Source organism: Netta rufina (genome assembly GCF_964035555.1).
Source record: "Netta rufina genome assembly, chromosome: 2".
NCBI classification, from domain to species: domain Eukaryota; kingdom Metazoa; phylum Chordata; class Aves; order Anseriformes; family Anatidae; genus Netta; species Netta rufina.
This window is the reverse complement of record NC_140124.1, coordinates 139,968,490-140,256,847: the sequence shown is the minus strand read 5'-3', so window position 1 is coordinate 140,256,847 and position 288,358 is coordinate 139,968,490. Positions and strand designations below refer to the sequence as shown.

General features: G+C 37.1%; 1 protein-coding gene across 1 annotated transcript; it reads left to right on the top strand.

Annotated features, from left to right (window-relative positions):
• Positions 1-83,363: 83,363 nt before the first annotated feature.
• Positions 83,364-277,908, top strand: ANGPT1 (angiopoietin 1; the record flags this gene model as incomplete). The annotated part of the gene is made up of 9 exons (XM_084282716.1): positions 83,364-83,660; positions 172,886-173,041; positions 176,806-176,927; positions 187,755-187,987; positions 206,245-206,372; positions 215,151-215,252; positions 231,367-231,533; positions 265,712-265,842; positions 277,748-277,908. 9 exons carry the CDS (start codon positions 83,364-83,366, stop codon positions 277,906-277,908), a joined length of 1,497 nt encoding a protein of 498 aa, XP_084138842.1.
• Between the last annotated feature and the right edge of the window lie 10,450 nt (positions 277,909-288,358).

Genomic DNA, 288,358 nt, shown 5'->3' with positions numbered 1-288,358 from the left:
ACTGGGGCAAAATTTCATTGAAATCGATCAGACCATTAACTTTTGAAGTCATTTGAGCTAACAGTGTAGGTAAGGTGGCTGGGATTTGGTGACTTTATTACTTCAATGATGTCATCAATTATTACTTTGAAGAAGAGAGGGAACATAGCTTTTGTAAACTCCCAGGAGTGGAAATAAAACCTATTTTTATTGTAGGAGACACTAATGGCTTTTCATGGGCCAATTAATCTTTTTTATGGAAGTAGAACACTAAAGTCAAAATAATGACAAGACTTAAACATAATGCCATTCCTTATGACTCTTCAAACTGATTGTTAATACTTGAAGATACAGTCTGAAATCAACAAAGTAAAATATATCAAAAAAGGGGATGTGTCTGTGAAGAAAAAACATGATCACTATCAAGTTATTTCTTTTTTTTTTTTTTTCTTCTGTTTATGACAGAAATTGGTTTGCTTATTCAAATGGATAACAAAATAAATATAAGTTTATGAGGCAGCAAAATAGCTGAGCAAATCTCATTCCAGGATGAAGACTCGTTCTTATATCTAGGAAGTAACAAGTAAGTTGTTTTCAGGATTTGTGATGTTTTACCTAGATGGCTGTCTTCAACTGCATGCCACATTTCTAGAAAGATACAGATCAGCTGGGAAAAAAGAAAAAAAAAAAAAAAAAGTAAAGGACAAGAATAAAAGCAGGTTTTGAAAACATGAACTGCCAGGAAAAGTTGAATGACTAGGGTATGTTTCATCTAAGAATCAGAAGATTGAGGAAGGAAGACATAAGAGTCTTCCAGCACACAAATTTAGGTGCAAAAATGTAATCACTTGCCTACTGTTTGGCACTACATTCATGACAATGAATTTGCTTTCAACTGATATGTCAAACAGACATACTCTTTATATATTTTTTATTATTTTCATATATATTCATTATTTATCATTCTGTTTTGTTTGTTTGTTTTAGAACAATGAAAGTCACATGATCTGAGAAATTTATCTGTAATTTCAAAATCTTAATTTTCTTAGCTGTATTGCAAGGGCAAGACCACAAAACTTTCAATGTTGTTAAGAAAATATCTAACTTCCTCAAACATAGAAGACATTCAGAAGTTGTAAAGTGAACTGTTTGTACATATAAACTTCCAAGGTTTTTAGCTCTGTATAAGATAAAGTCATTTTTCATCTCACTTTAAAGAGTGCTGACTTTGTGCTTAAGTTCACTTACTGTGAACATTTTCTAAATATTTATCATTATACATAATTCATGTAGGTTTTTAATTCATGTAGGTTGTTGCCTTTTCAGAATCTTCTGTTTGATTTCTGTTTGATTCTGCAATTTTATTTATTTATTTATTTATTTCTGAATGGAAAATTAAGGGAGATTTTAAATTCTGCTGAAAAAGGATGTTTTCTGTCTACACTAAAAGAAGGAAGACAGAATACTTTGAAATGCAAGCTGGTCTATTACCGTTGAAAAAATTCTCAGTTGGTGAACGAAATTTCTTGTAATAAATTCGATATCACAATACTTTATTTTAGGAAACAATTTTAAAAAGAGATACAACTTTAAGTGTTTTTTAGTTTAAAATAATGATTTTTGTATATTATTTATAATTTTATTTATTGAGAATAAGTATGCACATGTAATTTAGGGGGATTATTTTTTATTTATGATAAAATTCTGAATATACAGAGATTTTTTTGGGGGGCTGTTTGATGTTACAAATGAAATATAATTTCTATTTTGGATCAAAGATAAATTCATTATATCATGATAAAATTAATTATTTATATTTTGAAATAATATATCTATTCTTTATTGTGTAGTTGATATCTCATTTTAGTATATTTTTGCATTTGAGAAAGGCTGTAGGAGGAATGAATTACTATCAGAGGAGTAATACTGAATTGTCAGAGGAAACTGAGCTTTTCAGCTGAAAGTTCCTCCTGTGACTGGGATGGGAATACAGGAAGAGAACAAGGTGCCATAAATCACTGCACTCAGGTGGTGAGCAAGGAAGCAGTAAAGAGACTTGGCTATGCAAAACTTAATTGTCGCTCTTCATTGTGGAATCTTATCTCTGACTCCACAGCAAGTTTGGATGGCTTTAATTTTTCAAAACTAGCAGCAGACTAAGACCCTGTTAAAGCAAGAGTTGAAAATTCTTGTGCAACTCAACAACACGTTTGTATTCTGCTAGTATAACTGCAAAATGCAATGGACTGTATGTGAAAACTGTATGTGAAATATTTGGACAAAGTAGTGAGACTGTGTAATTAGCTCCCAAAGGAAAAGAAGACTGATTTATGCAGTAAGAGACCGTTGACAGAATATATGCATTATGAAACATATCTTCTGAAATATCACTGAGCAGGAAGAGGGGATACAATGATAAAAATGCAGGTTAAATCTTAGCTCCTTGAACTGATGCAGTTCCACCATATATAACATCACATTTAATACCAGTAAAGACCTGTCTCTGTTGTATGAGAAATCTTTCTGTCCCTGCATATCCCCTGTATTTCTGCACTGTAGAAAGCAGAGTGACAAAAAAGTTCTGTGTAAAGCACCAAAACACAATATCTATTTTCATTTGTGAAAATGAAAGCTAACAATTTTTATTTTGTCTTTATAATCTTATTTTTGCTTTGCCTTCACTTAGCAATTTTCAAGTTAATACCACTTGTCTGAGTCAATTTCAATAGTAAAATCAAGATTTTAAGAGGAAAGTTGGATAGCAAACAATGGAGATTTTAGTAAAAGTAGATTAATATTAGCACAGAGTTTAAACTGTTATGGAAAATGATTTAGAAAAACTTGCAAAATTTTGAGTGTTTGTTGGAAACTTCTTTGGCCTGCTCTATTTTGAGAAATCACTCTGGTAGTCTTGAAACTATACTTATTCTCCTGGGAATTTTGATTAGGACAGAAGCACTCTGTCTTTGTTTCTCTATCTCTTCTGCTTCTAATCCCAACTGGAATCAGAGAGGACATAGCCTGAAAAACATGATAAGTATTTTTAATTTCAGCTTGGTGAGGATGCTTGAGTTAGATCTGTTCTTACTTTATCTTTAATGATCTGCTCGCCTGTTCTGAACTTTCTGAGAAACAAACAGGAATCTCTTTTGTGGTAAGCTTGTGGCCACTGAAGTGAATAAAGGAAAATGCTTTAGAAAGCAATGGTCTGCTGCTATTTCTGACAGGTCCCTATAAGGATCCTTTTCTCCTTCACTTTTGACAGTGCTTGCATTGTCTGTCATATCAATACAGGCTGTTTGAATTGATCTGAACTGTTGCCAAGGAAAGTTGTTGCAAAATAATGTGAACTCTCCATGTGGACAAGCCTAAACAAGCTTCTTCCTAAAGTGTACTAAGTTGAACTGTACAAAGGATCTCTTGTCAGGAATAAGATTTTCCATATTATTTAATTCCATGCTATTTCCCTGCGGTCTGCCTGGATGGCTTGCCCTTGCTACTTTCACTTCCACAGGGCTGAATCATCCCTAGCTAAATCTGTCTGTCTCTCATAGTTGTTCTGTACAATCTTCGCAGATTTATGAAAAGATTTTTTTTCTTATCCAAATACTTTTTCTTTACTGAAAGGGTTGTGAGGCATTGGAACAGGCTGCCCAGGGAAGTGGTGGAGTCACCATCCCTGGAAGTCTTCAAAAGACGTTTAGATGTAGAGCTTAGGGATATGGTTTAGTGGGGACTGCTAGCGTTAGGTCAGAGGTTGGACTCGATGATCTTGAGGTCTCTTCCAACCTAGAAATTCTGTGATTCTGTGAAATATAGAAATATTAATGATTTCTGCCCAGTATTATTAGATTGCCCTGAGGATTTTAAAGTGGCTTACTAAAATTACTGCTTGAGATATTCTTCAAACATACATGTTAAACTTTGCAGAGTTATACAGTTGAGCTTGTGGTTTTTTAGATGTCTTAGATCTTCTTCCAATGGCTGTCATTTACCCACTGAGCTCTTTTAGCAACTGCATCTTTGGGGACCAATTGGCTGTAAAGCAGCCTGGCAGAAAAGGACCTGAGGCCCTCCTGATATACACAAGCTTGAACATGAGCCAGCAGTGTGCCCTGGCTGCAAAGAAAGCTAATGGTATACTGGGGTGTGTAAGGCAAGCTATTGCCAGCAGGCCAAAGGAGGTGCTCAGCATTGGTGATGCCGCATCTGGAGTGCTGTGTCCAGTGCTGGGCTCTCCGGTACAAGCGACGCATGAGGCCACTGGAGAGAGTCCAATAAAGGGCCACAAAGGTGATTAATGGACTCTTCATAGGAACATCTGTCCTATGGGAAAGGCTGAGAGATCTGGGACTTCTTTGACCTAAAGAAGAGAAGGGTCATGGGGGAATCTCATCAATGTCTATAAATACCTGAAGGGAACGTGCAAAGAGTATGAAGCTAGGCTCTTTGCAGTGGTGCCCAGTGCCAGGACAAGAGGCACTGGACACAAAGTGGCACTAACTGGCACACAGGAGGCTCACTTCTAACACCAGGAGCACTTCTGTGCTGTTTGGTTAATGGAGCCCTGGCACAGACTGCCCAGGGGCTGTGGGCTTCTGAATGTCCTTGGAGACATTCAGAAACCACCTGGATGTGGTGCTGGGCACCCTGCTCTGGGTGTCCCTGCTTGGGCAAGGGTGGCACCAGAAGGCTCCCGGAGGCCCCTGCCAGCCTCAGCTATTCTGTGATTCTCATATATCTAAATGTCACTTGAAATGGAGTTGTGTGAGACTATAAATGTCATGATACATAATTTAAACTTGATTTGGAGGGGAATATAAACTTTCGTATTGAGTGCCTTGGGTATTGCAAACCTAGTTGTTTTTGAATGTAGGACTAGATATATTGTAAAATTTTATTTGAACTAATAATGTGATAAGAACCTTCTGTTCACAGTTTGTTGCAGTTCCTGGATGAAGAATATGAGATAGATACCTGAAAAGATAATAAAATGAAATTTATAATAGTTGGCTCAGCTTTTAATGATTGACATGATTTGGGCTCAGCTTGGTTTTAGAAAGTTCAGGTTTGCTCTGGAACTTGCTCTATTGCCTGTCCATACTTCATAGCATATGAAAACGATAACACACCATATGGTAGAACTTTATTTTATAACTATTTTTGACCTTTTTTTCAACTCCCAGTGTTTGCTTCAGGACAATTCCACCACTCTTTACCAAGACAACAAGTACTGCAAGTTGGAACTGCACATTGCATGATGGTTGTTTCACCTTAGCGTGCATAAACTATTTACAGTGTGTTTATACAGAGATTATGGAAGCTCTGTGATATAGACCATTCACACATTATGAGCAGATTCTGATGTGTTTCAACCCCAGCAGTTCCTCAGTAGAAACAATACTACTAAAATCAGTGGGGCTCCTTTTGGAGTAGTTAAGTATGACTTAACATGAGGAAAGGCATTGGGATCTGGCCCTGTGTTTTCCATAGTATAGCTAACCATTATCTTTACAGATTCCTTTGTTCACTTTTTAGAAGTGATAGTGATCTCAGTACAACCATAACTGCAGTATAATGTGCAAGTAATGCTTCTTCCTAGCAACAATTTTTTTTGTTCATGTCAGGATCTAGACATTGCCCCTCCCTGACCCAAGCACAGAACAAGCTGCTCCTATTTTTTTCAGTGGAAAAATTAAAATTTCCATCACTTCAGCAGAAATGAATGAAGCACTGGGAGAGCAAAATCTTAATTGCATTTGCAGTTATTTATATTGTACTTTGGCCATTTTTTTATTAGTAATAAATATATATTAATTAATATGTATATATTAATTAATTCTATCATTTCAATTTCCCTCGATATCAGTACCTTAAAAATTTACTTTCCTCCCTTTCAAATTCAATTCTGAACAAATCCATTAAGATTTTAAATATGACAGTACTATTTGATGTTGTGTCTTTCCTTCTGAGTGGTTATTACGTTAATATTTTAGTCAAAAATTAATAACTACTGATACCTACAACTACAACTACAGTCTGTGATGTGCTCTCAGTCTTCAGGGGGATTTGAGGAGGTATAAAACCTGGAGAACTTCCAACTCTAAAGCACACTCATTTATCAATCTGTTGTCTCACGCAGACAGAGATTTTGCCTGTTATCCAATTTAAACATTCATTTAGAATGAATCTAATTTTTTATGCCTTGCTAACCTCAGTACAGAGCTTGTGGTTAACTCCAGTAAGACAGCTGAAGCCAAGAAAGGGTATTCAACAAGAGAGAGCCAAAAACTTAATTAGATACCATTGTAGAAATGACCATGGCAAATTTCAAACACAAAACAAATGTACTGCTTTTTGTTGCCATGACACCAAGTTTTGTAGTAATGTGTTAAGGATGTCAATATTGCCTTTTAATGGAGTTTGGGGAATTCAAACAAAATGAAAGACTAAAGGCTATTTTGTGTTTTTAATTTACCAATAGGAATAATGATTTGGCAAACAACTGTACTGTAAAATGAAAAATAGTCATATTAGGACAAATAACACATTGCAATGTCAGACCAATGCTGTTTTGTCATTAAATTAAGATAAATGCTGTACTTCAATGCCAAACTAACATTCATCACTTTTTCACCATAAGTAGAAAAGGCAACTGACCTTTGAGGTAAAAGTGACACATTATTCTCACCAAAGAAAAATAAAACATTGTCATTGTCACACCAAAATTGTTGGAGGAATAGAGCTAGAATGGTTACAAAATCTAGATAAAACAATAATCGTTGTTCAGTATTAGAATTTCTGCACATAACAAAATGACATTACCAAATTTGTAATTATTTTTTAATGAAAAAGCATTTATATATTTTTTTCCAGTAACCCTTTTAAAATATTATAAATATTATTTATTATTTATTTTAAGAATCTATTCATCTGCTTTGACCTTCATTTAATTTGACAGACACTCACTCCATGATGCACCATAATACCCTGCATTCCTAATATGTAGCAAAAATTATATAATTTTTTTGAGTCAAATGTGATTTTTTTTTTTTTTTTTTTTTTAACTCACAACAGATTTTTAACAATCCCAGTCTGTGTTCTTAGATTTGAAAGGGAGATTCAGTCAAGACACAGAAATACAGCTTAGGTCCTGAAATGACACTGTAAATAGAAGCAAAAATGGAGCATATACGGAGTACCACTAAAAAAATCCTAAACCCACTGTACCAGCACTTCCCCTTGTCCCTGGCACTCCACTGATTGTAATAGATTTGCACTTTCACAAACACCAGCAGTGAATTTAAATATGGTAGACTTTCATCTGCATAAAAAGGAAGGAAAAACTGTTTACTGAAGTGTTGGTGATTTTGTTTTCTGTGAAGTGCCTGTATATGTCTCTGTGAGACAAATTACTGGAAACACATAAAATCCTATGAAAAAACCCTGCAAGAGCTTGTATCCATGAATAAACATGTGCACTGTGAGGCATCTAATCTATTGAACATACAGATTTTGAAGGTACTAATCCTAGCACGCAAAGCTCAGTAAATATGCGTCTCTGAAGGATTATATCTGCTGTACTGATTTCCTCTTCTCCTTGTTTCAGTACTGTTATACCTTCCTTTTGACAAATGCAAGCTGGACCACTCTTTCTAACTCTCCTTATAGATGAATAAACTCAGCCTGTTAACAGATATCTAACAAAATCTTATAATGTTTATAAGAAATTGATACCAGTGCCATTTACTAAAACAATTTATACTATGTCTTCTCTGCATGGTCTAGTATTTCTAGTCTAAGGAAAAGGAATATAAAATGGAAACAGAAGTGTCCATACAACAAAGGATAGTGCCATAAAACACAAGTTCGAAGTATTGGTGGAGCAGCTCTGAATTTCACTTGCTCATTCCTTAAAAATCCATGGAAGAGGCCAGCAGAGTAACCAATTCATCTCTCAACTTGAGAGATACATAAAATGTGTAAATATCAAACAGGTGTCTCTGTTGTGAAGATTTCAGTTTTCCTTGTTTTTAATGTCAATAAAATTATAGAAATAGCCTGGGTACTGAAAATGAAACAAGTGAAACACTTTATTAGGATTTTATGTTTTGGACTTCAGGTAGTCAGATGCAAAAATATTTTTATGAATGCTTCTTTACAAGTTCTTTGAGTATGTATAAACACAAATGTCTTTACATTTGAAAAGTGAACAAACAATCATTTAAAACATGAAAAAATACCCATGAGTATGACATGGATTTGCAGAAACACAGTTCTTAGTATCTAAAGAGAGTAAAACAATATAAAAAATAATTTATGTAGACAATTTTGAATTCAGTTTTCTTATAAAAACAAACAAACAAACAAAAAACAAACGAACAAACAAAAAACAAACAAACAAAAAAACACACTATGCTAAGGAAAAAGATTTTGACAGGTTTTGCTGTTTGACAACACTTGTACTTTCTAATTGTCATGAGTGCTAACATAATGAAACTTTTTATTATTTATTTAGTATTTTTAATATGCTCTCATAAACAAAGAAATAAATGACACTTGAATGCATATATCATGCCTAGAGCAGCTTCACCTTAAGGGGATACTAAAGTTTCCATGGTTGTATGAATTGTGTATGTTAATGACATTTTTTAGACAGGGTTATACATTAAGTAATAGTGAACTCTAGCTTTTCCGAGTTAAGTGGAATTTAATCACCCAACCTCTGGATTTTTGGGGAGTTAAGCAATTAAATTCTCTGAACCTCTGAAAATTTGGGGTTAAAAGGGTCTGACAAACGTAAAATAAGGAAATTCATAATGATTGTTGACCCCAAAAGACTTGGAATTTGGGTAAGCTATGGACAAGTGTCTCAAAGTTCAGATGTTTATCATATCCTCTGGAGCCTATGTAGCTGGGCTAAGAGTCTTGTAGGAAGATGATTACTTTTAAGATTTCTAGCACTTTTGCTTCTGGTCATTGCTCAATATAGTATTTTTTTCTTCATATTTTCCTCCTATTTGTTTCTGGAAAAGTGGTTTGAAGGGACTATATTTTACAGCAATTTTCATCTTTTCCATCTTAATCAGTAATTTCTCACGTAAAACTGCAGAAAATGGGAAACAGTAAGTAACTTAAGGTTATTATTTAAGCCAAGGAAAATGGGAATTAGTAGTACAGTGTGTTCTGACTTGTCAAAGAGCAGACTTCAAGGTATCATGCTTACAGGGGACTTTGGCTGAGCTCTTCAAGGACTGGCTTGGGATTAATCATGTTAAAAGTTTCAGTTATTGACCTGAACACAGGGAGGTAGAGGTCTCCTACTAGATCATGTCACAAAACTGGCATTTTTGGTACCAATGAGAATGAGAATCATTCAGGGAGAAAATGCGTCTGTCTGAAGTGATAGGTTGAGAGGAAATATAATTTATATCTATAAATCCAATGTGCTATTTAAACTAAAGAAGAATGCTGGCACAAGTAAAAATTAGTATAAATTTGGAATGGAAATTAGAAAAATGTTCTTAAACATCAGAACAGTGAAAGTCTTGTAACAATGCTCCCATATGAACAGTGGAGGCAAGAAATACAATTGCTTTCAAGACAGAGCTAGAATAAATATTTTAGGAGATTACAAATTGTGATTGCCTGTGATTACAGATAACAGGAGTCATTGATCCAGAAAATGGAGTTTCATCCAAGTTTTTAAAATATTCCTGTGAATTTGTAGAACATATGCATATGTTTTAAAATTTCAAAACTGTTACTAATGCTAAAGCTCATATATAGTGGACAGATGGAAGTGGAAAATCAAACAAATAATTTAAACACACTGACATTTTCTCCTGATGTTTGCCAAAAAAAAAAAATAATAAAAAAAATAAACTGTTAATGGCATTTACTGTAATATTAGTAATTATTCTGAAAAATCATTAATAACTAAATAAGATACAAACATAATCTGCCTCATCTTAAATGTCAGCCTTTCTTAATTGACAGTTGTTAAAATTTTTCAAATGTCCTGTGGGAGTTGATTTTCCTCCTCAGAGGTCCAACTCTCCAAAATACAGAGCACAACAGACCTAATCTAGTACAGCATTTAAACTCAATTTTCAAAACATGATTGAAATCAAGCTGTAGCTGACATCATAAAGTCTGTGTGCTTAGGTCTATGTTAATTAGGGCAACATTTTCATATGGGATGAGGAAGAGAACATTTTGATTTTTCTGTTTCCTTTTTTTGTGTTCTATATTTTATTTTATTTTATTTATTTTTTTTTCAGGTAGCTTATGTTTTAGATGATCAATGCATTTTAAAGCATTTCAAAACGCAACTTCAGGTAGAATAACTATCCTTCCACTAATTTTTGTGTGTGTTATCTAAAGGTAAATTTCTCTCCTTGTTACCTGGATGCTCTATAAATAAAGAGAAAATAATGAAATGTTTTTATTTATAGTAATGTTACCTGATTAGAGAAAAGTATGAGGCAAAATTTTCAAACAGTATTGCATCTCTGTCTTTATTAATTAATACTATGCTCTATGGAAGAAATACACTAGCAAAAACAAACTTAAAAATTCCGATTTTTTAGTGCTTTGAATCAGACATATCTACACAACAAACATTGATTTAGTGAAAATATGCGGAAGACTTTCTGCTTTTCTTGCATGCATTTGTTTTCCTTAAGCTATGAGATAAAAATAAACAATTGCCATCAGCACTAGCTCACTAGCACAGAGCTAGTGAGCTAAATTTGGTTAGAAGATTAGAAGGCTGATAACGTTCTACAACAGGGTTTCAGTATTGGTGGATAGGGGAAGAGCAACTAACATCATCTCCCTGGACTTGTGCAAAGCATTTGACACTGTCCCCAGTGATATTATTGTCTCTAAATTGGAAAGACATGGATTTGATGGATGGACTACTTGGAGGGTAAGGAGTTTGATGGATTGTCACACTCAAAGTGTTACAGTCGACTGCTCAATGTCCAGGTGGAGATCAATAATGAGTGGTGTCTCTTGGGGGTCAGTACTGGGAATGGCATTGTTTAACATATTTTTTGGTGACATGGACAGATTGAGTACACCCTCAACAAGTTTGCTGATGACACTATCCTGTGTGGTGTGGTTAACACACTGGAAGGAGGGGATACCATCCAGAGGGACCTGAGCAGGTTTGAAAGGTGAGCCTATGTAAACTTCGTGAACTCATTGTCACGAGACCAAGTGCAAGGTCCTGCATCTGGGCTGGGGCAATCCCAAGCACAAATACAGGCTGGGCAGAGAGTGGAATGAGAGCAGCCCTGAGGAGAAGGACGGGGGGTCTTGGTTGATGAGAAGCTCAATACGAGCGGGCAATGTGCACTTGCAGCCCAGAAAGCCAACCATATCCTGGACTGCATCAAAAGTAGCCTGGCCAGCAGGTTGAGGGAGGTGATTCTCCCCCTCTATGCTGGTCTTGTGAGACCCCACCTGAAGCCCTGCATTCAACTCAGGGGCCTCCAGCACAAGAAGGCATGGAGGTATTAGAACGTCTCCAGAGGAGGGCCATGAAGATGATCAAGGGTCTGGAGCACCTCTTCTACAAAGATAGGCTGAGGAAGTTTGGCCCAAAACTGGAGAAGAAAAGGCTCTGGGGATATCTTATAGTGTCCTTTCAGTGTCTAAAGGAAAGGTGGGGAGGGACGGTTTGTCAGGGAATATAGTGATAGGACAAGGAATAATGATTTAAAACCAAAAGAGTGTAGGTTTAGATAAGGTATTTGAAATAAATTCTTTACTCAGAGTGTGGTGAAGCATTGGAAAAGGGTGCCCAGAGAAGCTGTGGATGCCCCACCCCTGGAAGAGATGAAGACCAGGCTGGATGGGGCTTTGAGCAACCTGGTCTAGTGGAAGGTATCCATCCCTGCCCATGGCAGGGGGCTTGGAATTAAATGATCTCTCAGGTCCCTTACAAACCAAACCAATCTATGACTTTATGATTCTATGAAAGCCTGAGCCAAGGGAAATTAATTTAGTAAAACGTTGTTGGTTTATGTTTGTTGCACTGTGTTTCACATAATCATTTTTCAGTAAGCCAGACTGGTGTGCAGAATGGAAAACAAGATGGACAGACAAGAAGCATTAAGGAAGCAAATATTTGAAACTACAAAAGACAAAATAGAATATTATTTGTAGAACAGCATTTTCTGACATGATTCAAGTTTTTGATTTAATAAGTTTTACATTACAGTGCAAATATTATGCAAGTTATTTAGTTGACAACATAACAATACTTAGGTTTTGACTGCATCACCTTCCCCTGACCAAGAAATATATGGCGAGTTGTCTTTCAAATAGTGTTTAAAACCCCAAAACATTTTATTCTGAGGAAAAATTTTGGATTGATATTTTTTCTAGATTTTTAACTGACTCATAAACACAGCCATTCAAAACATATGATATTTGAAAATGGTAGTAAAGTCTGTTAGAGGCAAAAAATATATGACCTCTAATGCATAGTTTCTGATAGAAAGAAAATGCCATTTAATTCTAAACGACTTACATAAATAAATAAAAATTAATGAAGGTACATAGTTTATAGTCCTAAGAGTCCTATAGTCCTAATAATCAATCTTAACTAAAAAATTCAATTATAATCTAGATTCATCAAGACAAATATACTGTTTGGAGAAATACTATAGTTCCGGATTATTTCTTTTTTAGTGATTATCCTTTAGTAAATATAATTGTCATTATTCTCTATGCTATTTTTGAACACCTATAGGAGAAATACCATTATTTTTCATCTGAGTTGGGAGTGTGAGTGAATAAATAAGCTTGTAGATTTGAACATTAACTTAAAATTGTAATTGCCTCTATTTTTCAGGTACAAATAGCACTATCTTCCAAAACACTTACCTGGGTCTCCTTTCACTCTTTCCCCTTGTATACATATAGATAAGGATGACTTAGTATAGGTAAGAAGATTGAATGTTCTGAGGTTATATGAAAACTGAGCAAGTATTAGAATACTCATAAGAAAAAGCCATCTTTCTCTCATCAGAGTTTTAAGCATATTTCTGGATTGCCAGCATTCAGATGAGCCTTACATACACAAGCTCTTTGCCTGTATGAACCTCTGGGACACTTTTGGCATTTCACTTGTGAATAACCTGTACAAGAGATCATGGAATACAGTTTTTGGTAGATGACAGAACCCGAGTGAATTGAGTTCATATTTGAGGCTGTCAGAAAGCTGCCTTATCCATATGGGCTTTACATTCTGGAAGAGGAGAAAATAGAATCTTTTGGCAATATTTTATTGCGTTTGTGCCAGACATATGATATTTACATTAAATTGATGTTTATATGTTTTTGCAGAGGAAGATTCATTCTTTTGTGTTAAAGCTCTCTCAGACACCAGTCTGGAAAGGTTTAAACACATGACTAAGTTTATGCATTTTTGCATAGTCACATTGAATCAATGCAATAACTTGTTGGGTGCCAAAATATTTCTTGACTTAAGTCCTTACAACATTGTGGCCAAAAGTACAGTATAGTTTTAGTAGTTCTATGCATCAAAATATATCAATTTTACAAGAAAAAACAAAAACAACACAAAAACAACAACAAAAACACAAACACAAAAAATGTCTGCTAGGCAATTCTTATTTCTCAACAGGTTGCACAAAAGTAACCTCAAGAGGATCAAATACAATGTCATATTCAGGATTTTCCCTTATAGACTGTAAATGTGTCCTGAGATCCATATTTTGTTACATTAAAAGCAGAACTGAATTAAGGAAAAAATGCATAACATATGCCCAGTCTGTGGAATCAAAGATTATCTCTGTTCACCTATGGGATGAAATCTTCCTCAGACAGATTCAGGCATTTCACGATTAATCCATTTGCAGAATAATGGCAGTAAAAGGAAGTCTTAACATTTTAACTGTACATGAGGGAACAAGCTAAATTCCAGTGTTGCAGTTTCTTTATTGTTTTATTTGATTAATCTGAAGTGAAAAAAACATTAAAAAATAAATAAAAAATAAAAAAGAGCTAAACCAGCAAACTGAATCATTTCCTCTTTTACGTCCACTTCTGTTAAACTATTAGGAATATTTGCAATGAGACATGTTAGTTGGGATTCACTAAGTTATTTGGAATCCTTTAATAGTGGAAAACTAAGGTTTTTAATTGGCTTGCACAATGAATTTTATAGTTCAGATCCACTCCATTAGCAGATTGCTGGATTTTTTTCTTGGCACCATGCAAAATGTGAATTAAGCTTATAAGTGGAGTGGATTTGAAGACAGGATCTTGCTTTCCTCCCAGATGTTTATAATCTTAATTTTGTCTGTCTACCAGTGGTTTGTGTAAAAAAAAAAAGGGGGGGGGGGGAGGAATTTAATCATAATAAGCACTGTTTCATGAAATAAGCTTTTTATTTTCTCTCTAATTCTGGCTAGAAAAAAATGTGTACACCCGATTCAAGAAATCTTCTGTCAAATACTGTCTAAAGTGATGCATTTTAACAAAATATTTCAGTTTTAACAAAATTACGTATTTAAATGCAAACATGTTTTCTCACGTCCTGCCACGAGCTCTGCTAGTGAAAAATATCAGTTTAAAAATATTGTCTTGAAATATCACAACCTTCCAAAAGTTTTTTCAGTTCTATGTGCGTTGTTCTTCCATTTGCCATTAGAATCGGATAAAGAAATAAATAGCTTACATTACAAAGAAGGTCCTTGTTGTGGTTTATCAGTCTTGGAACAGGGAGTACTAGAAATATTGTGAGATAGTCGATTCTCAAGATTGCCAGCTCAATTTTGCAGGCCCAAGAGGGATCTCATTGCTTAGATAAACCTTTTAAGGCTTGTCCAGAACCAGACTTGGGTCACTTAAGAGTTCAGGAGAAAACTTCTGTTACATGAGCAGTTATTGCTGTACTCCTGCAATCTTATCTTCTGTACAGAGATTTGGTTAAAGTGCTCAAAGGTTTCAATATAATTTCTAATGATAAAATTTGTACCATTACTCTACAAAGTCACTATCTGTCACTATCTTACAGCTAAAGTACCCAATTAAAAAAAAAAAAAAAAAAAAAGGCAAAACAAAAATGTAATCCCCCCTCCCTCAAACAAACAAACTGTGAACCTAAAAGGCATAAAGGGGCTAAGAGTTTCTGTTATATGATAGACAGACAAAATCAGTCATTACAAAAGCCTCATTGTTAATTTGCTTTCATATGTGTCTGGGCAACACCTGATATAACCTCTTGTTTGTGCAGATACTTCATTGCTATGTTGTATGTTTGAAGGCTGTATAGCTGACCCTTTAAGGCAGAAAGTAGGCATTAGTGAAATACACTTTCATTATCTTTTGAGAAATGAGGAGGGGAGATTAGGAAATACCTCTGGTATGGCTTATATTTTGATCAGGTGCATTTGCAGACACATCTCTTATCCCTCCCCAAAATTACAGGAGGATTTACAAGTCTTACTGTGAAAGTGGTGTCAAAGACAGCTCTAAGACCTGACTCAAAAAAGACATTCTTCAGAGCTTCAATCCATCTGTTGAGAGCTTTCTTGGCAGGCAGCTCTCATCACAACAAGGTGTTCAAAGAGAGGGATTTACTCTGAACTGGCGAGTTGCAATGATGATCCACAGGCATCATATGAATTGTATTAAAGTGTCTCAGGATTTAAATGAAACTGCATTGTTCTCCCTTATAATTGACAATTTTAGGGAATATGCTATTGTTGAAATATGTTGAGATAGATGTCGACAGAAGAGACTTCTGTGAACTGTACTGAATATAATAGTTTTTGAATGAACTTGAGCTTACTGAAGAACAGCTTATTTTAACCTACCTGTCTACTACGTCATTTTACCATGATGATTTGGTTTCATTACTTCAAGGGATTCTTAGTTAGATCAAGTATATAATATATTTTTTTGCTGCTCTTACTGTTACTGTTATATAATGGAGAAATATGTGAAATACAGTAACCGAATTAGTCAGTGGATGTTCATCTTCAGATCTTGTGGTGTTGGTATTGTGGTTTTACCCAGCAAGCAGCTCAAAAGCACACAGCCTCTCACTCACTCCTCCACAGGGGGGTGAGAGAATCAAAAAAAGGTAAAACTAATGAGTTGAGATAACGATAGTTTAATAGGACAGGAAAAGAAGAGATAATAATAATAATAATAATAATAATAATAATAATAATAATAATAATAATAATAATAATAATAATTATTATTATTATTAAAAAAAGAATATACAAAGCAAGTGATGCACAATGCCATTGTTCATCACCCATGGATCATCCCATCATCACCCATAGATCATCCCATCCCTGAGCAAACACAACACCCAGATGAACCTCCCAGTTTTATTGTTCAGCATGATGCTGTATGGTATGGAATATCCCTTTGGCCAGTCTGGGTCAGCTGTCCTGGTTCTATCCTCTGCCAGCTTCTTGTGTACCCCCCAGCCTCCTCACTGATAGGACAGCATAAAACTGAAAAGTTCTTGTCTTACCCTAAGCACTGCTCAACAACAACTAAAACATTAGTGTGCAATCAGCATTATTTTTCTCTTAAATCCCAAACGTGGCACCATACCAGCCACTATGAAGAAAATTTACTCTTATCTCAGCTGAAGCCAGGACAGCTGGATATTGAAGGGTAAGAAAATGCCTGGGGGATTTATAATGGGAATTGTTGCAGTGTTTCAGCTAATTTCTCCAGGATGCAGGAATCCTGGTAGCATCAGCTCCTGATGCTTTTGAGAGAGGTATAAAGACAGCCAAATGTGCTTGTGTCTGGGTAAAACTACTTTCCTTCGCATTTCACCAGTTGATTTAGTACTAAACCTTCACAAGCTTTTATCCTTCAAGAATTATTGAGATACAAAAAGTAGAGAATACTCAAACGTCATGCTAGGTGAGTGCCAGCATGAATTACATGTATCATCAGTTTGTCATGATTGTCCAAGACCCACCAAGCTCCAGCCCTAGGTCTGATGTTACCACTTCGTATGTATAACTTGATTTTGCACCAAGCTCCCCAGCCAAAATGGAGGGCACAGCTGCCACAGAGGGGTTGGCTTGCCTGCAGAAAACATATCCAAACTATGATGAGGCCTGCAAAAATGTGTAGTTAACCAGAAGTGAAGAGAAGTGACAGGTGTCTTGAATTCTTGCCACTGTTACCCAGACATCTCAAGATTTGCCCACATAATTCAGGAGCATTGTATTTCACCATCTACATCTATTGCATATCTTCAGATTTTTTTTTTTATTTTTACTTTTACTTTTACTTTTACTTTTACTTTTATTTTTATTTTTATTATTTTTATTTTTATTTTTATTTTTATTTTTATTTTTATTTTTTAACATTACTCTCTGGAACACTGTTTTTTTACAGACTAAGTGCTGAAATTTACTGTCATATCTCATCCTCCTGACCTGCTTTTCACAAGTCTAACATACAACAGGAAGCATTTTGTCATAATCATGGTGGTCTAATGGCATAAGGAAATAGAAAATTGTAGAAGGGTGGTACTAGCTGGAAAACAGATGTATTTTCAGGCCGGATTTTTCACCCATTCTCTGAAGTTAAACATGTATATTGAAGCTCTGCAGAGGTTGGGTATATTCATGGAAAGTTTGAAAAACTCATCATCTGGACAATTTTCAGAGGATAACATTATCCAAAAATTTTTGGAAACACTTTTGACATTTTAACACAGAAAGCCAACTAAAATGGCTTACTGAATAACTATGGATTAGGGAATTAGATTTTAACTTAAAAATATTTTAAAAGGTTAAATATACATTTTTTAATTGTCCACACAAAATACCTTTATAACAGAACTTCTTGGTTACACTTATATGTTTTCTTTAATTTATTTAGGCTGGATTTATGTAAGCTTTAAATCAATGTAATAGACCAGAATTTATTTCTTACAGATGAAGATCATGGGGCTAGTCAAATTACTTAAAGGTACACTTTTATATAATTTACAGAATAAGATTTGCTATCTTGCCCCTCTCAAAATAGCTCTTTTGCTGACATGTCAGCAAAAACAAAGTGTTCAGCAAAGCAGAAATGTTTTACAGTAAAATATCACGTCTGGTTCCAATGAACAAAAATCCCCCCCAAACCTACTGCACAGAGATAAGGCTGTGCCTCTTTATTTTAGATAAAGTGTTAATGGGATGTTCCTGAGAAGGATGAGTTGGTTAGAAAATCTGTAGGAAAAGGTTTTTTTTTTGGTATTAAATAAGGTTACAGTATTCAATCCTAAATACATTCAAGAATGTATTGGTTTAAAAATGTTTTACCAGGTGTAGTTGTTTAGGCCTGACTTCCTTTTCTGGAAGGATAAAAGATGTAAAATGCTTTGTTGCAAATTAAGTCCTTTGTTGTGTAACAGTGTCTGAAAGGCTTAGTTTTTGTACACATACGAAGCAAAAACATATTTCAAAGCCTTGAAATTTAAAACAAAAGTTAATAAAAATAAATTTATAATTTATTTTGTTGATCTATAAAGGAAAGCTTACCTAATGGATTTCTACAGAGGATAGTTTCCATATTCCTGTTCTCTTTCCTGAAAATGCTGGAATTTGTTAACTTCTCATTAATTATTTTATAAACAGTATAGAAACAAATTGAAGATTTGCATTAATCTGTGGAGAATAATGGTTGATAAGTGTCAAGAGTCCAGTTCAGAACCTGCAGTCAGTCTGTTACAGAAAAGCACTGATATTTGTTCTCTACTGCCTCCCTTGAAGGTGCAGTCAATGTAAGTTTTTGTATAATTATATAATACGGTATGCACTATATTTATAGTGGTATGGAAATTCTATTTATTCTGCCTAACAAGGAAGTTTTATATATATATACACATATATATTTGTATATATACATTTGAATTTTTGTTCTGGTTAGCCAGTTAGGTGTTTTTGTTTGTTTGTTTGTGTTTTTTTGTTTGTTTGTTTGTTTTTCTTTGTAAACTGCAGCAGCACAAATTTTCAGTCTCCGTATATTCTTCTCTGCTCACAGGTATGTTGCAGTTAATAGCTTTTTATATCTTTGAGACAATGCTCAATTTTATGGTGTTTTGTTGTTCTGGCTACTTTTTCGGTAAATTACCTTCATTTGTTCCATTGTCATTGCTCTGTGTTTCATCCATACACTTTTCCTGAGCTCTCTGTCTTGAATCATCATTCTTTTTTAACAGTATTAATCTTATTTGAGGGGCTTTATTTTACTTTTGCATTTGAAGCAGTTTGTTTACTTGCATAAGGGGAGAAGTAAGAATCCTGTTTTTCAACTTCATAAATAAAAAGAAACCTAGAAATCCAGTGGAGGTCTTAAGTCACTTAAACTAGGTAACTAGGTTATAAAGAATTTTCTCCCAGCCAGGGAATCTGTTTTCTTCTTTCTAAGTTTTCACCACACCCGCAAGCTGACAGCTTGTGACTATTACAAGACACAGCATCTATCTATCAATCACTGTTTGTTTTGTTAATTAAGAACAGATGGCAAGTGCTAAAAATAAATAAATAAATAAATAAAATAAAATGTATGTGGCTGTTGATTAAGAATAAAAAATAAAAAATCCGTCTTGAACAAGTTATCCAGTGCATGTACGCACAAAAGATGTAAGGACTAGAACTTTCTGGAAAATATTCAGTTTTGTTTATTTTCAGTTAATGAAATTGTTTTCTGTCCCCAAAACATGCAAAAATGGTTTTGGTTGAAACTGAAAATACTTCATTAGGTCAGCTGAAAGAAAGAAAAAAAAAATAGCTTAAGCCTGAGTGGGTTCAGTAAATTGGACGAGCCCATTTAACGCTGAACAGAGTCCACCTGTGTCAGGTCAGACATCTTGGTCAGATAACACCAGTCGCATACCACCTGTTCTCCATTTCTTTGAAGTGTACTATACAAGTCAGAATGTTATGGTGCATTTGGCTGATAATGTCTGATCTTTAAGATATTAAGGAATTTTCAGATATCCTTGGATGTGATTGATACAAATTATTCAAATTGCAGCTTTCTTTGTTCTGGTCAGAACACTTGATTGAAAGAGATAAATCTCTCAAATGTAGTATTACTTCTACAAAGAAAGATGAGTGTCCCTGATTACATCAACAAATTAACCAAATTAACCAAATTCATCAACAAATTAAATTAAATTAAAAACATCAACAAATTAACCAAATTAACCAACCAAAGTTGTGAAAAATGTATGTGCTAAATCTAGACATGTAACCATAAATCAAATATTATCTTAATTTTTCAGATGACATCTGTCTTTATTATTATTTTTATTGTCATTATTATTATTTTATGCACTGCTCTGAGACTTAAATGCATTTAGAAGGCTCATGTGCACAAGAAATTCTTATTTTTAGATAGAATTAGAACTGGGTCATCTGCATTTCAAAAAGTCTGCTCTCAGAAGAGCTTCTCCAAGTTCCAAAGTTAACCTTTATCTTCTCTTACTTGAACCCAAACTTTAAAGTAGTTGCTAACCTATAAATATAATTGTATGAACTACATGAGCTTAGGTTTTAACAGCTATGATTCAAGACCATATTTTCTGATTTTGTGCACTGTACTCTTTTATATCCTAGTTCATGAAAAAAAATAAAATACAAGAATTTATACTATAGAAAGCCAGAAGTTCATGAAGCATGAAAACTTTTCTAGGAATGCCATTGTCGTATTATTTTAAAAGCACAAGTATGTTAAAATAAGCGGGAAAAGAAAAGATTATGATGATTAAGGAACACAGGGTAGAATTTTGCAACAAGAATTTCGTAAGAAGAACTGTTTGTTTGCTTGCTTATAATATATATATATACTATATCATATATATATATATACACCATATATAATAATATATATACTATAATATATATGGTATATTATTCCTAACTGAAATTTGAAAAAGTAAGCTAATATTTAAATTGCCCTAAAGGGATGAGAAAATATCTTAAATAGATTAACACAACTTAATATTATGGACCCATTTTATTTGTGACTGCTGAGACTGGGACACAGTAGTAACTTTCTTCTGCCTATCAGGAAGTATGCATGAAGATATATTGAGAAAGATATAGAACTCAAACTCTGTTTTGAGTCTGGTTCATGTTCTTCAGTCACAGGAGGCAGTACAAATAAATAAATAAATAAAATAATTATCGAATTCTGAAAACTAAGTTTTGAAAACTCCAAATGTATCAAAACCCCAGCAATAACTGAGGTTTCACAAGAAAGAATTCCCGCTGAGAATGTTCATTTTTGTGTCACAAATGTAACACAGCAGTGATGTCCAAACTCCACTACTTCTTTAAATTGTGATAAACCAGGGAATATGGATATTATATTTTCTGGAAGCATCCCCAACCTAAAACTTCAGAAATCTAGAAAAATCTGGATCTTTTATTTATATAAATCATTGTCCATACAGCAGTTCTTACAAGGCAAAAAGTTAAACAAACAAGCAAACAAAAATAGTTTTTCTTTCTCTATGGACTTGATTTGAAAGCAGATGAAACAATAATGATTCTAGCTGCTGCCCGGCTATGGGAAATTAGCTACTCTACCTGTTAGCTTGAACCCCTGGGAGCCAAGTACCCATTTTGTTTCTCCTGTGCACACATTCACACTGACTTGCACACATAGAAACATATATTTTATTTGCCTGTTTGTTAGTTGTTCCTTTTAATGAAATAAGTCGTTCAGATTTATTTATTTATTTATTTATTTTATTCTTCTTTCAGTGTGGGAAAAATGAAGAAAGAAAAAAGAAAAAACACAACTTGCAAAACAATTTTGAAGTGCTGTCTGCCATGGATATAAGCCAGAATAGGCAGCTGGGCTTTATTTTTGCTTTGAAGGGTCCAAGGATGCACACAAACTACTGCACTCCCTCTTTTTCATGTATCCACCAAGTCCCATGGAGTTCTGGGCTGCATCTGAACTGTCTTGCTGACCCTTCCACTCAGTCCCCAGATTAGTGCTCCAAGCAGCCCTGCGATTATACTGCTCAATACTGATTACTTTACAAAGAGTAAGGAGTGGGAGTATAGCTGAATTTCAAGTAAAAGACTTCCCTGCAAAACTTTGATTTGCAGATACCAGTGAACTTTGTGGGAAGAAGAACATCAGCTCTGAAAGAAGGGGACAAGGCTGGAATTTTCCCCTGCATGGCCGCCTGCAAGCATGACCCAGTGCCAGCTGGCTCCCCACTCTGAGCCACCATGGTTTGAAGCCTCTGTCTGAAGACACCACACAGACATGGATGAATGCCAGGAACAATGGAGTCAGCAGCTTTTTGATTTTCACTCCAGTGTTATTGCGAGTTTCCTGGGTACTTATGAAATCTCAAACTTTTTCAGGATGAGAAAAGGGCTATGAAGCTGGTGAAAGGCCTGGAACACAAGTCCTGTGAGGAGTGGCTGAGGGCACTGGGGTTGTTTAGTCTGGAGAAGAGGAGGCTCAGGGGAGATGTTATTGCTCTCTACAACTACCTGAAAGGAAGGTGTGGTGAGCTGGGGGTCTGCCTCTTCTCACAGATAACTAGTGATAGGACAAGAGGGAATGTACTCAAGTTGCATCGGGGGAGATTTAAGTTAGAAATTAGGAGACATTTATTCTCAGAAAGAGTAGCAAGGCATTGGAATAGGTTGCACAGGGTGGTGGTGGAGTTACCATCCCTGGGGGTGTTTAAGCAAAGGTTGGACTTGGTGCTTAGGGACATGGGACATGGTTTAGTGGGTGACTTTAGTGGTAGGGTGATGGTTGGACCAGATGATCTTGGAGGTGTTTTCTAACCCTAATGATTCTGTGATTTCAGGCTGAAGTTCTTTATGCAGATTCATAAAGATTGCTTTAAGGAACTCCATACTTTGAGGGCTGGATTTGAAGACATGCATCTGTTGTTACAGAAGACTTGCTCCTGAGCTCTCTATCCAGTCACTTGGTCACTGTAGAGCATACAACAATGAATCACAGTTACAAAAAATATTTTGGTATAAATAATAAACAGAAAGAACTTTAAAATAAACTTCTTTCAATTTATTTCCCATGTGATATGAGATGAACACTCTGTTATGTGGACAAAATTTGAAGCCTCTGAGTCAAAAAGTGTGTTAAGCTGTCCTCTGTCTACTGGGGGAAAACAATTCCGTTCTCTTTCAACATGAATCTCATGCTTCATACTGTGTTGGAATATGTGCTCAGCATTTCAGCCTAAAGTCCTTCCAGTCTGTGACTACTGCAGGAATGAAAAAAGTTACTGTTATTCAAATGCTAACTAAATTTTGTTCAAGTGAAAAAACTACTTTTTTCCATTTTCTCTAAAACCGTGTGCTAAGGTGCTTATGCATAATACTTTTTCTCCTTACATGAGCTCCACAGGCTGAAATCACTCAGGCCCACCAGTGGGTGATAGTTTCTGCATATAATGTGATTTCACACCCTATTAATCCATGTGCAACATGTTTATCCTAGGAATTGCTCTTTTGTATATACTTGTCCACTTCTACTTTCCAAAAAACAACCAGAAAGACTTGTCTTCGACCTCTTATAGAGGCAATGTGGGTAGTTAGGGTCTGGTGGCCGGAAGATATCGTGCTGTACGGAAAGATAGAGCCCCTCCCTTAACGGGCAGTAGTACATGGTCTGTGACGTAAGCAAGAGGAAGTGACGTTGTGGGCCTAGGCTATATAACACCATGTGACTCGACAATAAACGCCATTTGCCATCCACCACATTGGTGTCTGTGAGCTGCTGGACCGAGCGGCCTGGGGTTGGTCACCGTGCCGTTCCTCAACCAGGTCGCCACTGCCCCCTGAAGGCAACAAGGCAAAAAGAGTGGAGAAATGGGTTGTTAACCTCAGGCTACCACATGACATCCTAGCAGGCTTACTGTGTAATAAAATGTAAGGTTTAGGAAGAAATGTGTGATATCTTATCCCCAAGATGAAGCTCAATCTTTATAAGGCATGGCCACATAGGCATAAGTTGCTAAGCCAGAAAGTGGTGGCTGTCCAGGATGTCCAGTGAAGTTCCCACTGACTGGAAAAGGAGAAACATAACCCCCATTAAAAAAAAAAAAAAAAAAAAAAAAAAAGCTCAGGAAACTACAGGCCAGTCAGTGTCACCTCTGTGCCTGGCAAGATCACGGAACAGAACCTTTCAGAAACTGTACTAAGGTACATGGCGGACATAGAGGCAATTGGTGACAGCCAACATAGCTTCACTTATCATGCCTAAGATCACACAAATCATACCTAAGAATTTTAGTGGCCTTTTAAAACTGGGTTACAGCATTAGTGGATAAGGGAAGAACAACTGATGTCATCTACCTGGATTACTGCAAAGCCTTTGACTCTGTCTGGCATGACATACTTGTCTCCAAATTGGAGAGACATGGATTTGATGGATGGACCATGTGGTGGTTAATGATTTGGCTGGATGGTCATCTACAAAAAGTTGCAGTCAATGGCTCAATGTCCAGATGTAGACCAGTGATGAGTGGTGTGGCATCCCTCAAGGGTCTGTTCTGGGGCATACAACATAACTGTAGGATTGCTTGAAGAGGACGAAGTGAGACAACAAATCTTAATTTCTCTCTAAGGTTGAAAGGGATGTTTCTAGTAACAAATTATTTTTATCAAAGTTGCTGAAGAGCAGCCATACTTACAATTAATTACTGCAAGGTGTCACCAAGACTGCGGGTCTATCATGTGAATGGGTTCTTGAAACCATAACCTCCCATGATGCAGTGCTAGGTGGTCTCAGCTCAGCTCTTCCTGATGTCACTGCCCTGTGGAAAATGCAGTGGGAGATGTTAGCCACAGTCCCTTCTAGCAGCTTAGAAACAGCTGCCAAATTCGCAGAATTCACAGCCATGTTCTTCTCACTGAGTTGCAGGAGCATGCAAGCTCTTTATCAGGCTGTCCTGGTTTCAGTTAGCACAGAATTAATTTTCTTCCTAGTAGCTGGTGGAATGCTGTGTTTTGGCTTAGAATGAGAAGAGTGCTGATAACACCCCGATGCTTTAATTGTTGCAGAGCAGTGCTTATACTAAGCCAAGGACATCTCAGCCTTTGCTCTGTCCTGCCAACGGGCAGGCTGGGGGGTGTAGTAAGAGCTGGGAGGGGACAGACCCAGGACAGGTGACCCAAACTAGCCAAAGGGGTATTCCATACCATCTGACGTCATGCTAAACAATATATAGGGGTGGCTAGCCGGGGGGAGGGGGCCGGACTGCTCGGGGTTAGGCTGGGCATCGGTCAGCGGGTGGTGAGCAATTGCATTGTGCATCACTTGTTTGTACATACTATTATTACTTTCGTATTATCCCCATTGTATCATCATTATTATTATTGTTATTATTATTTTTGTTATTTTTTTTTTTTTTCCTGTCTTATTAAACTGTCTTTATCTCAACTCACGGGCTTCACTTTCCATTTCTCTCCCCCGTCCCAGAGAGGGAGGGGGGAGGGTGAGCGAACGGCTGCGTGGTGTTTAGCTGCCGGTCGGGTTAAACCACGACACAGGCTAACAAGTACACCCCACAGTGATAATATGTAACATATTCAGTACTTTCAAAGTTTTGTGTGGTTTGCAATATGTATGGTTTGTTTTGAGATCAGGTCTTTGATCATTTGCTATTGCCCATGCATTGAGGCATTCCATTTGTAATTATGCCACCATTAAAACTCTTCAGCCTGGAAAGGTTTACCACCATAAGAGTATATTTTGCCAACAGTCAGCTGTCCAGTACTTAATAGCAACAGTGAACCCTCTGTGCCAGGATGTTCTATGGTTCACATTACATTAACATTTATGAACTACTGCTAGATTTATTCAGCTGTGAAGTAAATGCTATTCCCAAAGTAAGGAACTTCACATACACAAGGCAATTTATCTGTATGGGGGAGAATTAGAGCCTTGGAACCAGAGAAATTTTCAATATATAGCCTCTTTATTAGCATTATGTATGAAAAACGGATTTCTGGATTTTTACCAGAATTTCGAGAAGCCATCTGCTCAATGGCTGTATTTTAATACTTCTACAAAGGAGGCTGAATGTGATGGCAAAATAACTGCTCTTCCTCTAATGTGAACATCAAGAGGCTGAGTTTTTGTTTCAGAAGAAAACTGAAATGACAGGAGCCAATTTGAAGATACAAGCCATTTTTAAGGTGGATTAGAGCTTGCCCAGTGAGCAGTAAAAACGATTTTCAGAAGGTGCATCAGAAAAATAGAGGTTGTTCAAATGGATGGAACAGTCCCTCCATCCATCAGACTATCCATGGTCAGGCTTGGCAGGGAGCAGAATAATCAGCAGATGAAGCATGACTGCAGGATCCTTCCTTGTTTCCACCACAAAATGAGATAGTTGTCTAAAAATGATACTTTTGTAAACTGAAAATATTTTTTTTATTATTGTTTTCCTTTATAGGTCCTTGAAAGTGCTCCTATTTAATTAATTAATTAATTAATTAATTATTTTAGTGAGACAAACTAAGCTAAATCTGTTTACATTCTTTGTCCACTGGTCCATCAGTCATTTCAATTACTTTTTGTTCTCATCTTAGGCCTTTCTGTTTCTTCATTTTGTGTGTGTTTGCAGGTGTACGTGTATGTGTGTGTGCGTGTGTGTGCATGTGGTGTGTTCACATTTGTGCCAAGAAGACTAGGTCTGACAGCATGTCTTCCTGGGGCTAAAAGGGCTTGAGCATGGGCTTGAAAAGAAGGCTGTATACCTCAGAATAAGGGCTTTATAGACTTCACACGATATGCCTACACAAAGAAAAGTCTGAAGCATCATATTCCTGCAGCTCTCAGCATTTAATTCCACTGTGCTATTTTCATTCATCTGTTCCAGCTACCTTTGCCTGAAATTCAACTCTTTTTACTATATATATCACAGAGACTTTATTTCTACTGCTTAAACTCAATGTTGTCCAGGATATTAAAAATAAATATTATTTTAGAAATTGTAAAGATTTCCAAGATCTCATTGCAAACCACAGTCATTTGTGAATATGCATGGTTTGGGTGATTGATTATACTTGCCTATAATAAGTCAAAAATCACTGAATTTTTAAGTAACAAGTATCCATGATGTATTGATTTTAAGAATACATATATACATTTTAGCAAAATTAAAAATACAAATATTTTTAAAATAAATAAACAATACTTTTGTACAAGATAAAAGGTCACCTGGAAAGCTATTCTCTATATGAACTTTTTATAGCAAGATATTGGCTGCTTTTTATTGTTTAAGTCAGAGCAAGCATTGGCAATGATACTAAGTGATATAAAATGATATGGTAAATGTGATGCTAAAGTAAGTTATTGGGAAGAATGAACACCAATATTTGCTCAGTTTTTAAATCCTTTAACATCAAACCAAAAAGGAAATTTGGCTATCCAATGCCAAAGTGATGAGCTTGTTCAAAATTCATAAAATCATTTGGTTGATCTTACTATGGGAAAAACACGCAGATGAGTAAAATGACCTGCCTAAAGTGCCTTTCAAAGATCTGTCATGAAAATAGTGAAAACTCCAACATTAAAAACAAACTAAGGATTATGAAAATCCTGAAGGCTGCAATCATGTGTGCATGAGTCATGGTGGCCTTTGTGTGGAGCACAATTTGTACAAAGGGCTTTGTCCAAACTCACATTCTGCTGTGCAAGTTGCAGCTATTCAGTTGTAGCCCAGAGGACTGTAACAGTACTTTCTGAGCTGGAAATACTAGTGTCCTTTTCTCATAGGTAGAGATTTGGGGAGATATAGAGATTTGAGCAGCCATAAGTGGAAAAATAGAGAGCTTCCAAGGTTTGGACTGATGTCAAAGCAGCCTTTTGCAGAAAATACACAGAAATTTGTAAACGTGGCTTATCAGTTAATTATGTGTTCAGGGGTCTAACCTGGAACATTCATTTTCTGAAGCCTTGATCTTAGAGTTCTATTCAGTCATGTTTAAAGCCATCAGTTCAATATATATTTGACTCTTTTGCAGACTAATATGCCTCACTGTGAGAAGGCTTTTTTAAACCTTTTATTCTTAGCTCCATCTTCTGATTCCCTAAACAGTTCTTTTTTTCATTGTTCATGCCCTTAACTGTCAACTATCTGTGCAGTGTTACCATGCCTCACCCCTCCTTGCTCTTTCTCCAAGATAAATACATTTAGGCTCTATTATTAATTCATATATGTGTCATGTTTAATATTCTTCTTTCAGCAACCTCTAATTGCCATAATGTTCTAGAAGACTTACTGCTGCCCAACTGCCTACAGAAGACCCGTCTCCTCTTTGGTACCTTTCCCAGGTACAAGCCAAAGTATGCTAGTTCTTTCATTCAGCTTCTGTACTGCATAGTACTTTATAGGATTATGTCTGTTTTGTTATATATATATATATAGAGAGAGAGAGAGAGATAAAGCTTATATGCTACATTAATATCCCTAGATTTCTTCCTTCTTCTGTACTACATATAATTCAGTTCCATTCCTTCTCTCTCCCCCCCCATCCCCCTCAAGATTTATGACATTACAGTTATTCAAAAAAAAATTGCTTCCCTTAGCACTTCACTTTCCAGCTGGTACTAACACCTCTTCTAATTCTGTGCTGTCTCAGAATTTCATCCATGCTTGCTATACTATAACTTCCACATGGAGACATTCAGTAAGGCCAACTGCCAATCTAACTAGCTGTCTCTTCCAATATGATATTTCTTTTTTATTATAATCCTTTATTTGCTCTCTTTGCCAGTTCTGAATCTACATTTATACCTTTAATAATGTAAAATGGCTTGGATAAATATGTCAAGCTAACTTTTCTGACCTAGAATATCAAATGGTTTATTAAAATTCAGTTCTAACATATAACATTCATATGATTCTGTGATCTTTCAATACATGAATAACAAATTATCAAGACTTTTTTTCTTCATAACTGACTATTTGTAGCCCATTCTCTTTTTCCTCTCATTAGTTTTCACATTATTTTACTCCCTTTCAATTTATTAGCTTATAAGAATTTTTCTCTTTTCATTTTTGAAAGCAATACACTTATTTTTCTCAGTATACTTGCGGCCTACTTTGTTTCCAATATCACATACAAATAGAATTCTTGGTACTTCAATGGTTTGTTTATTGTCTGCCTTTCAGTACTACAGAAAACAAATCTGCCATAAGTGCATCTTATAAAATTATATGACTTTTGTATATATTTATATTCAATAATACTTTATTAAAAGAAGATACACTAGAAGAATGAGTGGGAAGGGAAGGAGGTAGTGGCTATGCCCAGTGATGAGACAAGTTATCCAATTTTCTGCATCCAACCCATGTGAAGATGCTATTTGTATCTTCAGAGCACTATAGCCAATGTTAATGATCTTTGAGATAAAACAGAGTGACACCCTGTAGCAGCTATATTCTAAAAACAGAAGCTAGCTGCTTCTGTTTTTAGAGCAGCCATTGTCTCTATTAGTTTCAGAGTCTTTGAAACACAATTAATTACATGGTCAGTATGCCCAAAATGTGGTGGTTTTCATTACTGGTGTTTCCAAAGGTTCAGAACAACCTGAAGACAAAAAAGTGAGGAAAGAGAGACAAGCACTCAAAAAAGTATAGTATGACACAAGAGTGTATTCAGACATATTTATTTTTGCAGTGTCTGAATCAACTTCCCATTTTGTCATCAGGATAGATAATTAATATAACCTGTTAAGGTTTTAATGTACTTAGCAGAACTAGCCGTTTTGAAAAGACGAGACTTCATTATCCTCACTTATGGATGTGTTTAATAAGCAAACAAACAAACCAACCAACAACAAAACTACAAAAAAGCAGAGTACAACAAAACATACAAACAACTTCCCTAAAAAAAAAATCAAGAAAAAAAGCAACCCCTGAAACATAGAAAAGGATACGAAAGCAAGGAGAATGGAACATATTGAAGAAAGTGCTTCTTTAACAGAATTGTCTAAATCAGGTCTGGGGTAAGAATTGACTGGGACTTTACCTAGTTCCTACCACTTAGAGCTGCCACAGAAAACTGTATTACACTGACTGCAGGGACAATGAGTAAATGCCTGTAAGCAAATGGTGTCAACACAGTCAGCTAAAATCAATTCATCACTTCCAAGACAGTCAGTGTGAGGAACATGTGCTTTCATGAGAAAAGACAAAGATGGGAAACAATGTCATTTTAGCACTTGCAACTCTCTGTATACCTTTAAATACACAGAGTTCTGCCTACTGAATGCCTGTAGGAATTAGTTTAAATTTGCAGTGTTGACTATTTCATGTTTCCATTCTTCTTTTAGACTAGAAGTATATTTGTGTGCTAAAATCAAAACAATACAATTTTACATGGGATAAAGAAGGTGTGACATGAATAACATCATAGTCATAAAAATAGTAGTTGCATACTGCATTAAAAACAGTCTGGAAGACAAACCCTGTTTATCAGCAAGTTTCAAGGTTTGAAATTTTGGTTCTATTTTGGGACAGATCCTAAACCTACTGAAAACATAAACAAAACAAAAGGATGAAGAAGTATTAGCTTTTGGCTTAAAACTAGAAATGGTTTAATTTGAGAGGAGTCTTTGTCTTCACTATCTGTGTTCTTATTTGTTTCTCTCTCTTGCAATCTGGGATGGCTATTTTATCGCCTGAGTCAGACTAAGAATTTGAACATACATTTCTGTTATCTGGTCATATGAACCAATGAAATGTGAGGACGAATCTTGATCGTTCTTCTCTTTGCTTGTTGGACAACTCAGAAGGTTTTGGATTTGCAAAAATGCTCTTGATACAGATATATTTCTGGAAGACATATTCTTCAACAAAATTTAATTTATTTCAGAATATTTGTTCAGTTTTAATCATTGTCTCTTCCTCCTCTTCTATTACTATGGCAATGTGCAATTTTTAAAGAGATCTAAAATAGTAGCTGTTCAAATGTCACCACAATGCAGTGAGTGTTAATTATCTAACTCCTGCAGTTTTAAAAATATTGTATATTTAATTCATTTTTATTTATTTATGATTTTTTTATTAGTGAGGTCTGCATCTAATTGTTTCCTGTTATTTGCCTACATGTTTACATTATGCATATAACATACTAATTATACTATTATTGCATTAATATGCACATAAATGATTAACTGATTCCTGGAGGCAAAGCTATGCTTATCTTAACAAAGGCTTGTTTTTAAACTGTGCTTATATTTTCACCTACCCCCTCATGATTACAATTCTTTCTTCTTTATGTATTATAATTATTTCCATAACCATTAACTATTTGTGGGATATTGTCTCAAGGGAAGAATTTCTTTATCACAAAGATGAGAGAAATCTGGATTTTCTGAGTCAAGGGCTGCTGACATCACAGGAGGAAAAGGGGAGCAAAATAGAAAAGAATAACCAAATGAACATTCTTGTCCCAAGATCAATGCTCATCTTTGATGTTCTTTACCTTGACCCAGGACCTTCTGAATCTAGAAGAAAAACTAGAGGAAACAAATGCCATTTCAGAGAGGTGGGAACAGAAAGCAAGGGGTCCCTCCTAACCTCTCCATGCACTCAAATGCTCTGGAGGGGCTAGGCTGAGGCTTTATTAGGACTGTCTTGTTGTCAGAAGTCTAATAACCTCACTTAAAGTAAAAAAGCTGACATTGGTAACATGGAGGTATGGAAATGACTCTGTCAGAGGTAGGTTTTTGCTTGGGAAGAAGTGCAGAGACATATCACGCTTGAATTTAACTGCTGTTTCACTGTTAACAAAATTCAATGCGTGAAAACATTAGGCATTTCAAAATGGAAATTCTGAATGTCCAAGGGAGAGTAAAGAATAACATATGAAAAATGGAGATAAAGACTTTAACTTGGCCCATGAAATAGGAGCACGAAAAGAATAGACTAGACTGTCATCACAGGGTGCCCGTTCAAGACTGACTTTGGCATTTTGTTAGTTCAGTGGCTTTCTTCAATGCAAGAAAGAGCTGTATTCAGCTCTTCTTGTCCAGAAAGAGGTTTATCTTGGCCTTGGAATTTCATGAAATTAAATTTGAAAGAAAAACTGAGGTTTGGGTGAGACATGTCTAAAAACCCAAAGGGCTCAGGCCTTTGTAAGGTTTCTTTATAAAAAGGTTTGCAATGCTTTCCCTACTTGCAGTTATAACCATGCAACATGAGAAAACTCTTCAACTATACCTATGCTTATGAAAGCTCTCCAACACTTCTGTGTGTGATGTACGTTGTGACCTCTGAACTCACAGCTTTGCATAAAAATAGCTTAGAGAGAACTACTGAGAAATACTAATGAATCCTCATATATGTGAGGTTGTGACCAGTATCTTTTGAAGTCCTAGCGGGAGTTATTTTTCAGATGGGAGTAGCTGAAAGACTTTGTCCCCATGGAGCTGCAAAAAATAACTTTTCTTGCCTTTATTGATATTAGTGGTATTGCAAGAATTGTCAACATTAAGGTTAAGATTTTGTTTCCTTTATAAATCTTGTTTGTAGGGGTTTTCACATCTGGGTTATTTCAAATTACATCAAGCTTCAAGAAATTTGGTGTCTAAACTGTCAGCATGAGTGTGATTTTTTTTTTAAGAAAAAAAATGTTTAAGCCCTTTAAAATATTAGAGCAATGGAGTGGGAAAGTATAATGTGTTCCCATGAGATCGATGGGAGTTTTGCCTATGACTTCAATGGAAACAGGAAGCAGGCCATAATTTGTAATCAGTTTCAGAATTCCCCAGCCCCATCCCTTGCTATAGTCTTTAGCTAATATTTAAAAGCAAATTCTGGGGTGTGTGGATGCATGTGTCGTTTCCTTCTGCCAACTTTTTAATAATATTTTTGTGGTGTTTTTACCTCAACTCACCTCTGGCTACAGTGTCAGTGTACCTCTACTGAAATAACACCTTTGCCAGAGCAATGGTAAACAAGCTACAGGTGCCCTTGAGGTGCCTCCAGTGCCCTTGATATGAGAGACTGGTATCTTGTTTCGAATCCCCTGAAACACCCAGCCACAGAGCTGGAGTAACCAGAGATGGAAAGCTGAGTATTGGGTCACGTGTTACTCTCCCCTGGCTGTCTAGAATTGTTCCCTGCAGTTTACAATCTAGTTTTAAATGACCTGAGTATTAAGGGGCATCCCCCTCTTTCCTCAGGAGTATATAACATTTTAACAGACCTTGCTTTAGGAAACATATCCAGATAGCCACTAGATACTCCCTGAACTCAGTTTAAAGGTAACCTCTTTGACCGCACAAAACAAACACATCGTCTTTGGCTCCTACATTCTTTCAGTTCATGCAGATGATGATGTCTGCTTCTTCTCACCTTCTTCAGGCATTACTTTACCAAGATATACATATAGGGATCTTTTTAATGTTTTCTTATAGTGTCTTTATTTATTATATAGTCTTATAAATAGTCTTATATGGTCTTATATAGTCTTTATTTTATTTTGAATGTAAAGATATTTTATTTTGATTCAATTGTATTTTTTTTGGGGGTGGCAAAAACAGATAATATAGGTAGTTTCTGTGTTTGTCATAGATCACAGTAAAATAGAAGTATCAACAACCACTCCTTTAATTGGTAAGATTTTACAGTTTATAAGTAGTTTTCCTCTGTTGTTTATTTGTTCTTGCACAAAGACTGACTACGGGATTTACTATCCAAAAATATGCCTGACAGCTGAAATAACATTCAGCTTTCCCCATGTTCAGGAATGTTTCATTATATCATGTCAGGTTGCATCATGTAGTACAAGTTACCTGAAATAATACAGCTAAAGAAAAAAAATATATATATAAATCAGGAATTTGAGCTTTCATCTTCAGTGTAAGATAGCACTACTGATTATGAGATAAAATGACTTACCAGAAACACGTGTTTTATGCTAAATTTGTTGCTCATAACAGTTGTTGTTTTTAATAATAAATTACATATCTGTGATGTACATACCAGCTCATCCATTGCCAGATTTTGCCACATTCTAAAGTATATCTTAGCATGAATGAAGATTGGTAAAATATTATAGAATGGTATAGAGAACAATCCAGATTGATATACTCCATGGGGACAGTTTGACTGTTTTATTTATTATTTGAGTTTCCAGGAATTGGTCCAATTATGTTTCTTCCACAAACTCAGTGAAACCATGAGTAAATGATCCATTTTGTGATATAGCATTTTATGTTCATAAAAAATAGTATTTTGATAGTAGTGCAGACTGATTTAGTCCCACTGAGTGAAATCTCAGGGGAAAATTAAAGCTATAAAGTCCCACTGGTTAACTTCAGATTAGCCAGTATTGCTGAAGAAGCTAGAAAAGGAGAGAAAAAAAATAAAAAGACTGAGCTAAGTGAAATCCTGGCCTCACTGTGATCAATGAAATTTCTTCCCTGATATCAATGAGGTAAAATTTTCGATATTTCCATACAAAATCTGTACTTAGGTACTACTGTGAAAGACCAAAATATATCTATCAGGTCAACATTTTTGTTAAAGACAATGGAAAATCTTAAATGGATTTTAAAGAAACAGCTTCCAACAATTCCCTAAAGAACAGTAGAAAAAGGAAATATTTTCTCAGTCCATGTAATATGAAATATTTCAGACTTTTCTACAGTGCTTTCAGCTCCTATTGGGTTAGCAGGTCAGAGATTGCCCTATGAACATCTTTATTGACACAGCTCTGGTCCAAACTTATTTGTCCTTCCAGTCCTCAGCATTCCATATGTGTCACCAGTAAAGGGAGTAAATGATTATAAAATTAAAATGGGAGCTATGCATTTGTCAACTTTGCATCCTTTAATGAGGAGGTCTGATCTGGCACATTGGGAATTCTTGTCTTTTGTTGTTGTTATTGTGAAAGCTGAAGTGACCCACATAAAAAGCAGCCAAATTCTCTGTCTTTTAGTTTTAAACAAAGTTTTAACAGGACTGTCAACCACTGCATGCAGTATGTCAGTTAACACTGTGGAGTAAAATTGACAAAGAGCACTTTATGTACCTTCAGAGCAAGTATATCTTTACCAACACTTTTGAGCTATTTTAAGTTTGTAAGCTGCAAGTATCTCCTGCTCTCTAGATTTGATAACAGTAGAACCAAGACTGGAGATGAGTAGCACCTGGTAATTAATAATCTGGCCAGTCTGCAGTCTATAATGTGCAGAATGATTGAAGTTTGAAGTGTCCTGACTTTATTAATCCCTCCTCCAAAAGCTGTGAAATACTTGCTTCACAACCTAAGGCAAGCTTACTTCCTCCTCCTGACATCCCATGTTACTGGCATGTGATGGTCTCTTAGAAGCATGTGAGAAATCAGAAAGGGGTTAATCCTGAGATGATATGCAGAAAAAGTAGTAGAATTCTTCATGACTCTTGTCAAAAATGAAAATTCTCCTATATTTTTTTGAAAGTGAGTGATTTTCATAATGCTTTAATGGTTACTTTCAACATCACTTTATTCTTATCATGTCCCAGAACAGCAAGACCTCTGCATATGATGTGGTTAGCTATTAAGAACCTGTGACTGAAATGAAAGTGAAATGAGATCAGGTATATTTTAAGAATTCTCTAGCTTTTCTTGTAGTGTTTTCATTTAATAACATCTGCTACTCATAAATCATGAAAGAAACCTTTAATAGCTACTTGGTTGAAAGCAAGAGTCTTTCACCTCTTGCAGGTAGACAAATACTTTTCTGTTAAAATAATTAAAGCAGAATGTTAATTTCTCCCTGCCCATTCACTAATGCAATCTGACCTCTTTAACGTGGCATGCCCTGACAGCAGCGATGCTGACCTTCAGCAGCGCCACGTCCATGCTGCACGTCATGTACCAGGCCCAATCTGCACTCATGTTTGTCTGCACTGCTCCACCAGCAGTGCCATGCCACTCCTGCAGCCTTGGGTGCCATGCTGTGAGTTATCCTGTCGCCACTGCACTCCATGTGCCATACCGTTGTGCTCTTTTTTTTCAGTAGTGATATGAAGGAGGCTGTGCCCACTACATTTTCTCTATGTGTGCATGGTTTGCTTATGGCACAAAAGTGTGTTAGTGTGGAAGATGATCTCTTTTCACTGACTATCATGGTGATTTGAACAGTTCGTTACACATATATATATGCTTATAGATGTAATATATATGTGTGTATATATATGTACACATATAGCTAAACACTAAAAGAGTTGTGAATTTCAGTTGCTGTGTATAACCTAATAGAGACTCCAATAATCTAACTAATAGATTCACGTAGAGACTGAAAAACCTGTATCTCCTGTCTTAAAAACACTGTTAGACTTTGGGACATCATCAGAAAAAAAGTGTGTGAGGGGTCACAAAACAGTGAAGTGCTGTCTGTGAGGACCAATTTATGGTAAAGTGTGATTGATGAAAGAAAAAGACAAAGTTGTGTGGCTGTGGGTAAACACAAACAGACAAAATGATACAGAATAAGACTTGACTTTCCATACTAGCTTTTTGACTAAATTTTCTGAAGTCTATTTTTAATAAATTTATTGAGTGCCATACTCCAGGCACATCACCCAGATTTGATATGCAAAATCAGGAGTGTTATTTAAAAGCTTTTTGTCAGATATAGTGGTAATAGAGGAACCAGGTCAGGTGCTGTGTGTAGGCAGGAGGCAAGGTGGCAGCTCAGGTGCTGGTGTTTTCCAGCCACCAGCCCACAGTTTGCATCACTGCAAACAGCACTGATGTGTGGGATTACCCCATCGTGACTGCTAAACTGTCAGGGTGCAGTGGGGACATCCTAGAAGCCAGGGATTGCAGGAGCTCCATGGACTGGTCAGCTAGACAGGGCCTGTCAGCTAGAGTCCATCCCACCACCCCACCCAGGACCAGACCTGGGCACCATGTACCTCCCTGGGGATGGAGGTAGGAGTGGGCAGAGGCTAGTCTGGGATTTCAATCCATAGGTCAGGGTCAAGGGTGACATCTATTTCAGTATTTCCAATATGGTTTTCCTTATTGTTTATTACCTGTCTGTGTAGTTTCAGTCCTTTAAGTGAAATTTCATTCAATGAAATGAAAAATTCTCTAGGACAGTTGATATTTCTGTCCTATAAGAGTTGTCCTTGTTATGGCCCCAGTAGTCTTGGAACTAACGCAAATTAACAAGATCAGTTTCTGGAAAAGAGAAGCATACAATTCCCATTGTAAGGATGCAAAAATGATAAATTATTCTAAAATAATTAGAATTCCTAAATATGATGATCAACTTTATAGTTTTTATTAGAAATCTGGTGGACCAAATTCTATTTTAAAAATCTGATTTCTCATTGAAGAGGAACACCTCTTTTATGACTTACACTACAAAGGGTTTAGTTACAGAGAAACTGGTAAATTTTATTTAAATTCTCTTTCTGGTAAAGTTCCAGTCTTTAAAAGGTGCTTCCAAATATTCTACTAATTTTGCAAAGATGTAGTTAGAGCTTCTTTGTTATAATATTTGTGTACATCAAGCAAGAATTTTTTTAAAAAAAAAGTTTGTTAAGCAAGAAAACAAATAAAAGATCAAAGGTTATCCTGCTTATTTATGCCATGAATAAATTTAAATCAGCCCTTGCAGAACCTTTTAGTCAAAATACTTATGTTCTGTTGACACAAAAATAATAACAATCTTATGCATTTTATTCTTTTAACCTCTGAAGTCTACATGTATATCCTTTTCTACCTACATTCTTTTAACACAATATTCCTCATTAAATTGCATCCATTAGCAAATTGTGTGCTGTGTTTTCAGTTCTGCAGGAATCCATATAATACTGTGTGAAATGCTGCCAAGGGACATTGCAATGCTGAAGGTATTGGATGCAGATATTGGCTCTGGAAATGTGTTGGAGAGAGAATAGATAGGGTCAGTTTCATTGGCTGTGGGGCCACATGGCAATGAGTGCTAATCAATATGAGCAATAATCTTGCAAACTATTGAACAGCTGGGGTTCCAAGGACACAGTGCAGCATCCTGTTTTTTATGGCAGCACTTCCTATCCGAGCAGCCAAGTTAGTGGTATTGTAGAAGCACTACAAAATCTTGACAATTTCCCTTCAAAAAGTTATTTTTTCTATGCTCCTGCACTAGAATACTCTCTATTAGTAAAATAAAAATGGTTACTGTGTTGACCTAAGCACAGGCATATGATTAACTATACTATGAAGCTGTTGGTAATTGGCAACTGCTATACTTCTGGCCTTGTCCTGGGCCCAGTAACACCCTCCCCCAGAAATCTTGACATCGACCCCTGACACAGGTCAGAGACTATTCCAAGGGAAAAACTGGATGTAACCAGACAGTTTTTGCCCAGAAGGGCAAAAGAATTTAGCTGTAGGAATGCAAGCTCTGGCATCTGACATGGCCTCAGCATCTTAGTTAATTTTCTTTACATTATAATTTATAATCATTTTATCCAAAGTAGCCTTAAAGGGGAAAGTCTCCCCCCTAAATATTTCCTTAGCTAGAGCTCTCATTGGTGTTCATATTGAAGGGCATTGTCACATTGCAATGCCTCCCAAGCATGCCAGTATCCACAACTGATAACACACTTGGACACTTCACTTATCTCACAGGTTTTAGCAATATTAACAACAAGGTATTTTTTGCCTTCCTCCTAGACACATCTCGTCTGCACCTTAGCCCCACTGGCCATACTCCTGTGCCATCTGAACTGGTAGGGTATACAAATACCAATACATATTGGTATTTGTAATGTTTGAGAATAATGGACAGACTGAACTTTCAAGGTTGGACCATTTTTTGTTACTGCCAATTTGATGGAAGGTTGCAATACCTTGCCATGTGTTGGCCATCGGTAAGATCACATATCCTCCTTCACATGTGGGCTCTCTGATGCTAAAGAGCAATTCAAACTTTCAGGATTATGCTGTTTTTTTTTTTGTTTTGTTTTGTTTTTGTTTTTGTTTTTTGTTTTTTGTTTTTTTTTTTACAACTTAAAAGTGACTTTCTTTTATGTACATGGTAGAGCTAATCATCAGTTGGAGAGAATGTGCTGTGCTAAGTTATACTTGCAAACACTATGTCTGCAAGACAAGCAGAATAATTTTAAAACAATCTCCATAACTATAATTTGTTTGTTTTACAGAGGAAAACATTACTTTGTATTTGGTTGAGATCATTTGTAGTTTAGGACATTGTTAAATTTTAACAGTAATGTTTTTCACTGTGACAAGCAGAGATAATTAGAACTATCTTAAATATTCAGCTTGAAATATCTTCTTGTTTTCCTTCTATGGGAAAAAAAAGTCAATTTTATAAAAGAAGTAGATAAACAGCCCTACTTCTTTAGAGGGACATAGAGAGAAATAACGCTGTAAATAAATTAGTTAGATAATCTTTTAGGGCTTAATGGGAATATGGAAGCAACTATTAGTCTTACAAGCCAAATAATGTAAAACACATGACTTCCCTAATTAAAAACATAGAGTAATAGAGCTGTGACTAAAAAAATACAAGAAAGAAAAGTCTGTAATAGATTCTGTGGAACTCTATTTTCACATGAAGACTCTGTGGAAATCCACATAAAAATACCGTTATAAAACATAAAATACATAACAGTGTTAGAAGAGTACTGTAAAAGTTTTTTTTATTGTTTATAAAAGTCATATTTTAAAACAAACAAACAAGCAAACAAGCAAAAGTCCTTCTCTGGACTCTCTCGAGCACTCAATGTCTTCCTTGTAGTGAGGGGCCCAAAACTGAACACAGTACTTGAGGTGCGGCCTCACCAGATACAAGTATGGGAGGACAATCACTTCCCTAGCCCTGCTGGCCACACTGTTTCTTATACAAGCCAGGATGCTGTTGGCCTTCTTGGCCACCTGAGCATACTGCTGGCTCATATTCAGCTGACTATCAGCCAGTACTCCCTTCTCTGCCAGGTAGCTTTCCAACCACTCATCTCCCAGCCTTAGTTCTGCTTGGGGTTTTTGTGCCCCAGGTGCAGGACCCGGCATTTAGCCTTGTTGAACTTCATGCAGTTGACCTCAGCCCATCGGTCCAGCCTATCCAGATCCTCCTGCAGATGATCCTGCAGATCCTCCTATCCTTGAGCAGATTGACACACGCATCTAACTTGGTGTTGTCTGCAAACTTACTGAGGGTGAACTCAAACCCCTCATCCAGATAATTGATAAAGATATTATTATTATTATTTTAAATTTTGCTTTTAAGTAAAAATATTTATTTTGTTTTGAAGACCAAGCATGCCTTCCATGTGGTCTTTAAGCCTGTAAAGAACCTCTCTATTAAAACAAACAAACAAACAAACAAAACAAACAAACAAAAAAAAACACATATAAGGTAATCTATTATCTGTTGGGGGTGGAATTACACTTTCATTTCACTAAATTTTCAAACTGCATAAGAACAGTAGAATGACCATAATAGTTTTGATGAAAATGCCCTCTAGCCCAGTACTGTGCCTCTAGCAATGGCCATAAGTGGACATCAAGGAAAAAGACGATACATGAAAGTATCAATACTTCCCTTTAAAATTCTGCCAGCTTCTTGCTACTTCCAGTTCAGGGAAATTTATTTATTTATTTATTTATTTATTTATTTATTTATTTATCTGTAGTTTGTCTCTACATGGGCTTTCTACTTCATTGGGGAACAATGGGGGCAATTCATTATTTAAACCCTTTTCTTTTTTTTTTTTTTTTTTTCCTGTACTCTTTTTTTCCTGTACTCTTTACATTCAGTATTCTGACACTCTTAGAGAAAAGATGGGTTTAAAAATGACTATGCATGGATGTGTGGTACTTTCTTCAAAATATCCTTTTGTGTTTTAACAGAAAGTTACATCATGTAGAAATTGCAGATTTTACTAGTTCCTTTTGTTTTCATTGAAAAAAAAAATGAAGATGAAGAATAGTATCTTTCTTAATTTAGAGGAACAAACAGCATCAACCAAGCCAATCCAAACTTGATTTACATATTTGATAAACATATTTCCTTTCATCAGCTGGAAATGGTCAGAAAAGACTGACATAAGGTTGGTTGCTGACCTTGTACACCACTCAGGAAAATTGCACTGGCTATTTAAGAAGTGAGCTCTTATAAAAGCAAAAATAAGAATTATACAATGCACTGAAGTTTCTTCTCTGTTCTGTTAACGGAAATACTCATCATGAGAGGGTAGGTAGATACAGGATATGAACAGCATGGGTCGGTCAGTGTTTGAAAATGGCGGAAATTTTCAGTATTCCTCTATAAAGGAAAATAGAGAGGTCAAATCTGTTAAATTTTCACGTAAACATATTTCCAAAAGCACACATGTATTTGATACTTGTCTTTATGAAGATTTTGCATGAGTTTCTCAAGACAGCATCTGTCTGTCATGCCTGTTAAGTTCCATGTAGCATTACATAGAACAGACCTATTAGTATCTCTGAGTGGGGTGGACCATAAACAAATCAAACTTGAGACTCAAATTGTTCTTTCTGAATGGAAGCGGATGAGATAACGTGCAACACAGATAAAAGCAATACTATTTCTAAGTTTTCCTTACATATATGTCTTTGTGTATTTCACTGCATAGCAGAACACTTGTGATCTCATAATGCATATGACATATCAAATCATCCCTTAGCATTTCTATATTTGGAGTATGGTTAAGAATATAGCCCTTTCACAGTCATGATGAGAAAAAATACCCCCTGAGAGATTAAAAATTTACACAGTTACTATGTTTTGTGAGATATATTATAGCTACATGTATTAAAATGCCGAAATGCTGATAGTCTTGTTTACTTACGTGTGCTTTTTTTTTTTTTTTTTTTTTTTTGGGGGGGTGGGGGGTTGAAATACTGCAATACTGAGAGGAGGTGTAAAGATGGATTACAGATTGCATGAGTATAAATAAGTAACAGCATGTCTAGGGTGAATTTACATACCAGATTCATAGCATCTGTTCGGGGCTCAGCTTGCAAAGAGCAAATATTAAAGCTAAGCAATAGGAAGTACCCAAGAGGAGCTCCCAACCTCCGTTACAGCCTAGAGACTCCCACTCATGATCCAGAGCACACAGTCCCCTCCTGAGTATAAGCCCTTGACGAAACAAGGGAGGAGCTTTTGGGAAGAAGCTGGAGGGACAGGGACCTGAAGCACAGGTCTAAGTTGGGTGGCTAAGAACTGGCTTCTCAGAATCTATACTTGCAAAGTTGATATTGCCAAATATTACCTGTGAAGAAGAGTGGCCACTTGGTTACCCCTGTGAGCTGCATTTGCCCTGTGGGCTGCAAGTGACACCCTAAAGGTATCAACAACAATTCTTAAACAGACTTGAGAGACTAGAAATCACAAAACAATACAACCAAAGACAGGAATGTGCAATTATTTCAAATTGTTTGGACAGCAATTAAATGGATGCTTCTTTATTCATATTGTTATGTTAGCTTAAACATTTATAAACTCTTTTGCTCAGCAAGTATTACTTAGAATTGTAATTTTCACTAGAGCTTCATGAGATTATGAATTAAAATTAGGTTATATAATAAGCTTAACTTTAGGATATATTAAGTTTAAAAAACAAATTTCAAAAAACATTATTCTTTGGACTACATCTGAAGAAGTGTCATGAAACAGACCTCATATGGATGTAGACTACAGGGAGATTTGAGATTAAAATACAATTTTAGATTTGTTGATTTTCATCTTTATTTGCACATTTTCTTCAAGTGGAGCTGGATACAACTGGGTATGATTCAGAGAAAAATCAGTCAAGAAAAAGAAAGAAGAGAAACCACTGACAGCAGAATTTTTCCTTTAAGATTGTGAAAACTGTACCTCAAGTCTGCTAACTTTCATTAACAAGTATTCTGGCCCAGCACCTCTAAATAAATACATGAGTCTCTCTACCTGTGTCTCCACTGTTTTACTGCCAAAATTCTTTATGATGATAAAAGAAAGGGGAGGCAGGCATTTTATCTTCTTTCTTCCCAATTCAGTATTATTAAGACAGTAAAACTGTGCCCAACATTAAGCAGAAAAACTTCACACTTTGTTGAATTCTCCAGTAATGAAGATCTGGAACGTTCATAACACTGACCAGATCTTCACTCCTTTTTCTTCTTCCTTTCATTCCGTCCTCCACTTTCAGGAATACAACAATACAACAATAATTTCAACAAGTGTTCTCCACTTGTTGACCTATCAGGTACTGAAGCTGTTCTAAATAGTTGAGTAAGTCTGCTGTGGTCTGTTTTTGCCAGTCATATATAATCAGAGCATTTAAAAAATATTTTAACTCTTAGTGGATGTTCAAAGTTTCAGTAGGAGTCTTGGCACATTTCTACACAAAAATTGTACTCAGTTATTTCCTTGACTGCTGCAGAAACATTCCGGATTTACACTCAGAAGCAAGATGAGATTCTGGCTTGGTATGTCAACTCATCACGGAAAGGAAACATCTGGATTCAAAGCTGTACTATAAGATCTCTTTCACAATGCCCAAGAAAACAAGGAAGCACTAGTAGCAGACACCCTCCTCTCTGCCAAGATTCTGCAAAAAATGATGGAGTATTTGTTTCTTGTTGAAAAAGATTATGCAGCAGCTACAGTGCAAAAAACATATTTTGCTATCTAAATATGCATTTTCACATTAAAAAAAAAAAAAAGATCATGTGAGAACTGGCATGCTTTATCTTGCAGAGAAACAGATTGCTGCCTTGGCTGACTGCAAACTTAACATTACAAATTACATTAAAAGCAAATTCGTTATCACTTAATTTGTGTACATAAATATGAGTGCACCCATACTTTGCTGTAGGCATTTTTGACATCTTCTAAACTAGAAACAAGTATGGATATGGCTGCATAACTTCATTTTCAGTACTTAAATTGCAATCACAAAGATTATTTTTTTTCCCTTTAAGACAAGACAGGAGACCTCCTGCAGCTCTCTTTTTTGACAAAAACCAGAACACACAAAAATCTGTCTGGTTAAACTTCTTAGTCATTCGTAAAATTAAGAGTTGATTGAAAATTTTTACTCTTTTTTTTTTTTTTTTTTTTTAAAGAACATTGAGTTCTTGAATATATGATTTCACAGTGTTCCTTGCAGATCAACAGAATCAAGTTAACTACAATTCAGAAAAAAATCTGTCAAAATAAAGGAAGTATCTTTGCAGAAAAAATATTTACAACAAATATTTCCTGAGCACCAACAAAATACATTTTACCTTGTGTGAAATTTCTAACCTTGATCAGCTGATGTGTCAAATACCTGCATCACACCCTCTGTAACAAAATTAGGGATCATCAAATGTTTTCTATCAAAATTATTTTAGCAGAAAACTGATTTTTTTAAGAAAATTTTTCCTACTTAGAGTATTTCTTTTCAGTCTCTTTTCATAACACCCATCTTTTTTTTGCCAAAACTCCTAAACCAAAACCTTTTCTGCCAACCCCAATACTTCTTTCTTCAGCCAATAACTTTGAGTTTTGGCAAAAATCTGACATTGTTCCAGATATATAATTGTTTTTATATTATGAGACTGAGACTATATTACATAAATTCCATTTCATGTTTTTATCATGTCTCATTTTATATGCCTTCTTTCTAAAGTCAACAACTCCAAGCTCTTCACTCTCTCTTCGCACAAATTTTTCATGTCCCTCAGTCTTTCTCAGAACTGTGAACTTTTGTAGTATTTGCAGTACCTTTTTGTTGGTGATGTGACTTGTTCAGTACACCTCATCAGCAAGGTAAAACAGCCAACTTCTGAAAGTTGGAGTAACTTTTTATCATTCTCCAATGTTGCCTTTTTAACATTTTGTCAGCTCAGCTCTGTGTTTAGTTTCTTCTCCACATTGACAAAGGTGCTGCCTGAATATCTATGTTCATCTCCTGAGTTGACATAATTAAGTCAGTCATCTGTACTTAGTTCAAGTATTTTTCTTCAGTGTGCATTATGTTGCATCCGTCAACACTAAATTGTCATACCCATCAACATGTGCTCATTTAGAAAACATGATTAAGACTCAAGCAGAGTCAAGATTTGTGCTTGGTCTTGTTTCATATTACACCCATCCCAACACCCATCCCAACATTTTAACATATCACTACATGCAGTCAATGTTGAAACTACAATAATTTAGATGCATTCTCTACCTTTTTATTTCTCACCTGTCTCTCCAATTTGTAGGCTCTTTATTTAAGGATTATGCCCACAAAAATAAATAAATAAATAAATAAATAAATAAATAAATAAATAAATATAAACTTTCATAAAGAAACACTAATTTATCATAAAATTCCTTTTTCAGATATGTGAGATATGTGGAAAGAAACAATAGAAAAAGCACCAAGAATGGTGCCAGAAAATTTTCTATTTTTAAGAATAGAGATTTTTGAATACCGGCTGAACAGAAGTAGGGAAAACAAATCAGAAGCCCTAAGTAATGAATAGTCATTGCTTGCTACATAGTGCTAACTACCTGAAGCATTGAACTTATGTTTATTTATGAATTATTTCTCCTGCACTACCAAAAACTATTTAGAGCTAGGAATGATATCGAAAGAAACAATAAAATTGGTTTCTGGATTAAAAAGTGGTACAAATAAGTGATTTTTGAGACCAGGAGGGACAATAAAGGTCTTAATTCTTTTACTGAGCCCAACAGTTTCTTCAGTAGTGTTCAGCTTTAATCAATTTTTTGAAGTGATGGAGAATACTTCGCACTTCAACAGATACAATGATAGAGAGAAACCTTATTTCCAGATATCTCATTATCAAAGTGTAAGATATCTTATTATATTGTTGGTGTTTTATGTATCTTGATACAGCTAAACAGGCATCTACTTACTAAAATTTGAATTGATGTCTATACATGTACAAAAGATAATTCGAAGCTCTTCAAAGACATATTAGTAATGGAAAACAAACAAACCACAGTTATCTTCTCTGTGTCACATCTTTTATAGCATTCAGTTCTATTTTCAGTTTCCATTAGTTTTCTTTTAATGTTGAGATGAAAAGTTTAACCTTTCAGTTGCAGATTTCTATGTGAACAAATTATGATGATCTATTGTTGAAATATAGACTTGAAATATAAATCTTTGTTTGTGCTCTCCCTTTCTGTTCCATAGCTAATATTTTATACAACACATCTCTGATGTTTATGACACAAAAATTATGCCAAAGTCTCATTTTCTCCTTTGCAGTCTCTTAAATAGGACACTCATCTGGTACAGTTATTATTAATAAGTTGGGCCATGTCTATGCTTGTCTGCTAATTGATGTTATCTGTCAAACAAAAGTAATAAAGCAGAGGGTGATGTGGAAAACTTTGGTTTCCTGATTCATCCAGATTATTTAATTTTGAGTTAATAATAAGTTTACCAGAGGATTTATTATTATTATTATTATTAAAGATAAGCTAAAATACTACATGTCTAAATCCATATTTAAACATTTTAAATGTGACTTGACTATCAGAGATACTGCCAACATATATTTCACTTCAATGAAAATTACAGACATTTGGGCTAAATGCTTCAGCCTTGTGATCAGGACACATCTGTATTGCACATTGCATCTTGGCTACCACAAGCAATCCAAATTCTGCAGAACTGGGCAGATTAGCCTGCATAGAGCACCCCAGAAACACAGCTATCATGTTTCTGATAATCTGTAACATACTGCAGCGTGTCATGCAATGTTTATGTTCCCTGGTATGGCAGTGTACAGCTTCTAGGCTCCTGTCTGTGAACTCTCTTGGGAGTTCACAATGAATATATTAGATATATTGGCTGTCCATACAACATATGGAATGAGGCGAATGCCAGAAATCTGACCAGACAGTAACCTAGGCAAGCCAACAGGAAATGTTCCATGTAATCCCTTGCCAAGATTTAAGCAATTTACCTTTGCCACAGGGAGAGATTTTGTGTTATATATGATTGATGATCAATTGAACTGATAAACCCTGTATTTAAGGAATGAGTTAGGGTCAAAGCAACTTCTGTCAGAAGAGGAAGGGTTGAGTTTGTAACTGACTATTTCTATATAGCCCCATGTTACAACATTCACCTGCCATCAGGAGACTTGACCACAGGTTCATCTGCTCCCTAAAATGATTTGAAGCCACATCGCTGCTTCATGGAAAAGAATCTTTTCCCTAAAGCTAGCAGCTACACTAGTGTCATGTTTTTGGCTTGGGACAGAGTTAATTTTCATTGTAGTGTCTCACACAATGCAGTTTTTTGATGAAAAAAAGGTGCTGACAACACACTAATGTTTTAGTTTTTGCAGAGCAGTACTCACACAGAACTAAGGACTTTCCAATTCCTCATGCTGCCCTGTCAGTGAGAAGGCTGGGGTACACCAGGAGCTGGAGGGGACACAGCCTGGACAACTAGCCCAGACTGACCAAAGGGACGTCCCATGCCATATGGCATCATGCTCAGCAATAAAAGCTAGGGTAAAGAAGAAGAAGGGGGAGGACATTCAGAGTGATGGCTTTTGTCTTCCCAAGAAACCGTTATGCGTGATGAGCCCTGCTTTCCTGGAAGTGCCTGAACACCTGCCTGCTGATGGGAAGTTCAGAATGAATTCCTGGTTTTGTTTTATTGCACACCCAGCTTTTGCTTTACTGAGTAAACTGCCTTTGTCTCAGCCCATAAGTTCCTGTATTTTTACCTTTTCAATTCTCTCTGCCATTCCACCTGGGGAGGGTAAATGAGCAGCTGTGTGGTGTTGAGATGTCTGCAGGTTTAAAGCACAACAGATGGGAAGGGGCTGTTCCTGTCCCGCTGGGATCTAGCACCAACACAGGCACACTGGTCCCATATGGATTAGCAGCTGAGAGAAGTAGAAAGTAGACAGCCAGATGGGAATTACAAGAATCTTTTACCACATACCCTCCCAAACTTTAACTTGTTATTGCTCAGGAAATTTGTGAGCAGAAAAAGAATATTAAGCTATTTCTCCTTCAAGGCTTAATTAAGTCCTCAACGGGGTAGGGATAGAAAAGCCACATATATCTTTAGGGCTTCATAGTTTGAAGAAGGACTTTTTTAATCCATATTTCCTCTTTCTCAGCAAAGTCAGAGTGCAGAGCGTATGAGGCATCACATGCCTGTGTGACTGTTGGTATGGAATAAGTAAGTCCTGGTTCTTTGGGAGTAAATTAATTTGTTTGTCTATCTGTTGAATAATGGTTTGTTTGATTGCTGTTTGTCAGATCTGTGGTTTGGCTGTAATTTTTTGTTTGCAAAATCTATTTGGGGCTGTCTGTTGTGAGTAGGAAAAAGGGCTTGCAGCTGAGGGGTGAAAAAGCCTTTCTGTTTTTGATCACTGACAACAGTGTTAACAGTTTGTTAGCTGTCAAACTTATGTGGCAGGGTAAGATTGACCTAGGCAGTAGTTTCAGAAGCCGAAGAGGCAGAAAACTAGCAGCAGGTAAAGGATAACTTCCAGTGGAAGAGTGTTGCCCTAGACATCTTCTACATGAGGGAAGATGCAAAGGAGACAAAACTAAAAAGACAGCAAATCAAGAATTTAAATGGAGCCTAAAATCTTAGAGATAGTAGGAAAACAAACAAACAAATAAATAACCTTTTTATTTCAGTGTTGAAAACACTGTCATGATATGTGTGAGCTGACATGAGAGCTGAGAATTTGACTCAGAGAGGTTATGGAGGATGAAAACATGTGGTTTGCATGTACAGCAATATATTTCGGAACACATTAGGCAGGCATTGATGCTGGACCTACACAGATGTGATCCAGTTAAAGGCACAGAAATGCACTTTTCAGTTAGTAAGACCACAAAACTGCTATTCTGTACTGACAAGAGATCAGGATTAAGTGCCTGGAGATTGCAGCATTCACTGTCTCCACTTGCCTATTTGGATGTGGGATGCCAACCTGAGTTCAGCTTCTGTTTCCAAAATCAGCCATCATTTCTGGAGATGATCTTACTAAAAGGTCTTGCTGAACCAGCCTGCACCTTTCCTTGTAAGACATACACACCATTGTAGACATCTGCTTGGGCAACTGGTATAGCAGCAACAGAAAGAGTAGAAAGGTTTCCTGCATATCATGATTATGTAGATAAATATATATGCATTTACTGTGCTTGCTGGACTGGCAGCTAGAACCTCAATCATATATATGACAGGTATCACTTACTGTATAATATTCCTGTTATCTTCCATTAGAAATGGAGTGGTTGGGCAGCAGAAAGGCTACCTTTTTGCTGTGACATTGCAGTTGTGGTCTGGAAAGAGAGATCACTTCTTCAAGTGTAGCCCTTTATTTTTGCAGTCAAGTTAGGAAAATTGGGAAAGGGGAATGACCTGCGAGAAGAGCAGGGAACAAATTTCAGTAATGGAAAGGAAGAGTTTCTGAAGAAGTGGTGTACTGCATTAAGGGGAAATCACACTTGACCAACTTGATAAATTTCTATGATGAAATGACTGGAGTAGTAGATGAGATCAGAGCAATAGGTGTTTGCTTTTTTTTTTTTTTTCTGTAGGGTCTTTGTCATTGTCACCTGTTAGACACTCATAGACAAAATATTGATGTATGGATGGGATGAGAAGACATTCAGGTGGATTGAAAACTGACTGAACAGCCAGGTCCAGAGTGTGGTGATCAGGGAAACAAAATCTAGCTGGAGGCCAGTAGCTAGTGGTATATCCCAGGGGTCAATACCGGCCTTAGTCTTGTTCTTAGAAGGTGATGTGGATGATGTGGCAGAATGTACCCTCAACAAGTTTGCAGGTGACACAAAACTGAGGCAGTGGCTGATAAGCTAGAGGGTTGTGCTGCCAGTCAGAAGAACCTCAACAGCCTGGAGAGTTGGGTGGAAACTCTAATGAGGTTGAGAGGAACCTCATGAAGTTCAACAAGGAGAATTGCAAAGTCCTACACCTGTGGAGGAACAACCCCAGGCACCAGTACATGCTAGGGGAAAACCAACTGGAAAGCAGCTTTGCAGAAAAGGATATGGGGGTCTTGGTGGACAGACATCAGGTTGAACATTAGTCAGCAGTGCGCCCTTGATAATGGTTTCCTGGGTTGCATTGGGAGAACATTGCCAGCAAGCTGAGGGAGGTGATCCTTTTCCTTAACTTAGCCCTAGTGAGGCTACACCTGGAGTACTGTGTCCACTTCTGGACTTCTTGTTGCAAGTGAAACACTTACATAGCAAAGAGAGTCCAACAAAGGGCCATCAAGGGGCTAGAACAACTCTCATATGAGGATAGGCTGAGAGAATTGGGACTGTTCTAAAGAGAAAGTTCTGGAAGGATATTATCAAAGTATGTAAATATGTGGAAGGAGGGTGCAGTGAAGATGGAGGCAGCCTGCCCAGTGACAGGACAAACAATGGTCACGAACAGGAACGCAGCAGGCTCCACCAGGAAGCACTTCTTTACTGTAGAGGTGAAAGAGCACTGGTGCAGGTTGCCCAGAGAGGTGGTGGTCTCCCATCTTGGTGATACTTAAAAGCCATCTGGACCTGGTCCTGGTTGACCTGCCCTAAGTGTCCCTTCTTGATCAGAGAAGTACAAGATGATCAGGTAGTAGAAGATGATTTTAAGAGTTTGCTTCCAACCTCAACGGTGTTGTGATTTGTTGAATTTGTGGGGCCCACTGAATCACTGAAAATCATATGTTCAGTGCAAATGTAGAGAAAAGAACCCATGAGAATGCACTGTAGCGGTTTTTATTTCTATTCCATCCTACGGTGAATCTTGTTTTTCAGAAAAGGTAATTGTTGCTCATTGTAGCCAATTTTCTTTCATTTTAGTGAATTCTTCAATTAAACCTTGCTTTTTTTTTTTTTTTTTTTTTTTTTTTCTAAAAGCCCTTTTCACATTTTTGGCATGGAACCATTAAGAAATAAAAAAAGATATTTCAAGCATTTAACTATTTTGACTTGCCATCACAGTGAATATCATTCAGCAGCAAGAAACACATGCATTTAGGGTGGGAAGGGCTTAAGATTTGTCACTGTGCTGTTCCTCTTTTAGTGCCTTTGAAAAGAGTGAGAGCTGGTGCTAGAAGGATGTTCTGTAAATGTGGAAGAACCCATGATGGAGAGAGGACTCCAAGATGGGGGAAATTTCTCATGGAGATTTATGTTGAACTTGTCCTGTAAGTAGCATTTCAACTGATGTGTCAACCAATGGAAAAGGGTCATCAAGAAATTCAAAACTCTTTTCTTAATTTTCACTTCAAAATTGGGGTAATAATCCACTGTTATCAAAACACTTTTCTGTTTTCATGCTCATTACTTCTTCAATTATTTTTCACTGATTCTGAGATTATTGCTCACCATAATATTAAATGTCTTGCCCAACTGAAGGGTGAAGATGAAAGAACCTGGTGTTAGATTGGTCTGTACAGTGTTCACAGATAAGAGTGCAAGAAGAGTAGGACCTTCTAAGCCATAAATCACATGTATTTGGCAATCTATTGATGATTGTAAAAAAAATCTCACTCCTGAGCTCATGCCTGGGTCCTAGTCATTCAGACTTAGATCCTCCAGGTGCACATCCCATGGGATGGATCATAATCATCCATTATGTGTAAACACCAGTTCTTTCTCGAGTGGACTTTTATGATGAACAAACTAGATGCTCTGTGTTTTGGCTCTGGGAAAAAAATCACTTCAGAAACCCATCTCTACAGACAGCATGAAAGATACAGCATCAGGTTTGCTTTCTTATGTGCTCCTTCAGCCTTGTCCTTACAAGATTTGTTTTTCAAATATCCACATGCTTTTATGCAGCAGCTCAGTTTCATTCCATAGAAACAATACCTCAGCTGTGAGTTGCAGCAGTAAGATACAATGATATAACTTTTTTTTTTTTTTTTTTTTTCCACAGATTTTTTGTCGTTGTTACTTTTCCCTCCAGTCCCTTTTGTCCTACAGGTTCTTGTAGTATAATTCCTACAGTCTTTTAATTCCCCAAATAAGTTAGCTTCCTTATTCTAACACCAAATGTTCTGGGATTTTAAGTACAGAAATAGAGCTTAAAGTCTGTGAAGGGGGAAAAAAAAGCACAAAGACTTTAAAATAAATAATTTTGGAAAGCAGATGTTGCAGAGAGTGCAAAATAAAAACCGTACAAGTTTTAGAGTACATTTTGTTCCCAGAATTGCTGAACCGGACTGGATCCCAGTATACACTGTTTGCAGACGGCTTTTGTTCTGCCCTGGGAGCTAATGGAAATGAAACAGGCTTTTTGCTGAGGAAGGTGTATGAGACATGGACTGGGGAAACTGTGCTCATGAAGTAGATGTCTTAAATATTGAAGAGATATGTGGGTGTTTGAGTAAGAAATAGGTGCCAGCAAAGACCGTCCTACACATTGTGCTAGGTCTCTCATTACCTACCTACATTATCTTCTGGCTCTTCTCCTGTTCAGAGTTCATGCCCAAGTAATTGTGTGCAGCTGTAGCTGTCATTTGGCTCTGGCCCAGGACAACAGAACATTATAGTGACTCTGGGCCAGACCATGTTTGCTTGTTTGAGTCTTCTTCCCATACTTCTAATTTCATATATTACCCACCCACTTGGCTAAAGACCAGTCTCATGTGCCCAGCTGGCTAGCTTTGACTACTGATGCCAAAACTGCTTCAACAGAAAATAAAAATGGACATTGTAGATCCCCAGCTAAATAAGCAACTTTGCTCTAGGCTGTCATGGACTCCCAGCTTATACATCCTGTCTACATCAGCTCTGGTAACAGTAGATTCTGTCTGTGGGATCCTGTGCCTGGCTGATTCCCCAGTGAGAAAGAAGGAGGGAAAAGCCTGTAAATGTTGGATCTAGCAGGCTCTCTGCTGACTCCTCTAGTCTAGTCCATGGAGAACAAGGACTTCAAAAAATCCATGATAAATCATGGACACTACCAGACACAGATGACTCTACAGTTACTTTCGGCATCCACTCTTCATGATGGCTATGAGTCAACCATGCAACTACAGGGGTATAGAAATATTTTTCCAGCAGCATATGCCCTTCCTATACAACACAGAATGTTCCGAAATGCTGAATGTATGGGAAGAAGAAATTCACCTCCATGGAGAAGCCTATAATCCCAAGAAACATCTGGGTATACTTTCTACCTATCTCAAGCTGAAGTGCAGCTGTATAATCTTTTTGAGCAGGAGAATTCATTATTCTTCTTGTTCATGCGTGTCTATCTATTTATCTATAATATGGTCTACTGTGCAATTTCAGCTATATATGCCAGTGAGGTTTTCTTTTCTGTATGTGTAAGTAAACAAGAATAGGGTTGTTATTCACAACTTCCTGGGATGAAACAAGTGTAGGAAGACATCAAAGCGTCCACATGTGGGAGACATGGGATTCTAGATCAGGAAAGCTTATTTGGAGAGGGGGAAGCATATGGTAGCATATGGCCAGTCCCCAGTTTGTGACAGAATAGTAGGGACAGAATTGCCAGTAACACTAGACTATTTTATTGGCAAAATGCCTAGAAGCTGGCTGTATGCTTAAAAAATGATAAGAAAATAGAAACAGGTCTCTACGGCCTTCAAATGATCCAGTTTGTCCTCAAATGCTCCCTCTTTTCCTCAAAGAGGGCAACAAACAGGAAACCCAAACTCACAGACATCTGCATCTGTCTAGATCTCAGAGAGGCAGTTGACAAGTTCTTCACAGTACTTGCAGGGTATCTTCCCACTGTCTATTCTGTCATTATTATCCCCATTCCACATTAATATTTCTCCAGAGCCCTCACCTTAGTCAAGCAAAGCTGTTTATTTTAGTTGCACCAATACCAATACAAAGAACAAAACTAGGGCCTCTCCCACTGCCCTGAGCACACAGGGTTTGAATGGTTAACATTTCCCCTCCTCTACAAGTGAAAAAACAGGATTGCCTCATCTGGGGTTCCTGTGCAGCAGTCCCTGACCGATGCTACTTTCCAAGCCTGTGGGAAAGGTTAAGCTGGCTCAGGCCAAAACTGGAGAGTGCTAACAGTTAAACAGCAGGGCAGGGCTCAAGGCCATTCCATGGTCCTGCACAGACAAAGGAAGCTTAATGTACAGCCACAATGCAGCATACAGAACCTCTGCACATGCTGGCAATAGGAGACCTGTACAAGAGTCTCCCTCTAGAGCCTTAGCAGCTGTTTTAGATCTACCCACCTTCATTCTGGCTTGAGATAAACACCATGAGATCTGGGATAATGCAAATAAGGCACACATGGCCTTGATCTGGCTGAAATCCTGTCCGTGTCTCAGTGATGATAACCATGGTGTTGTTGCTAATATTGAATTATGTGGCAATGGCCAATGTAGAGACACAATGCATGGCAGGTCCACAGCTAGGTCCGTGACTACAGATGGAAACCAAAGATAACAGGAAATACAGGGCCTTGTGCCTGCATATAAAGGATGCAAAGCTGCTTCCAAGGACAATGATTCTGTGGTTAAGCAGGCAGAAACAGAGCAAGAAGGGGCTGTGAGAAGGCTTGCAGCCTATCTGTAGGAGGTTCAGTAGCTGTGGGAGATCTGGCATGATCAGACAGTCCTGACTTAGCATAAAGTTAGCTGGCACAATGTTAGCTCATCAACATTTTTTTGAGTACTATAAACTTACTTCACTGGCTCAAGTGTAAGTTTATCAGCACTCTGCATCGTGTAGTGGGAGTGTTCTTATTCCAGCGGAGTCTGGATTTAATCTACAGCCAAACCATAGACATAGCCAGAGAGAGCTGTAACTGAACAAGAAAATGGATAAGTGCACTAGAGGTAAAAATTTAGAAATAAAAGGGGTCATTACAGCATGGGGGGGCAAACTGGCAAATGTAAGCACTGAACAGAGAAATGAAAAGTATCCAAAATACCAACTGATTACAGAGGTATGATGTTATACACAGCATATACAATTCCTATGGATTTCAAGTGCAGAGCATGCTGTGACAAATGTTTTGCAAATGGCTCAATGGAAATTCAAATATACAGCCTTCACAGTAGGAAAGACAAGCAGAAAACACAGTGAATCGGCTTGTAACATGCTCCCTGCGATCCTTAATGTTCTTATATCACACCAGTAATTTCAGACAGTCCAGAAAAACTTCAGTGTTGCTAGTTTTACTGGAAGCCTCTCCTTCACTCTCTCTTTCTTACTACCAGGCCCATGCAACTAAACAGTGGACCTACTCTGATGACCTCTGAATCATCTCGAAGATATTTTGGGAACAAAAGTTCATGAAGCAATGCCCAGCTTTTTGGTTTATAGATCCACTCTCTTTTAGGTAAGTAATATTTTATTGTTATTAGGATATTTTAGGCCACACTTACGTCAAAACAGGTAAAGACAAATAGAAAAGAAATTCTTAATATTCACACCATCTCAGATAGACAGAAAAGTTACTAGTGTTTATAAAAGATGTGGACAAAGAAATTAAAAGAAAACTAACTTATTCTGTTCACACTATATCATGATGATCTTCCTCTGCCTTATTAAGCTGACTCACTGTTCTAAGAAGGTGCAATTTCCAGGCCTTGGATATCTGTTACTCATCACTCAGAGAGATCTTGTCAGGAGCTCCCAGAAGAGAATTTACTTGTATGAGATCTTCTCTACAGAAACTTCCATCAGCTCCCAAATTCAGGCATACCTTGCAGGGTTTATCTTCAGCAAGATTCAGATCTCAGCCTGCATTGTCATTTTTTTCTGGTTGGAGTATATTAACGCTTGCAGCCAAACTTCCATTTGAATTCCTAGAGGGACTCAAATTTTTCATCCTCTTCCTTTCTTACTTATGAGATAGTCTGTGTTTGTCTGTTAAACAGAGGATTATTGCATATTCTTTGGCTACTAGACTGAAGGTCATCTGGAAAATATATCAGTTCATACTTCCTTCAGGATAGAACACCTCCACTTCCCTGTTGAAGATGCATTGACATCACTTTCCAATGTGAAATGTCTTACTCTGGATCTCCTATATCAATTTATATGTTCTAGAAAGAATAAATATCATAAAAATCTAATTTGTGTAAATTTATGTTGGCAATTACTTTATTGACTGGGACTAGAAATCATGGTGATTGCCACTGGCACTCAAGTAAGATGAATACAAATGAAGAGGTAGTGATAAAGTACATAATATTACACTTTTTCAATAAAGAAAGAACAAATAGAAAATTATAACCACCACAGTCCTTTTATATTGACTACTCTTCATCTCTTAGACAATTTCTCTCTGAGTTGCTTTGCTGTCACAAGGTGAGATCATCAGAAAAAAATGAACTTATCAAATTTATTTGGGAAATATTCTTGACTGCAAAGGATTTGTTATCTGTAGTCTCAAACTTGATCATGTTGCAGATGATGCAGTTCTATGCTGAAGGTTACCAGCTTCTAAGCATTGAAACAGTTCTGTTTTTGTTTAGCAGATGTTTTAAGACAACTACAGGAAGGGCGTCTAGTATTCATCTAACTTTTGAGAGACCATGTGTTTAGAAATGCCACTTGCTAGAACAGTGACACATGAATTAGTAGAATTAATTAAGAATGAGCATGTGTATGGCATAATATTGCATATTACAATTACAATACAGAAAATACAACATAAAATTTGCACATGGTAGAAAGTTGATGAGAATGCAACATGTACAGGAAGAGAAATGTAACCTCAAGGGCTGGAATAATGGAAATGGGTAAAAATCTGTAATACAATGTGCAGGGATCAATAGCAACTGAGTAAATGTTGAAAATTGAAAGTTGCAGTGAGGTGGCAATTTCTGGATTTAGCCAGAAAATTCAGGCTAGATTAGTTAAGGTTTGGTCATAGAGTAGACTGTGTATTACTGATGTCACTGATATCACATCCATTTGATAGATGGTAACTAATTTAAATTTTTAGATTATTTAATTCAACATGTTTTTTATTGTAGTTGTAGCTTTTTTGTTGTTGTTGTTGTTGTTTGCTTGTTTATTTTTGCGGGACATAATGTTATCTAAATGATAGTGTTTGGGATACACTTACAGAGACATGTTAGATATTAGTATTATAATTGTCATGATTTAAAGAGATAAATAAGTAAGGAAAACTTTGGAGAGAGACATTATGTCTACTGCCAGACCAACTGACAGATTTGGCAAAAGTCTTCAGATAGACTGCTTTTCCTCAGACATAGGAAAAACTTATATTCCTGAAAACCTGTGAATTCTTTCTGCTATAGAAGAGCAAATATTTGAATGACTGATAAATAAGATAATTCCTACACTATGTGTAGGATACCAGATAGATTACTGAGTATGTGGAAAAAAAAAAAAAAAAAGAAGACACAATCAAATTAATAATAATAATAAAAATAAATAAATAAAAGCACTTGTTGAAATGTATGTTTTCCTGTACTTTCTTTAAGGGGGCTTATATGTGCTAAGTATAGACCTGCAAACAATCATTTTGCATGGTTTAGTTTCATGTTGTTACATGTGAAAATATCCATGTTAAGCTTCATTGTTGTATAATGCAACTTATGAAGAATGCTTTTTAATAATTATTTCAAGACAAAAGTGTTTCAGATTAGGAAAGAGAATCAAGAGTTATTAACTTCTTTAGAGAAGTTTGATTCAGATTTCGCCACATGAAAATAAAATAGTAATGAGGAGAACTAGGCACTTGAAAAATAATATTTACTTTTTCCTGTCATAGAAACAGCTATAAAAATCACCTGCTGTTGCAGGACTCTGTGAGCTAATAGATTAAACTCTTCAGAATTATTTTCGATTGTGATGTCAGTCCTCTAGAGTACACTGATATTTTCCTGATGAATTTGCCTCACAAACAGTACCAAATTTAATTGAGCTATTGACTTGTTTATTGACACAAGAGTCAAATGACTTTGTCGACATAAATTGGCTGGCCCAAACATATCTAACCTGTCTGCCTTCCTAAGTATAAAACCAGACCCAATTTATCTTATATCTAACCTTTATGGTGTCAAATAAAAGTGACAAGCACCATGACCCCTAAAATAATATGTGGACGGCAGCTATATGGTTTCAGTCTTTTAGTCCTTTTTCAGTTCCTAGCTACAGAAGCCAATGAAATGGAGGCCAGGGTGCTTCAGCAGGACAGCAGCAGGAGTGACGTGCTTGCTGAGCTGCATTGGCTTGTTAACTGTTAATCACTGTTAACACTTGGAAGAATGACAATATCTGCTTGCCACCAAACAACTTAAAATCCAGAATGTATTTACTGGGAAGATTGATGCACCCCTGAACACTACTCATGACCAAAACAGAAGCTACACTGCACTCCTAATTCCTCCTCTAGTCAACATCACAACTGTCCCAAAACAACAAACAAATCTAGAAACCTTACTATGGTATGATAACTATTTATTGTTTGGGTCTTGAAACACATGTAAATGTTCAGTGGAACCATGTGGAACACTCAATGATGCCTCTAGGTAAAGTCAATGGCATCTTAATCAACTTTGGTGTAAGAAAACATGGAAAACAAATCCAGCAGTGTCCAGGGTTGAATGAATGCCTCCACACTTTCCTGTGACTTATCAAGTGCCTACATCTCAGATTGGATATTCTTTTTGTCTACATTCCACACAGAAGATCTTGGAAAATGCTCCTTATAAAGACACCCAGGGATAGGCTTTGAAACATCACTGTACTGTACTGTTACCAAGCTAGGTAGGTGACTTGAAAATCCACCTATAATATTATTTTAAAACAATCATCTTTACTGAGTTGTGAGAAATGTCTATCTTTGTGCCTATCTTTTAATGACCTACTGATTATTAGTTGATGTCAAACCATGACTATACTTCTGAGATTAAAAAAAAAAAAAAAAAAAAAAAAAGTGTTACCTAAATGTGTGCTTTACCACAGAATAATTAAGAATTTTTATTTTGTATTGTAAGGAATATTTCAGCAATTAGCAATTCATGTCAATAGACTTAAATTTCAAAATGACTTGCCAATTTATTAATTTAAGGCTCACATTGATTTCACTTGAATTAATTACTGTAAACTGAGACCAGATAGTGGAAGGACAGGCCCTTTAGTTTCAGAATTCAGGTGGTATATCTCTGTTAGGGTAATGATAGATATATGTACACATACATGTACTTTTGTATATAAATAATTACAATGTGTACATGAAATCATGGTTCACTGCATTTAATTTCTCTCTATTTGAATTTGTCTGAAATCAATAACTATATTCTCAGGCACCATAAAAACTCTGTGTATCCTTTCAGCAGAAAGTGCTATATGTTTAAATATCTATCTATCTATCTATCTACCTATCTATATTTCCTGGAATACTGTTAAGTTAGTATGTTTTCCCAATGTTGTTCAAAATAATGGAATATAAATTCTTTCTAAATACTTCATAATACCGACTTTTCCACCAGGAAATTTGTTCTTTGTTTTGCAATTTGCTACTAAAAGAAATGAAAACACAAAGCCAAACATTATACAAAGATTTCTAAATAGTTTCAATTTCTAAGATTTAAATCACCACAAAGCCATTTGATCTATCTATATTTCAAACAATTATAATTAAAGAGATTTATATTTACATCTGGCACTATGACAGAGTTGTAACTAGCCTCTTTTGGATCCTATTGCCTACATGTAGACCCTATCACATCTGACAGTGCATTGGTAAAACAGAGAAATGGAGAAAGCTATTAGCAAAGCATGCTCCAGAGACGGACAGTAATAAATGGTACTTGGTATCAGAGTTAAGAAAATACTTGTTTTATGTACTTGACAGATTTCCTGGGATTGTGTGGAAAGGAACGCTCTACATCTGTTGCAGAAAGAAAGCATTAAATAATATTTTCTGTTAAGATAGGTCTATTCTGTATATATATATCCCATACTGTATATTAGAACAGAGTTTGAAGCAGGATTGAGATTGTTTTGTACTATCACAATACAAGTAATTGAAGATAATAATTTTGTATTCAAATATTCCTGCAGGTTTATCTGAGTTATTGGAGATCTAAATCCATAAAATCGCACTTCTAGTATTGCATGTAGTAGCTGCAGTTGGGAAAATCAGGAAGAGGACCTCCTCAAATTGTGTAGTGCAGCTTTGTGCTTCCTGGCCTATATTTGGGCAAGGGAGGGGAGGCTGTGGTCAGGCAGGCTATGTTCTCAGTAACAGGTGATCTCTCATTTCTCCCTCTCTAATTCCAGAAGATTGAATAGGAAAACTTGTTACAATGAGTTTGAATTTCTATCTAAGGTTCCCTACAGGAAACAGTCTGGGGGGTGCGAAGACTCACCCTTACAGAGATGACAGAAGCTAGAGCACTTGAAGCACATAGCACAATTGGTTCACTCTGAAATCTAGGTGGAAACAGCTAAGTAAAATCTGTCATGAAAATAACTCAATGGTCTGGGAAAGTTATGTTTTTGTTCATTCTTCTGAAGAAGACATCTAGGTAGAAAAAAAAAAATCTCAATTTTTCTAGGAAAGATAGCTATAAGTCCAAAGGCAAGTTAGATTTTATTATTTAGCATTGGTCCAAAGCTCCAGAAAAGCAACCTTGGAAGGCTGACACTCTTTATGATAGAGTGAAGGGACCAGTGAAGAAAAGTAGGATTTCTGGAATACCCTGAAATCAGATTGCCATGACTTTTCTGTTTCTTTAAGTTCCTTTAAGGCACTGCAGGAAGAAGCATGAGAATGACTTTGCTGGTAAATTCCTTTCCTGAATGGAAGAGCTAGGAAGGCTGAATAAAGAAATCTCAAAGAGTCTCTGACGTGAGACGACTAGAACAAGCCGTAAGGTTGGAAACTTGAAGTTGCTGTGTGTCACTGATCAGTTTAAATTCCAACACTGATTGAAGTAAAAAAAATATTAACTTCCTTGTCTTTTAATATATACTGAACTGTAATTGATACTGCAATAAACAGTCTAAGAAAAAAGATCTCTTCAGCTCATACCAAAATTTCTTCCAAATGAAACATCCAAAGGTGTACAAAAGCAGAGTGGAGAAAACTCTGCAACATTTCAGGAAAAATAAATAAATGATAATAATAATTTGTTCTAACAAACATTTTATTCTGAAGCACTTGATGGTTTTTGGCTGCCATAGGCAGAGGAAGATAGCTGTAACACTGCATTATAAAAAAATCTAAAGATATTGCACTCCACATAAGTTTTAACATTAATATATATTTATATATATATAAAGGAAATCTTGAGGGTAAGATGAATGGGCTGTCAGTTGAAAGAAAAGGAAAACTAAATTTAAAGTTGGACACAGTTGTGCAAGACAGTGTTATGACAAAAATTGTAATATTAGCACTGAAAGGAGAGCCACAAGCAGCAGAGAGTAAGGTGGTAAACTTCATGCTTATGGTAGTGAACTTATCCTCACTGAGGGAGTCTGTGAACTAAATTTATAGGGGAACAACCTACTGGACAGGATTCAATCTGTAATTGGACCAGAGGAAAAAACATCCATTTTAGGACTAAAAAGAAGTCATGGTAAGGTGTTGCTGACTTGATTCTCTGCCTGTTCCATCCTGGGTCCATCTGATCTCCTAACCTTCAGAGGTTGGGGAAAATTACAGCATGGGGTGGACAATGGTGCTTTCTGCTCAAATGCTCTTTACCTGTGGTTGAGGCTAAAAGAAGAAGTAGACAGAACTTCTATGCCTCCAATGGGGGTAGAGAATATGGGAACAACGTTTTACCAGAATGTCTTCTGTTCTGTAAATGTGAGATCTGATTCAAGATGGTTTATTCCTCAGTGTAAGTTACCTCCTTAGAGCAGAACATAAAACCATGCATATAAAGAGGGGTAATGTGCACTTTGATAAGTATCACCCTGTAGAGTTTTTTTGTGCATCTTTGTTGACATACAATTGAAACCAAATAAATATGTAAACAGCAGACACTACCCATAATTACCTTTCCTAGCTTACAAGTTTCTGGAGACCTTAACTAGTGAAAGCCTTCTCATCATAGTAAGTCCACTCTGGATTTTAATTTGCTTGTGTCACTAAGAATGCGATATGACTTCTCTCTGTGCATGTTGATACAGTACTTCTAGTCCTTAAAACCTCCTACTCTGAAATTGTGTAGTTCTAACCTGGAACAGCTACACTGGCAAATTGCTGTACTCAATGCCACAAACTTTCTAAGTCCTTCTATCTAGATGAGAGCAGCAGCTTCCCTGAGAACGGTAGAAATTGAAACTGTGCTTTTCTATGCATAGATAGATAGATAGATAGATAGAAAGATAGATAAAAAGGGGGAAGAAGAAAAAAAGGAAACAGTTTATTTTACTTCAAACTTATCGTGACCTATCTGCGTTTCAAAATCAAAAGCCTTTAAGAAAAGTATAGTGGCTTGCTGAGGTGAAGAGAGAACTTGTGTTTAGATATTACCTCTGGCTGAAGTTGCTGTTGTGCTTTATGTCTAACATTAGCTGTACATTAGGTTTACTATAGTGAAAATCTCCATGATAAAGGGTTATCACACATATACTGTGGCTATGTAACTTAGAAGAGAAATACTCATGTTTAGCCCATGTAGACCTCAAAGAGTTTTTAATCACTGTTTGCTTAACAAATTTGCAGGAGATATCTTAGCTAAGAGTTATAGCCTCCCTCTAATTCCCAAAGTAGTTGTAGGAAAACAGCAACTCTCTCAAAGTGTTTGTCACTCAAAGCTCTTATAGAACTCTCTCTTTGAGGAAGCATTTTTCACTAGTACCTTTCACACCTTAAAAAATGTCACACATCAATTTCTTTATTTATTTTGTTGTAAAATAGTTGCTTTTATTAATCTAGAATGTATTTAGCACTAATTGTGTTATTTAAAATATACATTCTATATACATGCATGATAACAACCTTCTTAGAAAAAACTGTTATACTCTGTCCCATTCAGTAGAAGAACCTATTGATAATCCAGTGGGAAAAGTTCAGTTTTTAATTTACTTAATGTAAATGATGCTATAAGTATGTGAAATGATATACTAAAATGTCATTGACACTGGCTCTGTTAGTAATGGAAAGTCAGAAATACCTTCTTTGACTATATATACACTATATCTTTAACTATTTCAACAAATACAGAAAATAAATTGCTATTTATATGGAGCAAATATTTCTGTCCTCTGGGTATTAAGTATTAGTTCTGTGACTCCCACACCAAGAATGACTTTCATTTACCCCAATAAAGGGTAGGAATTTACTTCCAATAAAGGAAGAAAGCAAGAAAAAAATAAACTGTAGCCTTCTAATGGAACTACACTGAGAAAGACAGTGCATGATAGTGATTCTCAAACGAAGAAACCACACACCTAGAACTGGGTGCTAGCAGGTTATTTAGGATGTGCTATCTATATCTTGCTATAGGACCTAGGATGGGAGTTGCAAAGGGTCTGTAGATTCCATTCCATTCCATTTCTAGTATCCATTCTAGATTCAATCTTCACTAAAGTCTCCTTTTTAAATGTATGTGAAATCTTTCTCCTGCTTCTAGATTGAAGTTGCCAATAAGGAGTTGCACATCACAGAAAGCACAAGCAATAACCTATGTCTTCTAGGAGATGCCAAGCCAAAACAGTAGTATCTATGTCTATATAGAGATGTGTTATACTATTCTGTACATGTATATTAGCCTATTAAAATATTTATTTATACACATACACATATAAAAACACATATAATGTAGTGGTAATTTGTCTTCTCTCAGTTTGAAAGTAATTAGTGAAGATAATTTTGATGGTTGTTTATAATCACACACAGAATCACACAGAATTTCTAGGTTGGAAGAGATCTCAGGATCATCAAGTCCAACCTTGATGATCTTATTATAAGAATATTACAAAAATAAAAGTGGTATTTATTTCCCTTCCTTTCAAATCAAGAAGTCTGTGTTGATTGGGTTGCTCATTTCTACACTCCTAATAGAGAAATCAAAAACCAAAACACCTACATTTACATATAAATAGTCAAAGATATTCCCCAAGTGACAAAATCATTCATTATATAAAATGTACCTCATTTTAATATCAGTGAGATTTAAATTAAAATTACCACTAAACTTTTTTTTTTTTTTTTTTTTTTTTTTTTTGGTCAAGTAGGTTCTCAGGACTAGTCTGTAAATTTATAGTTATATCAAAGAAGTGTTTTTTTGTTTGTTTGTTTGTTTTTGTCTGTGACATCTGAAAAAATGTTTCATGTGAATGTTACATCTGTTAGAAAAGTATTTGAAAACTTTGCAGTTTAGAATTTCATATATTTAACTTTTTTAACTTAGAAAATATTTAACTTTTAACTTTTTAAATGTAAAATTATATGGACATGAAATACTCTTTTTTTTTTTTTTTTTCCTATAAATTCTATTCTTCTAGCAGATAAATACTTTTATATTTAACTATTGAGGTATGCTAACATGTTAAGAAAGATTGTCAGTGTTTAACATAACCTCACTATCAAAAGTATATAAATACAAAGATTTAATGTGAAATACAAGTGGTACATTTATGTATTGATGCTTTGCAAGGCTTACAGCTAATGAGATGGAGACTTTTTAAAGACTCTCTATAATTTCTCTTATTGGGACAGCTGCATTCTGCACACACAGTGTCCCAGGTGAATCCATTTTTGTATTAGTACATATCTGTTATCTGACATAATACAAATGCAGTAATGTTGAGGATTCAAGTCACCATTTAAATATATATATAGAACTGAAAACAAAACATTTTATTAATAACTACTTATCTTGTTTTCAGTTTTATTTTTTAGTTTCTTAGTTTGTTTTTTGTTTAACTTTTATTATTTTTTAAACTTTTAAAACAGATTTTTCATGCAGAAACACGCTACAGAATCTTTAGTGATAATTATCTCCTTTTCCAGCTTTTCAGATTTTCTGCATAGCGTGACTTGGTCACTAATGTAGAGTAAATGCACAGAACTAAGTGTCAGGAGAGCACTTACCAACAGTGTAGTACTCTCAGTAGTACACTTTGTACTCTTTCTGCATTTATTGCAGTTGCTGTACAATTTTTAAAGTTTCAAACCTCATTAAACTGTCTGTTCTCATTATGGTAAACCAGTGTTTTCTTAGCATAGTTTGACATATTTCAAAGCATTGTGTTTCTTATGTACGTACCCTCTAGTTGTTGATACAACTCTGATCCCCAAACTTGCATATTAAACTAAGAGATTAAAAAGAGATGAACAGGGATTTAAGCCTCCTGAGAAGTGCCTTTCCTTTCTGCTAGAAAATTGTCATCTTGTTTTTCTAAATTACTTCTAGAACCTTGAAATTGCTTATGTCTGACTTTATAGCTAAGATGCAGTCCTTATACTTCTCTTTCTTACTAGGAAAGGAAAAAACTCTGGGTTTTGCTATAGTACTGAGATGGTAAATGATTGGTGAGAAAGTAGTAAATGTTTTCAGAAGTAAAATGGACGGGAAAGCATTTACAATTGCTCGTTAGTAATATTGCATATAATTAAAATAGCGAATGTATGGAACATAAGATAAATGGCAAATGTAGTAAGCTTTTTTTTTTTTTTTCCTTTTCAGACTTATACTGTCTAGTACTGAGATATAGGTTGGATTGCTTAATTTCTGATTGAAAAATGATGAATAAATTATCTTTGGTAATTATATTTCTTCAGTGTAAGAAATAATAAGCATGGGTCATAGGTCCTGATCCACTAAACTAATAGCAGATTAGCTATTTTGGTACTTGGAATGCTTTGCATAATAAACATTGCTATGGACTGATGCATAATCATAACCTTCAGCCAAGCACTTCCTTACTAGTTTGTCTTGAGTCTGACGTTTTTGTTTGTACAAATTTACAATGGCACTAGCACTGTTGCTTACTCCAGCATTTCAGTAAGTTTCTAAGCTGCCAGAGAACTTAGAAAATATAATGATACATATATTAAATTATAAGTATTTTAAAGTAGCTGATCCTATTTCTGCTTATGCTCTCAATGACTATTTTTGTTGCATTTCTCACATGATATAAAAGTCATTGTAATTAAAGGATTTTTGCATATTTATGCAAGCTGTAAGGCTGAAGAAGTCACAGTTGAATCCTGTACAAATATTGACAAAAGCTGTATTTCTAAAATCTACAGAAGACTAATAATTCTCACCAATAGTTCTCTTGTAGTTCAACCACTTCAAGGCAGTCTGAAGGAATGGGTTCATTCAAAAAATTAGGGCATTTTTTCTTGATTTCAAACATCCCACACCCACTCTCTCTCCTCGTGGCCTTTGTAGGCACAGGGTAAAGCAGAGCTAAAGCCTGAGATCTTCCTTTCTTTAAGGAGATAAAGTAATGCATTTGTTACACATAGCAGTAATATTGGGTCTGAGTTTTGAGTACACTAAAATACTAATGCCCTTTACATATAGGTTGATATTATATATAGGTCCATGCTATGTGTCAAAGGGAGAACGGCATTTCTCCAAGGACAGATAATATTATTTATAACAGAGGTCTTGCAGTTTTCAGTGATAGTATCAATTGTTTACAGCTGCCTGAAACAAGAAGTTGAGTTGGTCTGATAAGAGCTTGAGGCTTGGGTCCAAGCCAGATACTCTTACCAAGGCTGCAGTGGTGAGTGTTACAAGCCTCTGTAGCCAGAGAGTTGCTGAAAAATTAGAGTAAGTATTTGGAGGTAAAAGCTTGATTCTATGGCAAAAACATCATTAATATTAATGATTCCAAGATTTCACCCCTACTGTGAAGTTTGTATAACATTTGTACAGGGCATTGTTAAAAGAACTGCCTGCACTAGTGCCAGAAATATGACATTGCTTAGATTTCATGAAATGCTTAATTTTATTTTCATTTATGAAGATTATGGTGAAATAAAATTCTGTTATAATGATCATGTTGATTTTTCAGACATTTTTCTGCTATGAACATACTGTTCTGTGGACAGAACATTAACTGAAATACTTTTGATAATGAAACAAGCAGTAGTATAAAAATAACTAATCTCAAAGTGGGAAACTTTCCTGTTATAGAATTTCATAATTAAAAGCTCAAGCAATGGTATTTCTAAGATGGCAACTACATATAGCAGGGTAGAAATGCTGATGAGCTGGCAGCCAACATGTTGATTACAGTGGGAGCCTGAATATAAATCTGTATCCCCTTTTAAACTGTGTTTAGGCAAGGAGAGAAAATTAGAGAAATGATGTGGGGGGAAAAAAAAAAAGATTAAAAAAAAAAAAATACAAAAGGAAAAGGATTAAACAAAAAAAAAAAAAAAAGACAGTTTTACTAGTGAGCTACCCATGATACCTGCTGATATTCAGAACTTTATGCTGTTCTGAACATCCTTGCTTCATGGAACGTGGGATTGCACTTTATGGAGGGAGGGATAGTCACTGGGCAACATCTCTGCCATCTGACCCCTATGCCAGCAGTTGCTCTGAATGTTTACAGAGGAAATGGTTACCCCGACTATGAGCAGTATGGATTATACATAACATTAAAATATTCATTTTAATTGCCTACTTTTGTTTTAAATATGTCTTTCTTTTCACTCAAGTGATGCAGTTTTTCCACTTTTTTTTTTTTTTTTTTTTTTTTTTTTCCCCCTCCTGTAGCTATTTTTTGGGCTGTAGCCAGCTGTGTGCCCAGTTCTTGCGAAGGGAGGAGCAGATAGGATCTTCCCTTTCTTTCTCCCTCTCCGGAGGCGCGGTGCCGCGGCTGGGCCAGCAGAGGGAGGTCACGGCTCGCCGGGCGCAGCGACGCCGCCGGCCCAGAAGCTGCAGTGCAGCAGGGAGCGAAGAACAGCCCCCAGCAGCGTCTCGGCAGCTAATCGGCGGTAGAAGCCGCCCACCCGACTGGAGAGATTCTAAGCAGAATATGAAGCTTTGCTTGTTGTACTTCTAATATCTCTAAAGATTTTCTCAGTGAAAATAAGAAAACAAACAAACAACAACAACAACAACAAAAACTTTGTGGGGACAAGATACATCCAGAATATATATATATATTTTCCTACATTTCAGAGAAACCCATTTCAGATAAAACAACAAGATAATGGTGATCCTAATGACACCGGTGTCGTGATCAGGCTTACTTCTGAGAATTTGATCTTAGTTGCATTGCTGTGATTGGGATTTCTTTAATTTTGAAACATGTTCAAAAGGCCTGTACTGATAAGTGCAGGAGAACTCATTCTGTCCCAACTATTTATTTATTTATTTATTTGCTGTACCCCCTCCTACATGTGTGAATATTCTCAAGTGGAGATAATTTTGACCTACTTGTTCAAGACAAAAGCATAAGTGTGCATCCACTGCATAACTGAAATCTTACACAAATGTGAAAGAGTGAAACTTGCTTAATTTTGTATTTATTTAAATGTGTTTATTATTATTATTATTATTATTTTACTTTATTATTTTTTTAATTAACAGCAGGATCTGTATAGTGTGTAAAGACATAGTCTTAGATGATTCTTGTCCCTTTCTTTTGTTACTACCACAGCAAAATCACTGTTGTTAAATCAGACCAGTCCCTAAATGTGGAGCAGTAGCATGGAGATAAGTGATAAACAATAGACTGCAGTGTTTGTTTGTTTGTTTGTTTGTTTTTAGTGGATTTCTCTTTTTATATACATTCAGTTAATGATTTTCCCATCATAATCAATTTAGCTCAAATCTTCTTTTTTTATTGTTTAGGCAAGTACTAAAGTATACCTGTATGTTACAGAGAGCATACAAATTCTTTTTTTTTTCTAGGCCCACCTACCTATAGGCTTCATATTATTACTTCAGCTCCCATCTTCCTTTTCTCATCGTTCAAGTCCACAATGATTCTGCTTTCCATATGAAAGTTATTAATAGGTTTTGATAACTTTTTGTCAAAGAAGAGTGGGAGCGAGTCACCTTTGATTGGAATTACTTTATGTGATTCATCTGCTTTGTGCAAAACTGATAGCACACATGCACCATATTACCACTAGTGGGAGATTTAGCAGTTGATCTCTTCCAACTTCCCACTAGCTTCCTGACCTCCAGTTTCACCTTTCTGACACTATACTCACATGCACACAAACACAGTTCTTCACAGCTTACCTGGGGATTTCTTTTTCAGGGACTATCTTTAAAGTGGTACAAGTCATTTGAGCTGCAGAATATCTACATAAAACCAGATTGGCTGGTCATAACTGCTGGTCATAACAAGCCTTTTGTAAAACTCTAGCCTGATTTTATTTTATTTTTTTTATTTGTTTATTTCTCCTTTCTAATGGAGTGCTCATCACAATGCCATTAGAGTACTCTTTAGACTGAGGAATCAAAATAATCCTATCTCCTGTTTTTTGTAAGTGTAAGAAGTGTTTCTAGAAGGCTTTAGATAAAAGGGTAGATTTAAAAACATAACAGCAAAAGCACATGCATGCATTTACCTTGCTTAAATATTTGGCAAAGAAATGTGTCTTCCATCTGGCATGATAAGCTTGGAAGGTTCTTCACACCCAAAGTCTGTGACAGAACCAAAACAAGCGAACAAAAAAGATCTTCCTCTGAAAAGATGGCCTTTATTCCATTGAGCTCTCTTGTGCTGGAGGACATTTATCTGCCACGAGATTTAGATCAGTTAGATATTTGGGCAAAGTTCTTGAAACACACTGGTCACATGGACCAAGACCTTGAGCTTGGCATGAAGTTCTGGCAGTGTGCAAAGGAAAATTTTGTTGATTGCTTGCCTGTGTTGCTAAGGCATACTGCAGCATTTTGTATAGACTGAGCTTCAAACTTCCTGCTCAAGTACCTTGTATCACTATGGTTTGGCTGAGAAATGACTAAGAGCAGATGACTAGATGTCTGGATACCATATGGTCATCTTTCTGTAAATTATGGGGATTACAGTCTGAATTAAGTCTTTTACATGTCAATAAAGGAGAACGTACTGTACATTTGAACTCTTCCCATCAGTACTGACCTGTCTTCCTAGTGAGTTCAGCTGATCTTTTTTTTGTCTAATCTCTGATGGAACAGTGATGCCAGCTGATGTCTTTTTATGATCCTGCCAGCTCAGTCAGATCAATCAAGTAGTAATTGAAAGCAGATTATAAAAAACACTAGAGGAAGAATTACTTCTCTTTAAGAGTCTGCAAAAGAATAAACCTAGCAGTAGAGATGTAATTTTCTGTCTTTTCTTACAGGATGCATTCTTCTCTAAAACAACTTACATTATGTTAGTTCCATGTACTGAAGTTAGAGACTTCTGCCACTTGTCAAGCAAGATATCAGAATTTCATGGTCATCTGTGTAGTGCAAAAGAGAAATCCAGGAGGATAAGAAGAAATGTATAAATTCTTTTCAGTGATTGATGGTACTAATGGTGACTTTTCTCATCGGTATAGCCTTACCAACCAGCCTCATTTCACAGGTCACCTCCTTTTGCTAGGTTAGTTGTTTTCCCTTTGTCTGGATTCTCTAAAGACGTACTGGGGATAAAACCTATGATACTGGTTGTTAAAGAATGATGTAGCCAAAGTTGATCTTGAACATGTCAGTCAATCAATGGTGTACTTAGAGGAAGATAAGGAGAGGAGATGCTCTCTGTGAATGATTCACTGTCAATTTTGGTAATACCATGATAGCCATTGTTTGTCATTTTTTCACGAATCAACAAGAATCATGGTGGACTAACATTGTTAGGATGTTGAGAACTTGAATGAGTGAGACAGTGAGCGATAATGGTGTACAGATGACTATTCAGTCATAGAATCATAGAATCCAGGGTTTTCATTAAGGCATAATAGTGCATAAGCAGAATGGATTGCCTGGCTTCCTGCAGTCATGTGACACCTTAAAAAGAACAATGAAACCACTTTTCTTTGTTCTTCTAATGCTGTTACTCATCCTTGTTATTATTCTGCTCTCTCCTAATACACAAACAAATTCCCCAAACAAATCTTCCCTTTGAGCATACAAAGTCTCTAGAGCAGGGGCTTCTCTATTTGAAGATTTGTTTTCCATCAGTATGTCTCAAATTCAGCTTCCTATCTTCACAATTATGACCCCAGGTGAGAACAAGAAAATCCACCTGTGTTCTAAGGTTCTGAACTTTTGAACAGTAATGAATTTTGTGGGACCCAATTCTGGTGGGGTTAAAGGTGAGTGATATGGTAAAAAGATGCATTGAGAAAGGCTGTGGAAAACAAATTTTAACATTAAAGGTGGAGAGGAAGCAAAGAGAATGGGATAATCATAAGAAAGAATTTAAAGAAAACTGTAACTACTCTGATGGTCTATTTACTTCACGTTTTATTAACATGGTGACTGCTTTGTTTTGGAGCTTTCCATCTCACTTCTGATCTGTGTTACTCATGTTCCCATTCAAAAGCCTTTGGGAAAGAAAAAAAAAAAAAACAAAGAAAAAAAAAACATGAAAACAGCATGATACATGGTGTATTTCATAGATAAATTGTTGATAGTGCCTGCTACAGAAATTTTAATTTACTGTCTTGCTTTGATCTAGTACTTTTTCCTCTCATGTACAGCATGGCGTGGAACGAGCAGTACCTCTTACTTCACACATTGACAGGCCCCCATAAAACATAAACAATATTTGTAATTTGGTTCAAAAAGCACAGGAACAACAAAATGATGGCAACATATTAATGATGTTACAAATTCCCCAGCATTTCTCAGTCCCTACAGACCTTTCTGCCTGCTTCTACTGTGTTCTACAAAGCCTGCCACCCTCTGATGCCTGCAAGAGAGAGTGCTTTCAAAGCACAGTCTTGATTTGTATTTGCGTGTTTTAGGAACTGTGAGTTTATGCCTGCTTATTGTCTATTGCATTTTTAAAGTGATGGTTCCATATTTATCAAAATGAGCAATAGAGAACTCGTAGAAGTAGACTGACTAGGGGTGGAGAAATCAGGGACATGTCAGATGTCACTGCTCTCTGCACTTCCTCCCTGAAGGGTCATCTGTGTTTGGTCTTGTCATGTTACTGTTTGTTTTTTTTTGGGGGGTTTCCAATCCTGATAATAAATAAATAAGTAAGTAAATAATATATATATATGTATATTCCAGTCACGTAGTGTGGACTCACTTACTTAAGTAGTGTTGTGTGGGTGAAGGGAACCTAAGTTCATGGTACTTTGAACGTGGATGTGTGTGCAGCTAGGAGACACAAACAAGACAAGTACAGGATATTCCTTCAATGCACTGCTAAATTGAAGGAGCAAGATTATATCATACAACAAAACTCCACAGAGCTTGGCCTGCTTAGATCTGGATTTCATCTTCAAAGCTGTATTTAGGATTTTGATAGTTAAGGTTGTGCTCAATTTGCCACTTGTTTTAAAATAACATTTTTTTATTAAAAATATTATTGGCCAGATGGTACTTTTTATAAATTACAATAGCAGTATTTTATAAGTGACTGCAAATCACTGACTGAATACATGACACTGTACAAACATATGAATTTTATTTTGAACCTTATACAAGATATGTAAAGTACTTTACTAACAGTGATACTTGAATACAGACCTGTCTAGTCTCTTGCTTTCTGTTTAAAACTGTGTTTTTTCTGTCTCCTGCTCCCCTGTTCTGATGCTTACAGCTTGAGTAAAGTTGGTGCCACAAGCTTAGCTCTTGCTCTGGGTCCTACTAGACAAGCATGGCTGATAACTGCTCAGGGGGTGTCTGTTGAGCACAGTCCCCTGGCAGGACAGGGACTCATTCTTTTAGTATCTGCATTTCCACAGGTCATGTCCATCCCAAACTTCATCATTACACCAAGATTACCCTTGCCTGATGCAAAAGACGAGGATAAATTATTGCACAGGGAAGATGCAGAGGGAGTTGCAGTTAGATAATACTTGCATCTCTGCTTTCTGATTTTGCACTGAGGATACCAAAAACAGAATGGTGATCAACTCTCAGCTACATGTATGTGTGGCCAGCTCACTTCTTAGTGAGAACAGTGTTGAGAATTATGAAGTTTTAGGTGTTAAAGCAGACAGCCAAGAAACAGAGGACAGGGTAAGTTTTTTATAGAAAGTGCAGATTACTCAATTTTTGTATGCAAATTTGTCATCCATTATACGACTTTGTCCAAAAGCACTGAGAACTTACAAAGACATATGGAGTCCTGCAAAGCAGGATGTTAAACACATATCAAATGTAGGCTCAACCTTTCTTATGCTTGGCCTTTAATTTTCAAAATGCCAGACCCATTTCTTTTAACATTTTTTTTTTTTCTATGAATTATACAGTGTATCAATGGCAGAGGAAGAGATAAAACTGAAAACTATTGGTTGTGATCTCTTGCCAGGTCATGAGTCCCCCACTTGCCCTAGGAGCCAAGGTTAATATTTATCTATGCCCCATGGCACTAGTTTTGAAGGTGTTGATCCCAGGGATTAATTGCTGCTTTAAACTGGCAGTTAACAGTTCAAACAACATTTTTATTGGCATACAGTAGTTAAATGTCTAGTAGTGTGCTGATGGGTTTATGATGATTAAAGTGAATTAGGAGTTCGTCTTTGACTTACACACTACTAGGGGCACTGGGTCATTTGAGTACCCTGGGTTAACGTATGTGAGATGTGGAGTAACCAGAGTACACAGAAAAGAAAATGTTTATTTTTAAACATTGTACTTTGGACTGTTTTCTGTTCTATTTACATTGGGAAAGTAAGCCCTCAGGCTACCAGTTCTTCAGTGACCTAGTGCTTGAGCACACGTGCTCCTCAGGACACAGTCCAGGCCCTGTTGCTCATATTTCAGTAGTCATGCTCCATGGAATACAGCATCATGCTTGCAAGAAGTGTTCCTGGGGTGCCACGGGTCTTACACTGTACTGTGTGCCCAAGCTGAAGAACCAGATGCAAAACTCATTACATTTATAAACATTGTTTGAATTCAGTCAGTGCAGTATTTGCAATACCACTGACATTAGAAGAAAACAAAGATGTTTGTTTTCTTATCTCATCTTTTACTGCTTGATGATTCGACATTTTGAAATCTTCAGTGTGACTAGAAGCTTGAGATCTATATTCTGGCCACCTGCTATAGGTACGTATCTCATACAGTGTGCCTATGCCCGCTCTCTGCAGGGAACCACAATCTACCAATGACCGCAGCCCAACTTAAGTGACATTTCCAAACCCCTTTTGGCACCTCTCTCAGGGTGCCAGAACAGGTTGTACAAATAGGCCAGAGGGAATTTCTGGGCGGAATATAAATCCCAGTGCTGCAGCCAGTGTGCGTGCTGCTGTCCCCAAGATGCAGTCTCCTAACTCTATTTTCAACTCTTGAAAAATACTATCTGTGACTACTATTAATGGATTGTTTCTAGCAGGCTAATTAATCAGGACAAACTGGTGATAAACGTTTCTCCTTATACAAATTATAAGAACTTACTGTCTAATTATAGGGTGAGTGCATCCAGTACTTGAGCTGAGAAGGGTGACACATGGGTGTAGCGAGGCTATTCTGTGCAGCTCAGCTGGTGTGCCCTGCTGCTGAGATTCCAAGGAATTCTGCTCATGAACCATAGCTAGCCTCTTTCCTCACTGCTATTTATTTGTGTTGTCTGACTTTTTGTTTCCTAATTAAATGTGACATGTGTTGTTGGGAAGAATCTCATTGGCCACTGAAAATACTTTTGACTAGTTGGTTGAGGTTTCTAATTAGTTAACCACGAATTGTGGTATTAGGGGACACTGACAGAATGAAGCACAGAAAGTCAAACCCAACCTTTGTACCCATGGAATGTGAAACCAGAAGCTGTTTTCAAAAATAAATAATAGGTGCAGAGTGCAAAATACACTATAAAAATATAAGAGATGTTTTATTTATAAACAACCTTCTTAAATAAGAAATAGTTGTAATTCTCAATTCCAGACTGTCTCTCTGTGCCTCTCCCTGTCAATGTCTACACTGCTGTTTACTTACCTCTGATACCTCAAATCCATGGTGGCTGATTCCTACCTTTCTCTCCACTATATCTGTAACCCAAAACATATCTGTGAGCTTCTGGAAATGAGTTAATAGACTGTGTATATGGAAGCTGCCTCCTTTCCAGAGACTGTGACATTTAAGGTACACTGAAGTCCAATATGCCAGTATATTGAAGTATACAGTTAGTATTTAACTTAATTCTTGAAAATACATGTAGTTATATATGTTCATAGACATTTATAACGCATGACTCAGCAGACACTCTTTCAGAGAAAACAAATAAGAATTTTTTTTTTTTTTTATTATTATTATTTTTTCAAAAGCTGGCCACCATCAGGCCTCTCATATATTCACCCAGTCACAGTAAGCTTATTTTTCCCTTAGAATGAATTAAAATATAATTTTGTGTTGTCTTTCCCTATGTCCCAGAAGACTGTGCCAGTTTTTCTTGTTTTGTTTTGTTCTACATACTGAATTTTGTTAAAGTGATTCCATTCAGCTGGGGATTCTGTGTCTTCCAGGCTATATTGCTTACTTATAACTCTTGGTATTGGTCAATGTCAAAAATAACTGTATCTTACCCATCCAGAACAAGTTCCAGGAGAAGGATCCCAAATGATAGAAGACTGGACTGCTGCATTTAGTGATGCCTGCTTCTGCTCTTCTTAAAGTCAAACTCTGGCCAATGAGTCAAGCTCAGTTGAATGCATGTTGAAAATATTCATGGAGTCCTTTCAGGAAAAATACAGAGAGGATGAGAATTCCAAAAAGCAGCAATATAGAAGTTACTCCTTCTTAGGGCTCTCATTTCTCATTTGGGATAAAATACATTTCAAATACACTCTTGCCTTTGTCACATTTTCCTTTTAACAGCCATTTAAAGCAAATAAACTGTGGTTTTGATGGTGAACACAAATAAAAGCAGCTATTCTTAATCCCACATTTTACCAATTTAGAGTTAAATCAAAAGCTAGGTATTTCCCCCACATAACTATTAACTTGTAACAGTTAAAGGATAGGTTTCATCCTTTTGACTGAAAGCAGGTGTTTTGTGTTTGCTGTAGAAGAGCAATAATGCCAGATTCCTTACAAAAGCATGTAAAATGGAGAATCAGTACATTCTATGTAGCTTTTTTATTCCTCGTACGTTGATGTATAAATTACAGCTTTTCCTGGCCATTTTTCCCAGTCTTTTTGATTTACATGTATTTTTCAAAAGGTAGATTGTTGATTAGATCACCATAGAAACGCAAGAGGAAAAGATTACGTTCTTAGTCTCTATCACATTATTTCCGATAAAGTTTATTTTATGATAATTATTTTAGCCAAATCTACTCTATGAAAAACAAACAAACAAACAAACAAACAAACAAAACACACTTTGCTAAAAAAATCAGTCTTAATTAGAAAAAAAATACCTACCTCTATGGAAATAGGACTGTACCAGCCACCTCATAAAAGTTATATTCCCGTTACATATAATTTAGCTAGATACTTTTGTTCTTGAAAGCCATAAATGTTGAGAACTGGCCTGGATTCATGTCCTTCCCTGTGTGGAGAAAATGAAAGGGAATATCTTACATTCTAAATTTTAATTAGCTCAAAAAGAAGCTAAAATTGACTTTCACAGTTGGATGTTAAGTGTGTCATTCAGGTTGATGAAGAATATACTTAACAAGTTTGAACCAACAGAAGAAATAAGAAGGATCATTCATGCTTTGCTTTGAATATATCTGATCAAAATAAATGAGATTCTGAGTTAAGCTAAGAGTTAAGCTACAGAGGAGCCTATGAAGAAAAGACTTTCTGATGAGGACAGAAAAAACAAGCCCTCTGGAGCATGTTACTTAGGAATGATCTGTACATCTCATGTTATCCCTACGGACTGCATAAACGATTCTGCTATCAACAAGTTGATTTTTGTGTCTCTAACCATTATCAATCCAATGTTTATCATAAAGAGGTTGTTAGAGCACCTGAATCTGGATTTTGGATTCCATTAGGTAGTAAGGCTGTAGCTTTGCAGCACTTAACCCCTAAAGAGATATCTTAAGTTGCTACCCTACAGAGTCTGAAGAAACTTCAGTTTGTTGCTAGGCATTTGCTTGTTTTTGTCAGTTTTCAGAATGACTTTCTGCATTTACATTTGACTGTGGGGTTCTAATTTTTCCTTTCCCAGGCAATCATGCAATCATGGTTCCTGCTGTTGTGGCCTCAAGAACAGATGCACACATTGCACAGCACTTGGGGCTACAAAATAAATTAATTCAGAAAATGAAGGTAATGCACCAATGGATTGCTGTTTCTCTCCTGAACTTTTCCCTGGTGAGGAATAAAACCTAGGAATAGTCCACTGAATAGCAAAAGTGTTCAACCAAACAATACTGTTGGTAAATCATTTCCAAATAATTGTGTTTTCAATTTAATTTGCAACAGAAGTGTTTTTGTTTGGATGTTTTACCCAGTGTTTAACTGTATGTGAAAACTAAGGCCTGAACCTCCTGTTTTCCCTGTCTGTGGTGCAAGCACTTTATTTACTCTCTTGTTATGTGGGCACAAACATGCGCATGTGCGTGAAAACACAAATACATATGATAGGGCTAAAAGACTTGTAGTCATACGAAATATCTTTGGTCTAAAGCTGATTTTTTTTATTATTATTTTTCCCCTAGGATTTATAGTGGAAGGTCACAGGTGTTGACCTTCTCCACAGTTGTTTTATGTATTTTCATCTGTTTTTATTATTTTTCAAACAGCAAGGTCACCTCCAGTGTCTTCAGTTAATGTGAATCACTCCTGCTTGATAGGGCTAGAAGATGATTTTTGAAAATGCCTTAAGTATGCTGAAAATGTAAAAAATAATGATTGAATTTATCCAAGACCTATAACTAGAGGATGCTGGGGGTGTTTCTTCACCCCCTCAGTGAGTGACAACAAATTTATCTGAATTGGTCTACATGCTTACATGTGTAAGCTCAAAGATTTGTTACAAATATATGAACAACTTGTTTTTCCCATGTTTCCAACAGCATGAAAATAAGTTTTCAGGAAACACCTAGCTCTCTTCACTGCCATCAGATTTGGAAAGAGTCCAATAAAGCTTTTGCCCTAAGAAGCCTCACACCCTCTATGTGAGACAAAATTCAGACAGGTCATAGGGCATAACCAGTAGTCCAGATGTTTCTGTGGTAAACCACCATGCTCTTTTAAGAGCTGCTGTTTTTTGGCATGTTGTTAGTCTTCCCAGCTGTTTACTTGTGTCCAGGTGTGAAATCAAATACTAGGAGAAATAAAATTCTGGGCTGAAGTGTGACTCAGTATCCATTACTGTAGTGCTTTGATGGAAGGTTCTGGCAGGCTGCGCTATATGGGATCATACCTTTAGTATGTACATGTAAATATACAAACTTTAGTCCTGAGGATCAATTTATCTGAGATGACTACTAGCTTGTTCCCAGGAGAGTATGAAAAGAAAGCATACAGGTAGCAGGAGAAAGTGTGATTGCATGGCTTTCCCCTTCAGCTGCTCTCAATACCATGAAAGTTCTGTACAGGCATGAGAGAAGAGAAGCAAATCTTGTATGTCTTGTTCTGGTCTCAACACAATGGTAACTTGAGACCAACTCCACCGAAGTTACTGGAGGTACATTAGTAGGTAACCAGTTAAACGTATGGGACTTAAGATTCTAGTTATATATGTAGAAGGAGGTTCTTTGGAATGCACTCTAGTAAGAAAAAAACAAACAAACAAACAAAAAACACACGCTTAAATAAACACGTGTGTTTAAAAAACACATACGCATAAATATGTCCTACAATATAGCCATGGTTTATGTAGAAATAAAAGCCTGCTACTTATACCTGTTAGAGGCCATTCTGCAGTGACTTCTCTTATACACTGAGGAAGTGGAGTTGAAGTAATTTCAGTTACAGTGCCCATGATGCAACTTTATTGCAACTCATCTTCAGCAATAACATGTATTGCAGCAGAAATGTAAAGAAACAGAAATAGATTTTGGTTTCCTGGAATTTGTATTTGAACTTTGAGTGTGCATATGATTTTGTGACAAAATAAATAAATAAATAAATAAATAAATAAATAAATAAATAAATAAAATTATTTTAACATTAGATAGATAGAAACTGATATCATGTGAATGTAACCTTTATCTGGATGTTGAATTTATATTTCTTTTGCCTTGTAATATTGATTATGTAGTCAGCTACAGAAGTTTACATAGCTGCTAAATAAACTACGAGTATGAGACTTTGCATGGCCTGGGAAGGAAGCCTCTGGATCCATCCCTTCCCTGTTATACAAAAATAAGAGTTCAGGGAATACAAAGCTAGTCATTGTGTTGGAGTAAGTGGTCTTAGGAAAATAAAGTATTTTAAACATATCCATGTTCCTATACTGTTTCTGGCTGAGCCACTGATTTTCTGTGCAATTCTGGACAAACCACTTGTATTATATCTATACTATGTAATGCAACATCATGAAGAAATATCTACAGTGACTTTGACTGAATTGTGAGAACATTATTTTTCCATTGGAATTGGAAAACGTGGAATTTTCCATTTTTAAAAAGCTGGGACAGGTCACATAGATCAAGTGGGACTGTGATAATAAACTTTTTACTTATCACATGAGGTAGAAGACAACACACCATTGAAACTCTTGCAGCAAGAGAGATTACTGTTGTTATTTATATTATGTTTTGGTTTTGGAAAGAAAAAAGTAAATACCTCAGTAGGAATAAGGAATTTAATTAGAACGGGATAGGATAGGATAGAACAGAACAGAAAATAACAGAAAGTAACAACTCTTCTTATTTCTGAACCCCATTTTCCTTAAGTAAAATGGAGTTCCTTAGAAAATTACACTGTTGAATTAAGAGTCTGTAAACCTGGAAATAAGATTTTTTTTTTCCTGTATATGTTGTTGAACTTTTACTCTTGTATTTTTATTGTGCATGACCATGAATGTGTCAGGGAGGAGTGTAAACCGATCTTCACCTGGCTGATTCAATATTATTGTCTAAAAAGTCATAGAATCATAGATTCATAGGATGGTTTGAGTTGAAAGACACCTTAAAGATCATCTAATTCCAATGCCCATGCCATGGGCAGGGACACTGCCTTCTATATTAGGTTGCTCAAAGCCCCATCCAACCTAGCCTTCAATGCTTCCAGGGATGGGGCATCCACAGCTTCTCCAGACAGCCTGTTCTGGTGCTTCACCACCCTCAAAATAAAGAATTTCTCCCTAACATTTATTCTAAACCTATCCACTTTTAGTTTAAAGACCTTATTCTATCCTTGTTCTACCTTGTTCTTATCCTTATTCTACCTTGTTCTATCACTACATTCCCTGATAAAAAGTCCCTCCCCAAAAAGTCATTTGATGTTTCTATCTTTGATGGAGCAGCAAGCTGACCATGGTGCTCCCCTTTTCACAGGACTGGGAGCCTCTGTATCTGTGCATCTAGGGACCCCAGTGGCTAGTTCTGGTACCAACAGGAGCAGCCCCAGAGCTTGCGGAGTTTCACTGTAGCCAACAGAGATGCTGCCATTTCAGCCATCACTCTGAGTCCTTGCAAAGTTTCATGTGCATCCTGGCATGATTCACGAGTCCGATTCTCTGCCTCCCCTTTGGTCAGAAGATGTTTCAGATGCACTACTCCACAACACAGATGTAGTCAGAATTTAGTGAGGGGTCTTGTCTTTCTCTAAGGAGTATTTTTGTGCGGTGTATTGATCAGAGTCTCCCGCTTCTGCATAGCTCTGCCTCATGTCCCCTGTGGTCCATCAATGTGGGGCTTGGGGCTGAGACTGAATCTGGGTATAAGAGGCAGGTGCTGGGGCAGGAAACTAATCAAGAGACAAAAGAGAAAATGCTAGACATGCTTTATACATATGTACTTGAAAGTCCTTGTGGGTGCTGGCCCTCAGGAGAAGAGACAGAGTGGGAAGAAGAAATTGCCTCAAGCCAGTGGGGCCATCCAGTAGCACTGCTCCTGGAGCAGTGCTCCTGCTGTTCTGAGAGCTTTTCTCACCAGGAAAAGAGCAGGTGTACATTTACAATCTGACTTTCCCATGTTTTCATGTGAATAAGTCTGTTTCCCAAATACCTGGCAGAAAGTGAATGTGGCACTTGTGTAAGTAGTAGCATTTTAAAATGTGAACTAAAATCTAGGAAGCCTTTTGTAAACCCACCTTTGCTCTTTCCCTTTTATCTGCTTTGAGATCCTTCCATAAAGTCCTCTTTTCACTTTTAAAAATACATGCGTTGTTACCACATTTGTAGTACGGTATTTTTGCTGTTTCTTATAGGGAATAACTGTATTTATGTTAACTCTTCATCTTCATGTATGATCCTACAGTTTTTCTGCCTGACTAAAGCTCTCTGATCTTATGTGAGCAAATATCTTGCAATTACATTTCAAAATAATTGCACAGAAAGTGTAATAAGCCACAGCAGAACTAAGTCTGGAGAAATGTGAGAAATGCTATGTGAAAGCAAGAAAGCAAGGTATGCAAATTTGGTTTTCAGAGGCAGAAAAAGCATGAATGTGGGTTGAACAGTTCAAAGATGGAAGGATATTCTGATTATGTGAAAACCTACAGTAGCACTGGTGTTTTGACCTTTGCTTTTTATTCTTTCTGTATTTTTTTTTTCTCTCTCTTTATATTGGTCTCACAGACATTTTAAGGCAAACTAAGACATTTTAATGTCTCTACATTATTATAGGAGATATTTCTTAGTGGTTCAAATGCAGTGCTTTCTTTCCAGATACGAGATGAAAAGCTTCCACCCCCAGGTTTGAGTAGGAATTGCTTTCTCAGGAGCAGGACAGATGCCTGGTTAAATATTCCAGGCAACTTACTAAACTTACTATTGTTTTTTACTATTATTTTTCTTTTTTTTTTCTCTCTCTCTCTCTCTCTTTTTTTTTTTTTTTTTTTTTTTTTTATGTGTGTTTTCTATTTATAAGATATTCTACTTTCATCAGAAAAATTATGAAAAGTGTCCTGCATAGGTGTTGGCTATTTATATAGCAATAGCAAATACTAGAACAAAACAAAATGTTCAAAATAGATCAAAATGTCTCTGAAGTTTAGGAATATTCTGGTTCTTTTTCTAGTCTGTGCATTCTGGATTTGGCTATAGAAAACACCAGGGACATAATTTTTGTATGAGATAGCGGTAACTGTTTAAGAAACTTTTTTGATGAAGTTGCCCCTGAGAACTTTTTTAAGTTTCTACGTATAATGAGGGATCTCTGCAGAACCTATTCAGACTTTCAAGTCAGTAAAAGTGTGTTGCATGTGATAATTACATAGGGGTACAGCAGACAACCTGGAATAGCTCAGCCTCCATAACTCGATGTTTAATACTTATTTACTTTATTTTTGAAGCCAAACACAGAAAATAATAATCCTTCTGAAGTGCCATTTCCCATTACTACTCGGCAGCCTTAATTTCATTCTATCTTGTAAAATGCTCTCTGTAAATTCTGCTAAAGAAACACAATTGTCTTTAAAATGCAGCTAAAACATGTGAGGGTTAAAAGTAACTTTTTTTCCCATAAGTGTCGTTCTCCTGACTTAGAATTCTTTAATGGCTAGTGAGCAGCACAGAACTGAAAGTATTTTTAATTTCAGTGCTTTGTATATTTACAGAGGAATTACAACAAATTTCTACACTTTATCTACATTTTAATAGGTCAGTGTGAACATATGAAGTGTATTAAGGTGGACTGCCTTACTTATTAAACTTACGTAAATTCGTCAAAAGCCCTTAGCAGTTGTATGCAATAGGGGCTGGAACGCCATGCATGATTGAGGTCATGCATCCAGCCAGTTTGTAAGACGATCCCTCTGTACTGAGCCATCAGCCATCCTTAGCATAGGGGCGCACTCATACACGCATTCCTGTCAAGTCATCTTGTGAAAGGCTGCTTGCTTCCAGCTTGGCTTGAATGTGCAACCTTAATAAAACTCACTGAAGTCTGAGAGAAAATAGCAGTTCTGCTGCAGATAGTGTAGGGGAAAGAGACTGGGATATGCATATGCAGCTGACTAAAGCAGGCTACATGCTGGACTGTAACAGAGAGGAAACAATAAATCTTAACTACTATGCAATAAATAATCCCAATTTTAACTAAGGAAATTATTCTCATAGTGATTTTTTTGAAAAAAAGAAACAACTATTTATCCAAGCTTGATTATTTAAGTGCACTTCTCCACTCCTTTTTTCCAGAAACTTTACAGGAAATTAAGAAAAAAAAATAAAGAAAGGAAGAAAAAGTTTTTCTAAGAGTAGGAAAGGAAAATAATAGTAACATGTCAGTTTTCCTTTCCTTTGCTTTCCTGGCAGCACTTCTTGCTCACATAGGCTGTAATACTCAGCGTCGGGGTCCAGAAGCCAGTGGGAGAAGATTTAACCGGATTCAGCATGGGCAGTGCACCTATACTTTCATCCTGCCAGAACAGGACGGGAACTGTCGTGAAAGCACAACAGACCAGTACAACACAAATGCTCTTCAGAGAGATGCTCCTCACGTGGAACAGGATTTCTCTTCCCAGAAACTGCAGCATCTGGAACATGTGATGGAAAATTACACACAGTGGCTACAAAAAGTAAGTGTTTCTTTTTTTCAGTTCTAACTGAATGGATATATATATTTATTTTTTTTTTTTGTTTGTTTGTTTTGTGGTGATACTTATGCTGTTCATAGTTTTCATGAGTTTCTATAAGAAAGGAGTTTAATAAGGATTTAACTCATTCATGGCTGAGTAGGGGAGAAATCTCACAGCCAGAGTTTACCTTTCTAGTGGTATTGCTGTCAGGAGCAGAATTTTCTTCACATTACTGAAAGATGCAATTTCCTAAAGCTTTATCTCCAGAGACCACCTATGTTTTGTGAGCCAGTGTATACAAAAATATACCAGAGACTCTTAGGACAAAACTTACTAAGTAGTCTTATAAACTCTACTTACAGTTCACAGATTCAGAGCAGATGTCATGCAGGGTACCTGCTACTCTGACAGCAAAAGTGTACATTTAAAAAAATCAACATTCATAGGATCTGTGTTAAGAATATCACTGCTCCTTCAGAAGTAAACCTCGTGATTATTTCACCCAGTTAATTGATGGAAGGAAAGAAACAAACAAACAAATAAACAATCAAAAAAAAAAAAAAAAGTAAAACAACATATATGCATTCACACTTCTAAATCATCAAAGTAAAACTGTTAAAATGTGTAGAGTACTCTGGACTTGAAACAGCCTGTTTTAATTTGTTTGTGTATTCTTTCATAGAAAGGGAAAAATGGTGTGGAAGGTGTTGCAGTAAGTTAACAGAAACAATTCTTTTTAAGAATTTGTGCTAATTTTCTAATAAACTTTCCAGTATTTTGTATATGAAATGAAGTTTGGGCCAGAAAAGACTTAAATATTTAAATAGTTTTACTTGTGTGAGCAACTCCATTTACCTTAACAGGATTATTCACTTGAGTAAAATTACATACCCTGAAGGATCATGTCTATGCCTTAGTAATGGAAATGCCTTGGGATAGTTGACGAGTAAAAATAAATATATAAACAGCCTTTGTGTCTTATTACTTGTAATATTCCTATTCTTATTCTGACATTGTGACCTGGCAAAACTTAGAATATTGAGCAACTGGTGATGCAACTAGTCATGTAAGATGGCACAAGAAAATTATTTTATGCACCCATTTGATGGTTATATGATTTAACTGTAACACAAGTTCATACTAAGAACAAACATCAATGAAAAGCTAATAAATATTCTACTGGGTTGGCTAAAAATTCATATTAGCATATTTATTGTTAATTATCTCAATTAAAAGTCCAGCATACAAGATAGAAATATGTTAAAAAACTTAAACGATCCTTTCCATCCCCCTAAGCCAACTAAAATCTTTAAAGAGAATTTGCTGATCTCTTGGTAAATTAATTGTGCTCTTTGCATATCTGGCTTTAGAAAGAAATGACTTTATCCAGTAAACATGTGACTATAAAACAAAATATAACCAAGCATTTATTTTTTTCAGACTACTTTTCTCATTATTTAATATCTGGGTCTGCTTTGGGGAATATAAGTCTGGAAATGAGGGGATGTCTTTCGTAGAGGAAAGCATTTCTTAAGAAATTATTTTACTGTATCTTGGGAGGCTGAGGCAAGCACCGAGAGAGGAAAATTGTTATCTGTGTTTATGTGTGCACATGATTTTGCTTGAACAAATTGCCTGCTGAATCATGGTTATGAGACTTCACTTATTCTGTATTTGTCCACTAGAGACTGAACTAAGATCACTGTTTCACTCTGAACTGAACGAGAAGAAAAATGAGTCTCTGGAGTGTGTATGCCTGAGTTAGGGTTAGTCCTCTCACACTTTGGAGGGAAGTGATTGAACAGGTAGGAAGCTCAGTGAAATGGTTTTGTATTTGAGGACTGTTTTCTTTCGCAGTGATTGTAAAACGGGTTGTGGGCAAAACCACCCCTCCTCCTTCCCTCCCAGCCCCCAGCCCTCTGCTCCCAGGGTGTTATGTGAAGCTAGGCTTGTGCATATACCCCCATGCATCAGCTTGCCCTGGAATGAAAGGACCTGTTACTCTGTGTGATGGAGTATGGCTCACTCTGAACAAATGAGTCTGATGCAGCTCCATTATAGCATCTCTGAATACTGCATATGCTTTGTTGTTGTTGCCATTACAAAGCGTCTCAGCCATAACTCACTTCCTTTCAAAAGAAGCATAATGCTTAAGTGTAAATTAATACATTATGTAGCTATCTTGCATCTCATTTTTATAGTCTGTATTTACTGCCCCCCCAAAAACTTTTAATATCAGATGTAATTAGTGTTACACTAAGTAGTACCCTAAAATGTACCTGCTGTAAAAAAAATAAAGATTAGTTAGTAGTTATAGGTCTGTGACTGGAAGTGAATAGTTATAGTAAGAAACAGTGTTTGTATTTCAGAATATGAGATATATTCTGACTTACATAAAAGAAAAATGTGCATTATGCTATAATTATGCTACATAATATATACAACTTTCATTAAAATTGTATATAAGCATTGTATGGCAGAGTGAATTATTTTCTTTACACAAATGCTAGCCTTCAGTATTTAGTTAAAAAAAATGTGAAAGCATAATTTGTTTAATAAACTGAATAGCATTTTAACTTTAAATGGTTTTCTGGTACATCTAACTAGCAAACTAGCAGATTTATAGAAGCAAAATAAGTTAATAAGTTTTTTTTTATTATTATATTTATTTATTTATTTATTTATTTATTTTAATAGACTCTCACCCTCAAAACCAAAAGTGCTTCTTTGATGACCTACTAGCTTGATTCTAGATAAAAGTGCACTTCCTTGGGGAGCTGATTATAGGCAATTAAGTTCCAGCCTTGTCCATTAGCATTTGCATATCTGCAGTCAGTGTAACCGGGATTGGCTGGCAAACCAGGGACACAGCAAAATGCTCTGTGCAGAAACTGCTCGGAAGAAGATGACTTGGTAAACATTTTTAGAGATTTTCCTAGAACTGTTTATTTTAATACCGGATAACTTTCCCCATTGTTTAAGCTTGAGTTTCATTTCTGCAATATGTTTATACTAATAGATCAAAACAAACAGTTCATCACATTTTCTTTCTTGCAGCAACTGACTGGCACACATGATACTGTTTGGTATTTAATTGCAGTGTCTAAGTATTGCCAAAGAGCAGTTACACGAAATGTTATCATCATGTCTTGCTCTGGAACTTTCTCTTAGCTTGGTGAACTTATGGTATCGATGAACTCAGTATACATGTACTATAGCTATATAGATGGGTGTTTCATATACTTAGTCAAAATAATAATAATAATTGCTATTGCCATAGAAAGTGAGCTTTACATGATCCACTCATTCCTTTTTCTGATCCTTACCTAAACAGAATATCATAAATGTTTCAAATGAATGCTTAATCTTATACTACAAGGAGCTAACACAGGCATACAACCTTGAGTTGAAAGCAAACCACAATTATTCTGATACACCAGTATCCAAACTTAGATTTCTTTTTGATTCTCTCTGCAAATATTGCTGACATTACAATACTTAATCAAAACAAAGAATCTTCAGCTTTAAAGAATCCTTCAGCTTCTCTTGCCCTTTAAAGTGTCTGTGCTGTCTCCAGATATAAGGGAAGAAGTACAAAATGAAGATTTGGATTCTGTCATTAAAGAAAGAATTGACGTGCAGTTTTTCTGGGCTGCCTGTATCTATCTCATAATCTACTTTAAAGTTTATTGTCCATGGCACCCTCAGTGCTCTCTATTGACTCACATTTTTCAGAAATAACACTCACTCGGGTTTCAAATACCTATAAGGTAATTAGGTTTTGAGGGGTACCAGTCACTGCATGGAAGAAACCAGCTTCTGGAAAGATTGGTGTACTCTCACTGTGTTCTGTGGCTCCATTGAGAGTCTGCTGCCCTCTGTTGTCTTTGCCAGCAGAGCCCAGCACAGCAGGCTCATGTATGAGGAGTGGCTGAATTTTGCTTTGGAATTTAATATGCTTTCCTGAAGTTGGGAAGATTGCATATAAGACACTCTTGATGTGAAGATGTGATAAATCGGAGCAGAGCTTGGCCCAGAGTGGCCAAGGTCTAAAAAGCTGTCATAATAAGCTATGGGTGTTGCTGGAAGACTGGCCGAAGACATGACACCAATACAGTTAGATCATGCTTCACTTTTATTACCCAAATAGCCTGACTCTTATAGCAGTTTAGCAGGGGCAGATAATGTCTCACACAAGATTATTGGTCGAAAGCACTCAGACAAACAACTGCAAGAAAACAACCCCACCTGCAAGAAAACAACCCCCTTGTGATTAGCAGTCGCGTAGATCTTGTCCTTGAAGGAAGTGCCAGCTGCTTGCAACAATATTTTTAATTCCTCAATTGGGCGATAAGGGAACATCGTTATGGCAACTCCTTGTAGTCGTCTTGGTAGCTTGGTTTGCTCAGCTACAGCAAGTCATGGCCTCCTTGCTGTTTCAAAAATTCCTCAACATATGGGAATAATCTAAATTAATATAGATATGGAAGTGGCGATAATGAGCCGTGCAAATTTGTGCCACGTTGAAAACAAAACAAAAGAAAACAAAACAATATTTCCCAGTTAAACTACAGCAAGAAACAGTAAACAATCAATTTTATTAGTGGATATGCTTAATCAGGCATTTTGTAATGTGAACTTGACATGTGACTTTGACGTCTACATAATATTTGGATATTAAGTGTAATTAAAAGAGATCCATGATGAGCTCCTGTTAATTTCCACAAATAAATCAGACCATTAGATTTGAAATCTGCTATTCATCTTGTATAAACATTGCTAACAGGACTACAGAAGAAATAGCTTTCCACTAAATCTTTAATTTTTCAAGGTAGGCCATGACTAAAAGGAAACATTGAGAAATCATTATCCGAAACTGGCCACTAACCTACCCGGGGTTCAGCTTGAATCTGTATTTCTTGTCTAGACCCAGAGGCTCTTAATTGTTCTAGGTGCTCCTTTTTGCCTTGAAGTCAATGAATTCTAAGATCCAAAGCAAAGCCTCATCCTAATGAAATTTAAAGTGTCACTTCCCACAGACAAGCTGTAGAGCAAATGGAGGGTTCAAAAAATGGGATACTTAAATAGTATGTACTACTTAATGAATAAGTATATGTCAAAACTAACCTTAACGAGCAAGTATAAATGTATTGAAACAATCTGGCTCTAAGAAAATTCACATCTGTCTAAAAATAAAATTGCCTGTTTACCTCCAAAAAGGTCTCATGACTGATAATATGCCCGCATTTCAAAAGCTTTTTCATGAAACTGCTGAAGTCCTTGGGATGTTCTGAGAAAGAGGCAAGACATCAAACATGGAAATGCCTGAAAGTGTCGCTTTACTGACATTTTTTTTTAAGAGGTAGAAGAATCAGAGAAGTATACTGAAGGCCAATAGCATATGTTGCCACATTTGGTAGCAAATGACATAAAAAATATTTCCCATGCTTGGGCAGAAGGCTTTATCATAATGTGCAGTAGAACCTGACTGTGTTTGTTTTCAGTGATGACTGCTGTACTTAGGAACTTTCTGGTAACAATAAAATATTACATTTATTAGTCATCAGAACTGTGCAACCAACATGCCCAGTGGGAGATCTCATTTGGAACACTGAGAGCTTTCCTAAATGAAGCTGATGTAAAGTAAATGACGTGTCATTTCAAGGGTGCTGAGAACTCATTGTTCCCATTCTCTTCTGTGGTTTGGAAGCTGTCTCTACTTCAAAGTGCTGGGTGCCTTGGAAAAAAGGCCCATGTGGGAAAAGTGTAGGGCTGGGTATTCTAGGCCTGGATTATTCCACCCAAACTTCTGGCCAAAGTCCAGAGATAACCAAGATAGGTTTTTCTTTGCTGTAGGGAATCTCTCAGCTCTGCGTCAAGAGACAGTAGCAGGCCCAGAGGAAGAGCCAGCCATCTGAACCATCCCATGGAAGTCCCTGCTTCTCTTCATGGACTCCAGGGAAATCCTGAACAGCTCACATCCTGATTTAAATACCTCAGTTAAGTGGGATAGATTTAAGCCTTACTCCCTGTCCATAGCTGTAGCATAGACTTCCCTTGTGGCTGCAAGGAAATCATAAACTTTAAGTATTTCTGTTTCCCTTTTCTAACACAGATATTGTAGTACTACTCAATTTCACAAGGCTGCTGGGAGGCTTAATATATATATTTTTGTGTTGCTTTTGGAGTCATTCTGGTGGAAGACATTTTGTGCTATTAGCAGTTTATGTATGGTAATAATATTTAGTGAAATGTGTTTAGAGAAAGTGATGTGAATTCAGAAACTCTTTTGAAAGGAAATCTATTTTAAAATGTGTAACTAAAGTAGTTAAAAAGTGGGCAAATGCAGTGAATATGTGTAATATTGAGTATATGTTTCAAATTACAGTTGAGTAAATGGTTTATATGTGAGACAGCTATATTTTACTCTGTATTAGCTATGTTCTGCTAATTGTGGGAAAGATTCTCATTCTTACAGTATTCTTAAACACACTCTAGCAGCTACAGTTCCATCCTGTTTCATTTAAGGTGAATATAGGACTTCAGCTCAGTCTTGCACAGATTTTGAGGCAGACTACTGAGGAACGGATAGTTTTTCAGACCTATTGCTACCAGAAATTTTGAATAAACTTGTCATTATCAAAACTGGGCTTGCCTGTGTGATTTATTGCAGACAAATCCTGAATGGTGAAGATAATTGGCAACCTGTTTGTATCCATTTCAACTTACAATGCAGATTAGTTCTTTGCTGTGAGTTGCAAACAAGGAAGAACTAATAAATGAGGACCTTCTAGAACCACTGTCATGGTTTTAGCTGTGCTGTGAACCTCACCTTCAGCACCAGCAACCCAAGTGTCTTGAATAAACAGTTCTGGTGTAAAAGTCTTCCCAGTAGCATAAGGATTTCCTCTTGTTAAAGTGTTGAAGTTTGATCAGGAAAAGGAAATTGAAATAGTATCATATTTCATAGGAAGAGTTCTTTTTCTTATGAAGCAAGCTGTACTTTAACACAGGGTTATTCTTGTGTAACCGCATGTGCATATTTTAGACAGTGTTATGAAACACCACTGTGGTGAATACTCAGTCAGAAGGGTAACTTAGAAATGCCATAAATTGCTGCACGTCTACACTACATTCTCATTAAAGTTTGTGCGGAAAGATCAAGCTTTGCTATTCATTACCTTAGTTGAGAATCAGGTTAATCTCAAATAATTTAAGTCACTCCTACATTGGGATAAGAAGCCTGCCCAGGGACTTGCACCAGTTTAATTAACCCTTTTTAAAACTGATTCAAGTTAAACTAGTACAACTTTCTTGTCTAAATATGACCTAATAGTGGGGCTCTGCTAAATATTGTACAAACATATGGGCATAGACAGTCAAAGCATGACAGATATTGGGTCAGCTGGAAAGATGCCCAAGTTACATTACCATGCATTTAAAAAATTATTTTCTTTTGGGATTAAAACAAATCAAACCAAAGAAAAATGAGTTGAAATAATTTTACAATCCCTCTGAGGAAGTCATATAGGAAATCAGCATTCTATTAGACATTGTAGCTACATGAATAAAGTTTCTTATATTTCCTTAACTCGCTTCTAGCAGCGAAAAGGGAAGGGAAGGGAAAGGAAGGGAAGGGAAGGGAAGGGAAGGGAAGGGAAGGGAAGGGAAGGGAAGGGAAGGGAAGGGAAGGGAAGGGAAGGGAAGGGAAGGGAAGGGAAGGGAAGGGAAGGGAAGGGAAGGGAAGGGAAGGGAAGGGAAGGGAAGGGAAGGGAAGGGAAGGGAAGGGAAGGGAAGGGAAGGGAAGGGAAGGGAAGGGAAGGGAAGGGAAGGGAAGGGAAGGGAAGGGAAGGGAAGGGAAGGGAAGGGAAGGGAAGGGAAGGGAAGGGAAGGAAAGGGAAGGAAAGGAAAGGAAAGGAAAGGAAAGGAAAGGAAAGGAAAGGAAAGGAAAGGAAAGGAAAGGAAAGGAAAGGAAAGGAAAGGAAAGGAAAGGAAAGGAAAGGAAAGGAAAGGAAAGGAAAGGAAAGGAAAGGAAAGGAAAGGAAAGGAAAGGAAAGGAAAGGAAAGGAAAGGAAAGGAAAGGAAAGGAAAGGAAAGGAAAGGAAAGGAAAGGAAAAAAGAAGAAAAAAAAAAAGAGAAAAATCTACTAAGAAAAGAGGGAACAATTAGAACTATGATAGTTTTATAGTGGAACACATATGTCTTTAGTAAGATATTTTAAAGGTCCGCCATACGGTAGCACATAGTCAGTCATATGATCTGTTACTATTCCCTTCTCAAATGAGAGAAATAAGCTTGAAAGTGTGGATGCAATTTTACTTGTAGTTGGAAAATCTGGGTTGAAGCTCTATCAGTAAAAAGTCCTGATCCCAAATTGTGTAAGAGTCTGAAGAAGTTCTTTGCCTTGGACACCTCTCCCTGGTGCCTGAGTCTGTGCATACATGCATATATACATATGCATGCGTTTGATTTTTGGAGTGAGTGGTGTCAAGGTACACAAAAATGCTTTTCTAAGTATCATGGTTTAAATCCATTTCTACATTTTATACACATTTATCTGCTGTTGGAGGTTTTGTTTTAAAACAACCTTCACAGCCATAATTTGTTTGTCTTAAAGAGGAAAACATTACTTTTTATATGGTGGGGAACATTTATAGTTTGGGCTAAATATCTACTTCGGATACCACCTGGAATTGACCTGTATGTTCAAAACAAACAAACAAACAAAACAACACACAAACACACATCACACACACACAAATAATAGAAAGATTGATAGCAAGATAAAACCTTGTGTATTATTCGTTAATTAATTCTGTGTGAATGAGTCCTCATACTATGCTGCTTGTAAGTCATGTGTGCATTTGACCTTGTCCTTTTGAGATTGCATATGAAGCAAGAATTTTCACATATTCTGGAAAAAATATTGGATCCAAGTACTGCCCATCCCATATATGTTTATGTCCTTACATGTGCACTGCAAGACAAACCTAGTTGTGCTTTTTGCCTTTACAAATCAAAGTGGTGCATGGCATCTACTTCTTTAATAGGACTTGACATAACTATACAGTTCTAATTTTTCCTCACATCTTCTGGGAATTTTTATTTATCAGAATAGCTTCTTGCCATTTGGCACGTTTTGTCTAGTTGTTTTGTTGCAAATCATGTACCAGGCTTTCCTTCTGCAATAAGAATGTGTGGGGACAACCAAAATCCATTTGTTCCAGTCTGAAGAACAAGTTGAACCAAGATCCACTTGTTCCAGTTAGCAGAACCTTCTTCCCAAGGCTTTGGGTTCTGGCATGCTTTCCCCTCTCTCTAGACCAAGGAGGTGGATGGGCTTGAGAGATTACCCTAAAGATAGGATAAACTCTAAGTATCCCTGCCAGGAAATGAAGGCAAGACTACAGAGGTATGGGAGAACTGAAGAGTTGGAGCAGATGATCTTAAAAGGTAATTTATCTTTTTGACAACACAGTTCCTTTCACACTTCAGCACAAATGATCAAATTGGTGCTAATCATTTTTGAATCTAAAAGCTATTTCTGTTGCAGGACAATAATACCAGACTGATCCTGCCTACATTTACAACTAAATTTCCTTTAAAGGCTATCTGTATGCAAGAGGACTTCTTGAAAGATAGTACCTATGTTATGAAACTTCTGCCTTAGGGATCACATCATTTTGGAAGCCAGGCTTTTAGTTTCCACCTCCTGGAGGTTTTACAGACAAAAGAACTAGCATCATTTGGGTGCACCTGCCCCCTATTTTAAATGTTACAACAAACTTTCAGCCATTCTTAAAAAAAATTCCAGCCTTGAAAATTCTGTTCTTACTTCCTGACTGTGGGTTAAAAATAAATAAATAAATTCTCAATGCGTAAATTTACTATTTTGAGATATAGTTTAACATTTGACCTTTTATACATTCAAAATCCTCAGAACACATATTAAATATGCACACAAATCAAAGCATAAGCCCTAATACAACCTCCAAAGAAGATTTTACATCTATCTGCGTGGTAATTATAGACTTGCCTGCCCTTTGGTTCATATTATTTATGGATGTTTTAAAGTTGTCAGATGATGTTTATAAAAGTTTATTTTTCTTTCTGAAGCTTGTCTGCAAATATGGTCTTGCACAATGCAGATTTAGGGGAAAATAATGTTTTAAATGTTGATCTTGTAATTTTTCTGAGCATTGTATTGAATGAATTTTCAGCTTGGATTTCACCTATAGCTCTACTTAAATGTGCTGATTTTCACTTTCTTACATTCAGTTTCAAACAGATTCAGCAATAACCATCTGGGAGTTTCAGTTTTCATGCAAAAGTCTTTTGTAGGAAGGAGAACAGTATTAAATAGACTCCCCTTTTAAAAAATTCTCTCATCATGTCAGTACGTGAGTAACAGAGAGGGTGAATAATATGGTTATTCACATGCTTTTTTCTGTTCTGAGTCATGTATTTGTCTGCAGGAGGACAAGGACTTTCAGATAATTATCTTACTTCTCAAAAAATAATATTTTCTATGGAAAATCTATTTAGGGATGGTCTGATAATTCTGAAATCTCATTGAAACATTTTATATAACACCTGATCCTCTGAAGTCTCCTCCAACACCAAAAAAAAAAAAAAAAGAAGACTGCTAGAACATTTGAAAATTGGCCATTCATATGTAGATAAAAGTAACCAAAGTGAGGATTTAGGATCACTGCCATTAAGTACTGAGTATATTTATATGCGTCATAGTTAAATATTTACCCTCTACAGTCTTAATTCATCAGGAAATTCCTGTGGCCTTCTAGGCCACATCAGCAAGTCAACACAGTAATGGGCAGCCCCCAAACCATGATGCCTTTGGTGCTGTGCCTGGAATGCTGAGGATCTGCTTAAAGCGAGAATTGCTCAAAGAAATGACTTAATCTTTTCCTGAATGAACTATTTCCCTTTGTTCCTTGGCTAAGACTTCATACTTCAATCTGTGTGTGACTTACAATAGTAGAGATTAACAGTCAAGGGCCGCCTATCTTTCCTGCATCACTTCTATCCTGTTAATGGGAAAGGCCACCAATGATCAGTTAGAAAGGTTTTGTGTTACTATTTTTGTAAGGAGGAGATACAGACTGCACAATTCTTTATCGCTTTAGCCTGTTAACTTCAGAGGTGATGATTAAGGTTGTTTCTCTTCACATTTTTCTTGAACGACCCAGTTCAATCTCTTGGCTTTTCCAAGAATTCCAGCTCATGTCTTAAATGTCCTTCTGTATATTCCTCTGATATCATTTACCTGCATGACATTAGTATAACTCAACTATGTTGGCCCCTGTCTTCATGTAATTTCCTTAAGAATTATTTTTACCTGTTATAGGTACAGAACTTCTATGCAATTACAGGTACAGGACTTCTATGCATCATTTATCTTCTTATATAGGAAGTAATACAGCACAAGATGGCTTTGCCAAGCATGAGACTGTTAGTATTTAAGGTGAAGGATGATTACAGCAAAATAAATTCAATAATCATTGGTAAAAGATAATTTTTATAGTTTGATCTGCTTGATGAAGCACTGTGCCATTCACTGTACAAAGCTCTATCACGTGACTCTGTTTGCACCCAAGAGGTATTCTGTTGAATGTTGATTTCAGACCCTCAGAAACTGAGCCTTGCTGAGAAAGCTAGCTTTGTTTCACACTCTACCAGTATGAAGCCAGTACATTAGTTAAATCTCTGCCTCTCACTAGCAAAATGCTTCCATCTCATTGCCTATGTATGTAGTCCTCTCTAAAGACAAAATATAGTGCTTGGATAAATCACATAAAATATATGTGATGAGTTTGTGGGTCAGGTAATCTGCAAATGAAATACGAACAGTTTTTTCAATTGCTTTTTTGTGGCTTTGAATTCCATAACATATTTATGGCACAGGTGACTCCCAAAGAATGGAAAATGAACTTGTAAGCATTGACTATCATACCAGGGAAAGTGTAAAGTGCCTGGACCATCTGGTATCAGTGACAGAAAGATGGCAGGAGTCAACTCTCCAAAAGATTGTGAGGGATATAGAAGAGATGGGAGTTGGGGGTGACACTTAGAACAAGAAGCCTGCACATTTAAAATTGATAGAAGGATTCTTTAGAAGACTGACAGAAAGAGTGAAGGTTGCTGTTGTAATCCATAAATTTCAGTGCTGCCTAAGGTAAAAACAAAACAAAACAAAACAAAACAGAAACATGTCAATAAAACATACACAATAGAATAACTTGTCCTGAAGTGATGGAAAAGTCTGAAAAATTGCCCTGGTGTACAGCATGTTTAGTAAAATGCCCTGAAGCAATGTAGCTGTAAACTATGTACTGGCTGCATGACCTTATAAAGATCATAATACTGTATACTAATACTAATACTATATAATAATATTATATCAGATACTATATATTTCAGGAGTAATACAGTTAGATTAAGAAATAAATCATTATATATGTGGAAGATTCTATTTTAAGTAAAACTTTTTTTTTTTTTTTTTTTAATACTAGAAAGTATATCCTTTTAAACTTAAGAATACAAGAACAAAAAGAGATGTCAAGGGTTCAGCAGCAATTTTTAACAAGGAAACTATGAAGTCTGCAAGTTTTGCTGGTTATTAAGATATCTGAAATGCTAACTGTCCCAGGCTGAAATGCTCAGTAGAAGCAGAATGCCATTTGTGGCAGTGCGTATGGTCACCAACATGTTACTCTCATGACAATTCTTTTACTACCATCAATGACAGCTTCAGAGGTGATGTTTGCATTTGATGCATGTATTTGACCACTAGGTGAAGAAAATAATTTACTAACATCAAGCAAGTACCTCAGAGAGTTTGTATGAGCTAGAGTCCAGAAACACTAGAAAAACATTTGCCCAGACATGTCAACTACAGATTTTGGCAAGATCTAAGGACTCAATCCTGAAAGCACGTTTAGAGTTGATGGTACTCTTTCCACAAAAAGTTTCTTACGCCATTAAATAAATTTATACAGTTTCACTGTTGGAGAGTATTATCACAAACATTTAGTTATGTTTCAGTAATGCTGGACTTCAACAGAAGGTAGAACTGAATGGGAATTGCTCTGTTACTCTACACCAGCACACGTGTTTTATGCTTTTGAATAAGTAGATGAAGATGGAAATTCCAGAGACTTCCTAGAGTAGCCTTCCTATAGCGAACAATGTCACCATAATTCAATGCATCAAAAAGAGGAATTATAGTTCCTGCACAGTTCACATAGGGGATCGTATGACCTTAGATATCTTTTTTTGTCAGTGAAAGATGACATGCACATGACAGCACATGCTGTACAGGCCACTGATAAGTCTTAAAAACATTATTAAAGTAAACTTTTTATTTATACAGGGAATTAATAAAATTTTTTGTTAATATTAATATTAATAAGAATCAAGTTTTTGTGCAATGTATTTACATATTGACTTTTGAAGTGCAATGGATGGACCAACACTAAAAAGAATTACAAAATTTAACACAGACAGAAATAACAAAGATTTGTCTGTAATTTGGGTTCTTAGAGCTAGGATGCTTGATTATATTTCTTTAATGCTAAACCAACAAACCAAAAAAACCCATTTGTTACCTTCTACCATATCGCCTCACAGTGCTCCCTGCAAAAAAAACTATGAGTTGTAGAAACAACAACAAAAATGCTTCTTGAACCAGTATTAAAAAACAACAAAACAAAACAAAACAAAACAAAAAAAACAAAAACAAAAAACTTAGTACTCCTACACATCTTGGAAACATTTAGTTATTTGGACACTGACCCCATGAGGTATTTCCTAGAAGCAGAATTGAGCAAGACTGAAATTGTCACACTATTTTGGGCATGAAGATATGCCATGGACTCTTGATGAAAATATGAACCAAAGTGTTACATCTTTTCCTTTTTCATGCATTTTTGAAGACTACTTCAATATTTTCATTCATTATTTCACTACCAAGATCACAGAAATCTCCTGAAATTACCATTGACATTTTTTGGTTCATTGACACTAGAATTAGCATTGGTTCTTTTTCTATGGGCTGTAACTCACTATGATGGAACACTGGAAATGTGTTTTAGGATAAATTTTCCATTTGTATTTTTCTTAATTTTCAGGATGACTGCCCTCAATGTTAGTTAGGTTAGTGTGGTTCTAAATGGTGTCATGTTTTCACTTCCATAGTAAAATCATTCTGAAAGGTTATAAGCAAGCTGCAGCAAGATTATTTTTAGAATATTACTCATAATGCAATACAAGCTTTATATTGTGAGACAGCTCCACATCCTAAGTCATAATTGCTTGGTGATTTTTCTAACAGAGTAGATATTAATTTTGTTTTTTTTTCTTCCATTTTGTTTAGTCTGGTATTGCTATCACGTGTTTTCCAGGTGTTGCTACCATGAGCCCCTTACCAAAAAATATGACTAGAAAAAACAATATCCTATGGGAACATAAACCCAAAGGAGGTTTTCAACACATTCCACAAAATCAAGCCATTATCATTAAATAGCCTCAAGAGGACTACAAACTTCAAAAAAATGGTCTCTTGACTCTCACCCAGAGTGTGATGTTAATGAGTTCCTGAGTAGCTTGGCCTGATGCTGCTCAGAGTGAATCAGTGGTAAAGTGTGAGTTCAATTCCTGTCCAGGAAAGGGCATTTCCCAACCTCAGGTCCACCCAGCTGAAGCTAATTCCTTTCCCCTTCCTCCCCACAGAGCTTCCAGGGGCAGCAGAGGTTCTGGGTCCACTTCTTGGTGCAAGCTCTCTGGAGCCAAGTACTTCAACACATCTCTGCCTTTTTGTAAAGGGATTTCTTAACGATAAGGGACAAACCTCAGTTCTGTCCAGACAAAATTTCTTGGCAGAACAGGAAATTCCCAGAAGGCCAGGAGGAATTTTAAAGGGCTGGAGGGGTATGTTGCAAAATGCTAGCCTGGCACCCATGGAGACTGAAATCTGTTATTTATAGAAGAGCAGAGGCAGAAAACAGATGGTGTAGAGCCTCACAATATGCTCTACAATCCCTGCATTGTGTCAGCATAAATTTGTGGGGTACCACATCAAGGACAGGGTTGATAGTACAGTCTCTATTCCTAGCCACTTCTTCCCTTCACATGCCTAGAAGTGAAGGATACCAGCTAATGCCATATGCAGTGTCATTTTGTAACACAAAAAGACCACTTTTAGAAAGACCTGGAACAACACCGTAAATCAGAAATTGTGTCAATGGTATCAGTGGAACAATGCCAATGTCAATCTGCTGCAGCTGAAAGAAGGCTCAAGCCCAGCCCATGAGAAGCAGACAAACTTCAAAAACAATTTTTTTTTGTTGCTCATTTGAGGACAGGATTGTGTGTACAGGCTCTATTATGTGCATAGTCTTCTCTCAACATTACCCAGGCCTGAAAGTGGGATGTACATGCCATTAGAACAATTTAATAATGATATTTTGAGCATTTCCATTTTTGTTCATATCAAAAAGAACACAACTGCAACTTTGCCTGTAAGATTTTTTCTGCATTGCTCTTTCCAGTCCCTCAAAACACTAAAAAAGAAGCAAGATTTCTGTTGGAAAGGAAAGCCTGAAACTGATCTGGAAGAGTATTTGAATTTAAACCTAGTTTTGGTTTCTATGTGGCCTGTATTTTCAGGGGCCATTTGAGTTTTTAAGGTTTCTTATGCTGAAGCCAGACAGGAAATATATCAGTTTATTTTGTTTTAAAATAGTGAAATCCTTATTGTTGAAGTTTTCAGCAGATTATTTAGGCATTTCTTTGAGATATTTCTGGGACAGAATTGCTTGATGGCAGAGGTAGTCTAGCTAGAAACCTTTTAATTAGAAGACTTGAAACTTCAGATAAAGGTGGCAATGTGTTAGGCAATAAATCCAAATCAAAATTTTGTAGTTTTCAGACAAAAGGTTAGAATTCTTGACTGAGTAATGTCATCTGACTTGTTTTTATCTATGTATTTATATATAATCTTCTTTTTATTAAAAAAAAAAAAAAAAAAAAAAAAAAAAAGGAGATCTTTTTCGTAAACTGAAGGAAATGTCACTGGAAAATATTTTCCTTCTGATAGAGTATCAGCAGACTGCTACAAAGTGACTGCTTTAACACAGACTTAAGTGAAAGTAGAATCAAGTTCCAGTATTATCTTGGGGTATGAAGGAGAAGCCTAAGTGCTAAGTGTAATATCTATGTCCAGGCACAGCTAAAATGTTAGAAAAGGGATACACTGTATTGGTGTCATCCTGTTTATCTGGGAACAGTTGCTTCTGCAGTTCCTTTGTGTGTGTGTGTGTGTGTGTGTGTGAAAAAGATAGAGAGAATATGCATGTGGAATGTTGTTGATATAGAAAAGATTATGCAAACTGTTCCCACTGAACTAGAGACATGTGAGTTCAAAGAGAACTGTTTGTAACTTTTCTTCTACTGCCCTCATTTTTGGTTTAATTAAGACAAATATTTTAGCTGGCTAATTTAGCTCATGCTAAAGGACAAAAAGAAAAAAAAATGCTTAAGAGAAAGTTCCTATAATTCTGTAGTGGAACAAACAAGTATATCCATATCGAAGGTATGGTAATAGTGGATTGATTCATGTGTAGTAACATACATGAAATACCTATCTGGATATTGCAGAGATGATCAGAAAGCCAGGGGCTCTTTTCTTCTGAACTCGGTGGAGCCTGCTTGTCTCGGCTGATTTATTTGTCATCCTTCTGGCATCCTCTGATGATGATGCCTATTAATACTGTATGCCAGTCACCAAGCCCAAGTACATTTTACTTTTGTGTTTCTGTGCCGCAACTTGATGACAAAAAAGCTTACTGTGCAGGTGATGAGATAAATTGTTAAAAATGAATTGTTAAAAATGAGTGGTGGAGTGTTCCTCCCCATTAATTCACTCTCTTCTTCCTTGAATTTTTAAATTTCTTATGTTTTTCTGCTTCTATTATCTTTGCTAACAAATGATGAAATGCAGATATCTGTGATTCTTTCATATTGTGCTTTTTTTGCAAAATGATTTATTAGAAATGTACATTACAAACAAAATTTGACGGTTAACATCTTCCTCTGGGATTTCTTTTGTATACATAATAAAAGAGTATGCCCAATCCTTAAATCTGAAAGTTGTGTTGTATTCCTATCTCTAAGCAAGTAGTGAAGGCTTTTGATAGTTATTTTAATTCCATATAACAAATAAAAAAAAAAAAAAATAAAACACTTGTCCTTCACTATTCATCACAACTGAATAATATGGATTAAACAAAACATGCAATGGAGCAGGAACACATAGGTTGTTAACACAGGTGAAATGCAATTACAATAAATATTTCAAGGACTTTTTGCTTGGAACAAAGTTTACCACGTTGCTGACAAACTTGATTAGAAATTGTTACAATGATTATGTTTCAAATTATGAACAACAGTTTACTTATGTTTTCTGATGTATATATAAAGCATATACAATGAAATTTGAGCTATAGTGATGTCAAAGACAGAACTTCAAGCAATTTCAGTGCAGTCAGAGCCTCATTTCAAACACTGCTGATTTCGTTTCTGGCATTATGAAAGAAGTGGTGTTCATGACATATGTTCAGTGCATATATCTGTTATAACTGTCTTTACTATTGACAGAGACTCAATGCTTTCTTTAAAGTCTTGCTTTCATTTCTTAAATACTGGCAACAAATGTTCATACGTCTATAACCTGTACTCAACATGTTTTACATCAGTGAAAAATAAAAAAAAAGCTTCACAACACGCAGAAGTTTTGGTGATGGCATTCATTTTGTTTTCATTATCCACTGGAAAATCCAAAATGCACAAAAGGCATTTCTGATACTTGAGAAATCCAAGTATAGCCTACAATAAAACTAAGTGAGTAGAATGGCTTTGATATAAATCAGCAAGGCATCTGGATGCTCGTGGTCACCAATACCTCATTCTCAAAAAAAAAAAAAAAAAAAAGGCCATTTATTTTTCAAAACCTGTGTCTCAGGGTGCCAATCTAGAGGTGACATTGCTGAGAGTTTCAGCTTTTCAAATAATAAAAAGAAAACACATTAAACACATTGAACCACAATTTAAACCAAGTTGTATAAACATAGAAAATAGGCTTTTCATCCAGAGGTGCTGCTTTGAGCAGTGAAACCATGAGTTTAGTTAGCTCTTGTGCAAACCAAAACAAATTTTTGGGGTGCTCAAACTTATTTTTTATTTATTTTTTATTATTTGAGGGTATAATATCCTCAGACTTCTTATCCATTATGCTAATATAAAAATGCTGGTGGGTAGCTACTGCTGTTATATGGAAGACTTCCTGCATAGCTGGCTCCTAGTTTTTCATGCCTCGTTTGCTATGACCTGCTTTGACAAATTCACCCAGCTCACTGGAATGAAAACCAGGCCAGCCAGAACTATTGTGTTCATGCACACCAATTAATTTTCTCATTCATTTTTCAAAAAGACCTTTTCTTTCTTTTTTTTTTTTTTTTTTTTTTTTTTCTTTTCTCTTTTTTTTTTTTTTTTTTCTTTCTTAAGAAACAATCTCTTGTCACTAGGTCTATGATAGATTCTACGATTCTATGACCTGAAATGCAAAGGGGTAGCACTGTGGCGCACTTTATCCTCAGCACCATCCATGTAAAAGCCATACCGTTTTACATCAATTTCTGTCTGCCAAATGAAGAGCGTCATTTCCTCATCTTAGCAAGTAAAAACCTTTCCTGAACTGAAAAAAAATTAAAAAAAATAAAATGCTGTGTTACAGTCCGTTGCTTCCCATTTCCCATTAGTCTTCCCAAAAGATATGAAAACCTATCTAACAGCATTAACTCCTAAGGTTTTAACATGGAAAGTAAAATCTGAAAATTGCTGAAAGTGCCTTAAAATGTCCTATATAATTTATTAGCAACAATATCACTCTCCCATTGGGGTTAAATGTGATGACAGGTAAAATATAGAACATGTGCTGCCTTACATGAATCATACTAAGAACTTATCCAAATGATTGATGAAATGTATAGACCCAGTATTATTTGACATAAAGAATGTACATTATTATTTGACATGAAGAGTGTACATTACATCTCTTTGTTTAATCACCAACAGGAAAATCACACAGTTTTACTGTAGTTTTGAAGCACTTTATAATTTGTTTTCCCTTTAATATGTGTTCTTTGACATTTAGAACTATTTTAAGAGCATCATGTGCATTCCAAACATGTATGTGAGGTGGAAAATGTAAAATCTGATATCAAAAGCTAGCCTTGGCTTCAAGAGGATAGGTGGATGTTTAGTGTTGTTGAAAATCTGCATGTAGGTTAAATTTTCAAACATGGCTAGCAATCAGAGCACACAAATTTCTATGCACATCTCTTAGGAGCTTCAAAATCAATCTAATCTTCTTTTGAAGATTAGACCTATAAGATGGCATGGAGGGTAGCCTTGAGATTAATAAGTCAAGAAAGGCAACAGAGTTCCACATTGTTATCCAGCATGTAAATTATGGAATTTTCCATTGTTTTTTATTTATTTATTCATTTATTTATTTATTTTTGTCTTCTAATCTTTATAAGGGCAAAAACAGACATTTATCAGGACCTCTGAACTCTCTACTAGCCTGGAATTTGTGAATGAATCTGTCATATACATGTATGTACCTGAGGTAAAGTTAATTCATACATACATGTATGTTCTGCTAATACCTTGGTCTATTTACTTTTGAGATACATTTTCTTTGACTGCAGTAGGCCATGCACTTGCATGTCCCAGGCTGTCCTGGAGACCTGCAGCAGAGTTGAAGGACAGGCACTGGTCTGCTGCAGGCTTTGGTGGGAAGTTGCCTCCTTCCAGTATACATCAATAGAGTTGCTTCCACATTTTACACTGGCAAGCTGAAAGCAAAACTTGAACTGATGAGTAAGATTAATTTTCACTGTTAAAGTTACCAAAAGGATCCAATTTGGATCAAGTTTGTGGTAGCAGAGCTCTAGCAGAGGTAGTGGAATAATAGCAGAGATGAAATTGTTGTATAATGGTTACAAAATATTAATATTTTCAAAAGGGATTTGTCTCTAGGCAGAGCTTTGGGCCAAATTCCTCAATGTTCTTCTTGTGTTGCTTCATAGAGATTTTTTCTTTTGGTTCCCAAGCAAAACATCATTCACTGCAGAACAAATAACTATGACAATATGGGTATCTAATCGGTATTTTATGAGTAAAACTGATGTTGCTGCATATTTGTCTACAGATTATGTAGTTTTCAGACACATAAAGGACAGGATTGAGCTTTGCTATACAACTACTATATGCATATTTCCAAATTTAACACATATACTATACTGTATACAATTTTAGTTGTCTCTTCATATGTTTCCATGTGGTTTCTACTGTAGGTCTTTGAAAGCTATGTTCATGTAAATATTTAGAATAGCATACTTTTGTTTGATTTACAGTTTTTCCCCAGTGTCTTCTAGTTTGGAAAAGCCAGCTTGTTATGTCAAGCTGCTATCTCTATCACATAGCATGTAAAGAAATTAACTATTAAAAACACTTAAACTCAAACAATAAGTTCGTAAATATGTAAGAAACATCAGCAGAACAGACACTATACAAATGCTGAGTAAGAAGCACATTGAAATTTCTGTAGGAAGAAGGAAAGATAAGAAAATTCCAAGTAACAATGTTATAATGTCTGAAAAACATGGCTTCAAGCAGATTCTTGATTTAAATTGCCACCAACTTCAATGCATGTTTGCTTTCCATTTTGCTTCTACTTATGTTTTGCATTTGTTGCGCAAGATATTCATAGCTAGCTGCATGGCTCTTTCTTTGGACAATATCTATAAGGACTTATATGAAGACAGCTAGAAAATTCCTTATGAAGGCATTCAAAGATATTTATGTTGCCCGGTATTAGGGATTATGGTGACAATTGAGTCTGTGGTTGTGAATACAGTCTGAACTAATAATCATTACTCGCACAGGAGATTTTGATAGTTACTACAGAGGAGCTTTTGTATGATGGTAGTCTAAATTCTGTTGAGGCCAACTTTTCTTTCAGAGACTCACCATGCTAGGCAGGGTCTGAAAATGTGATAGTTTCCTCTTATTTCAACACCAAGGAGGATGAGGAATACTTTAGCATCATTTAGTATAAGAAATTTTTTCATACATATATAAAGCTTTTCACGTTCCAGTTGTGATCCAGAAATACCTACACTGTGTTAATTGTGCATACCATTTGGTAGTCAAATGAAGAAAGGGTTATGTTGCATCCAGGAATTCATGAGTGCTCAAGCAGAAGAATATTGAATGAGACTCTAAACACTTGCAATTTCAAATAAAAGACTATATATTTGGGAAGAATCATTTTACCATATTTTGTTTACTATTTACTGCCATGGAATATGAATATACTGACTTCAGAAATAACTAGTTGTGTTACAAATGTGAAAAGGAATCTCTCCAACACAGGCGAATCTGTTTGAAAGATGGCACAATGTTAAAGTCATTAGAAATAATATTGATGTCTTTGCAGTTAAACAATTCTTTCAGAAAATATGTGTAGTTTTTTGTTGTTGTTGTCATCATTTTTTGTTTTGGTTTTGTTTTTCCTGGTTATAGTAAAAATTGAGCCATATAATAGCTCTGTTGTAAGCACTAAGAATTTTATTTGTAATGCAGGTATTTTTATCCATCATACTAATACTGACCTCTATTTATTTGAGAACAAGTTCTAGCTCTTAGCAACACAATTTTAGTTTAGTGTAGTTTTCTCCTGTGATTAAGTGCTATTGTTCATCTATCAGATTTGGAGAAATTAATAAAGTCATTTAAATCTTGATTTTCCTATTCATCACACAGAATTATAGAATCATACAATGGCTTGTGTTGGAAGGGACCTTAAAGATCATCTAGTTCCAACCACCCTCCCATAGGCAGGGATGCCACCCACTAGATCAGGTTGCTCAGGGCCTCATCTAACATGGTCTTGAACACCTTCAGGGATGGGGCATCCACAACCTCTTTGGGCAACCTGTTCCAGTGCCTCATCATTCTGAGTGAAGAATTTCCTCCTAATCTCTAATCTAAATCTCTCCTCTTTTAGTTTAAAACCTTTCTCCCTTGTGCTGTCATTATCTGACCGAGCAAGAGTCGCTCACCATCTTTTTTATAAGTCCCCTTTAAGTACGGAAGGACCACAATGAGGTCACCATGGAGCCTTCTCTTCTGTAGGCTGAACAGCTCCAGCTCTCAGCCTTTCTTCATAGGAGAGGTGCTTCAGCCCTCTGAGCATCTTCCTGGCCCTCCTCTGGACCTGCCTTAACAGATCCACAACTTTCTTGTTCTGGGGGCTTCAGACCTGGATGCAGCACTCCAAGTGCTCACAAGGGCAGAGTAGAGGGGGACAATCACGTCCCTTGACCTCAACAGGTCATGCCTCTGTTGACGCAGCCCACGAAGCAGTTGGCCTCATCTATCAGGAGGTTATATAGCAGTAAGACATAAACACACACAGAGCAGAGTAGCACTGCTGAATATTCAGAACAACTGGAAGATCAACTGGAAGATATATTGTGAACAGGAAACAAGAGTTTCAAGATAGGAAGCATGGATCTTTTTATAGAGAAAAACATGCTTTTATTTTATTTATTTATTTATTTTTTAACAAGGAAAATACTTAGCAAACAAACAAACAAACAAAATAAATTCTCTTTCAGTGTAGTCCTCCATGTTTCTAGTTAGCACTTTTATGTACTTGCTGATATTAATCTGATCGCGGATGTTCAGAATTAGACTAATTAGTCCTGTCCCTATGATCTTATCTGTCTAGAAAACTTTAACTAATATTAACGCTTCACATTTTCCTTTTAGTTCAACCAAGTGCCTCGTGTCTTTTGTCATTTCTTTAACAAATCATTAACATTGTACTGGTATCATTATTTTTATCATTGTTATCTACTAAAATATTGCAGAGTTAGGGAATTCAAGGTGAATTACTTTCATTGCATTACCTATGTGGAAAAAATGACAGCTGTGTAGGATATATGAAAAAGCACATTCTCTTTGTTCACCATTCTTATACTTCTCCAATTATCTCAGAATTTTAATAGTTTACCAACTAAAAGTACTACTGAGGTAAAACAGCTATTTGGACGATCTTTCTTCTTTCACAGATCCTCCATATAAGAAAAAGCTCAACATGAGTCAGCAGTATACACTGGCAGCCAAGTGGACAAACCACATTTTGGTATGCATTAAATACAATGTAGCCAGCCAGTCAAAAGAGGTGATTATCCCACTGTGTTTAGTATTGGTGCAGTCTATCCATGAGTATTGTGTGAAGTTCTGGGCTCCACAATAAAAAAAAAAAAAAAAAAAAAAAAAAAAAAAAAGGATAGTTAAGGTACTTTAATGCATCCAGAGGGGGAAAACAAAGCTGGTAAAAGGTCTGGAAGGGATGTCCTATGGGGAGAGGCTGATGATGACTGGTTTGTCTAGTCTGGTAAGAGGAGGCCAAGAGGCAACCTCATTGTTCAGTTTCTTGGGGAGGGGAAGTGGAGAGAGAGGTGCCTGTGGAAATGAGAGGTCCTTGGTAAATGATGACAGGATATGGGGGAACGGCACAAAGCTGCACCAGGGGAGGTCGAGACTGGACATGAGGAAAAAAATTCTACTGTGAGGGTGGTCAAACACTGGGACAGAATTTCTAGAGATATGGTTGATGTCCCATGCCTGTCAGTGCTCAAGAGACATTTGAACAATGCCCTCATCAACATGGTTTAACTTTTGGTTAGCCCTGAAGTGGTCAGGCAGTTGGACTTGATGATCTTTGCAGGGTCCTTCCAACTGAACTATTCTATTCTTTTATTTTCTCTTCTTAACAATAAGAAATATGACAGCAGCTGTATGGAGTCAAATCAAAGCTATGTCCAGCTCAGTATGCTATCTCCAAGTAGGATGTGTAAAGAATAGTACAAAAATCATGTTTTTTTATTTTATTTTTTTAATCAAGAGTGTGAGAACTCAAAACCATGGGGATATCAAAACTATCTCAGGGATGCTTTAAGCCAGATTTTGGTTTCAACATAAAAGTAAAATATTGGATTTCACCTCCATGTTTGAGGAGGTGAAATGGGGACGTGTTCAGTCCCAATTTGAATGAAAATATGTTGTGGCTACTCTACTAAACTGATAAATGTATAAATATATATATTTCTTAAATTTAATGTAATGTAAAAATTGCATTAGAGTTTTAATTGGGGATTTTTGGAACATCTTGCCTTTGTCAAAGTGCTTGGAGATTATTTTTCAATGATGGTAGATTCCTCTTCTATAACCTCATGTTAAATAACCGTCTGCCCTTCCCACCCCCACCCTCTACTTCACCCCCCCTCCCCTCAGTTTCCGTAGAAATAATTATACGGAAAACAGAAACAAAAAATTATTCAGTTTTAGGGCCATACCTAAATATCTACCTGAGATTATCTATAATTTTCTACCTTGTCATCACCTAGTTGACTTGTTTCTTTCTTCTTCGTACTTTTTTTATTTATTATAACTATTTTCTTTTCCTTTGATCATCTGTTATTGATGACTTTCCAGTTCTTATTCTGTTGCTCAGGTAGTTTCAAGAAGATTCCAATATAGTTTCAGTTTGATCAGGAATTATTATTTGTAATTGTCTGTGAAAGGAAATGCAATCCTGGCTCAGAGACAGCCAGTCTGAGCTGGCTTTGTGCCTCAGGTCTTGGATTCCCTGAGATCCCAGGGTGCAGAGGAACTGGAGTGCCTAGGAGTCAAAACTGACCCTGAAACCTTGGAACTTGGATGCTATGGCTCCCACGAGCTTCAAAACTCCTAGCTTCATGTCTGTCCATGCTGAATTTGAGCCAAGAGCTTGCTAACCTTGGAGGACCTAGGAGTCCAGACCTTTGCAGCTGGCAGTCTCAGGACTTTCTGGGTCACAGGTCCTTGTGAATCCATTCAGTTGCTCTTTGCAGAACAAGGAGCCTGTAAAGGATGTCTTTGTGTTGAGCTACACCAGAGCCTGAAAATGGAAGTGACAAATGTTTCCTGGAAATAAGGTTTGCATTGCACCTTGCATTTGAGCCCAATTCATGAAACATGCCTATAACAATTCTTATAACACTAATTTGGAATTAAGGAGAAACAGTTTTGGAGTGTTGTGTGTGTTAACCTGGGGGACCACTGCAAATTTCTGCAGGTTATGCTCTTGGAAACACTGATATGTGGAAGAAGAACATTTGAGGTATCTTGTGATGGCTCCAGAAGTTTGTTTTCAGCTCTTGTTCCAGATTTGCTCTAGAAATCAAGACACTTCCTTGATTTTTTATGACCCCAAAGTTATTTTCATATAAGGGTATATGCAGATGCGTGTATAGTATGTGAGTATGTGTTTATGTTGGAATTCTGCAACAATCATAATTCTACTTCCCCAAAAATCAGCAGGAGCTTGGCAACTGATTTCAGCTAAAACAAATTAGATGTTCATTCAGAAATAAACAGACATTTTTGGCAAGTTGAACATGTGTCTCTTTGTAATGGTTATGAGGCTTGCTGATTTTTAAATCTGGAATGTGGTTTGTGTAATTTACAGACATAAACCAAAATGAAAAAGAGTTCCAGAACAAAAGTGACAAGGTTGCTAGGGTTCCAGTAATGTGGATACTTACTGGTTTGGGTTATTGTTATTACCAGTATTTTTTTTTCTGTGTAAAGAAATAAAACACATCTCTAGTCTCTGGATACATATGTAGAATGTTATCCTTCCTCTGTATTTTGGATTATCAGAATTTTATGTGTGAGAAATTCACTACTAGTGATAATGTCATGATTCAAGTTCACTTTTCACGTTCAATGAAATAGTTTCCAAACATTCCAGTGCTTACCATACCTTAATATTTCACAGAATCATAGAATCATAGAATTGTTTGGGTTGGAAGGGACCTTAAAGATCATCTAGTTCCATCCTCCTTGCCATGGGAAGGGACACGTTCCACTAGACCAGGTTGCTCATGTGGTTGCTCATGTTCTTGGGTATGAACTATACTGGTTTCTTTATTGTGCAATATCTGGGTTAAGAATGGTATAGGAAAAGTGTTTTTTTTTTTTTTTTTTTTTTTTTTTTTTTTTTTCCCCCAACATTTCCTATATTTCTTGCCTGAGGAGCTTCTGAAAACAGTCTTTTTTATCTCTGAAACTTGTTGCTGTTTCATCAGGTATTGAATTTTCCAAACCTTCCAGTGCATGATCTAATAAGAACAGCAACAACAACAAAATAGGATAAGTTTTGTCCTGTTTAGTCCACTCTGTTGGACTCTTTTGAGTCTTCCAAGAATCTCTCGTGAGACTACCAGTCTTCTCTCTTGAGTCAGGCAGCGGCTGTTTGTATAAAACCACATGTCCTGACTTCCTGTTGCTGCCCCATCACATGGGGCCTCCCAAAAAGAATTGGCCCTGCCACCTATTATTTAGGAGAAAATTGATCATCATTCCACTTTGCTGCTCTCTCTCCAAATCCAGAATTGAAAGAAAAGCCACAGCCTGTCGCTCAATCCTCTGTGAAGTAGGGATAGCTCTGAGACCAGTGAGGGGTTGTGAGTTCAAAGCATGCGCTGCAATAGGATTGGGTCTCTGCTAAGCAATTAGCTTAATTGTCAGTTAACTTTTGTTACCTGAAATAATATTTGGTATTGACAGTGCAATAGAAATGCGTTTTTTGAAACAAAGGTTTAGACCTCAAATTTAACTTTATCAAGTATATGATTAAACATCAGTGAGAAGGGAAGCAGCTAAAACCGTGTCTGAAAACAAACTACACAGAGAGACACAGAAACCAATTCAGAGACTTTATATGACCAATCAAAAAAAAAAAAAAAAAAAAAGAGAAAAAGAAAAGTTGTGACATTGTTGAGTTTCTATCCTAAATTTTCTGGCTTTCAGAGCAAGCAACACAGTCCATGTCTGGTTTCCCTTTTTCAAGTACTTTCTGTTCTATAGAAACCTCCACAATTGCATGTCACAGTATGCAGTTACTAAGATGGATAAGAACAGGAAACATAGAAGTAATAATTTTTACAAAAGAAAGGATATTATTAACAGCTAAATGAAATGTTTCAGATAAATCAGAATGTATCATGTTTATTACACAATTTTGTGCCAGAAGCATTAAAGTTTAATGTTCAGAATACACTTAAGACTCATTACAAGCATCTCTTAAGCAGAAGTGCCTATAAACATTAGTTTTTAGTTTTAAAATCCCTCATGTGATTTTAGGGCATTTTAAAATATAGATTAACATATAGAGTGTATTTAAAGAATACAACAGCTAAAGCTAGTGACTGTCATGAATCCAGGATTGCGTCTAGGATCAAATGAAAGAACAAGTGACACTCTTAAGATCTTTCTTAATTTAAAAATATTCTTATTGTTCTGTGTTTCTCCTTACTAGGGAAATACGTGTTTCTAATTAATAATAATAAAAAAAATGTTTCTAAACTGTAATAACATCTCTCTTAATTTACTATTCAAAACTATGCATTCCTTAAATTATTCCAGTGTTTTAAGAAGACCTGTTTAAGAATCTTACTCAGTCTGTCTTGTGTGTTGGTAAGTTATTGGACAGAAAGTTGGGGACTGAATGCTTTCCTGCTTGAAAAGATAATTGAATTCTTCATGTTTAAGTGTAAATAATAGAGCAGAATCTTTCTTAATTTAGATATTAAATGAACATCCCTTTTCTTAAATGGCTTATATTTATACAATAACAAACAAACAACAACAACAAACAAATACAACAAAAAACACATTTTGTCCTTATACAAAACCACTGCCTTTTATAATTTATTTTGTAATGGTCTTGCAGGATTTAAACTCACGAAACACATTTAAAATGGCATAATGGGAGAATATAACATTGTAGGTCACACAGATTGGCACATATTAATTCATAGGGCATTAGTCATGACCTGTCACTTAAGGAGTGAAAATATTTTCCATTATAAACCTCCCTTGAAGTTTCTTTTTCCTTTTTTTGACATTCATAAGCTAATCCACGTGTATTGCAGATGTTTATGGAGAGTCCTGAACGCTGTTGAAAAATATGTTTTATTTCAGGTAACATTCACAAATAATTATAACTAGCTTGCAGTGCGAAGTGTGTTCGTGTACCCTGGGTGCATTTGTTGAAGGATCAGATTCATTCTTGGTGCTGTCTCCTCACATACCCACTAAAGTACCAGATGATGTAGTCAGGTCTGGGCTGTGTCTGGGTAGTGATTTCAGGCCAAAAAGAAGAATTTTATATTTATAAAATAATATAAACACCAAAGTTTAAGATTAATACTTATGTATTAGATATGAAATAATCAGTAATGTACTGGGTTAAGTTTACTTCTTAGCTGAGGTACGCCACAAGATTTTATATAGGCTAACATTTGGAGAACACAGACATAGTATTAGTTTACAGAATCATAAAATGGGTTGTCTTTGAAGGGACATGTAATGATCATTTAGTTCTAGCACCACTGCCATAGGCAGGGACACCTCCCACTACACCAGGCTGCTCAAAGCACCATCAAACCTGGCCTTCAACACTTCCAGGGATGGGGCATCCACAATCTCCCTGTTGCAAACTGTTGCAATGCTTCACTACCCTCTGAGTAAAGAATTTCTTCCTTATATCTAATCTATATCTACCCTCTTCTGGTTTAAAACTATTCACCCTTGTCCTGTCACTACACTCCCTGACAAAGAGTCCCTCCTACCTTTCCTGTAAGCCCTCTTTAGGTACTGAAAGGCTGCTATAAGGTCTCCCCAGAGCCTCCTCTTCTCCAGAATGAACAACCTCAACTCCCTCAGCCTGTCTTCATAGGAGAAGTGCTCCAACCCTCTGATCAACTTCGTGGCTCTCTCCTGGACTCCCTCCAACAGGTCCACATCCTTCTTGTGCTGGGGCTCCAGACCTCAAAGCAGAACTCCAGGTAGAGTCTCATGAGAGCAGAGTAGAGGGGAAGAATTGCCTCCCTGGACCTGCTGGCCACACTGCTTTTGAAGCAGCCCGGGATATGGTTGGTTTTCTGGACTGCAAGTGCATATTGCCAAGGCATGTTGAGTTTCTCCTGCACCGACATCCCCAGGTCCTTCTCATCAGGGTTTCTTTCAATCCACAAATCACCCAGTCCGTATCATGTTTGGGATTGCCCTGATCGAGTTGCAGGACTTTGCACTTGTCCTTGTTGAACCGCATGTGGTTCTCACAGGCCCACCTCTCAAACATGTCAAGGACCCTCTGGATAGCATTTCTTCCTTCCAGCATGTCAATAGTGACCCCTGCAGAATGCCACCTATTGACCAGAACTCTTTGAGTGTGACCATCCTTGATGTCCCTGGCCAGATTTAAATCAGGGCTTTTCCTTTCTTAACCCGATCCCTGGCTGCTTGAATGATTTCCCTATTTTCCTCCCAGGCAACCTGTCCTTGCTTCCACTCTCTGTAGGCTTCCTTTTTTTGTTTTGGGTTTGTCCAGGAGCATCTTCTTTATCCATGCAGGCCTCCTGGCATTTTTGCCTGACTGCTCTGTTGGGATGAGCTTCTGAGCTTGGAGGAGGTCAGAGGCTTGGATATTTACCATCTTTCTTGGGCCCCTCTTCCCACCACTGCTTTGTCCCATAGTACTCTATCAAGCAGATCCCTGAGGAGCACACAGTCTGCTCTCCTGAAGTCCAGGATAGAAAGCTTGCTGTGTGCCCTCCTTGCTGCCCCAAAGATCTTAACTCCGCCATTTCATAGTCACTGCAGCCAAAACTGCCGTTGAACTCCATGTTTCCCATCACCCCCTCCTTGTTTGTGAGAATAAGGTCCATTTATTTCAAAAATTAATTTGTTAACAATACCAAAGAGTTAACTACCTCACTCTCTGGCGCATTGTTTCTGACCAAGGCACAAGAAAGCAATACTGTTCAGATTATGATTTCAATTGAACTAGCTTCAGTGAAGCTACATATTTCTAAACAATATACATCCATCCTGTATATTAACTACTGGTTGCATCTGAGGAATCTGTGATCCATTTCTAAAGTCTTTAAACTCTAAATTGAAGTAGAGACAAAACATGTTATTATCCTTCATTTTTACAGATCAAGATCTCAAAAATAGGAACTCTTTTTTTCACTTTGCCAAAAGACAGAAATAAAAACCATCAAATATACCTTTAACAAGATTTGTAATCACACTCATCAGAACAAAAGGCAAAAAATTAAACCTCTTTTGTTAAATAAATATCAATAATTTAAGAAGAATTTAGGAGAGTTTAACATCAGAGAGCATTCTAATTTTCTAGGAAGGTATTAAAGAACATTTTAATTTACATAAATATTTGGAATCATATATAAGAGAAATAGTGAAAAACATAATATTTGTTCAAATGGAAGCTCTTGTGGAATTTAATATGAATGTATGTATGCATTCGTGCAAGTGTTAAAGTATATGCATGCTTTCTATGTTTCAGTTTGTAGTCTATATAAAAAAATAAAATAAAATTTATATATATATACATGTATATCAATAAAATTAACACATAATTAATAACATACTTTTAACTTTGCAATTGTAAAACTCATATCTATATTACTTTGGAATGCTTCCCTGTTATCTGTATGATTTAAATAATGCATTTAATGTTTTTATACATTTGGATGTAGCCTTGCCATTCTTCTTCAGGAAAATTTCACACTGAAATTAGAAGTTTAATCTGAGCAAGTGCTTTAAATTTAAGCTTTTTGTTAAGAACTAACTGTCATAAATCCCCTTTTCAAAGCAAATGCTATGCTCTGAAACAACTTCAGCATTGTATTCTGCTAATTTATTGCTTTTAAACTTACACATTTATGAGAATAATAATATAGAAATTAACATCTGGAAGCTCAAAACAGAATCAGTCTGAGAGTAAGGTGGCTGGAGATATGCTTCCCATCTACTAGTGCACAGAGTTATATTGAATTTGCTTCCTGGAGCAGGAATTTGAGGCAGTGAAATGGCTTTCATATGTTTACAAATGGTGCATGAAAAACGTCCCTGTTCAGTACTATTTGGGTATGTTATACCCACAGGTTGTATACTCAGCATGGATTTTTCCTGTCACAAGAGAGGATAAGCTCATCAGGTCCAGTAGGTCAGAGGTTGAATAGGAAAAGCATGAAAGCATGCAAGAGTTCCCAGCACTATGCCTTACTTGTAAATAAATAGAAGACTTCAGTCTCCATCACTATCAGGTCTTCTCTATTCACAAACACTTAATTCAGCAGCAAACGTAAGTTTTTTTTTGTGTGTGTGTGTGGTTTTTTTTTTTTTTTTTCTCCTTGCAAGATAAAAAGACACCTACAGGTCTTATTCTGTTTGCCTGAGCATGTCTGACTTTCTTTACCATTTGTGATGATTGATTGCTTCTGTGTTTCATCAATTAAAAATGTTTTAGAGTACAAAGTCTTCAGCATGTTTAATAGAGTCTGGTTAAGTAAACATCCTCCACCAAAGCAGAACAAGTAGAGCTTAAAATAAATACTGCTACTGTGCCAAGTTCATAATTGCTTGCACATTTAGCACTTTACCATGTCCTAAACATAACCATAAAAAAAAAAAAAAAAAAAAAAGGCTTTGAAGGCTTTGTGTACTTACTGCAGTTGTCATGAAATTATAACTGCTTAAGTATTGCAGGATATTTACATTTTTTGAAATACTTGATTTTCCAATTCATATTATATACAAAATTTTTTTCAAAGAACCAAGAAGCTGAACCTGAATGTGAGCAGTGGTTAGGCTTTGTCAACTAACTAGCCATGCAAGTGTTGTGGTACTTTCTGCCAATAACATGAAACTCCAAGGACAAGTGAAAGGTTCCAATGCAGCTGTCACTAAGTGTTAACAACTTTCTTGTAAAGTTATCCTTTCATCTCTGATTTTAATTCAAGATAGATATACATGTAATTTATAGTTGAGTCACAGATACCTGTTACACCCAAGAAAAGTCACCTTTTGACGCGTCTTGGGTATGTCAAAAATGTATCACTGAGAAGCTTTACACTTATTACTTGGGAGATGGGAATATTAAAGAAAAAATTTTATGCAGGGTAACTTATGCATTAGAATCAACGTCATTTAGAAAAAAAAAAAAGTTAATGGAAAAGTATATAAACTGTAAAAGTTATACAAATGTAATTTATTCCAAATTTATTACACTATTAAATGATGTGTGAAATCCTTAGGATAAAACAGTATCAAGTCCAGTACAGACAATATCATTAAGAGAAATTAATAATAAGCATTGAAACATAATGTGGAAATAGGATATAATGGTGACAAGTGATAATACAAATAATGCATTCTTCAGCACTGAACAATAGAATTAGAAGACCAATAAGCCAAAACGTAGATGTCATCTTTTGCATAGCCTTTCTTTAGTTACCTTGCATGTGGTTTTCCTGTAACTTGTCAAAGAGCCGATCATCATTCTTGACATTTCAGTTTTCAGCATCAAGTGGAAAGAGCTCATTTTGTAGCCAGAGCTACAAAGTGAGCTACAGAATTCCCTATGTCATTTCAACTCCCTATATTTACGTCTTCACCCTTAGAGGCTGCCCCAGCCCACAACACCCAGCGGGCGGGCAGCAGACCACGGCAAATATATATACTCCTGCTCAGTTTTCTGTGTTTCTCAGAAAAATAATCTGCTTTGGCTGCATTTGCTCATGAGTCTAGAATGTAGTTAATCTTCAGTATAATGTAATTGACAGTAGCAACATCTGATTTAAAGTAAAGGTGTTTGTAGTCATGATTGCTTAGATACGTAAGATATTTTTAGATATTTTTCTTTGTGTCACAGGCATGGAGGAGTTCAGAATCAATTGAAGGGTTTCTGTTTAATCCAAAATTAGTGCTGCCCTTCTGATTAGTAACTGGGTTTATCTCTACAATATGATATACAAAAGAGAAAAAAAAATCAACAACAACAAACATCGAGTATGAAATGTCAATAATTACAGATACTTCTTTACACCATTGTTTGGTGACTGTTGACTGTAAGAACGCATGGTGGCCAAGACTTTGAAAAGCCATTAATGTTTGGTTTGTATCAGCTGCTGATATGATTGATTCAGGCATGTTGAAGAGAATGGGTTTTCGAACAGAGATACTCAGTGTTTTCAGATAATAAAGTCTTAAATAGTCAAGATATGCAAGGACACACTTTGCATGAGCCTCTGCATGAAACAAATGGAACTATGTTGCTGATAATATAGTGAATCTTACATCTGTAGACATGAAATATAGTTTACAGATCATATGATGTAACTTTTCCAGGGAGTATATTTGACAATTTTTGATTATATCTTATGCGTCTAGTATATCTAGTTAAGTTACACTGGGTCCAAAATTCCAAGTTTGTTTAGGGGTAAACATTTACCTTTGGAAATACACATAAATGGAATGGCTATTGCTACCTGTCTCTGGATTATACCATTTGTCACTAACTTTCTTTTTTCCTTAAAAAAATTCCCAAGTACTTTCCCTTCTGTCAACTTTCAACTCTCCCTTCTGTTGAAAACTTCATTTTCAGTCTCATTGCCTAGAGTAAGTGTTTTTCTGTTCCACCAATTGCTGAAAAATGTGGTCAGGAAAAGAAAACTATAATTTTGAAAGAAAAGACAACTGAAGTGCGTCCCTTCTGACTTTAGCTTTATATTAAATCCAATTTCCACTTTTTCTGTCTGTAGTTTGTTTTACCTTCCATGTTTTTCTTGTTTTCCCTCCACCACTTCTTTGGGCCTATGAAATTTTGAGCATGTTCAGGTGTCTAAAGAATTATAAAATTTAAATATTATACGTACATTATTAGATGGTTTAGGGGTTTTGTGTGCAGTGTTACTTTTTCATATTTGAGAAGTTTTTATGTTCCCCAGGGCTCAGTGCTGGGGCTGGTCCTCTTTAATATCTTCATTGATGATCTGGATGAGGGCATTGAGTGCACCCTCAGTAAGTTCGCAGATGACACCAAACTAGGTGCGTGTGTCGATCTGCTTGAGGGTAGGAAGGCTCTGCAGGAGGATCTGGATAGGCTGCATCGATGGGCTGAGGTCAACTGCATGAAGTTTAACAAGGCCAAGTGCCGGGTCCTCCACCTGGGGTGCAATAACCCCAAGCAGAGCTACAGGCTGGGAAATGAGTGGTTGGAGAGCTGCCAGTCAGAGAAGGACCTGGGAGTGATGGTGGATAGTCAGGTGAATATGAGCCAGCAGTGTGCTCAGGTGGCCAAGAAGGCCAACAGCATGCTGGCTTGTATAAGAAACAGTGTGACCAGCAGGGCTGGGGAGGTGATTGTCCCCCTGTACTCGGCTCTGGTGAGTCCGCAACTCGAGTACTGTGTTTAGTTTTGGGCCCCTTGCTACAAGAAGGACATTGAGGTGCTTGAGCGGGTCCAGAGAAGGGCGACGAAGCTGGTGAGGGGCCTGGAGAACAAGTCCTACGAGGAGCGGCTGAGGGAGCTGGGCTTGTTCAGCCCGGAGAAAAGGAGGCTCAGGGGCGACCTTATTGCTCTCTACAGGTACCTTAAAGGAGGCTGTAGAGAGGTGGGGGTTAGTCTGTTCTCCCATGTGCCTGGTGACAGGACGAGGGGGAATGGGCTTAAGTTGAGCCAGGGGAGTTTTAGGTTAGATGTTAGGAAGAACTTCTTCACTGAAAGGGTTGTTAGGCACTGGAACAGGCTGCCCAGGGAAGTGGTGGAGTCACCATCCCTGGAAGTCTTTAAAAGACGTTTAGATGTAGAGCTTAGGGATGTGGTTTAGTGGGGACTGCTAGTGTTAGGTCAGAGGTTGGACTCGATGATCTTGAGGTCTCTTCCAACCTAGAAATTCTGTGATTCTGTGAAGTTCCCATGCTTTGCGCTAGAATTGAAAATACAAGATAGCTTTGTGCTGATGAATAAGAAATCATCTATTTAAAATATAGATTATTGTAAGAATTCCTACTGATTGTGTTTGTGACATATTTGACCAAGGCATTGGAAAGTACAGCATTTTTGTTTTGAATTCCAAACAATCAGATTTCTATATTAGGCAATGTTCTTTAGCATACAATAAATACAAATTTTGAGTTTTGCTTAAACAAGCAATGACAATTAAAAAACTGAAAACAGTATCAGGAAAAGTTTTCATATATTATGAGCCTGTATTCACTTCATTAAAATCCTTCCACAATATTTCTATACAATTGTTACAGTTGCATTAGCAAAAGGAATTACTGTGCTGTTAAGAAAAAACAAGAGCCTTTTAATTGACTACTTCAATTAAAAATCCATGGGTTAAACGTTTTTATTTCATAGCTGTGCAATGATACAGTTCATTTGTTTCAAGACAATAGAGCCCCCCAAACAAGAAATAAGTAACACAGCCATGTTATTCACTCAATAGAAGAAATGAAAACATTACAGAGAATGGAAACTTTAACAAACAGGTTTGCATCACTTAACAGTGGAGTTAATCAACTTTGATAACAGATTGAAAAGCATATTTAATAACATACCATTTGTGGTTTAAGAACATGAGAATGACTATCTGATCTATAAGTATAAATTTCTGAAGGAAATATCATCCTTCTTTGAAGGGGATGTATTGAAAGTATTTTTTGTTTTGTTTTGTTTTGTTTTGTTTAAGAGAGCTAATTACCTTGGAGAAGAAAGATAAACCTATTCATATTAAGATAGCATATAATATCTTAGCCTGGATATTTACCAGGAAATGGATCCATCCTGTTATTTCTCTTTCTCCTTCTTTTCTTCCTTTCTTTTTCTCTGTATTTTTTACTAGTTTGCTTTGTTTTCCTTTTGTTTCTCCTTTCTTATCTCCCTTGAGCATATGTAAGCATATGCTATAGGTATACACAATGCATTAAATAGGCACCTAAAAGTGTATTAGAAATCATAGCACACTAGCTTCTAAATATTGGAGGATGTGGCCAAACTCTGGAAAAAAAAAATAAATAAATTCAGAAGTACTAATATATAAGAGTTGAATTACTTGGCTCTAAATCATAGGATACATAGTCTTTTCTCTGGTTCCATGGATCTGTGTGAAGACTGCTACTCCAGTTTGTCAGTATCTTTCTTCACTGGGGACTCAAGGAAAGGATGCAGGGCTCCCAGTGTGGTCTTGTGAGTGCCAGATAGTTCAGGGCCTTTTACAAGCATACACCAAAGAGGGAGGAAGCCTCTCATCCTGCTCTGCTCCAACAGGAACGCCAGGTATGCCTCTGCAAAAATGCTCCACAGTGAATGGAGTGCTCAATGCTCCCCCATCCTCTTGTAAGACACTGAGCTGTCCCACTGGAGTGCATATGCACCCACTCTTGAATTTTATTAGGTTTCCATCAGTCAATTTCTCCAACCTGCTGATGCTCCTCTGAAAGGTAGCTTTGCCCCCTCTTTCCCCCGCACATCAGCTGTCCCCTTCAGCTTGGTGCAACTTGCAAGTATTGTTTTAAGGATGTATTTGGTTCATATTTACTACTTGTTAATTATAATAGTATTGGCCCCAGCACTGACCCCAGAGGAGCAGCACTTATAGACATCCCTCAGCTATACTTTAGCAGAAGTAGGCCAGCCAATTTTTCACCTGCCCCTCAGTCCACCTGTCCAGCCCTCTCGAGTTTAGTACTGCTACCAGAGTGCTGTGGGAGGCCAGGCTAAGTTGAAGCACTTGGTACCCATTACTGTCGCACATCCCCTTGGGCAGCCATGCTGGCATGGGAGGTAAGCATAAGGTAGGGGTCAGAGAAGGGTAGAAGACACCTGAACTGAGTGAGGCCTTGTTGCACCACTCTGCAAACTTCATACTATCTATTTTATTTTCCATTTCTTCTTTAGTATGTAAACTTCTGAAGCATACTGTCAATAATCCTAAATATCAAAATATGTTCCTAATGTAAATGAACAAGTGTTAGGAGTTATACATGTTTTACAAATATTCAGCTTTAGGAAGTGGTTGGGGACACATCACCAGCCTCAGCCAGCCACTGGTAGTTTGGCTCTGTTCAAGCAGCCCCTTTGAGTCTGATAAAGTTCTTGGTCACAAATACCCAGTGCTTGGTCAGTTCAGTCCCTAATGAAAATCTGATATCTCTTATTGAAGCAAAAATCTGAACTCAATGTTGCATTTTTTGTTTGTCCAAAGATCTAATGCTTTAAGATCAAGGCTCTGACTATTTTAATTTATTTAATATTTAATTAATTTATTTGATATATTTAATTTATTTTCATCTAAGTCAAACTGCTACCAGTCTACCAGTTAGGGGGGCTAGATGGACTGGAGAATGTACCCACAGCATGTACCCATCTAGCCATAATTTGCATGTCACAAAATGAGATCTTCCGCTGTGCTAGGTTGTTTTTTAGGTATAAAACATGGCAGGTTTTGATGAAGCGGTGTGCAGTAAAGTTGACTTAAGCATTTCACAACTGAAGTAATCGAATTCTTTGGCTGAAAGGTAAATACAGATTTATTTTAACTTTACACAGATATTGCATACATACAGTTGCGATTGTGTTGTAATTTTATTTGGAGTTTATTCTATTGTGAAGGAAATATTCAGAGTTTTTTTAAAATCTTACACAAAAATGCAATATGAAATGGGATATCTACATCAAAATAATTTATACAGTCAATCATTTCACCTCCTTTATAAATAGACAAAATTGTCCTTCCTGTCTTTTGCAGTTGATTTTTTGTTACAATGAATATCCCAACTTTTTCAATGATTTTGTACCAAAAAATGGTACAAAATTTTGTACAATAGTACTAATGCCATGGTACTAAATGACATGGTTCTGTAAATTCTCCTCTGAAAGGGAGGAGAACTATCCTTACTACACCCTTTTTCAGGAAGAAAAAAAAAATCATCATTTTTTTTTGTGGTGTTGAGGAAATAATAGGTTAAGTAACATTCTCAAGGGCACAGGAAATCTGTGGTAAAGAAAATGGAATTCAAATATCATGAACCTCTAGACAGCAGCATTAACCACAAGACCACCAGAGCTAAGACCTGAGGCATGCTCCGCTGAGATTAAAAAATAAAAACAAAACAAAACAAAACAAAAAAAAAACAATCTGAACATCTAAAACAGAAGCTGGTAGGACTTCCAGTCCCTTCCACAATTACCCCAGAGCAGAGCTGAGTGGGACCTCGTGTATTTGCTGAATATGGAAAAACTGTACTGAAAAACACACAACAAAGGTTGCATTTACACTCACAGGGAAAGTGAAAAGAATCTGCATGTCTTAAAAGACTTTTTTGGATGGGCTGCGTAGCTTGCAAGTGTGAAGTGGTTAGCACAACAGACAGAGGGTTCTACTGTGTTCTGATGGTTGCCTTAATTAATGCATGTAACACTGGATAAGAGAGAGACAAAAAGATAAAAAATTAATAGAGAACAAATGAGAAATAGAAATGAGATATCCAGATGGTCTCTCACAGGGCAAGGTTAGTCCATTTTCTAACTCTCCTGTTGACCAGTTATGGAATTATTGTTCTGCTCCAAAATCTGTGAAATTTAATGCATTTTTATAATTATCACAGCAGCTAATTGTTATCGTTAGTATAAAAGTCAGATAGGATTAAAATAAGCATAGAGGTTCTTTTTTTTTTTTTTTTTTTTTTTTGAATAAATGATGCAAATTATTCAAGTGGTTTAAATCCAATTGACACTACACTTCAGATAAATGAAAAGTAAACTTATTCATTCATATGTTAGAAAATTCTAACCCCAATTTAAAGGAGAGTTCTTTTATTTCATAGTATTGATTCATGACTAAAAGACAATAATTTGATAAAGAGGACTGCAGTTTCCAGTGTTATCTGTTTTAGTCTAGCTGTAATTTCTTTTTCGTTGTTGTTGTTTGTTTGTTTTCTTTCCTAAAGATTCATTTCTTGGATTTACATTATATAATTGGATTATATAATGGATTTATTTTTACTTATTTATTTATTTATTTTCTGTCACATAGAAACAAAATTATCTGGCTAGTTAATCACATTTTCAGGAAAAAAAAAAAAAAAAAAAAAAAAAAAACAGGAAAAGAAGTGTGGAAATGCAACCAGCATTTACTGGTGAACAAGAAGAAAAATATAGAAATAAAAACAAACACTGAAAATTAACATACCTCTTAAACTCTCAGGATTCTTATAAAATAAGAATTCATAATATTTCAATGATATCTGTAAATTAAATCCATAAACAGATGAGTTTACCAAATAGTATTAATGGAGCCTATACATGTCTGACATGCCTTGTTTTCTGCATAGATTTATCACAAACATGAAAATTTCTAATTCCATATTGGGAAGCACTCTAAAATCTCAGCAGCAACAGTGTGATGAATGCGATTCAAATGTCTGTGTCCCTAGAATTTTTTCTTCCATAGCACCTTCAAGACAAAAATGATGCTCTTACTGTGAATTGTAGGAAAAATCATAATTGTAATGGAAATCTCTGCTCTAGAGCTCCTCATTAGCTCCTCACTTTCCTGGAAGACCTGTAGCGTTATGCTGGAAATCATTTTTTCAAGAGATGTTTTAAAGCAAGAAAATTTCCAGATCAACCCCTGTCAGTAAGCCCCCAGCTTCATTCATTTTCTTTGAAAAATAAACTTCCAAAGTAGAGACTGAGGGGGGACTTCATTAATGTGTATAAATACCTGAGAGGAGTGTGTCAAGAAGATGGAGCTGGTCTCTTTTCAGTTGTGCCCAGCAACAGGACGAGTGGCAACAGGCACAAACTGATGCACAGGGCGTTCCAGCAGAATATGACAGCGCATTTCTTTACTGTGAGGGTAACAGAGCACTGGAACAGTTTGCTCAGAGAGGCTCTTTCTCTGGAGATATTCAAAACCCATCTGGATGCCATCTTGCACAACATGCTATAGGTGATCGTACTCAGCAGAGGGGTTGGACTAAATGCATCTCTTCCAATCCCACTCATTCTGTGATTCTGTGAGACTATGATTCAGCAGGAATTCCAGCAGTTAAACTGGAAATACCCTTTGGGAAGAGATGACTATACTCATGCGTGGTCAGACTGACATATTTTACGGTTAAACTGGACTGTCCTTTTAGAAATAAAAATTTCTAAAGTAGGAGAACGCTAAAACTCTTAAATACTTAGATAGCATTTTGATGGTACCCCTCACCATAAAAAGAATTAGAGATGAATCAACATGTGAACAAGCTAAATGATAGTATTCCCTTCTCATTGGAAAAGTTTAGTGAAGTTGCAGTGAGAGAGATGGCTGAAAAACTCAGTGAGATCAATCTCAGGAACCTGACGAACTGCTTTTATGTAGTTCAATTGCTAAAAGGTAACAGGATAAAAACCTCAAGTTACACATTTTAATTGCAGTAACAAAAGAAAACATGAAATGACAGATTTATCTCTACTTTGGTATGTAGCTGTGATAGATAATGAGAAAGCTGAGAGAAACAAAATGCTTGGTCACAACATGGGCAAATACCTTGAAAGAAGAATTTGGAATGAAATGATCAAATTTTATAGCTGGATCTTTCCCTTGGTACTTTTTGGTCATAAACTTGTGGACAGAAACACTCAAAGTCCACAGATGCACTTGAATTTTGTAGCTAGGCGCTGTTTCTGACAATTGTCACTACCAGATGTTTCTGAAGACGGTCTTTATTTTTAACTCTGTTGATAGGAGCCATCTGCTTTCCAAATAGCTAAAGAATGACTGTAATGTATATTTAATATTAACTGGTAATAAGCTGAGCTGAGCAACTATATAATTGAATAAGAATTTGTAAATCCACTCTTTTCTTTTGCTTACCTAACTGAGGATTATCAATCTCAGAGATCTGCAAACCACAGTGTGCTTTCCAGCAGATGATGACTTTTTTATACCAATGTGAAGCTAGCTTAATTTTCTTTGATACTTTTAGCCATTTATGAATCAAATAAATGACAGAATATACTTTAGAAATAGCATCAATATTTATGAACTGAAAGTATATTCAGTACAGATAAAACAACATTAAAACTTTTAAAGAATAATAGAGTAAAATAGATTAATTTATACTTTTGTAAAATTACTTTGTAGGAGACAATTTTCCCCTTTATTCATCCATACTGTGTAAATTTTGACAATGTACCAATGATAAAATATACCATTCCAATTAACAAATGTTCTTGTTCAAAGAAAGTAATGGAAGTTTATGGAATTTCTCATGCAAATCTTATGCAGGCATCATGACCCTATTTCCCTCGGTTGATTACAAAGGGGTTTTTTGCCTTTGATGATTGTTCTTATGGATTTTGGCAGTACAGCTTACTGTTAAGAATCTCTGATGGTCTATAATTTATAGCTGAACATCAGCACCAACTTTGAAAACATGACTGTTCTTTTCCTCAGAACTGCTCTGAAAATCCCTTGGGAAGAGGAGAACAGTCTGGCACTTCCATTTCAAGTCTGAGCAGGAAGTTCGGGGAACAAGAAAGTTAGAAAAATACCAGAATATTTGTACAAAGTTAAAGCTGAATCTGGAGCAAAATCAAGTGTATGCTTTCTTCTTTTTTAATTAGGTGTGTAATGTTTATCAGCAGATGATTTTATCCTGATGCTTTGGTCATATCTTAAGGATTCCACAAAGCACGCCTCAGTAATGAGAACAGGAGTCTTAATATTTTATGCTTTATGGTCTGAACACCATAGAAATGTCATGTGGATTTATTGTGCCCTGAGAGGACCACCTGAGAAGACATGGGAGACATGGTCAGTCACTGAACTAACTCCCCAGTGTGCTAGATTAGACACCTAAGTCACAGCACTTAATTAAGCTGTGTCATATTCCTGTTCTTTTGTGTCCATCCATGGTCTCATGTCCTCTGACCCTGCAGCTTTCAGAGTCAAACGATTAAGTGGGCAGTAAACTTACCACTAGAGTGAAAAGGCAAGAAGGGCATTTTGTACTCAACAATTATTTTTAGCACCATACTGCCCCATATTTAACCATGTATTACCATATATTATCTAAAGGAAAACATAAACAGTCAAGCTATTAAGCTACTTAGCACCTCTCACTTGTCTCTGAAGTAGTTAATGACTAATGGCCCCATTTTTCAGTCTTTACTCAGACATTTCCAATGGCTTCTGGCTGATCTTGGATTGAGATTGGAACCTTGCTGGTGGAAGGGGATGGGAAGCAGGAGGTGGCCCTCACTATCCACGAAGAACTGGTTGGTGACCTGTTACGGCACTTGGATGTGCACAAGTCGATGGGGCCGGATGGAATCCACCCAAGGGTACTGAGAGAACTGGCAGAGGAGCTGGCCAAGCCACTTTCCATCATTTATCAGCAGTCCTGGCGATCGGGGGAGGTCCCAGTTGACTGGTGGCTAGCAAACGTGATGGCCATCTACAAGAAGGGCCAGAGGGCAGACCCGGGAAACTACAGGCCTGTCAGTTTGACCTCAGTACCAGGGAAGCTCATGGAGCAGATCCTCTTGAGAGTCATCACGCGGCACTTGCAGGGCAAGCAGGCGATCAGGCCCAGTCAGCATGGGTTTATGAAAGGCAAATCCTGCTTGACGAACCTGATCTCCTTCTATGACAAAGTGACGCGCTGGGTGGATGAGGGAAAGGCTGTGGATGTGGTCTACCTTGACTTCAGCAAGGCTTTTGACACCGTCTCCCACAGCATTCTCCTCAAGAAACTGGCTGCTCTTGGCTTGGACTGGCGCATGCTTCGTTGGGTTAGAAACTGGCTGGATAGCCGGGCCCAAAGAGTCGTGGTAAATGGAGCCAAGTCCAGTTGGAGGCCAGTCACTAGTGGCGTTCATTAGGACTCAGTGCTGGGGCCAATCCTCTTTAATATCTTCATCGATGATCTGGATGAGGGCATGGAGCGCACCCTCAGTAAGTTTGCAGATGACACCAAACTAGGTGCGTGTGTCGATCTGCTTGAGGGTAGGAAGGCTCTGCAGGAGGATCTGGATAGGCTGCATCGATGGGCTGAGGTCAACTGCATGAAGTTTAACAAGGCCAAGTGCCGGGTCCTCCACCTGGGGCGCAATAACCCCAAGCAGAGCTACAGGCTGGGAAATGAGTGGTTGGAGAGCTGCCAGGCAGAGAAGGACCTGGGAGTGATGGTGGATAGTCAGGTGAATATGAGCCAGCAGTGTGCTCAGGTGGCCAAGAAGGCCAACAGCATGCTGGCTTGTATAAGAAACAGTGTGACCAGCAGGGCTGGGGAGGTGATTGTCCCCCTGTACTCGGCTCTGGTGAGTCCGCAACTCGAGTACTGTGTTTAGTTTTGGGCCCTCGCTACAAGAAGGACATTGAGGTGCTTGAGCGGGTCCAGAGAAGGGCGACGAAGCTGGTGAGGGGCCTGGAGAACAAGTCCTACTAGGAGCGGCTGAGGGAGCTGGGCTTGTTCAGCCCAGAGAAAAGGAGGCTCAGGGGCGACCTTATTGCTCTCTACAGGTACCTTAAAGGAGGCTGTAGAGAGGTGGGGGTTAGTCTGTTCTCCCATGTGCCTGGTGACAGGACGAGGGGGAATGGGCTTAAGTTGAGCCAGGGGAGTTTTAGGTTAGATGTTAGGAAGAACTTCTTCACTGAAAGGGTTGTTAGGCACTGGAACAGGCTGCCCAGGGAAGTGGTGGAGTCACCATCCCTGGAAGTCTTTAAAAGACGTTTAGATGTAGAGCTTAGGCATATGGTTTAGTGGGGACTGCTAGTGTTAGGTCAGAGGTTGGACTCGATGATCTTGAGGTCTCTTCCAACCTAGAAATTCTGTGATTCTGAGATTCTGTGAATTTTACAGCTAGATCTTTCTTGTGGTTTAGGACTTCACTCTTGAACCTGGACAGAAATGTTCAAACTCCAGTGCTGTCTTTGAACTGTATAGTTTCGCAAATTTTGAAGGTCATTTTAAATTTTGGCAGGGAAGGAAAACAGGGAGGGCACTTGAGAGTGAACAACCACCAAGATGGGCTTCTTCAGGGATGGGCAATTTATCAGCTGTATACAGTAAGATCAAGGAAATGTATGGAATGAAATCAAGATAGACTTAAACTTGTGCACAAAACAGTAAAGCAGTGGCACACAAATAATTTCTCAGTATGACAAGAATCTTTGCGAAGTTGGCTCTAAAAAGGGCTCTGCATGGGGCTCATTAAAATTCTGTAGTCATGGTCCATAAACAGAGCAGGACACACAATGAATAAAAGCCTGTACAAACATGGAGTTCCAGGGAAAATCAGATTACTTTGTATAACCTGAAAGTTCAGTCCTAAAAAACATACTCTCACTAGTATTCTGATTGACTTTAATTGCATGATAGAGTTCTAAAGATTATCTAAAGAAAAATCAGCTCTGCAGACTTTTAAAAGCCTACACTAGTACAAATGCATCAATTCACCCTTCCTTCACCCTGTTGCCTCAGTATGTCTAGGTGTATTCTTTTTCTTTTTCTTTTTCTTTTTCTTTTTCTTTTTCTTTTTCTTTTTCTTTTTCTTTTTCTTTTTCTTTTTCTTTTTCTTTTTCTTTTTCTTTTTCTTTTTCTTTTTCTTTTTCTTTTCTTTTCCTTTTCCTTTTCCTTTGTCTTTTTCTTTTCCTTTTCCTTTGTCTTTTTTCCTTTTCCTTTTTTCTTTTCCTTTTTTTATATTCTAAATATTAAATGGCATAATGGCATGTGAGGACAATATAAAAAGTAGGATAGGACTTTTTTTTTTTTTTCTTTTTGGCTTGCATCCAGACGGCAAAATACTAAAGTTTTCAAAAATGAATAGATGTTAAGATCAGAGAAGAACAGTCAGACAGAACTTCTCCATAACAAATAATTCCTGTACAATCCCACAGCTTACTGTATTTTCTTGAGTTAGATTGCAATTTTTAGAAGAAAATTTAAGGTGAAATCCTGATCCTGTCATCTCTCAGACATAAAGAGCTAGCAGGAAGTGGAGAATTGAGTTCTGGTATTTTTGTTTGGTTTAATTTGGGGTAAAATCTGCCCTTAATAATAGTTTATGAACACTAAGTCTCACAATATAATAGTAAGTGCTATATAGCAGTGTTCTTATAAAAACAAACAAACAAACAAGAAAAAAAATATATTTTTCCTTGTCATTATCATACAAATCTTGCTGCAGAAAATCCAGTTCTGTTCTCCTTACTCAGGTGCCATCACCCTCCATTAATTTTTTTCTGTATTTAATCTAAATAAAGAACTGCAGGTTCTGATCCCATGGACTCTGGATTAAATAAAGTCAATAGGATAACTCATTAAGGAAATAAGTCAATGGGAACTTTTCTGTTTGTAGTGTGAAAGATGTTGACAGCAGGTAGCCAGCAAGCTTGTTGCTTCTATGCAAACCTGTTCTCTCTCAGATTTTTGTGACATGTTGCCAAAGAACTTTGGCAGAGTCTGTATTTGCCACTGCATTTTAATGAGGTTTGTGGGTCATTTGAAAGATGCAAAGCAAAGCAAGACTTTGCTTTTCTTGTTTTGCCAATTTCATTAAGCTTTTGCTGGTAGTTAAGGGTCATTTTCCAAAAGCCTAATGGACATTTTTATTAGGTTTCTACAGGGGTACTACTTACTTTCTTTTCCTGGCAGATTTCCATACTTGCCGTGACTAATGCAACCTGTATTGTTATTTGACAAGAGGAGGAAAAAAAAAAAAGACTTTTTTTTCTTTCCCCAAGGAGAGAAGCTGTCAGCTACCAGAAGAATAAAGACTTTAATGTTTACCTTTCCACATGCCCCAGTGGCTGCACAGAGGCAACATTAAATGGACTGAATGAAAGAATATGCAAAACAGCATCAGTAAAAAATTTGCATATTTCTACTTGTCAACCCATCTTTTCTTCAGTGGCATGTTGCTATGGAAACAAGTAAAGATCACTTTAAGACAGCTATTAGCATTTCAGCCAAAAATGGTCACCATTTGGCCACCCTATGGAACGTTGCTATGTCATCTGGATGCACTAAATTGAATGCCATAGTGATTCAGAGTGTCTAGAGTGCCTGGCTATTTATTGCTTTCAGAACTGACCTTATATATTTACCTTAGCAGAATTGCCAGTGAAAGTAAAAAGGGTGTCTTGGCTGAGCAAAAGATGAAGGATTGTGCTACAGGGAACCAACATCTGCTCAGTGCCCGGCCTTAGTAACTGGCTTGGATGTTAGACAGATGTATTTGAGTTGGAAACCTCAGTTCCCTAACCCCAGGATAGCTCTGCCAGGATGGCATTTTATATCTTCCACAGAAGGGGAGGAATTTTCATGATACATGGATCTTTATCTACACCTTGCTGTTTCACCTCAAGTTCCCCTTTCTTGGGGGAGTTGCAGAGTACAATTTCTTGTTTTTCATTGTAAATCTCACCCCCAGCCTCAGACTGCTCCCCATTTTGGCAAGTGCACTTGCAATAATCCTACTCTGTAGGGTGCTCTTCAGGTGTCTTACTCCTTGTCTGGACTACCTGAGACATCCATTTTATGTTTCTTTGTTTCTTTGTTTGAATAATTAATGATAGTTTTGCTGTCTGTGTATGGTCCATAGGGGACCAGACACGTTATTCAGGAAGAGCAGTGCAGAGAGTGTGTGATATTTTTTATTTACATTCCAGTGAGAGCAGAATTTTTGTAAGGATTTGACCCTCGCAATTTCTGCATATGCATGCAGTTCGGGGGTCAGAAGGCATTCCCCTTCCCATCCTTTGCCTATCACAGCAGCACGAATGAAGCACTGTGGCCCTCCAATGTGGACACTATATTTACAGATGAGAGTCAGTAACATGACCCAAACTTTTTCTTCTCACTCAGAGTGAAAGTCACTGGAGAGAATTGTGTGCTGCACACTAGCACATCACACTACAGATGCACTTCCTCAGGATGCTGGGGACCTCCTAGAGGTCCACAGCTCCTGTTCCTCCAGTAGGGTTTTACAGCAGTCCCCCCCCACACACACCTCAAAGGACAGTTCAAATGAAAACAGGTATCTTTATCTTCAGGCATGTTTTTCTTAGTTAACATTTCTACATTTCGCAAAGTTTGTGTACCAAACCTCCTTCAGACACGGATGCATCAGCACTAGCAGGAAATTTTGTCTGAGCAAATGCTAAAAGGCTCAGCAAACCATGAATGAGCTCTGATGCCAAAACTGCTGACCTGCAACAGTTCTTGCCAATGCTGATACAGTCAGACAAATTAGAAGTTAACAATATGTCTTCCTCAGATACTGAAGGAGTAAAACTGGTGCATATTTAAAGTGTTCAGGGTATTTAAAAAATACATGTAGCTGGTGATTTTTATTCATATATATATTTTATAGAAATTTATATATACATTAATATGCATTTGTATCTTCTGAGCTTCAGAAAATGTTTTAAAACCAACTCTGTGTTATCCCACCTTTTAATGATTTGTTATGTTAATCAGAGTTTTTCTAAGTCTCAGAGGTTAGTATTTGTCTTTTTAAGTGGCCAGAACAACTTTTGTTGTTGTTGTTATAAATCTTACCGTGCTTACCATTTAAGCTCAATCAAATAGATAAAAATAGGTCTGACATTTCTGTAATTTTCTATACATATTTATCAAACATAAGTGTGTAAATTGTCATGAATCTAATACCAAAAGATATTTAGTGGATCATATTTTTAGTGTTTAGCTTGTTACAACATTTAAAGTGTTACAGAAATGCATTTAACATTTCTTTAATAGATTGACTTTGTTAAGTTTATGAACTCTTTATTTATATCATGGAGTTTCAACACTCCAGGAGCTGCATTACACTGTGCAGACTAGGAGCAAAACTCAGTCAAGCATTGTGGATTCATGTAGGGATTAGAAATGTCTTGGGTTGTCTGTTTTAGTTAACCTATCTTTTATTTCTGACTGTCCATCTCTCTGCAACATATTTATAGTATGAAGATATGAGTCTCCCTCACGTTCAAATACTCATTTCCTGTCTCTGTGTTTTTTTCTTCTATTTTAATTCCAGCATTATTTTAATATTTATTTTTAGTTGTCAAGATAGTTTGAATCTTATAGAAAAATGTGAGATAAGTCAGTGCCATTTGGGAGTTTGGAGTCCAGTTGTTTAAGCCTAATATAGTTATACTTGTATAACACTGTAATGCATCCAGATTATTTTTTTAATTGAATTGATTTTATAGAACTGACAAGTGGTGAAAGAACATATTTCATCAACCCAGTGCACCAGCCAGACTTCTCTGTCAGCTGTTGTGCTAATATTACCTGCTTTCTATGTAGGGATTATATTCAGATTGGCACATTAGTACCCTCATCAATACTGGACCATTAACTTACTGCTGTCATCTCTATGGTCTGAAGGGATGGACCTGTCTTAGCTGCATATGATAAACCAGAAAGGGTCCATTTACCAGGTAGGGTGCATCTATTTAACTGACTTACTATATGAACCAGAGGTGTAAGGATTTGTTTTTCTCCTCTGCAAAATGAGAATAATAGTATTTTCTTACTGCCAAAAGGTGTTGCATATATAGATATATTATAAAGAAGTTAAAATATGAAAAGAATGGGTCATAGTTTGAAGTTGCTAAGCTGGTGGCATAAGAGTAGATCTGATAGATCCATTTGGGTCTAAACAAATAAAAGGAGGCTTTGATACACTTTTATTTAAATAACAGAGTATAGCTTGACTGAAACTGTTTCATAAATGTAATATGAAAGCAAATTTTGTTAAATAAATAAATAAAATCATATGCTTCCACTTTCCAAAAAATGAACCACACACATTTGGGGATGGTTAGATTTATAAAGATATAATCATGGAATGGTTGAGGTAATCCAAACCCTCTCTCAAGTAGTGTCACCTACAGCACGATGCACAGGATGGCATCCAGGTGGGTTTTGACTATCTCCAGAGAAGGAGCCTCTACAGCCTCTCTGGGCAATCTGTTCCAGTGCTGTTACTCTCACAGCAAAGAAACATTTTCTCATATTCAAATGGAACTTCCTGTGTTTCAGCTTGTGCTCGTTGTCTCTTGCTCTGTCACTGGGAACAACTGAAAAGAGTTTCGCCCCATCCTCTTGATAATCTCCCTTCAAATGTTTATCAGAGAATCACAGAATCACAGAATTGAAAGGGTTGGAAGGGACCTCGAAAAATCATCGGGTCCAACCCCCCTGCCAAAGCAGGTTCCTTAGAGCAGGCTGCCCAGGTAGGCATCCAGACGGGAGGATGAACTGTTCCATCACCTTTCCAGGGATGGAGGAGAGGCTGACTGGCCTGTAGTTTCCTCGGTACTCCTTCTTGCCCTTTTTGAAGACTGGAGTGACACTGGCTTGCTTTCAGTTCTCAGGCACCTCTCCTAATTTCTATGACCTTTTAAAGATTGGCATATCATATTTCAAAGAGTGGCATAGCAATTATATTGGCCATCTCCCTCAGTTTTTGTGGGTACATCTCATCAGAACCCATGGATTTGTGGGTGTCAGGTTTCTACACGATCTCTAACATGATCCTCCTCAACAAAGGGAAAGTCCTTTCTCCAAACTTCCCCTCTTGTCTCTAGGGTCTGCAACTGCTGGTCTTAGCAGTGAAGACTGAAGCAAAGAAAGAATTCAATAAGTGCCTTCTCTGTATCCTTCATCACTAAGGCACTCACCCTATTGAGCAACAGGCACACATTTTCCCTAGTCTTCTTCACAGAATCACAGAATTTTCTAGGTTGGAAGAGACCTCAAGATCATCGAGTCCAACCTCTGACCTAACGCTAACAGTCCCCACTAAACCATTTCCCTAAGCTCTACATCTAAACGTCTTTTGAAGACTTCCAGGGATGGTGACTCCACCACTTCCCTGGGCAGCCTGTTCCAGTGCCTCACAACCCTTTCAGTGAAGAAGTTCTTCCTAACATCTAACCTAAAACTCCCCTGGCTCAACTTAAGCCCATTCCCCCTCGTCCTGTCACCAGGCACGTGGGAGAACAGGCCAACCCCCACCTCGCTACTTCTTTTTGCTGTTGACGTATTTGAAGAAGCCCTTCTTGATGTCTGTGGTGGTTTTACCATGCTGGGCAGCTAAACACCTCAACCGCTCTCTCACTCCCCTTCCTTAGATGAGGAGGGGAAAAAGTAAAGCAAAGAACAACTCACGGGTTGAGATAAGGATAATTTAATTAAAGGGAAATTATAATAATAATAATAATTAAAGAAAGATTATTATGAACTAAACAATCTAATTAAAGGGGAAAAAAAAAAAAAAAGAAAGGGGAAAAGGGAGGGGGAAAGGAAAAAAAGGGAGAAAAACAAACAAATAAAACAAATGAAGGCTATGTGGAAGTGCAGAGGAAAGAAATTACTCTCTACTTCCCACAATGAGCGATAATTGACCAGGTCCTTGAAGCAGGGCCTCAACGCAGGTAGCCAGTGTTCGAGAGGAGGACCGGACCAAAGTTTTCACAACGAGAGCCCACCTCTCCCCTCTTCTTCCTGTTTCCACCTTTTATTGCTGAGTGTGACATCATATGGTATGGAATATCCCTTTGGCTGGTTTAGGTCAGCTGCCCTGGTGATGTTCCTTTCTCTCTTTGTGCCCACCCCCTAGGAGGGTTAGAGAGAGTCCCGATGCTGTCCCGATGCTGTGCCAGCACTGCTCAGCAGTAGACACAACACTGGCGTGATAACACTGCTGTTCCAGCTACAAGTGCAGAGCACTGTACTGTATGGGCTACTGCAGGGAAAGTTAACATTCCAGCCAGACCCAGCACAATGTCCTTGAAATATCTTGCCAGATTTAATTCTAAATGGTCCTTGGCCTTCCTTGTTGTATCCGTACATACTCTGACAATGTCCCTACATTCTTCACAATGTGGTATAATTGTGAATTGTGGTATAATCATTTTTATTTCAGTGCATTTTTATCAACTTTGCTAGGAAAGCACACTAATATGTTTCCTTTAAAACCTCAGAAAACAAATAGCTAAGTGACAAGTCACTGCTCATAGTAATTGTAGAAAGTATTGTATATGTGGACATATTATATGTATATGTAAATGATATATCACAGAATCACAGAATCACAGAACTGTTGGGGTTGGAAGGGACCTCGAAAGATCATCAGGTCCAACCCCCCTGCCAAAGCATGTTCCTCAGAGCAGGCTGCCCAGGTAGGCATCCAGACAGGCCTTGAATTGTCTCCAGAGAAGGAGACTCCACAGCCTCCCTAGGCAGCTTGTTCCGATGTCTCGTCACCCTCGCCGTGAAGAAGTTCTTTCACATCAGTGCAGAACTTCCTATGCTCTAACTTGCAGCCATTGCCATATATGATGTAAAATGGAAAATAGGCTTAGAATGATGCATACTTGTTGCATGATGTTATTAATATATGCATATGTAAATATCTCTTGAATTTTGTGATATCTCTTGCATGTTAAATTGCTTTCCTCCAAATGCTGATGCTGTGTAACATATATAATGCACAGGCAAGTAAACAGCATTCCTGATGTTGTTAACAAAATATGAAGCTGGGTGTGGTTATTTTCAAACTTCAGTTACTACCTGTAGCTTTACATGCTTTGTACATTTTGCAAATGAATTTTTAATGGAACCAGCAACCTGTTGTAGTTGGTGTTGGTTGGTTGTTTTGTTTATTTGATTGTTTTTTTTTTTGTTTGTTAGTTTGTTTTTAGCTAGTTTACACAAAATTTTGCAATCATCTGTCAAACAAGCATCTACAAAGAAATTGTAGTGTAGCAGTTGAATGATTTAAAACTTATTTAAAGTTACCAATGATTATTAAAATAAGAAGTTCTTTTAGGCAGCGCTTTCCAAATACAGATACTTTTCTAGAGAATATTGAAGTTGCTTCACTTAGCTGAGCTGGATAATGAAATATTCTGATATATAGAAGTGAAATATATTTGGAAATTTATTTGTAATGTGATGATAGAGACAAACAAAAACAGCAGTTTGCATATTTCAAGTATATTATTAGTAAAATACAATACCTTTATTCAAGAGAAATAATGCCCTATCTACTTTACATGTATGTTAGCTTCTTATAATGTAGTGCTCTGTAGCAATATGAATATTGCTGCCTGTACAGAAAGTTAGACTGGAATTCTCAAATATTTCAGGCAGACCTGTGGTGGTTTTACCATGCTGGGCAGCTAAACCTCACAACCGCTCTCTCACTCCCCCTCCTTTAGATGAGGAGGGGGAGAAGTAAAGCAAAGAACAACTCACGGGTTGAGATAAGGATAATTTAATTAAAGGGAAATAATTATAATAATTAAATAAACACTACCATGAACTAAACAATTTAACTAAGGGGAAATAAAAGGGAAAGGGGAAAAAGGGAGGAAAACAAACAAACAAAATAAATGAAAGCTATATGGAAGTGCAGAGGAAAGAAATTACTCTCTACTTCCCACAAATGAGCGATGATTGACCACGTCCTTGAAGCAAGGCCTCAACGCACGCAGCTGGTGTTCGAGAGGAGGACCAACGTCTTCTCAACGAGAGCCCACCCCTCCCCTCTTCTTCCTGTTTCCACCTTTTATTGCTGAGTGTGACACCACATGGTATGGAATATCCCTTTGATTGGTTTAGGTCAGCTGCCCTAGTGATGTTTCTCTCCTCACTTTGTGCCCACCCCCTAGGAGGGTTAGAGAAAGGCCCAATGCTGTGCCACTGCTGCTCAGCAGTAGACACAACACTGGCGTGATAACACTGCTGTTCCAGCTACAAGTACAGAGTACGGCACTGTATGGGCTGCTGCCGGGAAAGTTAACATTCCAGCCAGACCCAGTACAAGACCCATAACAGGATTTAAACAATTTGAGTGCAACCCAGGTGGCGTTTAAGCACTTAAATCCAAGTAGATACTACAGAATGCTTCAACCTTCTATTCTCAGACTACTTCGGTACTGGGAACAAAGCAGTATTTGGTGGTTAAAATGTACATAGATCCTCAAGACTGTCACTGCCTTTGCTCAGATAACTGTGGTTAAGGCAAATGTTTCAGTTTATATGTACAGGTAAATTTATCTGTATGTTGAACCGAGTATCTCCATACTTATGTGGACACACTGCAGCAATGTACTTCGTGCGTACCAATAGCATTGAGTTTAAGCTAAAGTATACCAGCTGCAGCCTACTGCATTTATTCATAAATTGGCAAATACACAGAACTTTTTTTTTTTACTGACTTAATTATACTAGAGAGTATAGGGAAGACAAAACAAAACAAAACAAAAACAACAACAAACACAGCTCTTTTGATTCATTTCAACTACCAATTTGCATTTTCAACAAAAACTAAATTTAAATGTTATGTAAAACACAAGGACCAAACTACAGACCCAGCTGAATAAGAAATATGCCTAAAAGTTGATTTTATTTGCCATCCTTCAGTAGTTACAAAAATGTAATTGCCTTAAGTTGAAACACACTCTATGACTGGTTTTAGAATACATGTATCTTTGCAAATGACCAAATACCCTAGGCTGTGGTTTGATTTTGGTTTTTTGTTTTTTTTTTCAAGACATGATTAATCTAAAAATATTTTTTGTTTTCTTTATTTGTTGAGTTCGGAGAGTTTCAGTACATTGAGCTGGTCTTCTATAATTATTATTATTATTATTTTTTTAAATGGTTCTACTTGATACTTACTTAATTGTTGCTGGTTTTAACAAAATTATTCCCAGTCCCAAATAAGTAAGTTGAATAAAAAAGACCTATTGGGAACACTTAGAGACAAGGATTTATTTTCTTCAAATGTAAACATGAGATAATACCATTCTCCTAAAGGAAACTAGAGCATGGATATGCCAAATGGAGACAGTGGCACGGTAAGGTTTAGACCACAGGAGTTTCTAATTTGTTCTGTGTCTATTCAGCTTGGCACTATAAAATGACTGTTTCCATCATGCCTGCTTATTTCAGATAATCAAAAGCTATTTTCTAGTTTCCTTTCAAGGATCAGTGTGCCAAACACTGTCGCACAGTAACTGCTATTGACATAGGCAGCCCATGTCAAACTTAATACCACATGACCATATTTTCAAACAGCTTAAATTAGAAGCTAGTTAAAATCACATCTACTTAAAATGATAAAAGGGTTAGGAAAGCAAGCCAAAAACAACTGTAATCACCCCAGCTCAGTTATTACTTGATAGGACATCCAGAATGGCCAAGGGAAACAAATGCACCGTGTGTACTGTCCAGCTCCAGGAACTTGAGTTGTATGGATGGATATATTAGGAGTGCGGAAACATCATACAAACAGTGTGCAGAGAAGGGGTCTGTGAAGTACAATGTAGGTCAGCTATACTGCCTTTACAGACATCAGCATAGGACAGATGGTCTGAACAGTATCTAGATCTGTGCTCTTTGCACAGATCCTGTTAAGTGTTTCTTTTGACCACCAAAGTGTTTTCTTTTTAGAGTTCAAGCATATATCCCGACATCTTGCTGCATGCTAAGACATCTAAGATACATGCTCTTAACTCTAATGGGAACTTGCCACTGGCTTATGAAGCTTAGATGTCTTCTATTATTTTTTTTGAACACTGCAGAGGAAATACTATAGAGATAGGGCAGTTGAAGGTGTCCCATTTGAAGGTGTCCCATTTCCCGAGTTTGTAAATTTTCCACACCTCCTAAAAAGACTTCTGCTGTACAGTTACCTTAATATTACTTTAAAATTACTTTAAATCAGATTAAGGTCACAGATAAATAAGGTCACAGTATTCAAAACAGATAATACAGTCATACGAGTGGTTTTTTTTGTTTGTTTTGGTTTGTTTTTTACGTAAGTGAGTTGAAAAGAAGTTACACTAATCTGTGTGTTTTAAGGATGTATAGGTTGGGGCTTTCTCCATGTGCCTGTGTGACTTGCTCTCAGCTTTGAAAAAGATGGTATAAGTCATTCATGGAATAAGTCTTTATCCACCTGAAGCAATACCAGCTAGAGGGGGCCTCCACTGGAAACCCCTGAGAACTTTACATTACAGGGGTCCTCCAGGAGCTTATCCTTTGAATACTTACTGTGCACTGGTTATGCAAGTCTTTGCAGCACTGTGCTCTTGAAGTCTTCTATGAAGTACAGGCTTTTATCCTTTGCTTTCAAAATCATTTCCTCTGCTTTTAAATACAAGAATTAGCCTTACAAATTTTCTCAACTGAAGTAAGATTTCCTTCACTTTCTTGGGGGCTTCTTTTTTTATGTTTAATACATATTTAGACAATGCTCTTAGGAATATACTTTAACTCTTAGGTTACCCTGCATGGAGTTACGAGTTGGACTCGGTGATCCTCATGGGTCTTTTCCAACTTGATAGTTCATGATGCTATGATTCTATGATCACTTGTTTTTTCTAAGTAGCAAATACCTCCTTGTCTCTGCAAGGACCAAACTTGTATTTTTTTTATTCAGATTTGAGAACCATAGTCATGTTTGGTGTGAGATTGTTATCTTTCATGAGACCTTGTCTTAAGGTCAGTCATATTAGTGAATTATCTTTTTGAATTGGTAGGAGACATTTGGTTTGTTTGCTTGTTTTGTTTACTTTCATGTATAGTAATTAATTCCCAAAGCATTATCCCCAAAGAGGGGATATTTGTACATAGAAAGATTGCATGATAACAGTTTGTAGAAAGACTGTATAGAATTATAGAATTAGGAGCAAAAAACTTCAGTTGAGAAACTTTTATCATCCCTTACTTCTTGGTGTTCTAGTATACTGAACTATATTTAAGTTCCTTACAAATATCTTCTGTGGATTCCTTTCAGCTGTCAAGACTATGGAAAATTTTTCTGTGATTTGACAAGTAGTTTACATAAATTGTTGCTATCATTATTATACCACTGTTTGTCAAATACTACTAATAAACAAACACAGATATGATAACAAGTCCATGTAACAAGTCTGTCTTCTTTTCCTTCCTCTTCATTTACTCCCTGAGAGTTATTTAGAAGGTTTTTCTAGTAAAACTTGTTTCTACAGAAGCTAGGATACTGGAATAAAGAGCTGATTTGAACTACATGAAGTAATGAAAAAAAAAAAATAAAAGAATGATAATGTGAAACTGCCTAATGTGCATTCCTAAACACCAGAGATTTTCAACTGCAATTACTTCCTATTATTTTATGCTTTCCAGGCCCTCAGGTTCCTAGAATGAGTCTAAGCAACAGCAATTGATTGGAAACTCGGAGCAATATTTCTATCTCCCTTTCTCCATCAATTACTTCCAGTACTCATATTTTATCTATTACTTAAAATAATCTTTACAGGCAGGCAAAAGCTGTAAAACCAGAATTTTCTACCTGATACAGTGTACTCTAGTCTTCCCTTCCAAGCCTAGGAAAAGCCTTGAAAATCTGCCCTATAAAGGCACTAGTTTGATGAAGGACAATTATTTTTATAGAAAATTAAGGCTTACAGAATATAGTTTACATTTCAAAGTACCGCCACTGCCTGAATTCTTTCGACTTTGGCTATGAAGACCTGTTTTCTGTCTGAAAACACTTAACTAATTAAGTAATGCCAATTTTAAAATTCTGTGGTTAGTAGTTTTATAGTGTGAAGATTTAATCATTCAGGCATTGAAAAAGTAAGTACAGCACATTTGTTTTGTATTTGGTAAATAGAAATGTTGGAATAAGTTTGAGGAGAAGCATTATTGTTCGGGTTTTGTTTCTAGAAAGGGAAGGTGTAAGGGTGTCAAGCAGTAGCTGTCCATTTAGCAACTCACACTCTTCAGAGAAGAAATTCACTACCAGCAGTCTTACATGCATGTTTACTATTTAAACTTGTGGGTATTTTCAGCTCATTACATGACCACTTCAAAAAGGACAAACCACAGTGTATGAAAGCATGCTGCTTGCTACACCACAGGCTGTATTCTGGTCTGTGTCTAGTATCCATATAATTTCCTGTTCATGTATTTCAATATCAGGCTGGGGCTCTTCAGTGGAAAGTACATGAGATACATCTTTTTTTTCAGTGACTTAAATTTCTCACTGAATACATATGGATAAACATCTGTCATTGGTTTGTGGTACACAGATATCCAGAAGAAAAGAGGATATTGACAAGAGGAGAAACCACAAGACACGTTACAAGCACAGACTTCTCTGCTTTCCCTCCATTGCAAAAATTGAGCTCAGTCTTCAGACTATAACAGGGGTTGTACTATAACAACCCCCTCACCCTCCTTGCTGCAAAGTCGTGGTCAGAACCATAACGTTTATGCAGCTCTGCAAGTGTCTCTTCTAGTGTAATTTACAATTAATGAGTAAATACAGCACCTTTAATACAGTTCCTTTTCAGTTGCTCCTGTTTCCCTTGGGGACAATCAAACAAAAGGAAGTAGTTTTTCTCATGATGTATAGTAAAATTATGGAACTCATTGCCACAGGATGTTGTGGAAGCTGAACATTTAAATTGGGTGGCTTTTTTGTTTTGTTTTGTTTTGTTGTTGTTTGTTTGTTTGTTTGTTTGTTTTTAAGGATAAATGCATGAGGATTGGGTCCAATGGTAACTCTAAAGTACGATTTTCTACATATAAAGTTACCTCAAGTTCTAAGCTGTGGATATCTTGGAGAACTTTTACAGACTCCAATCTTATAGGGCTTCTACTACTGACCATTGTCAGAATTTAGGACATTTACATGTAGATTTAGGACAAGATAAACCTTTGGCATAAATGTAACTTTTATGTCTTTATGTTCTTGCTTTTCTTAATTTCTTCAGAAAATATTTTAATTATTGCTAGTGCTGAAGTTTCACCATATGTTTTCTTATTTATCTTCTCCTTTCAATCACTTTTTTTTTTTTTTTTTTTTTTTTTTTTTTTTTTTTCCCAAGGCAATGAAGCAATAGGAAATGTTACTGAAATGCCAACTTGTTTCACAAAATTATCCTCAGGTCTCCTCATTGGATCTTTTTACTTGAGCAGATGATGGAAGACATGTTGTTGAGCCAGTCTCTAATCCTATGCAACAAGCATGCGACTTGCAAGGCATGTTTAATCAGAATTTGAATATAAGTGTTGTTTAGAAGAATAAAACGTTGATTTGCACAAAAAAAAAAAAAAAAAAAAAAAGTTAAGAAACTAAGGTTGAACACTGAAATAAGATGTTTTAAAAGATTCTTATTCATCTGTGGCATGCTTTTGAAGGTCATGTTTTATTCCTCTGAATTAAACTGCCCCTCTAGTTCTTCCAATTTAAATTTTAGGGACATAAGCTAGTTAGAAGTCATAAAAATCCAAATGATTGAAAGGAAGCAGAATCAGGCTTGTAGTTTCATTCTTCCGTTGTAATTGTTTTTTCCCTTACCCCATAATTCAGGGTTCATATATTAACCTCTTTCCATGCAACTACAGTGTTTCTGCTAACCTCAGTAGGAATTATTTACGTGACACATGGTACTAACTATATCATTTCAATTGCTTGTAATGTTATTTGCACTGTAGCCCTCTATGCACAGATGGGAAAATAGTTATTTTTTAAAGTAATTAATTTATATAGCAAACACCTAATCCAAATGATCTCCAGGAGGCAGATACAGTAATGACAATATATTCTGTGGCTACTCATTTCAGTAAAAGCTTCCCAACTTAATTTATTCATCCATTAAATACAATCTCCTTCTTGTTTTCACAGCTTTAAATTAAGCTGCTTTGTAAAGAAATAAACTGTATTTTTGCTAAGACAGGAGATCCCCATGCAAAACAGACATGAAGTGGTGCTGAAAGATATTACTAAGTTGTTTTTCCTTAAACACATAGACATAGGATATATAATTAGCTACAGAGAAAATAAAAGCTTTAAATATAATATGATAAGGAAAGAAAATAAAGGAAATGTGGCAGGAATATAAATTCTATGCTGTATATAACACAAGCTATGTAGAATTAGTTTCATCAAAGGGACTGAAAAATAATTAAGGAATCAAAGATTTTGGACACCTCTTTTTTGTGTGCAAATTCTACATCAGTATTTATCTTGAAAATTCAATCATTGTAAGTTTTTGGCGTCCAAGAGCAGAAGAAAAACAACCCCCACATCACCTTGTCAAATCCTTTGCCCTCTTTCAAATAAATTGTTGAAGATATCTTGAATGTCATACACTGAATCACACTTAAACCAAAACTCTGCCAAAGCCACATTCACTGAAGTGCCTGAGCTGCTCTGGTATCTGTTGTAGATAAAACCACCAAGTGATGAGTAAGTCTATTTGTATTTGTAGCCTGAGGACAGGGTTGTAAATGTCCCTAAATCCCTAAAAGGCCAAGTAACAGTGTTGTATAGCATCCCTTATCATTTAAAAGTCCTGGGCAACCTGAAATTTTGGTGAGAGAAGACAGAAATGTACTGGATTTCTGATATTCCTTCATAAAGGAATGAATAAATGAGTAAGATGAATACTCTGAAGTCCACAAGGAAAAACAGGTTAAGAAGCTAGTATATAATTTTACTCTTACATGAAAGATGCTGACAGTAAAGAATAGGGTAATGAGTGATACATTTGCAATTTCTTATTTATACATTTGGAGTCAGATTGAGGGATCTGATTTGAACATGCCAGCTCTGAATTTTCAACTTTTTTTTTTTTTTTCCCTACAGCCTATCAAATATTTTGTCTGAATCTTTTGTTTTGTTTTGTACTTGTACTAAAATAGACCAACCAATACATTTACATCATTCTCTGATGTAGTGAGCTGTGTCGTGACTGAACGAATGAACTGAATGAAGTTGGTAGTCCTGGGAGTATCTTCATCTGGAAGGAAAGAAAGGAGAAGTATCTAGCCTGTTTTATATTATGAAGGGAAGGGGAAAGGGAGAAGGGAGTGAGAAAAGCAAGGGGAGTGGGGAGGGAGAAAAAGAAAGGTAGAGGAAATTGAATGGAATTTTCCAGAGTTGATTTAATGACTGGTGATTCTCTGTCATATATAAATTACACAGAAATAAAAATAATAATAATTAAAAATATAAATACTAAAATAAGAAGAAGAAGAAAAGAAGAAGAAGAAAAATAAGAAGAACAACAACAACAAAAAGAAGAAGAAAAAGAAGAACAAGAAAAATGTGAATTATCAAAACTGATTTGATCCTTCATAGATTTTTGGACCTGTATTTGTTGCCTTCTAGAAGGTAAAAATCAGCAGTTGCTTATAGGCTAAGCAAAACTAATCTATGAAAAGTATGTATTTGTTAGAAGGAGGTGGAGCTTTTTGAAATCTGCACCTCCACAGTTTATCAATTCTGTCCCTCATTCTTGACAGAATATTCAGAGAGCTCAGTGATTCTTATGTGTTGCTTGATGATTTGTTCCTGTACCACCAAAACATATCAGCCATGCTTCAAAGACCTGCTTAGATGAGCATGTTCCACAGTAATCCTGCTGTCACTGCTGAAGGTGAAATCTTTAATTGCATTCTTGAAATCTGACAGCTTGATATTTTTATTTCCCATGTTCTTTATCTGAATCACAGGAAACAATAGCCCTCTTACACAGTGACCAACAAAATTTGGAAAAAAAAAAAAGTATTCTCTGAAACAAAATTAAATGTTTTTGATGTGAAATCCAGACTCTGATATCAGTTTTGTTTCCACAGTCATAAGCCATGTAAGAAATGATAAGCTGATAATGCCACTTTCAAGTGGACACCACATAAGAAACTGCATTATTTGGAAAAAGAATAGCAAAGAAGATCTATTTCATTTAAATGATGACTGATAAAAAACAGTTCATTTTAAACCTGCTTGTATTGGCTGTGTCTTGCTATTCCCTTCATTGCCTCTCTTATATAGATAAAGTATTTTCATAAAAGTGGGTGCTGAATCACTTCTAGCGTTGAATACGTCCATGACTTAATATTAAGTGGTTTTGGTAAGCATTTCTGTCTCAGGTTGTTATGTCTGAACATCTCTGTAATAGGAAGACAGTTTAATGAAATCCACCTAGGTCAAAATCCTGTTAAACTTTTCTTTTTTGTAAAGATAGCTAGCTTTGTCTCTAAAAAATAAATAAATTATATATATATATATATATATATATAAAGAGCGATGTCCTGCTTGTATGTGTAGCTTTCTATTTTGATTACTTTGGAAGATACGCTTGCCAGAGATGCTTTGCAATTATTGCATATGTGGGGTGTGAGAAATCCTTGAATGAGAGCATTCCAAGCTAAAAGTTTATTTATGTTGAAAATTTGTGAAGTATTTTTCTGAATGTCTTCACACTTTGAATTGTGCTCAGATAAGAAATCTGTCACTTTTAGGTACAGAAACAGAGTATGGCCCTAAGCCAGAGAAATCCAGATGTCTATAATAGACATCCAGAGAAATCTGATGTCTATAATAGAATTTCAGTGGAATGGAGATACTTAAATTCAAGCATTTCAGAAATCTGTAAGAGACCTGGTACAAGTTCATCCAGACTGAGAACTTTCAGACCAGCATATTTTCAGCAATATATTCCGAAACCGTCTCCAGAGATTAGCTAATTCTTACCTGTAATCTTGAACTCAGCATGAAACATAGTGGCATCCTCTCTATAATTTAACTTTTTAATTGATGGATGAAGAAGCTGAGTTGTATATTTATTCAATGATTTTTGCAAAGTTTGTGAACAGTTTTGGGGAAAGAAATGAACCCTTGGACACTTGACTTTCATATCACTATGACATGACATCCACAATCCTATGTAGGTATTTTCTTTTTAGTGTCAAGAACCTTGAGATTGCCATGACATGGTGGTTCTGCATCATCAAGGGGGAGAGAACACATTTGAACCATTCTAGTCTATAGTTAGTGGGGAAAACTCTCTGCTGCAAGAGAATTTGGAGGCTTAACAAGCCTTAGACTGAGGAGGAAAGAGAAGTCACTTTTTCTACTCTTTCATGTGATAAAGTTTTAAAGAAAATAAAAGCCAGAAATAATCAGTTTGCTGTACCTAAGTAACTGATGGCTAACCCAGGAGGAAATATCTAACAGTGTATTTTGAGCCTAATCCCAGAGAGCCACATGATTTCAACAGTACAGGAGTCCCTGCCAGTTGGCTTGAGTGAACTTCTGCTCACTGTGTTTCTGACAACATACTCCATTCTTAAGACCATAATGACCCATTTTCAGTGTATGAAGAATTTAGGTACTTTGGCCCAAATCTCTCCTTGTAGATCCGAACTTTAGCATTTCTGGGATTCTTGTCACAAATCATTTCAAAAAATGCTCCTACACTTTCTTATTTATATGAGAGATACAATCTTGTGGCACACTGAAGAGCTTTTATACAGTAGAGGAATATCTTTTATGTACAAGATGGTGAACCTTCTGGAACTTGACTAATACAAGTGATAGAAAGGCAAGGTCTATGTTCTATAGTCAACATTATGTATACAGTTTAGTTTGGCACAGTTAAAGCTGTGCAATTGGCAACACATTTTATGAGGTATCTTGCTGCACAGTAATATATACGTATATATATACTTATTTTAGGCTGGCTACTTTAATAGTAGTTTAGGATTTCAACAATTATTTTTAAAACCATTAATCACATAACTCCTGCTGCCATTGCCCATTGGGATGTACTAGTGAAAGGATAGTATTAATGTTGAATTGATACAGCTCCCAGGATGAAGGAAATAGTGAAACAAATTAGTTAAGCTGTACCCTCATCTCTGAAACCTAAAGGAATATCCTTGTAAAAGAGGTGAATTGAGTAGGTTAATCCTGGCAAACTTTATCACAGTGACTCATACTCTTTCCTTGTTGAGCAAAAGCAAACAAAGAGAACAAAATTCTACCCTTTCTAAATACTTTAAAACAGAGTTTAGAATCCCCCTTGCTACCCCATAGCACTGAGGTATATAATGAACTAGCCATGACACATCTTAATATGACAAATTCCTTGAAGTTAGGAATATTTTTCTATTTTCCCAGGGTATAAAAGTGAAGAGATGAATTACGCCAAATAACACAGATCATAATTATTTTTAGCTCTGATTCAACAGGAGATTTACAGACAGATTTGTGGTCACCAAAGAAGTATTTGCATCTGTTTATGTTATGACATCTCAGATCAAAGTAAGGCTTTAAACTTTAACTTCCTGTTTTCTGAGTGGATAATGAAACTGGGGAAAAACTGAAGATGTGAAAAGGGAAAAGCTAGAGAGTACTAAGCACACTGGAGACAATTTTGAAAAGAAAGGGGCATGTAGGATGAAGCCCAGAGGTTGAATCCATCAGACTTTGGAACACTCTGCTCCTCATCCACTAGATTATGTACATATGTGTGTGTGCCCATGAATCAATCCAGCAATTTTGGAAACACTCCATGTTTAAAACAAGGCCTGTGGTGGTCTCAGGCTTTGCTGAATATTAAGCCCTTTGCAGTACCATTTCCTGTGTAGTTAATTCTTTGTACTATGGTGACACAATATTTCTGCATCTGAAGATAACATAGTTAGTACTGAGTTATAGTGGCAGAAGAAGTCCAGTAAAATTCAGCTGTGAAAATTTAGCTAAAATAGGGTTTTGTTTTAAACAGCTGCTAAGATTTTTCAAGTATAAGTCTTCAAGGAGATGGTTTTAAGTAAGCTGAGGGTCTCTATAACAGGTAGATGACATCTATTCCTACAGTCAAAAAAAAAATCTATTAACTACAAAAGGGGATATCACCAACCACTAACAGGGGGAAAAAAAAAAAAAAAAAAAAAAGAAAAACAAAAACAAAAACAAACAAACAACAACAACAAAAAACACCTGCTTGATTAAATTGTTAGAGTTTTGCTATTGTTTTTAATGAGATCATGACCTTTTATGAAGTTAACTGAGAAGGAAAAAGAAGATGTCTACGATTTAGCTTCATGACTCAGAAAATTATTAATGGTAAGGAGATCCCATCACAAACAGCTCACAGTGAGCCTACATCAATAATGGATGAAGGATTTTTTTTTTTACTAGATTTCAGGGAGGTTTAATGAAATAATTTGTTACCTTTGGTTCAGTTCATATGACCTGATTCTGTACTGGGATCTCCACAGGAGGAACCGTATAGTAACAGATGCTGACAGTTTCAGCCATGCACACACACACTTGCAGCAGTACACACATACCTGCACTCCATAATTTTTTATAAACTCCATAGTTTATACGCGCTTACAAAGGTTGGAAGTGAGAAGTCCCACCTCTTTTTTCAAAGAACAGCCATCATAAATTATATATTAATATATTTGTACACACAAGTTAACTGGATATGGCAAGTGTTAGGTTTGCAGGTAGTCTGCTGTTGTCTTCCTGGCTTAATATACAACCCTTCTTTGGCATGGTTAAGTGAGTGGTCATTGAACAGACACAAAATGACACCATGAAAAGGGGAGAAAGGACTTTCTACCATCACTCATTTACATATTGCTGTTGGTATTATTTGGAAAGAGTGTAAGTAAGAAAGGACCAAATATAAGGTTGACTTTAAATTGGGATTTTCTTCTAAAAATATTCCAAGTCACTCTGTGGATTTAACTTCTTACAGAACATTATGTTTCCCTAACTGAAAATCACATTTGATTTGTCTGGATTGAAATATTTGGATTATTTATTTTTTCTTGGAAAAAATATATGAATTGAAATTTAATTTAATGAGCTAACTAACTTGTCCTTTAATGGTATCAAAGGTGCACTAAATTTGAAAAGTTAACACAGCATTAAACAAAATTAGGGAAACAGATTAAATAATTGATTTAATCTGATTTTGTAAGTTAATATAAATATGCTGAAGTATATTTGTTGTGATTTTTTTTTTCAGCAATTCTGATGTTCTTATACTTTTAATTGTGATACATTGCTTCTATCAGAAACACTGACCTGCACTTTGACTTTCATTGTATCTCCCTCACACAATTTTCTGTGCAGAACCAATGATGTTTTATTTTTAAATCATCCAAGTAAGAGACAGTAAATAAGTATCATTCTATGTTTATATCTTATTTTATATAATATTATTCTGGAATGATATTCTGGAAGGATTACATCAATTAAAGGTGGGGAGAGCAGAGTGGTGCAGCGGAAGCGTGCTGGGCCCATAACCCAGAGGTCGATGGATCGAAACCATCCTCTGCTACAGCGGGTGGTGAAGGAGGAAGGCAGAGTGACCCAGGAGGATACAGGGGTGGTGAAGGAGAAAGGGAGAGTAAGCAAGTAAGGAAAAATATCCTCCCCTTTCCCCTCCACAGATTGACTCTCTAATGGAGAAAAACAATAGGTATAATTGCTAATAGTTCCCAAGATGCTGTTTCCAAAGTACAGAGTCCACGATGTTACTGAGTATAAATACCAAGTTAGAGTCATGACCAGATATCTTATCATCTCATAAGCCATTGCTATAACACTTAGTACCATAATGGTCTGAAACCAGGGCCCGGAGAGGAGAAACAACACTACAGAGAGCAAATACGGAAAATAATGTACTATAATACTCAATTTGGAAAACAGGCGCAGCAGAGTTGTGATTAAAGCAATCAGCATCATGACAAGTGACTATTAAGCAGGTCTAATCCTTACACCAATTTTAGTTTAACACACTCTGATCAGATCTGCCGTTCGCTCACCCTCCCCCCTCCCTCTCTGGGACGGGGGAGAGAAATGGAAAGTGAAGCCCGTGAGTTGAGATAAAGACAGTTTAATAAGACAGGAAAAAAAAATAACAAAAATAATAATAACAATAATAATAATGATGATACAATGGGGATAATACGAAAGTAATAATAGTATGTACAAACAAGTGATGCACAATGCAATTGCTCACCACCCGCTGACCGATGCCCAGCCTAACCCCGAGCAGTCCGGCCCCCTCCCCCCGGCTAGCCACCCCTATATATTGTTTAGCATGACGTCAGATGGTATGGAATACCCCTTTGGCTAGTTTGGGTCACCTGTCCTGGGTCTGTCCCCTCCCAGCTCTTACTGCACCCCCCAGCCTGCCCGTTGGCAGGACAGAGCAAAGGCTGAGATGTCCTTGGCTTAGTATAAGCACTGCTCTGCAACAACTAAAGCATCGGGGTGTTATCAGCACTCTTCTCATTCTAAGCCAAAACACAGCATTCCACCAGCTACTAGGAAGAAAATTAATTCTGTGCTAACTGAAACCAGGACATCTATCCACCCCTTATTCCATACCATTTATGTCATGCTCAGGTTACACTCTTTTCCATACATTCTAATTAGTCACCTATAGTAATCATGGTAGTGATAACATACAGTATAATATACTATTTAACATGGTGTAATTCAGTTCATGGGCTATTCTCACCCAGTATTAAATCTCCTTGAGGTACACACCGGACCTCTCCGTTCTTTTGCATCACCCACCAAGTATATCCAGGTCCCTGAGCGAAAACAATTCCACGAATAGGTTTGCCTTTTCCTGAGGCAGGAGTAGCCCAGACTGTTTTACCCAGCATATTTTTTACATGCACTACAGGAACTTTATCCCCATCTACAGTACGTAACAGGTTTGATTGGGCAGGTCCAGCTCGGTTGGTAGATCCCCTAGTATTGACTAACCAGGTGGCCTTTGCCAAATGCGTATCCCAGTTTTTGAACGTCCCAGCGCCCATTGCTTTCAAGGTAGTCTTTAACAGGCCATTGTATCGTTCAACTTTCCCGGAGGCTGGTGCATGATAGGGGATGTGATACACCCATTCAATACCATGTTCTTTGGCCCAAGTGTCTATAAGGTTGTTTCGGAAGTGAGTCCCATTATCTGATTCTATTCTTTCTGGGGTGCCATGTCGCCATAGGACTTGCTTTTCAAGGCCCAGGATGGTGTTCCGGGCGGTAGCATGAGGCACAGGATATGTTTCCAGCCATCCGGTGGTTGCTTCCACCATTGTAAGTACGTGGCGCTTGCCATTGCGAGTTTGAGGGAGTGTGATGTAATCAATCTGCCAGGCCTCTCCATATTTATATTTCAGCCATCGTCCTCCATACCAAAGAGGCTTTGACCGTTTGGCTTGCTTGATTGCAGCACATGTTTCACAGTCATGAATAACCTGTGCTATAGCGTCCATGGTCAAGTCCACCCCTCGATCACGAGCCCATCTGTATGTTGCATCTCTACCTTGATGGCCTGAGGTGTCATGGGCCCATCGGGCTATAAATAATTCACCTTTATGCTGCCAATCCAGGTCCACCTGAGCTACTTCAATCTTAGCAGCCTGATCCACCTGCTGGTTGTTTTGATGTTCTTCAGTAGCCCGATTCTTGGGCACATGAGCATCTACGTGGCGTACTTTCACAGCCAGGTTCTCTACCCGAGCAGCAATATCTTGCCACAATGCAGCAGCCCAGATAGGTTTGCCCCTACGCTGCCAGTTGTTTTGCTTCCATTGCTGTAACCATCCCCACAGGGCATTTGCTACCATCCATGAATCGGTGTAGAGATAGAGAACTGGCCATTTTTCTCGTTCAGCAATGTCTAAAGCCAGCTGAATGGCTTTCACTTCTGCAAACTGACTCGATTCACCTTCTCCCTCAGCAGCTTCTGCAACTCGTCGCGTAGGACTCCATACAGCAGCCTTCCATCTCCGATGCTTCCCCACAATACGACAGGACCCATCAGTGAACAGGGCATATTTCTTTTCATTCTCTGGCAACTGGTTGTACAGTGGGGCTTCTTCAGCACGACCCACCTCCTCCTCTGATGATATCCAAAAGTATTTGCCTTCTGGCCAGTCCATGATCACTTCCAATATTCCTGGGCGACTGGGGTTTCCTATTCGAGCCCGCTGAGTAATCAGTGCAACCCACTTGCTCCATGTAGCATCAGTTGCATGATGCGTAGAGGGGACCCTTCCCTTGAACATCCAGCCTAGTACCGGTAATCGGGGTGCTAGGAGGAGCTGCGCTTCAGTACCGACCACCTCCGAAGCAGATCGAACTCCTTCATATGCTGCCAATATCTCCTTTTCAGTTGGAGTATAGCGGGCCTCAGATCCTCTGTATCCCCGACTCCAAAACCCCAGAGGCCGACCTCGAGTTTCCCCAGGTTCTTTCTGCCAGAGGCTCCAGGTGGGGCCGTTCTCCCCGGCTGCAGTGTAGAGCACATTCTTTACATCTGGTCCTGTTCGAACTGGCCCAAGGGCTACTGCATGGACTATTTCCTGCTTGATTTGTTCAAAGGCTTGTCGTTGTTCAGGGCCCCATTCAAACTCATTCTTCTTGCGAGTTACTTGGTAGAGTGGGTTTACAATCAGACTGTAATTTGGGATGTGCATTCTCCAAAACCCCACAACACCTAGGAAAGTCTGTGTTTCTTTTTTGTTAGTTGGTGGAGACATAGCTGTTATTTTGTTGATCACATCCATTGGGATTTGACGACGTCCATCTTGCCATTTTATTCCTAAAAACTGGATCTCCCGTGCAGGTCCTTTGACTTTATTTTGTTTTATGGCAAAACCGGCTTTCAGAAGGATTTGGACTATTTTCTTCCCTTTCTCGAAAACTTCCTCTGCTGTGTCACCCCACACAATAATGTCATCGATGTACTGCAGGTGTTCAGGAGCTTCCCCCTGCTCTAGTGCAGACTGGATCAGCCCATGGCAAATGGTAGGGCTGTGTTTCCACCCCTGGGGCAGCCTATTCCAAGTATATTGGACTCCCCTCCAAGTGAAGGCAAATTGTGGCCTGCACTCTGCTGCTAGAGGGATGGAGAAAAATGCATTAGCGATATCAATTGTGGCGTACCACTTGGCTGCCTTCAATTCAAGTTCATACTGATGTTCCAGCATGTCCGGCACTGCAGCACTCAGTGGTGGCGTGACTTCGTTCAGGCCGCGATAGTCCACTGTTAGTCTCCACTCGCCATTAGACTTTCGCACTGGCCATATGGGACTATTGAAAGGTGAATGAGTCTTGCTGATCACTCCTTGGCTCTCCAATTGACGAATTAGCTTATGGATGGGAATCAGGGAGTCTCGGTTGGTGCGATATTGCCGCCGGTGCACAGTTGTGGTAGCAATTGGCACTTGCTGTTCTTCGACCCTCAGCAACCCCACAACAGAGGGGTCCTCTGAGAGACCAGGCAAGGTAGATAATTGTTTAATGCCCTCTGTCTCTAAGGCAGCAATACCAAAAGCCCACCGGAACCCTTTTGGGTCCTTGCAGTATCCTCTTCTAAGATAGTCTATGCCAAGGATACATGGAGCATCCGGACCAGTCACAATGCGGTGCTTTTCCCACTCATTCCCAGTCAGACTCACTTCAGCCTCCAATACAGTCAACTGCTGAGATCCCCCTGTCACTCCACAAATATAGATGGGCTCTGGTCCTTTATAGCTCGATGGCATTATAGTACATTGTGCACCGGTGTCTACTAAAGCCTTATACTTCTGTGCGCGTGATGTGCCAGGCCATCGAATCCACACAGTCCAATAAACTCGATTGTCCCTTTCCTCCCCCTGGCTGGAGGCAGGGCCCCCCTAATCCTGGTCAGAATCTTCCTCGTTTCTGTGTTTGAAGGACTGTCTGCTGGAAGTTGGAGCAGCAAACTTTTCGGAGAATCCCTTTTTCCTGATTGTTTTCTTTTGCAACTCACGTACCCGTGCCTCTAGGGTCGCGGTAGATTTTCCATCCCACTTTCTCATGTCCTCTCCATGGTCTCGTAAGTAAAACCACAGGGTGGCACGGGGTGAGTACCCACCATATCGTCTTCCTTGTGTGGGTGAACGCCTACCCCTGACAGCTGAGACACTGCTTTGTACAGGTGCGAAGGAGAATAATCTCTCTTCAAGTTGGTGAACCTTTTCAGAAAGTTTCTCCCAAGTGTTCTCCTTTGGTCGGTGGGCACTGGTTGGTTCAGGTGGGGAGGACAATAGATTCTCTTCAAGTTGGTGAACCTTTTCAGAAAGTTTCTCCACAGCTGAGACGCAGGCCTGTAAGGAAGAGGAGAGACTTTCTTCGTACTGCCGGAGTTGTTTAGCCGCTTCACCCACTGTGGGTTCCTCATCCTCTTTCCAGGCCATTATTGCCAATGAGCTGGCATATGATGATGGTGCACTCCGTACAAACTTCCGCCACATGGGTCGTGTACACTTGACTTCATCTGGATCTGTGGATGTTTGTTTGAGGTCTGGATCCTCATAAATCACTTCCCGTACGGCTAATTCCCTCAGGTACTGGATTCCCTTCTCCATAGTGGTCCACTTGCCTGGTAGACATAAAATATCTTCCTTGAAGGGATACCTTTCCCTCACAGCTGAGAGGAGACGCCTCCAGAGGCTGGTGGGTCGTGCTCCATCTGCAAGCCCGGCTTAAATCAAATCCATTATCTGTTAATCAAATAATAAAAATTAATTAAAATTATTAATTCTAACCTTTTATGTTAAATATTTTATTTATATTTATATTTTATATCGTATTATATTAATTTTATATTAAATTATTTTTAATATTAATCTGATATTTAAAAAGAACTAAGCAATCATTTTGCTGATGTACCAAAGGGCAGTTATACTCAGTATCCTTGAAATTACAGATTGAATAAAACTGTTTGATCATCTAGACAATTCTTGATCATCCTTGACAATTCAGGGTGATATCCTATAGTATGCAACTGCAATTTTTAACTCCACTAAAGCTAATTATATACCATATTTATTTATTTTCATTCATCTCATTCATTTTTCAATAAAAGCTTTACACTTCACAGAAGAGTAGAATAAGCTTTAAGTATAAAAGAAGTAAAATGAAATACCAATCTGATTAACATTTCAGTATTCAGAAAGCCAGTTTATATTAAAAATCCTTCTTACTACTCTGGCTCTATGAAGCATGTGTTAAAAAATGGGGATTATGAAGACCCATGGCAGTGAAAGATTTGAGCATTCTTTGTGATGCTTCTACAGTACAGTCTGCACCAAGCCTTCCACCTTTCTTGAGCGTAGAGATGAAGCAAGTCCATACAAACACTGAGCTGTTTTAAACATTTGTCTCTGGTCACTTCATTCTTTTAAATGCCACTGTCTGACTGAAGCATCTCGGTAATGAAAGGGCAAACAGGGATGGTCTTATGTTTGAATCATATAGAATATCCTGAGTTGGAAGGGACTCACAAAGATCAATAGCTAGCATTTTGACAGTTTATGAGGACATTTGTTTACAAAGCAGCATAGGCAGGAGTAAGAAACAAATGGTAGGGAACTTTTTCTATCAGCACTTCCATGACTTGTAATTGCAGCTTTGCAATTTTGATAGTTCAGACAGCTTACCTTCAGAAAGCTAGCACTTCCCTTATATTTACAAAAGGAAATTACAGCTGCCACCTGAAGGAAAGCTACTAGGACAGCCCATGTTTCAGTTTCTTATTTCACAGGTGTATCAGAAACTTTTTGTCAGACAATCTAACAGCCTCCAAGGAAGGTTAACATAAACCAGAAAGTCACAAGTTCAAATGTCACTTGATCTTTAGCTGCTCCTTATATTTCAACGTGTTTTATAGCTGCCACTATTAAACAGGGACTCACACTCTTAATTTTAGCAGCAGATGAGTTATCAGTGTTAGCTTCCTTTTCACCTGATAAATTCATTGACTCAGCTGTTCAACACAATCTTTTCTGGCAGGATGGGAACAGAAGCTACTTCTTAAATATTACAGAATCAGCTGTCAGATAGGCTAGTACGTTGTCACCATCAGGAAAGTGGGAAATAGACTGAACTTTTGTACTGAGCTGTCTCAAGAATAATCAGCTCCAACCACCAGTGATCCAGAACCCACATCCCTTTCACCTTACAAAAATAGAAGCAAGATTATGAATATATTGCATTCAAGTAGAGCTGAGTGCATCCCTCATCTGCATTGAGTTTCTGGAAGCTGGGACAAGGGAAAAAGCTTGACTATTTTTCTTTTACTGTCTTGTGATGTCCAAAAGGAAAACTAAAGGGAAAATAGCTAGAGGAATTTCTACTTGCAAAAATCTGCTTTTACTGATGAAAGCAAGATGGCTCCTCTGCTGTCAGTGCAAAGCTGTGCAACCATGGCAGATTAAAAGGTAACCTCACAGTAACCTTTATTAACACAGATGTTGGTAAGAGCACAAATGCAAGGAGGAAGAATCACATTTTCTAAACACTCTGTCATTTTGGAGAAGGAACCTTCAACTAGAGTATAGTTTTGTAGTTATCTTGTTTTCTTTGGCAAGTAGAAGTCCTACATGGAAGAAGCTGTTCAGTTCAGTGAAGCTACTGAAGTTTTCTAGATGAGCCTCTAGTTCCAACAGGTTTGTGGATTATGAGAAAGAGGATGCTTTCTTGCCATGACCTGCTGTCATGGTGGTCTGCTTTGAATGGTTCCTTCTTTGGGGCACTGTGAGAGCAGAGCTACTGCCGCTGCACAGCAGGGAAAGAACCCTTGCTTGAACTGCAGAGAGACAAAAAGATAAGCTTCAAACAAACTCCAAACACCCCGACCTTTCAGGAAGTTCAGCTCTCAACTGGAACTCCACAGCTTTTGCTCATTTTACATAATCTTTCCTGTATTCTGCCTTTTAAAGAATAGCATTTTTGATAGGCCTTGCAGCCCATTGGCAAAGAAAGGAGAAAAGTCCTGTTTTCCTGCTTCTTTGTCACCACATTGACAAAATGAACTGTCCCACTGCTATCACACAAAAAAACATTAAACACTCTACACCTTGTGCAGAAATTTATGTCTTTCCTTCCCTTTCCCTGCTGGGAATTTCTGGTAGCATGGTAATTTATTTCAAGTAGAACAGAAGCACTTATGTTTTAGCTTTCTTTTCATGTCTAGAAGCTAGTACTTTAGTCCAAATGTAGTAATGGTTAATAATCCCTATGTGCACATTTACACGAATGTTAACAGCATTCTTTTCACAAGAAAATAATCATGGATAGCATGTTAATAGATTTATGGTGAAATGACAAATCCTGTTGTTTAGTTTCAGAGCAGATTAGAATTGCAGACAGCTAATTACTATTAAAATAATAGCATTCTTATTGGCTTTGGAAAGATATTTTGACCTGTTATAGAGCTGAAAGTCAAAAAGAAAAGTGAAGTCTCAGGGGTGAAATCCTTGCCAAATTGAGGGTAACTGCAAAACGTCCATTGACGTTAATATGTCAGGATTTCAGACTTTATCTAACCTTCCTGTCTCATCCCAGTAGAGGATCATATGTGTTTTTTTTGTTGTTTGTTTGTTTGTTTTTGTTTTGATTTGTTTTTTCCAGAGATAAATCCACATGTCCTAACCCACATTACTTGACCTCATGGAAATAAAACCACAGCGCTACCTGAACTGAAAGAATTATATCCAGATGATACAGAGATGCAAGGGGGAATCAGGGATTTCCTGGCCTCTAACCCCACAGGTCTCCTGTACAGATCTGTTGGCTCCAGTACTCTGGGCCCCTACACAATCAGGCCCTGAGGCATGGCATAGAGTTAGATTGATGTTGTTTCAATCAGCACCAATACCAGGGATTAAAGAAAATATGTTTTGCAAAAGAGAACCTCTATCCTGTAACATAGCCTGATTTTTATGTGGCTTGTACCTCAGTTTTCTGTGGCCTGGGCACAAGGACTTGCAGTTTGTGGGGTAGTCTGATGCTCTTTGCAGTAACTGGTACAGTTTTCTTGGGTCCTCTGGGAGCAACAGATATGAGTATGATTAGAGCGACAATCACAGCATTCTTTTAGGGCTTGACATGGTTTTTCATCTGTTTTCAGTACTGAAGAAATTGACATGCTATAATGTTCTGACTACAGGGCATGGATATTATTGCCAGCTAATGGGCAGAATGTGTAGCTATTAGTGTGATTGTGAACTACAGCTCAGTGAAACAGCTGCCAAACTTTCCTCAGGATTCATGAGCACTTTGTTCTCTACTATTACAGTACAAAGTGTGATAGATATGAGCATTATTGTTGTCAATTCTTCTTTAGATCGAATAGCTGTAGTCATGAGAAATGTTATCCTAATTCCTGTATGTTCTGCACATGTGGTTAAGCTAATGACCTAAATGTTTGCATTTATATACTGCAACTACAAAATCAGTGCAACAGATATTTTTCCTTACCCATGAGAGAGAAGAACAGTACCACATGGTTGTCATTATGAAAATGAGATTGAACTAAAATCCTGAATCCAAATACTTGAAAGTTTAGGAATATCTGTATTTGATTTTGAGCTCTGGTCATCTCTGATTCTGAAAAGTTACAGCATTTTTTAAGGGCTTGAGATATTTTCCTTTTATTTAATAGTCCCGTTATTGTGATATGTTGGTTTACTCAATGTATTTTTGATTATATTGTAAATTGTTCCGAGTTATTACAAAACCATCCTTCTGAATGAGGTTTTACTTGGCAAGAAAACATTAGTCTTATTGTTACACAAGGTCTACTTGGGATTTATTATAAAATTGAAAGCATTGTAGAAATAGATTGAGAAAACAAAACTAATGATAAATGCTAAGAATTCATACAAGATCTAAGTGAAGGATGGACTTAAAATAACTGGCGTGTCTCATCTTTGACTCACTGGTCTGTTTTCACTACATTAATCATGTCAAAAGGACTGTCACTTTGCATTTGTGAACTGTGAAGCTCCATCAGGGCAAGGGCCAGTACATGTTCCTGGATTACAAATAGGAAATGACTGTGATCATTATCACTTCAGGCACACGGACATTGTGTTGAAATTTACTAGCAAAAGTAGCAACTTAATCAGTGAAAGCACAAGTCTGACAGCCAACCTTGCCGCCTTGCTGGGAATGCAGGAGCAGTGACAGGTGCCAGTATGCCTGGGAGCTTAGTCCTGATCACTGGGACAATATTCATATTTGATACATATCTCTAAAGCATACATCACAGGCATCCAAACAGTTTCTTACTAGGAGAAAATAGTCAGGATATCATTTTAAAAAACATTAAACTTCTCTTTTAATATAGCTTTCTTTGAACCTGTATTGAGCATGCACGAATCCTAAGCCATTTGGGTCTAATTGTTTATAATTTGTTTATATTTGGAATAACATTTGAGAATAACGTCTGATGGCTTCTGTCTTTCCTTGTAAAACCAGATACATTGCTGCATACAAATTGTCCTTCCCTTTGTCTAGCTACCCATTTTTAATACATGCCCCTCTTCCTCTGTAGTCTACTACCTCTGTTGTTCTGCACGTGTGCTTATGTACATACATAATTAATTGTTTATCTATGAATTAATTTGCCTGTCTTTGTCAACTAACAGCAATGGGAAGTGTTCATCAGCCAGAGAAACTACAGACAATCAATTAGCAGATAGGAAACCAAAAGCTGAAAGTTTCCCCACTTCAGTTCATGATTTCATGACTTACAGAGGAAGACTTTTCAATAACATTGACTTCCAGGAAGACCTGTGATTATGATAAATTGATAAATTGAAGTAGAAGGGCATAGTCTTGCTAAGTCCTGGGGTGGGGGGAAATTAAAAAAAAAAAAATAAAGGGGGGGTGGGGCAGGGGAATGTTGCTCTTGAAGCCAGGCATTAAGAGGAAATATTTCTCCATCACTCCCTTTCAGTGACTTAAGTGCAGGAACAGGAATGTCTCCAAAACATTTAAATTTGTATATTTTCCTTAAATTCAAGTATGTATATTTTCCTTAAATTCAAGTATGTTTTTAATGCTACAGAATTACAATAAGATACGAGATTGTCAACCTAGTTTTCTTGTAGCTACTACTGAGTTTGTGGTTGGTGCTAAGTACTGAACAAACTGATTCTACTCCTTATCATTGCATATATGAACATTCCGTTCGCAGCTAATGGGAATCTTTTTTCCTGCTATTTGAACTCTCTAGAGAAACCTGAAGTTTTGCATTTCCCACTCAGGCACTGTAGCGTTCATGAATTAAATGCAGGGCAAGGAATTGATCCCCATAATCATATCCTGAATCTTATTCCAACAACTGCTGGGGAAGGAGATTGTATTAACACTCTCACTTAAGGGAAACCTGTGACTGTTCCCTTTCAAAATCCCAAGAGGAATTTAATGAAGAGACAGACTAGAAATAGTTACATATGCTTTGGCTGCTCACTTATTTCCTATAAGAAAGGTCTTATCTTTCTATACAATTATTAAAACCATACAAGAACTCCTTTCTTGAACTATGCCAATTCAGATAAACCAAGGCAATTTTATCTTATTAAGTTTCATAGTCTTTTCTGCAAGCTAATTTGACTACCTGACATTTCATTATATGTTTTTGTGAAGTTCAGATCTTTCCACTGATGCTTCTAAAACAGGCATTTTATAATCTATTTAGTGGAATACACTCTTCTTTATTTTATACATGCATACATGTATGTGTATATATGTAAATATATGCACGGATAAACTAAATATGTGACAGTTTTGATCTAAGATTTTTATGCATGTTTCTGATTCTAATAATTGGAAGGGAGTATTTGGCAATAAGTTTATTTAGTTATGTTAACTCACTGTTTGCCACATATTCAAGCAATCGGTTCCATCAGCACAGGAAGGAATCCAGTTTTCTGGGGCTGAGAAGATTTTGGCAGGGCCACCTCCCCACTAAGCCTAGTTATACATTCATTATAACACTGAGAATTATAGGTATGTCTGGAGGCACTTAGAGATTACTGGGTATATATAGAATTTCATGAAAGGAAAGAAAAGGTGTTAGAGTTTGTACTAGTGGTTAACTTTTTTATAGTGCCGTGGGAAACTAAAGTTCTTGTTTATTGCTATAAATATTTCTAGAGATTTCATTTATTTGTGCCTTAAAATTACAAAGTGATTCCAGCAGAGATGTATCAATATCATTTTTAATGTCTGTAGTAAAACTAAGGTAAACATTGTCATGTATCCAGAACATCTATCATTAAAACACTTGTGTCCAGATTATAGTAATAAAAGTTAAATACCATAAATATAGCCAAACTTTATAGGACACAAATGAATATTGCTGTCTACCTATGTTTATAACCCATAATTTAAGGCAGTTATTATGTATACACTCATGTAAATCTGTGCACATAAATACTGCATGTGAGAATACATAAACCCTTGCCTAGATATTAATTGCTGATAGGCTAATGTAGTTCAGCAGAATTAAGGTTTCTACCTATCTTGTTTATGGGGGAAAAGATTTTACAGCAAGTATAGGCTTAGCTCTATATTATGTACCATTAGACAAAAATATCAGTCTTCAATATGGAATCACAGTATTGAAGTCAAATGCTGAACACAAAACTTAAAGCAATATAAACTAACACTTGCCAACATTAGGCAAGGGAAAGAAACAGAAAAGAACAGGGCTCTTGATTAAAAGGTTCTCATTCTGTGTAGTGTGGATAGGACTCAAAAAAAAACAAAAAAAAAACAAAAAAAAACCAAACACTAATAAATGCTGAGAAGGGGAATCTCATCTGCTTACAAACATGGGTGCTCAGCTGCTCTTAGCTCATCAAAGGTGTCACTGAGAGTCGCAAATTGATGGCAGCACACTGCACTCAAGCAGACCATAGCAAACCATGAACCACACTGTGACTGTAGATGTGTTCTGCTTCCAGTTTTCCCTGTGTTTTGACCTAAAGTTAGCTGCACAGAAATAATCATGGCTACAAGGAACAGTGGGCCTGCTCTTCCTGCCTTTTTGGACAAGGCAAAACCTTACCAGAGTAAGCTTTACCTTTCCAGTAATACTGAAACTTTTGGAAACTCTGTCATTAGCAAATGATCTGAGATTGCTTTCATTCTTCCTCACCACTAGATAATTTTTGGTAGAATTATACACAGAGACGTGAGTACATAGTACACAGATCACGAGTTTTTCCAAGAGCTTTAAGGCTGGTGGGACACAGGGAGTGCATATTTTATGGACCTTTCTATCTTAGTAGTTTCCTGGAACAGTAGGCAAGGTGTCTGATGGTCCTTGCATTCTTGTAGCCCCATATGAACAGAAATTACAGTACTTTCAAGGTGGTTTTAGTGAATCTAAACTTCCCATTCATTTTTTCAAAATCAATAAAGATACAAAATTATGTCTGTAGATTTTTGGCATCATCATGTTACAATGTCTAGGGGTTTCAGCTGACTTTGAGACCATATATCACACACTGATGAAAGACAGAAGAAGGGTAATCTCCAAGGAAGCTACAGCTATGCAGGAAAGATAGACAAATGGAATAAAATGGATTTGTGATTTCTTCATCAGAGAGGATGTATGAGCTGAAGGCCTTCTCATGAATAAAGAGGTTCCCATTCTATGATAGTTATATCAGCCACTACAGAAGTAAAAAACTTGTGCAGACTGGAACGTTATGCAGTTGAGTCTTAATCTCACAACCATTCTTGGAAAAGTGTTTCATACACAGAATACCAACAATATGCTCAGATGTCATAGTGATGAGTGTAAGAAACCAAGCAGAATTAAAAATAAATTAGTAATACAATATTAAAACATTATACTACCTCCTATAACACAAATAAAAAATTATATATAGACTCCAAATGATACTACAGCTTCGCAAGTTCACTGAAAGTTTAGCTATAAGCTGGCAGTGCATTATAGCAACCAGAACCATTTATGCAGTTGGAGACTACATTTTTTAAGAACCTTATATCATGTAGTAAGGAGATACGTTGGTGAAGCTAATTTTGACTGTAAGCCGTATGTCCTTCTACAGGAATGAGACAGAAGTTGTCTAAACATTCTGCTACACAAAATTTGTTACCAAATTAGTCATTCTGAAAATTACTCCTAACCAAACGTATCTTCGCCAAAGAAAATTAATTAGTTTCACAGTTTGATAGAAAAATATTTTTTAAGAATTTCTCCCAGAGGTTCATTTATTTGTTTAGGGCAAGAAGGCAGACATTACTTTTTCTACAACTATACCTTCCCCTCTAGTGTGTATTGGGCATAGGTCATGTTTGCAGCCAACTGTATAATCATAAATGAATTTAGTTTATAGAATTAAGTGGCTTGTAAAGTTAGATCAGGAAAGAAAAATATGGTTGACCCTGTATAAGATTTGTAAAGGTTAACATTAAACTGGATAATTCTTTGAACCAGAAATATTATTAATCAGTAGGAAAAAGAAAAAAATACTGTTCTAATTTGCTTGCTATAAGTAGCTCCCTTTTAATTTCACATTTAATAATATTTGATATGATTCGCAGTTATGCTGCTTCTTGGCCTTATTAAGTTTTAAGATTAAAAAACTGAGAAATCTAATATTCATATATAAGTTACTGAAATTGAAAAAGTGTTTGCTTTTGTAATAACTTAAATTAATCACATTTGAAATGACTAATAAGTTCAATTTATATTGATTTTAGTTTTTTTATTTGAAAGAAGGAAAGCTTTTAGAATTTTATTTTATTTTATTTTTAATAAAACTGAAAAAAATTGGAAAGATTTCTTGAAGATACCTTAGTACAAAGCTCAGATAGAATTACCAGGCCAGTAAAATCAATACTTGGCCTAAGTCAATACACTGTCTTCTATATGCCAGATACTTCATGAGGAAGTGAAACTCAACCTTCTTGCTTCCATAAATTATCCATATATTAAATATTATACTACCAAGTAAGTCTAACCAGTGCAGTCTTCTGGTGCCCTGAAACAAAGAACTTTGTGTTCCCTGTATGTCTTGACTGCTATACCAAGAACTATTTCTATTCATATTAAGTACAGTGCTTAATAAAATTACTTTTGCTTCCAGTTTCCCAGGATTCCAGTGGGATACTATACAATGTAAAGCATTTTTCCACCATCATTACCTATTATTACCTATTACATTTTATATACTTTCCTGTGTAACAGAACATGGTACTGAGATGCCAAGCCACCACTGGAGCATTCAAGTATCCACATTCAAATATCAACATTCAAGTATGGTTCACACAATATTTTCTCAGATGGGTCTGCAGACTGCATCCCTATTGAGGTGCAGAAAACATGCATTCAGAAAACATCCTCAGTGACTTCTCTGATTTTGTTGATTTGGTCTGCACAGAACAGTCCCTCTAATTTAGATAATTTTATTTTAGTATATTTTTTAATTTGTTGTTTTTAATAAATAATTTTAATCCTCTTTTTTATTGACTTCCTTCTAAAAGTTTTAAGAGATGAGTTTTCCAAACTTCTTCCCATTCCAATTAAGATTTTATTATAGTGTTTGCTTCCATATATTAAGTCTGTAAGCATAGGTCTGAAGTATAATAATAATAATAATAATAATAATTAGAAGAATGAAAAATAAGGAAGAACCATAAAATACCACTTAGTCTGCCTATTCTTTACCTAAAGCATTATTTTTAAAGTAAAACTCCAGTGATGGAGTTCCCACGGTTTTCCAGAAAAATTCCAATTAGTATTTTATTACCTACTGTGGTGGTTTTACTCGGGTGGGCGGCCAACCTCCCCCACAACCACTCTCTCACTCCCTCTCCTCAAAGAGGAACAGGGAGAAAATAGAATGAAAAGGGCTCAAGGTTTGAGATAAGGACAGGGAGATCATGCGGTAATTATTGTGATGGGCAAAACAGACTCAGCATAAGAAGATAGTAAGATTTATTGTCTATTACTAACAAGCTAGAGAAGCAAGAAACAGAGGATAGAAACCTTCCCCTCCTCCCCTCCCCAACATCCACCCTCTTCCACCTCCTCCCCCCGAGTGGTGCAGGGAACGGGGGAGCAGGGGTTATGGTCAGTCTATAGCACTTCTTCTCCACTGCTCCTTCTCAGTTACTCTCATCCCCTGTGCTGTGGGGTCCCTCCCACGAGATGCAGTACTTGATGAACTGATCTGGCATGGGCTTTCCACAGGCAGCAGCTCTTCCAGAACTGCTCCAGATATGGGTCCATACCATGGGGTCCATCCCTCAAGAGCAAACTGCTCCAACCTGGATCCCACACAGGCAGCAGCTAACCAGGTAACCTGCTCCTGTGTGGTCTCCTCTCCACGGGCTACAGGTCCAGCCCAGAATCTGCTCCGGCAGGGGTCTTCCACAGGCCACAGTCTCCGCCAGTGCAGGTCCACCTGCTCCACCGTGGTGTCCTCCACGGGCTGCAGCGTGGAACCCTGCTCCACCGTGGTACTCCATGGGCTGCAGGGGGACATCCTGCTTCACCATGGTCCTCACCACAGGCTGCAGGGGATTTCTGCCCCAGCACCTGGAGCACCTTTCCCCCTCCTTCTTCACTGACCTTGGCGTCTGCAGGGCTGTTCCTCACTCCTCTCACTCTCCCAGCTGCTGTGTGGTGCAGCATTTTTTTCCCTGACTTAAATATGCTCTCACAGAGGTGCAAAACAACATCACTTATTGGCTCAGCTCTGGTCAGCAGTGGGGCCCTTACTGCCCCCCCCCCCCCCCTTAGTGCAGCCCATGGGGCAGCTTCTAGATTCTTCTCACAGAAGTCACCCCTATGGCCCCCTGCTTCCAAAACCTTGCCACATAAACCCACTACACCTATACTCTTAGAAAAGTTTTCTCCTAACTGCAAAAGATACACTTAACTTACTGCAGCTTCATGGATATGGAAAACAGATGATTCTCTTTCTCTTTGCATCCTTATGTCCTTGTAGTCATTTACTTTCCTATTAGTTTTTTTATTAAGCTAAACATTCCTAATTCTTTCATTCTTCTGGAGTTATAGATGTTTTTCATCTTCCTAAGACTATCCCAAGATAATATATCTCTCTCTTGAAATCCAACATTCAGATCCAGAGACAAAATTCCTGCCGACAATTCACTGATGCTGGATGCAGGAGAGAGGTTACTTCATGTGTTTTGAAATAATTTTTTACTTTTGTTATGCCTGATTTCTTCTGACAAAAATGTCCAGTCCTGGTCTCCTTTTGTTTCTTCTGAAAGGAAAACATTATGTATGTATACATTTACGTAGCTGAAGGATTATTCTACGTTCATAATAAACTTTTATTTAACTAAAGGTTGCAAGTGAAGGTTGCTGTGAAACCAAGTTCAACCACCATGAGGACGAGTATCAGGATAGAGGAAGTCACCTGGATTACAGGACATATCACTCAGCTGAATGGAACTGTTTGGCCTCTATGTGCCAAGAATGCAGCTGTGGTTTCACTGGTCACATACTAAAAGAAACAAGTAGTGGTTATTTGTAGTGGTGTGCTGCCATACATATGAAGATATATTCACAGTTTATCTATATAAATCTTAAGCAGGCTATAAATTAAACATGCATTATCATACACTAATTTTTCCTGATGGCAGTTTTATTGTAAATCTCTATTAATTATGCTTTATAGCCAGATAGTAAACATGAAATGCCAATGGTTCAGCCTTCACAAAGGCAAAGTATCTTTGAAGTGTTTAGAAGACTAGGATTGGGAAAAATAATGGTATGAACATTTCCCTTCAGAAACACATATTTTCATTTTAGCATGAAGAGGTTTGGAGTATATATATACTCTGCAAGTCATTGTTTCTCTGCTAGAATAGAATTCAGAAAAATAAATCATTGTGATTTAGGGTTAAAATAAAAAAATATCTAAGTAATAAATCAAAATTATGAGTCACAATGTTACAGAAAGTAAGAAATTAAGAAACGCAAGTACAAAATATTGAATAAATATGCAAATAAACTACTGTCATTAAGGAATGTTTTAAAAATGAAAACTTTTTTTTTTTTTTCTGCCTTAAGGCTAGAAGTTTGAGTATATTGTATTTAAAAAAAAAAAATGATTAAACATACTTTCTACAGCCAATTCTCCTCTTAAATATTTGTTCAGCTAATTTTGAGTTGCTGGGTTACCCCTTGGGCTTCTTTTAGAATTGAAAGCCATGTATATTATATTAAAGTGTAATTGATAAGCTATGATTTCTTTGTGAAAGCTTCATATACCAGATACTACAACAGTCTCTTCTGTGAGTCCAGTTTGCATATCAGCCATCTGAAGTTTTCACTTTGGCTTACTAATGGTTCATTTGCTCTGTGGGCCCTCTCCAGAATTAAATGGGGGACCTGGTCATCTAGGGTGTGGAGAAGGCTGAAGTAGTCCATGACTTTTTTGCCTCAGTCTTCACCAGCAAGCACTTTAGCCACATAGCCTGGGCTCCAGAAGGCAAAAGCAGGGACTAGGAGAATGAAGAAACTCCCACTGTAGGAGAAGGTTAAGTCTGAGACCAGCTAAGGAACCCAAAGGTGCACAGGTCCATGGGACCTGATGAGATACATCTGTGGGTTCTGAGGGAACTTGTGGATGAAGTTCCAAAACCCCTGTCCAATATATGTGAGAAGTGGTGGCAGTCTAGTGAAGTTTCCACTGACTGGAAGAGGGGAAACATCACACCCATATTTAAAAAGGAAAAACAGGAAGACCCGGGGAACTACAGGCTAGTCAGTCTCACCTCTGTGCCTGGAGGGATCATGGAGCAGATGCTCCTGGAAACTATGCTAAGGTACATGGAAAATGAATGACTGGTGAAAGCCAACATAGCTTCACTAAGGGCAAATCATGCCTGACAAATCTGGTGGCCCTCTACAAAAGGTTACGACTTTGGTGGCTAGGTACAGAGCAACTGATGTTATCTACCTGTACTTGTGCAAAGCATTTAACACTATCCAGCATGACATCCTTGTCTCCAACTGGAGAGACATGGATTTGATGCATAGACCATTTAGTGGTTAAGGAATGGGCTGGGTGGCTGCATTTCAAAGAGTTGTGGTAAACAGCTCAATGTCCAAATGGAGATCAGTAATGAGTAGTGTTCCTCAGGGGTTGGTATTGGGATGGGTGCTGTTTAACACCTTGTCAGCAACGTGAAGAATGGGATCAAGTGCACCCTCAGCAAGATTGTGGATGACAACAAGCTGAACAGCACGGCTGACATGCTGGAAGGAAGGAATGACATCCAGCAGGAGCTTGACATGTTTGAGAGATGGGCCAATGAGAATAACATGTGGTTCAACAAAGCTGAGTGCAAAGTCCTGTACGGGGGCCAGGGCAATCCCAAATATGAATACAGGCTGGGCGATTTGTTGATTGAAAGCAGCCGTGATGAGAAGGACCTGGGGGTGTTGGTTCAGAAGAAACAACATGACTTGGCAATATGCGCTTGCAGCCCAGAAAGCCAACTCTATCCTGGGCTGCTTCAAAGGCAGCGTGGCCAGCTGGCTGAGGGAGGTAATTCTTCCTCTCTACTTTGCTCTCATGAGACTCCACTTAGAGCACTGTGTTCAGTTCTGGGGCCCTCAGCAGAAGAAGGAAGTGGACCTGTTGGAGTGAGTCCAGAGGTGAACCACGAAGATGATCAGAGGGCTGGAGCACCTCTCCTACAAAGACAGGCAGAGGGAATTGGGGTTATTCATCCTGGAGAAGAGAAGGCTCTGAGAAGTCTTTACAGCAGCCTTCCATTGCCTAAAGGGAAAGGTGGGGAAGGGACTCCAGAAAAGGTGGAGACTACAGAAAAGGTGAGGAGGGACTCCTTGTCAGGGAGTGTAGTGAAAGGACAAGGGGGGATAGATTTAAACTAAAAGAGGGTAGATATAGTTTAGATATAAGGAAGAAATTCTTTGTTCTGAGGGTGGTGAGGCACTGGCACAGGTTGCCCAGTAACGAGCTGTATATGCCCCATCCCTGGAAGTGCTCAAGGCCAGGTTGGGTGGGGCTTTGAGCAACTTGGCCTAGTGGGAGGTGTGTTGGCCCATGGAAGGGGTGTTGGAACTAGAAGATCTTTAAGGTCCTTTCCAACCCAAACCATTTCATGATTAATATGCTTCAACTTTTGCCTAACCCTGAAGAGGTGAGGCAGTGGGACCAAATGGTCATTGTAGGTCCCTTCCAATTGAATTATTCTATGGTAAATAGGTGTCCTGTGGTCAAGCCACAACAATAGGATTATTTTTCTCAGCGATAAACTTCTTCCTACCCCTTTGGCTGCTGCAAAATTCAAAGAAATTCTATGGTATTCCATATATTTGAATTTTTTCCAGCTTATTCCCACTAAGGCTGTTTGTGTATTTATAAAATACAATTATCGATATTACTGCAAATGCTGGTTTTAAACCTGACTCCCTGAGGCACTTTGTTGGTATGAGGAATGATCCCCCCTCAGACAGACAAACTGACAAAGAAGAAATGAGCTTTCATTGTTTGCTAGTACAGTATTACTGTACATCTTCTGGTATGGAAAGCAAGACAACAAAACATCTTATAAAAAGTCACTGGTCTCTTGTCTTTCTACTGTTACAAATGCTGTGCTATATATGATTAATAGTCAGAGAGGGAAAGCAGTCTATTGTTACTTTAACTTGCATTCTCGTGCAAATGCATTGTATGAAAGCCTAATGTCATCTGGATATCATAGCAGACCTTATGATACAATTACATGGGACCAACAGTATTTGATCAAAGTAAAAGAAAAACCTCTTGTTTTATTTATAAGCCATCTGCCACAAACCATTATCATTTACTTAGGCACTAACTTGCAGTTTCCATTTTAATAGTTCTGTTAGTGTTTGGGTGGTTTCTATGAAGATTATTCAATAAACATTGTCCAGAAAAAGCTAGATACTTTTAATGCATAATCCTCTGGAATGTTTATTAAACAATAACACTGAACCTTCTGACAGTTTTATTTCTGAGAATGTTATAACGTTATTATGCATCCCACCAGTAATTCTTCATTACTGAAAACTCCTGTACAATGTTATGAGTCTTACTGAAAGCAGATGCAGCCGAATTAATAACAGGGACATCAATGCACAATAGAAAGCCATACAGTGGGAAGGGTGAGATGGGGGGTAAAGAATGCAGAAAAAGCATTCTGTTTCACTTTTGCAAAAAGTAACTGAAATAAGTATGAGTAGTATAAGGATTAGAAAATCCAAATGTACAAAGATTAATCTGAAAAGATATATTTACTATTTAATGCAGAATATCTGGACAAACTGATTTAACTTAATTATTAGGATGAATAGATTTTCAAGAAGACTTAAGACCCTAAGCAATTTTAGATTTACTCCTGTGAATGGCTTTCTGTGTGTGACTTACTTTCTGTGAAGCCAGCATTCAAGGATCTTTTAATCACCTGTTAAATGGATGATATCCTTGTTAACTAATCACAAAGAAAGCTCAGTCTAAGGTTCAGTAAACTCAATACAAAGCCTCTGAATGAGGCAAGGCTCAGATAAAACTGTGTGCTTTGCCATAATGAACCTAGTAAATGCTGGTTTCCTGCAATAAAAATAATAGGTGGAATCTTCGCATCTTTGGGAATTTTGCCATTGATTTTAGCAAGGCCAGTATTGCAATGAATAAAACTACCAAGCAAACTAAAAGAATTGGTCAAAGAAAGGAAAGGGAATTAATGTACCAGAACCTCTGCATTGTTTTAGTCTTCCTTCCACTCTCCCCTGACTGACTGAACAGCTCCTGGTACTCCTAAGATGTGCTCACAGAAACTATTGTGGCAGTTTACTGAACACCAAATATTTACAAAAGCATTTAATGAGTAATTCTGTAACAGGAAAATCAGTTTTGTTGTTATAATGAGACAGTTTCAGATTAAACCACAGGGTGTTTTAGGGGTGAGTAACCAAGGGCAATTGCCCAAGACTGGAAACCATGGGGAATGTGCTAGACTACAATATGCCTCAATCTCTGCCTGTGTAGAGATTTTTGCCTGTGCTAGGCAAAACTTGCTGCAGCTCCACATAGATGCAGTGATATACTTCAAATGTAAATCTTTCTGCATTTTTGGCAAAGTAACAAGCAAAGTATTTAGTTAGAATTATAAATATGTTTTGTCTTTTTACATTTAAATCCATTTACCCATTTCTTTTTATTGATGTGTGAAATTTTCTGATGTTTAATAACTATAGCCACTATATTTTTGCACGGGTTTTCCCAGACATCCATATCACACATGCATCACACGGCCCACATACAGTAAGTGAGGCAGTTTCAGAAAGCTACAGACTAACAAATTATGCACTGCACAGCCACAACACTTATGTGCTATGGTCCTATGTGAAAAAAAAAAAAAAAGACAACAGATATAAGGAAATTTATGATGTGTTGGTATTTCATCATGGGCGGAACTTGAAGGCCATATGTTTTATCAGGAGCTGAATGCTGTGAGAGAAATCTGAACTTCTTGTTCAGGTGTTCCAGTATCTGAATCAGAGTGTGGAGAAGAGCAACCATCCAGTTTTCTGGGGTTCTTCCACGGGGATTATTTGCAACCAAGCAATAATGTAGAAATAAAGTTACTGGTTATAAAAACACCAAGAAACAAAGAAAATACACTATCTGAGAAAATACAATATCTGATGTAAAAGAGAGATACAGGCAGAATATTTCTGAAGATAAAAGATATGTGATAGATTTGTAATATCTCCCTTGAACTAGCTGAATTTCTGTAACATCTCAGTAATAAATTACAACAAAGCAGTGAACTTACACTGGCAGTGGAAAAATGGAGACATCCACTGCAGACTTTGTTTTTCAGAACCTAGAGTTTTCTTTGGCTGTTAACTCTCATTTAAATACTTATCAGGATATTCAACAATAACTTGTCCCCACCAATTAAAACACTCTGCAGGTTTCTAGCCCAGAGTGGTCACCTGAGAATTCAAGCAAACATTTTTGTGGTCTGATACTGTAGGACTTCTACTTTGTTTTTCACCATCATGTGTGTTAAGCACTTCATTAAGTGCTTCTCCAAAAATGGGCCTAAAAAGAAAAAAAGAAAAAACAATACACACAAAGAAACAAACAAAACCAAAAAATAATTTAGTCATTCAGAAAATATCTTACAGTATAGCAGTGCTCTTTTTCTGTAAACATGTTTTTAAAACTAATAAGAGGTGCACAGTAATGATCAAATTTGTAAGAAATCTCTTGTAATCTCAGCTGATGTGGCTCATCAGAACATCTACAGTAGTTACCCTATCTAGTAGTTATCTATAAGCACAGGAATGCTTATAGATAAGATGAAAGTAGCCCTTCCTATTAATCACACACTGTATATCTGACTCCTGCTTTCTTCAGTCTTTAAATCAACTCCATCTGGTTCTTACTATTTAGCCATGCAGCTTACCTTTCATAACAAAACATGCTTACTGCTGCAGAAGCAAGTCCAATGTGATTAAAATTATTAGGTAAAAAGCGGTTGCTTAAGTCTGGAATCAGCTAACAATAAAAACACATGATCAGCCACAAAATGAAACATAGGACCAAATCTTCATTGGGTGTAAATTGGATGAACTTTGCTGATTTCAGTGGAATGTATTGCAGCCAATGTCCCAAGCCACTTTTCTCTGTGTTAATACTTTTTGAGCACATCAAGCAAGATTTCGTTGTTCATAACAACGCTTATATGTGTAAGAAACAATCTCATCATAACGTAGACTAGTCATGGATTTATAATCTTTTATGGCAGAGCCAGGGCCTAACTATCTAGAAGGAAATTACTCTGCCTACGTTAACTAAAGCAAACATAAGCAAAAATTGTCCCTTCCTTGGGGGTGCTTAGTTTTTTTAGAGATTCCTAATTCAGATTCTTTTCAACTGAATGTAAAAGTAAGCCAAACAGTATTTAGACAATACAAGCAAAGGAACAAAGTAGCTTTCTATGTCTTTTGCTCAACAACTTCCTTCTCTTATTCCCATGACACTGTCTTTATTTCTTTACAATTTTGAGGACATAGCTACACTAAGCTGCTTTCCCTGTGGAACAGTATGTGAGAATCTAACCCAGTAACAAATCATGTTGCTGAATGACTGTGAGGAAAGGTAGGTAAGATCTCTTCTAGTAAGGAAATACAGAAATACTTGTTACGATTTTGACATACATGGAGGCAGGCAGGATCTGGTACAGCTCAAGCCAGCAGGCTGTGATACTTGGGAAAACATGAGGACTCAGAGACTGGAAGGGGCTACCCAAATAGTCAGGTCCATGTCCTGGTCACAGGGTCAGCAGAACTCCCCCTGAAAATGTTGAAATTTTTGCCTTTGGCAAGAATGCCAGCTATGCATCTTTATGTCACCAGAAGGCCTGAACAGGTAAAAATACCACAGCTACAACCCTTTCTCTTTTACAGCTTGAGAACTACATTGTGGAAAACATGAAATCGGAGATGGTGCAGCTGCAGCAGAATGCTGTGCAGAACCACACTGCCACTATGCTCGAGATAGGGACCAGCCTCCTCAGCCAGACAGCAGAGCAGACAAGAAAACTCACGGATGTTGAAACCCAGGTATGTTCCCGAAGAAGTTTCCTAAAAGCTGTTAATTGCAGAGAACTTTCACCATCCTCCTTCTTTTCTAATAAATCACCAAACAAAACTTTTCAACACAGGGCTCCAAGAAACATACACACTCTCTGTTTATTGGTACAAACAGCAGTGATGACTGACACTTTTTATGTGTCTGTCTTTGATTTCATTTGGTTGGCATATTTAGCTTTGTGTGTGTAAGGCAGGCTGGACAGGCCAGGAAACTAAATCATTTGACTTAAATAACTATTTCAGTTACCAACTGTGAATGATACAAGTGTCAAGTTAAATAATGAGCTTCAGGCTAAAATAGAGCCTTTCTTCTTCATTATTATTTGCCTCTATTATTATTATGAAGTTTCTTTACTTTCTACAAGATGTTTCCAGCTGAAATGTAATGTAAATTAGTAGCTTTTACACTGTGGAGAGGGACAAGTTCTTTATAAATCACTCTATACTTATTATTACTCTGAAATTGTATAATATTGCATGAATTTAAAGAGCTATCTTCATATGATTCCTAGCACCAAAATCACTTATTTGGTTCAAATGACAAGCATATCACTGCTATATTGCAGAGTACAATTTCATATTGGGCTTATTGCAATGATATGTACAGCTTTTTGACTACTACTATCAGTTTAAAATGCATACTTTTTTCCCAGTTTTTGCCGAGTTCCTCTTGATCTTCCTAAAATGTGGTGTGATTAATGCATTGCATATATTTGGTTTGTTTCAGTAGCATGTGTACTTCTTGAGAGATAATAATGTTTTTACTCACGTTTACAATATCATTACCATGTTATTATGTAACTGCATTACAGCACACTGAAAAACTTCAGCAATTATGAAAGACAGATGCTTTAATTATCTCTAGCTAGGAATGATAGGTACAAGCTGTTGCTACATTGCCTTATGCAAGTTCCTTTTTTTTCCTTCATCTTGGTTAGTAGACCAACTAAAGTAACATGTTAAGCTTTAATTACCACAAATTTAAAAAGACGGCCTATTAACTTATAAGAATGTTAGGGAAAGTATTTAAACAGAGTATCTAAATCAATACAATAAATGCATCTAAATTCAACAGGAAAAGAAAAAAAAAAAAAAAAAAGTGAGGTGAGTGAGGTGTAGGAACTTTTGTTTATATTCCCAAAGACCTACATTGTTATACATGTTGAGTACTCATTTGCTGTTCCCTCATCCAAGTAGGTAACTTGCATTGTCAATGTCTCACTTTCCCATTGAGGAATAACTTCATGGTAGAGGCACTGCTAGCAACTTCCGCCTTCTTATGTGTGTATCTGTACTCTATATATAATATATACTTGTAACTGAAGAATTTAAAGGATGCTTAAGTTACCAGTGGATATCCACCTTGGGCAGTCCTGGCTCTGACTTCCAACTCCATGACAGCATCTCCTACCTTGACTCTCTCATCAGCATGAGAAAGTCCTTGTAGTCCCTGGCTCTACTAGCAATCAGAAAAGAGTGGTAAAGGTGGCTCCAGAAGGTGAATTGCTCCTTTTCGCAATGATGGAAGTAGACAGTTGCATGGCTGTGGTGGGTTATGATGTTGACTGGTTGCCAAGGGACCACTAAGCCACTCCTCTCCCTCAGCAGGACGGGGGAAGAAAGTAAGAGTGGACTGCTCTAGCACAGGTTCCCCACAGTCATCAGTTCCTGCCGGACCTCCTGCCCCAACATGGGCTCCTCTCTATGGGCTGCAGTTCTCACTGGGAGTCTGCTGCTGCGTTGGCTGTCCATTGGCTGCAGCTTCCTGCAGCTTTCACCTGTTGTGGCATGGACTCCTTCAGAGGCTACAGCATGGATAACTGCTCCAGCATAGTCCTACATGGGCTGCAGAGGGACAACCTGTGTTATCATTATACTCTCCATGGACTGCAAGAGAATCTCTGCTCCAGTGCCTGTAGCACCTACTCCCCTTCCTTCTTTACTGAACTTGGTGTCTTCAGGGTTAGTTCTTTCACTCCACTTTCCCAGCTACTCTTGTACAACATTTTTAACCTTTCATAAATATGTTATTAGAGAGTCATAACCAGCATCACTCATTGGCTCAGTTCTGGCTAGTGGTGGGCCCCTTTTGGAATAACATGGAACTAGCTATTTTCAACATGGAGCAGCTAGCTCCTGGACTCTTCACAGAAGCCAACCCTGCAGCCCCTGTGCTGTTACATAAACACAGTATGTTGGCAGAGATGTGAAGGTCTGCAGGATATAAGATTGAGAAAGACAGGCCATGATTTCTTGCCTGTAATATGTAGTACTTGCAGCACTTGTAGTACTTGTAATACTTGTAGTATTACTGCCTGTAATATGCAATACTCATACCAGAAAAAGGAGACTGATGGACTCGAGATACAGAGCCTACTGCTCCTTAAATCTCACTGACCCCTCCCAAATCCTTATCTATTCAAAATCCCACTGTTTCCCCTTAGACTTTCTTTTACACCTGAAACTGCACTGAAATCTTGTAGGCTGCTCCACAGATGTGTACTCTTAGGAAATCTATAGGTGCCTTCCTGTCACCTTTAACCCTTGCCAACCTTTGTAGTAAACCATCAATTCCTGCTAGGTCCCTCTGAAACTGTGGTGATGCCTCCTGGCACTTCCAAATATATCCATCTCAAACAAAAGAGCTGCATACTGATCAATTCCAATTTTTTCAATCACTGTATTTTATAAAAAGGACAATTCTAGTTGCTCTGTGAGCATCAAGAGTTTCAGACAAAATTAAGACACTATGTAGATTGAGAACCCTTTTTTTTTTTTTTTTCTCTTCATGTTCTGTAATGTAAATTCCTATTAGGCATGCATGAGAAAATCTTACTATATACTATATAATCCTATGATGAGACTGATACTTGGCCTTTCCAGAAAGGTCTGATAGGTTCCATTAAAGAGGAATCATGTAATCACTTCTGGAACTGAACATCAGCTGCTGTTAGTACACATACCTATGAAAACTATTTATACACACTTGTCCAGACTTTATATAATGAAAGATGATATACCAACAAAATCAACCATCATTAATTAATGATTTTTTATTATTTTTTTTTTTTTTCACTTCTCAACTATTTAGTTAGCATCTATTCCTTTTCATTTGGTTGAAAATCTTCTTTTGGATTGAGGTACCTACTAAAACATGCGCTATTAATACAGACCAACCCTAAGGTGAAAGACAATTGCATAAAGCAATATTTAAGATCACAGCCTTCATTTTCTTAAAAATGTGTGTAAGAGGGCAAGTAGTGATAACATAAGCAGACACCAGACTTCTGCCAACACTACACAAGAGAGATCTCAGGGGAAAGTTAAAGTAGGAACTCCATCTATAAAACAGCAGATTCAACACTTTGGCTTGAATCCAAGTGCTCTTACAGTCTTCTGGTTTAAGCATACTTTATAGGAATGCATGTTTGAAGCATGCCTCTTGTTCTTCCCAGTGAAATGAAGCTTATTTGGCAGTTACCTTTCCTTCTTCTGCTAGCCTAGTATTTTTCTATAGCAAACAGGGTGCCAGACTATCAGCTGTTGCATATCAGTGTAGCTTGATTGAGTTAATTTGCACCAGTTGAGCTGCTGATGTTAAAAAAGGATTTAGAAATCAAGGTCATTTCTGACAAATCATCAAATCAGAGTGAAATGACTACATTAATGTTTATGTTGCTATAGAAACACAACCAAGACAATATAAACATTAATGTTTCTAATTTATCCCTAAGGTGCTAAATCAAACATCCAGACTTGAAATTCAGCTACTAGAAAATTCACTGTCAACATACAAGCTAGAAAAACAGCTGCTACAACAGACGCATGAAATTCTGAAAATTCATGAGAAGAACAGGTAAGAATGAGTAGCTGATCTCTTAAGTTCTTTCTCTTTTCATCATTAAGTGGTCTGTGCATACTTTGTTTCAAGCAACCAATGGAATAGAAGAAGCAAATGTGGTAAGTACAGGTAATGTTTATGCAATGGTTAAAAGAGCTAGGGTGTGAACTTACACTAGCTTCTTATGACAAACGCAAGTTGACTTTTGCTGCTTTTTTGTTTTCACTGTAAGTTCATATCTCAATTTGTTTCATGACAACTCAATCATATGACTGTAGCTTCTGCTACTCAAAAACATAAGGTTAACTTGTATGCATGTTTTTAAGCAGACTAGAATAAATTTTGAGATCACCACCTAATTCGAAAACCCATGCAAAGCTGAAAATCTTCAGAATCTAAATTTAATGAACACAAAGATCCAAGAGGAATCTCTCTCTTTAGAATAACATTTCATTCTGTATCACATACTTGGAGCCATACTATATTTAAAAAATAAGTGAACAATAAACACGTTGGATTTATGCTGAAATTGAAAAGAGAGGAAAAAAAAAAATACAGTACACCAACTCTTCAGCAGCACATAACTTACCAAGCTGTGAAGTTTCCCTTTCTGTGTTAAAGTATTTTCATGAATCTCTCAAAGACCCTGGATTCATTTGTGAGGCTATCTTCATAGTTTAGCTCCTAAACTGGGGTGCATAGCAGCTGATGCACTGACAGCACACCCAAACCACCCAAACAAGTAGTGCCACAAGGAACTGAGTGGCTGAACCAGTATAAAGCCCAAGTTTGGGCACCTCTCCGTTAATGCCTGAAATCCTTGCAATTGCAGCCTGGTATCTCAGAACAGGGTGTGCACAGGGAGATGGTTTGTCAGAATTTCTCTGATGTTCCTTCCTCGTGATGCTTTTCCCTGGCTCCCACAGGGGTCCTTCCCTTGGACTGCTGTCCTTCAGGATGAGATTGCTCAAGTGTGGTGTCCCATGGACTGCAGGGGGACAACCCCCTCCACCGCCCTCTGCAGGCTGCAGGGGAACTTCTGCTCTGGCACCTGGACCACCTCTTCCCCTCCTTCTTCACTGACCATGCTTTTTGCAAGGTTGTTTGTTCTACATTTTCTCCTCACTGCCATATGGTGGTTTTGCCCTTTCTAATATGTTGTTACAGAGGAACCACCAGCATCACTGCTGGGCTCATCTGTGCCCTGCTGTGGAAATGGCTGCCGCTGGCTGTATTTGGCATACATGTAGGATAGCCCCAGCCTCAAGGGCAGTCCTGGCCTCTTCCTACATAGGCTCCATCAGACTTCTACCCTCAAGCCCCATGTCCAAATCTTGGACACAGACACCCAATACAGTGGCATAAAGCCATCTGCTTTCGTGGCTGCCTGTCTAGAAACCTGCTGACATTATTGCTGTCTCTGTAACAGTCATGTTTAAGCAGGGAGGCTCTCTTCTCGAAAGAGTAACTGTGGTGTAAGTCTGACCAGAACTAAGGTTCCCATTTCCTGTGTATGCTATAATTGACACTGAAATAGAGCAAATGACTTTATATGTGAGGTAGATACTGAAGCAGCCTATACATGCACAGGGTGTAGTGGATTTGTTAAACTGAGATCAGATGGTTTGCCAAAAATGCTGTTGCTGAACGTGAATCAGCAAGAACTGAGGTGGAATGACTTTGCCCTGGGTTATATGTGAAGCAGACTAACAGTACCATGAAGCTGCTGAGGGAAAAAAAAAAAAAAAAAAAAAAAAAGCAACCACATAGTAATGACAAATAGAATATGTCATTATAAAGAAATGTGTTTAGCTGAAAAGCTGGCAAAATAATATACAGTTAGTGCTACTGGTTATGAAAACTGGCAGTTTACAGCTTATAAAACAGGGGTAAGATTAAATAATTCCCCTAAATGTTTGTGGGTGGTTTGTTTGTTTGTTTGTTTCTCTTTTTCTTTATTTTTATTTCAATTTTGAATTGACCCGAAGATTTGTTTTTAAGTAAATGACTGTATTTTTAGATGTTGTAATCTATTTAGCATCAAAATTTTATTGACTCATCAAGAGACTGAGTCATTTATGTGAGGGTTTGTGTACTTAATCTGAAATTATTTATTTTAGCAATGTGTCAGGGTGTAAAGCCATGTCAGTAAACAACTAAGTTTGACTTACATTGACCTTTGACTTGACTGACATTATGATGAAATGATCTGTGTCATGATAGTATGGTCTAGCTTGGTATTTAGGAGGAAAAGGAGAGGTGGTATGTTAAAGAGCAACATCCAGTTGTTTCTCTTATAAGTATAGGTATATGTGTTTCATTATAATGAAGGAAGAAACTAGCAAAGACCTTCCAGGTTTCATTGCTATCTGTGCCTTTGGGACTGATAAAATTAGGGAGAGGACATTGTCATGATTAAAGCAGCTGATGATTCATATTTTAATGTATCATTATCTAGTCCTAACAAAAAACTGTGTAATCTTGGTCTTGTAAGGATCCTGTAATCAACTATGCATATGTCAATTTCACTGTGGGACAAATCTTTAAGATCACAGGAGATAATAGGTTAATGAATATGCCAATGATTTTAGCTTGCTTAAATTTAAACATTGTTTAAAGTTTGCCTGATAGTGGTGTTCAGTAGTTGTCTGCAGTTTAAATATATAACATCGATATACAAAATTATATATATATATAACAATCCCTCTGTATAACATCATTTTCAAATTAATAAATTAGAGAACTCCTTTTATCCATGTTGCCTATATGGACTATAAACGTTTTGCAAAGAGCCTTTCTTTTCAGTAGGTGGGAATGAGTGCAGGAACTGTTATAATCCAAAAAGTAATCAAAACAGATTGTGTACTTTGGGCAGATCATTTCTATTTCTGTGCTAAAATTCCCTCCACATAAAATAAAGATCCTAATCACTTTCAAAGAACTGGAGTTTGGATGAAAGAAATGTAAGATATTATAATAACTGATTGTTGATATACTACAGTAATTTGTATATTATCCTGAAATAAAATGAGCACTGCTTATCAACAGGGGACCAATGCATGTTCTAGGGTCTAGAAATATATTTATTCTTGGCCTTAAATGCTTTACTTCCTGCCTCTGCTGGGAAGAGTGGAGAATTTTTTTCTTTTTATCCCCCTGAAGTGAAAGATATTTCATAGCATGAGTAACATTTGCCCCAGTATCTTGTTTCTGTTGAATGCTCTCATGCCATAAATAATTTATTCTTGTGGGTTCCCACCCACTGTAATATAAATGGTGGTGTTTTACACTGCCATTTTTTCTCCCACAAGAGGTTTTTAAAAGCTATTTTAATTTTTTCTTGAAAGATTTCTCTGCTTAAGTGCTTGAGTCTTTTTTTTTTTTTTTTTCCAGTGTACCCAGCTGCATTTAACTTACTGTGTGCCATTTATGTCAATATGCAAGTGTGAAAACTTTTCTGTTACATTATATTTCTCCTTTTTATTCAGTCAAATGAATTCTGGATCTTCCAGCAATAAGAAGTAGAAGTGAAATTTAAACATAAGTTTTAACTTGAATTTGCAGAAAATCAAACTAGACTAACGGTCAGTACAAGAACAATTGTATCCTAAGGTGTGTACTTAAGAATGATGAATTACCATTTGACTGTGTAAAAGATGAGGATATGAGTTTTATTTGCAAATGTTGCATATACTGAAAAAGATAAATCAATTTTTTCCATTTCACTTTTGTGACTTCAATCGCAAAAAGTGAGTCTCAGTAACCAAATATTTCACTGGCCTTTAGAAATATGGGGATACTTTTTTTTTTTTTCTTTTTCCAAATGTCTTTAAACCAATAAGACTACCTACTTAAGTACCAAGTCAATAACAGTACAAGGAAAAAATCACTCATATAAAAGCAACTGCAAAGCAGCTATCCTAATGAGAAAATTATCATTCTTGTAGTGAAATGTAAGTGTTTAAGTTCTCTACCTGTTTATCTTCCCATACATACTTAATTCAAGAAAAACATATATGTACAGCCAAAGAAATTTTTCTAATGTGACGTTCCTTGTCTTTATTTATTGAAGAGCTCAACAAAGTAAATGGTTTTATCTGTATTTCTAATAAGTCCAGATTTCTTAAAAGATTATTTTAATGCAAAAGATGTCCATCTCTAAGATCTGGTCTATATCCTGTTCCCACATGTCTAAACTGAAGTCTCTGAAAACAAAGATTAAAAAAAAAAATCTTAAACTGCCATGGTCTGGAATGGATTAGTGAATAAACTATGTACCTTATAAGGCAGATTGTCTAAACCAGACTTCCTTCCTCCCCTGGGAGCTATGAGATGGCTTTCTACATGCTCTACTTCATCACCTTTCAAAATGATAGTAGTTTTCACTGGAAGTTATTCTTTGACTTCTGTACTAGCTTTCTGTTTTCTTCAGTGTTACCAGAGGGCTTTATCTGTATCAGGTGGACACAGCATAGTTGTACCAAAGCATCCCACTGGCTTATATTCTAATAAAGGCAACATAGGGGTAATAACCCCTATGGGGGGTTGTAACAACCTTATAAGGGTAACAACCTCAGGCCTACAGGCCTGGGGCAGAGCAGCTGGAAAGCTGTGCAGAGGAAAAGGATTGGGGGGTGTTGATTGATGCTCACCCAAACATGAGCTGGCAGTGTGCCCAGGTGGCCAAGAAGGCCAAAGGCATCCTGGCTTGTATCCTGATATACTGAATAGTGTAGCCAGCAGGACCAAGGAGGTGATTGTCCTACTGTACTCGGCTCTGCTGAGGCCACACCTCAAGTACTGTGTTTAATTTTGGGCCCCTCACTAAAGAAGGACATTGAGGTCCTGGAGCACGTCCAGAGAAAGGCTACAAAGCTGTTGAGGGGCCTGGAACACAAGTCCTGTGAGGAGTGGCTGATGGAACTGGGGTCGTTTAGTGTGGAGAAGAGGAGGCTCAGGGGAGACCTTATTGCTCTCTACAATGCCTGGAAGGAAGGTGTGAGGAGCTGGGGGTCAGCCTCTTCTCACAGGTAACTAGTGATAGGACTAGAGGGAACAGCCTCAAATTATGCCAGGGGAAGTGTAGGTTAGAAATTAGGAGACATTTCTTCTCAGAAGGAGCAGTCAGGCATTGGAATGGGTTGCCCAGGGAGGTGGCGGAGTTACCATCCCTGGGGGTGTTTAAGGAAAGGTTGAACATGGTGCTTAGAGACATGGTTCAGTGGATGACATTGGTGGTAGGGTGATGGTTGGACCAGATGATCTTGGAGGTCTTTTCCAACCTTAATGATTCTATGATATCATTTGTTGAAAATACATTCCCAGCCTAAACAAGCTAGTGGCACGTGGTTACTTTCAAGGAAAATTAAAGGGGTTTGTTGTTGTTTCATTGTATTTAAATGTCTTCTAGTTAATAACTCCAAGGAAGGAGTCATTGTCCAATGGATAATATAATATTTAGCCATATTAACAACATTTGTTTTTCATAACTTCATTCTGTTCCCCACATGCCTGATTTTGCCCCCCACAAATTGAAGGCTGCATTATAATACCGTACATGTATTTCTGTGTGTGTACGATTCTTCTAGTAAATGGTGATTTATTTGTATTATATTGTAGTTCCCATGACTGCTTCATCTGTCTGTATCTGTAATGCTTTCAAACCTATAGGAAAATTATGCAGTAAATTTGCAGTAAAAGAGAGACAGTCACTACTGTCCATGCCATTTTACTGGAAAGTATTATCAAAGAATGTTGTACAACAATTTCAGTCAATGTTTACAGATTGATTAATTGGTATAGCCTTCTTTTGGCTTTCTGTAAGTTTTTTATGTCAGCAACAGTCGTTAATGAAAACTAGTAGAAATATTTTCACTTTGAATCTGCCTTCATAATGCCTCTTTAAAATTTTGATAAAATCAATCAGCAAAGTTAATTCTTTGTGTTATTTGGCTGTTAGAAATTATTCAATGTGGAAAGAAGACAGAGAAAATAGAGTAGTCTGACAACCATTTAAAAAATCTAAACATCACTGTAGTTGATTTCAATATGTTAAAAATGTATCAATTAGTTTTCTAGAACTTCTTATTATTTAAATGAGCTACAATATGTGTTTATGTAACAATAATACATATGAAGAATTCTGGCCACATTATAGTCAAAGGCTATAAGAACAGCTTTTCTCATGCTGTTTAAGGATTTCTTCCTTTTGGAACAGGCCAGTACAAACATCTCCAGTCTATGTGAAGTTTTTGCTTTTGTTCATTAGAGCTTTGAGCAAAGGTTTCTCACTGATTCTTAGTAAAACAAAATGAAATGCAGTTGTTACAGATTTCTCCCAGGAATATAGGGAGTGGTCCTATCCTCAGGACTTACTCTTATCTGCTGTAGATTTGTGGATATGAAAAGACCATTGCACAAATGCATATGCATTCCTTAAAATAGCTTAGTTTTGCAGTTTATAATAACAAGACTTTTAATCTACATAGAAAACTGTAAAGGAACCAAGTGCTGTGACACTCCCATCTTTCCACCACATGTTGTTGACACACCACTCATAAATATTAGGATGTATTATTGCTAAAGCTGTAAAACATCTGCTCGCTGTCTGTCTCTGTAGACGCCAAACAGGGAAGCTCTAAACATTGTCAGCTTCTTCCTTCTTACTTGACATGGCCAGTGTTGCTACAAATAAGACTGTCATCACCATGGGTTCACTTACTGTGGTCTTAAGAAGGCTATGGTGGGAAACAAATAACACAACGTGCATATTGTGGCTGTCAAAGACAGTTTTATACATTAAATCATCCAGATATAGAAATAATTTCAATTTGGACAAGCAAATTGATCATGCCTTCTAGACCTTTCAGTCTTTGGTGACCTCCTTTGTACACATTCTAATAGTTTTATATTCTTATAATGTGGAGCCCCACACTGCACACAGTATTTTAGGTGAGGCTAAACCAACATTGAGTGTAGTGGGGCAGTCATTTCTTTTGACTGGTTAGCTATATTGTGCTTGATGCACTTAATACTGTTGTCCCGTTCAGACACCAGAGCACATTGTTGACTCATATTGAGCCTACCATCAGCCAAAACTCTCAGATTCCACCACAGCGACTTGTCCTCCAGTCTGTACAGACATCCAAGATTACAGCATCCCAGGTGCAGAATCCAGCACTTGTTCTTAATAAGTTTAATATGGTTGGTGGTTGTCTAGTGCTCTAATCTATCAAGATCTCTCTGTAAGGCTTCTCTATCCTCAAGAGACTCAATGGCTCCACCTAATTTAGTGTAATTTACAAACTTAGTTTACACTCAACTCCTGTGTCCAGGTCATTGATAAAAACTTTGAAGAGAACTGGTCCTAAAATTGAGCCTTGGGGAACACCATTAGTGCATGGCCAGCAGCCTGATTTACTATTACCCTATTACCCCATTTACTACAACTCTTTGAGCCCTGCCATTCAGTTGCTCACCCATCATATTGTGTATATATCTAGCTGTATGCTGGAGATTTTGTCCAGGATACTGTGAGAGACAGTATCAAAAGCTTTACTGAAGTCCAAAAAACTCACATCCACTGCTTTCCCTTTGTCCACTAGATGGGTAACATTGTCATAAAAGGATATTAAGTAAGTAGGATGTCACACTGTGCTGTGGCCACATCTAGCACCCATTCTATCACAGACTGTGCCCAGGGTCCACCTTGTTCCTATTCAAAGTTGATTAGTATAACTTATAGTGTATCAGGAAAAAAAAAAAAATAAAAAAAAAATTAAAATATATCAGCATAAAAATGCTGAAATTATAAAATTCACATTGAACTTTTTATTTTGTTGAACAATTTTTTATGACTTAAAAACAATTCCATCAGAACATTTTCATCCATTCCCGCTAACTGCACTAATTAGTCTAACAAAGCTCAAAGACTTACACACACACACACACACACACACACACACACACACACACACACACAAAAGATCCAGAGTATAAAGGCATTGTGTTTAATGTTAGAGTTCAAGTGATGAAAAAATTAGCCACAGGTCTGATAAAGTGTTAAAGTAATTTATTATCTTTGCTTTTAATATCTCGACTTTGTTTTATATTGGGACCTTCTATCATCAAATTCTAGCCCACTGAATCTTGTTATGTTTCTGTTACTATGTAATGATCCTTTTTGATTGAAATATCATGATTCCCCTTGCATTTGGGAATGAAGCTGACAACAAGAAAAAGTGTTTCCCATTCCCATCCTTTCATTTTTAATTCCCTCTTTCTCAGATACTTGTGATTTTCACAGAACTAGGTATGTTGATCTTGCAAAGTATGTTTTCTTCAGTATCTATGAAAGTAATGTAAGTCCCACATTTATAACATTTCAGAGAGAGATTTGCTGCTTAGTTTCCTTAATTAAATATATATATATATATACATATATATATATAATATTACTCTAGCTTGTACAGCAAATCCAGGGCCTGAATTTAATCTTTGCATTGTTATCTTTTGTAACAGCTCATATTAAGGCTTTGTGATATCTAGTAGAAACAACTCCATATGGATTTTATTACATTCTTCAGTTAGGTTAAATGACCTGAAATTATGCAGGCATTTTGCCACTGATCTATTATCCAGAAGTAAAAAAAAAAAAAAAAAAAAAAAAAAAAAGGTGGGGGAGAGTGCAAATAAATAAAATCTAAGACTAACTTGGACAGGAAGTGGTTTGTTGGGAAGTTTGTAATCACCAGTTGGTTTACAGGCATGAGAAACACCTCTTTTGGCACATACAGTAGAATTACTTAAAGAAGAAAGCAGCAGAGGGGATGAATTTATTTCTTTACCTAATATTATTAAAATCTTTCTGCTAAGCTTCCACCTGTGGTTGTTTAATATTGATGGGCAGCTAAGCACCACCATGCCGTTCTTTCACTCCCCCTCCTCAGAAGGCGAAAATAGGATGAAAAAAGTTTGTGGGTTGAGATAAGGACAGAGAGATCACTCGGGAGTTACCATCATGGGCAAAACCGACTCAGTGTAAGGGAGATTAATGTAACTTATTACCTATTGAGAACTGAGTAGAGCAGTGAGAAGCTAAAATCAAATTAAAAACACCTCATCCACACGATTCTATCTCCTTCCCCCTGAGCAGGGGAACAGGGGATGAGGTAAGTCTCTAGCACTTTGCCTCTGCTGCTCCTTCACAGGCCCTCTCTGCCCCTGCTTGCCTGGAGAAAAGGAGGCTCAGGGGTGACCTTATTGCTCTTTACAGGTACCTTAAAGGAGGCTGTAGAGAGGTGGGGGTTGGTCTATTCTCCCACGTGCCTGGTGACAGGATGAGGGGGAATGGGCTTAAGTTGTGCCAGGGGAGTTTTAGGTTGGATGTTAGGAAGAACTTCTTCACTGAAAGGGTTGTTAGACATTGGAACAGGCTGCCCAGGGAAGTGGTGGAGTCACCATCCCTGGAAGTCTTTAAAAGACGTTTAGATGTAGAGCTTAGGGATATGGTTTAGTGGGGACTGCTAGCGTTAGGTCAGAGGTTGGACACGATGATCTTGAGGTCTCTTCCAACCTAGAAATTCTGTGATTCTGTGGGGTCCGTCCCACGGGATGCCGTCCTTCCTGAGCTGAGCTTGCGGGGGCTGCCCACAGGCAGCAGCTCTTCAAGCACTGCTCCCACACGGCTCTGTCCCACGGGGTCCATCGCCCAGGAGCAAACTTCTCCAGCACGGGTCCCCCATGGGTGGCAACTCCCCCCAGACCTCCTGCTCCTGCGTGGGCTCCTCTCCACGGGCTGCAGCTCCGGCCCGGGGCCTGCTCCATGGGCCTCAGCCTCCTCCAGGGCACATCCACCTGCTCCACCGGGGGCTCCTCTGTGGGCTGCAGCGTGGAGATCTGCTCCATATGGGACCCATGGGCTGCAGGGGGACAGCCTGCTCCACCAGGGGCCTCTCTAGAGGCTGCATGGGAACTGCTGCTTCTACTGGAGCACCTTCTGCCCTCCTGCTGCACTGACCTTGGGGGCTGCAGGGCTGCTTCTCGCTTCTCACTCTCCCAGCTGATGTTCCACAGCAGTTTTTCTTAAATCTGCTCTCCCAGAGGCCTGACCAGCATCACTCGCTGGCTCGGCCCACAGAGGCCATACCTACAGTCCTCTGGCTACCCAAACCTTGCCATGTAAACCCAATTCACCACAACAATGTCAAAGCACTGGCCTGAAAAAACTTATTGTTCACAGTTGACAGATTTTATCTACGAAATGTGAAAACAGATCCCACTCACATGGTATACCATAATTTCCCAGTTTCACACAGCATATCAAATGGTAATTTTATTGTGGGTTCCATATGCTTTGGTGGTATTCCACAGTTCCTAACGCTTACCTTCTTCCATTCGGTTGTAAGGCCCTTCACAAACTGTTCCTTAGTTTATGTTTTTATTTATCTTTTACTTTATTGACCCATCCATAATACCATTAATGTCTTCTTCAATGCCCTGTTCTTCTTCTCCTTCCTTTGCCCACTTTTGGCTTTTCTACATGAACTTGTTATATACAAATGTGTTACTGGTCATATGCTCATGCACTTGGATGAGTATAACTCCATGCGCATTGTTCTAAGTACTAGTGTATGCAAACATCTTAAATTGGACCCTTAGAGATCAGTAATATTTGGCTGCTTGATGGAGAAAGTCAATGGGCTGAATTAGTAGAAGTGACATTTTTAGAATAAATAATTTTTGTACTGAATTCTATGGTGAAAATAAAGTATCATTGTTTTCTGTATTAATAAATATGTTGGCATGAAATAATATCAGCTAATTTGTTTTATTTCATTTTAGTTTACTTGAGCACAAAATTTTAGAAATGGAGGAAAGGCATAAAGAGGAGCTGGATACTTTAAAGGAGGAAAAAGAGAATCTACAAAATTTGGTCACTCGACAAAGCTACGTAATCCAGGAACTAGAGAAACAGTTGAACAAGGCAACAACAAATAACAGTGTCCTGCAGAAGCAGCAGATTGAATTGATGGATACAGTTCATACGCTAATCACCCTCTGTTCCAAGGAAGGAGGTAAGAAAGCTGAATTATAAAGCGTTACGCGTACTAGAAAATGTCTTCTCTAGGGCCATATTTTTGGAATGGTAGAACTAAATGAGCTTATTCCAAAAAGGAAAGGACATGGAGGTACTTAAGAGACATGTGGTTGTGGCACTTAGGCACATTTTTATTGGTGGGCTTGGGAGTGTTATATGATGGCTAGCCTTGATCATTGTATGGGTCTTCTGCAACCAAAATACTTCTATGATTCTATGATTATAACTGAGAATGCACAAATCTGATGAGAATCCACAAATCAAATAAGATTCAGACAGTGCTGAGGCCAACCCTTTTGCTAACATTCATATTTGTTTTTCTAAATTTAATATCATTGAGTTACTATACCATGGCCTTAGCTGATGTTAGCCACAATTGCATTGGCTTCACATTAGCAATACTGATTTGTCCCTCTGAGCATCTGCCTCCTGCTGGAAGTAATCTGACCAACTGTGGGTGTTAAATTCATAGGTTTCTATATCTAATTTACTCTAAACTTCCTTTACAGTCACTGGAGAGAAAAGGATGCTAAATGAAGGAAAGTAACCTAAAATTCTATACATGTATATGTGTTTTGAACTTGGTGTACTCGGATGCAGGCATATATGATGCTGTAGCCATTCAAAAAATAAATTTGTTCTATTGAATTAGTTTTTATTTAAAATAAGGGATCATATTTCTTCCTTCTGCCTTGCTTGATTTTGTTGGTTTTGTTTCTGAGTATGTAAGGCACACTAAAAACACATGTTTTTATGTGTTTTTAGAAATAACATCTTTTTGAAAGAATGGGTTGACGAGTCATCTAGGACAATTCTCCTCAAGTCTCCTTTTGTTAGTAAACACATTTCTTATAGACACTGAGAAATAAATTCAGGTAGGATTTTAGTTTTCAAATGAAAAAGACTTTTCTCATTTGTCTCAGGAAAGACATTCCGTTCATCAGGACTAAAGGAAATGGAAGAAAGGGATAAATGATGAATGGAGATTACTGTGAGGGATGGAAACAGGACACTGAACAAACAAACAAACAAACAGAAAACAAAAAACAATTCAATACCTACAAAAAAAAAAAAAAAAAAAAAAGGGCAAAGTTAAACAGAATAGAGAGAAGAAGAGGTGTAAGGGAGAATATAAGAGGAAAGGCTAAGATTAACAGCTAAAAGGGTATTAAATGCTGTTCCTGATATGCCATGTAGAGGGTTAAAAATAGAGAAGAAAGTCAAGGAAAAAAACTGAGATACATCTGGGAAGAGGCCATCAAAACCCTTCTAACAGAAGATACAGAATAAACATGGAGAGAAACCATAAACATATAAGTTCTGCCAGTCATTTTGGGAGTGTGGATGACAGAGGTCTATGTAAAACCGTACCAAGCACTCTATGAAGCACATTTGCTCATTGTAATGTTAGAGCTCTAAGTGCTATTAATGATTTTAAATTTTTAAAAAATATAATAATACTTTTCACCTGCATTGTTATTCATTATTTGTTTTAAAAGACATAAGGACATATTTTATCATTCACACTATTCAGCTAAAGTCAGTGTGGGTTTGCTCTCTACCGTATATTCCCATGCAACTTGTGTGGCTTAAATCTGAAGAGTTCCAGTGACGGGGATTACATCTCCTTCCTTTGGAAGTGTTTCATGTATGGACCCATGTTGATAGAATACGTTGTTGTGTGTTTTTTTTTTCCGTGTTTTTTTTTTTTTTCCTCCTTTTTTTCTCCTGATGTCCATTCTAAATATTCCCTTCTGCTTATTCTATTATACAGTTCCCCAGCATTCTGAAGTAAATAAAATCCTTCATAGTAGGGCTGTTCTCATATCAGTAGAGAAACATAGTGATGCAATGCAAACCCTTTATTATGTTTTGCGGTCTTTTGGCAAAGAAACCTGGCAATGTTCTGTTCAGGGTGTTCTAATAGAGCTCAGGAGTATTTTAAAATTAATATCAGTATGAAAGATATATTATTTTCATACAGAGATATACTGCGAGTTCTTTTTAGGGCTAGAAAAAGATTTTCCAATTATATTTAATTTGATTCAAATGAAAAAAATATATAAAAAAAATAAAAATTAACATTTTTCCTAAAATTAGTTTCCTCAGCTACTTCTTATAAAGATTTTGAATGAGGATTTCAGAAGTTTTAAAGTTTTAAAACTGTGTTTCTGGCTCCAAATTCAGGTGGTTGAAAACCTGAATTGTCATTAGTGTTTTTATTTCTGAGGAACAGTGGAAGTCAAAATACTTAGCACAGCTAAATGCGTAAATATAATTTTATTTGCCTAATTCTAACTCTTGATTTTGGACTCCATTACAATTTGTGAATTACCATGGTCAGAATTTTCCTTGGATACTTTTATGATAAAATTTAAAGAGAAATAATTGCAGAAAAGTTTCCTCTTCCTACCTAAGTCAAGCTAACCAATATTTTTGGCAAGCCCATTCACAGCTGAAGAAGAAGTCAGGCAGCCTAAGTTCAAATAATATTATCTTGGAGTACAGGACAATGAAGGCAAAATAATAAAGCATTGTAATAAAACTTACTACCAGCTTCAGTATATGCAAGTATATGTTGAGAATGGAAGAATTTGTGTGGGAAATACAACTGAAGCTACTCTGGATTCTCAGAAAAAATATGAAGTTTAATCTTGCACAAGTCTTTACATGTGCACTAATGTTCAACACATCAAATATTCTGTAAGAATCGGTATTTATTGGGAGATAGAGGATAGCAAAATGTGATACATAAATCAGTGACACCACTTCTGTCTTACATTGTGTTAAATATTGGTCATTTAATTTCATAAGGGATATAGCAGAAATGGAAATTGTCCAGAAAAGAATAGGATAATGGAAATAATTAGAGACCTGGAACGATTTCCTTATGAGGCGAGAGAGACGTAAAAAACAGAACTATTGGATGAGAAAGAAAGTATGTAGGATGCTGTTATGTAAACATACAAAATAACTAATGCTAGAGAAAAGAGAGACAGCCAATAACACTGAGATTTTCCATTGATAAAAGATAATACTTAAACTATTGGTTGCTAGATATCATTGTGACTGATGAACGTTTTTGAATTATTAAAAAGCAGAAGAACCCATGAAAGATGGGCTTTTGTTAAAGCCTTAAAAACTTCCGGTTTTTAACTGGTGACACTCATCTTTGAAAGGAATTGTGACCTAAGCAAGGCATCAAGTCTAAAAAGACAGACTGTCAAAGATGAGTAACTTACCAAGGATGAAAACAGGAGCTGAGAGGAATTGTAAAATGTGGCTAAACCCAGCAGTATTTTATGAATGCCTTTAAGTACCTTTGTTGGATTTTCAACCATAAAAGTGGAGGTCTGTATATTTTACTTGTATGTGTATATACTTTAAAAACCATTATTAGTATCAAGAAACCTAAAAATCTCACCCTAAATAAATGTCACAGACAACAAAATTATGTTTTCCTTTGCATAAGTCATAGTATTCAGACTTTCCCAATACATGGAACTGATTTTCTTTTTAATTATTATTATTAAATAATGATAGAGCTGAATGACTTTTGAAATTGAGCTGGTGATAATCATTGTTTTTTCATTACAAAATGTGAGATAAATTTATTCCAGTAATGACATCATTGTATCATAAAATCTATTTTTATATTAATTTAAATAAGTAGAAACACGTTTAGAATTCTACCTGCTAGAAGTCTGTGATGAATTTAGCTTACCAGTGTGGAGATACAAGGCTGACCAGAAACTCCTTTAGTTTAGCTTTAAACTCTGAGAAGCTGAAACATAGTCCCTACTGCTGGATGACAACCCTACAGTATAATCTACTTTGGTACATCAACCATGGCTAGAAAAATGTTAGGAGGATTTCTGAAGTACATAAAGGCAAATGAGGAAGAGAGAAAAATAATTATAATAATTAAAAAACTAATTAAAAGACAGAGGATAAAATTTAAAAATGTAGATTGACCAAAAGACAAAATCCAGATCCTACTTTCAGTGTCAGTTTTGGAACAGACTGATTTTGAGATGGGGGCCACCTGTCAAACGTGAATTTTTTGTGAGTTCAGTTTCCAAAATATCACCCACCTCTCTTCTATTGTGAGTGATTCTAGGATTTCAGTTGCATGCAATCCATAAAAATAGAAACTATTAAAAGTCACAAAGCCTACAGAGCGTCAAACATATTCAGCATACTATGGGGACTCACTTGTCTTCATTTAGCCATGTTTCTATGGCTAAATAGATATGTCACATTGTTTATGTACTTTTTAGGCAGGGACAACAATCTTGGCAGGCTGTCAATAAATTTCTAAAATAGAATTTCTTAAAAAAAGATGTGTTTTCAGACACTAGCCTTCCCATTGAAACAATTGTTTGGTATGTTAGAAAATTAAACTTTTTAGAAATTAAGCAATCTGCAAATTAAAATATAGACAAATGCCTGAAATATTTACTTCTCCCCAAAAGAATAAAGAAATAGAAATGTTGAGTTGAAGGCTTAATTAATAACCTCAGAGATAATGTCGACCTCCAAGGTTGCAGAAGTTCTTTACCTATAGAAGATAACAAGAGTAGTACAGAGACTACATTCTATTCAAAAGTCATCCAAATTTTTGTGATTATTTTCTTAAAACTGTTCATTCCTCATACTGCTTTGAGGATTATTTGTCTGAAAATGCATAAACAATTTTGGTCTTGTAAACATGAATGGGTAAACTAAACATTTGCTCATCAATAGCCTCCTTGTTTCTATTCCTTCTGAGATTGTGCAGTTCTCTGGATGAAAATACTGTTTGGGATTGCATATAAAGGTCTAGAATTTTAAGAACTCCAATCAAATTGACATTTCCCTCACTAATGACTAGTATTACATGAAGTACTTCAAAATATGAAAAATAAAATTTCTATTGACTTTGGCACATTGCTGTCATCATCAAATAATAAACTTCTAACACAGTAAATAGTACATGACAGACTTTCTAAGCTTCCACATCAGAAAAATTACTTGTGAAAAGTGTATATAGTGCTGCTTAGACAGTCATAAAAATATGACTCAAAAAATTGCAAGGAATGCATTACAAATTGTTTTAAGCAACAGATAACATGATCATCAAAGAAGCATACACAAGTTCAAACTAAGTAATTCAGAAATTTAATTGGTCCAGTGGGAAATTATGTTTAAAGCCAAGGGTCACAAAATGCACTCAGGCTAAAGTCACATGTATTTTCAAATACAATTTTTTTTTTTTTTTTTTTTTTTTTTTTTTGGCCAGTAGAAGAAACTTGATATAGCATGTCCACTGTGTTAATATGCATTTGCATAACTTAAGAGTTGCCCCAGTGCTCCTACCCACAGCATAAGGAAATTTAAAATTTCAGTGGGGAAATATATTTAATCATACACTTACTGTCCTTCTCACAGGTTGTTTTGTATTGTCTGTCAGATTGCATAATAACATAGCTTGTTAAAACATTTGGTCTAAACTTGTATACTTCAGCAGAGTAATGGAACAATACAAAAATTTTTGTCATGAATGTCTGGTTTTGTGACCTCCTAGTAGGAGAGAAATGAAGCATTAGCTTCCTCCTGAATGCAAACAAGAAGGTAAGCTTAGTTCTCAAAATAATACACATATATGCTAGGAATTTACCTCCCCAGAAGTGCCTGTTGAGTTCATGAAGTAAACAACTTTGTTAGTAAGTCTGACGTTTCTAAAAAGGTTCAAATCTCCTGGGTTATGGGTAGCTTTCATATTTTAGAAAATTCTACATATGAATAGAAGTATGTTCAAAAATGTATTCATAGAATACATACTTTAAAAAGACATAGCAATTAATTTACTCAAGACATTATACTGTAAGTAGTCTATTCCATTTCTTAGAGTATGGTTGTTATAATGTTAAAATTTATGCTGAAATGAACAGAGTGAGAATAGAATGAGAACATCAAAGGAATGACCTGAAGGTTACAGACACAGGGGAAACTCCATTGACATTAGGAAAATTACCCCAGCAGAGATGCTGGTCTACTTCATTAGCAAGACTTCAAAGACATTTTATATAATACAAGCCAGTATTTTAAAAACAGAGAGAGAGGGAAAAAAAATCCTAGTCAGAATCCCAAAATAGAATTACAGATTCAGGTGTTCTGAAAGAATATTTTAAATCTTAATATTTGAACTGTGTTCAGCAAAGCAATTTTTCTGTATTATACTCATTCATTTATATATTGGAGTACAGTAACTAGACTATTTAACACATTAGATGATAGTGTAGAAAATTACATGTAAAGTTCTTTGTTTTATGTGCACACAGAAAATAATACTGGTATTCATTTGAGATATATTCTGAGGTAACCATTTCTCTAGCAATCTCTTTTCATTCCTTAAGCACTTGTCTGCTTCTTGTACTTCTTCCTTAACATTGTTGGTTTTGTTTGTTTGTTTTTGTTTTCCAGCATGATGCAGCATAACTCACCAGGCAGGAACCTTGCATATGGCATATCAGTCACTTCAGATAGTTTAAATTTTGTATTACCAGGGTATTATAACATACTGCAATGCAATAAAAAAAAAAAAAAAAAAAAAAAAAAAAAAAAAAGACACTGTGAATTTTGAATCATTTTATTTTATTTTTTCTTAACACTAATTAATAATGTATTTGCAGCACAGAAAGCCAATCATATCTTGGGCTGCATGAATAGAAGCAGGGTGAGGGAGGTAATTCTCCCTCTCTACTCCGCTCTTGTGAGACCCCACCTGGAGCCCTGCATTCAGCTCTGTAGCCCCCAGCACTAGGACACAGAAGTATTAAAATGAGTCCAGAGGAGGGCCACAAGGATGATGAGGGGGCTGGAGCCTCCTATGGGCTGAGATTCAGCCTGGAGAAGAGAAGGCTCTGGGGAGACCTTATAACGGCCTTCTAGTGCCTTTCCTGCACTCTTTTTCAAGGACTCTTTGTCAGGGATTGGAATGGCAAGCCGAGGGGAATGGCTTTAAATGAAAAGAGGGTAGATTTAGATTAGATATAGGAAAGAACTAAACACAGGCACAAGTTGCCAGTGAAGAGCTGTGAATGTCCCATCCCTGGAAGAGTTCAAGGCCAGGTTGGATGGGGCTTTGAGCAAACTGGTCTTGTGGGAAGTGTCCCTGCCCACGGCAGGGTGGTTGGAACTAGATGATCTTAAAGGTCCCTTCCAACCCAAACCATTCTATGATTCTATGACTTTATGAATTAAAAACACAGTTAAACAGGCTTGACAAAGTTGGAGCAGCCACACCTGAATCTGAACACAGTTACCTAATTTTGTCATTAAGCCCTACATTGTTTCTCAAAGGTGACAAGACAGATAGCTACAGCTAAGATTGACAATATGTTTGTCCAAGAATACAGAAATATGCATCTGCTCAGTTTCCCTCTACTTCTTCCTGCTTTAGAGATTCTATGGGCAAGTGATAGTATGTTTTAAAGACATCTGAAAGCAATAGCAGAAACACATTTAGCCTCTACAACTTTCTGAGGAGGGGAAGTGGAGAGGAAGGTGCCAGACCTGGTAATTAACGACAGGACGCAATGGAACAACACAAAGCTGCACTAGGGGAGGTTCAGACTGGAAGTAGAGAAAAATATTTTTACTGTGAGGGTACTCAAACAATGGGACAGGCTTCCTAGAGTGGCTCGTGCCTGTCAGTGTTTAAGAGCCTTTTGGAGATGCCTTCGTTGATATGCTTTAACTTTTAGTTAGCCCTGAAGTGATCAGGCAGTTGGACTGCATGATCTCTGAAGATCCTTTCTAACTGAACTGTTCTATTCTACTCTGAAAATAGAAGAAGATTATTATAAGAAAAAATTTCTGCCCATAATTCACAAAGCTCTTGTCACTATTACAGATGCATGCCACTTTTTGAATTGCCTCTATTTGTGAAATCTGTATTGTGAAATCTGTGCAGAAATACTGAGTCTTAATTTTGCACTTAGTGGCATGGAAGAGGTGTCCTCCTTAACCTTGCTGTAGCTGAATCTAGCTGAGCACATGATAGAAGCACTGCAGTGCTACAGCTGGATGCTGGGTTGCCTTTGTACAGTTGTGTAAGTGTTCAGTTAAACATACACATCAGCAGTGTTTTTTTTTGTTGTTGTTTTTGTTTTTCATGTGCTACAGACTTCCCATTCCCCTTGGAGACTTTCTATGTTCATACACATTTTTCAGATGCCCAGAAAGCTTAATAGTTTTAAGGAATCAGTTTTGCCTGACTCACCTAACATTAACAGTGTAGATGTAGAGATCTGGTCTAGACTTCCTCTAGAATCAGCAAAGGACTTTTTTTTCAAATGTATTGTCTTAGGTTGAGGTGAATTGCAACTCAAAGTACCTTTTTCTCTCTATTGCCTTTAAAGAGTGAAAAGAGTAGTGCTGCTATGTATACAATCAATGTCTACATTGGGACAAATTAATTTTATAATTGCTGTTTTCTAAAACTAAAGAAACAATCATATTCGAAATCATAATGTTTTATTTTATTTTATTTATTATTTTTAGTTTTAATTTTAATTTATTTTATTTTATTTATTAATTTTATTTTTTTTTTATTTTTTATATCTTGTTCAGGCAAGCATAACTTTATTTTCAATTTACACTATATAATAAAATACGGCAAAGTAACAATCAAGTCAGACTGTGGTTTAACAGAGATACGATATTTAAATAAGTTAATTTAAATGTACATCGTTTAAAATTTCTGCCAGCGGGAAAATATTTGAACTCTTCAAAACAGATTTGGGATTCCTGTATTTTATCCCTATTAGGTTGCTGATGGTGACAGCAAGAAGTCAGTATTTATTACTGCTGAAAAAAAAATAACACTTTGTGTATATGTTTTTGCATTTCAGTTTTTGATTGCTAATATTGAAATCACTTACCTACTCTCATTCCTACCGCATATCTCAGTCCCTAAATCCCCCTTCACTCGTCTTCATGAAAATTGTATTACTCACTTACACAAAAGATACTAGAGGGGATATCAGCATATATGAACCAGCCAACAACACTGCTGGTGTCAACCAAATGGCTTGTTAATGAAAAATTTCTTTTTAAGAATACCATGATTCAGCTGGAAACACTAAATGCACATTAGGGTGCCTGTGTGGAAAAATATAAATCAATTAAAGAAATATGGACACTAGAGATATTAAACAAAGCCAGTGGCTTAATCTCTCTTGTAGCAGTTTGTGAAAGACTTCTTTAGTTCTCATCTCTCAGTAAATGGCTGGATACTCACAAAATTGCTGTCTCAAGCAGAAACTATTAAGGAACTATATTGCAGCTGGATAATTAAGCGTCTTTATCTCTTTGTAAATGGGCCATAAGGCATTCTATTTCAGCTCACTAATGAGGACCACTTTATGGTATTCCTAAGCGATGCCCTTCAAATGCACAGTGAATCGAAGTATTATTGTTGTTACCAGTCACTAAGGCTGGATTTATTGGGAAACAAACTTGATAACCGTTGATAATTTATTAGGTAGTAAATAATTATGCCCAGGAGAGGGTGAAAGCTCACTATGTTAACATCATTTTCCAAGACTTAGTCAATTCCTGCAGCACTACAGGAGGGAAATTCTGCTTTAAGTGATTTATTTAATAAGTACTTGGATAGCTTGAGTGCTCTTGCTCTGCTATTATTTGCCTTTCTTACTTCAGACTCTTAGAGGGGGAAAAAACAAATATAATATTCCATTCATTGTTAAAACTTTTCTGTTAATGTTAATGTGATGCAACTAATTTGCTACACCTTTTCTCTTTTCCCCTCCCCCCAAAGAAGTGGATCTGAAATTCTAGTATATAATAAACCTTAGCATTCATAATGAATCTGAGACTGCACTAGTTCCTATGCTGGCAGAATCTACTTAGCCTTGCTTGATGCATTTCAGCATGGCCTGGTAGTTTTGCTCTGTTGTATTAAAAAAGTTTCATGCATTCATTTGCGCCTCCCACATGCAATAAGTGGTATGTATGAAGGGCTAGGGACTGGTGGCAAGAAGGCTATTTTTACTTTTGTTGTTGCTCCTCGGAAACAAAATACTTCCACTTATCCTTCCAATTTAGTGATTGTAGGCTCACAGGATAAGTCAAATTAATTGAGCTTTTCCAATGGAATTATACACCTGTTTAAAAATAAAATAAAATAAAATAATAAAATAAAATAATAAAATAAAATAAAATAGTACAACACTCTTTACCGAAAGGGTTGTTAGGCATTGGAATGGGCTGCCCAGGGAAGTGGTTGAGTCACCATCCCTGGAGGTCTTTAAAAGACATTTAGATGTAAAGCTTAGTGATATTGTTTAGTGGAGGACTTGTTAGTGTTAGGTCAGAGGTTATACTAGGTGGTCTTGGAGGTCTATTCCAACTTAGATGATTCTGTGAACACAATCAAACAACCCCCCCAGATTTTCTGGAAATCATGATGCCGCCACAACAAATAAACAAGCAAACAAAAAACAAACATTCTGCCAGATCTTGTCTAAGCTGATTCACTCCATGGCTATGGAGACAGTCTACAACCAACAGCACAGGAAGAGCAACACCACATCTTTAAATGACATCCTGCTTTTTGATTCTGGGTAATAATCTCCTTTAGACATAAAAGAAGATGTTTACTTATACTGTCATAAACTCTGAAAACTTACACTAAGGCCAGCATTTCCCAACCTAATTATTCAGCAGATGTGTGAGCCTGAGGAAGGAGTTCTAGAGTTCTGCTTTCTCCCGGCTTAAATAGCCATGTAAGATCAAGGTAAACTCCCGAGTAAATCTTGAATGAAAAACACAGGATGAGCTTCTTGCCTGTTAATGGTTGAAATGAAAATAGTATTGTATAAGTTACTAAGAAGAAACAGAAAGGAAATCAGAAAAAAAAAATGTACTACTGTATATTTCGTAATGTGATAAAATGCTGTGTAACTGTCGGACCCTATGTCTCAAAAAAAAAAAAAAAAAAAAGCTGAAAAAAAAAAAAAAAGATGACGAAGGATATGGAGTCCAATAAGTATATTAGAGCTGCTCCAGGCAGTAAGAAGAATGAAGGAAAATATAGAAACGATAGGTGTTGAAATTCATGGAAGAAAATTCATCTGAAGTTTATTAAATATAGGGATATTATATCTGCCAGAGGATGATCCTATGCTGTAATTCCTGGAAATGCTTTCCTGCTTTTATCCTCCTCCCCAGTCATCTATTCTTACTGAAGTCTCCTTTTGGGGCTAGGTGTTAGATTAGCCCTTGCAAAACCTTAAGGCCTTCCTGGAGAGGGAAAGACCTAAAGGAAATTGAAAATAAGGAGAAAATGGGTAATTATAAGGGTATGTAATAGGTATTGCAGGTAATTAAAAGGTAATTATAATAAGAAAACGGAAGACCACAGGGTTAAAAGATCAAAAATGTCCAGGGAAGGAACTGGAACGGGGCACCATTGATGTCACCTCAACAAAATCCACAGATCCCTGGAAGAATCCAAGAGATGGTGGAGCTCAGTGATGTCCTCTGTGCACATGGGAACAATGCACAAAGGCTCCCTTGTTGAGTTCTCTTCTGCTGAAAGAAACAGAGCTGGCTGGGCTGGCCAGGCCTGGGGGCAGGCTGGTGAGGAAGCTCCATGACTTTTAGGGCCTCTTGCTGGAGACAGGATGATGGGTAGGTTGGATCTGCAATGCTAGCACAGCAACTCTCATAACTCATCTGACGTTATTAGGAGCCTGGACAGAATAGTTTTATAAACAATATATAATCCACAAATTTATAATCTATAAACTTGATTTTGTAGCAATAGCTTTAGGGTAGACGCAAATTAAAAAGAAAGAGCTTCAAGCAGTGGAATGTGATTTTTTTCTTCCCTTAGTCATGAAAATCTGTATAGTCTAGTTCCCAGAACAGAAATACTTTATTCCAGTATGTCGACATGAACTTTTTTTTTTTTTTCTCCAATATTCCTTTGGCCAACTCTTTTTCCAGATTCAGAGCAATCTCACAAAGAAATATTACTTTTAAAAGCACTTTGGTGAATGAATGAATACTTCACTGGAAGGAACGTATATATCCAAACTCCAGTCCTAAACTTTCTCCCAACTCCCCAATAAACAGATGTGTGCACACAAGCATGCACACAAAATGACTTGTTGGAAAAGACTGCTGGACTCCCAGACAACCAGAAGAAACTTATTAATTAATTTTTCTTTTTTTTATGATGATGATACTCAGACTTGTGTTAATATGGTACAATATAGACCTTTGAGTAAGTTTTGTAGCAGATGATTGTAGTATGTCTTTCTCTATAATAATTTATACTGGGTACTTTGTACATGTAAATTTGCTTTTAAACTTTTACTTAGCTAGCTGAATGCATAAAAAGAAATATAAACTCCTGATGTTCTATCTATATAAATAACTGCAGTATATTTAATTTCGGAGAAGAGGAACCTAAGTTTTCTAATATATATATATATATATTATTTTATTTTTTTTTCACATTGTCCAGATAGGGTAACATCAGCAACTTTAAAATAGTTTTAGGAGAATAAAACATAGTATATGTTATGTATCTGAATAGACTAGACTCTAGAAAACGCACTTTTCAAATCCTTTTTGACAGGGACACAAGCATGCTCTCATTTTAATTTGTAGGCAACACTTGAAGAGCAAATCTGAGTTTAAGCACCTCCAGTTTCATGCATTTCCCTCTGGTGCATGGAACATTTGCAATAGACTGCAGAACTGTAAGCTGTATTATCACAGGGTTGTCTGTTTCAGAGGATAGTTGGACATCACTACCAGCGATTAGGTTGCAGTTTAATGTTTGTTCTCAAGCAGAGGATGGTGTATGATAGACTAGGCCACTGAAACAACAGACTACACTATACCTCTGGCTGTAAATCAGCACAAACTGAGTGACTTTAACTGTCCATATTTTTCCTCCTCAAAACAAAAATAATCTTCACCCTTTCTCTGTCAGCCCTGTTTGTGGCTCCTGCTGCTAACTCTGGGAACATATATACATGTGTGGGCCATGTTCCAGGCTTCCACACTGGGGATATTTGACTGACATCCTTCTGATAGCATTAGCAAACTGCTCCTGATTTGATGCTTTGCAAGCCAGGCATTATTTGCCATTGTAACTGGAACTGTGGTGGTACACAGCAGCTGCACCCAAATGGCTGGAAAAGAGGTCAGAGATATGGGATATCTTACAGAAGTGTAGCATTCCTCACCACATGTCTAGAACCATGACAAGATTAAGGCAAACTTGGTCTGCAGTCTGGTTACAGACAGAAACTGCCATTTTGTAGTCCTTGAATGACCCTGATCTGGAATGCTGCAGCTGTAGGTAAAAAGACATCAGTTTACAAACACACCTTTTTTCATTTTTAGAAGCTCTTCATCTGGGGACAGAAATTTTCACCTCAGATACTTCTGATACAGCAGCTAGAATTTGGATTGGTTATACTTGCCAATAAGATGCTGGAGAAAGACTTCTCTTTCTAAGCTTCAAAAGCACAAGAATTTTATTTTTTTAAGTGTCTTTTGGTATGTATAGTGACTATTGAGTCCTATAAGAAAATTAGATTTATGTAAATAAAACATTTAAATTATTAACATATAATAATTAACTAAGACACTACAGAAATCTCTGCATATCTCTCTAAGTCACCATAATGAAAAAAAAAACAACATCTGCCTTTCATTTACTGGCAGTATTGCTAGAGGACATAAGACTCAACTGATTTCACAAATATGGCAGTTCGGTCTTTAAACAATTTAGTAATATGAGCATGTTTTTATTGATTCAGTCAACATAATGAACTGCAGTGTGATATTTCTTACAGACAAACCACAATGTTCTTTCATTAAATATCTGACAGACTTGAAAGTGGTGAGATAACAACTTCATTTTCTTAACAATAATCGGAAATTTAAAAAATAATAATAATTTTGAAATACTTTTTTCTGGTAGAGATCAGATTAGATAATTTTCATATAGCTAGAAAAAAAATGTTTTGTGTTCCTAGTGGATGACTTTAGATTACTAAATAATTCAGGAGCTAGTTGCTCTTACTAGTTAGTTGGTGACTTATTATCAGGCATGAAATCAGAGCTAACAACCAGTGATGGAACTTCTCTGGCTATCATTTTGGGAAGAGGGGGTTGTGTGTCACAGCTCTCTCTCTCACTTGCAAGCTTCAGTAAGCCTTTCCAAGAGAAATGAAGAGGCTCCAGCCTCAGGTGCCAACCCCAGCTTCCTACTGAATTTTAATGCCCATTTAGTAGCAAAAAATCTGCTCGGCCCTGACAGTTCACAGCTCCTGGGTTAGCACAAACCTCATCAATTTGGGTTCCTGTTCTTCTGTTATGCCACAGAGCAGCCATGCTGCCAGGGCTGTTGCACCTACATGGGAGCAGTCATCTGGCAGAGCTCTGGGCATTTACAGATGGTACCTGCTGTATTGCCTGGGCTTGATTCATCATCCAGGGCCTTAGAGAAAAACAAATGTAACCAAAGGACTGATAACTGAAATAAATAATTCAGCAGGTAGGGAAACATAGTTAGTGTAGCCTGGAAGAAAACTATTGGACTAAAAATTAAGCAGAAGTCTTTTGAATGTGCAAGGGAAGAAATGTATTTCTCTTGTTAATTCTTCTTATGTTCAGGAAAGCAGGTTTCTACATATAGGCATCATTGCTTTAAAGGAGCATGACTTACTTCATCTCCAGTTTATTCATCCAGAAAAGGCAAACAAAAAAGTCCTCCAGGGCTCCAGATTTTGGCTAAGCATTCAGGTTTAAAAAATGGTGATATTATTGTGCTTGACATAGACTTATCTTTTTCTTCAGATACATAAAACTTTGGTGTAAGCGTTGTATCTGAAAAAAAGCTAAACTAACATTAGAAAACTGGAAAGTCAATTAAGATGTTTAAGCAGTACAAAGACATTTAATGGCTACATGCTTTGTTTTAAAACAGCTTCCTACTTACTACTTACTTAGTCTTACTACTCCTTTAATGTTTATTTACACATTTACCGTATGTCAGCCAGTGCAACATTCAGGAACTTCACTTGATGTATAATGGATTCAAGGTCTATGTAATGTCATAATGTCAAAAAAAAAAAAAAAAAAAAAAAAAAAAAAGGAGTCCTGAATGATAGGGAAAAGTGGTTTGGAAACTGAGAAACTGACTGGAAACTGTATGGAATATTAAGTTAGAAAAACAATATCAAACCTTAGAAAAAACATATTCTACTATGGAAGAACATTACCGGTAACATTCCTGGGTATTAATTTTCTGATAACTTTGGGTTGTTCTTGCAAATTACAGTCTGATATATTAAGGAAAACTGAACTTTATGCTGATCATGCTAAATATACTGTGCTACAATCTGTAACAGTGCAGCAGCAGCTTCACAAGGGACTGAGCTTTCCTTCCAGTAAGGTCACCAACTTTTGTGGGAGGGAAGACAGGCACCCATAGAAAGTCATCTTCTCCTGGCTACACTGGTTCACCCACTGCTGCAAAAGAAGGTTATTGGGAAATTACTACAACTGCTGTGTGAAATACATCAGGTATTTCAGCTGGCTGATACTGGGAGGACAGAAGGATCTGGGCATATACAGGGCATTTATCTGTCCTTGTCACTTTCCTCTCTGATTACAACAGCAGGCTTATTTATTTATTTATTTATTTATTTACTTTTTTATTTATTTCTAGTCTCTAAGCAAAATAAAAAGTTGTATTTCTAAATATGTTAGCTAGATATGAATCTCCTTAGAATATCATTTTTCAAATCTACTTCTAATTCATCTGAAATTAAAATCTTACCTGATTTAAAAGTCAGATGATACTAGCTTTGGGAGATAATCATGATTTTTTTGTCTAACTTTCAATAAAAAAAAAAAAAATAAATCAAATTTCAGTATCCCTGAGTGACGCTTAAGTAGTTATTTCCAATTGTTTTGCAATGTGTATGTAATGGTAAAATGAGGTAAAAAAGAGGTAAATTGGTCTTTTACGTATATTACAGATATTAAAATGTAAGTACTTTTAAGACTGAAGGAAGACTGCCCCTGCACAACTAAATACATTTTTAGACAAGAGAAACTCATGTCTGCAGTTGAAACAACAGTATTAGAGAAATTCAGGCTAGAAAGAATGGATTTAATTTAAAGCGCCCTGAAATTAGTGAGAGGCTTTGCTTTAACTCCTCAAGGCTTTGGCTCCAGCCCCAAGTAATTATTCAAGCTGGACTTTGGCCACTAATGCTAATGCCATCTGCTTACAGAAAAGTACTGTGAAATCTTTAATTAACACAAATCATAAAGGCCTCAGTTTTATGTCTTATCTAAAAAATAGCACCTTCGAGAGTTCACTGTTGTTGTTTGCCTTGCTGAGGACCTCATTCAATGCCATGTCACAGGGAAGAGTGTCACCTACTGCATAGCCAGCACTAACTTTCTTTTACAAATACAGCCAAGTCTCAAAGAAGTTGATTTTCTAATTAAAGTTCACTTTAGTATGTGAATCAGTTTTTATTTTTATTGACAGTGTTGGATAAAAACAATAAACACAGCATATGTATGGTAAGAGCCTTTTGTTTTTCTGTACCTGGAGAACAGGGTAATCTTACAGTTCAAGAATGGATCTCACTGTTTTTCCATTTTTGCTTTTTCACAAAACCACTGAAGCAAAACATATAACCTTTTCCTCAATTTCCCCATCTGTGTAATGTTATTAATGTCATTTCATCTTGCAGTAATTTTCCATGCTAATATTTTGCTTTGAAGTGTTCAAAGGTGAGATAGTATATCAAGCTGCAAAGCTTTGGCATTGCTGCATACCAGCTTATGGCCCAGATGGTCCCACATGCTGTGCAAGGCTGTTGCTCTTTTGCACACCATTATCATTAAGCGCCAAATTTTCAGTATGGGCCACTTCATTGAGAGTGAATAAGGCGTAGTCCCTTTTGTATCTATAAGTCACACTTTCAAGCCAAAAAAAAAAAAAAAAAAAAAGTTTTCACCAGACAATGAGTGTGTGTGTAGGACTTAAATGTTGTTTCCTTATTGTAGGATTAATGAAGTGCTGGCCTGAGCCCTGCACAACACTTAAGGACATGTTTAACTTTAAGAATCTGAGTAGACTGATGGATTTCCATGGGAATACTGATGTGCTTAAAGTATGTGTTGTTGGAATGAAGTCATATCCTTTCTGTATCGTGTGGGGTCAGGCTACTTTTGTTTGTGAAAGTGAAGGGAACATTCTCAGATGTTACTCTTTCTACAGGGTATCTCCTGTCTGCTCAAGATCGGGATCCTCAAACAACTTGCCCTCTTGATTTCTCAGCCTAGACTATATATGTGGTCTGCAACATGCAGGATCAAGATCTGCACTGGTGTTCTAATATTAATTGTTTTCCTGCTCTGGGCCATAAAAAGACTAAATGTGATGGACTTCAGTAGCATTGATTTTTTTTTTTTTTTTCCCAATAAGTTGTACCTAGCAATTTGTATATTGCAGACATCAACATAATGAAATAATTCTCTGAAAAAAAAAAAAAAAGAAAAAGAAAAGATAATCAGATAATCAAATAACACAGCCTCTGGGCTGCTCAAAAGGCAGTACTTCATGAAGAAAGAGCATAGGCTCTCTCCTTCTGGGGTTCTGTGTTGCTGTCTCAGGTGAAGCCTGTCTCGGATCACAGCACTGAACATGCTTGTCCACCTCCACATGCTGTTGCTGGGGCGTTCTTTGGCAAACTCCCAGATAAAGCTTTAGTCAGGCACAACACTTGCAGCTCCACAGACCTTTGCACTCAGAAGGAATCCACTGTGTTCATCTCTCTATAGACAGGATGCTCTGTTTAGCTATTTGCATTGTGACAGACTTCTGCTGGTGCCTCCTCTGCCATCTGTCTGAAAGTTTCATAGTAGTTCTTTAACAGAATTTAACAAATACATTGACTGTAGAAGGACCACAGTATAGTTATTACTGTGCAAGTTTAAAAGGAATGCAATGTGCAAACGTGAGTCTCTTTGATACAGAAATGCTTAAGATTGCTGATAACTTATGATAACTTATGATAATATGATAATATGATAATATTATCATATATGATAATAAAATATTATCGTAATATGATGATATGATAACTTATGTTATCATATTTTTCTCTTTTGCAGTTTTACTTAAGAATGCAAAAAAGGAGGAAGAAAAGCCTTTCAGAGACTGTGCAGATGTATACCAATCTGGTTTTAACAAAAGTGGGGTCTACACTATTTATATTAACAATGTGTCAGATCCTAAAAAGGTAAGGAAAATACTTGTTTTATTTTCTTATTTGTTGATGTCATGTTGCCCTGGCCTTAAAAAAACATTTGGTACCTTTACAGAAGTTCTCATTCTTCAAACTATTGCACTGATATAAATAACCTGTGTTGTATTCCAGCTTGAAAAAATACAATAGAATAAAGCAGAGGATAAACTGTAGTATTCCAGACATTCTTCTTTCCCCCTGACAGATAATCCTTCCTAAATTCTGACATACACTCAACAACCAACTCACTTCCTCCCACTCAGCAAGTTTAGTTGATTCAGACTATGGCCACAAATAAGTCTGCAATAACATACAGAAGATTATTATCTTCTATCATAAAATTATTATTTTCTTCTTTGATATTAACTTCTATTACAACATGCTGTAATGAGGAAGCTTATAGGGAGATGATCTAGTAGCAGAGAAAGAAATAGCAGAATGAGTAGGTTTAAATATAGATATAAATTGTACTTTTCTTGTAGGGAATAGATATTTGGCTGCAGAGAACACAAAAAAAGCTAAATATTAGCCCTGTTTGAAATGATGAAACACGTTTTCTTGTCCTTCTCTTAAAAGATCCTTGGGATTTTTTTTTTTTTTGATGAAAACAAAATATTTGAAAAAAATAAAAATGAAAGAAGACTTTTTTTTTTAAGAATGCTTTTGGGACTAAGGTGTATGAGCCAGTTGAGGCTAGGAAGCTGGAAGAGTAGCCTAAACCTAATTTACACATGGAGAAATTCCAGCTTGTCCTTCTGTCAGAGCACTACTTGGAGTAACCAACAACAAGGCCATGTGCTCTTTACCTCCAAGAGAAAAATACAGTGGTGTCCTGCAAGTGGGCCAGACAGGAGGGAAGGAACTCTGCAAACAAAACAAGGCAGTAACGAATATTACCAATGTAACTCTCTATTGGCATTTTATAATTATACTAAGATATTTAAAATGTATTTCTAAACTGAATTTGGTTTTATTATAGGCCTTTGGAAGCCTGTGAATGTCAAGTCATTATAGTTTACTAATGAATTAGGATTCATTAAACCATGAGTTTAATTAGGATGGGAGATTACTATGAGCAAAGGTCAATACAGCTCTGATTAATATGAATAGACAATTAACATGACATGAAATATGGAGACACTCTTAAACATTACTGAACAGGTCAAGAAGAATAAAAGTAGTTCTGTAGAATCTGTGCAACTCAAAACAAAGATGTTACATCAAAGTTGGAATTGTATATACAGATTAGTATTGGATTTTCTTAGCCTTATTAAAGTTCATAGACAACCTCCAGAAGTTGGACTGCATGGAAAAACAGCGGTTACCTGAAAGCACTACAACACCGATGCTCCTGGTATATTTACCCTAAACATCCTCCACTGGTAACACAAAGACAATGGCACTATGGAAGCTATTCTGTGTTTCTGCTATATCACCATTTGCAGACACTGTTATCAATCAATACAGGCAGCCCAAATCAGCTAGTATCATTGAATTATTTTTTTCCTGGAGGTTTCCTGTTTTTAGCAAGAAAATGTGGGAATGTGTGTCAGTATGCTGAGGGGTTTCTGCTAGCACCTGTTTCTGTCTTGCACTAGTGATAACACAGCAAGAGCTGATCCTGAGCATGTTCCTGTTAGTCAAGTGAGGAGTCTGATTGCTTTAACAGATGTTTTTTCAGACATTAAGGTTGTATTAGCACTCTGCAAGTTAGTGCTGTGCAGAGATAGCTGAACTAATTCCAGCTGAGATAGCTTAAAAATCACATCAGTGCAGCACTGTGCCAGGACTAATTAGCCCAGAGGTAGCACCATACTGACACAGTTAGATTACTCCAGGACCCAAACTAATATCCCGATAGGTATTCTGTGGAGACATACTCACGTGTTTAAAGCAGGCTTAGTTACCTGGAGTATCACAATGCAATGCACAGTTCTGACATGTCTTAAGAGGACTAATATATTGTTGCCTTCTGTAATACTCACAACCACTGTTAACTATCTCATTTATAGTAATTTTATATTTCGTGTTACAAAAACAGACCTTCATTTTATATTTCCTAAGGGATACTTACTAGCATCCTGACATACACTAGAAAATATCCTTTCATCATCTATATAAATGTTACTGTCAGTTCTATTTTTTTGCTCTTTATTACCTTCCTTACCATTTATATCCCTCATTTTTATATGCATAAAAATGTAACTTGCAATTTTTCTTTCATGTCTTCAGCTTCAACAGTTTATTAGCTTAAAGTGTCTTCAAACCCTGCATCAAAAATAAGTGAATCATTTTTTAAAAAAGGACCTTAATAATATTCCATTATTATTATTATCATTATTTAGAAGGGAAGAGAAAAAATCACAGAATCACAGAATTTTCTAGGTTGGAAGAGACCTCAAGGTCATTGAGTCCAACCTCCAACCTAACGCTAACAGCCCTCCACTAAACCATATCCCTAAGCTCTACATCTAAACGTCTTTTGAAGACTTCCAGGGATGGTGACTCCACCACTTCCCTGGGCAGCCTGTTCCAGTGCCTCACAACCCTTTCAGTGAAGAAGTTCTTCCTAACATCTAACCTAAAACTCCCCTGGCTCAACTTAAGCCCATTCCCCCTCGTCCTGTCACCAGGCACATGGGAGAACAGGCCAACCCCCACCTCGCTACAGCCTCCCTTGAGGTACCTAAAAAGAGCGATAAGGTCACCCCTGAGCCTCCTCTTCTCCAGGCTGAACAAGCCCAGCTCCCTCAGCCGCTCCTCGTAGGACTTGTTCTCCAGGCCCCTCACCAGCTTCGTCGCCCTTCTCTGCACCCGCTCAAGCACCTCCATGTCCTTCTTGTAGCGAGAGGCCCAAAACTGAACACAGTACTCGAGGTGCGGCCTCACCAGAGCTGAGTACAGGGGGACGATCACCTCCCTAGCCCTGCTGGTCACGCTGTTCCTGATACAAGCCAGGATGCCGTTGGCCTTCTTGGCTACCTGAGCACACTGCTGGCTCATATTCAGCCGACTATCCACCATCACTCCCAGGTCCTTCTCTGCCTGGCAGCTCTCCAACCATTCCTCTCCCAGCCTGTAGCTCTGCTTGGGGTTATTGCGCCCCAGGTGCAGGACCCGGCACTTGGCCTTGTTGAACTTCATGCAGTTGACCTCAGCCCATCGGTCCAGCCTATCCAGATCCTCCTGCAGAGCTTTCCTACCCTCAAGCAGATCGACACACGCACCTAACTTGGTGTCATCTGCGAACTTACTGAGGGTGCACTCGATGCCCTCGTCCAGATCATCGATGAAGATATTAAAGAGGACCGGCCCCAGCACCGAGCCCTGGGGGACGCCACTAGTGACTGGCCTCCAACTGGACTTGGCTCCATTCACCACGACTCTTTGGGCCCGGCTATCCAGCCAGTTTCTAACCCAACGAAGCGTGCGCCAGTCCAAGCCAAGAGCAGCCAGTTTCTTGAGGAGAATGCTGTGGGAGACGGTGTCAAAAGCCTTGCTGAAGTCAAGGTAGACCACATCCACAGCCTTTCCCTCATCCACCCAGCGCGTCACTCTGTCATAGAAGGAGATCAGGTTCGTCAGGCATGACCTGCCTTTCATAAAGCCATGCTGACTGGGCCTGATCGCCTGCTTCCCCTGCAAGTGCTGCATGATGACTCTCAGGAGGATCTGCTCCATGAGCTTTCCTGGCACTGAGGTCAAACTGACAGGCCTGTAGTTTCCCGGGTCTGCCCTCCGGCCCTTCTTGTAGATGGGTGTCACGTTTGCTAGCCGCCAGTCGATTGGAACCTCCCCTGATAGCCAGGACTGTTGATAAATGATGGATAGTGGCTTGGCCAGCTCCTCTGCCAGTTCCCTCAGTACCCTTGGGTGGATCCCATCCGGCCCCATCGACTTGTGCACATCCAAGTGCCGTACCAGGTCACCAACCAGTTCTTCATGGATAATGAGGGCCACATCCTGCTCCCCATCCCCTTCCACCAGCTCAGGGTACTGAGTATCCAGAGAACATCCGGTATTGCCGCTAAAGACTGAGGCAAAGAAGGCATTGAGCACCTCCGCCTTTTCCTCATCTCTTGTAACTAAGTTTCCCCCCGCATCCAGTAAAGGATGGAGATTCTCCTTAGTCCTCCTTTCTGTGTTGATGTATTTATAGAAACGTTTTTTGTTATCTTTAACGGCAGTAGCCAGATTGAGCTCCAGATGAGCTTTGGCCTTCCTAATTTTGTCCCTGCACAGCCTCGCAACATCCTTATAGTCCTCCTTAGTGGCCTGCCCACTTTTCCAAAGCTTATAAACCCTCTTTTTCCTCCTAAGATCAAGCCACAATTCTCTGTTGAGCCAGGCCGGTCTTCTTCCCCGCCAGCTCGTCTTTGGGCACGTGGGGACAGACTGTTCCTGCGCCATTAAGACTTCCCTCTTGAAGAGCGCCCAGCCTTCCTGGACCCCTCTGCCCTTCAGAACCACCTCCCAAGGGACTCCACCAACTAGTGTCCTGAGCAGCTCAAAGTCAGCCCTTCGAAAGTCCAATACAGCGGTTTTACTGGTCCCCTTCCTGGCCTCGCCAAGAATAGTGAACTCCACCATTGCGTGGTCACTCTGCCCAAGACAGCTCCCGACGATCACGTCCTCCACCAGTCCTTCTCTGTTTGTGAAGAGAAGGTCTAGCGGGGCACCACCCCTGGTAGGTTCACTAACCAGCTGCATCAGGAAGCTATCTTCCACGCTCTCCAGAAACCTCCTAGACTGCTTTCTCAGGGCTGTGTTGTGCTTCCAGGATATGTCAGGGAAGTTGAAGTCCCCCACGAGTACAAGAGCTGATGATTTTGCAACCTCTGTCAGCTGCCTGTAGAATTCCTCATCCGTCTCCTCATCCTGGTTCGGCGGTCTATAGCAGACCCCGACCAGGACACTAGCCTTGTTGTCCCTGCCGATCCTAACCCAAAGGGACTCGACCTTGTCATTCCCAACCTCGAGTTCTACAACCTCGAAAGACTCTCTAATATAGAGAGCCACACCACCACCCCTTCTATGCTGCCTGTCCCTTCTATAGAGCTTATAGCCAGGCATTGCAGCACTCCAGTCATGAGACTGGTCCCACCACGTCTCCGTGATGGCAACCAAGTCATAGCCTGCCTGCTGCACGATGGCTTCCAGCTCCTCCTGTTTGTTACCCATGCTGCGTGCATTGGTGTAGATGCACTTCAGCTGGGCCATTGCCTTATCCCCCAGCCTTGCCATTGTTCCCCCTGGCACAGCCCCAACAATCCTAGCCTCAGCCCCATCCCCCTTCCTACCTAGTTTAAAGCCCTCTCAATGAGCCCTGCCAGTTCCTGGCCCAGGATCCTTTTTCCCCTAAAAGATAGGGACCCGTCTGCGGCCATCAGGCCAGGTGCCGAGTAAAGTGCCCCATGATCAAAAAACCCAAGATTTCTGCGTTGGCACCAGTCCCGGAGCCACGTGTTTAACAGGTGGGCTTTCCGTGTCCTCTCTGAACCCCTCCCTGCCACCATAGGGATGGACGAAAACACCACCTGCACTCCCGCTCCATCCACTAACCGACCCAGTCCCCTAAAGTCCCTTTTGATAGCCTTGAGGCTTCTCTCTTCGATGTTATCACTGCCCGCCTGGACTATCAAAAGGGGGTAATAGTCAGAGGGGCGTACCAGGTTAGGAAGCTTCCTGGCAAAAAGGGGGGAGAAAAAAAAAAAAAAAGGATTGCTTTAAAGTACTAAGCTAATTGAATGGCTGACTTTGGAGTCTGTGTGTGTGTGCGTGCAATGCCTCATGGTGTTTGACAGATGATTGTCCTTGGGTCATAGTGACAGCAAAGGCAGTAAGAGTCCTCTCAGTGTCCCGTAAAGCTGAGGTCAGCTACTGGGGAAACAGTGGCTGATGAGAAGGGAAGGGGCAGTGAGGGTGAAACTGTCACTGTTTAGGGAGCTGAAGGAAGCCAAGGGGACAGCTCTAGGAGTGCTGATAACATTTTCCCATGGTATTGGACTTTCTTGCTACTTGCTCTAACATCCTCCAAAGTTATCAAAAGGATGACTTCTACTAACTTCTGTGTGAACTGCACTGAAAATGTCATGTTAGTAGTGGGGTGTTTATAGCTGTGTCCTTACAACTCTGCAAAAATTCTGTGTTGGCATGAACTCAGTCTTCAACCCCTTCTGCCCTGCTTTCTGCCTGTGGACTGCCTACCAGCTTCACATTGATGACTTCTCTGAGTGTATCTGCCAGAATTTTAGCCCGTTGACTACATGCAGACCACATACACTGTGGAGACTGTGATTCTGGCATGCTTGCCAACATCCTTGGTATCTGCATAGTAAAGACATTCCCTGAATCGCAAATGGCTGATCTTGAGCTTTTTGCTATAGGCCAACAATGTAGACTAGTGTGCAAGCACTTACAGTACAGTATAAGGTAATCTCTCTCCTTTTGTCTACTTTAGAATTGTTCTGATCTTTAAATGGTTATTGTAATGTTTATAATAATTTAGTCCATAGAGTTTAAATATGTACTATATGTACATATGTAAATATGTACTAACAATCCCATATGTACTAATAATCACATATCTAATATGCTTTAATATGCCTTTCAATAGCTTGGGTATTTTTACCCATGCATTTAAGGAAGGCAGTAGTGCACTGCTTTGGATACCTTTTTAATCTAAATTGGGTTCTTTAATTGATGATAGAATCTACAGATGAATAAAAATTCTAAATCAGTTTTCTTCCTCCTTTTCTTTTTTAGTAGAGGATTAAACATCAGAACATGTTAGAAAGTTGTTTAATGGTTGAGTGCTCTGACCTTGTCTGGGACAGAAGCCAGTCCAGGACACTTGTTGGCTAGAATTATAAGCAGCAAACATCTATAAGGAGCTTGGCACTCCTGCTAATATGGCAGGTGTTTGCGTCTACCACCATGTAAAGTGCCAGACCACACAATGAAAGCTAGTGAATTACGTGCTGCTGTAAATCTTTCTTTCACTATAGTTTTCTCTTTTAATCTGCTATATTATTTAAAAAGTACCGGAGTATTCTAATAGGTATTTTGTTATATTTTTGAATAGAAAAAGACTTACACTTTTTTTTTCCTATCTTTAAAATAAGTAGTCTTAATACAGATGAAGATTTAATGCTTTAAAAATTGGCAGAGGATTCATAGCAGCTTGAAATGACTTATAAGGAAAGTGAATCCATCATTTAGAAATTCTCACTATAAATCAGTCTAAAAAAAAATAAATCCTGTAGATAAATGTTTTGACTCACAGTGTCTTCCCTGAATGAGGAACAGGGCCAAGAAGTTTGTCAAGCAGTCATGAGTGTTGTTTTTTTTTTTTTTTTTTTTTTTTGTGGTTTCTCTAAATCAAGTTCACATGCTTGCACTGTTCAATATTCTGTTTCCTTCCTCTACCTACACTGGGACTTCATTTGGCATGCCTAGAGCAACTTAAAACAAAAGCACTTGCACAGGATTACTATGACAATGCTTATGACTAGGAAATACTTCAAATTGTTTTGCCTGAGGGTGGAATATGGCTGTCTAAGGAAGATTTTTTATTTAACTGTATTGGATACTAACCTTCAATTTGGCAAAGCAACTTAAAGCTTTAAGTTACTGTCCAGTGTTGCCTTGTTGATGGGAATGCCAGAAGCTAAGCAGGTAGATGACACCTCTTCGACCTTCTTACATATGAACATCTTTCTAAAAAAGGTGATTATAACAATACAAGTGCACAGTCAAGTGAAATTTAGGATAGCTGCAGTGCCATTATGTGATAGATGAATACCTGGGAATGAAAATTTGCTTCAATGAGTAGCACTGAGAGACTTAGTTGGGTCTTAAAATCAAGTGTCCTATAATAATGAGTACTATCATTTGCCACACACCAAGAAAAGTGAATGGCTAAGCAGTGTTCATAATTTTTCATAATTTATTTTGTATGATTTAAAAAAGATAATGTAATGAGTGGAAAAATAATAAAAAAATAATATCCGTTTTTAAAATTTAAGATTGTTAATAGATTTCAATTGACACAATATTCTAACATTAAGCTTCAGCAACACTGTTAAACTGTTAAATTACCCTTAATACACAGACTTTCAATATCAAAGTTAGAATTTTATCAGTGCAATGATGGCAGGATATGATCTTAGAGGTTCAGCACAGGTGTTAGTGTGATAAGACCTCTGTACTTGAGTCTGTTCCTATGTTCTCTGTCATCCACAAAACAGGCTAGACTGAGATCAATTATCTGTGTTTTCAGACACTGCCTGACACACTGACACATTACAATGCAAGTCAAACCAGAATAATCTCATCTTTGCTACATTTTGGACCCCTTGAATTGGTATTTCCTGTAAGAATTCCTAAAGCTTCTTTCTTAGAATGTGATATAACTATAGGGAACATTATTATCACTGAAAAACACACCTCTGTTTGGAAGAAGGCAGAAGTTTCAGGGGAACTGCAGAGAAAATACAGAAGGAACATAAAAGGAATGTGAAGAGGAAAACTGAGGATGCTGAGGGAGGTGATGGGGAAATATTCTTGTACAATATGCTGAACGAATAGGAAACTTTACAGGGATAATTACTCTGAACATAAGAGCTCAGAATGTTCTAATGAGGGTTGTGAGAATGAGGCATGAATCCATAGGAAAACAGACTTCCTTAATGCCATTATTCACATTTTCGCCTCTCTAAAATGACAGAATTCCAAAGCAAGTATCTCTTCTTTTTTTTTATTACTGCACAGGTCTTTTGCAATATGGAAATAGCTGGAGGAGGATGGACAGTTATACAGCACCGAGAAGACGGGAGTTTGGATTTCCAAAAAGGCTGGAAAGAATACAAAATGGTAAGGTGAAAAATATGGAATAGCTGTACAGTTGGTTACATTTCAAATAGTACTGTCAATTAGTACTGTCTTATGCTGATAGGTCTGTCTATAATGGTCTGATATAGTCTTTTATGAGCTACCTTTTTCAAGTCTGTTAGTTTTTTAAAGTCATAATATTATTTTTACTCAACTAGTTTGGTATTATTTCCCATAACGTAGGCTTTCTGTCAGATCAGTTACTAAGTTTAAAATGAGGTCATGCTCAGGCATAAGCAGTAAAGAATATCATTGTCTGCCCTTCTGAAGTTTTGACTTGCTTTGATGTTAACGTGTAATGAGGATGAGATGATGTTCCTAATCCATAGATGTTTTCAGCTAAGGGGAGCTCCTTCAGAACTTGGAGCATCTTAGATAGGAATGAAGAGTTTTACTGGGGTCTATCCCAAGCCATACAACACCTCTGCCAATCAAGCCAATGCACTGGAAATGTTGATACTTCAGATAAGATTAAAAGAAAATAAATAACTTACCAAATTACAGATGCCATGACTTTATCTGGCTATTTTCCCATTGCAAACTCAAAAAAATTTTACTCCAGTCTAAACAACTTCTGAACTTTTCATTTGCTCCATGATCACACTTCTTGATGGAGCTTCTCCTTTTCTTTGAGTCCCTATGGACTGGCTTATATTACAGTGACATTCCCAATGAAATTTTCAGAACTATGCAATCAGCTTGGAATAGGAAAATCTTTTTTCCAATGTTTTTCAAAAAACACCATATGAAAATAGAATTTAGAATGTTTTAATAAGAAAGCAATCTTACATCAGTAATAATTTATATGGGAAAAAGTTCTTTTATGGAACTTATTATTTCAGAAAAAAAAAATCAAATTATTTAACAACCAAAATGTCCTTTTGGATTCCATGGATCCTTTGTTTTCAATATTTGTATATCACTGGAAAATATAAGCTACAGGGATAGAATTAGTCATTTGGATTCAGATCTCTCCTACTATGGAAAGTTAGACGATGCAATCTATTTCATAATATATGTGAAGTAAAAATAATATTGAAATAACAAATATTTTTGAATTTATTTTCAAAATTGAACACAATTTTTTAGAATTCATACAGAATGAAAAATCAGATTCTGTTTGGAGTTTTAAGTTAGCAGAAAATATGAAAACTATTCTACTCTATTTTGATTTGGAGTCAAATAAATTTTAAAACATAATTTATTTGGGGAACCAGAAATTTTAAGATTATCTTAGTTTTACTTACAAGGAAATTAGAATTTGTATATGCAAACAAACTAGCTCTCTACATATCTGTTGTTTGAACTTATAGACACTACATTAGTTATTTGAGATTTACTCTGGTATTTTCTCCTGAAAATTTTCTTAGACCACTTAAAAATAACAGCTCTTCTATTTAAAACTTTCCTTTGCAATGGTATGAACCTGTTAACAGTTATGAAGTTTATGTCTGGTTCATGCAGTCTGAATTCATTTTGCTTTTCCTTACAGATACCATAGTCTTTCTTATAAGAGATACTTTTTTTTATACCAAATAAAAAGGATCTGTTTTGGACTTTTACTGATAATTATCCTAGGAGTAATGAGAAAAGTTGGGACATAGGTTTGTCTCTGCTTTCTGAACCGTTCTACTAAAGTAACTAATTGAGGTTCCTAGCTGCGAATATTTTATACGAACAAATATTGGATGATGGAGGACAGTGGAAACTCTGCAGATTACTGAAATATGATGGACTATGAGCTTCAAGAACATCACTGATGTCATAATTTCCTCATTATTCAGAAAGTGTGTCCAGGTTTTATTAGATAACATCATAGCTCCTTCTTGACATATCTACCTGCTCTTTCTTCCAAAGGAAGTGAGGTAGTATGGTAGGAGATGCAATGTTTCTTAAAACGAGTTCAGACATTGCTTTCCAGATTTGCTAAAACATTCTTGTTTTGCTAGTAGTTCACTAGGGCCTCTAATCTAACTGAAATAAACAATATCATAACAACATAATATCAACAATAATAAGTCTCTGGGGGTTCTTTTACTTTCAGTGCATTTGGTTCTTATTGGAAAAGAATCTTGAAAACTGGGAAATTTTCAGTTACAAACAGCTACTGACTGACAGCTTTTGAGCTGGGACTCAGGCCACCAGACTGCAGTACTGCAAGTACCCTTAGAAGTTACTGGCTTGTCTGGTTTTAGGAGGCCATCGCACATTTTCTCTGACTATAAACTGAGGTCCTTATAGCAGGTAACTCATAAAGGGTGTATCATAGAATGAATCATAGAATAGCTTGAGTTGGAAGGGACCTTAAAGATCATCTAGTTCCAACCCCCCTGACATGGTCAGGGATGCCACCCACTAGATCAGGTTACCCAGGGCATCATCCAACCTGGTCTTGAACACCTCCGGGGATGGGGCATACACAGCTTCTCTCAGCAACTTGGCATAATCTCTGCAAAGGTGAGTGACAGCACTGCTGGGTTACAGGAATTACCCAGCACCAATTCACCCTGCAGACAGTCTTTGAGACGATCATTGTCTTTTATTCAGTTTCATGCTGGTGCCTTCAGTGTATATAGAATTACCTGAGTTTCTGTTCAATTTTCCAGACACCAACACAGGAAACACATTGATAGAGAGATAAAGTAGCTATAAATATTTCAAAATTAGGAAATACACAGCTCAATCCATACTTGAATAAGCAGAAAGTCAGTGATACTGCAATAGTAGTGGCATTAACATTTTCTTCTTTTTCTTTTGGCTCCATTGCTGCAGGTGTCCAATCTCTACTCTGGAAAATAAAATCAAACATTCTTTGGTACCTAAAACAGTAGCTGATGAATAAAAATTCTCTTATTCACTTCTATTCTGCTATACAAGACTAGCGATGCCATCTTCTTTCTCAGTGGCAAAAGTGCTTACCAGTATCGTTCATTTTTGGCCTCAGTCATGTGCCATGCAGTATAATTCTTGCATTCACTCCTAAGAACTCATTTCTGACTACAAATTCTCTTCAACAATTTCACTTTTAAATATTCAGATATACAAATTTGAAGAATTTCAGAGGGAATCCTTTGAGTTCCTCCTCCTGTCCTTTTCTTACCAGTATTTGCAGTGGATTTTCCATGTTACTATTTGTTTCTTATGAGAAACATTTAAAGTTGAGCATCAAGTAATTCCTTTAACAACAGCAGCTAATATCACCCTGAAGCAGGTTTCTACCATTTTTCATACTTCCTTGTTTGAAGTGGGAATTAGAGTTATGACTTCTGGAAAGAGAATGTCTTAAAAAAAAAAAAAATTGCTTACCTGAGCCACTTTTATAAAGGGGGTTTCTACAGGCTGAATTTCTAAGGCAGTTTCTGGCTTTTATTAGGCGGTCATTAGCAATAATCACATCCAAACAAAGTATTAGGTCATGTGCTAACTTGGCTATTGAGACTCCTTGCTCAAATTCCAGATTTTCAGTTCTTGGATAAATATACCTTTCCCAGTCATTGTCTCCATTTCTGCCAAATTGGGTGATGGATATTGGATTCCCTATTCTCTAGCCTTTCAGCATGCCTAATTTAAAAATTTCCATGAATCTCACAGAAATTATTCCATGCTCAATATCTAAACATTCACTATCAGTTTCCTGGAGGGGTTCTAGGGAGCCAAGTCAACTGGGGTCTTCCTCAGACCTTTAAAATATTTTCTTTCTTTCTGTCATTGAGTAAAGACTCTCAGTAGGTATTTGAAATTGCATGCCTTGGCCAGCTCACAGCAATCCTTTTCCTTGCCATTTTTTTTTTTTTTTTTTCTCCATGCATGTCAGTATTTAACTGTACTGCATGCCTTTATTGCTACAGTATTGCCATTTCCTTTCTCTAATGAAAAAAAGCTATCACTTTCTTAATCGTTCATAATGTCATGATCTAGATTGGGATCACAAGTGTATATTAGATCCACAGCTGCATTTCTAAGCTTTATGGTAACTACCCCCTATCTTCGTGACCAGCAGCTGGTTTTCTTTTGTTTTTTTGAGGCAAGCATGAACTACAGCAGTAAATTTCACACCCCCTTAACCTCATGTTCCTGATTAGTATCTGAGTCCAACACCAGTTCAGTGCTTAAAACAAATGTGCTGCCAATTTATCTTAAAAGTCATCACTAGCATCTGTGCATGCCCGAAAAGCACATCTACATTTCATTTGTGTTGGGATTTCTTTTTTTCTTCTTAAAGATGCTGGGTCAGATTGATCTTTAGCTCCATAGTGCCTATGTGGTAAGATGCCAGAGTAGGATAATTTTGACTTTTTTATGGCCTAATGAGAGCTGGACCATAGAGGTGGTTATCAGAACTTTCTCAGGAAATATTTCTCAATGCAGCTTTAGTGGGCATTTGGATTATGTTATCTGGAATAATCTGACTTTTGTCAGAGCCTCAGTGAACTATAACTGGTGTAGCAAGTCTTGTGAGCCATGTCTTATGCTTACCTAAAAGACATCTGAACTCCTCTATACATTGTAAGTACATCTTTAATTTTCTTCTTGGCATGATGAAAATGAAAATGAAAACCTTTTTGGTATGGTTACTACACATCATTTCTGTGAGTAAGTTCTTGCTCAAAGATAAGTCTCTCCCAATTTCTTGAAGACTGTCTGTCTTGCGGCAGTCAAATTAATGGTTAAGTTATTCACCAGTCCTTGCAAGTCTGACTGTAAGCTGTGTATTTAGGCTTCTGAGTCTGCCTGAACTATTCATAGCAAGAGCTACTGCTCCAACAAAGATTTTACTTCTGTCTGCCATGTTCATTTTGAAAACTTCCAGACATCACTTACATTTAATTTTTATTTTCAAAGTGTCTAGCTCCTGTTTTAGAAGGTGGTCTCCTAACTCCTTTTGTGGTCTCCAGCTATTCCTATGTTCACTTTTGGTACAATTGTTTCTGCCCACCTTTCAAATTATCTCCAAATTCTGACTTTTGTTTTGTTACATATTGCCTCAGTAGCAATATTAACTTGATTTTTTTTTTTTTTTTCTAAAAATAAGTCCTCACCACAATTAACATTGTGTTTGACCTGAGCCAAGAGGCAAAACCTCAAGCTGTTGTACTGTTCCCTTCTGGAACATTAATTGATGATGAATATTTCTCTGTTGCAATTTTGTCCATTTACAAAGAGTATGCAGATTCCTTTTTTCCCCAAATACAAGAAACAGTGAAAAAAAAAATACAGACAGAGCTCTGCCCCCTTCCTGTCATATTAGATTATTATGTTCATCACTTTCTCTTTCAAGTGAGACAGACTGTGTAAAAAGCAATGCACAAGGCACATTTTTAAATTGTTTGTGCATGCTTTATGATTCTTGTTCCATTATTTTTGTGGAGAACAACTTTAGATGCACATGTGTTTATTTTTAAAACAAAAAATACATAAACCATATGGCCTGGCTGAGTAGAATATTCTTGACAAAAAAAAAAAAAAAAGACAAATTTGAATGCTCATGTTATGAAAAAAATATATTTTGTAGTCCTCAGTTTCATTAAATCTAGTTATTCTAAATTAATTATATATCTTCTTGTGGGTTATCAGTAATTAAGCTGTTATGCATTGATATGGCCACAAAATCTTTACACCACTTGTACAGTAGTCTAATTTTACTGACACATTTCTGTATTTCCATGTTCTTTGAAACAGAGCTCACATACTATCAAATAACAGCTCTGGAGATGGTTACAATACTCTGTCTGTGACTATTCCATATTAGATGATTTTGTCAAAAGCACATTTTTTGAATCTTCATTGATGCTAATGTTTTCCTTTTAGGATAAAGAAAAGCAATTACTGTGAGCTAAATAGTATGTTCTTTTGCAAGCATATAATGTAGCTCACTGGCTTCACAGGATGTCAAGTACAGCAATGGCTACTGACACTAACTTCACCTGTCTGTAATGATACATGTAATAGCTAGAGATTCCTAGCTACCAACGTGCCTGTGGTTTTACAACAGTAAGATGTAAAACATCTTCATTGATTTGGCTTGAGCTACATTCAAATCAATCTTCCTTTTCTTTTTTTCTTTTTCTTTTTTTTTTTTTCTTTTTTTTTTGTTCACAGACATTAATTTAAAGAAGCATAAGCCAAGCAACAAAACCATAACATGCGTACATTACCTGAAAAGTGTGATCTTTGACTGCTCTCATATTAGAAGAAATTTTCATCTCCACTGTTGTTACCCCAAAATCATCTGACTATGAAGGATCACACCAAGGGCAAAGATATGCAGCTGCTCTTGATAACTAGCTAACAGGATGTTATAATAAGATCTTATGTCTTTCTGCCAAGAAGGCCTGTGGTTCCCTGTTTTGCACAGAAGGGATTAAGAGGATGGTGGTCCTACTTGCATTTGATTCAGTTTCTCCTTCTTCAACTCCTTTACCATATCTGTGCTAGCACACTGAACAGAGCTATAGCCTAAGTGTGAACACAGACTTTTGACACAAAATCCACAATGTTAATTTTTTATTGGAGTTTTGGTCTAACTTAATTCCCTAAATAATGCCCAAGTAGTTAGGAGTAATGGGCCATTCTCGACTGGCAGTTTGCATAAGTTTGCCTTGTTTTCAGAGGCGAGAAATTTTTGCTCTAAGTACAAATTATTCTATTCTTCATCTCAGCAAAGGCAGGGACTTGTTGCTTCAGTAGGGACTTCAGAGCACACATCAGAACAGTTTCTCTTTTCTTCTGTGGCTGAGTGAAACAGGTGTGAAGAGAAGAATTGCTGGATCATAGAACATGAGGCATTTTGAAGATGATATGGGATTAGGAAAAGAATATAAAAGGTTTCCTGAAAGCAGGAGAGCCTTCAGAGCACTACCTGTGCTCCATCCATCCGTCTATCTATATGCCTCTCTGTAGTATTGGAGACACATCCTATACTTTACTTTATTTTTTTCTGCAGAAACCAATTCACTTTTTTCCCTGGAAGTAGTGTAAAGAATTATATAAAATACATTGCAATATCAGCATGGTTCTTCCTGAAAAATGGAGGAAAGGATGGACCTGTGAGAAAGGCAAGAGCTCGGGAAAACATGTCCTTAGAAAAGACAGAAGGCGTGCTGCTTCTGTAATGGAAACAAACAAGATGGGAGGCAAGGGGGAGAGGGAGAGGAGTAGAATTATTATGTTAAATGGATAAGCTCATGAGAATTAGGAGTGCAAGGGGATAAAAAAGGCACACTTCAGATACGAATAACTGTGACATAGGCACAAGTACATGCCTTACGATAGTACATTTCAAAGTCATGAGTTACAAATTGTCTGCATCTGAAAAAGCCATTTACTTCAAGAGACTGGGATATATGGCATGGAAGTCATTTGTTTCTTTGAAATATTTACAAAGTAATTTGAATATAAGGAAATGATTTTTAGTGACTGGAACGTGCATTAAGATATTCTGTGAGTAACGCCTTTCATGGAGACCCACAACTCTTTGATAAAGAGTTACATGTCACCCTACTTTATTAAAAAGTCACTTCTGACTTAAACTGTTACTCAGATGATTGTTACTTTCATCAGTGTTACAGAAAGAGCCAGCATGTTCTCTGCTTTTGCTGAGTCTAAAGCATGTCCAGTGGAGACAGACATGATAGCAAAATGATGAGAGACAGTATTCACTTTTATTAAAACATGTTCATGAAAGTAATTGGGTTCTGATGAAGGCTTAAGCTACAGCGTGCATTTCTACTACATCTAAGGGAGCAAGGATGAAATCATATTTGTTCCAGAGAGTTTTGGATCACTAGACTGGGCAATGGAGCTGTTACCAAAGAAGGTCTCATCTTTACATTTTTGAATATTTTTGGATGGCAAAATTAAAATAAATAAACAAATAAAGTGTTATTTTAACAGTAGCACAGTTGTGTTTTAACTGTGTTACACTGAGCAGTCTTTACTATGCAAATATTACCAAATATTAATACCAGTTTCAAGAGTGGTGTTGGCACTTTTGCTTACTCTGTCTTCAGTGCTTTTACACCATCAGGGTATGTTGATAAGGCCCATGTAGTCTTCCAGTCTGTTAACAGAACCATGCAGGTTATTCCTTACATGTAAGACTTTTAATAAATTGTATGCAATGTTTCAACTTAATTAAACAATTATTTATCTTAATTCTTAAGCGTAATCATGGTAACAACCTTTCCTAGAATATCATCATTAAGATTAAAGTTTATTAAAGAAATTTTCTTACCAAAAATGGACATGCTATTGTACAACATCCAGGTGAGATTTTGAGAGGTTTTTGTCTGCATGTTTGCTTTTAATTAGTGATTTGAAGATTCAGCAGAGTTTTAGCAGAGATCATTAGGTATCTGCTCTGCTGTTCTCCAAATGACAGTTGTGTGCTTTCATCATGGCACAGCTTTCTCTTCAGGGAGGTGCATCCCGCCTTATCAGTTCCATTTGGGACTCACCAGAGCAGTCCTTCACCTTGGGATTCATGTCATATTAGCGCTATAATTATTTAAGTCTGGTGTCAGTCATTTTCTAGTGTCATTCAGTTATTAGTGCCTCAGTGATGTGCAATCTGGCTGGGCCAGATTGGGTGTTTGATGTGGATCGGTGGAGGAAAATTAGTTGTCTGGGGCACATTGCCAAGCCAGAGGTACCATTTGTTTGCACTTCAAACCTGAGCTCTGATGCTGGGATTCTTCTTCATGGGGAAGGCTGGGAAGCGTGTTTCATGGGAAACACACACTGCTGATACTGTGTGTGTTTGGGAAAGAGAAAGGAAGAAGTGAATTTAACTTCTGTATGTCTACTGAAACGTTTGGTTTAGAATGAAGTGCTGCAACCTGAACTGCTGCAGGACATGAACAAGATTGCGAGAGGTACTTTTCAAACTTGGAACACTGGTGGAGACATTCGTTTCTGTATTTAAATTGAAAGTAACTTAAGTTTTGTTTTAGTCTTCTCAGAAGGTACCTCTAGCTTCCAAACATATTTTTAAAACTTTCCACCAAATATTTATGGGTATTTCATAGAAATAATTATAAATATTTTACTAAATTTTTAAAGTTAACATTCTTTAACTCATTCATTCTTTGAGGAAAATTAAAGTTATTTCTATATTTAAATATATATATACAATGAATAATTTGACATGATGGAAATGGAGAAGTAAACTGAATGATTTAGAATTTATCTTAAACAAAATCCATTCCACATTCTCAGCTGAGGCAAAAGGAGCTGAATACACTTTATGTCTTCTGGAAGACACTGCTGCTTTAAAACACTGAATTATTATCTGCTTTATTCAGTGAATTGTCTGACAGGAGATGAACCCATAGAATATATTGACTGTGTCTGGTTTCAATTTTGTTTTGTCTATAAAAAGTCAAAGCTTCCTATGAACATTATCAGACAAAATAAATAAAGTAAGAGAGATAATTGTTTAATGAACTTGAAGTAACATGATTCAAGCAGAATACCCCCACAGCTTTTGCCAAGCCTAATAAAACTCTTTTGCACCCTACTTATTATTTTTGAATAAGTATCAACTCTGTAAATTCTTCAGGTCATTTTTTAAACCAGTACTGAATTCAGCCTCTTTGTACTCATGACTGCTTTAGTACTTTTGTCTCTGTTAATGATTGTGCAATTGGAAATGAGCTGATATTGAACCCGGATGTCATCTAGAGTAAATATTATAAAATATGGTACTATTCTCTGATTCTGGGTGCTAAATGCATTAATACATATAACAGGAAAATATTTTTGTTTCTTTTTACTTTTTTATCATAACAATTGGGCATTGTGTCTGAATATACACAATTTAACAATTTACTATATAGCTGTAGGTGTAAAGAACCTTTGCTTCATCCTAGTACATATATGTATAATAATATGTATAATTTCTGCTTTCTTTGGTCTGAAAATAAGTTGTGTTATCATGTCTACAAGAACAATCTATTCTAAATGTAGTACAAAGCATTAACAGATGATTCCTTTTTTTTTTTTTTTTTAAACAAACAAACAAACAAACAAAAACATTGACTTATTGTGATCTTTTACATCTTTTTAACAACTTATTTTTATCAAACTTGGCCAAAATACAATCATAATGCAGTTTTTCATCAGCAGCAAAAATATAAATGTTTCCAGTTTGTGAAAAATGAAATGAAACAAGAAAATAATTTATACTAGGTCAGTGTATATAGACACACTGTAGATATTTCTGTATCCTGCCTGTGGCTAGTGGTGGGCCGTTAAGAAAGCATATTAGTGAATGCAAGCAGTCTCCCAGCTTCCATAGAGTATTAATGAGGAAAATGTATGACAGCTTTGAAAACTTCTGGAAATTTCTGGCCTTTCCCTATTATGATAACCACTCTTTTGGGAACTTAAAGTGTCTGGTTTGCCATTCATCCCAAAACCTTTTGCAGATTTTAATGGAAAAGCAAAATTAGTTTTTTGGAATAAAATATAAAGTTTAAGGAGTAAATCCCTGTACTTGGAAACATCTAATGGACGAAATATAGAAAGCTAATGACAAAATAGTGTCTCTTAGTCACTTAGAATGCAGTTTTGGAACAGTACTTAAAGCCCTCTGGGTTTTAAAGGGACGTAAAATGTAGTTAACTATAAACACATTCACAAAATACAGATGTTCCTTCTCCTAGTAGATTGATAGCTGAGGATAACTTGGATCACCTCATGTGCTTCCTTGAGTTTAAGTGCAAAGCTTTTAACATGAAGTATCTCTTATAGCCATATGAATAAATAAAAATTAAAAAAAAAAAAAAAAAAAAGTAATGAAAAAAAGACAAGTATATTTACAGAGTCGATATCTAATGGGAAAAAAAAAATGTATTTAATGACAGGTGACTGCTTAGGGTCAGTAATATGTAGCTTTTAATTTTAACTTTTAAGATAAAACACTATGCCCAAAGCTACTCTCAAAATGAAACTTCTAGTCTATAGAAATTAACAAACATGGTTTTAGGCAAGGCTGAAGTCATTTTATCACTTGACGCCCCACAGAGTTAAGCAACAGTATGGGCATAACTGTTCTGTTAACTAAAATGCTTGGCTTTCATTATTTGATTTTCAGTACTGAATGATTACTGAATTGCATCATGAACAGTAAGACTAATGAGGTCTGCTTTTCTGTGGATTTTTTTGTTCTGTGTACCGCATAGAAGTGCCATTCACTTTATTAATAATCTCCCTAATCTGTTACTTTCTAAGATTTTCTGTGGCAATAGCTTGAGTTCCCCTTTTATGTCCCTCAAATTTCTCCCAGATGTCTAAGGATCCCTCAGAGGCAATATGTGCTAAGCATCTGCACTTGGCTGGTGAGTCTGTGTCTGCTGATAGAGGTAGTTGGAACTAGCTGGTAGTTGGTAGCCTTTCTCCCTGGGGCTACTCGTCCCAGGCAGCAGTTCTGAAACTTTGCTAAACTTCATGTTTGTGAATGTTTGTTTGTCTATCCCATTCTCAAAAGTGTTCAAAAGGCATTGTGCAAAAGTAGCAGTCAGGTGGGCTTCACAATTTCATTAGCTTGTTTCCTTAAGTTTTCTGGCTGAAGAGAAAAAAAAAAAAAAAAAAAAAGTATTTGAAGATAAAATTCTGAGCTGTATTTGATGTATTTGAAGGTTAAAGACACTGAAGAAAAATCAAGAGTTTGGCATGACCTTTTTTTTACTACCATTTTCTATGCCACCCTTGGGGTTGGGAATAGAAATTAAAAATTAATTCATGCTTTTCATTTTTTTTGTTTGTTTGTTTGAGAAGAATACGCCATTTTCCTCTGCACACAAAAGTAGGTAAAGTAGTAGTGTTCTTTTACCAGTGGCAGTCTAAGTAAGATATAAAATAGAAAAGTGGTGTAGTTTTGAAGTAAGCCCAAATATCTGGTAACTACAACGACCATGCAAGTCTTGGACACAAGTCTCTGGCACATCTGACACAGGGGCAGTAAATTGCAGACAAGATGTAAACAGCTGAGTTTGGCATAATGAGATTTTATTGTTTTCAACTCTTTGCTTTGCATAAATGTACTAATCCTGTCTGATTTAGACCTAATATATAGGTCTAAATAGGAATACCTGTTTGTTTGTTTGCTTTTCCAGACATATCAGGTGTTTAATAAAATATACTGCCCATTCTTAGGAATGTTCCTTTCTTCAGAGTTACTTTTTCTATTCCACTTACTTCCTTGGTTTCGCAGCAGCAATGAGTTTAATTAAAAAGAAGTTGCTCGTGACAAAGAAATAAAATACAGGTTTTTTTTGCTTGTTTGTTTGTTTGTTTGTTTTTAATGAAAATTGGTTTCAATAATGCAGGTCTTCAGTAAAGCAAAACTATTACTCATTGGATTCAACAGTGCAAATGAAACAGGAATATTTTTAGTCTAGTAATTTCTACTGAGTTTCAATAATATAGCTCTTTCTAACGTAACTTATGTAGTGACTTTCCCCATATTTTTTTTTATATTTCTTTTTATATTCCTTCTGTTCTCTTTTGCTGCAACTTCATTTCCTCTGGTCAGGGGAGCAAACCACTTAGTGATAGATTTTCATCTTAGTGTAATAACATGTGAGAAAAGGGAGAAGAAAGTGTAAATGTGAATAAGAAAAATTATTTTTGTTTTTATTTCAGAATAATTATATACGGTGTCTGGAGTTTATATAGAACACATATGGGAACACATAATGTTAAAAAGCCACATGTATTACATCCTGAATAGGCTGTAATCTAAATAAGATAAGACACATATAGTTCAATAAAGCCACAGTTCAAAGGGGAGATCCCTCTGCTTGACAGCACTGGGAAAATGGGAGAAAGGATTTCCTGAAAATCTTCTTTTAAAGGGATAGAGCTGATAGGAATAATATATCTTTTATGAATAAGAAACCATACAGATATTAAAGAAATATATTTTAGCTGGTATTTAAACACCTATGCTCCAATGATAAACCAACTTCTGACTTCTGGATTTTAGGGGGGGAAAGTGTCTGCTTGCCATGGTAGTCACGGCAAAGCATGTTCCTCGGCAACAAGTGGCAGTGGCCACGGGTAAAAGATGTTGATCAGAGATCAACCACTGGCTGCTCTGGTGTGGCACTGCCAAAGTTTCTGGAAAAGGAATGACCATGTGTGTGAGCCACTGGGCAGAGAGATAAGGCAAGGAGATGAAATGTGGGAGGTGTTCCAGCACGGTTGGAATGAGATAATCCTTAAGGTCCCTTCCAACTCAAACCTTTCTATGATTCTATAAAAGAACAAAAGGAACAAGTATAAAATGTTGAAAGCTATTTAGCTGCATTTAGAGTTTATGCTGGTGAGGAAGGAGCCCTTGTATTTTAGGGAAGTATTTACAAAGTCAAATATGCATGCAAATGCAATCAAAGCAGTAGGTTAGAGATACAGACACAGCATTATGGAGCAGGGGAGCTTGAGGAGCCCTGCTTGAAGAGCAGGGCTCACACTGAGAGACTGATATGGTCAGAGCAAGATTTTGACAGGATTAGCTACAATCAATTTTACAGTGGCTTAAATAGGAAATTATCAATTAGAAATAAGGACATAATTAAAGAATGTGCAGGAAAGGAAATGCCAAATAATAATATCCTTCTATATTTCAGCTTGAGTCTTCTCTGATAGTCATCACAGTCCAAGGTTTTCAAATTCATTTTCTTTAGAAGTTTGCAGCTAGGATACCTGTGCTTTGCTTGACTAAAGTCTTAGCTATGATGCACCTTCAAACAGGGGCAGCACACCTACCGGGAAGGCAGGATTTCATCCTCATATGCCCCAACTAGCTGAGGCTGGAGCTTGGACAGTGAAAGAGAAAAGACAACAAAAGAGAGAGGACCATATTTTCAGTGTTTCCATCTCACATTAGGAGTGACTAAAACATCTTACATGACGTTGATTTCTTTTGAACGTTTCTTACAGACATATTTCCCTAACTTCTAGTCCTGTTGAGGGATTTTTGAAACAGCAAGAATACCATGGCTTGCTGTAGCTGAGCAAACCAAGCTACCAGGGCAACTATGAGAAGTTCCCATGACAGTGTTCCCACATTGCCCAATTGAGGAATTCAGGAAAATATTGTTACCAGTAGCTGGCTTCAAGGACAAGGTCTATGTGACTGCTAATCACAAGGGGGTTGTTTTCTTGCAGGTGGGGTTGTTTTCTTGCAGTTGTTTGTCTGAGTGCTTTTGACCAATAATCTTGTGTGAAACACTGTCCGCCCCTGTTAAGTTCACTATAAAAGTTAGGCTATTTGGGCAATAAAATGGAGCATGATCTGACTCTACTGGTGTCTGTCGTGCTTTCGGCCGTGCTTCCTGAAACATAGTCCAAAAGAAGTCTTTTCATATTGCCCTCATTTAAAAAATAAATGCTTTCTGAAAATGTTCACATTTGTTCTTGAAAATTGCAATGAATCAATTAATGACAGATCACATGGTTTAATTTGTGATTTGAAACTGGGAGAAAATGTCAATTGTTATTGCAGAGAGAAATGTACCATTGTGAATGACGAAGGAAAATACATGAGATTGGATCCAGTCTAGTCTCCAAAAGTAGAAATGTTTTACTGTTCTTTTCTGTTGTTTCTTTCGTATATATGGAAGTCACAGATTAGCTACAGAGGGTGAATTGTATCAAAGACAAGAACATAATCCAATCTTTCTTTTCATATGATGAAGAAATTTTCACAAGAGTCTTCTAAAAACATTCTTGGGATATCAGTATAGGCAAACCAGCAAGTTTCCAGTTCTCCTTTTTCCTAACTTGAGAAATATGAATAAGCATGAAGTAGTCATGTTGAAGTAGATCTTCACAGAAATAGATTGCAATTTTAATATACTGAGGACAAAAGAATGAAGCTGGCAGTTCCCAGGTATGACTAAAGTAATAGTTTATAAAGAACAGTAATTTTAATATTACATACATGTATTACATATTACATATTAAATATATAAATATAATATATATATATAAATAGTAAATGAAATTCATTACATTAATGGAAACTTTAAATTTAATATGGTAAAATATTAATTAAAATTTATACAACTTTTAAACCTGGAAGATGCACAAAAATATCAGTTTAAGAGTGCAGTTTGAAAAATGGTCACACTTTATTTTTCCATGTTTGAAAAGTGGATAGCTTGCTTAACTGGAAATAAGACCATCTGAATATATGAAACGCGAGAAGAATTAAGTAACTTAAATTTTGTACTACTGCTTATTTTTCATTCTTAGAAAATAAAGTTACAGTATGCTTTCCTGTGCTTGGGATAGTCTATACAAATATTCTTAATTCCTTAAGTTAAAGATCTTAACATGAAATAACACATACAGATATCTTATGCCACCTCAGCAGGATGAGGAAAAATAAGCTTTATAGTAGACAAAATCCTAGACAATATAACCCTTAACAGATTAAGAATGAGAGAAATACATATTATAACAGGGGATATTTCACAGGCCATATCCTGTCCAACAGGTCTTATATACAGAAAAGGATTTTAAACCAAAATCCTCCTTCCTTCTGTTGTGACAGACAGTCATAGCAGAGGTACACTAATTTATTTTTCAGACATTAAAGCATGAGTTGTCCATCACAGCTAATTTGAATTCAGGGTATAATCTAGATTAGTCTCTTAAACCTTTTATAGTGTATAGCAGAATTCTGTTTTGGTTTAATTGTCTTAATGCTAATTAGTCATATTAACATCATATGAAATGTATTATAGAAGCTGACTGTTCAATATTGCCATTTAAAGATGTTGCATCATACTATTAATATCTTGTAATTGTAATTTTCAATTGAAAAATCTCAACTGCCTTTAAAAATATCAGTTGAATTACACAACTCTTCTCCTACGTGGTAAGTATTTACTGACACATTTTAGAGGTTGTCAGACTGCATTATTGCATTTTACCTTTGCGTTCTAATTACTGGTCACATAGCACAGAAAGCTATGTGACCAGTAATTAGAACGCAAAGGTAAAAATGCAATAATGATTTTATTATTATATAAAGATTCTACCAATTGCACTAATTATATCTATTTATTTTGCCATTTTTTTATAGGGTTTTGGTAGCCCATCAGGTGAACATTGGCTAGGGAATGAATTTATCTTTGCAATGACGAGTCAGAGGCAATATTCTCTAAGAATTGAATTAATGGACTGGGAAGGAAACCGGGCATATTCACAGTATGACAGATTTCACATAGGAAATGAAAAGCAGAATTACAGGTAAGTATCTCCTGAAATTCTTTTGACTCTACTGAGTGATAAATCTTGTTCATTGTTTGCCTGATAAAAGGATCATAATATAGTTTTCATCTAAAGTGGAAAAGATGCTAAAAAAAAAAAATGAAATCTGATTTTTCAGAGTTGGAAGGTTAGACTAAACTGGCACATTTGAGAACAATTAATTACACCAACTGGAAGAACTGCTGAAAAAATGTATAACTTTTAAAACATTCTGAGATTACCAGGTAACTTACTAACTAGAAAAAAAAAAAAAGGATTCTCCATTACAACTTGAAAGATTTCTGTCTCAGAAATGTTGAGTGAAACAATGGAGATAGGAAAAAAAAATACCAAAAAATGCTGTTAGAATATCTGATATTTCCAACCCAAAATTTAGTGCAAAAGAAAAATAAAAACATAATGCTGGATTTTACTTAGAGGAGACAAAACACAGAACCAAATGTCTTGACTTAGTAACAGCATAACATTTATTATAGTTTGAAAATGTCATATGAAGTTAAAATTTCTTCTAATAATACGTTTTTTCTTAGAACATTTTTTAAGGAAAAAGAAAAGTAGGGTGAAAAAAGTAGGAAACAGAGTCTGATTATTATTAAAAAAAAAAAAAAAAAAAAAAAAAAAAAAACACGGTGAAAAAATTGATATGGATGGCCTAAATGGTTATTTTTTTTCTATCACCACTTCCTGTGAACAAAAATATGACCTTGGAGAAGAAAAATGAAACACAAAAAGAAACCATCTTAAATTATTGCAGCACATTTAGTTATAATAAGAGAGAAACCTATACATTGTAAAACTAAACATTCAAGTCACAACGTGTGAAATTGGGTTGATACTCAGATTTTTAAATTCAAGTAACATTCTCAGAAATGCTTATTGCACACTCCTTGCACAGCCTCCGGAAACGGAAGTGAGAGCAATTGGCTCTTTCTGCTGACAAGAATCTACCCAGGTGGGACACAAAATAGAATCTCTGTCCTATTGAGTTTGTCATACAATATTACTGCATGGCGTATAAGAGCATAGGCTATGTTTAGAAGCAGCTTGTATGAACTTTGCTCCCATGTAATGCAAAGGCTATCCCGTGGCACACAAAGGACTGTTCTGTAATTGGAACTGCATAATACATGGCTCAGGGTTGTATGAACTGTATGGTACTCTAAGAAGAAAATATGAGAAGTGGTATGAGTTTGCTTCTGAGAGAGTACAAATGTAAATATTCTGGGTAGTGTGTGTCAAGCAGAAGCACTACTGGAGACAAACTGGAATTCTGAGCCTCAAATCTATTCAAGTGAAGCATATGAGACAACAGGTTCAGTTAGAGATGCATCTAAAGCTATTTAAACAAAATTGCATCTGATCTAGTCATCTTGAATTTTGAATTCCATGGTGAGAAATGGGAACTTTAAGGATGCGATTTATCTGGCTCATTTTTGATGTTTTTTTGGGTTCTTTGGAATAAGACATATCCTGTCAACTCCCTGCTTATCCCCTGACTTAAAGAACATGGGTGCTCAGAGCTGACTGTGTGCAGTGGTGTGCGCTGTGAACCCTGAAGACACTCTCTTCAAACACCAAGAACCTCTGAAGAGCTTCTGCAGTATTGAAGGCACACAGGCTGCTGGTAGCAATGATTAAGGTTTCAGGAAGGATTCAGTGGTTCTGCTGATTCAGGAAAGTGGAGGAGGAACAATCATTCTCACACACTCTTAAGCAAAGAGTAAAAACAAGTATAGGACATCTCTCAAAACAAAGGCTATAAAGAAGTGTAAACAGTATAAAACTGGACTATGTGTGTCTTATGCGTTTGAAGAAGATGTTCAAAAATAAGAGGAAAAGAAGGGAGAAACACTTGTCAAGTAAGGAAAAGTGTCAAAGGACAGAATTACACATAGCTTTAAAAAATATGGTGAAAATCAGAGAAGTTGCCAGGACTGTAAATTAAAATGGTTGAATTCATTAAAAAAATAGCATATTTTTTTCTCACATTTATTCTGGACTAAACAGGGCCTACATGGATGATTTAGGGATCAGAACGGTATAGAAAATTTAACTTATGTTTACACATATGTTAAGAGAGTATTTCTTCTATTCATGACTCATCTGGGTTTATTCATGGCAATGTATTTCTTTTCTTTTAAAATTCTGTGCTGCACTTCTGGTAATACAGTAGACCAACTTGGAAATGCCTAAGGGATGTCTGTCTATCATAAGTACATGTGAAGTGCCTCGAGTAGAAGAAAAGGCAAGAAGTTTTGGAGAGGAGCTGTGTTGTTTTCCCTCCAACAGCCTGGGAACTCTGCTGTGTACTGTGACCTGAGTCTGCCTCAGGTGCTAACAACAAACCAGGACCAGGACATGGGCTTAAGAAAGGATGTACTATGTATATTTATATGCCTATGTATATTTAATCACTTGTCCTTTTTCTGGAATAGTTTTAGCCTGATCTAAACAGTACATATCCAGGCAATTACTAAACACAACTAGGGGACCCCAGGGGGCAGTGACTTTCTCAATATACACTGTGAGCAAGTCCATGTTAGGTTTTTCGGTAAGCCAAACCATACGGACAAGGATATTGTGAGCCAGTTAATTTCAAGGCCAAATAGCAAGCCTTAGCCCAATAGGTTCTTCATATGTCCTTTCTTCATATGTCCTTTGTCATCTATACCTTAAGGGCTAAAAGGCCCTTAAAGGACTTGGGCATAGAATTTGTTTCTCCATTATGGCTGTTGAGACAGACTCCTGGAGATTTCTTAAATAGATTAGATTTAACATGTTGATGGACATCAGCATAGCCCTGGAAAATCATCCTGAATAACTGTAGGTCTCCAATATGTCTATAGGAACAGGGAGGTATTCAAGAAAGGAAAGTAAACCCTCCTTCATTAGAAGAAAGGGACATCTTTTGGTAGTATAAACCATATTTTCTGAATGTGGAAACAATTGTGAAAACTGATCCACAAAATTTCTTCTTCCTAAACAAGACAAACCAAAAGGGGTGTATTTCAAAAGTGCAGAAATTAAATCAGAATGTGTGTGCAAGCCTCAAAAGAAATATAAGATTAGGAAACAAGGCTGAATTCTGCTACTCTTGTTCAAGTCACATATACACAAAATTCAGTAGGAATTTATCTTGAGAACAGTGACTGCAGTTCTGGTTCCTGTTCTGCTTCATAATCCAATTAAAGGCCAGAATGTACTTGGCTCAAGCTGGCTGCATGGCCTCCTTAAGGTAGTAATGAAGATCCTCAGTCCAGGGAACAGGGAATCAATTCCATTCACGTTATTCTGGAATAAACAGAGAGGGAAACATGAAGATGTCAAAAGGCTCTGTCCATCTCTGTTGGCCCTTGCAGTTTCAGATGAAATCATTGATACTTTTTACTCATACATATCTGAATATTTGAAGAAAACAAACAAGAAACAGGCTGACAGTTCTGGAAATAAAGATTTGGAAGACACATGCAAATCTAAATTAATTTTTATGCTTGACAAATGTACTAGGACCTATACCCAGACAGATATATGTCTAACAGACATTTTGCAAAACAAAGTTAAATTGGGCTCTTCCAGAAATTATTACAAAAATGTATCTATGACATAGCAGCACTTTATTTTGTTTGCCAGCATCACTATCTTTGATAAAAGCAACTCCAGAAGGGAAGCCAAATAAAAGCCTGATTATTGAGCCCTCAACAGCTGGCCACTCTTCAGAGGATACTGTTTTCCCTTTATCAGAGGAGCTGCCATTATGAATTTAAATAATCCCTCTGAAGTTGTAAAGCACAGTTCACAACCTTCTGCATGCAGTGCCTTTCTTTCACAGTTGTCAGTAGTCAGGCGTTTGCCATGTTTGCTTTCAATACCTCAAACACAGAACAGCATACCTTTTCAAAACTTCACTGACTGATAATTTGGAATTATTCTTCCAAACAAATTAGATGCTCTTTTATTTTGGAAGCTATTAGGATTTTCTGCTGGTGACCCACATTAAATGTTGCTTCTTCAACACTGTTTGCAAAAGTAAGTAATTGTAGACCAGCTGCACTCTATATTAGTTTCAAATAATACAAGGTAACGAAGTAATAACCAGTAAAGAGACAAATTTCCAAGCTGGTCTGGGCAGTAGATCAAGGAAATCTGAAACAGAGGAAAGTTATTGAAAAGAAAGGAAAAGCTCAAAAAGTTGAACATCTTTTGTGCATGCTGTAGCAGTACCTATACATTTGGAAGACACAAAAAAATATTATAAAGGTTCTAGTTCTAGCATTTGAATAGAGTAAGTTAGAAAATGATTGGGAAAGAAAAAAAAAAAAAAAAAAACTGCTAAAAGATGTCTAAGAAAATATGAATAATCATTTTCATGCTGTTTTTCCAAAATCCAATCCCAATGTTTTGCAAAGTTCGATTCATTCTGGATTACTCCCAATTGGTGATTTCAGAGGGTTCTGTTTTTTCTCCAGGCTGTTTGTATTCTCTTTACTACTTTTTATTAGCCTAAAGAATCTATGATTAAAAAAAGTAATGCTGAACACATGTATATTAAAAATATACTTGTTTCTTTTTCAAAATGAGACAGCTCCAAAAGGGTTTCTGGGATTGCAGAATAAAATCTATTTATCCCAGATGATGACTGCAAAGAAGAAAGTTGAGATAAGAATGTGTACACTGGAATAGCAAATGCATGATGATAAATAACTGAAACAGGAAAACCAATGTTGCACCTCACATGAAAGCTTCAATAGCCTGGAAGTATCAAAGTGATTGATTTCCTTTAGAACATCCTTAGGCTTCTTATTTACACAAAAAGATTTACAGGGCAGTCTGTAAACAAGGTGAAAACTCTCTCTGAACATCTCTGTAAGTCTTGTCCTGTGTCAGGTAAAATCTCCATAGAGTAAGATGAGTCCAATCTTACAAGCTCTCATTTAGTACAGTGTTTCTTAATTTAAGTCAAAAGATGTATTCATGGAACTATAAAAAATTAAGTTAGAAGAGATTTCCAGAATCCACATAGCTTCTCCTCTTTTCCTATGTAGAATCTAAATTGTGCACTCTTGATACTCTATCAATGTTGTTAGCTGCTTTTAGGAGCTATATGCTGACCTGTGTCCTCAGACGCTCCAAAATTAACCAGGGAAAGTAAGAATGTGCTGGAATTTTGGGCACCACACTTCATAATCCTACACATTAGTCAATGAAAGAAGATTTGCTGATGTTGGGTTTTGAACAGCATGTTTGATGTTGGGTTTTGTAGCGTCGCAAACAGGACACGCTAACAGGACCGGCTTGGCAGTTAGTTCAGGCAGTTTGCACGGGGCAGTTCAAGTGGGACAGGGAGGAGAACCTAGACCCCACCATGGTGGGCACCCATTGCAGCGGTCGGTCCAAGGTGGCAACCTAAACAGAGGAGATGCTGCCCCTCTGGGCTCATGTGGGCACCCAGGTGGATCCCCTGAGGGGGGAGGTGGCAGTCCAGACAGATGACTGCGGGAAACTCTGGAATCTGGAGGCCCATCTGGGCCATGAGGGAAGAGAGCACTGTCACGAGTGCAGGTGTGCCCTGCTTCAGGGACTCCTCGAGCAGGTGGCTGGGCTGCAGTGAGAAATCGTCAGCCTGAGGGAGTCTCTGAGGGTGACAGATAGGAGGGTTCTCCCTGCCCCTGCTGTTGCTCGGCAGCCCTCTCCTATGTCCTGACTAGGGGTAGAGGCTGCCCCCATTGAACACACGCAGAACAGAGGGCTAGACTGTCCGCAAGAGACAAGGGGCTGGACCCTTGTCTCAACTCAGAGCAGAAAGAGACGTCTGCCCCTGACACCTACGGTGCCACCTACCCCCATGGTGTCCCTGGGAAATAGATTTGAGGCTCTCAGGGAGGCTGAGGATCTGGGCAGTAGTCCGAACCCGGGAAGCAACCCCGAGAAGAGAGTCAAGATTGGGGAAAGTGCAAAACATAAGGATCAGGAACGGATGGAGCACCGCATTGTAACCTGTGCCACAAAAAAAAAAAAAAAAAAAAAAAAAAAAAAAAAAAAAAGCTGAGTCCTGTTGATTGGGGACTCCTTACTGAGGGGCACTGAGGCTCCTATCTGCCACCCAAATAACCTATCCAGAGAAGTGTGCTGTCTTCCTGGGGCACGTGTCAGAGATGTTAGGAAGGCTCTGCCATGACTCGTTAAACCAGAGGACTACTATCCTCTCGTAGTCATTCAGGTTGGATCCCAGGAAGCTGCTATTAGAAAAATGAAGAATATTAAAAAGGACTTTGCATCCCTGGGGAGGTTGTTGAGGGGACTGGGGTGCAGGTAGTGTTCTCCTCTGTCCTCCTGCTGGGTGAGTGGGATGCAGATAGAAGGAGCAGAACAGGACAGGTAAATGACTGGCTGAGGGGGGTGGTGTCTGGACCAGGGATTTGGGTATTTTGATCTTGGGCCATCCTTTGAGCAGCCAGGTATGTGGGCTATGGACAGACACCAACTGAGCAAGTGGGGCGCAAGTGTGTTGGGGAGCAAGCTCTCTGGGCTGATTACCAGGGCTTTAAACTAGGTTTGATGGGGGAAGGGAGGGGAGCTAAAGGTGACAGAGAAGGGCTGTGGGAAGTCATCACTACTGTCACTGTTGAAGACAGGGAAAAACTTGTGAGCTCTCCCATAGGATTGACTGAGGGCTCCTCAGAGAAGGTAGCATTCCCGATCCCCTGTCCAGTATCTTCTTCTTGTATTCCCCCAGGGGTAACTGCACCTGCTGCTTCCCTAAAGTGCCTGTACACCAATGCACAGAGCATGGGAAATAAACAGGATGAGCTCAAGATCTGTGTTCAGTCGCGGGGCCACGATCTCGTTGTGATCACTGAGACGTGGTAGGACAGCTCGCATGACTGGAATGCAGTCATGGAGGGCTATGTCCTCTTTAGGAAAGACAGGCTGGGGAAGCGAGGGGGTGGGGTTGCCCTTTATGTGAGGGAGCAATTAGAGTGTACCCAGCTCCAGCTGGGGGAGGGTGAAGGACAAGTGGAGAGCTTGTGGGTAAGAATTAAGGGGTGGGCTGGTATGGGAGACACGGTGGTAGGGGCCTACTATAGGTCTCCAGATCAGGAGGAGGAAGTCGATGAGGCCTTCTACGAGCAGCTGCTAGTAGCCTCACGATCACGAGCACTGGTCCTCATGGGGGACTTCAATTACTCAGACCCCTGCTGGGTAAGCAACTCAGCCAGGCACGAGCAGTCCAAATGGTTCCTACAATGCGTTGAGGACAATTTTCTGACGTAGGTGGTGGAGGAGCCGACGAGGCGGGGGGTGCTCCTGGACCTCGTTCTTACCAACAGGGATGGCCTTGTTAGGGATGTGAAGGTTGGGGGCATCTTGGGATGCAGTGACCATGAGATGGTGGAATTCCAGATGGAACTAGGCAAAGGAAGTAAGGCTAAAAGCAGGATTGCTACCCTGGACTTTCGAAGAGCCAACTTTGACCTCTTCTGGGACCTGCTTGGGAGTATCTCATGGGATAGGTTGCTAGAAGGCAAGGGTACTTGTGAGAGCTGGGCTACATTTAAGCAGCACTTCTTCCATGCTCAGGATTGGTGCATCCCAAAGAATAGGAAATCAGGGAAGGGGGGCAGGAAACCCGTGTGGATGAGCAAGGAGCTCATCAATAAGAACAAAAGGAAGAGGAAGGTCTATGAAATGTGGAAAAAGGGCCTGTCCTCTTGGGAGGAGTATGGATGTGTTGTCAGGGCCTGCAGGGACACGACGAGAAAGGCTAAAGCCCACCTAGAGATGAGGTTTGCAAAAGAGATAAAGGATAATAAGAAGGGTTTTTTCTAGTATATAAACAGCAAGAAAAATACTAGGGATAATGTGGGTCCCTTGCTGAATGAGGGGGGTGTCCTGGTCACGGGAGATGCTGAGAAGACAGAGATACTGAATGCTTTCTTTGCTTCAGTCCTTGCTTCAAGGATGCTCCCACCAGACTCCTCGCCCCTGGCAATAGGACAAAGAGTCTGGGAAATGGAGGGCTCCCCCCGGTGGACGTGAGAGTGGTTCGGGAGCGTCTGAGTGGGCTCAATGCACACAAATCCATGGGTCCCGATGGGATGCATCCACGTGTGCTAAGGGAGCTGGCAGATGTGATTGCCGAACTGCTCTCTATCATCTTTGAAAGGTCCTGGAGAACGGGTGAAGTGCCTGAAGACTGGAGGATAGCCAATGTCACTCCGGTCTTCAAGAAGGGCAGGAAGGAGGATCCGGGAAACTACAGGCCAGTCAGTCTCACCTCTGTCCCTGGAAAGGTATTGAAGCAGCTTTTTCTGGATGCCATAACCAAGCAATTGGAAGAGAAGGTTATGAGGAGTAGTCAGCATGGATTCACCAAGGGGAAGTTGTGCTCGACCAACCTCGTTGCCTTCTATGATGGCATCACCAGCTGGGTAGATGGGGGGAGAGCGGTGGATTTCATCTACCTTGACTTTAGCAAGGCTTTCAATACTGTCTCCCATGAGATCCTACTAGCAAAGCTGAGAAAGTGTGGGATAGATGAGTGGACGGCAAGGTAGGTTGAGAACTGGCTGACTGGCCAAGCTCAGAGGGTGGTGATTGGCTGGAGGCCTCTGACTAGCAGTGTTCCCCAGGGGTCGGTGCTGGTTCCGGTCTTGTTCAACATCTTCATCGATGACCTTGATGAGGGAATAGTGTCTGCCCTCAGCAAGTATGCCGATGACACAAAGCTGGGAGGAGTGGCTGACTTTCCAGAAGGCTGTGCTGCCATTCAGTGAGGCCTGGACCGGCTGGAGAGGTGGGCAGGAAGAAACCAAATGAGATTTAATAAGAGCAAGTGTAGAATCCGGGACCTGGGAAGGATCAACCCAAAATATCAGTACAGGCTGGGGGACGACCTGCTGGAGAGGAGCTCTGAGGAGAAGGACCTGGGGGTCCTGGTGGATGACAGGTTGACCATGAGCCACCACTGTGCCCTTGTGGCCAAGAGGGCTAATGGGATCCTGGCGTGCATTAAAAGGAGCGTGGCCAGCAGGTCAAAGGAGGTGATCCTCCCCCTCTATTCTGCCCTGGTCAGGCCTCACCTGGAGTACTGTGTCCAGTTCTGGGCTCCCCGGTACAAGAAAGACAGGGATCTCCTGGAAGGAGTCCAGCGGAGGGCCACAAAGATGATACGGGGCCTGGAGCATCTTCCTTATGAGGAAAGGCTGAGAAACCTGGGTCTGTTCAGCCTGGAGAAGAGAAGACTGAGAGGGGATCTCCTCAGTGTATATAAATATCTGAGGGGTGGGGGACAGAAGGATGTAGCCAACCTCTTCTCAGTGGTTTGTGGGGATAGGACAAGGGGCAATGGCTGCAAGTTAAAGCACAGGAAGTTCCGCACTGACATGTGAAAGAACTTCTTCACGGTGAGGGTGACGGAGCACTGGAACAGGCTGCCTAGGGAGGTTGTGGAGTCTCCTTCTCTGGAGATATTCAAGGCCTGTCTGGATGCCTACCTGGGCAGCCTGCTCTGAGGAACGTGCTTTGGCAGGGGGGTTGGACCCGATGATCTTTCGAGGTCCCTTACAACTCCTACAGTTCTGTGATTCTGTGATTCTGAAAATCAGGCTGCAGGCACATCTGGTTTTGCTACTCATGTTGCAGGAGCAGCATGGGGGAGCAAGGCATGGTATGAAGACTGGGAGTCTTCAAACATTAAATTGGCCAGACTGTTTGTACCTCAGAATCCTTAAAGAGATTAAATATACCCTTCCAATATACCCTATGACAATGTATTCTAGTATTTAGTCATTCTGTTATTTAAAAAAGGTTCCATCACTGCAAAGACTGACTACATCTGGTCTTATTCGTGGAGGAATATGATTAAATGAAAAGTCAGTGCTGCTAGGTGGACAGGACTTTGAGATTGGTAAAGACAGAAGTGAGAACTCAGGATGAACAGAGACCATTGACTTAAGGTGTCAATAATAAGCAAGAGACAAGTTGACGGGAATATCAGTTATGTAGGGAAGATGTAGATCTACGGGGTCCTCAGAGGCAAGCAGTTGGTAGAATTTGTTGCAAACTGGATTTCAAATCATTTCAAACCACTGATGTGGTCTTGTACTTCATACTTATTTATGTAGCAAAGTTTCCAAACTCTACAAAATACTGTCTCTCTCCAGTTTTTGATTTGGGAAACCAGATCAGGTGTTCAATGTAAACTAGTGATCTTTAAACTTTATGGGAGCTGGTAGCAGAGAGTTTTTAGTGGACTTTTTAGCTCTTGCTTTTTTTAAGAGTTTGTATACTTAGTTTCAGCAATAGTATAACATCTGTCTGATTTCTTAAGCAACCTAGGTAGGTAGCCTGGAGCCAGAGGCCTTGATGTATTGTTAGTTTTTGAATATTGATTTTGTTTGTTTGTTTAAGATGGAACTTAATGATTTATTTAATCACCATTTTTGAACAAATGCTGGAACTTGGTACCAAAAAAATATATATATATCACACTTTTCTCTTAGTAAAGTGGAGAAAAAAACTTTTTTTTTTTTTTGCACAGCCTTTTAAATTCTACCAATTAAAATGCTACAATAGGTAAAAGGAGATATTATTTTTAAAGCATAATTTTAATGGCAACACCTGGTTTTATGTTTATTTATTCTAAAAAACATTCTGCAATCTATTGCTGTCTCACAAGCAGGATATTAACAACCTAGTGTTACTCTCCTCAGTGTACAAAACTTCACTTTTAAATATTGTTGTTCTTTGCTATTACCCGTGTTTTTCAGTGATTCATTTAGCATAAGCAAAATTTTCTTCTTTTGTAATTTAAGCAATTCTAGTAATTTAAGTAAAACAGGGGATCAGCCTGTCTTGGAAGTTTTTCTGAGCCATCTTCTTAGCTTCTTTGCTAGTATCACAGTAAACCTTCAAAGGCCCCATTCTCAGTTAGAGAAGAAAAAGTACAGTGGAGGACACATATGAAATCTGTATCAAAGCAAGAAAATAAACACAAATTCTGTGCCCAGACCCCAGCCTGATATGAAAATAAGAAATCTACTCAAAAAAAATAGACATGGTATAAAAATTTGAACCCATAGTAATTCATGCTTCTCTGGAAGCTTAAAATTCAATTTTCAAGTTTGCTTCAGAGGAAATACCCATGCAAAAATTCTATCAACAGTCAGAATGATATCTGTGGTATACATACTTTACATAATTTTAAAATATATTTAACATTTTTTTTCACCAAGCCATGGTATAAAATAGATAATATGGAACAAAGATTTAATATCTCTATGTATATATAAATATCTGGCTGAAATATCTTTTTTCTATTTAAGAACACTCTCAGTCCAATGATATTCTGTGAGGTTGAAATACTGCAAATGTGGAGATTCAATCTGATGCCCATTATCCATCAGTCTTTCTGGAAACAGGCCAGTGTCATATCATTGCTATATGATATCAGTGACTAAAACTCACTGACAGTCTATGCACTATCTCCAAATGTAAGCAGAAAGGATATATTTTCTTTGACTAACTGAAAGTTGATGCAAATATTCTTGAGGATTTTGTGAATAATAAAATGTAACTTCATCCTCATAAATCTCCATGTATGCAATCTATCCACAGTCAATCATTTCCCACCTCTAACTTTACAAAGCTCATTTGTAGTTCACTGTGCCATAGCCCTGACTATCCTGGGACAGGAATGGAGAGAGGTCTTCTGTGTTAAGGAGGAATATAGTGAGAATGCATGTACAGTGAATGATTGAATAGTGAAGGGCAATTGAATAGTAAGAAAGAATGAAGAAAATAAAGAAGGGGGATGAAGCTCCTGAGGGCAAGCGAAGAAGGCTCTGTTGAATGGTAGGTAAGGCAGTAGTGTACTTCTTCCCCCCGTGCCCCACACTCATTTTGGTGGGTTACTAGGTGGGGAGGAGGGGGCATTTGCCATCACCAAAGAATTTTGCCCCCTGTATTCTCTCCAAGAACAAAGAAGACAGATTCATTTTAGCAAAATAGGCCCTCTGTGAAGTGGTGCATTGTTCTTTATTATCACCCTGAAACTATGTAACAGGCAGATCTGCACAATTTAGTGCCTATCTGCTGTGTTTGAGAGAAGATAAAGCATGGGCTGCAGCCATGAAGCCATGACCCTGCCATAATTGGCTTGAAGGCAGAGAGATGTGGTCAATGCTTCTATGTTAAGATGTAGGCCAATGATGAGTGGTATCCCTCAGGGGTCTGTCCTGGGACCAGTGCTGTTTCGTATCTTTACAGTGACAAAGACAGTGGGATTGAGTGCACCCTCAGCAAGTCTGCAGATGACACTGAGTGGTGCAGCTGATACAACAGAAGAAATGGATGCCATCCAAAGGGACCTGGGCAAGCTTAAATATTGGGCTCAGGTAAGCCTAATGAGGTTCAACAAGGCTAAATGCAAGGTGCTGCACCTGGGTTGGGGCAATCCCAGACATGAGGACAGACTGGGAGAATTCACTGAGAGCAGCCCTGCAGAGAAGGACTTGAGGGTTCTGGTGGACAAAAAGTTTGACACAAGCCATCAGTGCATGCATGCAGCCCAAAAGGGCTACATCCCCAGTGATGAGGAGTGGCCAGCAGGTGGAGGGAAGTGATTGTCCTCCTCTACTCTGCCCTTGTTAGGCTTCACCTGGAGTGCTGCATCCAGGTCTGGGTCCTCCAGCACCAGAAGGATGTGGCTGTTAGAACAGGTCCAGATAAGGGCCATGAAGATGATCAGAGGGCTCGAACTATTAATACTTCCTAATACTTCCATACTTCATATGAAGAAAGGCTGAGAGAGTGGGCCATGTTCAGCCTGAAGAAGACAAGTCTCTGGGGAGTCTCATTGCAGTCTTTCAATACTTAAAGGGAGCTCATAAAAATGATAGAGAGCAACTTTTTACATGGGCAGATAATGATAGGACAGGAGGAATGGTTTTAAACTAAAAGATGGGAGAGTTAGAATAGATGTTAGGAGGAAATTCTGCACTCAGAGGATGGTGAGGCATTGGAACATGTTGCCCAGAGAACCTGTGCATGCCCCATCCCTGGAGGTGCTCAAGGCCAGGTTGGACAAGGTCCTGGGCAACCTGATCTAGTGGGTAGCATCCTTGCATATGGCAGGGGGGTTAGAACTGGATGATCTTCAAGGTTCCTTCCAATCCAAGCCATTCTATGATTCTGGGATAACAGATATTCAAACTGTATCTGTCTATATGAAGTATAATAGTTGATTTTCCAAGAACTACAAATTGTTACAGAACTACCAATTGTACTAATTATTGTACTAACATAGTTCATTTTCACATGACAGAAAGGCAGTGATGTTTACTTTTCTCTAACTACAACTTAGTTATCCTGAAAAGTGAGAAATTAAAAAAAAAAATAAATAAATAAAAATTAAATTAAATTTGTATTAAGGAATGTGGTACATGATAGTTATCATAGGAAAAAATAATTTCATGCACAGAACATGTGTTATTTCCTCTGATAGAGTGACCCCTGAGGGACATCACTCATCACCAGCCTCCAACTGGACATGGAGCCATTGACCACAACTCTCTGGGAAAATTATAGCAGGGCCTTGGACTAGATAATCTTAGAGTTTTTTTCCAACCTGAATGATTGTATGATTCTAATCCCAAGTCAAATGAAGGCTGGTATTAGTCTTCAGGCCCTTTTGATAAAGAGTATCTGTACACTCAGTTACAGTAATATACTTTGAAGAGCACAGACTTCCTCAACTTTCAAAATCAATCAATAAATCACAATATTTTTTCTTTTTTTGCATTTCAGAAAATTGCAAAATACTCCTTTTTTTTTTTTTTTAGGAACACCAAACGAGCATTCATATATGTAAGGTCAGCCTGAAAATAGTACAATTTTCATACAGAAATTAAATTATGTATACAATTATATACAGTTCTGTATACAATTCTGAAAATGCAAGTTTGTATTTTACAGACTGTATCTGTAAAAATACACCATTAAAAGCCCCTAATATTTCATTCCATGCCTTGTTTTGGTCACAGATGGCTCTAGAACTCTATAATGTATCAATATCTAGGATATGTCATAAAGACAGAAAAGGTATCCCATAAACTCTAAGAGATTCTTTCCTTGAGACTTTAGGAAAGTATTTCACTTGTTTTACAAGGTATACACTTTTTGACAACAAGCCTGCTTTTCTGGACAAAACTAAAGCCTTCAGTGTGAGTTACCCAGAGTATATGTAACATAACTGACCAAAACATTTCTGTGTATCCACTTATCCATCAACAGAACATAAATATTTATTAGTCAATTTTCATTATTAGAACTTTCAAGCTGCCTCTAAATTGCTGCTGTCGTCAGTCTTGTTTTTTGTGTTTTTTTTTTTTTTTGTTTGTTTGTTTTGTTTTTCTCAACTGGTTAATTTCCAATTATCTTCTTCAGATTGATATACTTATTTCACCAAAAGTGAATTAACTCTTCTTCATATATTCATACATATTTTCATATATCTATATTTTCTTGTAGCTATCTTCCTTTTTCTTTTTTTTTTTTTCCTTTTTTTTTTTTTGGGGTAGGTTATTAATAAGAAGTTTTCAATAATTACATTTGATTGTGTTCTTATATTTTTAGAAAAGTTTCTTCCCTTTGGTGTTTTAGGGCATTTCAGCTTCATCGCTGGACAGAAGCTTGTTTTCCAATATGTTCCACCAGAGCTATCACTGTGGAACATAGTGGGAATGTCATTATCTCTTCCTCCAGGCTCCTACACACATTTTTTTTTTTTTTTTAAAGAAAAGAAAAGAAAATAACACGAGTAAGAACAAAAGTATCTTATTTTCCCAAAAAGCTTATCTACAATAAAATAAGCACATCAATTCAAGCTACTGATTACTTAAGGCAAGAAAAAAAGAAAGAGTTTGTAACAATTTACTAGACTTAAACATCATCCTGGATTTAGTGAATTTAGTACTTATACACAAATCAGACATGGTTTCTTACAGGTGGATGAGATGAAATCTTTATTTCTAATATCTATATATCTATATCTAATATTAAAGTTGTTGGGCTCTACAAACAGACTGCAGGACCCTAACTGGGACACTCAATTCTCTTTGCATGCCTAGGAAGAGATAAGCTCCTTAGACTGAAAGCCAAATCAGGCAACATGTGGAGCAGAGAACTGCCTAGAGTAACCATTAGTAAATTCTGAAAATAGCAAGTCATTTATATCCACTGATGATTCACAGCCCATGGCCTGAAAGTAGCAGACAATGTCCTGTCTTACTCAGAAAAAAAAAAAATAATAATAATAATTAAAAAAAATGGGCTAAGCCCTTCATTCACTAGAGAGAATCCAGAGCACAGTTACTGTTTCCCAAGAGAATGCAGCAATACGTACTGAAGGGGAAAGGCTCTTCATTGAATCTCTGATAGTACACAGGAAGGAATTCACTGCTCAGCAGATGGTAGGTACTTGGTGAGATACCACTTGTCAATGAGGTGGGAAAGGGAAATACAAGATTGTGCTCCCTGCTACACAGGCTACGTTGTACTTTGAATTACTAGTCTTTGATAAATGATGCAAATATGGTATTAAACAGAGAGGAGTATCCCTAAACTCTGGACACTGTATAAACAACTCTGCTTATACTTGCACTCCAAGACTCGGCAAATCTTGAACAATTTTATTTTTTTTTTTTGCAGTAGGACACGTTGCTGGTTACATCACCGTTGTGAGGGAATCTTTGTGGTTTAAAACCCTTCTCTTGCTGAGTGAATAGAAACCACAACTGTTATGTGTGGAGTATCAACTTGGAACAGTAAATTGTTATATGAAAGGTTGAGCAGAAGGACTACTGGTGGCTCTACTACTGGTATTTATCTGTACAGAAATATATATATATATTAAAAAAATATTAGACTTGTTTGTGAAAGTAATATAATGGAAAGCAAGAACACTGTAGTGAAACCACACTGAGGGCTGCCACATATGCACACAAATCTGTGAGAAGTCTTTAATGTATGTAAATGTTTGCAGAAAAACACATATGTAAACTCAGTAGTGATCTTACTTGTTCAACTTACATATTGTAATTCAGTGGGGATTTCACCAGCTATCAGGGACAGGCAAAGCATGAAGAGGGGCACTGAGGAGAAAGCTGAATGGGTTTTTATAAGCTAATGGCTTTTTTTTTTTTTCTGTTTTCCAATGTAAAATATTGTCATTTTGATAGGATTATCTTGATGAGTAATAATTATTTTTGTACGGTGTTTCTCCCTTTTAAGCCTCTGTTTCTTTATGCCATCCATATATGTTTGTATTAAGCATGAGTGTAAAACAAGTATTTTAGCAATGTTTATAAAAGCCTAGTGCCAATGGACTTCATTATCATCAAGGTAACAGCTCCGACTTATCCAATAACAATGGCAAAAGGGGCTCTGTGTTTCTTTAATCCTCTTCTGATGAAACATTTACAAAGATCTTCAACCTATGAATATTTGTATTAGAGTAGAATTTAGCGTATTGTAGAAACTAGAAACATCAAGTCAAAGTAATTTCTTTTTCTCAGTCGGGCTTTGACATGAAACAGTTCCTGAATAAAAGAACTTTGTGAAGCTGAGATATTTCTGCATATTTGTCACTATATTTGTTCCTATGAGGGATTTTTTTATATCAAAAGTAGGCTGTGTAGGATATCCAGGTATCTTCAAGATTAGATGGCATTTAAATTCAGGCTGTCCATCACAGGGACATAAGTAATGTCTTCAATTGTTTCTGTTTCTAATAATAAATTAAATAGCACAAAAATTTTAAATGTTACAATAGTTTTCTTAATCAGCACTTTAGAATTCTTGTTGCCACTTTTTCCTTCTGTAAATTTACTTAGGTCTTGTATAATGCCAGAAGTGTTAAAATTCTATAATATTTATAGTAACCATCAAAATGTTGATTACCATAGTAAAAATTTGTGCACCAAGTGTAAGAAGGACATGTTAGCATTGTTAGCATTTAGACTTTTTCATTACTGGTTGCAAATCACTGGTACACTGATGATTTGACATTACAACATAATGAATCTTTGAGTTCAAGGGCACAAACATTAAATGACTGTAAAAGAAGTAAAATTCAGAAGTAAAATGACATCTGGAAGAACTTCTTTACTGAAAGGGTTGTTAGGCATTGGAATAGGCTGCCCAGGGAAGTGGTTGAGTTACCATCCCTGAAGGTCTTTAAAAGATGTTTAGATGTAGAGCTTAGTGATATGGTTTAGTGGAGGACTTGTTGGTGTTAAGTCAGAGGTTGGACTTGGTGATCTTGGAGGTCTCTTCAAACCTAGATGATTCTGTGATTCTGATATTCTGTGATGAGAAAAGTATCTCAGTAAAATTTAGGTTTCTTTAATGCAGATTCCATGGCCGTATCACTCTTCCTAGTATTACATAATGGCATGGAAAGCATTTTCAAGATGCAGATACAGGTCCAGGTCAAACGATTTAACCTGTACATTGTTCTTGTCGTAAATCTAGTTAAACCTGAAGAAACTGACTTTTCCAAATGCTAGGCCAAAAAAAAAAAAAAAAAAAAAAAGGAATGTGGATACATCCAATGAGATGTGTCTTTAAAGGATTTCAGTTAGACAAGTATCTTCCTGTGGATGACCAAGTTTTCTATAAAAGTGAACTTGACTCCGAAGTGTTGACAAGATTATGAATAATTTATTTAGCTTTATTGACAATATCTGCAGATAAAAAAAGTAATAATTCAGAAAGTTTTCTGAAACATCCACATTTTTCTGGTTTACTAAATGGGACCCCACCCTGACAGGCATGAGATTAATTTCACCTTTCATTAGCTGAAAGTTCAAACTTAAAATCTCCACAATGTGGAAGCGAAGAATGGCATGGACTGGAGAAAATCTCTGTAGAGATTCTAACAGAGTGATGTTCATTTTCTGTGCCTGCATAGGGGTTGGTTCTCTCTGCCCACTCTCTGAGCTAAACAGAAGCTGGACAGACCTGTCTATGTGGCACCAAGCCCAAGCTAATATATCCTGCCCTTGAGTGGGCTCAGTGTCGTGCTTATTACGACACTAGAGCTTCCAGCCAGGATGGAGTGTGGGCAGAATGAGCTCATGTCTGCTCAGAGACCCAACAGACTAAGCTTTCATCTGCCTGCAAAAAAACATGTAGGAATTCTTATAGTGACCCTTATTTAATCTAGTATGTTCATTGTTAAATTCTCCAATGTATGTTAGCAACTGCACAGCCTACCAACTCTAGGTTCTTTTTTTTTTTTTTTTTTTTTTTTTTCCTATCATTATCAACCCTGAATCTGTGAACTTTCTGCCCTGATTTATTGTATTTTCAGGATAGTGCCAGCAAAACAGTGCGTTATTTTCTGTGAATTTTTTTTTTTCAGGAGTTAAAAAGCAGAGTGTATCTATGAGGCTTGAAGAGAATTAGAGAACGGGATCATCCCGGCTTTTTCCGGAGTCAGTAGCTAAAACAGTCGTAAAGAGTTTGTTGTTTTGTTTTACTTTGTTTTTCCTACTGAATAAAATCATAGCTGATTTTGCTGTGTCTCCCTCTGAAGTGAAAGTAATAAAAAGTTTTATTATACAGTATTTGTTCCACAGCAGCAGTGCAGTTGATGAGTTAGAGCAAAAACTGAAGGCATACACCATGTCTACAGAGCTACAACTTCACATAAACCTACAAATAGATCACATTTGAACATCTGAGTACAGAACTATTCTGGTATCTGAAGCACTGTGCTTTTTTTGTTGTGGTTGTTGTTGGTTGATTGGTCTGCAAAGTTAAAATAAATTTTCTTCATAATCTCAAAGGAAAAAGGTACTCAATAACATTGGAAGTCTAACTAGGAAAAAAAAAAAAAAAAAAAAAAAAAAAAGATGAATGTGTCTTGTGCCACAGAGAAACCAGTCTTCTGTTTCATCAGATGCTAGAGGCTGATGTGTCAGTTTTAAATTAGTACAGGAACAGATCATAACACTTGACCTGAACACATATGCACCCTTTATGTTCTATTTTGTTTTATTTAGTGTTGTAATTTGGTTGCATTGAAGTAAAACCCTATGTACCTACCTCAATGACATCTGAATGAGAGAAACATTATTCTGAATCTCAGCTCTTAGGAGGTCATGACCTGTGTTTTTAGGGAAAAAACAAAACCAACAAAAAAAATGTAAGACATGCTGATCACTGTTAGCCTGGTCAGTGTGGCACCAGCAAAAAACTTGGATCATAAATGGGTGACAGTCAGTGAACCTTTCACTCATATATGACTGTTTATCAGCCACAAATGACGCCAAGGGAGTTGAAATATGTTTTAACAGTCTGTTTATATTTTTCTACAGAGGTCTTAGAGCCACATAACTCATTTTGGCATTTTTTAAACTAAATTTTGCATTCAGAAAACCAAGCAAACAGTGAAGCTAATATTTATTTTTCAAATAACTATAAACATTGCACAGAGACACTCTGTGTCAGTCACTTTTAAAATGTTACCTTTTCTTAGGTACTTACAATCAAAATGAAAGTACAATCTTTGTATGATAATGGAGAAAACCAGAGAATGAGCATAGCATGTTGTAGGGCAGAGCCAATAAAGAGTAAACAGATCAAGCAAGAGCTGTTGCAAATTATTCAGTCTGGGGGAGGGACATGCTTCGGTATGTATTTTCATTCTACATCCTGTTTTCAATGTCATAATCTTTAAATTAAAAAAACAAACAAACAAACAAACAACAAAACTTAGTGTCATACTTGCAATGTAAATAACCCTATATGAGTAAGCCTTTCTTCCTCTTTGCCCTTTTTCTTCTCTTTTCCCTCCTCTTTTTTATTATTATTTTTTTATTATTATTATTTTTTTTCCAAAGTGGACTGAGGCCCTGATTCAGCGATGCACTTAAACACTTTTTTTTTTTTTTTTTTTTAAGCATATACTAAGTACTTTGCTGAGTCTGGGCCACCAGAGCTGTCACTTGTCACTGAAGGTCAAATCATTCTTGTTTCATTACTGTTGCACACTCTTTAGTGTGCATGCAAAAATAAATAAATAAATAAAAATATATACTATGATAAGAAGGAGATCATGACAATTATGTTGTCCTCAATACAACTTTTTATTATTTCCATACTTGGAAATAATTACATTTCCTGTCATTTCCACAAAGCAATTCTTCAGTATCCTTTACCATTTGCTAATGTCATTTTCCTCAGCTACCAAATTAACCCCATTAATCTAATTAGTAGAAATTCATAAACTGTCAACTGGCTTCTCCATCAGGACTGAACAAACATAGGTAAGTGAATAGAAATCTTAATGAACAATTTATCTGAACATAACGTTCCAGAAAAACAGATTTGTATTTTCCTCTGAGATTCACCCAGTGGGAAGGACATATCCCTTGACATGAATCCCATCATAAATCTTGAAAATCTCATGCAGAACCCAAAATATTTATTTTAATGTGTTATTCCTTATTTCTTTAAATTTTAGTCTGTTGGCAGCTACAAACTCATTCCTTTCCAGACACATTATAGCAATGCTGCAGTATGATTTGAGAGGGTCATTAACACTGGAAAAATTTCAAAAACAAAATCTGTAAATGCCCAAAGGAGCACAAATGTAAGATTGCACTGCTAGCACAGAATAATTTCAAAGTATAAATAATCCAAACAAAATTGATGAAAAATTAATTGTAGACTATTACCATTTCTGTCAATAATGATTATTTTCTGTACAGTAAAGCTCTTCACAAAGAAAAAATATAGTGTAAGTATTTTAAAGATGCCTCCCACAATTTCAATTAGCTATTGTGCCTGTGGTAATGTACCCTGATCTGGTGGAAGGGGATAAGGAGCAGAATGTGGCCCTCCCAATCCACAAGGAAATGGTTGGCGACCTACTACAGCACTTAGATGTATGCAAGTCAATGAGATCCACCCAAGGGTACTGAGAGAACTGGTGGAAGAGCTGGCTAAGCCACTTTCCATCATTTATCAGCAGTTCTGGCTATCGGGGGAGGTCCCAGTCAGCTGGCGGCTAGCAAACGTGACGCCCATCTTCAAGAAGGGCCGGAAGGTAGACCCAGGAAACTATAAGCCTGTTCGTTTGACCTCAGTGCCAGGGAAGCTCATGGAGAAGATTATCTTGAGTGTCATCATGTGGCACTTGCAGGGGAAGCAGGCGATCAGGCCCAGTCAGCATGGGTTTTTGAAAGGCAGATCCTGCTTGACGAACCTGATCTCCTTCTATGACAAAGTGACATGCTGGGTGGATGAGGGAAAGGCTGTGGTTGTGGTCTACCTTGACTTCAGCAAGGCTTTTGACACCGTCTCACACAGCATTCTTCTGAAGAAACTGTCTGCTCATGGCTTTGACTGGTGTACAATTCGTTGGGTTAAAAACTGGCTGGATAGCCAGGCCCAAAGAGTCGTGGTAAATGGAGTCAAATCCAGTTGGAGGCCAGTCACTTGTGGCGTTCCCCAGGACTCGGTACTGGGGCCAGTCCTCTTTAATATCTTTGTCGATGATCTGGATGAGGGCATCGAGTGCACCCTCAGTAAGTTTGCAAACGACACCAAGTTAGGTGCGTGTGTCGATCTGCTTGAGGGTAGGAAGGCTCTGCAGGAGGATCTGGATAGGCTGGACCAATGGGCTGAGGTCAACTGTATGAAGTTCAACAAGGCCAAGTGTCAGGTCCTGCACCTCGGGCACAACAACCCCAAGCAGTGTTACAGGATGGGAGGTGAGTGGTTAGAAAGCAGCCTGGCAGAGAACGACCTGGGAGTATTGGTTGATAGTCAGATGAATATAAGGCAGCAGTGTGCTCAGGTGACCAAGAAGGCCAACAGCATCCTGGCTTGTATAAGAAGCAGTGTGGCCAGCAGGTCTAGGGAAGTGATTGTCCCCCTGTACTCAGCTCTGGTGAGGCCGCACCTTGAGTACTGTGTTCAGTTTTGGGCCCCTCACTACAAGAAGGACATGGAGGTGCTCAAGTGAGTCCACAGAAGGGCAACAAAGCTGGTGAGGGGTCTGGAGAACAAGTCCTACGAGGAGCAGCCAAGGGAGTTGGGATTGTTCAACCTGGAGGCTCAGGGGTGACCTTATCACTCTCTGTAGGTACATTAAAGGAGGCTGTAGCAAGGTGGGGATTGGTCTATTCTCCCACATGCCTGGTGACAGGATGAGGGGGAATGGGCTAAAGTTGCACCAGGGGAGGTTTAGGTTGGATATTAGGAAGAACTTCTTTACTGAAAGTGTTGTTAGGCACTGGAATGGGCTGCCCAGGAAAGTGGTAGAGTCACCATCCCTGGAGGTGTTTAAAAGACATTTAGATGTAGAGCTTAGTGATACGGTTTAATTGTTAGTGTTAGGTCAGAGGTTGGACTCGGTGATCTTAGGGGTCTCTTCCAACCTAGGTGATTCTGAGATTTTGTGAAATGTGTGGAAAAAGTTTATTCAACCTAGATGATATTTCCTATTCAGTATTTAAATAATTTCTTAAGGTGATTAGAGATTACACCTTATTCAATATACAATTTATGAAAAAAAAAAAAGATACTTTTTGAGAAAAACAAAATTTCAGTTTTGATATTTCAGCTCAGTAATTATACGAGGTAGTGTTCCTCTCATTGTTTTTTTAGCCAGCAGCCTTAGCCCATATGCACGACTTGAAGGAATATCAGGCATGATTCTTGATCAGAGTGACAGCATTTTATTTTCACTGTGTAAAAGTGTAAATGTTTCCATGAGGTGAATCACAGGAGGTGGTCTCCTTATAGGAGATAGATCAAATCAATGGCATTTTTTAGCATAAGTTATTTCAAGGATATTGTCCTATTTTGTTTTATGTAAAGTCTCTGGATTCTGAATACATTGTCTCAGTATTAGTCCTTGTTTTCTCTTTTATTTTTCATATTCTATTCTCTTCTATCTTATTTTTACCACTTGCTTTCATTGCAAACAAAATAGTTCATACTGTATACTACTCCTGATCTCTGTTTCTCCTGCAGGGCAGGCCCACATAAATGTTAATTAGTTATCTCAATGCTTGATTTGTGACCTGCGATGTTATCACAAATGTGGAACTTGAAAGAGATAGACTAATATTTAAGAAAAGGGACATTATTATTTAAAATATCAATTTTTGTTCTGAAAAATAGTCCAGACCCTTAGGACAGTTACTTGTTTCAGGCAGACTAAGGCAGGCAAAGCTGTACAAACATTTGATTGAACCTCCACAGTTAAAGAAAAAGTGAGAGTGCAGTAAAATAAAGAACTGTCTACATTTAGGAAGTTACTTTTATTTTTTGTTAGTTTGTACATGTTATATATAGTAGTATATGCATATATACATAAATGCATATAAATATGTATATACAATTTTGGAACCTTGAGAATTAGACATTATATAAAACTCATCTAATACAGTGACAATGACTTTCTAATCACAAAAGGCTTTCATCTGAATAAGCCTGAGTTTTCTTGTAATAAGCACAGTAGGTTGTTATTCCAGTATATAAAGAGAATGTGTAATTGCTGAGTACACAGATAATGCTATAATGACTTTTTTTTTTCTTTTTTCTTTTTTTTTTTTCTTTTAAACAGTTAGGCCTTTAGGACTTTAAACTGTATTTTGTAAAAGGATATTTATGAATTAATAGATTAATTCATAAATTAATAAGCAAGCATTCTTAAATAGGTTTTACTGATATCGTAGCTTCAGGCAAATACTGAGGAGAAAAAGAAAGTACGTAGCTATGTTTTCTTTTGCTTCACTGTAAATGGAGAAAAAATGCCACATTTAAATGTCATTGACACAGTTTTTCTGTCCTAATTGGCATGAATGGCATGAAACATAGAAAAGATTGAATTAGAATAATTCAGTTGTAGAGATGGACTTGTGGTACTTAACCTTCTTATATCAAAACCATAGTTTTGTAATTTTCAGCACACTCTTTATAAAGTAAAAAACAAATAACAGCCAACAGAAACAAAACTGCATTTATTATATACTACTTGCACACATTAATTGTTGAGCATCAACCTATCTCATTAAGATTTATTTAATTCTTTGAGATAAGTCTATCTATGAAATTTGTAACTTTTGCAGTGACTTATGATTAATTTTTTTTTTCAATTATGTAAACAATGTGATAAGTATTTTATTGTGGTCTGTAAATGATATTTTTCAATGACACTTCAGGGTAACAAGATGCTAGTATCTCTACAGTAGTCATCAGAATAAATTTAGCACTTAGAGCATGCTGATACATGAAGTTTTCCATTATATTTTATCTAAAACAGCTAATTAGGATAATATACAACCCATGTGGATGGCATTGGGTAATTAACCCAATTAAGGTGATTAGAGGGTAATGCCACCCTCAGTACAAGGAAAGCATAGATTTATGAAATCCACTATTATTAAATACCCACATGAATTTCAACAGACTATATTTAGGAGATGTTTAGAACTCCAAGCATATTTTGGAGGAATTATTAAATTTAAATTTTCTTAGAGTTTTGTGGGTCTTTGTAAATGCATTTTCAAGCAGGATTAATCAGTTCAGAGCTAAATAAAATTTCAAACTAATGCTCAGTTATACCAAAGCTTTACAATTTCCAATGAGCCCAAAGCTTCAATGGATGGTAAATATTAAAATAAAAATAAACAAACATTGCAAGTTTCAGCAATTCAGTAAAGGTAAGCAGCAGAATGTCTGATTACTTATCTAAACCTTAAAAACTTTTTAAATATGAGTTTCTGTGGAGGGTCCCTTTATTTCTGTGCTGAAAAATCCCCTTGAGAATCAGTTTTGGCATTTTTGCTGTTGGCTTCAGCCAAACCCAGGGAGTATAGTTAAATTCGGTGAAAGATATTTTTACATTTTAAGTTAACCAAATTTCTCTAAACTTGGCTATGCTTGAGTCCTCGGCAAATGTTCAGTTAGAACCTCTATCTTTGAATTTTATTTTTTAAGAAGTTCATCTATCTATAATGCTAGCATAACAATTTGTGTATATATATATAACAAATTGTATAGTAATATATATATATAGTAATATATAACAAATTAGTATAGTAAACATATACTAATACGTTTACTGTTTACATGTATGTCTGAAACATTGATCACATTGAGTTACTTCAAGTTTAAAAATGAAAATTGTCCCTATACTTTCTACATGAACACAGTATACATTATAAAGTGATGAATCGTGATGAAAGTGGTAGTTTCTGTAGCAGCAGAAAATCTTAGCATTTAATTAGGTGGTGGTACAGTAGCAAGATTTAAACTTTTCATTAGTAAGGAGGTAACGAATCTAATAACTGGAAAGTTTAGTTTCAGATTTCTGTGGAAAAAAGAAATATGGTGGATGATTTTGTTTTAACAAGTATTGTGATGAAAAACAGTTTTAACAGAAAATGGTAGTATTGTTTTAAAGTCTCTCCACTGCACTGTGTTTGGTGAGAGATTAGAGTAGAGGGAATTAGTTCTGTTCAACACATCATTGTCATGGTAGCCTTTAAATATGTTTCTGTCCCTGTTAGCAGCAAAAATGAGTGTTGCCGTATGTTTCCTCTCCATCACCACCATGTTACGGACATCAGCTGCAAACTTAGCTCACACTGCTGCAGAGACTGTTTCTGTGGCTTCTGTAGCAAGTATTTCAAGTAGTAGAAGCATATGTTTGCTTGTTCACTATCCAGAATAAACATATTTTTAGACATTTTTTGTAAGCTGTGACAAAGCACCATTTGTCTGCATAAAGCAGTATGGCAGGCCGCTCGCCTTGTGGTAGGAAAAAATTGTCTAGCAGTAAGTCTGGATATCTTTTTGGATATCTTTTTATCCCTGCTTACTGTACCTGGTCCCAGGGAATATAGTACTTGAGTCAGTTACTAAAGAAATTTAATATAGGAAAGACAAATTTGTTACGTTATTTCTATAAATTCACATCCAGTACATCACAGAAGGTTACTAGGCTCTTAGTAATGTTACACCAACTTAGTTTGGTGTAATGTGTAGCTCTGTTTTTCTCATGGCTCAGTTATTAGCTGACACATGTCAGCCTGCATCATCAGAAGCCTCCTCTTTATCAGGTTTTTCTCCTTTGACCTGTCAGGTGTGCGTGGCTCAAACACAACCTAAAATTAGCACAAGCTCTTCAGAGAGAAAGCAAGGATTTCTGTTAATAGTGCGCCATCCCAAGAAGAGTCTACTTACCACATGGTGTTTGATGTCCCATAGGCTATACTGAGGCAATTATAAAGGAAAACTGTTCAAATACATTTACTTCTGTATTTTATTTCACCATTTTATCTTTAAAACTGGAAGATATATGTTCTTACTCCGGATATATTGAATTAATATTTTTTATGTTATGAAGGGCTGGCACATTTCACTTGTCTCAACAGGGGAATGGGCAAGGAGTTGCAGTAATGTCAAACTTAATAATTAAAACATTGAGTCATTGCTACAGAGCAGCAGAGGAGGAATACAGAGGTCATCTTGTTTTACACTTTTCTTAAGGAATTGTGGGAGGAAATTATTTTCATGTGCTGGCAGCAAGAATATTCAGTGCCAAATTAAAAATCTGTTCAAGCTGTCAGAGCTACTTACTCCATTATTCAGGTTTTTGACAGTTTGCAGAACCACTGTGTCAACTGTTTGCAGAGTTACATATTCTATTAGGAGTGCAATAAAGTTAAATAAATTATGAATTTACTACATGCACTGTTGCTCAGTTTGGTCTAAATTTAGGAGTAGGAAGACTTTAGAATTGCTGTGCCTTTACAGTTAATAGTGATGTTTTTCTGCAGACAGACATCAGCTGTGACATTTCTGTTCTTCATATTGTTGATACTTTTATATCAGTCATTCTGGAATGGGCATCAATAAAGTTATCAACTCATATAAGTGGGTTAGAAACACCTCAAAAGATTGTGAGAGTAGTGGTGAATGAACCCTATCTTGTTGTTTTAATTTCTCCAATGTAATTTTCTTTTGTTGAGAGTGGCTTTTAATTTAATTCTAATGATCATCTAATGATCTCATCTGCTGTTATGTTCTTGATAGTTAAACAATTTAAATATATGATGAAACATTAGGTTTTGTGTTAGTTTTGCTTTCATAAAGAGAGTAGTCACTGCCCTAACAAAACTTGTTATATATATTTTTCCCTGAAAATGTAGGCTATACTTAGGAATAAAGTTTATTTTCTTCTTCCCTTATAAGCATTCATATAGGTACCCAGGCAATCTAACTGTAATCTGAAGGGCAGAAGCACTGACAATAATGCCTTGCACTTTGCAACCCAATTCAGTCTCTCAGGACACTACCCAATAACCACAAGTGATTCATGCTCCATCTCCAACAAGGAGCCCATGTTTCCACTGAATTGAGAAATGTGTGCAAAGGGATGTTTCTCTTTACCCTTTAGTGAGAGAATTCAATATTGAAAAAGTTGAATACCAGAATTAAGCCTCCCAGATAGTTAACATGTTAGTTTTAGTCTTTAATCTTTAACAGGATTCTCAGCCACAGCAGATTTTCTTTGGAATGATTATTTAGATTTTGTCTCCTCTTTACTGTATATTATCTATCATTAAATATTTGGAATACGTCTTTATTATAAAGGTACTTTTCCTATTCAGGGGCAACTGTTACTGGGGGTTCATGCAGTTTTCTAATGTATTCAGGAAAAGGCTTATTGAGAAAATTTACGAAGAGCCAACAATAATTAATATAATTTTAGTAGTTGTTATGTTTTATTTAATAGATAAATTATACATGATTCCTAATAATCAAAGCATTTTTGACCAGAAATATGAACTTAAAAGAAAGTTGCTCTCTGTTTCTGATTTATTTATTTATTTATTTTTACTTAATATTATTACTGTTAACGTCTAGAAATAAAAGAGTGACCTGAGAATAATCTCTTAATGGGTCCTCCTAAATGTTTGCAGGCCAATGGGCTTTGGTTCATAAAGGGACTTTATTGCCTACATATCACAAATGGAGTTCAGTTGACTAATATAGCAATTCATAAAGCTCTACCTAATCTAAGTAAGGGTCTTTAGTAATGGGTTTCACTTCATCAGACTGAAGCTATCTAAATTTTAGATGTCTACTTCACACTGACCATTCTGGCCTAAGTTAACTAGTGTAAGAAACTAGTTAACTAGTGTAAGAAAATAAGCATTTTTAGGAAATAATCTTGCTCTATATTAATTATATATCAAAGCCCACTACTTGACAGAATGAGTTGTTGAACCTCAAAATGAGCTTGTTACTGGATGCAGATTTAAGCCATCTATCTTGCTTCTTAATTACCTTTATTTTTATACCTAAGCAAGTGTGAATCACATGCAAGTTAGTTATTAGTAAAATAATGCTTCAGCCTCAGGCACTTCAAACCTAGAGGACAAAATAATGATAGTCTTTTGCGTTGTAAAAACAAACATGCCTTTCACACAGCTAATGCAGAGTACAGACAATGTGAACTTTTACATTAACATGTGTAGACATATTCCCACACTCCAGGAGTAACCAACAGTTTATGGGCAGGGCTGAGATTTAGGTACCTTCTGCTCCTATTGAAACTGGGTGAAAAAAAAAAAATCCAGTAAGGAGAAGGCTCAGAACAGGAAACGGGTTTAGGATTCCAATCCCCATATATCCATTCTGTTCAAAGACACTTACCATCAAAATTAACAACACCTCCCTTGAGGAGGGATTGTTATTCAGGATTCCTTCCTGCCAGTCATGTGGAATGAGCAGGTGACAGAGAGAGACATTTTAACCTGTTGAGGCTAAATGAGAGACAAAAGGGCTGTGGGAATTCAGAGGCATCTCTCTGCAGATTTCCCAAAGGCAAGCTTTTGATATGTCCTTCTCATTCATCATATTGTATCTTTTAAACCCTACTTCGAGAATCTTGTTTTTCTCTATTTTTCTATGTTAAGAAACATAGGCCATTACTGGTGTTTGTAAACTGCAATAATGATTTGTGCCCAAATCTTTATTGCTATGACAATGGAAATAGCAGTTATGAATTTGGAGCTTATGTTAACTCATAAAAATGACCATGAACACTGGGGTAGTTGAGGTGGTATTCCGCATCTCCTAATGATGACTACTAATGTTTGCAGTGAGCTAATGTATTTTTTGTTGATTTCCAAAGTATGCATTAATCACCAAAAAAGCTGGAAGAGACTTGCAGACTTCTTAACTCCGTCATTGAGAGACTGCTTTAAATGAAGGACTGAGTGATATCTAAAGACACAGACATTACAGAAAGAAATAGATCATACCTAAATTCTCGGAGTCCTAGACTGGAAGCTCTCACTAGTTCCAATAAAAAATAAATAAATAAAAATCTGATGTTAGGTGCTCTATAAGCAAATACAATACAAAAGAAGAAACCATCTCCTTTACTTTTAATTAAAATTTAGCACACTAATTTTTCACAGGATTTTTTGATTGCACTTGTTTTTTAGTTCTTCTAATGTCTCGTTATCTATGATGCAATCTTTATGATTGCAGGTTCCAGAAATATAGAACTGTTTTTGAACTTTTTTTGGACTTATTCCAGGTTCATCTGTTAAACTCATCAAACATGGTGTGAACACAGCTAAGCTTGTTATGTTTGAAAGAAGAATTCCAGATTATCAAGGTGATCAAAAGGGAAATTTACTCAAAATGCAAATTTGAATTGTCTTTTCAGGCTTCCCTACAGATTTTTGTGTGACATTTTTAGAACTATTCTTTCCACACAATATACTTTGCCTTGGTTTTAAGGGACTAACAGATAGTGGAGTTGTGTCACACAGTAGGAATGGTGAAAAGCAAAAAGCAAAATATGCTTGAGAGTTCTTCCTCACCATCTGTTTATATAGATCCTAGCTGTCATTGCAACAATAATCACATGGAAAAAATGCAGAGGGAATTTCTAACACTCATGTTAGATATAAGGTAACAGTTGCCTTTTTTTATTTTTTTTTAATATTCTGTCTTTCCTGTAGTACATCAACTAAGAAAGTTCTCTAAATTAATGCTATTAGCTTCTGCGTTCCTCATAGTGATCTTAGCATTTCATAATGACATCATCAGATGGCCTCAAAACTTAATATACACATGCAATATTTCTCTTACTTCTGTTAACTCATGATTTATTTGCTAAAGCTTATTTGTTGCCATTTCAATTCCACTCTACACAGATAAGGTAGACTTTGAGTTTATTTGAGCATGAATTTGTTTTTCCCACCAAAACTGTAAATCTGAGTAGCATTTCTACTGCTGTCCCAGATCCTCAGAACTTCCCAGCTGTTAGCAAGTGGGAATGATGGAAATGTAGCTCCTTGGCTTTTGTCTGGAATTATTTTCTTGTTTGTTTGTTTGTTTTGTTTTGTTTTGTTTTGTTTGTTTGTTTGTTTTTAACTTCCTTTCCCATTTCTTCAGGAGCAACCAAGAAGAACTCCACCATGAATTTCTGTCTTTTCTAAGGCAGGGCAATTCTGTCCTTATTCAGAGTTTACTTTAAAGGTCCAATCCTACCAATTTTGTTCTGAGAATAATAAAAACTTACCTAAGCCTAAATATTAAGGTTAGCTACTGCTGCCAAGAGCTACAAGGTTCATCAGTCACTAGTGCAGGACAGTGGTGTGCAGACTTGATATCTCACATCAGGTTGGTTCTGATCCATCTGGCTTAAATAGAAGTTCAGAAAGAAAAGAACTGACTGCTTCAGTCTCAGTTTTATTTTTTACTTCAGGCCTGATTTTGGCCCAAAGTAGTGCCAACTTTAAAGTATTTATTTATTTATTTCCTAACTTTTGGCAATGCCTGTTCAGGGAGAGCTGCCCTAGCAAGAGAATTCCTGCTTTAAAATATGGCTCACTTCTTCACTGCTGCAGTATGGTAAGCCTACTACAGTTGCTTGTTTCAGGTTTAGAGCTAACCTAAGCTCTATCCTTGTAAAGTCACTGGAGACCTACCAGACAAGTGGTGTTGAGGGAAAGTCAAACATTACTGGAAAGATCTAAATCTGTGCTGAGTGGAATGTTTGTAAAATATCGTTGCAAGAGTATGAGCTTGTAAATAATCCTAATGCCCTACCCCTTTGGGGAAAACATTGCACACCATCACACATTGCTCATTTCTTTATTGTTTTCTTACAGTATAAGAATATTTTTTATTAGACTAAGTGGGTTTTATAGTGTTGATTGTTAATAAAATAAGGTCTGGCTAGCATTGTCTTTCTGATTTAAGTAAACAGCTATTGCTTTCTGTATTGACTTTATGACACTTCTGTGAGCTTTGGTGTTGCTGATATAGTGAGGACGTATGGCAGTTCAAAATCAGATTGTAGATATCATGTGACAAAGTAATTTTTCTATCAACACAACCTCAGGGAAGTTTATTTTGTTCTGCAAAAAATTAGGCACAGCTTGCAAAACAAGGCAAAACTCCAGTGATTAATTCCAGCCTTTACTTTGTGTGGAACAAAGAAAGGACAATGATCAGAGCCAGATTTAGTGTAATCTTGTCTAAAGCAAGCATCCTTTGATAGAGTAACATGGTAATTATGGTAATTGACACTGTGATTGGACAATAGAATAATGCAATGATCTTGCTGGATTTCTGCTCCTTGGTCGTTCCTTGTTAAGCTTCTGACAGACTTCATGATGTTTTATTGTGGCTTACATCTTGCCTTATCCATTTCTGTACTATCCAAAAGTATTTGGCTATCAAAAGCTTTTATATATAATCCAAGATTTTTATATGTGTATGCATGTATTTACTTATCTACATACAAAATTGACTTTAAGGATTAAATCCAAAGTTATGTGATCATCAGGCTCAGATCAGGTGACAAGTACCATTTAAAATCAAATGGAGGTAGCTGGTATAACTGCTTTGGAAGGATAGCTCTCATGGTTCTCTTAATACATTTTTATTTTAATATATTCATGAATAGCATGTGGAGCTGCTATTGTTTCTATTTTTAAAGATCGAGAAGGATTCATAGGAAGAATTTAATTGAAAATTAGATGAAGTTTAAATCAGTTTGAAAGTGTGAATTTTAGACTTTCTAGAGCCCCAAAAATTAGTTCTGCACTTTCACATCTTGAAATGGATCAGTAACTCAGCATCTATCTCCTACACAACATCACTGAGGTACTGAGAAGAGGCTTTTCTGTAACAAGGCTCCATGGCAAGTTTAATAACATTGGCTGTATTTGTATCTAGCATCCACAGATGTGTGCAAGACAACAAAATCATTATCTATGCACTTGATTAAGGAATGCTTCCATATGGTAGCTGTATGCCCCTTCTCCTCTCTTTCAGAAGGAGCGCTCCATACCCAAAGTTCTGTGGGAGGACTGGGTTTTATATAAATCAGTCTAGGGAACATACTATCCTCCCCATCTCAGAAAGCTGCCCTTATCTTAACTACTCATGTGTAAGAGAGTGGGTTAGAGATGCTCCCTACCTCTGCTGTTGACAATGTGACCACTTTGCAGCAAATTATTTATCTTCCATCTAAACAAATGGAAGAATGGCACTCTGGTAAAGATATTTGCTCTTTTTTATACATCCAAAGTCACTGGATTAAGTTGAAGAACAATCTAAGAGGCAGCCACGAAAATCACTGACTCACAACTGTTTTTCACTGAGTTTGATGGAGAAGCTGGGAAGGCATTTTATAGGACAGCACTCCCAGTTCTAAATCCCAGAAAGAAAGAGGCATCTCTCCTATTTCACGTTCTTAAGCCCTACTTATTCTCCCATGGATCCTTTTGTATTTTACATCAGATATTCAAGATATATACTCACACCTCTTCCATAACCCTAGAAGAAGCAGAACAGATGTTTCTCACCTTCTTTTCAGTGGAGTGGTCTATTCCACTAGATATCAAATCATGTTTTTAGTTTCCCTTGTGGCAGACGTATTCTTGCCTGTAAATTTTCAGTGAGATAGGTGTGGGATGCTTATTCCCCTCCTCTCTTGACCCAATGACTAGGGCTTGTTCCTGGGATGTAGGCATTATGGCTTCCTATTTCTCCAGTAGACACTGAGATCCTGTGTCCTCCTTCCTGCATGTGAAGCTATTATGACAAAAAATGCCCTTCTCTTTCAGAACTATTTTGTGAAAAAATAGGAATACAGTGGTCAGATGTCTAATTTAGGTAGCTAGGTGCATAAATTAGTTTTTGCTGGAAGTGTCAGTCTCCTGGGGATGTCTGACTCCCAGACATGGTTTTGCAGAGGCATGGAAAACCACTGTATGCAACCTCGTATTTCTCTCTTCAGCATTTCCTTGTGTACGTCCCTGCAACTGTGCACTAAGGTCAGACAGGCCCAGGTCCCCCATTGTTCCTCTGGTGAGACAGAGGTGCTCCACTCAACATCCCTGCAGCTGGCACATTTGACTTTGGACTGAAAAGCACTGAACAACACAAATTCTCTTGTTACTTCCTGGAGCTGGGATTAGGTTCCTAACTCGTGGTTGTGGTTTCAGCTAGTTGACAAGACCCCTTACAGAAAGGAATATTTAGCATTGCAAATCATGAAGACTTCTGTGGCTTGGACTCTAAGTTATTCTCCATTCATCACTCAGAGACAGCTTTGGCAGAACTGGGTTGCTGGCTTGTCCTGTAACTGGTTGAATTAAAGATTCTGAAAGTGCTGAAATCCTCTTTCAAGACCAGGGATTAATAACGTGGCTGCCATTAACTGTTAAGTGCTGTTTTGTGACAAAGTAAAGGGACCAGCTATTCAAATACTCAATTATTATGTCAATGTGTTCCACATCTCTGGGCACCTCTCATTCTCTTTTGTGTCTCTCACTCCTTACACTTTCTTGCATTTTCCAGTGTGGATTACTCAGTTCTGCTCCAGCTCAGGGACTATGTCCTACTACAGACGCATTGAAAAACCCTAAATTTCCTCATTTTACACCTGAAACAACAAAGAGATTGAGCCAAAACACAAGACATTTCTGAAGTTTCTGAATGTACTTAATACAAGGCAAACCTCATGTGGAAAGAGATCTCGATCTTTTATTGTTCCTTTTGGTGACACTGATTGTTTTTTCTTGCTGTTTCAGGCTTTATTTAAAAGGTCACAGTGGAACAGCTGGAAAACAGAGTAGCCTGATACTACATGGTGCTGAATTCAGTACAAAAGATGCTGACAATGACAACTGCATGTGTAAATGTGCTCTCATGTTAACTGGAGGTGAGTACAACTCTGAAAACATGTGGTATATTGTTAGGAATCTGCTCTGTTTTCCTTAAGCAATCATGGATGAAGTTGAATTCATGGATTTGTAAATACTGTGTGAAAATTCCTTTTATTATTATTACTCCTACTCTTTTCTTTATGTATGTTGTGGTAGTGCCAACACCCCCAGGTTCCTATCAGCAGGGAAGGGTTTATTCAGAGATGCAGTCAGTATACTTCTGCACCGAAACTGTTGCAGCGATTTCAAGAGGGAAAGGTTAGTGTTATTGTTGAGTCAAGAAAGGTCAAGTAAGAGAGAATAAACTAAGAGATGAAGAAAAGGGGAAGATCCTTATGAGAACTGGGAAAGGACTCACCCAGAAAAAGAAGAAAGGACATGTAAATAGGTTATTAGAAGGTAAAGTTTAAAAGTTCCCTAAGTTCACTTAGGGGGTGATGCTATTATTTAAATAATTACAGTGATTAAGCTTTCTGTTTGTCTTATACAAGCTATTTAATTAGTTAATATAATGGCTAATTCACTCACCTGTGAAAGAGTAGACCTACAGCCCCCTGTTTAAATTGTGACACCTTGCTGTTCTAGAACTTTTAAAACAGCACAGAGAAGTTACACTAGGATGGGTTTAAGTATAAAATCAAACTAACTGCAAGCAAGTGTAGTGAATATGATTAATATCATTTCCCTCCATTGTGGAGGGGGAATATCCATTATCTCCCCAGACAGATACCTAAAGGTCTGCACAAGAGTGAGAACTTTTGCAAATGTTGCTTATTCTGAGTCCATGAAGAGGCAAGCTCATTTTTATCTCTATCATGTCACACTAGAGCAGAAAGCTTGTATTAGGATTCTTTGGTTCTTAGAATGTATGACCAAGAAAGGCCCTTATCTTCACATCTGATCTTCTAAGAATCTCCCTCAGTGATTTCTAACATGCCTGGGAAAAAAAAAAAAAAAAAACCTATAGCATAAAAGTTATTCAGTGTTTTGGATCAGACTTTTAAACTGATATTATTTGTGGTTACTGGCACTATGACTGCATCCAGCTCAGGCCACATTCAGGCATATATGAGCCTCTTAAGGCTATTATCTGCTGACAGAAGATGTGTTTCTGTCAGTGGAAATTTGCATCAAACACACAGCCTACCTCCTCATTCCTTTTGCTAATTGGAAGTTGCCCAGCTGGGAGAATCCTTAAGGAGCCTGCTTCTCAAACTTTCCTAACTTCCTCTACTAAAATCTTATTAAATGGAAAACTTCAATTTAATGAAAGTTTCTGTGGGAAACTTTCTAGAAGACAGGTGATCAGATGATACCTTCCCATTTGTATAACAAAGGTATCTGACCAGTTCTGGGGCAAATAATGGGAATTAAGAGTTTATTTTAATTAACAACTGATGATCTTTCCCCTCAAAGATCATGCTAAAGTAATGTATTTCACTTCCAGAGCGGGTCACAGTCCAGTGAAAATCTCCTAAATGTGAGTTGTGTCTGTGGTGAAGTGCAGACTCATTCATGTATCTGAGCTGCCTGGAAACACCTCCACTCCCAGACATCTAATTCTGGGAGCTGAGGGTTTTGTTTATTTTCTTACCCTGACTTCTGTGGCAGGTCATTGCCCTGCTAAGGTCAGTCTGCTGTTAAACAACCATTTCACAAGTTTCACATATATTTTGCTGCAGTAGTCCTGTAAATCAACAGGAAAACCACATATTGGAATGTACTGGTAGCAAATGAAAGGAATAAGGTGGAGGGGGGTGAATTACCAAAGGGTGAGGAAATCACAAATAGAACACATCATTGATGTGTAAAAGGAGATGCAGCTAGGCTTCAGAGAAAGGTGACTGAAGCAGCTGTGTTACACTAAGTTGTAGTACTTTGAGAAATACCTCAATCATGCAAATTGCCATAAAAAAATGTAAATTGATCTCCCTGCTAGATTTCTCCTCAAAAACACCTTTTGCATTGCTTCATGAAATAGACCTTTTCATTCCTTGAGAAGTAGCAGAAATTGAATTAAATACCAAAACATTTGTTTAACAAATAGATGTCAGTTTTGTGCCACAGAAAAAGACTGATTAAGAAAAGTAGCAATCCAAAAGAGGTTTTTGGGAAACCTCTCTTTTTTTTTTCTCTCTTTTTTTTTTTTTTTTTTTTTTTCCAGAAGATATCAGACTCTCTGTTAGTTTTGGCAGCATCACAGACAGCACTTGAATGATGAATGATATGAAATCTAAAGGCAGGTTCCTTGCTATCTTGACAGTTCCGATGATCCCGTTATCTCTATGAGGTGAACTGAATATATTTATGTCAGGAAAAAAGGCTGAGATAAGCTGAAGCTCGAGACTGTGATATGGTTATAGTCAAGGCTGAAAATAAAAATGTAAGGAAAACACACATTTCTCTCTGTGATCTTACTAGTTGTCAGTTTTATTTGTTCTGTATCAAAAATATTCTCTCACTCCTCCTTTCCCTCCTTCTTCTCCCTCAGAATAAAAAATTAAATAGTGGAAGAGTAGCATCAACAGAATTTTGTGTGTGAGCTCCTTGTCCTTTTGAGCACCATATTCTGCTAGCTGACTCTATCTTAATGTTGATTTTAGGGAATAGTTTCCAAATGTATATGCCTGAGCTGGATTTTTATATCCTGTGACCTTTTTGTGGTAGTTAAATATTTTAGTTAGTTTTTGTGGAAAACATGGAAAATTTCAACTCCGCAACCTCGGTTTAATTTAAGTGGAGACAAGGCATATTTATTCACATAATTTCTTCATTTAAACCTAAAGTTTGTTAAATAGTGTCACTTTTTCTTTTGTGAAAATAACCATCAGGGACTGGTGTAACATCTCAAGCCTGTAAACTGAACAAAAGCTTTTATTTCCATATAATATCAAATGTTATGAATAGAAGAGTACCCCAATGAGCATACATACTACGTTTTGCAAGATACATCAGTTAAAATATAACAAACTCTAATCAGAATGAAGCACTGATTAGATGTCCAAGGTACTTCAGACAGATTGCCAATAGAAGAGCACTTAGCATCTCTGGATAAGATCTGCGGGCAGCAGGCCATGTCAGAGCATCCTGCCAGGATACCACCTGTCAACTGAGTCCCAGGAATTGTTTGTGCTATCATCTACAGGCACCACAAAATGACTTACAGTAACTTGGCCCATAGTAAAAGTCTTAATGCAATTTGCTTTGTTTTGCATTTGAGAGACATTTACACAGGCATTAACATTGCTTTTGATGGTTATGTGACAACATTGCTAAACTCATGATGCCTGAAATAAAATAGCTTGCCAAAGTGCTGGGGAGACTTTCTAGATTCCTAGCTAAGATTGAAACAGCATAGAATGACTGAAAGATTTTTATTTATTTATTTATTTTTTGAATTGACTGGGAACAGAGGTCCATCTGTCTGCAGTCTCCTTTCTCTGACAGCAGTCAACAGCAGATGCCTCAGGATGGGCGTAAGAACAATACAAATAGATGATACTTTCCCTGAATATTTTCCCAGTCTCAACATTTTGCATATCAGAGGCTTCCTGAGTCAGACACATTTCCCATGTATTTAGCAATCCTCAGTGGATTTCTCCTCTGTTTGGTAAAACGATGTTCAATGAAAGTCCCAAACAGTGATGCATTTATTGCTTGTTGTTTCACTGCATTTTTTTTCTCCAAGTGGCAAATTTTTTGAACCTCCGTCAAGAGCAATATAGAGGATTCTTCTCCTGTCTTGTAGGGAAGTTCTTGGCTAAATGTAGTAGTCTATCCATATATAGTCTAATCAGAAAAACCCACCATTTCTGTTACATTTTGTTTGAAACAAAAACTTTGAAAGTAGTACCTCAGTACACTTGAAAGTTTTTGACCTGAACCCCAGAAATCATGCCCACTTACAAAGAAAAGCACCAATTTTTAGGTTTTGTATATTGTTGTTTTCATGAAGATGTTCCAACAACTTTCACAGAGTATAATTTATATTACCTAACAGTTTGTAGATAGAAAAATATAACCACCATGTAGATAATAAGTGACTGGAATTGGATTGATTTATGCTAAAAATGTTAGATGTATTTCATTAGATAATGAAATGCTACTGAGCACTTTTAAGAAAATCATCACTGTATTATGCTGTTTATAAAGGTTAAGTATGGACAATAGTAATAAAGGAGATGACAAACCAGTGACTGACTTAAATATTAGTCTATACATTTAGAAGATCAGAGCATGCTCACCAGTCTGTAAGTTTCATGTTATTTTTAGCTTGTGATTTATTAGAATTATAAAAGGACTACATTGTCTATGTGATGTGAAAAGCTAGTGACTTAACATCCTATGTCCTGACAGTTAAAATCTTATTTAATCCTCAGAGATTACGTGCTGCTAAATCTTAGGCTAACCAATCAAACAATAAACAATAACTCTATCAAACAATAAAAAACAGGCCCGGAAAAAAACTCCAGAGTTCTTTTAGTTCCTCTCCAAGAGATAGAATCTTCTCTAGCTATTCTATTCTAATTCTGTTATTAACTACTCTACTCTACTCTACTCTACTCTACTCTACTCTACTCTACTCTACTCTACTCTACTCTACTCTACTCTACTCATTATTTCTAATGATAGAGATTCATTCTTGCAATATGTTACTGAGTTTGTCTACCCTTAGTATAAAAAAGCTTTTCTTGATGTCTTAACTAAATCTGTGACAACTTAAGTTTGTTCTGTCTTGGTCTTGTCCTGTCCTACGTTACTGGAAAGAATAAACCATAGCTTTTCATTCTTTAGAATAAATGCTTTTTTTTTTTTTTTTTTTTTTTTTTTTTTATTTTATTTTCAAGCAGACTTCTTATGGATTTGAGATTGTTAGCATTTCCTTTCTGTCTTTTGTATTCTGGATTAAACAAACCTAAATCTTTACTTTTACATTAACTCTTTTGGTCCCTGTCAAGTTGCTCCATGTAGAACTTAAGGTGTCATATAAAACAGGACCCAGTTTTCTAGCCAAGAAGTTTTCAGACATAGCCTAAGCATTACCATCTAATTCCTCTAAAGGAATTAGAAGCTCAGAAACATTGAAAACTTTCATAAAATAAATTGTCTTTCAATCAGTGAACACCGTTCAAATATTTTTGCATTAAATATTTTTAAATATTAAATATTTTTAAATATTTATTTTAAATATTAAATATTTTTGCATTTCTTATTAGCTTTATTGCCAAATGCACTAAATTTTATGAACAAACCCAAAGGCCTAGAGACAGATATTGGCTTTTCTTAGAATGCATTTGTCCCATAAAGGCATACAAATGTACAATTCAAAATTTGGATATGATTGAACAGACTGTGTTTGGATCTTACTGTATTTGGAAACATTCATTGTAATCATGAGGGAGAGGAGAGACCAATGTGTAAAGAAAGGGTCTGTCATCAACTGGTCACCTATTCCTTTAACATGTAAAGACAACTAATAGCCTGTCATCAAAGCTAAGTGATCACTAGTAAGCTTGCAATTCAAGCAAGATTTACAGTGCATTTTTGATTGATGAGCACTAGGTTACTAAAAAATAATTTTACATGCATACATGTTTAACTGCAATTTATACAACAAGCCAAAGCCAAAAGCTGTTAGCATTGGCATACTAAAACCCTTTTTACATTGGTACTTTCAACAATGAAGATTCTGCCATGTGAAGATTATATTTGTAACTTCATAAAACCTTTCCAAAAGATTTCCATTATATTTTTCTAGTAATAACATCACTCATTTGAGCAATGCACATTTATTAGGTAGGGTTTTTTTTTTTTGCAAGAATTTGTGGAAATGATCTCAATACTTTCATATTCAGCCAAAGACACAGTAAGAGCAGGCCTGTGAGGCTGCTCTGGTGATAGCTTGTTTAAAATGAACTATTCAAAATAAATTTATTTAATGGAAAGAGCTGACATGAATTTTAATAACTTCTCAGTGGTAATAGCAAGAGTAATTATAATTAAACAGCAAAGCATAGGATTCCACAAAGTGTCAGTGTGTTTTAACTGTTCCAGAAGATCAACTGTCTACAAGGGTGATTCATGTTTATTTGTATAGCTGAACTTTCAAACAAACAATGCATTATCTAAATTACTTTCTGTTTAGACAATACATTTTATGACCTAAGGATTTTTATTGCAAACAGAGATGATAGCATTGCCTGTACTATACAAACAAATTATTAGAAGTGGGCTAACCTCAAAAGACTGTAAGGCTCTCCTCAGTTCAAATAAGCAACTGAAGGCCAGATGGTAATGACTTGAAGAAACTACCTGTGTTTCTGAGTACAAACTCTCTTAATCACTTCATGAAAGCCTCTTCTTTATCTCTGCATTAGTCACTTTAAAAACTTTCTCCTATATTTCTCACAATATCCACCCTTCATGATTCACATGCATGATCCCACAGGAATTATTGCCAAAAGTTATATCTGAGGTTAAAATCTTACTGCTATTCAGAGGGTTCTTGATGCCTACTTGGGAAAGCCATTACCTTATAGTGAAAAAAATAAACAAGATTTTTCATGGGAGGAAATCTCCTGAACTTCAGAAAATATTTACTTATTGAGAGTGTTCCTTGGGTCAGACTGTCTTACAGCCCTGGAACTGCTTTGTTTCGTGTTTTATACAGTGTCCAATATTGCAGGTATCTCTTTCAGGTACTTCAGTTTTATGTTACGTCATAGCTACCAAGAAAGGTGCTGGTTCTTTTCCTCTTTCCTTTAATTCATACAAATATCTGAAAGTCATGCTTGTGGAAAAACAATTCCTTTACATGTATCCAAACAAGTTGATTTGGTTTTGAGACAAGGATGTTTTATGATAATCTGAGGCCTCATGGGGAATGAATAGCTTTTAGAGCACTACATGAGAGGAAGGAGAAAAGTAACTATATACATGTATATGGTTACAGACACACACACACACACACACACAAACACACAAAGTATCACAGAATCACGGAATTGTCTAGGTTGGAAGACACCTCCAAAATTACCAACCCCAACTTCTGACCTAGCACTAGCAAGTCCTTCATTAAACCATATCACTAAGCTCAACGTCTAAACATCTTTTAAACACCTCCAGGGATGGTGACTCTACCACTTTCCTGGGCAGCCCATTCCAGTGCCTAACAACACTTTCAGTAAAGAAGTTCTTCCTAATATCCAACCTAAACCTCCCCTGGTGCAACTTTAGCCCATTCCCCCTCATCCTGTCACCAGGCATGTGGGAGAATAGACCAATCCCCACCTCGCTACAGCCTCCTTTAATGTACCTACGGAGAGTGATAAGGTCACCCCTGGGCCTTCTTTTCTCCAGGCTGAACAACCCCAACTGCCTTGGCTGCTCCTTGTAAGACTTGTTCTCCAGACCCCTCACCAGCTTCGTTGCCCTTCTGTGGACTCACTTGAGCACCTTCATGTCCTTCTTGTAGTGAGGGGCCCAAAACTGAACACAGTACTCAAGGTGCGGCCTCACCAGAGCTGAGTACAGGGGGACAATCACTTCCCTAGACCTGCTGGCCACACTGCTTCTTATACAAGCCAGGATGCTGTTGGCCTTCTTGGTCACCTGAGCACACTGCTGCCTTATATTCATCTGACTATCAACCAATACTCCCAGGTCGTTCTCTGCCAGGCTGCTTTCTAACCACTCACCTCCCATCCTGTAACACTGCTTGGGGTTGTTGTGCCCGAGGTGCAGGACCTGACACTTGGCCTTGTTGAACTTCATACAGTTGACCTCAGCCCATTGGTCCCGCCTATCCAGATCCTCCTGCAGAGCCTTCCTACCCTCAAGCAGATCGACACACGCACCTAACTTGGTGTCGTTTGCAAACTTACTGAGGGTGCACTCGATGCCCTCATCCAGATCATCGACAAAGATATTAAAGAGGACTGGCCCCAGTACCGAGTCCTGGGGAACGCCACTAGTGACTGGCCTCCAACTGGATTTGACTCCATTCACCATGATTCTTTGGGCCCAGCTATCCAGAGAGAAAAGTAAGAGAAAAAAAATTAACACAAAAATGTGAAAAAGCTGAAAGATAGGAGAAAGTAAACCCAACATCATAAAGTAGTATTAGGAAATTTCTTCTTTAAAAATTGTACAGTCTCATTAACAAGAACAGTATAGTAGGCCAAAAAAAAAGACGCTCATTAAAAATATTTTGGAAAAAAAAAAAAAAAAAGTAATTATTTAAAAGAGATTTGAGTAGGTCCTCACAGAACAATTTTTAAATATTGTGCATCTTCAACTCATTCCATTGTTTAACATAGATTTTTTAGGGCACCACTGGATACCTTTTACCTAAATGTCCATTTATGTGTCTGTTGCTATTCCTTTAAGATGAATGAAATGGTAACTAGCACAGCTTGCCATGTCTTCATCCCAGCATCATAAACAGAACCCAGCTGCATCTGTGTTCCAGCTTTGAAAAATAAGGATTAGATTTTCTCTGTTTAAATTTGTCTTAAGTTTCTACAAGATTGTACTCTGGTTACAGTAAAACATCAGCTGTACAGCTTTCTCTTTCTTTGCTTATTACCCCCTTAGGTATATCATTGTAATCAAAGAGAGGTCAATTGTATCAAAATAGAAGTTTGCCAGAATATATCTGGCATAGATCCTTCCCTCAAGATTTCATTATGAAGTGTTAGTTCTGAAAAAAGAAGACATTTTATTTAATACTTTAAAAAGTATTATCCAAAATCTAAGAAATTACTTTACAAGGCTAGAAATATAAATTACATGGATTTGAATGCAAAGGACAGAGTAAAAGCACTGGATTTATAGGCTAATCACTGTCAATATCATATCAATAGTAGTGGGGTATAGCTTAAAATACAATGTCTTCATTATAGATAGATAAAAGGCTGGGTATGAGGAAATCGGAGGATTCACTATGCCAATGCACATTGTCTAAAAGGAGCTTCTAACATGTTAATTCCATTTTCAAAAGTTAGAGGGGGAACTGCACTGAAAATTACAATTATACATTTCAGTCCACAGTGACACCTGCAGAGTTTAGTAGCCACTTGTTAGACAGCCATTGTTTGCCTTTACTGGTGGTGCCTGAAAAGGGGGTCCTGGACAGATTACAATGCTATGATACGCAGTCTGTAATTACTTTTTAAAAGAAAGTAACATTTAACCACTAAAAGTAACAGCCACTATGTAATCTTTATGACCTTATTTGCCTTAAAACATAAAGGCAAATGTTTTACCTTTTTATGACTGTATACAGTGAATCCAAACTTGCTATAAGCACACCTTTGGTGTACAGCTGTGCATAAAAAGGTAAAACAGTATTACATGGAAGGATACATAAGACCTATGCTGAAGATTCATAAAGACTATAGGTCTTACTGTAAAGAAAGAACTGCAGAAATCTTTCTGACAAATAGAGCTTCTCATCGTCAAGGTTAATATATTCTTGTCATTGGGAATATTAGCTCTTTCCAGTTTGGGGATTCATTCTGCCTCTCTCAATCTGAACTAAGAATCTTTACATTATATTAAATAGATACCCTGTAAGGTCTGGAAGAGAAAAATTCTTTTCCCATCAAGATATACACCAAAACTCCCACTAACTTCAATGGAGTCAGCACATCACCTAGTTTATCTTTGTCAGATTGTGTTCTGTAATCTCAATGTTGCCAAGTTTCAAATTGATTGGGGTTTTCCTTAATATTCAAACTCCTATTACAATCTAAAATTCACCTTTACATGAAAATGTTTCAGCTTTTCATACTGAAAGCAAAACCAAAACAAAACAGAAAAAAACAAACAAACAAACAAAAAAGAAACAGGAACTGAAAGAAAAGTTGCCTTATTTTTATGTTATTTTGTTGTTGTTTTTGTTTTGTTATGTTTGATAATCTCTGTAACTCTTGGAGGCCTGAGATTAAAATCATACTACAAAGATGCTGCAAGCAGAGCCCAGGGCTCTTCTATTCTAACGTGCACAAGTGGTTTGAGTGGAATTTGCTCACTACCTGTAAGTGTCTTCATCACAGTTAACTAGTTTATTTTTTTTTATTTTTATTATTGGAGATCTTGGGGATGTAATCAAGAAGGGTTACTGATTAATCTCATCTTAAAGCAAATAGTTAAAATAGATATGAAGAATCACACTGTTTTCACCACTGGTTCCATTTTCTCCATGAGTTAAAGACATAAATACATCTACTATAGAAGTCTAAAGCCAAGATGAATTTTTTTGCATACAATTTGCAACCACAGCTGTACACCAAAGGTGTGCTTATAGCAAGTTTGAATTCACTGTATACAGTCATAACAAATGGTAGCAAAACCTCTGTAATTGTTAGTAATATTCACAAGTATTTGATTTCTGGATTATTTTCAGTGCTATGCTAATAGAGCACTCACATAGGTAGAGTATGGTTCTACATGCATTTTCTTTGACAGAAATCTCCAATTTAAAAGTTCCTGTGCTGTTGCATTTCTTTTTTATCCCAACTCCTCAGTTGGGATAAAGCTTCTCACCTTCAGTTATGCTAACACAACAGTTCATGGAGGCATTCTGTAAACCAGATTGATGGTTTGTCCTCAAAAATAAAGTTTTTAGTTAGTTAGTTTGTTTGTTTGTTTGTTTTCCCTAAATCTGCATCATTTCACTTTTCAGAAGAGTCTCACAGTGCAGCTGAAGGAACAACAGTCTAGAAGAAAAAGCATCTGGGGAAGATATTTCTAGTCCTGTCTTTGCAGTAGAATAAAATATACGAGGCTGAACCTGGATATCAAGGGTCATTGAGTAGGAAGCACCTCTGACTGGGAAAAAAAACAGGCAGAGTAGGGTGTCTGGAAAAGACAGCACTTTCTAAGCTTACCTAAGACACCAATCAATAATATTTGTAATATTTTTTCTTAGTGTTTCTGTTTAGCACATTTCAAAATATGGTTTAGGAAGCTCAAGATTGAATATAGGTTTTCACATTCAAGATGGTAGGAAGATTTGGGATTGAGTGTGACTTTTCTGACCCAAAGTGTACATGCAGTGAATTTACCTTGATTGAAGTTGGCTATACTGTCACCTAAATACATACACACTCATGTAAACATTTAAACCATCTACCCATGCACATAGGTATTCTGACTGAAGATCGATGTCCTATGGTATTGTCTTTGTCTTCAGCATTTAGTCCTTTCATTCATTTGCAGAGTCTGGTTTTAAAATTTATCTTAGTCTTAAAAATGTCTTATCTGTGTTTTAAAGACAAAGTCTATCTCCTTGTACACCACTCTGAATACTGATGATGCTTTACTGTAATATTGTAATTACTGTAAGAGCATAGCACAAATGTACTTGCAGCTTATGCTTCCTAAGAATATCTAACCTAAAAGCAAAAGTAAACTGTCTGATCAGCAGAACAGTCACAGTTAAAGCAACAGAAAAAATACTGGTAAATGAAATTAAATCAAATCATACTTTTGTTCTAAATAACCAAACAAGCAGAAATTATGCAAATTACTTATGAGTTATAGTCTTATTATGATATGTTTACATGAACTGGGTGATCTATAATATTGTCTAAGCACACAAAGCAGTTTATTTGCCTTTATTGTTCCTATTCTTGCTTCACATGCAGTGTATACAAACTGAAGGAGTTAAATACTTTTCCAGATCTGTCAATAATCAGTGTATTCTCCAGCACAGCTGAATACAGAATAATAAATAAATAAATAATAGAAATAGGAAAGCAATATTCATCATCACCACATTCCAGAAGTGTTTATGAGCTTCTGAATGTCAGAAGTTACTAATCAGCTAAACTTATAAAACAAAATAAAAATGTTAAGTGCATTTGCAGTTTAATTGTTTATCCTTAATGGTTTCAGGCTGGTGGTTTGATGCCTGTGGCCCCTCCAATCTCAATGGGATGTTCTATACGGCTGGGCAAAACCATGGAAAGCTCAATGGCATCAAGTGGCACTACTTCAAAGGCCCCAGCTACTCTTTGCGTTCCACCACCATGATGATTCGACCCTTGGACTTTTAAAGGCATTCAGTGGTGGATCCAAGAAAAAAATCAGAATGCCACTGTTCTTGACAGCACTGGTATCACAGTCTGAAGGTAAAAGGTGAAGGGCTTCTTGGAAACAACATGTAGGGATGATGCAAAGTCACTTCATTATCACTTCGTAGCCTGCAAAAACTCCCCACCAGTCACCCCATGTCTTGATGACATGGAGAGGCTTGGTTTCAAAGAAGGTGGCTGCAATGATTTTCCAGAGAGGAACAACTGGATCCAGTTATTCTGACCAAATCTGGTGTTTCTCAGTGGATTATTGTTTTTTTTTTTTAATGTTTTTTTTTTTTTTATGTTTTTTTTTTTTTAATGTTTTATTAAAAAATAGAAAATATACCAGGTTATTCTACAACACCATCAGAATTCCAATATAGGAAACATATCATCCATGGTACATTGAGGAAAAGTTTTTCAGCAGTGAAATACCATCATTATACACATAAAAAAAGGATTATAAAGACACCTTTTTTAAAACTCATTTTAAAGCACTGAAGATGACCACTCCAATTACTGTTTTTCTTAAATGAACTGAATTTGAATGGGCAGATGGATTTATGTTATGATGATTTTATGTCCCAGAATCAAATAATTTGTGTTAATAATTATTTTTATTAAATATTGGAAGGACATATTTCTCAAAAATAAACTGAGTCAAATTATGAAGAATGGTGAGTGTAAAAAGCATAAATTCTTCAGTTGCTCTGTAGAAGTAAATGAGGTAATTGGCATAATCCCTGAGCTAGGATTTATAGTGTGATAACAAACTTAGATGTGTTTTGAGCTTTTTCCTTTTTTTCATTAAAGGCAGTCTGAATGTCACATAAGAAAATTGATGGAAGGTTTAAAGAATGTGAAATATTATCCTAAAGAAAATATGGGATTTTGCATGGAATATTTCCACCAAAAGAACACAGAAAGGCAAACTGTTAGGGTATATAAAAATGACATAAATGCATAGCTTAAATCAATTAATTCATTTTACAGTATCATTGCATGTGCGCAATTTATCATTCATTATTTTACTTTTTATTAATTTTTTGTTTCTTCACTCTATTATTACACTTTTGTGAATATCAGAAGCATGCCAGGTCTACACAGTGCTTAGGCTACAACTATTAAAAATACTCAGCAGAACTGTATAGACAATAAAGAATTGTGAACTGTAAATAGTATGTTTATATTTCCTGTAATGGTTGTTTAATTTGTACGTGTAGCCCTGACCCTACTCAAAGGGTTCTAAGCCACAAAAGGGTATAAATATTAAAGGAACTTTAAAAGACTGCTTACAGGTTTCCACTGTCATAACAAATAATTCTGATATATTAAAATATTGCAGAAATGTGTAGCAAGATGCACAATGCGGCTGTTGGTAAGGATAAAGTTCCTATGAAAACAACCAACAAAGTAGTTGGTTGGCCCATGAAATGAAGTTATAGAGAGAACTCTTTTTCAATTATAGTCCCTCATGATTAATCGTATTAATAAAGTACATTAAGGAAAGTATCTAGCCATCATTCTACTTCTGCTAATACATAAAAGGAAATGCCTCGCCCTGCTCCCACTGAAATTAAAAGTAACATTGTCATTGATAAAACTGGGACAAAGATCACATGTAAAACCTGAATGTAGTAATTTTGTTGTTTATCTGCTTGTTGGTTTATTTTATTCATTAAACTGTTCCTGAAATAAGGCATGATGAAGATCTGAATCTTTTTTTAAAAGAAGATTTTAACAGATTAACAAAGTAACTGCTTTATGTTCCTTTTTTATTATTATTATTATTTTATTTTTAATTTTCCTTTTTAAGAAATAGATTTAAAATACTGTTTGGATTTTTTAAGCATCCCTCCTTAAAAATCACAAAGCCCACAGGGCTCTCTGTTTTTTTACAACTTGATGTTTGTTGGGAAGATCTTTGTTTTTTTTTGTGTCTGTGTGTATTTGTACATATTTATATATATATTTGAAATAATCCTGCATAAGGGTTAATTTTTTGTTTTCTGCTGAATATGTTACCAAACTACTCCTTGCTCAGCAATTTCTTCACAGAGCTGTTTTGTCTTCTTTTCCAGCAGTTTTTTTGAAATGCTCTTCATTTATGTGCAAAAACTGTGGTCCGTCTTCTACTGTGTTCTCAAAAGTTATATTTTTTGCAAGTCTCCAAGTTAGGAATGCCATTTTGCAAATCCTATTGCAAAAGGCAACGCACATTTAAAATCAAAAGCATATTTACTGTTTATTTATCTGTGTTTGAAGGAAAAAAAAATGTGGATTTGGTTTCCTGTCCTTTATAATAAAACATTTTTTAAAATTGCAGACTCTGTGATTTGATTTCCTCTGAGAATGCCTTTCTGTAAAAGGATGACAACATTTTACCAGCCACTATCTCTCCCTCTAAGAGATATTAATAAATTTAGTTAAGGCCTAAGGAGGGAGTCATATTAGAGTTTGTGCAGAAATCAGTATTTCTAACCTTTCAAATATGTATTTCAGTCTTTTTTATTCAAATTCTTTGATTAAAATAAAGGGACTGTATTTCTCATCTTAAGTGCATGTCATACAACTATTCAACAGTCTATAAAAGAAAATGTTTCTTGAATTCCATTAGCAAAGATACAAATGGAACTGTATGCCTATTTCTCTTACCTTTTGACATATTCTTTCATCATCTTTTCCATCATGTTGCATGACAGTGACAAATTTCCATTGTTTTCTTCACTACAAATACTTCCTCCTCCTTTTGTATGCCTTTTAAAACTACAGAGGTTCAGTTTTAATGTCTCTTTGTAGTGAGTTTTTCCCCATTTTCACAGGTACTTTTTAATAAATGGACTTGTTTATTGCATTCATTCAGACTAACCTAACCTATCTGAAAACCTGAGGAAATACTTTCTTAAAACACATTTTGCTCCTTGAGTTGAACATGCATGAACTGCATGAATTGAAGAGTTACAATCATTAAAAAAAAAAAAAAAAAAAAGGTCTTTCTGAATTTCATCATATAAAATGGGACTTGCCTTGGAAGAGACTGAAAGATTAGTCAACAGCCAATAGTAAAGTTAATTTCACTGTTTACCCTTCACAGTTAAATTTCTTCTTTTTTTTAAAAAAAAGGAATACACACAATTTTAACAAATCAGTGTGTGTTTTCCATCATATATAGATCCTTAGTTTTTAATATCCTCTAAGGCTGGAGATGTAGTTTAAATGCAGTTTTCTAAGCTCCTTAACATCCAGTACTTGCCTATTAAGTAAGCAAATCGTGCACATTTATAGTCATCTGTACAAAAGGTTCACAAGACACAGTTCCTTAAAAAAAAATTTCCAGCTATTATAACAGCATCATTTCTCTGTAGACCAGTATCTCAAACCACCCTCTGACCATGCCATCAACAACCTCACTTGGGATTGCCACAGCACTCTTCTACTTTGGGAAGAACAAACCTGAAGCAGCAATCACAGCAATAGCTTAATGTTCTAGATAGGCAAGATAAAGAGAGTAAGGCGAGATAAAGAGAGAGCACATGGAGTATATGGGAGTAAGAACCAAAAAGAGTGGGATACGGTACTGTTCTGAACAGAGGGGAAATACAAAGAAGAGTTGGAAGGGAAGGTATTAACCATGGGACATAGCAGCTCTGCATTTCCTCTGGCTCCTGCCACACTGGTGACACAGTGTAAAGAGTCCCTTCTCCTATGGAGCATCCAAAACCTGATTTTGCTGGTTCCCCATAAAGACCAGAATCTATGGGTCTCATTTGTTTCTGCATTCTTTGCTGTTATTTTTTGTTGTTGTTGTTGTTGTATGTTTGTTTGTTTGTGTGTGCTTTTTACATTTTTGCACAGGGAACAAATCAATGTGAAACTTTGGGAGGGTTATGCTGCTTTATTTGCTGCTTATGTTTATGTCAAGATAGCTCCATAGCAAATCCTTTAGAAGTGGAAAGTTTTCTTTAGAAAAACACTGTTTTCTTTTGTGTGACTTTTAAGGACTGATAAGGAAATAACACCTGTGTCTAAATTCTAGTGAAATGAGAGCCTTTATTCTTCCACTGTCTAAAATTTCTGTCAGGAACCAATGTTATTACTATAAAAATAGCCTGTGATTTTTTTTCAAATCAGTGTCTTCAATGGATATGCACTGTAAATATGACAAAAAAAAAAAAAAAAAAGCCACATGAAGACCTAGTCCCGTGTTTTGGTAGTGTCCCTATGCCTCATTTTAGTCACAGGAATGGAAGTGCCACATTCAGCCAAAAACAAAGGACCTGTGAATGCACTGAGTCACAACCAGAACATGAACTATGGGGTTCACAAGGTCTGTCCCTGCCAAACCCATGGAAGAGAAGCTCTTCTTGACACTCATTTTCTCTGCAAGACTGTGGAGGGGAAAATAAACACACATGAAAACAGAGGAAACTAATATAATCTCTAGTGCACCTTGGTCTCTCCCAGACAGGGAGAGAACACTATGATTCTATGATTCTTTCTACTGAAACAGAAAGTGGATGCTTTGCCAGGTCACACCTCTAGAAGCCCAAATAAGTTCCCAGAAGAGAAAATAACTCATGGGCATCTGCTTCATTCAGCCTGGTAGAAAAAGGAAGGAAGAAAAAGCAAGAAAAAGGAAATTGGAGACTCTTGGTGCAAAGACAGGTAAGAAAGAACTGAAGAGTGAGAAAGTGGTTATTAAAGTGGTTATACAGCAAAGAATACAAAGGGAATTAGGAAGCTGAGTGCAAGGCCAGCAAAAGAAGGAAGTCAGTTTGACAGAAAGAATATGGAGAAATAACAAAGATGAATGCACAGGAAAAGGAGGAAAATGAGGTAAAATTAGAAAGGGGAATCTGTAGGAAGATGAATGTCAAGCAAACATGAAATAAATTAATGAGTGTAATATTTTATTCTAGGTAGTTCAAGGAAAAAAAAAATAAAAAGGATGGAAAGGTACTGCAGGATAAAAAAAAAAAAAAAAAAAAAAGCAGGAAAGAAAAGAAAAACAGACATACCCTATATCATGAGTATTATAGCAAAAGTACAATAGCATTAAAAAATAGTACTACATGTGATGACAAAAAAATGTATTTTCATGCAGAATAACTTCCCAAACATTGTCACATGCATTTTTCTCTGGTTGAAAAATCATGAATAATAATGCCAATGTATATGACACCTGACAAAACTATAGGGTGTCTCTGCCTCTGGGAGCTAGAAAAAAAAAATAATAAATGAATAAATAAATAAATTATTAGAGGAGAATTAATATCCAATTAATTTTCCAAAGCCTAAAAGGAACAGTGTGGCAATTTAATTTCTTGTTTTTATTTAATATTTACAGTGCAATGGAGATATATTGACATGTGGTAAAGTCTAAAGCAAGACTTAAAAAGCAATGCATTCTAGCAGGAATTTTTGCTAATATGCTGTCTGAGAAACAGCTCATGCTTTTAGCATGAGACAAGAATCCACCAGTAGATAAATCAGGTTTGGATAATATTTATTCTTCCACTAAAAGATGTGGATCTTCATCCTTTTGCAGCCCTCTCATGCTTATATTTAGAATCATTGTCTGCTCTCAAGGAAACTAAGACTCAGACCTGATCTCATTCAGCTACAGTGTTGAACCACTGGTTTATTTTCTTTTGAATAATGGAACTGGACTCCTGGATATATGTTTTACTTGTTGTTCTTTTGAAGCAAACCTTTAATTTATATTTATTTATTTATTTGTTTATTCATTTCAAAGCTTCTGCTTTAGAGTTCATCTTTTATCCACCACATATGATTACTTAAACTCTCTTTGAAAGTTTCATTTCATGCTTTTGTTCTGAAAAAAAAGAACAAAATTCTTCATCTGGACTCATGCAGTAGTTCTTGTCTCCAGTCTTCTGCTCTGCCTTCATGCATAGCAAGTTTCACACAGCAAGTCACCATTGCTGTCCTTTCTGAATGGTTTCTTTCAGTCCTTTCAGGGAATCTGTCTCTCTAGTGAAAAATAAATAGATAAATAAAAATAAAAATAAAAATAAATAAACATAGACATAGACATAGACAAATATCAATATCAATATCAATGAACTCCTTGGACCCATCTGGGCATAGATCCTTAGTCCTGTAAATCCTTTCCAACCACTGCCCAATGACTAGCAGCTGCCCAATTTTTTCTGTCTGGAAGGCACATCAGAGCTATCTGTATCTCCAGTGGGGAGTCCTCCAGCCCCTCAGTTTTCCTCTTACCCACTTCACCTAGAAAAGGTTCCTGTCCCAAGACTGGAGAAGAGTATGGCCCAGTGGCAGCACTTTTCCACAAGGTGCTGCCTCTGCACAACCCCAGGCTGTGCAGTAAAGCAGCCCCTGTGGAGTGGAGGTGCTGCCTTTTAGACTGCCTGGTCACAAGCCAAAGATGATACAAGGTAAATGTCACGATTTTTTAAGTACAGCCTAATTATCCAAAGGCTATTCCACTAAATGCTGGATTTTCCACAAGAGGAGATAGACACATAAGCACGTAGATGTCTAGTTTCACTTGCAGAAGACCAATACGCTCACTCGCTTGAAGTGTGTTACTAAAGCTCTGGAGTTCGTTTGAAGTTTTAAAGGCCATGGGAAAAGACAATAACAAATACGTTGGACTTTGTGTAGTAAAAATAGCCTTGAAAGTACAAGTATTTTTGAGTTCCCAACAGGATAAAATGAAAAGATGGAAAATTTATCTCTGTGACTGGGTCTATAGGTTTATTAACAGAAGCTTAGTCAGGAGCTTGTCATTGTATCTTTTCCATTGTGAGACTTGTGGAAATCCACAACACCAGCATTTCCCAGATTTCCTTTCAGGATACTTTGAGAATCCCCACAGCCCACAGCCCAGATCAGCAAAACTGCCTAAAGTAGATTAAATGATACTGCTGCAAGTCAATGGTCAGGGCAGGAAATCAAAGGAGAGTTATATGGAAATGCTAACATATTCAGGTTAATATTTTGCACATGTAAGCACAAAGAAAATAAAAAAAATAAAATAAAATAAATAAAAGCTTTTATTCTCAATACAATGAAGTATAACCTAAATGTTAAAAGATATACTTAAAATAGCCTTGGAGTGTGGGGAGGGAGTGATAGAGAACCCATCCTACAACAAAGCAAGCTATCTTGCCAGCACAGTTTACTCATAAATGCAGAGGAGCCCTTATTTCTGAAGTTTCTGCTGTCTGCTGCCATCTATGGTTCAGAAGGAAGGTTTTCCAAAGTTCATTTCATTGTTAGAATCAAGTAAACATGTAATGAAAGATCTGAAAAAGAAAAAAAAAATAGTAATAATAACAAAAATGGTTAGGACATCCAGCATGGATGTTTAAAGTTAAGTATATATTCAGGTATATGCTTTTGGTTTTAAAAGTACTGAACTCCCACTGCTTTCAGTTTATCCCAAATGGGTCAAAAGTACATTGTTTTTGTAGCAGCGCAAAAGTTCCCTAAAGAAAGTAGTGATATTTACAGAGCAAAAATGGTGATGGAAAAAGGAGGATCATACAAAACCATTGTAAAAAGTCTTGTGTTTACCAAAATCTGACTCTACCATATATAAGTATATGGAGCACACATCAGGAAGCCTAAAGAAACTGAAAAAGAAAATGAAAGCCATACTTCAAGAATGGAACTAAATAATATTTCATAACCATATTAAAATGGTCTTCAAGACAAAAAGCAGTTTTAAATGCAAGAATTCAGTTTGTTCTTCCAGACTAAATTTTTCCAACTTATGCATAATGTTTTACTCTTAAGGTCTTTAATTACTCTTTCGCACACTGGTTTTATTGTATGGTACAAAAATCACATGGCAATAGGGCTTTTGACTTTTGATGGACAGTCATCAGGAAATTAAAATATATCCTTATGATATTATATTTTAACTCCCCAAATCATCAGTTCATTTGGTACTTTTATTTACTCTGGAATCATACTTAGCAATGCAAGACCACTGTCTTTTCAAGAGTTCAACAATCCTTTTTTTCTGTTAAGTGCACCTGAGTAATATTTGACATAAGATGGTTCAAATTAATTTCTCCAGAGCAGCCCAAACTGCTAATCCTGTTACCCTACATAAGCTATCTTGTTTCTCTGACCTTTCACTTTCTAGTGTTCGAACCAGAGTCGCACTGAGGTTACCATTCACAGGTCAGAAGGCCACAGATAACCTTAGATATTAGGACTCCATGTCATTTTTTTTACAGAAACCAGAAGTAAATTAATAGTTAGAAAGCCAGAGAAATCCAGTTGTTTGCACCCTTTTGTCCACTTTGAGTTTCAAAAGCGTGAATTTTGCAGCTCTGAAAGGACAAAAAGAGCACAGATGAAACAAAACTGGAAGCCACTTCTTCATCAGCAGGCCACAAGCATCACATATGAAAACCAATGTGCTCATGGCTGCTCAGGAGCTGCTCCAGCTCCACATCCAGGTTTGCACAGTGCCTGTTGTACAGCAGGGAGGACCTGGTGCTGTTACATGCACAGTGCAGATTTCAGTCTGAGCATCTTGTCTCTAAAATAGGCTTATGAAGCATGTGCCAAAAGGAGTGTTGTTTTGAATGGAGGCTTTATGGCTGAAGAACCATTTTTCCCGGTAGCTGGGCCATGGGACTTCTTGTCAGCTCTGCATGCAATCTGGAAGCTTGGGGCCCCAGGGTGAAAATGAGACTACTGTCCTTCTTTCCACTTTTCATCTTCTGGTCAGAAGAATCTCTTGCCATGAAGGAGCTCAGCCTCCACATCCCGCACTAACTCAAACAACCGTTTTCACATTTTCAGGATCACTAATATATATCTAAAGGGGTCCAAATCAGCAGAATGATTTTACATGCTTTTGTCTGTTTAGACATTTCCCCTTTAGACAAGTTAGACAGTTAAATGTTTTGAGGACATAGTTCTATGTGTCAGTTTGTTGCCTTATAAAAAATCCTAATACTACATTGGTGTAGAGAGACCAAAACTGCTACAGATTTCTTAAATGGGATATTTGCCAGCTGTCTACCCTTTTAAGAGTGTATCTGGGAACCAGCACTTTCAGTGCATGTCACACCTAATGAATAAGAGAAGATGAATGGCCTAATGTACAACAAGCCTACTCTCTGGGCCATTCACAGAATGAAAACTTTGGGTGCAGTTCAGGCAGAAGTTAGCTGGAGATCTATAATTGTGGGATTAGTGTCTAAATTCCTACCGTGGGCAGGGGAATTTAGGTAATGAAGTCAATGTAAACCCATTTTAGGGAACTAACATTTGTGGCTGCATTGACAGTCAAGAAGCTACTTCAACAGAGACTAAAGTATTAATACCCTATCCATACTAAGGCCATATGCTTAAAACACAGGTTTTGACACTGTGTCTCTTGATGTCCTTAGCTCCTAGCACTTTGGTTCAGGTTCAGTGTCTATCAAAATGGATTCTGAATTTGGGGTTTTTAACCCAGAACATAATGTAATTAAAATAAATGTTGTTTTTTTTTTTCCACTAAAATATAGTCAAGAAAGGCTAATTGGTATTATTTCTTTCTGCACTCTGTTTGTCAGAAATAACACTCAATGAGGGTTTTACAAAAAATTGCAAGGCAAGGAAAACTAGGCTTTTGATGTTCACCAGGTTCCTGCATCGTCAACTGACATGGGAAAACTCAGTTCAAGTATCTGTCCTTCTGACTCCCCTGCTGGCATCTACAAATCACCATATTAAACCGCTATCCAGGAAGGAGTATGAACAACAACATACTAAGTATGTCAAAACGTTGAGTGGATTATCTAACAGATCTAATTTGTAAAAGAAATCTTTAGTGCTCAGTAAGTGAATTATGAGATTAGTGTCATTGATGGGATAAACTTGGTATTCCACAAGGAAATATCAGGTTACTCAATGCATCCCAAAGTATTTATCTCCATTTAGTGCTCTGCACATTGTTATCAGAAACGATGATTACACAATAAACATCACTAATACTCAGCCAGCAAGACCCTGCCAAAATGCAATGCCCTTTTCAGTCCTGTGAAATAAGCTTCACTGACAAGGGTAAGATTGCACCTTCCTCCTTCCATAAAGGCCATATCCCTGAGGGAGTCATGTCAACCCCTGCCGTCTTTCCTTGTTACATTCAGCTTTAAACTGAAGCTTCTTTAGATTGTCCTTTTTTATTTATTATTACTTTTTTTTCCTATTGTAAATGCATGTGTAAAAGCTAATGTGGGCATGATCCAGAAACAGCTCCCTTCAGAAAGAAACTTTCAACAGTCCCATTGAAACTAATCATTCTGCTAATTTTGGGCTGTTTCTTCACACGATACTTGCAAAGAAGAACTAGAAATTCAGCTAGAGAGAGACATGCAAGATGGGCTTTAATTTGAGGAAACTGCAGCCGCATTACAGCCACTTGGAACAA